Here is a 234,274-nt window from a genome sequence, read left to right as displayed (position 1 = left end):
GACCAATCAGTGCCCAGCCTCACTAATGCTCTTCTGGCTGAATGGAAGCAAATCCCTGCAGCAGTGTTCTAACGTCTATTATAAAGCCTTCCCGGAAGAGTGGAGGCTGCTATAGCCGTGAAGGGTGGACCCAACTCCATATCAATGCCCATAATTTTGGATGAGATGTTGGATGTCAGGAGTCCACATACTTTTGGCCATGTAGTGTATGCTGTGAGGAAGGGCTGGAGGTGGCCTCTGCTCCCGTGGTGAACAGACCAGAAAACACAACAAGAGGTGCTGGCTTACCCCCTTTTATTCACCCAAAAACACAAAACAAAAGAAATCTTCCAGAACAAATGAATGGCCAATATGGCAACCAAAACTTCAGAGAAAAAAAAAAACCGAAATCAAAAAAAAACGCGCATGCACGGGCTCTTCTTTCCCATAAGGAGGTTGTGAGACTGCTGTCCCATGTCTTGAAGGTTGCTGTGGGCCTGCTGTGTTGTCTTTCCAGCTGCCATTTACAGCTTGTGATACTAATGACTCCACCAGTGCGTGCCAGTGGAATTACAATAGTCCAGAATGAAGAGACAAAGATTCAATGTGGTGGTTAGAGTAGTCAAAATTGCACCTTACACCTTTTACACATACAAAAAATGAACACAATCTCACTGCAGTGTTTTTCTCTACCTCTAATTACAGCCAGTCTTCCCTCTCTCTCATCCCAGATCATACAGTTTTACAGAAGATCCTAAATCAACCCAAAACCCAGGATAGAGGGGCTGAGTGAATGTGGTCTGGACTCTGTGCACGAGGGTCATTGTGTCAGAGATGCTGTAGAAGGACAGAGTTCCTGCCCTGTGATCCAGGTACACCCCTATTCTGGAGTAGGGGGGAACAGAGATTTCAATGCTCGCATTACTGTGACTGAAAGAGCAACTGGTGGCATTACAGCGCAATCTCCAGGACTTGTTATTACATCCCAGAACACAGTCATAACCCTCTCCTTTCCTGCTGATCTCTTTATATGACACTGCTATATAAACCCCAAGCCCATTCCACTCAGCCTCCCAGTAACAGCGTCCAGACAGACCCTCTCTGCACAGCACTTGGGCCCAGTAGTCAAATCTCTCTGGATGATCAGGATATGACCAGCTCCTTTGTATATAGGTCACCTCTCTGTTCCCCTCAGACAGAGGGAGGTCTCTGTGTGCTGTGTTGGGGTCCAGTGTGAGGTGACAGGAATCTGATGGAGGAGAAGGTAAAGATTTAATATGAGGACAGGTCTATCTAAAGTCTACCTATGGTACAGTATATTCTTATTTCTTATAGAGAGAGGCTGGTGTGTGTGTATGTGTTTAAATAAATAATGAAATAAGCTCAGGCAGTAGTTTTTGGCTCTCAGTAATTAACACTGGCCTGCCTGCTAAGTTACTGCTACTGTTTTCAGTTGTCACAGTTCCAGTATCTTTAATGACCAAATCTGCAGTGGTGGTTTGCAGTTTCCCATAAACCCACCATCCATCAGGACACTAAGGTCAGTCTGACGGCCCTGTTTTTTTTATCCTGGCCATGGCAGTAGAGCTTTGGCAGGAAATTCATTGCAGAAAATTCTAAATATGTGCACTTTACAGGGTGCGTTACTTGGGGTGTAGCTCGTAGAGGACTATACATGAGCTCATTGCACTCTGTGACATTGCTGGTTTGAATCCAGCTGCAATCTAAAGTCCTAAAAAAGTGCTAAAAATATATACGTGTGCATATTGCCATCCAGGCAGTCACACGCTTAATTTTGAATTTTCTGCTTAATGGCTCTGGAAAATCCCAGGACATATTTTCCTCAAATAAAACTTGGATTTACCCGCCTGCAAGATGTAGAATGGCAAGCAGACTGGTGTGTGTGTGTGTGTGTGTGTGTGTGTTTACGTGGGCGCGAGTGTGTGTATGTTAGTGTGTCTCAGATGAGAGTTTCAGAGCGAGCACTCACACTGTAGGAAATTCTTTCTGGTCTTGGACTCTACAGCATGGACTTGTTTCACTGCAGGGACAGAGTGAGAGAAAAGAACAAAAATATATATATACAGGGAGAAATAGACAAATTTGATGCTGAGGATGAAGATGTCGACACATGGATTTCAAATATTTTTCTGAGAAACTGACAATCATCAACTTTTTAACAACCTAATTCAGAAATTTTGACCAGTTCCACCTTCCTCCAGAAATCCTCCAGTCGCTCTTTCAGTTCAGAGACAGATTTCCTCAGAGCCTCAAAAGAGACGTGTGGACTGACAGTGATGCTGGGAAGGTCTTCAGGTCCAGAAGGGACACAGAAAGACTGCCAGCTCTGCAGAGAGACAAACAGACAGACAGGTAACAGTCTGAATACAGATTCCTGTGCCGATGCAAGGAGCAGATCTTTCTAAATGAGGAACACCCCTCACATTGTATGTACAATGTACATAGTGCAGACAGTCAGAGCCAGTGATGTTACCAGGAGGAACTGGATGTGGTCCTCTGTGTGTGAAAGCTGCTCCAGCCCAGCATCTCTCCTCCTCAGCTCAGCAATCTGCTGCTCCAGTCGTCCCAGTTCTCCACAGTGTGGCTCAGTGGGATTGAGCCCCACAGGGCTGGAAAGTGACCCAACACTGAGATCCTTACTGGCTGACTGGAGGAGAGTCCTAACTGAGCCCTGAAATGGCTCTTCCAGCAGCCAGCTGTTGTCTTCTCCTCTGGTCAGTACCCACCTTGAGTGACTGCACAGCCTGTCTCAAATCCTGCAGCTCCTTCTCTCTCTCTTGGATTCTCTACTGGAATTTTTTTTGTGTTCTGTTCAGTTGCTTCTGTGGATAAATTGTTGTCCCTTCTTATTGTATATTGTGTTCATATTTATCAAATGCTTCCATCGTGTTTAAAACTAATCACAAAAAAAACCTAATTGAAAGACCTATATCAGGTAAGTCTGTTGGAATGTATCCCTATTAAATTGTCCCCCCTGGTCAAATAATAATGTTATTTTGATTCAAGCACACAGTAATTATGCATGAAATACAATAACACCTGAGGTCAGCGTGTAGAAGTGTACTGGCCTTATAGATAGAGCTTCTGAACTGTGTGAACTGATTGAAATCCAAAGTGAAGTTGTTGGTGGTCCCCTTCAAATTCATGTTTAATGGTTGCACACGCACAAACACACACACACACACACATTATACATTTCATTACAGGCATTTAGCAGACGCTCTTATCCAGAGCGACTTACACAACTTTTACATAGCATTTTACATTGTATCCATTTATACAGCTGGATATATACTGAAGCAATTCTGGTTAAGTACCTTGCTCAAGGGTACAACGGCAGTGTCCTTACCCGGGAATTGAACCTGCGACCTTTCAGTTACAAGCCCAGTTCCTTACCCACTGTGCTACACTCCGTCCACACACACATGCATACACACACTCACATACGCACGCACACACACACTGTAGTAACAGGAACACGGCGCCATGGCGACAGACCGGTTGGAGGCTGCAGTGTTCCTATGGATTGTTACATTGCATTTCCATGCGTGTGTCTGTGTGTCTGTGCACAGGTGTGAGTGTGCTGGTGCTGATGCTGTTGCCATGGTTCCCTGGTCTAGATGCTGGGCCACACCACTTGTGCAGAGCTGCTCCATGACATCATCCTGATCAGCATCACTGCACAGGAATTTGTCTGGATGAGGTTCAGTCAGACTGTTTTTTATCATCCCTGCAGAAGTGTAATCTTTTCACAGCTGCAATCAGTAGAAACCTCAGATTCATATCACACCCTTCTGCTATTATACGCATTTATCTAGAGGCGACATAGCTCGGGAGGTAAGACCGATTGTCTGGCAGTCGGAGGGTTGCCGGTTCAAACCCCGCCCTGGGCGTGTCGAAGTGTCCTTGAGCAAGACACCTAACACCTAACCCCTAACTGCTCTGGCGAATGAGAGGCATCAATTGTAAAGCGCTTTGGATAAAAGTGCTATATAAATGCAGTCCATTTACCATCTCCTGCCTAAAAAAACATATTTTATCTGGTGTTTTGCTTTATTGATTGGTATGTTGAAATTGTGTAGTAAAGTAAAATGTATTTTATAAATGAACGCACTAAAGGATCAAAAACCTCTGACAAAACTGAAGGAACAGTGAAGGTGTGGCAATGGGTGAAGCTTTCATCAACATTGTATCAGATGATGGCTATTGGCTGTCGGCAGCTGAAAAGCACAATGATTGGTTCAAACCCCTAAGTGACTTGCAGCATGTTGAAGCTCCGCCCACTTTTGTTCATGTGAAGGCTCACAGTGCAACGTGAGGCCAGAAGGGGAGGAAGGGAGGGCAGAGCCTGGGGTTGCAGGTTTGAATCCGTCGATCCAACTCATGCTTTGCCTCTGTCCTCCCAATGAAACCCAGCTAGCTGTATTACAAATATTTTTAGGGGTACAACATCAGCTATTTTTAGGAGTACAAATAATGTTTTTTTCCTTCTTCTGTATTTTGCTGACACTCTTGTCCTGAGGAACTTACAGAATGTATGTTATGCTTTCTATATAAACAGCTGTATACTTACCTATCCCCCTCACGGTTGCAACGACAGCGCCCTCCAGTGGGTTTGCTAACCACTACACAGCACTCCACATGTGCATATTTTACAGTATATCTCATATTTGTCATTACATATTTTGACATGCAAAAACTTGAAAAGAAAAAAAAAATGACAAATGACAAATGAGCATGAACATTCTGCTATTCCATAATGGGGTTTTCCAGTTCAGTTAAGGTTTTTTTTTTTTTTACGTGACACTTCTGGATATAGTCCCAGACTTCGACCTGTTTCACCCACAGAACTACTGTGGGTGTGTACTACTATTTGGCTCGCAAATGCAGGACAGTGAGTACTAATGTCACCACAGCACGTCAACGGTTAAAAAACACAATTATCATTCCCGTGGGGGGAACATATTCAAGCTTTTTAGCATATCACTTTCATCGGTGAGATGGTGTTTGCTGATGGAAGTTAACTTTAACGGGTTAATTTATTTATCTCAAACCAAATTGTTCAGGGTCTCATCACCAATAGAGCTACAGTCACAGGCTTTGTTTCGATAGGCTATTAACTAGTCAACTTTTGGCAGCAATTCAATTTCATGCAAAGTAGGCTAATGAATGAACAAAATTGTATTGCGCTCTTATTTCATCTTTTGGATTTAAAAACAAAAGTGTATTGATCTAAAGCAGGGGTCTCAAACTCCCCCAGACAGCACTCTTTAGACCTCTGTCGCTTTCCTATGGAACGCCAAATGGGTCCGCGTCTATGGAAGGCCATTAGAGCAAAACTCAAATTGCCTTCCATAAGCGTCTACATCCCACAGACGGACCGCGAGGGAGCGCCTGCGTCGGTCTCGCGTGCTGTCAAGTACAGACATGAAAGGCTACAGTCTCGGCTGGTTTTTGTGATTTTCTTTCTATCGGCAGAAACCGTAAATTTCTATTGCATGAATGAACATTTTCCGCACTGAGGAATCGGTATGTTCGTGATAGCCTACCGCGCCAGCGCAACTAAAGGGAAGGACAGAACATAGGGAACTGCAAGATATAAACCTGATTCGAATTCAACGTGATCTCCAGCTACTTAAATGTAGAATAGTTCATTTTTTAAAAATCGGCATTTTGACGCTTTTCTATATTGCATTTTGAATTTCTCAATTTCTCGTAATGCTTCAAACATTCTCAATCGGTTTCACGTTCTTGCAACTTAAAGAAAATGTGACCACAGATTCTGGAATTTAGTTTGCTGGAATTTATTTGCTTAACTTCCTTATAAAGAATCTCAAACCAAATTGTTCAGGGTCTCATCACCTCGCTATAATATCCCTTACAGAGCCCATACTTTCCATTTCCATTCGTCAGTTGGTTCTATGCGTATATGCTACTTAGTGCATTAAAATTGATTTCCATGTAAATAAACCATAATATCATTGTCCTGTTCTGTATTTGTTTTCCATAATAGGCTAGGGCAAGTGCCTATCGTGTAGCAACACACTCAGAGTAACCAAAATAGGCGTACATGCATGTATTCAAATCTGCAATATAGTGTCATTTGCCCAAGGCCAAAATCATTGTCCCACCTTCAGATCGAATTCTTCACCGATATAAGCCCTCTCATCATTTACATATGGATAACGTAAGCAGACTACAGTTCCGTTCATGAATGTAACTAAATCATAGGTCAAAACTAATCTCCGGCAATCCGATATTGTACTATTACATTTTAACGACGCGGTGTGTTGGACTGTGTGCAATGCATTCCGGATCAGACTCCTAGAAGAATCTAATTTTTTTAAATCTTATTTTGCTGTTTCTACTTAAAACACGCCAATTTTTCCTGCGTGTCAGATTTCAGAGTCGCTCGGTGTTTTCTGTCTGGTGGAAATGTGCGATGTGATAGGCTACATTGTATTGTCATAGACAGACCCGATGTTTTTTTTTTTTTTTTAAATAGACAATCTCATTGTGCCAGCTGATCAACCTTTCCAGTGACATCACATCATACTACCGTTTTGATAGTCAGTTCTCCTTTCAGCAGTTCAGGATTGGCCAATGGCCAGATAGCGTGAGCTCTGCTCACTGGTGATTAGCCTCTGATTGGTAGATTCACTTACTGCGAGGGCGGGACTGAAAGTCTGAACACGCGAGGTTGTTTCTTTTTCTCATTATCATAAAATATTCAACATCCTCTGAAACTAGCGCACCGGCAGGCATGCCGCTCATTGGAAACTGTCTTGAAACTGGATTATGTTCACGAAATGGATTAAAGCTGCCTTTGTTTTTCATTTATTTCACAAAAATAGAATTATGCCTTATTTAAAATGATAGTTTCATTGTAAAGCTACAGAATATCGTGCCAAAGCGCCACATTGCCTAAACTAACGACTAGCCTATATATCGTTTTTCCCCTTTGTAATTTTTTTTTACTGCACTTTCTCAAATTTTCATCTGATTTTTAATTTACAACGCATTGTGTTTAGATCTGTTTTACAGTTGTAGGTAGTTTACATATGCAATTTTATTGCTTACTTTTATTTCTTTTCTGTCATTGGAGTAATAATTTGGTAGTCATGTGGACCTTTCTGGGAATTGCAAGTTTCACCTACGTTTATAAAAAATGCGATGCCGTTTTGAGTTATGCCCACAAAGAGCTTGTTCTGGTAGCGCTGGTTTTCTTCACCGTGGGCTTGTTACTATCTTATGCAAGGTATCGCCATGGACAGACGCACAAAGTACCGCAGATTTTGCGTTTACCACTGGAACTGTTGGCCTCTCTGCCGCTGGCAAAGCGGTTCTTCAACTCACCAACAGACTGTACCAGCATTAGAAACGGCTCACCAAAAAAGGTATCTACTCTTTTGTTTTTTTGTCAGAAAATTAAGTGAACTTGTATATAATTATTTTGTCTTACTTCAGATGTTCATTCAGTCTTAAAACTTATTCAGAAACAAATGTATTATGTATTTTGGCGTATAGTATATCCACAATGGAAAAGGCGGAATTGGAATACAAAACTGAATATGAAATATTGACCCGTATGCTGACGTCCATAGTCTTCTATACAATTGATATCTATGGCGAATATAGTAATTCTAAATAATAATGCCACTTGTACAAAATGGCTACACGACAAAACGTACTGTCTCCTGTATATTTATTCATTTATTTAGGCTATTTATTATGTTGATTGGTAGCATACGCTAGAGCTTGATTCACAATACTGGAACATTTCAGAATAATTACACTTTCAATTTCAGGAAAAAAAAAACAACAAAACATTTTATACTGCAAAATGCAGCAGATATTTAAATATAAAGCACAATGCACTTTACTTAGATGCAGACAGATAACATTTCCATTTATAATTATGTATACAGCCTACAAAACTAGCCTACAACACCAGGCACAGATATTTTCTGAATGCTTTCGTCACATAAGTTTTTTTCCTCCGATTTAAGGAATCTAGTCGGAGGAAAAGGGTGGACCTGAAGAATTCATCATGTACGGGCCAGGCCACCGTTGTTGCGTCAGAACCTGACGTCATCATTGTAGGAGCCGGCGTACTGGGCTCTGCTATTGCCGCGGTGCTGGCACGTGACGGTCGGAGAGTCACTGTGATCGAAAGGGACCTACGGGAGCCCGACAGGATCGTTGGGGAGTTGCTGCAGCCTGGGGGATACCGTGCACTCAAGGAGCTTGGCCTTGCAAGTGAGTTTCCCAACACAGTGTATGCTATTTCTGCAAAGATTTGACAATTACCAAGTAGATTCAGACTTCAGAGTAGTTAAGAACTGGAGGAAGATGCTGCCACAACATCCTTTTAAACCAGGCCAGTTCAAGGGTGCAGTGCTGTGGCAGTGAGAAAAGCATCCATAAATGCTCACCATCTCATCTCATCTTTGTGGCAAACGATAAATAAACTTTTGCCTCATATTACAACAGGTTTTTTGCTTTTACGATGTAAAAACATAAACAAAAAACAACACATTTCAACATATAGCCCTCATTAGGGGAAGACGTCATTAGCAAATGTCTTATGAATGCAAATGAAAACAAAGACGACGACCCCTCAAGTGAGCTGTGTCTGAATTGCCTTCCCACAGATTCTGTGGAGGGTTTGGATGCTCACATCGTAAAAGGCTACGTAATCCACGACCTGGAGAGCTGCGCGGAGGTGGAGATCCCCTACCCGTGTGAGGAGGATACCATCCAATGCGGGCGCGCTTTCCACCATGGACGTTTCATCATGGGGCTGCGCCGGGCCGCCCTCGCAGAGCCCAAGTAAGACTCGCGGGCTGCCGAGGCTCATGGGAGTGCAGACTAAAGGACGGAGATCTAAAACCAAGGGAAATGTTTGGTTGGACATCTATATTGCGTTTTCAGGAATGCATTTAACATAAAAACCGTTTACATGAAGCATCATATTTTAGGTACGGCTACAGGCCATATGCTGTAGTGCACCGTGTGTTATGTACTGCGCAGAATGCTGGGTATTGTGCGAATATGCAGAAGGGAAAAGAGTGGTCAGCTCTGGAATCCACTTCCACATCAGCAACATTGCAGGAACTTTGACCTTGGATGTATATTGATCACACCTGATCAATTTCAAAATAAATTCTAAATGATTCTTGTCAATTTTTTTTGAAAACCCAGAGAAAAATATCTTGACCTCTGACCCCAAAACAATTCTTCATCACTTGCCACTTCTTTGTTTAAATTTGAATAAATAGCCTCAAATGGCAAGTATGGATAATGTATCCCTCCATGGGGGGTCAATTTCCATCTTTTGATGCATACTCGCTTTTGTGTCCTTGAGTTCTGGCACTATGCATGGTATAGCAGGAGCTAACTTCTGTTAGTTTGTGCGTACTAGTATGTAAGAGTACACATTGGAATCAGCACAGGGCCAGTGATTTGTTGTCCAATATCTCAATTCAATTAAACAGGTTCCCTTGGATTCGTTTAGAATTTTAGAAATAAACATCAGACTGTTCAATTCTGATTTAAAAAATTGATCAAGATTACAAGGATATCTGTTTTCTGTGTTGAATACTACTAAATGCCATTGGTGTGCCATTTTTGTAGTACAAGTGATTCCCCAGTTTATCAGGATTTGAATATCCTGAAGACCCTAGTGAAGGGTCATCTCAATCTTATGAATCTAAGATCAGTTGGTACAGTATGATGTTATTTGCTGAACATGTATTTTTGTTGCAGTGTGACATTTATTGAAGGTACTGTGACCAGCCTAGAAGAGGAGGATGGCTGTGTCATTGGTATTCAGTACAGGGACAAGGAAAGTGGAGACACTAAGGTGAGCACCTGTGTTTCAGTACACCATTTTTATGTGCTGCTCACTGTGACATAATGTATGGTGAAATGTATTCATAAAACAGCAGGGTTGAAGTAAAATAGGATTGACCCATTATGTTGCACTGCCAAAGTATATTTTATATTGGACTTACAGTGACATTGCACTAGTTGAATTTTTTGATATAGATTAGATGCATATGTGAATGTGTATTTTAATGAGTTGGTGAAGTGCACTTCATTTAGAGCTTCCTTATAAGTTCCTACCGAAGTAGGAATCTCACCGTGCTCTGTCCTCCTTTTGCGCCAATATTCTGATTGATCTCTCACAGGAAATTTGGGCTCCTCTGACCATTGTCGCAGATGGCTGCTTTTCGAAGTTTCGGAAGACTTTGGTGTCTGGAAAAGTGAAAACATCCTCTCACTTTGTTGGGTGCATAATGAGGGTAAATAGTTTTAAGTTTTCACATAAAAGCCGATTGTTTTTTACAAGGACTACGGTCTTAAATATGTATTCAAATAAATGATACTGGCCATTTTTCGGGTGAGATGTATCTGTCTTTGCATCTGAACAATGGGTGATTGGGAAATTCAAAAATGTTTTTTCCAGGATTCTCCTCAGTTTAAGCCAAATCATGCTGAACTGGTGCTAGCCAACCCAAGCCCAGTCCTCATCTACCAAATCTCCTCCACTGACACCAGAGTCCTGGTTGACATCCGAGGGGAGATGCCCAGAAACCTAACAGAATACATGGTGGAAAAAATTCACCCTCAGCTTCCAGGTAAGACAACAAAGAGGAAACTCTAGAGACTCAAGACTTCTGGCTTTCTCAACTGGAAAATGTAAGGATCTCCAGTTATAGATAATCTTCTGGTAGCCCACTTGCTGATATTTACATTGCGCAATTGCCCATAATATGTAGAAGTCCAATGAGTGAATTACTGAATATATATATTACCATTTCTCTTGTACTTCCATATGTATCAGAGCCTGGTGTATATCTGTGTGAGGGCTACTTCCTGAGATAGAAACAGACATGTATGTGTTCCGTGTGAAATGAGATTGGACTCGTCTTTGTCGAGATCATGGTGCTACACTTCAGGAAGCTGTGCTTTGGAGTTTTGTGGGCTACGGAGTTCAATCCAATTTGGACTACAAATCCAAATGTAGCGGCACTTTATGTTATTCCCCTAGTGTGTTAGAGTCTGCTTTTGTGTTTGTCTAACTGACCATCTCTTGTGCTTCTTCAGAGCACCTTCAAGAGCCTTTCATGGTGGCTCTGCAAAATGATCGCTTGAGGTCCATGCCAGCCAGTTTTCTTCCCCCGTCGCCTGTGAATAAACCAGGTAGGCTGCAGAGGAGACTTGTTAGGAGACTTGTTCATGGCAGTCCTCTGAAATGTCATCATATTTAAAATCCTATTTAAATCCCATTTGATCATATTTAAAATCTTTAATCTATAAATAATTTGCACTGACCTCTAAAATTGATTAACCTGATGTATTGATTATTTGGGGCTGTTTCATTTTGGCTTTAATATTTGCAGACGTGTGGTCAAACTATTATATTTCAGTTTTTTAAAAGGGAAGAATACGAAAACCCTTTAGTATTTATATTTAATTCACTCAGCAATAAACACATTAATCTTAAAGCATGCTACTGTCTCAGTGGGTGCTGATTCCCAGAATAAACTACATTTCCCATAAGGCCAGGGCAGATAAGTGAAGTATTTGCATTCTCTTGGCCAGGAGTCCTACTACTGGGAGATGCATACAACATGAGGCACCCTCTGACAGGGGGAGGGATGAGCGTGGTGCTCAATGATGTCAGGATATGGAGGGGCCTGCTGAAGAACATTCCAGATCTTTATGATGACACGGCCATGCTGCAGGTACATCTAAATCAAAATCTTAATAATCATATTCCTACAATGTGGAAAAACACTTAAAATACTGGAAAATCACATTTTGTATAGGCACACCTCCCAATACAGGGTGGCACAATACATATGACCACAAACCACTGCATGTCAATCTGGGTCTCTTGGCTCTGACTATACAAATCAGCAGTACATTTTAAAGGAAGAAAAGAGAGGCTGTACACTCAGCCACAGGTTTATTGCATTTATTGATACCAAGCACAGCTTTAACCCCAATAATGACTTATCTATCATCACTAAGCACTGATTATGAGGAAACGCTGCTTTATTATAAATGCTCTCATTTATTGTGATTAAGCACTGCTTCATTCTCAAGAAGTACCACTTGCCATCAATAAACACTAATTAGCAGTAAGCTCTTTCATTGTTCAAAACAATATGTACTTCTCACTGATATACATATTATCAATAAACTTCATTATTTTTTACAAGCACTGCATGAACAAGTGCGTACACTTACTATAGTGTCTTAATATGAGTACACTCTCTGTATTACAGCAACTGCTGTTTCTTTAAAATGTACCATATGACAAGTCTCTTGCTTGAAGTGCCAACTGTGAATTCAAGAAATGAGATGCATGATCTGCAATTTGTCTCCATATTTCCTGTCAAAAGGCAAAGAAGAAATTCCACTGGGAGCGAAAGTCATCACACTCGTTTGTGGTGAATGTGCTGGCACAGGCCCTGTATGAGCTGTTTGCTGCAACTGACGGTAAGCGCAACCTTCTGGGAAGATGAGAATTGTGGGATACCATCTGGAATATTCTTTATTAATATGCTTGCAAAAACCATCCCAACACTAGCCTTTTTTGAGATCTTCAACAACCTTGTTCAATTTGTCTGTTAGCCCAGGATTCAATCAATGTTTCTCAGGTTTGACAAATAGAAACAGTTGTGCCTTTTTTACTAGTAAAAATAGATGCATTTTCTACCACTACAAATATATTTTTTCCATTATACAGATTTGTAAAGAAACAAACAAAAAAAACATTTCTAATTAGATAGGATATTTGAATAGATTTTTCCATGTCTAAAGTACAGTAAGGGACTGAAGAATGACCCAGCTTATTGGATCATTGTGGCAACTGTTCTTAACACCAAGCCAGGGAATTTAACAGATGCTCCTCACAATGCGATTGCAACTATGATTCAGCCTGTCCAGTGAGAGCCTCAGAACACAAAACTGATTTAACACTGTTACTGTTAAATGTGGACAGATGGGTGCCACCTACCCATCAAGAACAGCTTCTGGTCATGTCTTTTGGTCAGTTGCTTCAGCTGAAATGTTGGCTGAAGATGGTTTGTACCTCTCTGCTTAGTGTGATACTTATGCTCAATGCATCAGAGAGCACCATAAGGGTATCTTCAGATATATCAGGGGCACGCTGTGTGTTTTGCTAGCATGGCACAGCTACGGACAATGAATCAAGCACGTGTCAGAGATTTTAAAAGACAGACCTGCACTCCATGTGTCAAAGCACATTCCAATCAAAACCACTGATCAGCGTGTGTAATGATCTGCTCTTGGCTTATTCACACTTCAGTACAAACATTCATGTTGTGCCAAACCGACTCGATTCTTTCCCAACCCTCCTTTGACTACGTTTGCCCCCTAAATACTTGAGTATCCTGTACCATTTACTTGGTGTCCTGATTATTATCCAGATAATTTTTTTATGATTATTATTTCAGATTTTGTATTCATGCATTCAAAGCATATCAATGCCCCAAACTCTATACAGGTTGACTTGGATTATTACTATATGGCAACATCATAGAAAGAAAAGCAAAAACAATAGGGCAAAAAAGTACATAAAACATGCAAGGATGCACATAAATGCATACAGTGCATATGCATCCTTACCCACATACTTACATGTGATCACTTCAAATATATTATTTAAATCATTTACTGTCAACTTCACATTTTATGAGTGGCCATTTTAAAATAGCATGAACTACCTTTATATTCCAGATTCCCTCCATGAGCTCAGAAAGGCCTGCTTCCATTACTTCAAGCTTGGAGGAGAGTGCATTGCTGGCCCGATCGGACTGCTGTCCGTGTAAGTTTATTTCTGTTTATGTACAGCTGATGAAGTTAAGCAGTCAGTACACAATTTATCCATTTGCAGCACTTTTCAATAATACAGGTTTAAACTGGACAGATGATATAGTGCACACTGGCACAGCTACATATCGTTAGCTCCATTTTCAGTGCTGTTGTTTCTTTCTTTCAACAGGCTAACACCAAAACCGATGACTCTGATTGGCCACTTCTTTGCAGTGGCACTGTACGCAATCTACTTCAGCTTCAAGTCAGAGTCCTGGCTGACGAAGCCTCGGGCATTTGTTAAAAGCGGGGCGATTCTCTACCGCGCTTGTACAGTTATGTTCCCGCTCATCTATTCTGAGTTAAAGTACCTGGTGTACTGACAGGTGCTCAGAAATGCCTGGGAACAACAAATCGTCCACAGTGTCTTACTTGTACAGTCGTTTCATGAATTTTCATTGGCTGCCTTGAAGGTGACAAGACCATAACTGAACTCAATGCAAATCATAAACTTTTCCTGGAACAGAAACATTTTCTTGTAAAACTGACAACTTACCTTTCAGTTTCATTTTTGGCCTTTTCCATTCCAATTTGAAAGATTAATTGACCTTGTGGTGTTTTTATTTAATATATTGTGTGTTTGTTGGCTGGACGTTGTGAATTAACACAGTATACTTCACTTACGAAAAGATTTTTCGACAAACCACTACGCTGCTAAATTTGTAATTCTTGTACAAATGTTTTTTTTTTAAGCAAAGACAGGTTTTACACTAAAACAAAACAAGAAAAGTGCTTTCTAGCCAATATTGTTATTACATATTGGCCCTTTATGTCTTATTTGAAACTAATGCACTTAATTCCTTAGTATTATCTCCATGAACTGGAGGTTGTCTATTGATTAAAGTAGCCAGTTAAAAATAAGTAAATGAATAGTCATTTTAATTACACACTGCTGTACCTTAATTGTGTTCATGTACAGAGCTCACAAATAAAATATTTTGTATACAGTCCAGTGAGTGTACAGTATGTCAGTATCCTGGTTAAATCTAAAGAATCCATATTTCAGCAAACCTGTAACACATTGTTCCAGTCATGTATATTGCCTCAACTGGCAAGTACATTGGCTGGCATGCAAAACCAAAATGATTCTTTACAATGATCAGAATTTCAGTGTAAAGTGAAAATGGATATTCCATTGTCACATTAGTTTGGGTAGTGAAAGCCAGGCCTTTGGGGACAAAAAACATAATGCAATCAAATAAAGTCATATAAAAACACCGACTGTAGAAAAAAAAACAGGAATCTGATTAAGGTGGAATTCATAGACTAGGGCTTCTTTAACTAGTGCCCAGCTACTGTGGCTTCAGTCTGTACAACTTGAGGAATATTTTCTTGGTACATTTGATTTTGATTGGTTTGATGGCATAGAGTCGTCCAAGTCCACAATGCTGGTAGCAGTTAGCAGTGGAACTTGGAGGATCTTGCTGAAATGAGGATGCGGAACAGCGGACTGCAGCATCTCGAAATATACCAGTGGAACATGAACACATGAAAAAGTGCCTGGAGTACCTTGTTCAGGGATGGAGAGCCATTGTGGTAACACAACTGGATCCCCTGGTGCTCAGAGGAGGAAGTTTCCTTTCTGCTTGGAACACTGTGGACATGATGCTTGTAGAAACACGCTGAACCGAAGTGTCCGATCAGCAAGACTGTGTTTGTGGCCTTTTTTTTTACTCTCAGAAATGAGAATGAGGCCTTTTTGAGTTTCATTTAGAAATTTTGTGACTTAGGGAACATAGGGAAACACTGGGACATCGATCTTTGCTTTTGTAATTGTCTTTTGTATATACCTTCATTCAATAAATGGTTCTATTGGAAAAAATGCTTTGCTGGGTATTGTGAATTTTAAATAATTGCAGACTACAAGGGTCATTTCTATTCAAGGCACTACCTGAGGATGTTAGAAAGAGGATATGCTGCGTATCCATTCTCAAGCTTAGGAAAAATGAGACATCAAGAGAACTACAGGGCAGTGGCTTCCAAATGTCTACTTGAGTTCCCACACCCAGATTCAGGTATCTAATGTGTTCCACGTCAAGCCCACCTGATGCAATCAATCAAGGGCTTGATTAGTTGTATCAGGTGTGCTTGAAGTGGAGCATATCAAATACCTGGATCTGCCTGGGGGTACCTGAGGAGAGGTTTGTGGACCATTGTCCAAGAGGAAGAATTATATTTAGGGTAGGGCTCAAATTAGGGTTCAATAGGGTTAGGGTTAGGAAAATGGTGTTAGGGTTTAGGGAAGATTACGGCTGAGTTCAGGAGCTTGTGAAAGGGTTAGGGCAAACTTTAGTCTTTCATTTTGGATGATACAATTATATTACATTAGAGCCTTATATATTTAAAAATATTATAGCTACTTTTTACAAAATATGACTTGAAGCATATTTGTATTTTATTTACTCAATTTATGTTTCACTTGTTTTATCAATTTTGATTGGTATTTAAGAGAACTCTAGGCCATTTCCTTACCACAGCAAGGTATGCACTTGAAAAGTCAGTATAGGTTGTTCACTAGAGAAACCAGTTTTGCTAGTTTATTGTGACTGGGTAAGGATACAACTGAAACATCCTCATTATCAGCATACTGCATCTGGAAAAAAAAAACAGTTGAAGGTGTCATTCGAGGTTAACTAACCAAAGCTTGAAAAAGGTCCACTGCATATATTATCAACAAAATCAGTCCTTGCTAAAGTGATCCCCATCACAACATTGTGAAACCAAGGCTGTCCAAAAACTATGAAGTCACATCCTAACCTATAAAGTCACATCCTAACCCTTCACCTGATCTGTAGAGTATGGCCAGGTGAAAGCAATGTGGCCAAAACCTCACATAGTCAATCATTGCTTAATACCAATGAAATTACAAAGGAAGGAAAGGAAGTTGGATGCAACTTCAGAGTATTAAGATGTATCCTAAAGCACTAGGCAATAATAATTTTGTCTTACAGTAAGGTAGGGATCCACAACCGTGGTCCTGGCAGTTGATTATGCAGTTAACCTGCCTCATCTGGTTTCAAGGAGCTAAGGTGGTCGGTGATTTAAAAAAAAAAAGCTGTTCTGGATTGTTATTTATATATCTATTTACAATAATGTCTGATCTGTTTACTGCGGTGGCCACCGTACATAGTTTACTGATGAAATTAATTGCTTAATATTGCCTATTAAACCCATTAGTTCTGTCCATTTCTTGTTACTGCATATTTATATTAACAAAAATCTTTCTTTGGTCTTGAAAGTACTCATGTTAGTATGTAATGTTTCATCAAAAAAGCAACATGGCAGTTAGATTTTCCCCGCTAGATGGCAGCACTTCCACGTATTTCATTTTGAATTTGAAAATTTAGGCTTCAGTCACATTCCTTTACCTGTCAATAGCGGTCATTTTTCGAACCCATTTTGTTTGGCCATTCATACGTACATCTATCCTTTGATTTTACATGTACCACAGCCCAAAAAGAAAAACCTAACATTTTTATTCATGCTTTAGCATATTGTTTTGTCCTTACCTAAACTATATCAGAAAAAAACAAAATTTCTCTTTGGCATACACGAAGAGAATACAGAGGCAGTCTGTATTAAAAATAGTAAAGGGTCCCAAAATGGCCATTTTGGACAATAATGGTCATTTCTAGATACAAATCTAGAAAATTGCCTTTGGCACCGAAACAAATCAGTTAGAAAACAGTTTTCTTTAATATGTTATATAAGTTATATAAATGATATGCTTTTATAATTTTTTTATGCACGCAAATAAGAAAACACTGATTTCTGTAATAATGTTTCACATCAGTGGAGGACACTAGAAGTCCATTTTCTTCACATCAAATCAATTTTCATAAATTAATTGCATGGTTGTCACGCCAAATGTTTCTATAGGTACAATGTATGTATAACTTCTACTGTTATAGTTTCCTTTCAATTTATCAAACCCCTCAGAAGGACAGAAACAATCAGCACCAACACATGCAGTAGAAACTCCCCTTTCTCGTGTTGATCTGCAGTCAACTTATAATATTGATGAAGGCAAACTCATAATTTCTGATTTATCAGTAATTCAAGATGATGCATATGACCTGTCTGTCTTTAGCTGAAAGATTTGCTTGTAATAACTCCCCTATCCAGTATATTTCAAAGCAGAATTCCATGGCTATAGGCAGTACATTTAAAAAGCTATGAAAATGTGTCAGAATAAATGAACATACCTAGAAGTATGTGCTAATTCTCTTCACACAATTCAAAGCAAGGATATCAGCCGTTTACATATTATAATAATGTCCAATGTATGTCTCCTTTCTGTCGTGTTATGGGAATGGAGGACATAACCAAGGTCAGACATCCAGTGCCCTTTTTTTCCTGAAAAAATGATTTCATGTTAAATAATTTTTTCTCTGAGCATTGGAATCAAACTACCATTATATAATTTCCTCATATTCCTGAGCATTGATAACATTTGACAGACAATAAAATGAATTTGGCCAACCATATTTATTGAAGGTGCCCTGATATAAGGGCACTTATATCAGGGCAATTATATGTACGCAACGGTGCAATGATGGTTTGAACATTGGAGAGACAAAACCTTTCATGGGGGTCTAAGGATCCTCCCATAAAAAATTTTATTCTGAGAACTAATTTTGTGCAATATGAGGATATTTCATAATACATAATTTCAAACAACGTTTTGTTTATTATTAACAAGGCCTAACTTTAGAATCAGAATGAACACATATTTACCCTGAGATGAGTTATTTGTCCGTTTTAAGTGATAGTCATATACTCTCATTGGCAAGAAAATGGTGATTCGTGGAAAAAAGTTGATTGTACCTCAAGGTTAGTTGGCAAAATTTGAACCATAGGTGGAAAACCCAGGCTCAGAAAGTAACAAACCTCCCCAGTATTTAGTTCCAATCACCAGGATTTGCTAACGAGCACAATTCTTCAGCCAGAAGAAGAGGTAGAACAATTAGTGAAATCAGCTGGCTGAGTTCATGGGTGGAAGACACACATGGCAGGATGATTACTTTCTTCCACCTCTGGGTGGAAGTACTGTACAGAACATGCTGGTGCTGCAAGCAGCGGCTTTGCCAAAGCTTCCACCGGTCCAAAAAGTACCCTCACCTCAGGCACCTCAAAATGCTCCTCAAAATTCCAACAACACCAGTGCATGTTTGAAATGTGTGACTGCTAGTCTTAAACATTGCTAGTGCCTTCAGTTTAACTCCGGGTACTCATCCGCGATGTCATCTATTTCACCCATCAGGACACGCTCAAGCTTGCTCAGTTTCTTGATTCCTTCTTGTTCAAAATGCTCTAAAACTGGGTAGTAATGGTGTCCAATGTGCTGTACTCAATAGTATGACTGGGCATCAGGATGAACATAGGCAGCAACCTAACCCAAGTAATGCTTGGTTGGCTTACAGATTTGAGGCATCTGAATCGGCTGAAGATCGGTCTTAATCACAAATTTGGAAACCTTACTGAATAGGTACTCAGAATGTTAATCAGTTCTCTCTGTAAGAATGCCAGTTTTTACAGTCAACAGCCTCGTTCACGCCTGAAACTGTCCGCTGCTTCAGCTGCAGGGAGGCACTCCAAGTCCCTCATCAGATCTTCTGCCATTACAAGGCCAAAGACAGTGTTCCCTTCCATAACATTTCTCACAAAGCACACTGGGCTTCATTGATTTACCGTTTTTAGTGCATGATGCAATTTATTCAAGGGAATTGAGCACAGACTCATATTAGCTGAGAAGTGAGCGCAAAGCAATGAGGCGAACAGTCCCCCGGTTAGGACAAAGAGGTTTCAAAGGTGTAACATCTCGCCCTGATTTTGCGATGTCCTTGAAGATGACCTTGAATTTGCTTGATTGAAGAAGATTGACTCATGTACTACAGCTATTGAGTGTCTGATGACAGCAGTGGCTCCACAAGGTGTTTGAAATATAAGGTTGAAACTACGTGGAACACAGTGTACATAAAGCAGGCTGTTATTTCTGCACAAGCATTCCTTGCATTCGACCAGACATGTTTATGGCTCTATTATGAGTCAGTCCTCTGAGTTGGGAGAGAGGCAGATCTAGTGACTTCATCATACCTAATACCACTTTTGAAATACTTTCGAAGTCGAAGCAGCCAGTATGTCAGCTCCAGATCACCTTCTGCTCTGTAGTGAATCAGCTGTTGAAAGTTCCTAATCTCCCTCACAGGGCCCCTAAAAGCCATTCCTTCATATGCCAAAGCTTTGCCCCCCAACAGTCTCCATAAGATCTCGTCAGGCCAGTAAATGCTGCCGTCCCAGTTTGTGTGAAAGTTGCACATGGATTGGTTTTTTCTCTTTTCGATTTTTATCATTACTACAACTTTGGGACATCAACTGTCTTCGTGCACACCAAAGTTGCCATGTTTTTTTTCCAATTTCAAAAACCTTTTGTTACAAATGTCAGATCGATTTGGATGCGAGTGTGGACAGTTTTTTCAAAGTATTTGAGGACAAGACACCATTTATGCAGGGGCTGTAATTAAGCCAACTGAACTCTTTAAATGACATCTCTTGGAAACGGAGCATTTTATTGATAAGGGCCTGAACAGATATACACTTTATGTTTGGCTGATTTAAGCGGTCTCCAAGCTCCCACTAACTCTTCACCACCTGACTCTGTTCTCTCGCTCTCTACAATATCTGAAAAACGTGATACTTGAAAGGGATGTCTTGCCCAACATCTGTGCAAACATTCGATTACCTTGGCTGTGTCCTAGGTACATTTATGGTCTCATACTTTGGCAGAGGGCACTAATTAAGGCATTAAAAACAACCATTCATAACAACTAGTATCTGAGTACCTTGACTGAAATGTCTGGAAATTAAAACTAGGGCAATCCATTAGAGTCTATGTACGTACATACAATCGCTTAAAGTAACAAATGCTTGGATACCTCTATCACATTTGCAGTTGTGTTGACATGTTAAATATATACTAAGAGTTTGAATTCCATTAGTCAGCATTTTTAAGGACCATACCCACATTTTGAATGTTAAAGCAACAAATTTAATGTACTTTACATTGCTGAAAACCAATTTGCAAAGCAAACTACAGCTTTTTAGATTTTTTCTGAATTATTTTTTTAAATACTTCCTCACATGGGGAGACTAAAATTAATTAATAAAATGCCTGTGAACATAGTTTTTCAGCCAAATTCCTCATTACAAAGCAACCTAAACACGCCATCTGTTCAGATATGAAGAGGTGTATCTGATTGGTAACTGCATCAGTATTGTACAAGGTACATCAACTCTGAGCTAATCACAGCAAACCGAGTGACACTTCGGTTTTCCTGAATGATTTGATTCTTTCCTCTATAGATGCAGATTCAAACCTTGCCAGGTCATCACAAGTATATAGTGAAAAAAACAGGCCATTAAGCCCTTGTCCTGCTGAACCATACGGTCTTCGGTTTTTAAAAAACTTTGAAATCAGTAAGCAGTTTAGATGGGAGACACCAGCTTAGGTGAGTTAACCATGTAATGAAATGCTACAGTTTCAGTGGGAGTGTAGTACCATGATTAGGACTTTTAACTCCAAAAGTGTAGAAATCCCAGCTGAGGCACTGCAATTGTATCCTTGAGTAAATCAATTTATATAGCTTCAGCAAAATATGAAACTGTACAAATGGATTTTATGTAAAGAGCTGAGGTGTAAAATCCAGATTCAGAAAGTCCTTCCCAGTACTTTGTTACAATCACCTGGATTTGCTAATTTAGCACAATTCTTCAGCTGGGAGGTAGAACTACAGTAATTAGTGACATCAGCTGGCTTGGTTCATGGGTGGAGAAAACACAAGGCAGAACTTTAACTTTCTGACCCTTGGACTTTCCACCTCTGGAAAAAATTGAAAGCTGAAGTAAAACGTCCATTTGTCAGTTAAATGCTGAGTATCTGGCACTGCGCCCATCTCGGCCATGAAAATGTCAATGTTCTCTTCTACATGACCTCGCAGGAGGTTCATCAGCTAGTTATGACTGGGAGTCTACAATGGCAGGAAACGGTCAGTCTTTCAGGGACATGGTCCTTAACACCCACACAACCCATGTTTAAAAAATAATGGTTTGTTTGCTGATGGTTTTTTAAAGGAGAACAGCCTGTACTTTCCCCACTTCATTTAGACAGGGAAAGTAGACATATAGAAATAGGATCAGAGAGCAGAAAGTGCCACGGTGGGGAATCAAACCCCAAGATGCAAAGATTGAATATTTGAATATGGTAGGTAGATTTGAATATGGGTCGAGTTGGCTCCCCTACAGACTTCTGCACGCGCCTCCCCTTCAGTTTTGTGCAGGAGTATACAGAGCAGAGCATTTCAGCACAGAGGGTCCTTCTGATGCTTCCAGGGTGTTTGAACTTTGCGTTTCTTTGCTTATACTGAAACTGGATACGTTGTTCCCAGGAAACGCTTGGTGAGGATATCTGCTTGAACATCTGCCAGTCTGGTAACACCATGGCACGTGGACAACTGACGACAGCCCTAGCCATACCGCTATCCTGCAAGGTCCTGGAAACAGTCTCGTATACTGCTGGCTCACTGCGATAGTAATGAAGGAGCTTTTTGTATTGAACAAATTATAACTCAAATGATCTTTACCACTATGAATATGTGCCCTTGTTTGTGTTTACTCCCTAATTAATGTCAATGTTGACTCTCAGTAATCTTTATAATGTGACCATCTATTGACAATTTTTGCATTTGTTCAATTTCTTGTAAATGCTGACAGGCTTTATTCAAGAGTTTGTTTTTGTTTTTTTGCCACATTTGCCAACAAAAATGTAACTATAACTTTGTGATCCATGGCACAAAAGCATATACTAAAACAGAAGGGGGCCTTGTACTTCTGTTGCAACCACACACAACAAAGCACGTTTTTATTATTTTAAAACACCTTCCCTAGTATCTTAGTGCCAGGCAACACAAGTGCTCCTACTGCCCCTTTCCAGGAAAAGATCTGTTTGCAATGCACTGGCTTGGTCAATATTCAATACTGTGCTGTAGTAAACAAAACACTGCAGACAGGCTGAAAGTAAAAAACCAAAACAATACAGTCACAAGTCCCAGGTTAGACAATTTATTCATTTGTATTGTTATTTATACATCACTGTTACACTGTAATCTGGTGAAATTAATTGGAGGACTTATTCATGTAGTTCTTTGTGACTCCACAGGGACACTAACACTGCTGTGGAAGACCAGAGAGGGGGAGAGAAAGAAAAAAAAAAAAGCTACTGAGAAAAAAAAATTGTTATTTACATCTCCGCGTCCTCTAGCTGTCTGTAAACATTGTCTACACGCTAACAACGTGACACACCACTGGACAGGTAACATGGAGAGGAGAAATTCACGCTCTGCGCTGGACTTCGACGTTCAGCGCCCGCGGTGTTCTCTTCGTCTGTAACGCTGGGCGTTTGGGAACTGCCCGGTAACTTTTTTTTTTTTTGAATAAATACTGCAGCAGCAAGCTTCCTATGAACAGTTAACATCTTCATGATCTAAACAAAGAAAACTGACTGTACAGCTACTGCTAATGTACCCAAGAACCTGGCCTTATGCTTGTATACTAAGATTAAAGTGCTATAAGCAACCCACCAATCCACACTTTATATATATTTATATTTATATATATGTATTTATGTATATTTATATATAGGAACAAATCTACTATTTTAACATTAATTTACAGGGTAATATACATTATATTTGTAGCAGCTGAAATGTCAGCACAAAGAAAGATCACTGTCACACTTATAACAGCAATATATATAATTATATATATTTATATATAATCACATATATATAAATATATAATTGCAATATATTTATGTAAAACAATAAACCACGTCTCAGGCTTTTCAAATTATATCCAGAAAAGCAATTATTTGTCAAGACGTAAAAGCTTTACAAGTTCTCTCTGAAAGAACAACAGGTAGACAAAGTGCCCCCCGTATTACTTGAGGTCACATGACAGTAATTTGCATATTCCACAAATCTATTGCAACACATTACTGTCTACGAACAGTACACACAGCTCCTGGCTGGAGGAGGTGTTAGCTGAACTCACACATACACCCACTTAACAGAACAGTACGACTATGGGTATTCTGATTATAGCTATGTGCTTGGAGATGGTACGCAATGATGGGTGAATGACAGGAGAACTATAATACAAAGTACTCTATACTTTGCTTCCCAGGGCAACAGCCAGGTGGGAACTGTTGGCGTTTCGCAGGGTCCTAACCTGCGGACGTGTTTAGGCGTTGCACGCAGCGGAAACCTTGCGCCGTCGGCTTTGCGCACTTCCTCTCGGACACAGTTTAAGGCCTGCGCCAAGTACGAATTACCCGACCAAGGATGGTACGAGGAAAGATCCGGAAAGAGGGGGGTCAGCTCTGTATCTGCATATGTTGCCGCAGTTCCTCTGCTGGTCCCAAACCTGTGCTACCATCATCGGCACCTGAGGTGTTAATGCTCCGATGGTCTTCAATCCCATAATTCCATGAACATACCAACGGCATGCCTTTCTGTGGCTCCCTACGTCACCCTCCAAACCCCTAATCCCCCTCCCCCCGGTCCCCCGCGTCCTCCCTGCACTCAACTCTGAGAAAACACACCAATAGTAACTTCACAAATAAGCTCTGTATTGACGCAAGTAGTAACAGTAGTAACAGACAGTAAGCTTGGTCGCACGCTTTCTCGCCGGCCGTCCGGGGAGTCGAGGTAATGCGCAGTCAGGTTTGGGACACTGGTGTTTTGGGGAGGTCCTACATTTCAATAATCCCCCCCTACCCAACCCCCCGCCTCCCGCCCCCCCAGGAGTCTTATTCGAACGACCAGATCTCGATGTCCTGCACATAGAAGTCCTCCTTCCTGGACAGCATAGGGTTGCCAAATGTTTTGCACGAGTGACTCCTGCCGTGATAGAGGTCTCCGTCCAGCCACAGCCCAAACTCGCCCCTGTGAGAGAAACAAAGGGATGTTCATTGGGATGAATCCCATTTTGGCATCCAGAACACACTCTTAGCCATAATGACTCGCAAATAAGTACCTATAACAAGGCTAGAACAACAGTACAAGACCTAGAAAATTGGTCGCATTATAGACAAATATGAGTCAACTGTAGACACAGTGATCCTGGAGTCCCCACAATGGTATATGAGGTTTTTCCCAGAAAGAAGCAGGTGGCTGTAGTTCTGATGCAATACTGACTGTGGCAGGCGATGATGAGGAGAGAAGACGAAAGTCCTGAACTGCCAGATTTTCTGCAGGCATCATGGCTGTCTAACGTCTGAACCCAACTACCCCAATACCATCCATCTACCTGCAATGTCCATAGTTTAGATCATGCTTAGCTCTACACTGCAGAAATGTGTTTAATTGGGTAACCAACATGTGATGTTTTGATCTGACGAAAGCTTGATGCTGAAACGTGTTGGAGTTTGTTTTTAAAGGTTTAATATGACCATTCCACGATAATAAAGGCATTTTAATTGTCAAAAAAGAGAGTGCCTTGGAGTTTTCTTTGATTTTGATGTCTATACGTATCCCATCCAAAGAGCACCTCAAACAAAATCTGTTTGAGTCCAGGAAGCGCTCCTACCCAAACATTTTATGTAGTGATGAATGTTGAAATAGCTAACTCAAGATGTCTGATCATCCTTGGGTACAAGTAGCATGTAGCATGTGGGGAAAAAAACCTTGTCAGGGACATGCAGGAACAAAGAATGCTGGTGAGATCTACAGTCAACAACAAGCAGGGTCTGAAACAACTTTGTTGAACCAGCCACTATGTCCTGGTGGATGAAACATGCAGAAATTTAAATTAAAAGAGCAATAGATTTGGCACTGATTTTCACAGAAATGCATTGGCAAATGTTAATTATTGTTCAGTGTCGCTCTTGCAGGAGTCAAGACTGGCGATGAAAGCAGACCACAGATATGTCCTATCAGAGCTGCCTAATGAGCACAAGGATTTGTGGGAGATGAAGTCATCTACGAACTTCCATGTATGTTTGGGTTTTTTTCAGGAGCTTGATTTCTACACAACAATGCATCTGGCAAATTACATAAAAAACTTCACTTAAAATTCCGTCTTTCATGCCACTCGTTACATGTACCTCCATTCCAGTACTTATTGTAATTTGTATTCGTCCTAATATTGAGTCTTCCCCCTAGTTTGACTTAGCATATGTTAGGTCAGAATAATGTTCACTGCGTGAACTGAACTGTGTTCTTGGTTATAAATAAACTGTACAAAATGAGTATTGTACCTTATCGAACCTGTGTTTTGTAGTTGTTCCAATGACCATGATATGAGGTTTTGTACGCCACTTTGGATAAAAGCGTCTGCTAAATGAATGTAATGTAATGTAAATGAGTGCCGTTTACCCGACACTGACATAATCTACCCACGTTTGGCGGGTGTTCGGGAGCTACTTTCAGACCCTAAACAATTAAAGACTTCGTCATTTGTAGAGAAAACTGCTATCTAAACAAGATTAGGTCAAAACCTAGTATATGGCAGGACCTAACACACGTGATCTGGCAGACAAATGGTGTAACTTCATAACTCGGCCGACCGATGGTGTAACTTCTAATAAACAAAATCTGTAAAAATCAAAGCTAATGTTAAATAGCAAGAAATAAACAACTATTCTTACAAATGCCATCTTGCTGAATAAATTTGTGAGCTACTGTCAAACTTTAGGGTCATGTACTAACATGCTTTGCGCTAGGACAGGATCCATAGATGCACTGGGTCTCCATTGTGATTTTAGCATAAGCGTTAAAAACTTTTTCCCTTCACTTAAATCTGGAGCAGGGGTATCGAACTCCAGGCCTGAAGGGCAGCGGTATCTGCAGGTATTTGTGGTTTCCTTTCAATAAGCAGCCAATTAATGCCTGGAGAACAATGTGTGTGGACTCAAGCCAATCAATGATTTAAACAAATCACCAGTGCTGAAAAACACTGGGAAATAGCAGACACTGTGGCTCTCCTGGGCTAGCACCTGTGATACAGAGCATTCACTGGTAGTGCATCCAAATGAAGACGGGCTGTTAACCATACAAAACAGCCCGCCAATCCCTCCATTTTACACAGACTGTCCAACTTCCTGTAAAGCAAGCTCTACTCCCTGACGCACTTTCTCTCGCAGCAGTTCTTCGATGAAAGCACCCGTGTTCTCCGGTAATTCAAACGGAGTTACTCACTCTCCACCTCCAAATGCTAAGGAGTCCATATCTCCCTTGATGAAAAACATGTTGTCCCCTGTCCACTTGAATACCTGAGGGGAAAGAAAACAGCACCGCGCGGGTCATTGTGTGAAGAAGCAGTTGACAGAGAAAGTGTTATAAACTGACTTCATGCCTTGATACACACAATTGGCCTGCTTGCTGAAAGAACTGGAGTAATCTTGTTGTGCAGATCTAAATAGTTATCAAGGCTGGGTAAACACAAAGACAGAAGAGGTGGGCTATGAGGGGCTCTGCGCAGAGTGCTGCTGTCAGTTAATTTGCGCATGCCCACATCTGCAAGGCCAATGGCGGAACAGAACATCTGAATATTACAATTAGACAAAAGGGAGCCAACTTTCCAAAATCAGTCCGAACACCCAGCATACCTCAAATTCTGGGTAGAAGGAGAAGAGGAAGGTCTCCCCGGTCCCATAGAAGCCGTCGCTGACTTTGAAGGGCTCTGACGCTAACGCGCCAAAGATCTACAGGTACATAAACATGCAATATCAAATGAGCAACAAAATGGATTCAAACACATATACATTTTTTTTTTTTAAAGAACCTGAATAAAGTCTATGCCATGGTCATTTGCTTCCTTCATATATGAAAATCAATGATGATTAAGTTTTTCCATGAACACGTTTTCCATCAAAGAAAATACATTCTTATAAAATGAAACCCGAATTCAAACAGGAAGAGAAACTATGGTTGGCTATATGCAGCATGAACAGCATATAGCCTGTGCTTTCACAGACACATGACCAGTTGCTTGGCAGCTCCCAACTCAATGCCTTCCTGGAGGCTCATATATACACTATAACACAAACCACAAAAACTTCATCACAAAACCTGATATGTAGTCTACATTTGAAAACACATTAAGAGAAACCCATGGTAAATTCCAATGTCTCGAAGTAAGGCCTGAGATGCTCTTTAAAAGGCAGGGAGGGGCTTGGGTGGGGCGCTTACCCCTCCGTCGCTGTCTTTGATGACCAGCAAAACGGGCGTGTCCTGGCCCTGCATTGCACGGTACAGCGACTTTATGCTCATGCCGTGCTTCGACGTGCCGAAGGCCAGCGTCCAGGGGTACCCGATCGTTCGAGGCGGGAGGTTCTTCGCCAGCTTGACAAAAAGCAGCAGACGCAACAATCAACATTTATCAAAGACAAATTTATAAATTAACTCATGGTAGTCATGGCGACAAAGAAAAAAAAAAAAAAAAAAACAGGCGGTGCTCTTCCCAGCCGAAGAGAAACTTAACTACGATCGATGCGCCTGACGCACACCACTCTTTAAATATGCTGGGGACGCTGTGCACACTGTTTTACCCACGCATGTTTCTATGGATCTCCTATGGCAGGCCCCAGCAAGTCCAACTTCTACAACACTTGGATTACATTAAGTTTCACAAACGGATTAATCACAAAGGGTTTATCCAATTACCCTTCAGAAGGGGTCAAAATGTAAACACCACCCTGAGACGAGGTGCTTAACATTATCCACAGTAAATGTGATAAAATCCCAAGATCTCACACGCTCGGACTCAGACGCTATCAGGTTTCTAGCAAGCCTTCATTCTTCCAAGCGCCCGAAGAGCGAGTAGGCAAGGTGGCGATAACAGATGAGATAACGATTGCTCCGTACCATGTGGTGCTGTTCAGGGAAACATACAATCTGCCACTATTCATTAGCTAGTTTATTAGCTAAGCTAACAAAAAAAACAGTACACCCTCTTTACAATCCCTGCCCTACCTGCCATGGGCTTGTATGAGGTGTGTATTAAATGGAAGCCCTAGTGAACTTAAATGAGATGCTCCACTGGCATACAAACCCTCGCGCAGTAAACACTGTCTGAATATAACATCTGCAGTCCAGGGATGGGGAGTTTCTTTAGGCAGGTACTTCCCTGCCCCATCCCTCTCAGTGGTCTGTGTGTGCTGGCTGTAGTCCTGAAGCAATGTCTATCTAGCGCTGCTGACGAACTGCAGACTGAAAACAGGCTACAGCTAGTTACGGAGGATGTTTGGCTTCATATGCCCTCTCCAAACCTGTCATAATGCTGCAGTGATGGACAGGCTTGAGTACAATTGGCTATTCCAAATAAATAAAAAATGAGTATAAAAAAAACAAGAAAAATATGATACTGTTTGTGAAATAAGAATCAAGGTCAAAAGCTAAACATCACACCTCCCACAGGATTCTCAACAATGTGGTTCAACCAGTCTTACGGGTGCATCAAGGTATGACTTAACGGCAAGATACAGAGATATTTGCAGCTGGTAAATTCTTTCAAGATGCAGTCCTCAACCTCAGTCAACCCGTTGCTGACACCCCTCCCCCTCCCCAATAATTATCCCACCCTCTCTGCCTGCTCTCCGCTTACACATGTCAACACCTCTCAACCAGTATCCCACCACCCAACTACCTGCTCCCTGGATCCCATCCCTACACCCCTCTCCAGTCCATCTCTCCCAGCATCCTCCCATTTATCTCTTCTCTGGAAAAGTGATCCCTGTCAGCTCGATGTGTCCCTGCTGTCATCAAACAAGCCTTTCCCTCCAATCCACTCTGACCCCTCTGACATCTACAACTACCACCCTGACTCTCTTCTTTCCTTTCTTTCCAAAACTCTCAAAATTGCTGTTTTTAACCGGCTGTCTCCTTTTCTCGCAGAATAACCTTTTATACCCTCACCAGCCTGGCTTCTGGGCTAACCATTCAACAGAGATGGTCCTCCTAGCGGAGAGGGAAGAGTTCCACTCTGCAAAAAACAGCGTCTCTCTTCTCTATTTGGATCCATCTTGACCTCTCTGCAGCCTTTGACATGGCTGACCACCACTTTCCAGACTAGCCTGGAGATCTATGGCATAGCTCTCAACTGGTTTGCTTCCAAAGGAAAGTCAAATCTTCCAGGTTCAGGGTTCCCATTCAAGACATTATGTTCCAGGCCATTTTATGCAATCAACTCCTGTAATATAGACTGTTATCACAGGGATAGGGAGATAGCACCGGGGAGGGGGGTTACTGCCCATCAATTGGACCCTTCTGAGTGTGTACTGTACCCATAAATCTTAAGCTTCTTTGCTTTCTCTCCAGTAATAACCCTCTCGCCACAATATGTTTACTTGGCCCCACACATCTAAGCTTCTTTTTTGTTATATTTCTAGCAACTTTAGTGTCTATTTTACTTGTACTACAGGTTAATTAGGATAATTAGAATATCAGTGGTTTAAAAATTCTTCTCTATGTAAAGTTTTTTAAATTATTTTATTTAAAACCACAGGAGGCCTAGTACTATTGGCCTGTATTGTATCTACGAACCAATTATTTTTATTTGCAAATTGTTCAATTTGTAAGACAGGAACAATATTTGTATTTTATTTGTGTAAGGTCCATACTATTTATTTATTTATTTATAAGACATCCATACCCCCAATACAGATGTCTCATATTACTAATGCAGGCCATACCTTTTTTTCTAAAATTTCGGTGTCAGCTGGTCTACAATAAAATGAAAGTTTGAAATGAAGAACAAATCTGATTATAAAAAAAAACTCCCTACTATTTCATCGAACACCTTCTGTAGGTGAAAAGACAGCAAACCGAGAAGACAGCAAACTAATACCTTGTATGCAAGCAAATAAGAAATGTATGTTACATGACTGCTTTTGACACCTAAAACATACATAACGTGGCTTGTGTCAGTGGTTATTGATTTATTTAGATATAATGATATCACCGTTTTATCAATTCATGTAGAGAAGAAAGTTCTATAAACCTGCGGTGAGAATATGCATTTTTCTGCGTTTTAAAAAAATATTGGAAAGGGAAACCCGCCCCCTTTTTTTTTCTTCCTTTGTTTGGGGGGTTGGGGGGTGGGGTAGAGGCACTGACATGCTATCCTGTTATGGACGATTTTCTCTGTAATGTATGCCTTACCCACTAATTTTCTGAAAATTGTTCACAAAAAAGAAAGAAAGAGAAAGCTAAACAATGACAGATTCTTTATTAGTCATGACCACAAAATAGGCCGAAACTGAAACCTTTTCCAAGGTACTAAACTTCCTTAATTTACATAGAAATCTTGAGAGTATTTAGTTACAGGAAATCCATTGTACGGTTTGTGGATGTAAATACTTTTTCACATAAGTAGAAACCATTGCAGATGTCATAGCAGCAACATTCATTCATATTCATGTATCAAGAATAAATGTTTTATGGATAATTACTAAGGTGTCTGAAACAGCCTAGGATTCATCCTCCACCCAATGACCTATTCATGTCAACAATACTATAAATGTTTCCTGGTAAAGTGAATCCGCATATAGTACCATACAACGTGAGGACAGAAATTTAAATCAAAGCCAATGACCCTACATGAAGATGACAAGTAATAGGATAAATCATGCATTGGTGACAATCATACTAGAGAAGTCCTTGGGGACACCATGACACTGCAGTACCTTCTCAATTTGATCTGGCAGCAGAAGGTCGCTTGGCTCGCTGAGGTTGGGTCTGAACGTCTCTGGCTCCAGGTCAGTCTTGATGGAGGTGCCATGCTTGGAGTTGACCTCCTCCTTAGTCGAGATCTGACGGGAGGAGAGGCTGTCAGAGGGGGTGGACCACAGGAAGGAAGGCAGCACTGGGGCACGCATTACTTTTCACGGGATGGCACTTGGTCTCAATTTGATTTGGGTGAAAAATAAAAGTAATGTGTCCCCGTGGATCAGTGACCTTCACTTTCAACTCAGAACTTCAAAGCCTAAGTTTAAAAAATATTATTTATTTGTTTAAATAATAATTAATTCAGAGTTGATGAACTTTTCCAGCAGAGCGAAGTGATGAATTGGTATTGGGCACAAACATGGCATGGTGCAAGGGAGGCAGGCTGCTTTTGTTAATGCAAAGGGGGGCAAAACCAGGGCAGACAGTGGAACTGTATGTGAAAGCAAAAATCCAAGATGCAGACTCAAAAATCAACATGGAGACATCAATTAAAATACATGCGTACTGAGATTGCAGAAACGCATATATTACTACATCCAACCTTTTTGTACATGGATAGACCTAATTTTGAGGAATTGCACTTGGATCCTTGCCACTTCCATGCTGATGAGTGAATTTATTAATGCATATTTCTGGGTTATATACATAGCACATACTCGTAGCAGGATACTCTTGTTCATTATTAGCACGCGGTAAATGTTGGCTGAAGAAAAAGCAGCATCATTAAAATTTAAATGAATGGCCCAAGGTCCGCCAATTAATTAGTCACAATCTTTCAATGTGGCATTTTGGTGTTTGGAATCATTTGGATCATTCCTTCTTCTTTAACAAAAGGAACTGTGCGGTGACCTGAACGCACTCAAGTTACTGTGTCCTTGTAAAATTACCTGCAGTGTCTTCAACCAATGGTTCCACAGCAAGGCACAAGCAAACACACTTCCAGTGAAAACATCCCCCCCACCCCGCCCCACCCTGCCCCTTCCCGCTAGGATGGAAAAGTAGCACCTCTTCACCGAGGCTGCTGCAATGTGTACACAGTTTGTGAGGCGTCACTAAAAGGTGGGCAAACAGAAAATTCCTCATTTGACTGGACATTAAATAAATGCGAATCACCTGGGTACACTACTGGTTAATGCTTTTAGCCTACTGGCGAGATTAAGCCTTTGGCTGATCTCATTAGTTCTTGGGTGCCTGAAATCAACCCTAATGAAGCCTATTTGTAATCACAAAAGTGGACTGAGGATCTGGAGAGGCAAAACAAGAGTTGGCCGGTGTGTGGCTCCAGGTAGCCTACACCCACACCAATTGCTGCACTCCGCTAAAGCTTGGCATCTGTGCCATTGGTGAGCTTCCATGTTTGTCAGAAAATTAGGGAATTTTCCGCAGAAACAGTCTTTTTTTTCAGCATTTTTTTTCTCTCGGTTGTTTCTTGGAGATGCGACTGTAGTAATGCCCGGCGGCTATGGACATGAACCCCACGGGGGGGGGGGGGGGGGCAGCTGTCCCCCAGGCCAGAGCACTACCACAGGGATGGAGGAAAGCAGGGGTGGGAAGGTGGCTAACGCTCTAGAGAGAGCTGGAACTGGGCGGGGCACCTGGAGACGTTTGCAGAGCGCGCGCAGGTCTTCGCTGTTTAGCGCATCGATCCTGCGGTGATACTCAGCCAATGACACTACCTGGTGCAGAGACAGGGAGAAGAGTAACTGCTGCAGCTGGGAAGAAGATGTTGAGCACAGCAGTGGGGGGGGAGAGAAAATCAAGGGAACACCGGCCAACTGGCCGCATTTGACCTGCCCTGGAGACGCCCTCAGTTCAATCCAACTTCAGGATTCCTTGTCATAAATTGTAATTTTATAACCCCTGAATACCCTAACCAGCCAAGTTCTAGGCCTATGTGATGAAAAATGTTCAAATAAACAAACAAAAAAAGTGCTTGGAAGCAAACTTTTTTTTTTTTAACCCGATAACCCACAGGCTTAGAACGGCTAGTTTCGATTTTAAAAACAGTACAGAAACACTATCATGCTGGTTGCACTGTCTGTCCTGATCTCATTATGTGTAAAGAATGAAACAGAGATTGCCTAGGGCTCATTAAATTTTCAAGTAGTTCCCACAGCTTGAAAACAAAAATGGAAATGAAACAAAATCTAAATCAACACGACTTCATGACTTCAAAATTTTTTGTCCCACACAGTTTCACAAAGGCTTTAGTCATGTTTCCTAGCCTGGTGGCACAACATTGTGGCAGCGGAGGAAGGCGTTTTTAATTTCTCAAGCTGGACAATTTTGTTTGACAAGATTAAATTTCAGGTTTGCCGGACATGATGGATCAGTATCATCCAAGTGGTTCTGCAAAGCGTAAACTGAAGGGGCAGAGAGAGGTCGGACACGGCGGCAGTTCTGCAGAAGGTAAAATAACTCTGCATCACCTGTTTTTTTTTGTTTTTTATTTTAAAGCTGCTGCAGCAAACGCTACTACCAGTGACGTCACTTCTGCTAGTAGCTTGCCAACAAGCCAACACACGCCACAATGGGACAGCATGCCTGGGAGTGCTTTAGTTTTTTGATGGCCGAGTCAGATCTTGTCAAGAAGCTGTAATTCTAGGATAGCCCACTGTGACCGCTTTAGCTAGGTGGAAGTCGAGGAATATGATGTTCGAGGGTAAGATATATTTTATTTATATCACGGTGGTGGAATTATACATAGCCTAATATATTTCGTATTCCTTAAGATTATGACATCACGAAGATGCACTTCCACATTGTACCACATGGGCATGGCAACAGTCATATAGCAGTGTCCTATATCTACATATATCACATTGGTGTGGGCGTGACAACTTTTATCCCCACAGTGTCAAACCAATGGACATCGTAACTAGAGCTCGGCTGATATATCAGGCTGACATCAGCATTTTTAGAGCATATCTGTATCAATAATCAAGGACAACTCCTTGAAATCCATCTCTACAACTACAGTACAAGTATTCCGAAACACAGAAACAGATATAAATCCTTACCTTTTGTGAAAATAATTTTTATTTGCAAACATTGTTATTATAGACTAATCACCGCAGATAAATCATCATAGTTTTTCACCTCTGCTATTTCGATCCTGATTCTGCTAACTAACAAAGAAACCTTCACAAATAGACACGTTTGTCAAAATATATATATTTTTTTTAGCATAATAGGGAATACCTATGAGGACAAGAGGAGCACCCTGACAAGTGCAAATGCAGAGAGGCTACGTTTCTTGTTTTACAATGTGTCACTAAGTGACTGACAGTATTGATGGTCAGTAATAAATAGATTGATGTTCAACACACTGATGTTTACTTGGGTCACAATATTCAATGTATAAACTGGTTGACATTAGGTTAATAACAAAATATTCTTCAAGGCGATTATTTTTTTAACAAGTTTTTGTTAAGAAACTAGCCTCCTGAGTGCCTTTTCATTGTCATAGGAGTGCATAAGCCACACAGAAAATGTTCATTTTCATTCCGGCTCAAAAACTTCAGCCACCATATCGATAATCAGAGAATTTCCCCCTCTGAAATCACTATCTTTATCAGGCTTAAAAACCACATATCGGTCAAGCTCAAATCACAACGGTCAACTCTACATTTTGCCATACCGGTGTGGGCACGGCAACCGTTATCTCTACATCCTGTCATAGCGCGGGCATAATAATGCTCATCTTGTTGACACAGTGAGGAGTTGTTTGCCTCAGACAGAGTAGTAAGTTGGAGCTACCTAACTTAACCAGATTTAGGCTACTAGTTAAGTTTGTGAATCACATTAAAGCGCTCCCGTAAAAAAAAAAATAAAGTAGGCTACTGTATAAACAGAAACAGGACAAAGACCCATTTAGATAGCCACACTAGCAAATTCTCCATGCACCCCATCCTAGTACTCAACAGAACTGACGCTGTAAACCAACAGACTTCAACAAGCTGAAGCTGAACTGTAGGACTTCCACGTGAACGTCTTTTTTTTTTACATCATGCTGTGTGGACTGTATGTGCTCTGACTAGTGACATTTAGGCTAAATTGACTTCAGTACAGGATATGCAGTTACTGTGGAGTCCTACAGATTACTCAGGAGGACCTCACAGGTAAAAGGGACTCCAGGAAGACTCAAAGATACCATGTAGCCTACATATAGGATGTACCATCATTCACACAACCAGTATAAATTTTTACAGGCCAATTTTACAGTTAAATCACAGCATCAGTTGGTGTTTCAAAGCAGTTTGCAAAATGGAAACTTTATCTGGTCAACATGTAGGCCACGTTAACAATGCACTTCAGGAAATATTATCCTCTGTGAAAGTACAGATGTTACTATGTCAGTGTTAATACAGATGGCTGTAAAGCACACACTACAAACAATATTCGTCTCATTCAACAATCCTCCACCACTCCAGGACCAAAAGTTTATCTACAACGCAAACATCATTCTGGTTATCATAAATCGCAATATATTTATCAGGGTGTTCACAAATAAAATAAAATACAGCTTCTTTAACATTACATTTGATAGGATGCAGATTCAGTCCCAACATGAGATTTAATTCCCACCAAACAACCTTTATGCTATAGCCTATATTTCAAGACACTTCTTTTACTTTTGAGAGTGAATAAACCTAGCTTATAGCCTAACTTTACTGTGGAAGAATTATCATAGGGTTCAGATAACCTTATGATCAAATCTTACTGGTACCGACAGGTAGGAGGACTGTTACAGCTACATCTGTACCTGATTATGATACAGATGCAGCTGTTATTCTGCTCCATTTGAACCTCGCATGCCAGGTGATGTGATTCTGTAGCTGTCTCACTTCTCCTATGTAGCATATGCTACTGTAGTTGTCACAATAATGTCACACCTGGTTTAGGTTTCACTTCACTACGAACTACTTGGCCACATGTCCTAGTGGTAGTATTCAAATGATTGTGACTTTCTGCAGAATGTCACGCGTTAGCACATAAAGCATTGCACTTTTTAGAAACCTAATCGCGTATCACAATACACCAAAATGCCATGAAACAAGACCAGGTCAAAACCTAGTATATGGCTGGACCGACCAATGGTGTAACTTCATCAGTCAGTCACTCAGTCACAGACATGCGCGGTGTAACTTCATCACTCACTCAGTCACTCAGTCACAGACATTTGCATTTATAGGGCTGGCCCCGCTGTTGCGGTCCAGCCAAAAATGGGTTCACAGGAGTGCATGAAATTAACTTCAACACCTATAACGGGTTAGACACAGTAGCTAGTGTCATTTAACCCATCTGTCCTTTTAAAAATCAAATACTGTAGGGGCTGATGGAAAGAGACCCCCACTGGTCTTTAAGTCACCATCAGGTTCCTCTGTTGAGCTGCACGTGAGTACAAACTGTGCTTTGTAGCAGAGTACAAGCTCATCTATGCTTTCCTGAATCCCCAACGGAGACTGTGATGAGTGTTGCAGCAAGAGCATGGGTATAAATTTTCTGAAGGCAGTATTTTATGGAACTGCGAGTATAAACGTACAGGCACTTACGTGTCTTAGGTGTCTTAATTCAAGAAGAAACACTTCACTTTTTAACAAATATGTGATTTGAATGCTCTGAATTGTAACTGAACCTTGTAATGTTGGTGTAACAATCACCGCTGGTAACTGAAAGCAACGGAGTTCTGGAGAAAAAAAAAAAAAAACATTCCAAAAAAATCCACTCAAAGGGTTACAACAAAAGGCCACTAGTGTTCTCAGAATCAGACAGCAGCAACTACATTTCAGCCATCTGCCATAGGCAGTCACGGGCACATTCTCTAGCAAGTCGTTGGCTGAAGTGTGTAACTCTAAGGACGGAAACTCCACAGTCTTCCTTGTCCCGCAAAGTAAACGTCACATTACACAGATAGCTAACATTTAGCTTCTAGCTACACGGTTTCGGTACATCCTTTTCCCAAGTGCTTAGCCAACGTTAGCTAGCTCGCCAATTTGGGCGAAACGAAGTTTAACAACACCTCAGGTAGCTATGCCTGGCTGACAAATGCAATAAAATTAAACATACTTCATAAACACCTACGGTGAACTGCATGGTTTGGTAACTTCTATAAAACCTCAGAAAGGAAGCTTCAGCATTAGTTGCATAGACTTGACTGTCGTCTAGTTACCCAGTACAATGATGCTGAACTGTTGCAAGCACTGTTTAGCTAGCAAATCTGATGTGCTACATGCATCCCCACAGCAAGTCAGCAACAGAAATTAGTGGTGCCCCACAAACAGAGGAGTGGCTGATATAGCGCAAACTTTCCCCCAAACTTGTTCAATCGCTCAGTGCCATTCGACAAGGCAAGCGACTAACATCAAAGCTACAACAAACTAGCTTGCCAGCAAGGTTTCTGTTCAACTTGCTAGGAAGCTAGCAGGCTACACATATCCACACATTGTTATTATTACCACAGCATAGGTGTATTTAGGTGTCAGCGGCTTTTCCTCTTTCACCCGTCTGGAAGAAAACATGTCTTGCTCAGGTCGACACAAATCCGTGGCAGTTACATTCCAGCTCCTTCTAATAATTGCAGATGCACCCCACAAAACACTCCGACCGATTATCCAAAATAGTGTTATCTTTCAGTCTCCCAAATGTAATTGATTGACACAGTAAAATGCCAATTGAAACACGAGAACCGGGTGAACTAAATTCCGATTCGTCATTTAAACATGAAAACACGGAACTTCCTCTTAAAATGTTACCGAATCAGATGGATTTAAAGGTACAGTGACGCTTTTTAAGGCGCACAGGATCACTATAAAAAGCAAAAGCTCTGAACGCACTCAGATACGCAAAAATGAGTACAATTCTCCGCATACTGATGACACAGCGGTCATTCTTACTTGCTTATGAGGTGCAATAACTACTTAGGGGGATTTTTTCAAAACAATTTATCCAATGCTTTCTGGATTCTTGGTTCATGCTTGGACTGTTTCCACGAGTTTGAACCAGAAATGTTCAAAAGTGGATGGGTCAAATGTATCATAGTGAGGTTTGTCACTTATCCATTAATCTGTGGATACAGTTTCATGCTCTGGATAATCATCACGCAGGAATACTTCTCACCCAGTGGAAACTTCTTAGCAAAGGCAACCAGGTTATGAGCCAAGATTCCTTGCCATACTCTATGTATGAAAGGTGTAGGCTAATCTCCTTTCCCCTTGACATCAATAAAGTTCACCTATGATTAGATGATGTAAAACAACCAAAAATCGAAATAGATCTGTTTCTACATCACATCATGCTCTATGCAACATGGGTTTCACTGTTCCTCTGCCAAACATATATCACCACTAGTGAACATGCCAGTAAACGTTTATTTCATGCTGTCTTAAACCCACCCTAGAACTGGAGGGACGAAGTAGACATTTACCCGTCATTGTCTAAGCCTTGTCTGGGACTTGCAATGTCCATAGGGACCTTCTGTAACTTTTTGATAACGGATGCTACACAGGAAACTGATTTTTTTTTCTTCACATTCTGACCTTGAAGTCAGCGATGCTGACATTGGAAGAGCTCTTCTTATGCATATACCATGGTAAGCTACTGGACTAACTATGTGAAAACACCTTTCATATCTGTGGTGCTAACAAAGATGCTGGAAGGCCCTTTATAAGCTGCTCCACTAAATGGAAACTGGGGTCAATAAACAGGGTTTTATTTTTAAATAGCTACAAGGTATGAATAGACATTATTTGGAAAATATACACATATTGCTGCTCAGTGCTGTTAGCCTTAATTTGTTCCATTTATCTCCAAAAAATTAGTGCTTGAAACACAGCAGCATTTCTTCTATTAAACACTTAGAAGCCAGTATGCCTGTGAGTGCGTGTGTGTGCGCGCGTGCTTGCGTGTGTCTATACGTAAACCGACAAAGTAATCACGTTAATGTCCGAGACAGGAGTGCAGAAGCATTGTGTTATGCATGTTAGCTGACAGCAATGGCTTTACTGAAAGATGGCATGGCATCTCCACGTTCATGAGGTCCAAGCAAATCTGTCCACTTTGTTTCCTACATCTTTGTTTCCTACATCATTTATCTACATGAATATTTAAATCCGAGCCACAGCTTGCATATCAATTTCGTATTCTGCTGTATCAGTTTCATTGTATGCCAGGAATAATTTGGCAGCCTGTCAGGCTGTACTATCCATAAACAAAGTGGCCTTTGTTATATCTCTCCTGCATTTCCATGCTACGTACACCATGTTGGTAAGGTCTATAGATCTATTATCAATTTATTTGAACCAGCTCATGCCATTCCTAGGAAAAAATACATGGATCTTTATTTTTAAAAATAATATAAATATTGTTGTAATGTAAAAGTACTGATCAGGACAACATCAGATTGTGAAACATGTAAAGTCATAGTGTAATATACTTACACAAAAATATATAAGCTCGTAGTACAAAATACTCTTTAGGATGACAAATTAATGTTTACTGTAGAGGAAAAAGGCTTTAAATTAACTGGATGAATTAAGTGCTCTGTCCTGTTCAGTGCATAGCCTAATCTAATTATAGCTGGTATAATGTCCATGGAGATTTAGAAATTACAGGGTTATACTTGAAATATTAATAAAAAACCACTTTAAAACATGCTATAACTAATATACATAATACGAAAACTATTTTATTAGATGGGAGACCTGGAAGTCCTAAAACCTGGTATTTCAAAACTATATTACCTGCAGAGAGAAGCCTATAGTCTCTCAATGTGGTGAAATATATTCAAAGCTTCAGAGAGACTGAACATAATATAATATAATATAATATAATATAATATAATATAATATAATATAATATAATATAATATACTCAACACTACTCAAGCCCCACACATCTGAACATCTGACAATATCATCCCTCTCATATGCATTCATAGAAAGTTTGGGTAGGTAAATGCAGCTATCCCATGTCCCATAATTTAAAAAAATAGCCAAAGAATAGATTATTGTTCACAGTCATACAGCACAACTGAAAAGTGTTTCCAAAACCCAAATAACGACGCTAAACATATGCTTGACCCTAAATATGTAATTACTGCCATCCCTTTTTAAAATGTGTGAATTACAGCACACAGATCTGTGAATGATGGGGATTACTACACCATTAAAAGGAACCATTTCATGACTTATAATGGCCTTTATTCAGGACACGAAAAAAGGCCAGATAGCGATTTATCCAATGCTGATAAACCAGAGGGGTCTTCATGCAAACAACAAATTACATAAAAGATACACGTGGGATTATTTCCACAAAACAAGTCTTCCCTCATGCAAAACACAGTAGCTGCACCTTCGTTATAAACAGGAAAGCTCAGTGTATTAGGAAAACTGCACGGACAAATCACACGATAACCCCAACTGTGACACTTCATGCAAAATTCAACGGCTGTTACAGGGAAGACAAAAATCGCAGGAAGACAATACACATACTGTTATTTACATTTCACAGACCTACACGATAAGTAACAAACGGAAAATGTATTCAAAATGTATTTGAAAACACAGAGAAACATTATATAAAGTGATTATATAATAAGGATTAGACAGGTAAGTAATGTGAGGCAAAGCTAACATTAAACCACATAAGACACAGAAAATGTCGGCCAAAGCGAGGCGTTGGCCAGGCCTTACCTCCCACTCCTTGGTTACGTCTGTGTCCGGCGGCTCCTCCCCGGATTCGGACTCCTCGTTTTTCTTCACCACCATGAAGCCGGGCTCCCGGCCGAGGCCTCCCAGCCCTTCCCCGAACATGTCGGGACTCCACTGGATGAAGAACACGTACAGGTGGTCCGACCTGAGGAGACAGAGCACAGATTCAGAGGAAGAGGAGCAGGACCCATAGTGGAGGAAGACTCGGGGTTAAAGGGATCTTCCTCCCGGAAATCACAATTTCATGATTTTCCGCGTACACCGTTTGTTATTTATACATCGGACAGTTTTTCAAATTTCTCCCCAAGTAAAGCTTCACCACGAGTCGTGAGAACTGACTGGTTAAATCCGATGGAACACAATGGAATCATGCAGCTCCACACTACATGTTTAAATGATTTTGCACCAATTTGATCTTGACCATATAATGACTTTGGAATTGTACAACAATAACAATCCACTTCCCCAATTAATGTTTTTCTACCTGGACTTTCAATTTCAACTCTAAAAGGATCTCTTTGATTCAACACCTGTCCCATATAATTAAAATCCATACCCTACTTGTGTTGAATACTGTTGTTCTTAAACTGCAGCATCAAAAACCACTTCACTCACCAGGGTAGTTCTAAAGTGCTGCGTGACTGTATTGTAAGTGGGGCTATACAAAATAGATTAATTCAGACTAACATTTTCACATTTGCTTTCACTTCAGTGAGATGCACGGTTCCTTTAGCTGCAATATGTGGAATGAAGCTGCAGAGCTGGATTACTTCCGCAGTCGTACCATTCCCTTCAAGGGGTGGCTGTGCAGCAAATGCAAGCAGGCAGAGGTCTGGCAGCGCTGAGGCCAGGGCAGGACAGAACTCGCACGCAGACCAGCCCCGAAACCTCCTTTTTTCTGCCTTCCTTCCCTTTCTCCCCTTTCTCTCCTCCCCCCACACTCCCCCCATCCCGTGGTGACACTTCCCCCACATCTTCCGGGTGGTCACTCAACTAGGTCAGATGCTAGCAAACCGCTCCGCCCGTGACGCTCTGCAAGTGCAGCATAGGGACACAGCCTTCAGGACTCTCGCACAACAAAATCTCCCAGTCTCCAATGGAATGGCTTTGCCTGCTGTTTGATGTGGCACACACGCACACACACGCATGCACACCCACACGGTGTGTAAGGGAAAAATGAGAAATTGCTGTTTACATATTTACTTGCTTTTATATAATCTTAAGAAATCATTTAAAATTTATTTTCTGTCTAACTGAGGATTATTGGGAATGCATAGCCCCTCCCGTGCGTGTTCCTATTTTCCCCAGAAAACTGTCTCTGCATTTCTCTATTGTTTTTAGTCACTGTAACATGATAGCCTTGAAGAAGTCAGAACGTCTAAACAAGTCTGTCTCTCAGAAATCCAATGTTTTTAACCAATCAGAGACAAGCTGCAAAACAGTTTGAGACAGACAGGTTTTGGGAAAATTCCAGAACCTGCCTTTCACCTACTTTTAACTGTATAAAATGAATGGATTTTCACCTGTTCTGAAAGCTTTCATACAGATGTGTTGTGGCGCTGTGTGGATTCTCCTATTCGGCCGAATAAAGGTATCTGAACTGAATATTGTGTGTAAGTCTGTTGGACTCTTCTCACCGACCGGGGGAAATTAAGGTAATTCCCACCACAGGTGCGGGAAGAGGTTTTGCGCAAACACCACTCTAAAGATGCAGTTTGTTTCATTTGATTTGTTTAGTCTTTTTCAGGCTCCTAAAACACTAGTGTCAAAGTAAAAATACAAAGACAGACCTGGGTATGAGAAAACGTGTGCAAGTAGCTGCTGTATGAAAGACATAATTCCAAGCAAATCACAGCAAAATGCATTAAACCCCTTAATATCAGTGATATACATGAATGTGAGTTCAAACTATTAATCAAATGCAAATATGGTATTTTAAAACACCGCAATGCAATTCAAGGTTCAATAATAGATGTAAAACACAATTCAGTTCACTTGGACTTGATTTACAATGGTTCAGCTAAAAAGTAATTAGACTTCCAAGTGTATGACAGGGTAATGGTTAGGCCTTTGACCCATCAGATTCATATTTTAGCTTTTACAAAGACAGCCTTATACTCCCAGCGCAGATAATTATGCCATGTCGAAGCAATTTCATTCTAGTTAAAAACAAAAGTGACTCGCCTGAAATGACCTAATTGAATTAAGCTGTTGGACAATTTTGATTAATTTACTGGAACAACATATTTCATGGGCTTGGTGAAAACAAATGCTTGCTTGTGTGTTACCCTGAAGGGCTAAGCTGATAAAGTGAATGAGAAACTACTCTAACACGGCAGATCCCCTTTCCTTCTATCAGACTAAAAACAACACCTAAATGGATTGCCATTATGCCTTATTTTTGTCAAGTAAAAAGTAAGGCACTTTAAGGACAAAGAAACTGCAACAAAATGAAAGTTAAACAGGAACGTTATGGTACGTTTTATAAATGCTTCATAAATGCAAAAGCATCAGTTGCAGCATCTTACCTAAGATAGGGGATTACTGGTTTAAATCTCAACGGCAGAAAGGCAGAGATTGAAACCTTGGTAACCTTGGATACAGACCTGGACTGCTGCAGAAGACCTGTGTGCAGTCGGTGCGATGTGCCTGTGCAAAGGGCTGAGACTGTAAATAAATGATGGGGCCTTCGCTCTACAGCTGTGATGTGGTGCGGGGGCGGGGCCTCACCTCTCTTGAGGGACGGCGAACCAGTACTCGTGCTTCCTGTCCCTCTGCGCGTACTGCTGCATGGAGGCACTGGCGTTGGAGATGAAGGTCTTCTTCATGGGTTTGCCCACCCGCAGGCACAGGAACTTGTGAGCCTGGGGTCTCCGCTTCTCCACGAGCATCGCCGGCCCTGTGAGTGGTCAGGGGAAAAGGTCTGAATCCAAGTCAAAGCTTCTCGTTCATCAACTCCCCCCCTCCCTTGCATGATTGCTACCACAGGTTCTAAAGAGCCAGTAGAAACACTGAAGCCAAAACGTTACACTTTTACTCATCTTCTGACAATCCTATGACCAAGAACAATACTTTGGAAATGTTTTGCACAGTAACACAGCACCAGATTCCCCAATAGCTGGGAAGCAGGGAGGATGGAAGGAACGTCGGAGTATCGTGGGGTTTTCAGAACCCGTGGGGCCGCAACGCAGCCGGACTGCCCCTGAAGAGGGCCCTAGGTGTATCCTGAGGGCCCAGGGGCTGCCTGGCTCCTGTCCGAATGCAGAATTCCCTCTCCACCAGCCCCTTATTTCTGCGTTAAACAGGTGGAGGATTATTGACCCCTCACTTTGCTTTGCTCGAACCTCTGTGACCACACAATGCTGCATTTCCGTTGAGCGAAAGACATGTCTCAGCTCAGAGATCTTCCTCTGGCTCCATATCCAGGGGAAGACTTCAGGGAATTTTATTGTGAAGTAGTGTTAAGTGAACACTTTTAAGGGTTTCTCGGCACACATTTAAAACTTTTTTTCGTGTGTCTTATTTGTATAAGCAACGTACACAAAATCTGTGCCATGCATTTTTAAAGTCCAATCAAAAGCTCTAGAGCCACACGTAAGACCAAATATGACAGCACTTGTTTATGAGGCTGCCAGCCTGCCTGCTTTAAATTGAATAACAATGTGCTCCACTCCACTTTCGCTAATGTACACGCCATTTACCAGCGACTCTCGAAATTTTCGGATGGAGCGTAAATTAATCACGCCTCACAGACTCACGCTAAATGGAACCTAAAAGGGGAAAAAAGCGCAAGGCATTATTTAGGCGGAAGGCGCGCATTAATCAAACGGGGACTGAGTGCGTCACAGCTGTGTGGCACAAGCTAGGTGCTCTCAACGGCTAAAGCTACCTCCTCCATGGTCATCACGGCAGGGAGGTTTCCCCAGTCACCCGGCGTCCTGCGTCACCCGGCGCTAATATTGCTGTTTACTGAGAGGCAGGGAACGCGCTAATCTAATTAGGCCAACTCGCTGCACCGATGCTGGGGGGGGGGGGGGGGGTTCAATTAGAAACATATAAATTGGGTGTGTAATCTGGCCTGTTTTGAAGGCCCCCCGCTTCTGCATGCGCCTGCAGTACCGGCATACGTCAGAATGGGAAAGAAAACCAGGCCAGCCTTCAACGGATGCGTTGCAATTCTGAGAATTCTAAACATGGTGGTAGTTTCCAGGGAAGAACTTTTCCCTTCCAAAGAAGAACAATGGACTCCAGAAATGAAAGCAAAAGCAGAGCCCATATAACGCACTGCCCTGCACAAAAGAATAACTGGAGCATCTGCATTTAAATGCGCATTTTCATACTCGAGAAAGTTACCTGAATGGGACCCTTGTTTTCTGAATATGTGTGTGTGTGTGTGTGTCTGTGTATGTACTCAGACAGGCAGTCCTAGATCAAACTTTCCATACATATTTGTTATTCCGCACATGGCCGAGCCACTCATAGAGCTGGGGAAAGGTTATCGGTGCCACTGAAGTTTCTGGATGCAATAGCTGTCGCAACTCAGCTGGCAGACCGTCGAGAATTTAGCATATTTCGGAACCAACACAAATGTCGCAACCGCGTTTTATGACCCGCATTAAAACACAGTTTCAATGTTCCCCTTCCCAGACTGCAGAGAGCAGAAGATCGTGTCAGCTGACTTTGTAATTGAAACCCACAGTGATATATAAGCCTACAAGTTGACTGAGCCTGATAAATTTGTATTAACACAAATGGGGAAAAATTCTAAACCCAAAGTTAATTTAATTCCTGTAATTTATGGACAGCCCTGGGTCAAGTACAGGAGCTTCAGAATGAATGCACATGAGCAAGTTGGGAGAGCAGAGTGCTCACATGGTGCAATGCTGAAGGAGGCTGCAGGTTCAAATCCATGGCAGGGCACTGACATTGTACCCTTGAGCTAGGTACCTATCCAATATAAACAGATGATATTAAACATAAAAGAACATTCCACGAAGCTCTGGATAAGCTAATCTGCTAAGAAAATAATGGCATGTACTTCAACGTAAAGCATTCGAAGCTTGCCCCAAACGTGCTTAATAGCGCATTAATCTCGGGATTCCCCTTCCCTTCAGGTCTCTGGTGCGCTGCCCCCAGGGGGGGGCGGGGGGGGCTCTGCTCCGGGCTCGCAGGAGTCCGCCGCGCGCGCTCCCGCTCGGCTCCGCTCTACTTGCGGTCTTCGAGCGGCTTTAATCAGCGCTCCGGCCGCGTCCTCAGGGACGCTCACGCAATTAGCCGCTTCGTAATGAAATGGAGTCGCTCGCCTCCGGGGGTCATTCCCAGACTCCTCGCCTCGGCTGCGCCGGGAACGGATGTTTCATTTATTTTTTTCAGCGCGCTGAACGACGCTGTGCTGTTCGCGAAGGGGAATTTCAGGAGTATTACGCCTCGGCTTTAAAGCACTTCAAGTAAAAGAAAACAGAATACTGATATCAAGCAGACCTGGGTCAAATACGTATTTGGATTCAAATACTTTTCTATGCTTTACTGATTTTGTCTGGTGTATTGGAACCAATGAAATACTCTCAAGAAGTTCAAACCCCGCCTTCTGGTCATATTGGCAGGCCATATCACACCAGGCAAGATTAATAGAGCACAGAAACGTATTTGAATCCAAAACAAATACATATTTGACCCAGGTCTGATATCAAGAGAGAAACGTTATACATATTTCAAACAATTTCACCAGAGCTATTAAAAGGACCAACATGCTGAAAAACAGCTTGTTCATCCATGGACATAAAATACATTCAAAAAGGAGTTTCCCCTAATTTGAAATCTATCAAAGGTAATTTTGTGGGAGGTTTTTTTTTGTTTGTGTTTTGAAATGCTAGGGAGACCCTTCTCTTACCTTCTGCTGGGCGGGGCCCCTCGGCTGCCTGTTCTAGGCTGGCTGGTGTTCCCTCCTTGTGTGTGTGCTGTACATTCTCCCTCTGCTCCTTGGCTTGTTGCATAGTGTGACTCTTCCACATCTTCCTCAGCTCCTCCACGTCCGTCTCCGACTCCCCCGTCCCCTCTCTGACCAGCTTGCCCTTCCCGGGGTCCTCCTGGGCGGACAGCTCGGGGGCGGGGCCCTGCAAATCGGAGGCGGGGCTTGACTCGGCCCCATCTCCCGGGTCCCTGCCGGCGGGCGTGCCCACGCTTGGCGCCCGCTCCGCGCCGCGCTGCTCGGTCCCCGCCGTGGACGGGGGCCGGGCGGTACGGCTGTCTGGATTGTCCCCGGGCCCCTGGCTCTCCCGGCGGCCCGCTGGCTCGGCCGTGGCGGCGGCAGTGGCGGTGACAGCGGCCGGGACGGACTCGCCGGAGGCGCCCGCGGGCGTGTCGTGTACAGGCTCGTCGGAGCCCAACAGCTCCTCTCGGATGGGCGAGAGGTCGGGCTCGGTGAAGACGTCCTCAGAGAGGGACGCCTGGATGCCGGCACCAGAGCCTACACTCCGCCGTTGCGTCCCGTCTGCGGAACTCGAAGATATTCTCTTCGGGTGGCACACGTCCTGTTCTGATGAGGGCTGCTCCAGGTCTCTACAGAGAGGCACATCTCAGTTGTACAGTGCATTTAAAGGGTTATTTCACCCAAAATCTTCCAATCACTTTTCCTGTTATCAATCCATCCACAAAGTTTTTTCCAAATCTATCCGCAAGTTAAGTTTCAACATGAGCTGTGAGACAGACCACGCAAATACAATGGAAATAAATGGGCAAAAAACATCAGCCCAAAACTACATTTAAATCACCTTGCACTAACTTCAATTCGCCACGTTGACCAAGCAATGACTTTGGAAGTTGTACTTGTTTGAATCTACATAATTATAGACCTACCCAATAATTATTATTGCACACTGACTGAACATTATTATTGGATATGAGATGTGATATGTGATATGAGATTAACTGAAGTCTCTGTAAGAAAAGGTTAACAGTTTGAGCATGCCAATTTTTTTAACATTAACTTCCATATATTCTGACAAAAGCTCTCATTGCAACTTGAAAACATTTTAACATAAAACTTGATTGAGAAAACTCAGTTCAAGTGGAAAATCATGAAATTTTGACTTTTTGGATGAAATATCCAATTAACATACAACAGCAAAACATAATCATGCAAAACAAAACAAGAATCTGAACTCAGAATTTGTGGGTGGCTCAAGGATTGTGGAAATCATTAGCATACTCCAGTCATTTGTGAGTAGGTGTAAAACCAGACGCATTGTTAAACTTGGCGTAATATGTAGTTTCCTGTTTGAGCTTGTGATCCACAGTAAAAGCACTCTGATGTGTTCTGATGAAGGGACTGAGACCATGCTGTTTTGGAGATGATGGGGCTCTGTCACCAACCCCTGTGTGTTTGCGCAAGCGAGCGTTAGCATTTGTTAGTGTGTGCATGCGAGCGTTAGCCCTGAGTTTGCGTGCGCATGCAAGCATTAGCTGTTTGTTAGGAGCATTAGCTGTGTGCTAGTGTGTGCATGTGAGCGTTAGCCCTGAGTTTGTGTGTGCATGCAAGCATTAGCTGTTTGTTAGGAGCATTAGCTGTGTGCTAGTGTGAGCATGCAAGCGTTAGCTCTGTTTTAGCGTGCGCATGTGAGCGTTAGCTGTGTGTTAGTGCATGCACACAAGCGTGATCTGTGTATTAGTGTACTGTATGCACACAAACGTTATCTGTGTATTAGTGTACTGTACGCACACAAGCGTTAGCTGTATGTTAGCGCACGCATGCGAGCGTTAGCTCTGTTAATGTGTGCATGTGAGCGTTAGCTGTGTGTGTGCACACAAGCGTTAGCTGCGCATTAGTGTGTGCACACAAGCGTTAGCTGCGTATTAGTGTGTGCACATAAGCGTTAGCTGCGTATTAGTGTGTGCACACAAGCGTTAGCTGCGTATTAGTGTGTGCACAAGCGTTAGCTGCGTATTAGTGTGCACACAAGTGTTAGCTGCGTATTAGTGTGTGCACACAAGCGTTAGCTGCGTATTAGTGTGTGCACAAGCGTTAGCTGCATATTAGTGTGTGCACAAGCGTTAGCTGCGTATTAGTGTGTGCACACAAGCGTTAGCTGCGTATTAGTGTGTGCACACAAACGTTAGCTGCGTATTAGTGTGTGCACACAAACGTTAGCTGCGTATTAGTGTGTGCACACAAACGTTAGCTGCGTATTAGTGTGTGCACACAAGCGTTAGCTGCGTATTAGTGTGTGCACACAAGCGTTAGCTGGCGGAGCTCTTACGGTGGAACGGACTCTCTGATTTTGCTGTCGGTGATTTCCCTGTGCATCGCGGCAGACATGACCTCCTCCAGGGGGCACATAATGCCGTACTCCTCACAGCCGCGCTCCTGCACCAGCGGGTCGGTCCTGAGCGGGTCGAACATGATGTTGTTGGGCGTCACGAGAAGCACACCACTGACGGCACCCTGACGGAGATCACAGGGAGAAAGCGAAATGAGCGAGACAGATAGAGAGAGAGACAAAGAGAGCAAAAGCGAGAGAGAGCGAGATCAAGAGACAGAGAGAGCGAGATCAAGAAACAGAGAGAGAGAGACAGACAGAGAAAGAGAGCGAGAAGGATCAATTCAGTCATTTTGTCTACAACGCAAATTGCCAACTACAAATCTTTGTTAAAATAATTTAATTACTTTGCATGTCTATCTGGTGTTTTAAGCTTCATGTTTCATGTATAATTCTAAAGTAAGCTAATGTTTTCCTTTTTGAATAATCACCTAATAATTAATTAATAATAATAATCACATAACAGTTTAGAATAGTTAGTGAGTTAGTTGGTAATAGTTAGCCCTTTAGACATAAGACTGGGCATGTCCGTTGGGGGCAGCCCATGTGAAGCAGCAGGACAGCGTGCTCACCTTGCCCTCTGTTATGTACGTGCAGTTGATCTTGAGGAACCTCTCAGTCAGGGCCTCTTCCTCCTCCGAGGTGGACGACACCACGCGGGCGGGGCGGAGGCTGAGGCTGGCCTGGCGCGGGCCTTCTGTTGGAGGCTGCGAAGCCCCATCTGAATTCTGGAGGGAGGGTGCGTGCACAGGCACACATACACACACAGACACAGACACAGACACACACACACACACATATTTGAGACCCCACTGTTTCAACACAGCAGAGTGCGGGTAAACGACTGCACCGGATATATACACAGTGAACAGACCCGATGGCTCCGAGGCCTAATTTAGACTGTGAAACGGGTGGTCCATGCAGAGCTGCATTCAATACAATTAAACAGTAATGTAACAGAGTGCAATTAGTTCGTCCTAACCCATGTCCAATAATGTGAATTTGCCCATTCCATTGCTTTTTCCATCACAAAAAAAACAACATTCATTTAATGCCACAATGCATGGGTATCTTTACATTCAAAGGGGTTTTGTTTCTGCATTTCAGTAGCAAAAGCCATAGCAGCCACCATGTACCCTGCTCCTGCCGAATGGCTGAAGCTAAGCAAGTGTGGGCTTAGTTAGTACTTGGATGGGAGACCACCCTGGAAAATGAAGTTGCTGCTGAAAGTGGTGTTGGTGGGCCAGCAGGGGGCAATCTTCCCTCTGGGTGAATATGTCCCAGTGCAGTGACGGGGGCACTGTGCTGTAGGAGATGCCGTCTTTTGGATGAGACGTTAAAACGAGATCCTGACTCACTGTGGTCATTAAAGACCCCATGACACTTGTTGCAAAAAGTAGGGGGTTCCCTGATGTCCTGGCTAAATTCCCAACCTGGCTCTTTCAAACTTGCTACCTTATCATCCCCTGATTTAATTGGTTAAAAAAAATGTTCTCTCCTATTATTTTATGTAACGGATAACTATATGTAACGGATATCATAGCCGCTCTAAAAGCTTTGGCTTAGCATGAGCAGAAACTCACGTTAAATCTCGAGTCAGCGCTGAGCACTAGCACTGCGCTAAATCACAGTGATGGAGTGAGCGCTGTCACTTCACTGACAGTGACCCCAGAAGCACTTATAGCACACGCTAGACTGCCGACAGCGCACACGCTGGTCACGTTACCTCTTGCTTAATTAACACAACATAATTGCTTTAATGGAGATATACAATGGACCTGGAAGTGTAGCTAACACAGATTGATGCTGACAGTAGCATGTGTACATTGAGCAGCAGGTTCCTGGGAGAAAGAGGCATGCAGTGCTCAATAACGTATCGCACCAATGATAATGGACTGACAGAGACTTCTCAAGCTCTTAGAAGGCAGTCCCATTACCGTTCTTCTGCAGTCTGCACGGGGCTCTGTGGATGGGTTATTTGAATTTTGCTGTAACACTACAGCTGGACAGTGTCTGGTGGCACAGATAAGTCTTGCTATTCAGTCTGGATTGTAGAACCAGCCCTTGCTGTTTTGTTTTCTTTAAACCCATCTGAAAGTGCAAGCCTGTCCCAACGCTGAAACGGCCTCCAGCAAACGACTCGCGGCAGCGCATTTGCCCTCCGAAACGCACGCGTCCAGACAGCCTGTGAGCTGGGCCGTAGCGGGGGCGGGGCAGACGGGGGGGTGGACAGGGGGGGCGGAGCGGGCGGGAGGCCGTTTTCCGCGCCAGAACCAGAGCCCACAGCTGTCTGCTCTCTTTTCTGACACCCCTCCCACGTCGACGTCTCTCCCTCTCTCTCCCAGCGCCGCTTGACCTGAAACAAACCTCCCTCGCACAGCCAGCAGACGGAGAAGGCCTCGCGGGACCAATCGGCCGAATCCACAGTAAAGAGACCGCTCAGAAAGCCTTCTCTCGCAGCCTCCACAGAGATCAACGCTCTACTGTAAACGCATGCGGCAATCACCTCACTGGAAAGTGCAACATTTAAACGAAGAGATTTCCATTATGGAAAAGCAAGTGCCCTTTACTGCTCCCATAGTTAATCTCATAGACAAAAACCAAGATGGAAAAAGTTAAAGAAGGAGACTCTTCCATGAGAGACCACGAACCACTCTCTTACTCGTCACTTACCATTACCAAAGTATTCCTGCTGCTGTAGTCTTAGCAGAAGAAATTTTCTGGACTGAATCACAACCTTTTAGTTCTCTCACTACTCCGTCTCTCTCGCACATACAGGTGTGCGCAGGCTGCAGTGGCTCAAACGACAGGAGTATTTCTCTCCGTTTGCTTCACCTGCGCCGAACGCCCCACCTGTCCCCTACCCCTGCCACGCATGTGACAGGAACGGGTGGAGAACTCCCACGCTGAGCTCATCCGTGCGAAAGATGCCGCAAACGGCGCCACGAATCGTCGTGACATCCCATCAAAGTTAATTATTCACGCAGAGGCTCTTGGCAGAGCGTCTCACGGAGGTCATCTGAGGAAAACTGAACACTCAAATACATTTTACTGAACTGAACCAGCCCTAACATTCTTCATGCCAGTTTATATCAAGGTTTGTTGACCTTTCTGAGAGCAATTTGTTATACATTGTTTTTTCCCTCCAAATTTGGCAAACACAATCATATCCCAAGTCCCATCTCAATATAAATAACTTTCTGGTAAGCTGTAAGTGGCCACCAAGCAGAGTGGCTCTTCTAAGACGAACCAGGATGAAACCTAGTGACTAAACTCCCAGGGTGCACAGGCCATTCTGCCGGTTGTGACCCCAGAGCATAATTAAAACACACTTACCACCCCTTCCATCTCAGCGGTAGTCATAACACTGCCACACTGAAATCAAGACATTCAGGGCATTGGTTTTTTTTCCCTTCAGTTCACCGTGGCGACCGTACGTCTTTCGCCTCGTCGTTAAAAGGCAGCCTTCGCCCAAACTCAGCAGCCCCGTTTGTCATTCTGGCTTCCTGCAATCAATTCGCGGGAAGTGCTCGGGCGCTTAATTAGGCGTTCTGCACATGGGGGGGGGGGGGGGGGTTTAAGAAGAGCGCCACCGCATTAGGCAGGCAGACAAACAATGGCGGCCTTCTTTTCCGATGGCATCGGGATATACTCGAGGATGCTGCCGCAGACATCAAAGATCGATGGAGTCCGAATCGATACCGGCGATGGGGATGGCTCTGTAGCTTTCGCGCAGGCCGAGAGAAGCGTTATTTTACATTGCTCTTAGTGTCACAATCGTGCTGTATATTCATATTTTTTCTTGGCCTACCCGGAGAGCACGTGCTCTATTGATTTCAGTGGTCTTGCAGTGAGATCTATACTGTTCCACATTAAAGCGTTTACGCCAGGAAGTCTGTTCTTTATGTTCTTTAGAGTTGCCTCTCCCTTTTTAGGAAGGGGTAAACAAAAACAATATACAAAAATGATGGCAGTGATGATCATTTATTTATCAGCCACAGGTCAGCTCATTATGAGTGGGTGTAGATTTTCCTGTGGCACTAGTTTAATTTTTTTCACCTCGACCGTTTTCATTTGCAAAGGCAAAAAGGAGACCTTCAGGTCACAGGCGAGCGAGCAGCAATGCCTGGCATGTCACGACAGGCCTGATCACTGTCATGCCATTAGGAAACGAGTTGTGCTAATGTCAGCATTCAGGGCCTGATTCACAGAAAACCTTGTTCTTAAAATTTTGAAGGTAAAAACGAATTGGGATGGCAGGCATGCCATCCCGCCGAGTTACGCATTGGCGGGGCAGCATGCCCCATATTACACACTCAGCTCCAATAGCAGTGAGTTTCCACTGTGACTATGGGGAGTGGTGTACAAGTAGACTCAAAGGGTCTCAAAACAGCAGTCTCCACAGCTGGGAGTCTACTTAACATCAGACTCCATGGTTCAAACTCTTGTGAATACCAATCAATATTACCTGTTGAGCAGTAGGACTCAGTAGGTAAGAAAACACTCGGCAATCCAAACTGAGGAAGAATAAAAAAGAAAATTGCTCAAAAAAGTTAAATAATAAAAACTAGCAACATAAAAATATATTTTCTCATCATGCTGTCACATCCTGTGACTTTTATGATTAAAAATTCAAACTTTTTGTATTATTTTATCATTCAGCACAAAAATATTTTTATTGACGATTTTATGTAATCATAAAACAATGATGTAATGTAATCATTTATAGGTCCACATCAAATTCCTATTGAATAATTCCATTTTAAACTAATTGTCATTTTACAACACCTTTATCCTCTAGCCGTTTAATATTTTATCTTTCCAAAGTAAACAGCATCTCCACAGACGAGTGTTCACCGACAGTTACAGAAACGGAACTCTAACTGACGCAAAATGCTCGAGTTTCACAGAAACGGCACCTGCCGTTACCATGGCACTGACGTGAGTAGAAGGTAAAAGGAAGAGGGGGGGAAAAAACAGACGCTTTTATTGCCGTTATGAGTAGGACGTGTCTGTCCGTCACACACGGGTCGGCTGAAGACAGGGCTGAAAATGCACAGCCTGTTCTCCGCTCTGAAGGGACCACATGTTGGGTAACACGCTGGAGACAGGCAGCCTGCCAGTGAAGCGAGGACTGAACTTTAAAAAAAAAGATTTAACGGGCTACGCTGTGGTACCAGCCTGGGAGCTGCCATTAGCCTACCGATGACGCGCGACCAGCTGCTGCCAGTTGAGTGACGCGCCTCTCCTCCAATCGGCACCGATCGTGCTGAAAGGCCGCAGTGCGGCCTGTGGCCCGTAGAGTGGGGAATCGTCACCGGTGACCACAGGTCTCCTCGTGAGGGGTGGGGTGTGGGTGGCACTGGCCCACTGAACTCAATGGCCCAACTGACGAAAGCAAAAAGGATCAGAAAAGCCACGCTTGGCCCAACAGCGCCGCGACACGCAAACGCAGAATTTCACCAGGTGCTGCGACCGTCAAAAAAAGAGCATGCCAACCCACGGTAACAGAAAGCTTGGTACATCTTGCTCATAATCCATACACTTTCCCTAGTAACCTGCAAGGAAAATTCATTGTTGAGAACAATCCATTAATGGTCTCAGATAAATTAATCATACACACATACACATACACATTCAGTATTACTAAGGAGTTTTCTACAACAGGAAATAGGAAGTAGATAACAGGAATATTTAAAGAACAGAGTACCGCTGACAAAGAAATAGTAAACGTTATTTTGTTTCCTGGAAAACCTAATGTTTTCTTTACAATAGGAGAATAGATTAAAGTGATAGTTCGAGTAAAAGAAACACTAGGAGTAGGATTAGAAATGAATCGTTCACTGTGGGGTTGTTCAAGAATCCAATAAAGCAGGAATAAAATATACAACAATCTGCCAGATACTAAATTTTTCCTACTGGAATGAGTCATCTAAGTGGGAGGTAGTGATTATTGTTAAATGTGAGATCTGCGTTAATACCTTCCGCTGGCCCCCCTGGTTTGCCAATCCATGGAATTGCCATAATGTAGTATTTTATGTAGCATAATACAGTCTTTCAAATCTGAATCCATGGCTCCAGTACATGCCCCTCCTCATAAATCAACTTCATCAATGAGAAACACTGCGAGGCTATAACCATGCTTATTAACAATACACATTATGAGACCTTCAGAAAATGACAACTCATGTTTTTAGAATGACATATTCCAAAAAACTTTTCGAAAAGTTCATCTCAATCTAAGTCACAGTCATATTCAATCATACCCAAAATGGCAGTAACCTTTGAAAATCACTTTAAAACTAATGCAAACTCTGTCTGGTGTTTGACTTACAGCTCAGAGAACTTTCTAGTCCAGACTTGCGGCTCCACCTGGTGGTCAGACAAGTATCCTACAATCACAATAGACCAGCTGTAAACAGATACGTATTTTTATGAGTCTCTGCGATTACTTCTGCCTAACCTTGTGTATTACTGCAACCAAATTTTACAGCAAAAACCACCCCGTAAACTGTGCCAATTCACAGAAAACATCCTACTATTCTGCATAAGACAGATATGCCTTCACCCATCATATCACTGTGCTGTTTTGGACTCAGCTTCCATTGTATTTTTTTCCATACTTGTTTATACATATTTTTATTTCTATTTCTGTAGTGCTTGTCAGTATTGCATAAACGTGGGATATAAATAAAGCCATTATTATGATTATCATTAATGTCGTACTGCTGTCAAAGGCTGCCACAAGCAGGTAATTAACGCTGTCCCTTTGCCCTGCCTCTCGTCCCTAAATTTAGAACGCAGCGGCAGGAAGCGTGGGTGCTGGGACAGGAAGCGGCCAGCGAACAAGGCCTGGCACCGGTGCAGGGAACAGCACGGAACAGCATTCAGAGTGGACACGACGTTTTTCCCCCGCCCGAATGACGAACTATCCCGAACGCTGCCAGACACTGTCCGCGTCTGCAAGATGTCCGCAGATCCGCCGCCAGCCTAACTCAGACGCCGTGCCCGTTCTGCCAGTTCAGCCGGGCACGCTGTGCTGTCGCACCTCACACAAGCCCAATGTGATTCTTCATTTTCATTCGTTTTTTTTACATAGAAAAAAAAAACGTATCACCTGCGTAAAACACGTATTTGAAATATCTGGTATTCGTTTAATGCCGGAAAAATGTGAAACGCTCCAAGATCCCTGAGAATTTTAAACAAAGCGTGACAAAACCGAGAAAAAAGGCGTCTGTTCTGAATTTTCGTGAAAATAGATCTTTCTTTTATATCGGTCAGTGACCTGCAGGGATTTGAATGGTGTCTGAAGGGTTAAAGTATTAGTCTCATCTTATACGCAGCAGAATTAAAACTTAAACAGATACACTGCAGGCAATGATTAAATGGATATATTCACAGACATTCCATAAATGCATTATTCAGTTACCATTCGTGGAAATGCATTAATCTCCTTCCTTGTTGACCTCTTGGTTATGCAAACAGTAAGAAATCAGAGGTGTGTGCATTATCCAGGAAATAAAAAAAGCATTAACAAAGGGTTGGGCGACATTCGCCCCTGGAAATGTGGTTATTGTAGAATATGCTGCTTTATTGTGCTTCTAACTTGTTTTACTAAATGAAAATAAATGGGCCCACAATCTTTCTCAGCTCTAATGATTCTCCATTACCATAATTTGGCTATTAGCATTACTCAAATAATTTGGGCACCTAAATAATGGCCAGGAGACCGTTCTTATGTAATATTATTAAAAAGCTAGATCAGTGGATGATCTTAAGATTAACTATAACAACTATATTAGGTTGAAATATGAGCTTAATTTAATTACGAACCTCGGTTTTATTAGTTAGCAACAGTCTCTGAAGAATGTGGATAATTTGATAGACAGCCCCCTCAAATGCTATTCAGAGAATTTCTTCCATATAAAACAAACAATGAACACAAATCGATGGTGATAGCACTGTTTATCAAAGCATTGTAGTAGGACAAATATCTGTTCTACCATACTACAAAATATTGTCATAACTTTTTGCCAATGCAACTTCAGAGAACAGTACTATATCAGAGGCCAACCTCTCATTTGAAATTACAATAACCTTGAAAACATTCATTGTTTTATTAGTGCCAATTAAAAAGATTTAAACCAACATACTGGGAAATCTCACTGTACCTCAGTAGTACTGCACAGTAATATGTCCGAAAATGGTACCATCGAGCCCTTTGACAGTGCATGTGGAAGCCAGTGTGGAAATACAATACAATTATTTGCAAAAAAGAAAAAAAAAGAAAAAAGAAAACATGTTTCAGAGACTTTGTTTCAGAGTAGCTTTGTTTTTAGGTAAAAAATGCCTGTGGTAAATATTTTCAATGATAAATTCACGGCCTATTGAGATGCAATGTGTGAATATCCTTTAGACAATTGAGCAAGACTGGAGGAAAATATCCAATTGATTCTAATGGTCCAATTCATCACATAGACCATTGTTCAATTACAACCATTCAAATGTATTCTTTTTCCAACACCCAATTTCATCCTTAGCCCTGAACCCGCACAAAAAAAGCCGCTTAATTAAAAACTAATGAAGAATGTGCATGGTAACCCGGTTTATTAAAACCCTACTTTACTGCTGCCAAATAAAACTGCGCTCCTCCTGCTATGGGCCGCACTCCACAAAGTGATTTCCTCCCTCTTCTAAAGGCGAGGCCTTTTCCGCTGAATAATTGCTTTCTGTTTGGGGTGTCCGGACGCATGAGCTCCATTCATTAGCTCCTCTAAATATCAGACAGGACGTCTCTCTTTAAAGGCTTAATTCCGCCGCAGTCACACTCTCTCCTCTGATCCTCTTCCTCCGAGAGGAGAGAAACGCGCTCCTGTTCGAAAAGGCGTGACCTAAATAGATAAGTGCCCGCGGAACGTGCCGCGCTCTTCGCAGAAGGAATTCTGGTCCTGCCGCTGATTTGAGGAAGGATGTGGGGGGGGGGGGGGCGGGGGGGGGTGTGTGTTTTGCAAGGCGGTGGAGCCTTTGCAATGTTTGATTATGTTCGAAATGGCCGCTGTTGCTATGGGAATTGGGACAGAGCCGAACGACTCCGGGGCCTGGGGACGCACGCCGGTTATCGCGGTTGCCAAATTCGGGGTCGACGGGGCCCCTTGCGATACGGGAGCAGGGTAAAGCTTGTGAACTGGCAATGTGGTGCAGTGTCCGGTGCAGAACTGGTGGTTCTCCATAAATGGGAGTTAGAGAGAGAGAGAGGATTGTGGGATAAATCGCCTTGCCGGACGTAAATCTCCTTTCAGTCCTCAGGAAGTTACTGCTTAAAGTCTTACGGCCATTTGCTTTGGCTGCAAGGTTAATTACTGAACAATAAACACCATGCAGAGTTATTCATTGTGAAAATAATAACCAGGGTAAGCATATTGGTGGATGTACAAAACCAGTCATAATGACTACCTGCTATTTCTTTGGAACTGGTGTGCATGACTCCATTCGATTGCAGGATAATACAGGTAAAGCAGTTTTATTTCATTTTGAATTATTTTTCTAATTAAAATTATGCTTTTCCAAAAAATAAAATAAAAGTAAAATATGCTTTGCTCAAGTGTCTGTGTTACCTACCCAAAAGGTAGAGGCACAGGAACAGGCATATTACGTGGAGATTCCATATTATTATCAGATTTTTGATTCAGTACTACTCACAATTATTCATTTAAAATGCAGTGCGATATTGTTAATGCTGCAGTAACAGCCAACATGACAACAATTCTAATTAAACATTAATTTAGACCAAAAACACCTATAAACCACATTGCCTTGTAAGATAAATGATTAGGCTACAGCTTGCAAAGTAAAACCTCACTCACAAATCGCAGCTAGAAATTGTAATGTGTTGTCTTTTAGTTTGCCAGCTCATAAACAAGCAAGCGACATGCCTCTTTCAAGTGTCATTCTGAACAAAACTTATGCCCATGGAAATAAACTATTTAGCTTCCAATGCACCTCAAATTCCAATACAACCATATTGTTGCACTGTTCTCCCATGGAAGACGCTTCAAAGATGGTCAGACACAAGCCTAATGATAAGATTCAATTGCTGAAAAGAATACTTTGTCACAAGATGTTTATCATAGCCTTATAGTGCATAGAGCTCAGTTGCACTCACTAAATCCGAGATGGCTTGGATATAAGCCATCCTGCTAACTCATGTTACAGCACTTCACCTCGCATTAACACCCAACTATTCACACTTGCCGTACACACCTACCCTGTTCATCGGTACTGTACTCTATATATATATATATATACACATATATAGACAAACATATGCATGAAGTACCTTGCTGGGTCATCCAATGCAATACCTAGTAAATCAAATAAACGTCAGGCATTTATTCCTCAAGGACACAATAGCAGCGTGCCACCTGTGAATCAAACCTTCATCCAAAGAGTTACAAGTCCAGTTCTCAAACTATTATCCTATACCTGCAAAATACTATGCTGAGAAAATAGCATCCAAAAAGCACCATAATTTCCTGAAATATTGGATACGTTGTCAATAAACAAGTACATAGAAACGTGCCAAGACAATGCATTAAACATTAGAATTCAATGTGCCATAAACATATGAATTTCCAGTGGTAGTCCAAATGGAGGCAGCGATCCTAATCCAGAGCAATCTCTGGTGTCGCCCTTTGGTAGATAACATAGACAATAAAACAGTGCCAGGGAGCCCTGTTCCCTGAGGGCTGGTCTTTGCAGGTTTTCCACATCAATTACTTTACTTTGGTTTCATTAGCTGAGCAGCGAATCGCCAACGACAGTTCACTCGTAGATTAGACCATAGTAGAATATACATGACCACAGGAGCAGTATTTGCCTGTCATCCATGAGCTCATCAAAACTGAAATATAGGAAATGTAGCAAGAATGTTGGATGATGTCAATTTTTGCATTATTTCGATAATTAAAAGCAGAACTGCAAGAAATCAAGATAGTTGTAACCATTGAATTCAGAAAGAGCAGAGCAACATTACAGCATATTTTCTTACTCTACTACACAGAGTTACAGAGTAAACTGGGAAATGCATGCGGTACATGTGACATCTCCTATGGAACTTTTAACTTTGACCCTGTTCAAAATCAGTGGCTTACTGTGGCTAGCTTCATGCTCATAAAGGCATGTACATTTTAAATTGAAACTGCAGTGTTCAGACAGTGGTTTCAAAGCAAGGATGCAATGAACATCACAAACATTTGTAAAAGTAGACTCGGAAATATCTCTGGAAATGCCCATAGAAAAACACAAGAATAAGGACTACTTTCATTAATAATGCCAAAAAATGCCTCAAACGTCATACTTGCTTTGGTTTGAACATTCGTCCTTCAGAACTTCACTGACGTGCTAAGTTGCCCTTTATTACAAAGAAGTCACAGCTGACCAGAAATAGTAGTTTTATAAAATGTGGAAGTTCTTAGTGTACGTAGAGCAAGTACACCATTGTAATCCAATAAAGTTAGTTGTGCTAGAAAAGAAGGTCAAAACAGAGAGAGGAAGTCAGGTGGAGGCGTGAGTGCATGAAGTTACTGTATAAACCACCCAAGCCAACCAAATCAACCAGCAGAGATGTGCCACCACCAATGACATTACAGCAAGCCTATGTCACAAAAGTTAAAGCTTTCCAGACACTATCAGAGTCTGTGCCTTTACAGTTGAGGCATCTAATATGTAACTAGGTGTATGGAATTCTCCTTCAAGAAGCAGACTAATTAATTTTTACCCCACCATGAAAAACATTGCTGCTCCTTTTGTTTTCAAAAAAGTGGAATTAGGCACAAACTGCTATAAGGTCTACCTGCTTGTTGGCTGTATTGATTGTTTTGTTCTGCCTTTCCCTTTGCACAGATTAAAATTGCCTAGCCTTTCTCTGCTGAAATAACAAGCATCTGTGGTGCTGATTCTTGCTGATTCTTGGCAGTACCAGGGAAAAGACCGTGTTTATTTATATATTCGTACTGCACCGGGAGCTCATGGAAGGCAGGCAACAGGGGGTTTATATAGAAAGGCAAATTATAGCTGTTTTCTATTGGTTGAGCCCTGTACAGAGACAATAACGGGAAGTAAGCAAGGTTGGTGGTATGACAGCATGGTACACCGAGTGAGCACTGCGGTTTTGACCAAAAAATGCTGTTCATTTCAAGCTCAAATTGGAATATCCACATAGGCACAATGGATGATATATAAGTAACATGTTCTTCAGGGAACAGCCCAAAGTGCTCTATACAGTATATTTATTATAAATAACAGACTTGCTGAATATCTTAGTGATAAAAAAATATGAGATGGATGGAGAGCTCATTTGTTTGTATACACAGTAATTTAGTGGTCTGCCATAACCCTGTTCCAATCTTGCTATTCTTGCTGCTAGTTCAGACAAAGCAATTTCATAACACATAAAGAAGTGATTCTGAAAAATACATTGTCTTACACAGCAAGAGAATACTAAACAAGGGAGTGACCAACTGATAATGCCTTTTCACTAACAATCTGAGTTATAGTTTTTGTCAAAGCACAGTGGTGAATCACAAAAAATTTGTAAATACAAAAAAATATATGTTACTGCAGTCCCATTAGAAAGGCATGTGTCATGTCTACAGTACAAGAGCTGTCCCTCACACAGCAACAGCAAGGGTGAATCTGCGATACAAGCAATAACCTCTGGCACTGACCAGAGAGCTGCCTGTCAGGCTAATCAGGGGGAAACTGAAGACCCTGCAGCCCTGCAGGGAGGGAAGCATGATGGCGTGCGGCTCTTCTGATTGGTGCGTGCAGCATGACTGAGGGCACAGGGCTCGGAGGGAATCGTGAACGTACCGTCACTTTCTCTAAGTCTGCCGAGGAGAAGGAGGGAGACAGGGGGCTGATGGGACTGAGGGAGGGGGAGCTGCCCACACTGGAGATGTACTCAGGATCAGGAACGTACAGAACCTGCAAGCACAATCCACGTTGTTTTTTACACAGGAAGGCTGTGGGGGCACATGCAAATGCACATGCACATATACACACACACACACACACACACACACACACACACACACACACACTTTCACACGCTCTCACTCTCCCGTGCGGTAACATACCCACACACACACATGCACACACACACGCTCACGCACACAGGCACATATACACACACGCACACACACACACATACACACGCACACACACTGCTATATATAAGCACTCCAACACAAACACACACACACACAGTCACACGGTTTCAGGCAACAGAGGATAGAACAGAAGCATTTCAGAACAGGGTTATCTCATCAGAAATAAAGGTGTTTGGTTGCGGAGAGCTGGGCGAATAATTACATGGCAGCTGAAAGATAATTTATGTGACTTTCACTGGCTTTCGATAGAGCTGAAAACATTACACAAGAGCTGCTAAAAGGACCAGCGGGGACCAGCAGCTGCTGTCCTTCCAAATGAAAAAAAACACGGAGGGCGTTGGAGCGTGTTCTGAAAAGGGCCACACATGCTGTGGTGGTAACGTTTAGAGAAGGCTCCGACCCACAAAACACACACACATAACCATAACAGGTACACGCAGTGAGGGTATGTGGGCAAGGAGAAACACAAATAACACAAATAACAATCAGGTGACCGAGATTAAACAACAAGCCATTATTTATCAAACAACTTCTACTGCTACCGCTAGTACTTCTCATAATGTTTCAGGTATTTCCATCATTCAGTCCGGGATTAGTAAGTGGAAGACGACTTACTAATGTAGTGAAAATGCCTAAGCTTGCCTCTGAGGCCTACTTTCTGAAAATGAGTTTGAGAGGTACCCTCGCAGTTGCTATGCATCTCGGAGAGGCCAGATTGGAGCTTCAAGAATAAGAGATCAGAAGTTTGAACAGATGGTCTAGAGTGTCAGGGCTGAGTGGGCCAGACTATTGTAAATGCCTGGCAGGTAGGGGGCTTCAGGGACAGAGCCCTCTTGTCATTGCAAGCCCCACAAAGCCCTCTTAAACAGAGGAGGACTCTCTGTGACCTCTCAGAAACCTCCAGGCAGCAAAACTTTCTACATCTCAACTCACACAGGAACTTCAACAGGACTGACCTAAACAGGACCACGACTAGTCTTTCACTCTAGAGGGTCTGACTATCGACTGGCATGCCTAAACATATTTAATTTCGCTTTGTCTCTGCGATGAATCATCCGCTGTATTATTTAAAGCTGAAGTTGGTCTTCTTTGCTGAAAAGCAGCACAAAAGGAGACTCTTGAGCTCCTGTGCCTCAATTGCTTTGACATACGAGCATTCCGCAAGCACTGTTCTCAGGAGAGCCAGCGCTGTGGGCAGAGGACGGCTCAGAAAGCAGAAGGAAACTAGCAGTGCTGTCAGACAGAGGGACTGAGAGCCAGATGAGCCATGACAGTGGGTGGAGTGCGGTGGCTGAGTGCGGCAAGGGTGGAGGGTGTGACGCGTAGCCTGTCGGCACACGGAGGGAGGGGGTCTCGCATCGTCCACACCTGGCCGGGAACGACCGCTCTGGAGAAGAGCTTGTTCAGCTGAACGAGCTCATTGGGGGTCGTGTCAAACTTCAGCGCAATGCTGTTCAACGTGTCCCGCAATTCCACCTGGACCAGAAACAGAGAGAGAAACACACAGCGTCACACTCCTGGTTTTTTCGGGTTAGTTAGTTAGCAAAACTCCTTTATGAAAACACATTCAAATTTTGTAATTTAATCAGTGGGCATCACATAGAGGTCTTGGTTGGTCATTTTCTTTGACACAGAACATCAAGTACAACAGACTCTGCTTGGACCAAACTGTGTCAGACGCTTTCTCCAGAGAGCCCTTGTCTGCCTATTTCTCCTTGGGCAGCAAGAGATTTGACTGCTTTACTTTTCTGTCCAATCATGGGGGAGAAACATAGCTTTTCTTGCAAAGGACACATTTTTTTTTGTTATTAAAACCCATGCCAAGGGGAACAGTGAATGGGAATGTTACAGAAGCCTGAAGCCTCGTGGTACGGGAGGTACTGCGTACAGTACATACAGTATCTTTCCTTTGTTACGGGAGAATAGTGGGTACATACAGCATCCTGCCTTGTTACTGAAGAATTGTGGGTACATACAGTATTCTGCCTTGTTACTGAAGAATTGTTTGTACATACAGCGTTCTGCCATGCTACTGGGGAATTGTGGGTACATACAACACCCTGGCTTGCTACTAGATAACTGTGGGAACATATAGCATCCTGGATTGTTACTGGAGAATAGAGGGCAAATAACACTCCTACTGTGTTACAGTTTGGGTGACACCAGATCTACAAAAAGCAGAAGAGTGTACTTAATAGAAGCCTCACACAGACAGATTCGCCTCCTTACTATATCAAGTAAACCAACAGAAACATGAGAGTTGATCTCATTAAATAATGGTGGAGGGCAAGCACAGTGATGAACTGTGGCAGACTGGAGACGGAATCCTTTCTTTCTTACTCATTTCAGCACAACCGGCTGTATGCTTAGACCACAGATCAGACAGCACGGACTCCAGACCTGACAGCACCAGGATACTCGAGATACTACAGTAATTTCAATGACCTTCTCACGAATACTCGTACAGTCTTTCTATCTGTGGGAAAGTAATTCAACAACATGAGCAGGGGAAAGCATGCTGCAGGCTACACAGTGCAGAACAAGCCAAAATAACAGACTAGACAGACAACGAGGAAAATTAACAGAGCAGTATCAGCCTTGTTAACACACATTCACCTGTGACAGCTGGGGTATCGTTTTCCTAAGCATCCTGACAGGAGCCTGGAGATACATTTATCAATAGCTCCATAGAGAATTCTGTTTCTGGCAATGACAGCAATGGGATAAGGGGTTGACTCAACGGACGCTTTGCGGGAGTTGAAACTTCCTCAAAATTAAAATGAGTAAGAGTAAGTTTCTTCTGAAATTCCCCATCATGGCACAATGCAGCCATTCCTCATTACTGGGCTTAAAGTCAAAGCTCACTTTCTGGATTTTTTAATACAGTGAGCTCCACAATGTTTTGGACAAAGACAATTTTCCTGATTTGGCTTTGTACTCCACAATTTTAGATTTGTAATCAAACAATTCCCATGTGGTTAAAGTGCACATTTTCAGCTTATATTTATACATATTTTTTTTATACATTTTGGTTTCACCACGTAGAAATTACAGCACTTTTTATAAATAGTCCCCCCCCCCCCCCCCCCCCCCCCAATGCAGGGCATCATGTTTATGATGGTGTTGCTGATTAGCCAGGTGTCTTCAGTTGCTTCCTTAGGGCAGTTAAAAGAGAACTTTCAGTATCTAGCTTTGAAATCTATTATTATTAACATTAGGACCAAAGTTGTACCAATGAAAGTCAAAGAAGCCATTATGAGGCTGAGAAATAAGAAAAAACAGCCAGAGACATAGGCCAAACCCTTTGGCTAACCCAAATCAAATGTTTGGAACATCATTAAGAAAGAGAGCACTGGTGAACTCAGTAATTGCAAAGGGCCTGGGAAGCCAAGGAAGACCTCTAAACTCGCAAGACATCATAAAGCAGAAACTTCTGTAAATATTTTTTCATAGGGCAAAAAAATGTCAGTTGTCATGGACACGACCCAGGAATACAGAGGTCATATTTCGTGGGACAGGCCCACGGAGTGCCCTGTGCTGTGGGGGTTAAAAGCTGACCAGAGGGGCTGCTGAAGGCTTGGGGGGGGGGGGGGGGGGAGGTGCTGCGGTATGGGGAGGCCACTCTGGTCCAGCCTTTACAATCAGCTGCCCAACGGTACTCCCCTGCAATGCTGCATCACCACCCACGGAATTCAGAAGGAAGTGCGTCCTTCAGTAACTGGTTTTATTTGGTTACTGAGAGTTAGGCTATATTTTGCCTGAATTGCCTAACAGTGACTGACTAAATCTCACATGGTTACCAACATCTGTGCTTTGACTTTATCATCATAAAACAAAATTACATCAATTGTTAAAGGAATGAGAATTTCTATGCATCACCATGCATCAAAACTTTGGCGACAATTCATTGGGCAAACAGTGACATTCAAGTGAAAAATGAACTTTGCACCCTTTATCTAGACCAAAGGTGCACAAACTTTTTCCATGATGACCCAAAGATATCAATCCATGCTTTTTGCAACCCAAAATGTTGGCATTTTCATTAATAACAATTATTTGATAATTAATTGTTAAACTTCTGACAATAGCCATGTTTTTAATACCTAAAAGCTAAATGAAAGTACAAAGTTACTGAAATTAGTAGGCAATTAATCACAGAAAGCACAGTCAAATTAACAGAACGTAAGGCTTTATCAGTGAATTATAGTATGGGTTAAGTGCTCAAAGCTGCCAGACAGAAACCCGCAGGATAAAGATTTTTCTCATTAACATAACAGTCATTATCAGCGAGTCTCTATTTAATGAGACCTACAATATCAGCCACTTATCCATTTCACAGTTAGAAATTTTAAGCAAATTTCCAATGATAATATTTCTATATATTGCAAATATTTCAATATAGCCAATATTTCAATAACGTTACTTTTTTAAGTCAAAAGAACAAAAAGATTGTATCACGATGAATAGCTAAAGCCGCTGACTATCCTATGTTGTATGAGCAATAAAAAAGTTAATTAGGTAGAATTGGCGCCATTTCATGGAGTGCAGTACAAATGATGCACCAGTCAACATTAAAGCAGCCATTTACGAGATAATATGAAATACACTGCCAAATGCAAGCAACAAAAAACATGTTTTAACTACAGTGGTTTTTCTATTTAGCATTTACTTGTACAAGAATAACTTTAATGAATAACTTTAATGAATGCACTGCATTGTTGTGCTAAGCTACAGGATACCACAACCAAATAGATACCAAACATAAATGACTTCTGGTGAGGGGGATGAGAGAATGCCGTGTTTGGTGTGAATTCAGGGCAACTCATAATGATTTCACGACCCAATACATACCCAACGCACGACCCAATACATATCAGCAGTACCTACTCTGTGTGTCGCAACCCAAGTCTGGGTCGTGACCCACAGTTTTTGGGTTGTAAACCACCGCTGAGCTAGACCTCAGTAAAGGCTTTGTAACTGGACAGCCAATTTATTACAAGGCCAAAAATAATATGCCATTTTTTAAATATGTGTTTGGTTATATTCAGTCTGTGTATGTAAATATTTGTAAATATTCTTTTGTTGCTTATTACCTCACTTGTTACTCATTAGTAGAAAGAGATGATTTCCAGGTGAAGAAAATCAACTCAATAAACTTGGGGGTGTGCACATGTATTTAAAGGTGGACCACTACTTCAGCAGTGCAGTGTTTTGACAAAGGTCACTGGACTGAAAAATATACAAAATAAGAGATGTATGCAGGAATGCAGTACATGGTGCACTGCTGCCAAAATAACTTTTGAGATATAAGTGAACTGCTTCAATCAAAAAATTAGCTGCAATCCCACAGCAAGGTTACTCTTTCATAAACCTGTCCAGTTTTAAAGACAATTCCTTCATGTTTGATTTTGATTGGCCAAGATGGCGATTTTGGCATCATCTTTCAGAAGTTCAGACTGAAGGAGTTTCAGAGATTCAGTTTTTCGATTTTCATTCTCAGACTGTCCTAGTATTTAGACAGCCAATGTAAAAGAAGATTTTTAGCTGCCTTGTTGAAGAACAGACACTTCATGTGATCTTCATTACCTAAACATTTTAGACAAGGCTTGAACTTATTGGGTTGGCGATGAAAGAGGAACAACAGATTTAAAAACAAAATGCCTTTTATCAACACATTTATCATGCTGGAAAAGGAAAAATGTATGATTATGTGGCATTAAAAAATTGTAGGCTATATTCTATGACAATGCTTGAAAATGCTCTATGAAAGTGAAATGTTTTGACTGAGCAGAAATTCAGAAATGGAATGCTTTCATATTTAGGCAATGTTCAGAGTACAATTCGAAGAGGAGCGATTCCATCCTATGAATTTCGTAACTACATCCAGATTATCCTTACATCCGACAGGCAACCACCGTATGTTAATGTATTTATCACACAAAAAACGCATGCCCGCATGCACACACAAAGAGGTGGAGAAAAATATGGGTTAAAGAGAATGATGAAAATTCTCGAGTGGCTCTACAGTAGGCTAATTATCTGTATAGCACTGAGACGCATGTTTTCCAGGGGTTTTAGGGTGTACAAGTGCGTACTGTGGTCCCAAACTCAGAAATGAATGCTGGTTGGCTAGTAGCACAGTATTTCAATATGGCTACTCAAAAAGATCAGTCTCCACAAAGAAAATCTTTGGGCAACACAGTAACTATACACAGACAGCCTCCCCTGACTTTGCTATACTGCAGAGATAACGAAACAAAATGACTTAACGGGTTCGCACTGTAACCAGTAGCCTAACTTTTCATCTGTAGCACATATTCAATCTTCGTGATTTATGAGGTTGAGGCATTTACTGTAGAATAAAAACCTAAACAATAGATGCAATTGCAATAATAGCCTATATGATGACACCAAGGCTGTGCACTTGTTCAATACTAAGAATGGCAAAGCCACACACTGCATAGATCATATGGGTTTAAGTTAAATGTACGCGTGTCTGCATATGTCACTATCCATTATTGGCTGTAGGCTACATTATGAGGTTAGACAAGGGGTTGGCACTTCGCAGTTATGCTCTTGCGTTGGGCTGTGGGGAAAAATATCTCACCGAAAACTGAAATGCATGAAATCGTACATATTTTCATGAATTTGGCATAAAACATGGCCTTGTCTTGCCATTCTACAAATCATAGGCTAATTCTTTGCCTGACCTATAAATGCAGCCATTCATCACACACAACACTCAAGTGCATTTCTTCATTTAACATTTTGTACAATTGCATTAAATTAACAGCTGCGCAGCAGATTAATTTCAGAGGAAGATACTTCGGTTTACAGTTTTTTCTTTTTTTCCTCACAGGAAATTTCAAAGGTTTAACTCTGGCATAACAAAAATCTAAAATAGGAACACAAACAATGAGCCAGCATTGTTCCCGCACAAGATGCCCTGCAAACAGGGTCATTAAGATTATCTGGGGGGAAAGAAAACAAAGAAAGGCTTCTGGCACCTCTGTACTATTTTGTTGCATGTGTACTAGAAAAGGCTTGAAGCTGAGCTTAAGATTTTCACCCACCCACCACATGTGAGCTGAATAATGCCTCCATCAACAATCAAAATTCAGTTTGTTCTAATAGCCAAATAATAGACGCAAGCAGTACATAGCTATTTGACCTATGACAGACACCCCATTGTCTGAACCTTATGGCACTTGCTGTGCGCAGTTATGCTAAGCTATACTGTGCACTGTAGCATTTCATTTAAATTCATACTCATTCCACTGTGCCCCTCAAAATGCACCAATTACTTTTGAATCTTTTTTCTTGTATATCAGACAGATCATAGATTTGATCGTCAATCAAGCGTAATTTTTTCATGTAGCGCTTTATAACACATTAGGATACATGCAGCATCAGCAAAGTGAAATGCGGCAGCCGCAGCTCGGGCGAGCATCCAGCCTAACTGACGAGTCCTCCTGGAGCTGAGTTAAAGGGCAAATGTAACCCTGAAGAACCACTCGAGTGCACCCACCACAGATCTGAAACGGTCTCCTTTCATAGGGGCAACTCCGGTCAAAAATAAACTTAGATTATGTGCATTACGCCGCGCCTGTGAAGCGCTACCTCTGTGAAGGAGAACCGCGCTTCCACAGAGCGGGTGGCCCGGAGATGAACCCCGCTAACGACCGCTAATGATGCAGTCGGAATTCGCTGGGAGAGATCAGTTCTGTACGCGCAAGTCTCCGATTGATTAAAGACTCAGACAGGCCGAAGATAAACTGTCTGTTGGTACAGATATGTGTTTACTGCGCGTGGTGAATATTTTATCGCTTTGAAATGTGTACTTGTCCTCGATAACTTTCTCCCGCTGCCTTCAAACAACAGCTCAGTAGAGCTCCAGTTACTGCGTTTGGCTCTGGAGTTGATGCTTCGGAAGGATCATAAGTAATGTTTCATGTCCGTCATACAAAATAAGAGTTTGACCAAAGTGCTCTTTAAAAGGCCCCATGAAGCCAATGAAACAGCACTTTCTCTCTAATGTGAGCAGCGAAGAAACACACACACACACACACACACACTGCTTAGTCCCAGATGTGAGTGTTTACCAGATGTGAGCTGCTCTTTAAGCTGACCTAGTGTAACCTGCTGACTAGATGAACGCCACATTAAAAAAGTAACATAGTTCTGTTGTTGATTAACAAGTTACTGCAAGAACTGTGGTGTTTATAAGCAGACCCATAAGGCCTGCTCAACAAAAACAGCTAACTGTTACTCCATGCACTTCAGGTCATCAAATGCCCCAAACCCACTTCTCAGCTTTCATTAGCAAAGCTACATCTGTAGCTAGTCATCTTTCTAAAAACAACATGAAGGTGTGATAAGACACACAGCCTACTTATGTGTGCCAAGCCACTGGAAAAAGAGAAATAACAGGAATAGCCACTTAAGGTATGCAATATGACATTAAAACAAAGTATACACAGTTGTGTTGCTACCATATCTAGTTAGCTAGCACAATAGTTAAGCAGTGAACATGCTTCTTCCTTTCTGCACTGCAGTGACCCAAATAAAATACAAAAGACTGGATCTTGGTTGGTGTTTTATTTAAACACAGCTATATTAGCTGGGTAGCTAGTACCTACATACAAGGAAAAGTGCAAGCTCCAGACCTATTAGCCTTTATATACAGAACTGAATGTAGCCAATACACTGTTTATATACAGTATAAACACAACTTGAAAAATATGATTCTGATCCACAGCTTTGCTCTGGCTGAATCTATCTGCTCATCCTGCTCATTCTCCAGGCGAGTTTCTGAACCATGAACCCTGAACCATGAACCATGAACTGTGCCGACAAACATCACATAGGCTAGATGCGGGCACACATAGAGACTTAATCAGGGGGAAAAGGGAACCCAGGTCTTAATGAATCTGAATCAGTTTTGGGATTGTGGTCAGATACACGACTAGCTCTCTTGACAAACAAGCCAAGAACACTGAAATATACTAAAGAACAACACGTCCGGCAGAGTATGAATTTATGAATGTAACTATGGCAATTTAATGAAGGAGGCTGTAAAGCTAATAGGCTAACCACTCTTACCATTGACTCTTTCTCGCTCTGTCTTGATTTCTTATGCATGCGCACACACGCACACACATGTACACAGTAATCCTGAGCTTGGGCACTGTCCCCACACATCCCAGAGTAAAAGCTACTGATGTATAAAATTCAATATCAACACAATGTAACCAGTCAAACACCCTGCACTGGCTACAGCATCAAACTGTAAACAAAGCACTGACATCAAGCAGTTCCATCACTCGGAATCTCAATTTTGTGTTAAACGTCCCAATTATCTGATTATGGCAAATTGGTAAAACAGTATAATGATGCATGGCAGAAGGAAAGCTGAACAAATGCTGATGCACTTCACAGGTAATGATTCAGGAAATTACGCAAATGATACGAATCAAAGGGGGAAAGTTTCAAATGAACAGTCAACCACTCAAACGGCGCAAGTCCTTGATGTCGCCTGAATGTCAAACAGAAGAATGAAATGGCCCGCCGGCTCACAACATAAGATGAGGCATAGGGTTTTTAGCATGACAGTTGCCATAGCGACTTCATCATTACTACCCTGACGGCATTGCACTGCCTAACTGCACAGATGATCATTTAAGGGTCTAATTTTAGAACAGCGGCTTCTGACAGAGGTCACATTACGCTATCCAGAGGGCGCTTTTCAAATGTTCGCCCTCCCATTCCCCAAGGCCACGATCCCGGACCGAAGATGCATTATCCAGTCTCACTCTCAAAGGTCACATTCAGGACTTTGTATTGGCAAAGTCAAAGGATACAAGCATGACTCGCTTAAAAAACAGCCTGTGTCGCATATCAGGGAAACGATAATGCGCTGCATCTCGGACGTTTCTCCACAGGTTCAAAACTCAGAGCGCATTAGCATATTCCTGAGCTGGACACAAAGGCCCGAACATTAGGAAGGGAGAATAAAGACATGTGCTGACGTGCTGTAGCTTCCAGAAGAATGCTGATCATGGGGTCCCGCGCACTGGAGGCACTTATTCCAGGTGAGGCTAATGCGCTAGCCGCATTCCCACGGAATCGTCGTTATGCGAATGCTGACTGCGCTAATGGTTGGCTTCACCTCTCAACATCAGAGAGAGAGAGAGAGAGAGAGAGAGAGAGAGAGAGAGAGAGAGAGAGAGAGAGAGAGAGAGAGAGCTACACTGCAAAGCTCTGGGAAACAAAATAATAATAAAATGTAATCAAAGGAGTGATAGTAAGGCAGTGGGAGTTGGGTTGCTGTTCCCCTGTGAGTCATTTGTTTCCGTTACGTTCTTAATGCAGAAGCACTCAGTGTACAATTGAAAAGTAACCGATTTAACATACTGACATGGTGGAGCGTGATACACTGGCTAAAGCTATGACCCTTTCATTGGGGACATCTTCACCATAACAAACAACATGCAGCAAAAATAACATGTACATAATATTTGTTTTCATATTCACAACTGGGAATTTATAAATAATGCGTCAATAAAGCATGTGCCACAAATAATCTGTGATTGCGTGACTAGTTTATTGGAAATACAGTAGAGGTCTTTATCCTCAGCAAACAATTAAACTGAACTGAAGCTATGCACTGACCTATAACAGAAACAGTTACAGATCCACCACTGGATCTAAACTAAGCCAAATTGTGCATGACATCATTAACTAGATTCAAGCCAATTACAGATATTAAAGATTTATCCTTGATTAATATCTTGGCAACAATTTTTTCAAAAAACCCAGTAGAACATGAGACACAGATTGAGCTCTTACAGGCAGTTGTGAAATTCCTGCAGATTCACATCATTCAGTGTGGTGTCGCACAAGTACTGAGGGACTGAAAATGAACATTTGCAGAGTAACTGCCAAGGAATTAAAAAAACAAAACAATACAAAACAGAGCGCCTAGCCAAAAATACACTTTGACCGCAGCGGAAGGCTACAAACAATGAAAGCATGCATAGTCAAGAGAATATTTCGGAAATTCAACAGAAAGAGTTGGAGCATCCGATGCACAACACCATGTGGGAGCATGAACTAGGCTACACAATTCTATTTGCAGTCAACACTGACGTGAAATAAGTGCCCGACTTCTAGGAGTTTGCTTCGCTAAAAATGTCAGATACAAGATAAACTGTATTAGCATAGTCAGCTAAAGCCAACAGTTAACCAAATAGCTAAATGACAAATAGAACATTTATATTTTGAATAGCTAGCCACTGTTAGCAGATGCTATCAAGCTACATAGCTATCTCCATGCAGCAGACACAGGGCAATATAAATATTTATTTCTAGTGCCCCCTCCCAAGGATGCACATTTAGGGACATAGCTGAGCAAGGGGATCCAGCCCTTGCCTATTTAAAGGACTCTCAATTGGCAACTTTTTGATCCAACATGGCTGCTGAGTGAATAGTTGCCATTGATATAAACATTGATTTATCATGCACACACTAGACACCAGAGCTGTTTACCAAATTCAAAAAAGGTAACCAACCTCCACCCTCTCTAATAAGACAATATTATGATTTTAAAGTAAACTGCTTATGCTTTGTTGCATATTGAAGAATACAGACATTATATTGTAATGCAATAATACAGATGATTTTTAGCCAATACATTTTAGCAGGCAAGATGTACATGTATCCACTATCTAATATGTATACGCAAAATAATCTTTGTTTTGCTGTAAAGGTCATGTTCTTCATTGTACACAAAACGCACAGGGTCATGGGAGATGCAAACGGTAACAGTACCCTTCAGGGTAATATAAATAAAGTAATATAAATAATTTGAGCATGGGATATTTGAGCATGACATTAGCTTTGCAGAAAAAAATCATAAATACTATATAGCTCATAACATTTATAGAAATAGCCATGATGCATTCGCAAATCCCATGAAACCAAATTGAGGAAAAATAGAATAGTGGAGTTCATCTCAGAGAAACTGGACTGGAAGTGACTGGCTGGTCCCTAAACCCCACTGTTTACTCCAATTGTTGTCTCTAAGTCTTCCCTTGTAATTGGATGGAGGTCAGCCAATCAGTGAGTCCCACAGAAAGAAGCAGCTTTATCAGTGGCTAAACAGATGGCTCGCAATTGTTGTTTCCCCTCCCAATGTTTAGAAGGGAGATTCTTTCGATAACGGAAAGGCATTCCTTTCCTGTGGGGTGAAGAAGATTATAACCTTATCTGGCGAAGACCAAAATCGTGAACAACAGACCCTCCCTGCGCTACCCAAGGAGACCAGTCAGAGAGAAGGCGGGCACCCGATCACCGCGATGCTCTGTAAACCTGGCGGGACAGGCGGCCTTCTCCGGGGGGGGTCTGGCATCGCGACGTCAGCGCGGGCCCTCAAATCCATCACAACACCTGCGAGGCCGCGGAAGCCACCGGAAGGAGCCTGGCGGGGGTCCGCGAGACGGCAACGCACGCTGCGCGAGTGAGATACGCGCGCCTTCCCGCTGAATCTAACGTCTGCCTACTGTATTTACTCACCCCCAATCCCCCCCAAACGCCCCCCCCCCGACAAACCGGTCTTTCCCTGACAAATATCCTGTCGCGTTATCGGCCACTTCTCACGCCCCGGCGACGAAAACAATCGGCTTGTCAATCACCGGTGGGCGGACAGAGATGGATACGCGGGAGGGGCGTTAGGAACGGCACCTGCCCGGAGCGGGAAAACGCTTGGAAGCGCAGAGCGCGGGAGCCAAACACCCCCCTACCCTCAATCCCTCCCACCCCCCCCCCCCCCCAACGCGCACATACAAACACACACACACACACACCCCTTGGACACCCGCGATCGCGACCGGCGACAGGAGGGACCAGATGTGGAGCGGCGACCAGATGCTGGGGCTCGGCGCTAAACGAGGCTCAAATTGATCCGCTGGCGAGCTGACAGCTCCGGACACCGGCGCTGCTGCCGTCGATCGCCCCCCCCGCCCCCCCCGTCGCCGCCAGGCACGGCTCCGCCGCCGCTACCCCGCCGTAACCGCGGAGCCCGATCCTGCCTGACTACAGCTGGATTTGAGGGTCATTTCAAGAACACAAGGCAGGAGCCCCGGCTCCATCTTCAGTTACTGCCCGAGAACCGAAGCTCTCCCTCTCCCTCTCCCTCTCTCTCACTCTCGGTTTCCCCCAGCCACACAGACACCGAATCAATAGAGATGATAAGGCAGTTGGAAGGTCATTTGTGAACACAGTGCTGGAATGCCTGCTGATAACTGGCGGGCGCAGAGAGAACAAGCTGAGCGAGAGCTGATAGCGGAGAGCTTTTCCGCTTTCACACGTGCGAAAATAAACACGCGAAAAACCCCTCGGCTCGCGCTCCCGAACGCCAGCCTCGGACCGCACGCCGAACCCGTTTTGTTTTGTCGGCGCTCTTTGCGTTAACGCGCGTGATCTTTGCGTTATCGCCGCCGGGCGGAAGCCTGCCAAGTCCGCGCGGAAAGCGCTCGCTGTCAACAACGGAGGCAAAACAAGAAAAAAGCGGCGCACGTGCACGATGTGGAAGGCTCGACCGCGAACCGCCTATCAACGAGCATGGGCGAGACTTCCGCCAGGTACGGCAGGCACAACAGAGCGCTCCCGCCGTTAGCAGGAGAGAGAGCGCGAGCGCGAGCGGCTTCCGGAAAAGAAAAAAAATGACACGGGGAAAAGAGCCCCTCACGTTTACTCACGGAATATTCGACGGTCCCCTTCGGTCTCTGGAAGGACATGCGGCGGCCATCCTTCTTCTCCGGAGTCTTCTTCTGGCCGGTATCTGAAAGCAGGCGAGGCAAGGTGCGCATTACGTTCATGTTCCTCTCCCCCAGCTTGTCACAAGCCGCAGCTTTCCCAGCCCTGTGGGTAGACAGCTCATTCGTCAACAGTGAGCGCACGAGCGATCCAGCCGGCGCTGTGAGCGGAGCCTGGCTCTCTCTCTCTCTCTCTCTCTCCCCCCTCTCTCCCTCCCTCTCTCTCGCGCTCTCTCTCTCTCTCTCTTTCTCTCTCTACCCTGCCGCTGACAGACGCCGATTCCCCGTCACCTTACTGACCCCCACTGTGTTGCGCTGGCCTTCACCGGGGCAGTGAGAGGCAGGGAGCGCTGTTTTTTTTGGGTTGGGGGGGTGGGGGGGGGTGGGGACTGGCAAGGTTACCCGTACTACACACACGGCGCTGAAGGCTAGCAGATTTGGGATTTGTGTTGCTATGACAGAGAGGCGTGGTTAAACATGAGTCATACACTGCCCCAGCTATTTCTGGGGCTCCAGACTGCAATGAGGAATGAGAGGTGATCTGTCCCACATTGGGTGCAAAGCAGACTAAGAATGTACACACGGAAATGTAGAACAGACTCAACAGCCAATCACACTGATCCTGTTTCAAACAGACATCGTAAAAGCAACTAATAAAAAAAACAAGCAGAATATTTACCATGTTCATCCAATTATTTTACAGATGAATAGTGCAGAATAATGGTGTTACTGTATGTGGCCCACTATTATGGGCCAATACGATTGCTCATCTATTAGATGCAGAAAGGGGAGGGGGAGGGGAGGCACATAGCTAAAAAGATTTTCTAAATTAACACGCTGCCAGTCAAAGCCTGAAGGCAACACCATGCATGTAAAAAGAGGCTGCTCAGGAAATGTGCATAACCGTGCATATCATACTCCCAATGAATCTCCTGTGCCCAAAAACACTAGAACAAAGTGTTCTCTTCATGGGGCGGGGAGGGGAGATAATGTAGAACGGGCCCGTGGGGCCTACAAAACCGATCGTCGCGCCATATCATGGGACCCGAGAGCTTCCTGATAGCTTCCCCTAAACTGCGGTCACCAGCCAGCTCCCCGAGTGAGCCCTTCTGACTCTGCGCTGAACCTCGCCAGGTCCCACACACACGGGCCTTCCTTGTTGCTCCAACGTGCACCGCAAATCCTTGCTGTTCCTTCCTTCCTGAGTACCGAAGAGGCTACCCTGTCTACCCTGCCGAAAATGTGCAATGCAAATGGAAAAAGAGGATGGAATATGCCTGAATATTTCACTTATTCGAATCACCTTATCAAATTGTTTTGGCATTCTTTGACTACAACTCAGACACCAATACTTGCATGCCCTAGTCAAGACAACTTGTACGCCCACGTAAGAAACAAGGACTGGAGCGGTAATAGTTGCAGTACATCAGAGTCAAACAAAAGAACCAGCCAGTTTTTGTGCAGCAAGAGATAAAACCTAAATACGACCTAAACTTTAATTTAACGTTTTCATTTATTTTTATCAAAGGAGACCAGAGGCCCTCCCACCTTTTGTATTTTTGAGACAGGTAGAGAGGGTAAGAGACAGAAGGACAGAGGCAGAGGGAGAGAAAGAGAAAGGTATACTGGGACACTGAGCTACATTAACAGATGCAGGTGTGCTGCTTGGTAAAAGAACGACTGGGCTATAATTAAATCTTTGCCTGGTGTGCCACCGAAAAGGAGGCCATCTCTTCCACGCAGAGGCATCACAGCGGGAGTACGGAAACCAGTCACACCTCAGACTACATCGCGAAAGTATCGCAGGCAAATGCCCATGTATTTAGACTGCACAGAGCAACATGCAGATTTGCCCTCACGGTTAGTTCCCTCGCACTTTACCTGGGCAGAAATCTTTCAAAGAATAAAGACACTGTTAAGAATAGGCCCCATACCCTCCCCTTTGTTTTACTGGCGCTCTACTTGTGCAAGTGCTGGAGAAATTGCACACACAGAAAGAGTGTCTCCTCTCCTGGTACAGCTGGTGTGGAACAGAGCCTCAGGATATAGGCTTGTAACCAAAAGAACACGAGTTAGGTAACTGCACGCAGGCTAACACAAAATGTTTGGTAAATATTCAGACACATTTCTGCAGACCAGGTGCCCTGATCCAGATCAGAATTTTAAAAAATTATTTCATTTATCTTTGAGGAAAAGAACTGAAAGTGACAAGGGGGGACAGGGCCAAACGGACATTCTTTACACTTAAATAGACTGCCTATTTATACTGGCTTTGCTTTGAGGCAGTTCAGAAAGTGCCTTACTCAAGGTTACAACAGCGGCACCGCACCGGAGAATGAAACCTAGAAGCCCAGCTCCTTTACAGAGGAGACAATACTTTACTGGTGTATACACAAACATAGCAATGTCAGAATGTAGCCTATGCGTAAGTGTAAGTCACCTTGGTACACAGCACAATAATGACAATAACAATAATAACGACAATAATAGTCGTTGTAGTTGTAGTACTGCAACGACTCCATGACTGAAACAGTCCCGCTCATCGCAAATTCAGAGCCAACCCCCTGCTTGGCGATATTTGGAACTGGCAGGAAGAGGAAACCAAACTGAGGAGCTCACACAAACTCTGGAACCCTGGGAAGAGCCACTCAGCAGCATACTCAGTGTGTAATTAGCCTATACCCGGACAACCCGGTCCAAACGCAATAAAACATCCAAGCGAACCGACACCATCTTCTCAAGAGCTGATTTTTGATATGATTGCCGAATCTTAGCACGATGAGGACACCATGAGAGATACTGACTGCAGTGCAGTGCAAGAACTTGAGAGTAACCACATCCACACCAAAGTGTCAATTAACTAGATGCGAAAGTAGGCTTTGTGTCTCTTACAGTACCATGCCTGGTTACATCGCCATTTACAGACTTTTTCTCCCTCTCTGGCATTGCCAGAAAAAAGCAAGGAGGACATTAACGCCGCCCAGAACAGACATAAATTGAGTTCAATAAATGTTCCACTTACTGTCTGTGAATGATGAGGATATTCATAGCTGTGGCTTCGCATAAGGAAGACACTGTCCTCCTCTATTACATTCTCTCAGTTAATTGTCACTTTTTTGAAGGGAAATGTTACATGATATACTCCCTATTGCCGCTCAAAGCAATAGGTAACCAAGTGAAATGAAACGTATCGTTCTTTAACGGTGGGGGGAGATGCGCAGGATGACAGCTGAAAATAATAGGAAAGGATTACACACTGGCCAGCGCAGATACCCAATATCACAGATCCCTCTGTCATGTAACCCTAGCTTTCATAACTGGAGTACGACTGAGCCGCCAGTCATTTTTACTGCGGCGGATACTGCGTTGATGCATCGTGTGCTTGATGAGACTGCGCTGTCCTGGTAAGGGGGTTGTGCTCAGAGTAGCGGGTTTCCCACAGTTCTGGGTCCAAACTGGACTATTTCAGAGAAGGGTGTGGCCACGAGTCTGGACAGATGATGCATAGCTAGGCGGAACAAAAAGCAGCAGTGGCTGCCTGCATACATTTTGCATTCGCCAAAAGTAGCAGAAAAGAGAGGCCTACAGTTATGTTTGTGCATTCCGAATTGCATTAAAAAAACAATAAATAAACAACTCAACAACTCAACTTGGCAGGCTATTCTCAATGGGACATTGTCCCAGAAGGCATGAAATGATTATTAAATTCACACATGACATTGCTCAGAGTAGATCTCAGGAGTTGGGGTACAACTTAGGCTATATGGTCTTTGAAGGCCGATATGAATGGTAATGTTTAAGTGAACAGAGGCCGGATAGCTATATGGCAGTTATATATGCATTCTCCAGTGCAAAGAGGTTGAAAAATCCAGGTGTAACTGCAGGTGTGAACTGGGAATTCGTGCAAAACATTGTACTTAAAAGACTGCAAAATGTCATCCTGCGATTGAATGATGTGTTCCGTTTAGACGAATCTTGAACAAAATGGCAAATGACGTCTGCAGCTAGCAGTTACAGATTTTGCTTATTTGGCTTCACGCATAGGGCACCTAGCCTAAATGCTAATTAGAAAAATGAGGCTGAGAAGAAAAGGATAAATTCATACCAGCTATATGATGTTGGCTAATAATATAACAAAAGCCAGCTGGCATTACAATACTCATAACAGAGCTATTAAGCTCTGTCTGGCTAATGGTGGCTACCCCAGCTAATTAAATGTGCCATCAATCACGTGTAGCCAGCCAATGAGAGCCATGAAGTTGCTGACAGCAGATGTGTGCAAACTCATGAAGCTTTAAAAACATCAGGACTGCCACAACAGGGATGGTATTAGGTCTGCATTGCTTTAACTACCCTGTATTTTCTGAAGGACAGCCCACAACAATTCAATATAGCTGGACTGGTCGCCCGTGCTGATTTATTGGCTGACCTTAGGAGCCAGTGAAAAAACACTTGTAAATGCAAAACTGCTTTTACAGCTCACGGTGCAATCAGCAGACAGGAGATGTACATTACTCTGTCACTTTAATTTATACAGCTACTGTTTCATTTGGGAGCGGAATCCTGAATCCTTCTGAAATCCCCAACTGAATTTCAAAACAATAGACTTGCAGCCCTAGTGCCTGCTAGCAGACCTTGTTCTGAAGCCAAGAAAGCGAAGATTCAAATCCTAACGCAGATACTAGAGATATGCCCTGGGACTACTTTGCTTGATGCACACATGAAAACCAAGCAGTATTACAACTTGTGTTTTTAACTTGAGTTAAACTTGTTCTGGTTCTTTTTTTTTTTTAAAGCATTCCACTGAAAAAATATTTTGAGGCTATCAAGCAAACTCATTAACCAAGAGACAGAGAGACACGAGGGAAGGGATTGATTGAAAGGGAACCAGCATTTTGGACAAAGGGACTGATAAACTCCTGCCCCTGGGCATGCCAGGCACTCAGTCAAACACATCAGTAGACTACAGAGTAACAAGCCAACCACTGCTGCATATGACTGAGGTATGTGACATTGGAGAGAAAAAAGATGAGATGAGTGACTGAGAGAATATGCAAGTGATATACTGGAGCGTAGATGAAGGTGTGGCACACGGGGGTTGAGATGTGTGAGGATGATATGGGGGCTGATAAACTCACCGGCCACTTTATTAGGTACACCTGCACGTTAATGCAAATAGCCCGCTCCTCCAAATGGCAAATCATGTGGCTGCAACTCAATAAATAAAGCATGCAAACATGGTGAAGAGGTTTAGCTGTTGGATCAAACATTAGAATGGGTGAACTCAATGTGAAATAAGTGTGCTATAATTGCTGGTGCCAGACCTGGTGGTTCCAGCATCTCAGAAACAGAATCTCTGGAGTGATCAATCACGCATCACTATCTGGAGGTCTGATATACGAATCTTGGTTTGGCAAATGCCAGGAGAATGGAACCTACCCGAATGCATAGTGCCAACTGTTAAAGTTTGGTGAAGGGGGAACAATGGTCTGGGGCTGTTTGTAATGGCTTGGGCTAGGCCCCTTAGTTCTAGTGAAGAGAAATCTTAATGCTACAGCATACAATGACATTCTAGAGAACTGTGGGGCGTTTCTTGCTTCAGCATGACAATGCATACACAAAGGGAGGTCCATAAAGAAATGGTTTGCTGGGTTTGGAAGGACTTGACTGGCCTGAACAGAGCCCTGAGCTCAACCCTATTGAACCCCTTAGGGATGACCTGAAATGCCAACTGCGACCCAGGCCTTATCGCCCAACATCGGTGCCCTCTCTAATACTTTTGTGGCTGTATGAAAGCAAATTCCCACAGCCACGTTCCAAAATCTAGTGGAAGGCCTTCCCAGAAGAGTGGAGGCTGTTATAGCAGCAAAGGGGGGGACCAACTCCATATTAATCCCCATGGTTTTGGAATGAGATGTTCAACAAGCACATATCGATGTGATGTTCAGGTGTCTACATACTTTTGGACATATAGTGTACATACATATAGCCTACTACTTATACATACATACGCTATATATACATACCTACACACACACACACACACACACACACACATTATATAGGCTATATTATGCGGTTAAAAATTCACAATCATGTATGAAAGTTACCCTGGACAGAGGCACCTATGAAGCAAGTCATAACAATTCAATTTGCCAATGCAGATATGCAAATGTGCAATATGCAGATTCCTTACAGTAGGCTATGTGATGCATTATTCAGTAAGAGTCTGCGATTGACATGTTTTCATTATACAGAATGCTGAAGATGACACAGGGAAAGTAGGCATTCTTTACAGAGCCCATGCAACAGAACACAGAAGGATAAAACAAACAAAAGGAGAAAAATAAACAAATGGGAAGGAGATAGAGGTAAAAAAGGAAATCCCTCTAAAGCGTTTGATCGAATTTTCCTCAGGCTAGACTGCTAAAAAATGTATCTGCTGGAATATTCCAAAGGGGGGGGGGGGCGATGGGGGGCAGCGAGGCAATTTCCTCCTGCAGAGGTGTTTCACGGCACTGTATTTCACCGTAATAGCCCCCAGATGTTATTTTTAGCTCCCTTGTTTGCTGGTGAGCGCCGTAAAGGAAGCGGCGTTTGGCACCAAACAGGTGCTGAGCAGACGCATTTAGGGCGGGGGGAGGAGGGGCCCTCGGCACTGAGCATTCCCTCACAGCCGCACGAAACACAAGAGGGTAGAAAATATAAACGACACGAGCCCAGTCATTTACAGTATGTTCCTGCGTCTTTGAACTTCCACTCCAAAGAAGTGAAACATAAAATCGCATTGAACGTCGTTGGAGTGCATTCCAGTTCATGGGTAGCATATGAATTATGGGTCGATTCATTCTGGCTCAAGGTGGAGATATCTATTGTTTGTGTTCATGTTTCATACATGAGATGACTACTGGACAGGATCCAAACTGTACAGGCCACATTAGGAAGCACACATACCCCTCACCTTTGTGTTCTTAATAGCATTAGGACAAACTAACAGGATTATTTAACTCCCTCACCGATTAAAGCTAAAGAAAAGAAGTGTTCCAGTTCCACCCCTCCACTAAGGGTGCAACAATTTGAATTTAGCCTAAGTGACATTGTTGTGCTAACAAACAGCTGAGAAGTAAAAATGATGTACCACAAACTGAAGCTATTTTGCCCAAGGTCCTTAGGAGGAAAGGGGTGTGTTGTAGGGGTGTGCTGTAGTTTTGTGTCACGTAATGCAAGTGAAACCGTCATAACTGTCAAAGAAGTCATAGAGCTGGTCTCTGTGACGACCGGAGGACACAGAGACACACTGTGAGGTCCTGGCTGTAGCAGCAGCTATGCTGGCCTTGGCTGTGCCGTCCTTCTGTTTCCTGTTATTCTTGAATCACACATACCCAATTTATTTGTTAGTCCCTAACTTGGCTGGAACATATTAAGTAATTTATGACCGCATTAACAGAAATAACCAATATACTATACCAAGGCCCCGATGCACACAATAGAACTATTGTTGTCATTACATTACATTATTTGGCAGAGGCTTTTATCCAAAGCGACGTACAATACTGTGCATACCGAAGGTCATTGGAACAACTACAAAACACAGGTCCGATAAGGTACAATACGCATTTTGTAACAGTTATTTGTACCCATGAACACATTAAGTCCAGTTCACACAATAAACGTTACTCTGACCTAACCTATGCTAAGTCAAACTAGGAGGCATGACAACCTACAACATCAAGATAATGATATAAAGTACAGTAAGTTGGCGGTGCATTTAACAAGAAAGTGGCACAGGAGGTACATGTGTAGCATGAAAGAGGGGGATTTAAGTGATAAAAATTATCCCAAATTGGGAGTGCCCCACAGAGTGGTGATAGTTAGTTAGTCCAGGTATAGTCTGAAGAGATGAGTCTTCAGACCACGGCGGAAGATGGACAATGAGGGAGTGGTTCGTAGAGGAACAGGGAGTTTGTTCCACCACTGGGGAGCTAGGGTGGAGAAGTTCCATGGTAGGAAACCATTCAACTGGATGGCAGGGGGTGCAAGTCGCCCTTCTGCTGCAGAGCGGAGTGGTCGAGCTTGCATGTAGGATTGAATCATGTCCTGTAAATAGACGGGGGCCGTCCTGTTGGCTGCAGTGAAGGCAAGGGTTAGGACTTTGAACCTGACCCTGGCAGTGACCGGTAGCCAGTGGAGTGACCTCAGCAGAGGAGTGATGTGAGAGAACTTGGGAAAGTTGAAGACAAGTCAGGCAGCAGCATTTGAATCATTTGTAGTGGCTGTATGTCACAGGCTGGCAGGCTTGCAAGGATGGAATTGCAGTAATCAAGACAGGAGGTCACCACAGCCTGGACAAGTAGCTGGGTGGAATGCTAGTCAGGTATGGTCGAATCTTCCTGATGTTTTACAGGAGGAATGTGCAGGACCGTGACACTGCCTTGATGTGCTCCTTGAGATCCAGTTGGTCATCCAGTTCTCCTTGTAATACTCTGGACTCAAACAAACACCTTTTGCATAAGTGCACAAATACCACTTTAGGCACCTTATCTCGTTTCACATAATGAACATCTACTTTATAGAAATATGTTTGTGACAACATCACTTAAAATCTCAAACATATAGCCTAATAATTGTCTTTTTAAATGGGCAGGGGTGTAGCCCAAAATTCTGGGCCCTATGCATAAGCAGTCTCTGTGGGCCCCCTTCCTCTCTTGATCCATGTCTCTCACGCATCATTTCAGGCTTTTCGAGGGCCCTCCCCCCATTCAGGCCCTGGGTAGTCAGTTCCATTTTTCCCCCCACTACAACGCCCCTGTAAATGGGGCCCACTTACAAGATTTTGGGGCTAAATTACATGTCTCCTATCACTACCAATTTAAAAAAGGTTCTGCACAAAAAAGGAGAACTGACCATTTCCATTCCCTAACTGACAACAAAGCAGTTACATGTTTAATCTGTGGAGGCTGGCTAAAGTGAACTGCCAGGTTAAACAGCAGTAATACAAAACAGCATCCTGTCCCATTGCACACATTCCAGTCTCAGTCTGTACTACACAAAGCATTGGTCTAGATGGTTTGCACACCACCCAGGAGGCGAGCTTTGCTGTGGCAGCACTTTGTATGTGGTGTCAGGGGAGCAATGGTTTTCACATGGAACCACTGGCTCCGCTGTTCCCCCTCATTAACACTCGCTACAGGCCGATTAATCAAACCCTGATCCTGTCATCCCCGCGTGATTGTTACCGAATCCGCGGCCCCTAATTATTAACTCTCACTTCAGGTTGACTAAACACGCCCCGATTCTGTGATTGGTTATGGGATCACTGCTCCAGGAGCCTTCTGTTGGAAATATTTCGCAAATAAGGCAGCAAAACAAGGAACAACATAAAGCACATGAAGATTAAGGTTAATAAATACGATATTTTATTATTTTATATAGGCCTACTACTTTCAAGAACAGAATATTTCTCTATTATTTCTGTATCAGTGTCCTATTTTTCCTACTGCTGCTCAATTTCTCATTTGTTTTATTTTTTTGCAGGGGGTTCTCCATTTTTGGATCTGCCACCTATAATTATACTAGCATCTCCACTATGACACCAGCAAATGAGCAACAATCACTGTAGTTGAAGCATGAACACTTAATTACGTATAAACAAGTTTTTATTACTATAAACCACACAGCACTACAGGGCCACGAGATCCCATCAGAATAAACTCAAGATCCACTGTACCAGGCAATGCTAATACCACATTATGCTAACCAGCGGCTTACTTACACCTGTCATGATGTGACTAAGCCAGTACCATCCTGTTGCTGAAGACTCCTTGATGTTTGCAACTCAGTTTGTCCTGAATATTTTGACCCAATATTTTAAATCAATGATAATAATTTAAGCAGAGAAGTCAACTAGAATCTTATTCTCCACCCTTAAATTGTTATTTTGTAAAATATCAGACCCACAGCAAATTCTTGGGCCATCATGGTCAGCAAGCAAAGGTTGCTAAATGTAGCTAACTGAATTTAGTTAGCCTAGCTAATAACAGCAGCTATCTAACGTCACAAAATTCCAGTTAGCCACCAAGGCGACCCAATCTACCCAGAATTAACTCAGCTGAAAACGCACCACAGTAGCTAATCCATAAATGTTTCCGCTTCTTCTTCTCCTTCTTCCGTTCTACAGCCCACAAAGAAAAAAGTGTCACGCCCAGAAACGTTCCAGATACAGGCAAACACGCAAGGACTGAACAAAAGTGCACAGAGACACAGATTGCCAGTGCATAATAGTAATGACTGAGCATGGCTGTTTTATAATATTTCCAAGGTGAAAATCCTGCATAGTATGCATTTAATGTAACCTATACCCAATTCACCACTGTATTTACACATGGAGCAGTTCGACCAGGACTGGCACTGGTTCACGGAATGTCACCTTTTGATCTCCCAGCCAATCAGAGCTCTGCGCTAGGCACATTCCATGTTACGTTACAACTGAATCAACACTTAAGAACTGATGAGCTCAGCTCTGTCAAGTGCCATGGAACTCCCATAATAGAATTTCTAAGTTTTTCCACAAGCCATCTTGTCACAGAGTCTGGATATAACACACATAAAGAGACAACTCTGTGTCTTGGGGGGGTATATGACGATATGGGCCACTGTTTAAATCTGTATGACTAACTTCCGCATGGGGATGACGCTTGACAAACTGATGAAGATTCGCTCCAGAAAAGACGCCGCCATATTATTCATTTTTAGGGTAGTAATAGAACTGACAGCCTAAGTATAAAATCTATAACGGCATTCAATAAGAGACCTCGGGAAAAACTACTGCGTGCAAAGATGAAGAAATGCAGTTGTCTCCACTCCAATGGAGTTAACTTGTAGCCTATGTCCTCCAAACAGCATTCATTTGCACTAAAACAAATACCACTGACAAAACAAAGGGGCGGAAGTCAATCATGGTGCAACATGGGGTCAGATAACTGGACTCTTAAAAATAACCGACACAAGCCTGCTTACACACCTGCATACATATTTTACGTGTCTTATCTGAACACGTGGCACTGCAGCACAAAATAAATTAATATATCCTTTAAAAGAACTGTCTGTTCTCCCTGCGCTTTGTATTAACAAAAAAACTATTCAGAAAGGAAAAAGGCCGAGAGGGTTATGTACAGAGAAGGGGTCACAGTACAGAGGGTGCCTCGGCGGGGGAATCGAGCCCACAGCTGCATGGGGTGATTTGAATATAGGCCTAGATGGAGCGTCAGCCGCCCTACGGACTGCGCCACGAGGTCCCCCCCAAACAAATAGATTTTACTTTGGAAAAATGTGTTGCGGGTCCTGTAATGTAGAAAACAGTCGCCAGCTCAGGGGGGAGTGCCTTTGATAAGCGTATTTCCTGCATGCAGCGTGGGTGGACTGCTGGGGAGAAAGAAGTGGGACATTTTGAAGTGTAGTTTCAAGTAAAATTCTTTCAGTTTGCCAGCATGTATTTGGTGGCTCAAGACTAACTATTTATTAAGGAAGGAATTTGTGAACATGGCTAGGAATGGCCACTGTCCACCTTTTTTTTCCACAATTCTTGATCGTTTCACTGAGGCTAACTCATTACCTGAACACAAATTTGACCCAGGAAGCGTTTCAGGTAGCCTAAAAAGAGAGCTCTCAAAACTTGTTTGCCCCTCACCTCCAGCTCAAGGTTAAAGCGCTTGATCCTTTGGCCTACTTTGTACATGTGATGTATACATGGCTCTTATACCGCTGTGTTGACATAAACAAGGTTCTGGCTCGCTGCTTACATGACCCCAAAAGCAGAGTCAACCGTGCACGGTTCTTTTACAAATGCGCTCCATCTCATTTATTAAGTTGAGGGAGAGTGTCTAGGGGGATTCTGTCACGCCTCCCCACCCACTCTGCTAAAGAGGTGCCCCCCCTTCTGTTTGTCCGTCCTGGGACAAGAGGGACTGCTAATTCAAGGCAGTGGTGTCTAGAGCCGTGGTGACCACATTTCATTAATCTCTCTCCTAATTAAACTCTGTTTATCCCACATCAGCATCACAGGGGGAAAAGAATGACTGGGATAGCTGGGATAGGAAGTGGCGCCTTTGTGCTTTTACATACTGTGGCTGGATACTCTGTGCACTGCAGTAACTTCACACGTAAACACAAACCATTAAAATAAACTTGCAAAGGCTTTGGAACTGCGTGCCATTCAAGGAAAATTTCAATAATTCATTATCAACATTCAGGACAGAACAAATGGTCATCCCATTCCTACTACACAGCTTACATACCATGGGTGTGTAGAGGCAACAATATCTGTTTCTGCACCTGTGCAACCAACACAATTATCAGTATGCTTTTGGACAGACATTGGCATGGTTGCACAACAGAAGTTGTGTAAAACAGTGTTTTCCAGCCTAATGTATATTGCTCAGTTTTAAGAGCACCAAGCTTGTGATACAACTCTGCCATATCATTATGGGGAAAGGGCCTTCCCCAAACTGTTGGGGAAGTGCAGAATCATCTAGAATGTGTGCATGCTCATTAAGATTTGCCTTCACTGGAACTAAGGGACCTAGCACAAACAATGATAAACAGCCCCAGACTAAGGGGTGTTCAGAAACTATTGGTCATATAGTGTATATCAGTGTAACTAAGTGGGCAGATTTGAACAGTATCTCTCTCCCTCCAGTTATCTGTGTATGCGTCTCTGCCCCTTACCACAGCAGAATCTCAGAGATAGGAACCCATCAGGAATGGGGGTTGTTCAGAACTCCAAAATGTTCATACCATTGAAAGTGAAATTACTAACATTATAATTTTAATCATTTACAGAAATGATTACCTGCAGTACTCTAGCCTTAGTAAAAGAACAGACTATCGTGTTTTGCTAAACATGATGTTATAGGTTAATAACTAATAATTAAAGAAGCTGTAAGTGTGATCTCATAAGAGCTTTTTTTTTGTTGCAATATTGGCTTTCCGAAAGGCCTAGCACAATAAGGCATAAAATAGCCTAATCTTTCTATAGTTAGCAACTGCTAGCAAACATGCTACCCTTCTTCATTTTTCAAAAATGAAGGCATTACAAACTATAGCCTTAGTTCAAGCCCTAAAAATGCAGCCTATGTGCGTTACTGACAGACAAACTGAAAGCCATTTCAGAAAAATGCCTGAATGATACAGTACACTGGGCAAACTGCAAGTTCAAAGCAAGCTAAAGATGGCCCTTGACATGGGATAAAAGACACGGCATCAATAAGGGGACACTGAAAGGTGAGCAGGAGCCTGCGTACGTAAAGGGAGCTTCAGACAACCCAGCTGAAAGTGGCGTGCATCTGTCTATGTTGAGAAGTGCATCAAAACATGTTTTATTATGCACCAGAAATGACTGCATTTGTTTCAACAATGTCGCGTTTGCTTTAACATAGTTATTAATATTAGGAGCAAGCTAAAAGCCAGGCGGCCTGTGCATACATCCAATGAGGACGACCAGTGCACCATGTAATCCTAATTGAATGTGGGAAATACGGCGCTTTATAGTGAACAAAATTTTCAAAGGCAGCCTGACAGCTCCAAATGCCTCAGGTGATCAGTATTGTCTACCCTTACAATAGCAGCAACTACAGTTTGTGGCCAGATTAATGGCAAGACATTAATTAAAAAAACACATAACGGTCTGTCACTTCCCACTTCCACAAAACATACCCCTCAGTCACAAAATTTGCAAGGGCAAATTTTCATATGCCTTCACAACCTGACTTCCTGTTCCTGATCGAAAGCAGAAGTTCACACAGGAGGTGCCCTTTCTAACGTACACCAAATGTTTTTGTCAAAGGCACAGTCTACTACTATAGAATTGACTAAAGCGATTAGCCAAGGAGCAGCTGGCAGGACTGACATAACAAAGCTAGATTAGGCCTAACACACATACTTTCACTCAATAGAGGACCACTATTCAATATCAAAATGATATGCACATAAATAAAATGAGGGTAGGTTAAAAAAGTAGCCTACTGCATAGGACAGAATGTGCCTCAGCCTGGCTAAAAGCATTCTGATGGGTCTAAGCAAGCTGTACAATTAGCCAAACGGAAACACATAATAAAAGTGGACATAAAAACTACAACAGCAGATAAGCTCTGTGTGCAGGCATCAGAGTGCATGGGGGACACACCAGGATGTAGCTGCAGTACCAAATGTAGGCTATCTGAGAAAAACAAGCCCTCAGTGCTATCTGTCTGCCTCTTCCTCTTCAGAGATACTATCTTCTGAATTATTATTAATGTTAAGGCTTAAACTACAATGCCTATATACACACATCCATACTATTTACCAGTCCCACTCAACTAATTTCATGGAAAGTATTTTTATGCATTTAGTCAATTATACTCTAAGACCACTGTGTTCCTTGTAGGTTAATATACACAGACGTACAAATGGAACACTGAGGTGCACTACTTCCTGTCTGTTCATGTTCAACTTAATAGAAATTTAGTACTGGTTCATACGTCAAATCACGAGTTTGACTGCCAAAACGTGCCAAAAAAGAATTGGAAAAAAATTAAGAACGTCAAGGCAGGACATTTGGAAATGCTGGTGCTGATGATTACTTTTAAAATTGGTTACTAATGATAGCCTTTAAAAATAAGGAAATATAAACACGTTTCAAATCTGATTGTTAGAACGACAACGGCATAGGCTAATAATAAATTAAATCCAAACCTGAATTCATCTAGGACTTCAAGACCCAATGATAGAGCAGTTGTGCCGTGTAATAATTAACTATTGTGTCACATTGTCACGGGTTTCCACCGAACCAAGACACAGTAAAACAACCACTGGCAGATGTGCAGCTTAGTCACATATTTCTTTTCATACCTTTTGTGAACCTTGGTTACACTGACATTTAGCGATCATCTCAATTTTCTAATTATTTTGGTAAGAACTGACAGGTTTACTCTCTTGGACTATAATCTAGCTAGTGTAGGCTACGCTGCTATAACGCAGAATTATGCTTCCACATACAATATAGATCCCCATACATCTGAGCTAGATTAGGTCAATCTAACAGTTCTCTTCAAACGTGTTACGTGCTAGTTTTACAGCCAGATTTGTCTGGGAGGGGACGTGTCATATGACAGTAAGAACCCTGCAGTTTAGTTACCTTTCCTGAATACCCTAGCAAAAACCTAATCAGGACACTGAATAACTGTATTTCGCTTATCCCACTGGTAATGCTGGCTAAAATACTTTTTAAAGCTATGCAAGTAAACAGCTTTTGCTTAAGTGCAAAAGTGTAGCCTATTGGGTTATACTACCACTACACATTTTCATGAAAGGAGACGTTACTCCGTTAGACGAAACGGACCACGACATCGCCAACTTGCTAAAGTAGCCCATCTTCACAACATCAGCTAACTTCACAAATAATAAATATTGGTAACTACATGTGACTTTATCTTTCGACCAAGGTGGCAGACTCAACATAAACGTGATGCACATGACAACTTTCCTAATGAACAATCTTATCAAAGTAGCAAAAGGCGTGGCTAGCATTATGGCAACCATGCATCCACTCAGCAGAAACAGGACATTGTTTTCTGAATGTTAATTAGATAGTTAGCTGTCAAACCTGTTGCTTGTTCCATAGTAGTGTTTTCTTGGGCAGGTCCTGCGTTGGAATCTTCGAAGTGGACTTTTCGCTCCGGAACAGGCCAGATTCGACTCGAAACTGCATCTCTGACAGAGCGCACACTTTTTCCCGTGACTGACAGAATATAGTCCATACTTCCGTTTTAGTTTATCTTTCGATGTAAAACGAATCACATTTGTAGCATCTGTATATAATAAATAATACTTAAAAATAGAATTCATCAAATGCATGTTGCTCTACAGTCGCCATGTTAAGCGTGCAGTTCAGTGCAGTGAAATGCCATCACACAACTTCCACAAACAACCGAGACAGACATAGGCAACTGCTGAACTTTTTTTTCCCTGGTGGACAGTAAGCGCTGACGCGGATTGCTGTAAACCACAGTACTGGCAAAACAGATGAAGAGGTGCACACTGCCGTTTCGAATGCACTTAATGCCGATTCTTTTTGGCAAGAAATTCTCGCAATTGCGGAATTGGAAGACAGTATAATTATACAGTATAATGGAAATGTGGATAGCCTACATAGCAGAGCAATGAAAAAAAAAATCGCCAATATTATGTGGGGTTTGCATGTGAAATGACAGAACATGCATTTCAAAAATATAAATGAGTTTCCCACAAAGATTATACAGCTGTAAAAGCAAAAGGCTAGTAAAGATTTGGGGAAGATAATTCTGAAATGGTCTAGACAAAAGATTCATATTAATGAATTATTTTGTTTACAGTATTGAGCATTCATGTGGAGTAATAAGAGCATCTACGTTGGGATGTGTCAGGCATGGAAATTAACCGCTGTCCCCCTGTTCCGGCATCTCAACATAATAATCTCATCTGTCAAATCGAAGGACAAAAATTAGCATATCAACCCACCTTAAAATAACTTTAACAATGGGTATTACCCTTTGACTGCCTTTCATGTTGAGACTGATCTTAACCTATTGCAGGTGTAGTACAGTCACATGGCAGAGCTGCCTCGTGCACTCTGGTTGGCCATGATAATAAAGCAACGGTGCCTAGCTGCAATAATTCACTGTTTGTTTAAATAAGGTATGCAAATGTTTGTTAAAAATGAACACATTCAGCAAAAAAGAGCTTTATAGTTGAGGGAGATTAGTGAACTGGAAAGTATGCATTTTTTTTTTGGCAAGGGAGAGAGGCTGGCATTGTTTAAAATAAAGCAAGCATCAATATTTCAACACATTTATTTCAGTTAATAACAATTTTGTCTACCCTAAGAATTTGAAGTATCATCACTTCCTCTTCCTAACAATAATTTTGTCAAAACATTTTTCAGACAAATAATGATGTTAAATGTATGAGGAATAAGTGTTTCTGTAATTATATGAGGCATTATTTGAGGAGAATTTAGGGAACAGAATTTGTGTGGCGAACTGAAGAAAAAAAAAATCAGTTTTAGTCAAAACAGGAATAACTTACTGGGAGCTGTAACCAGGTAATAAAATAAAATAGAAAAAAATAAAAAAGACAACAGCCTTGGTTGCCTTATTACCTGAAAAAATGCATGGTTCTGCAGACCATAAAGGTCACAATCATGTCATATTTCACCAAAATCCAACTAGCTGAATTAGAGGATTGAGACTACAACCCATGGGTTCTCTGTGACCTTGACATCAGACCTTGAGAAATGAAAGGGCATCTGGGGAATTTTCATTGAAGTCTGCTTAACTCTGAGTCTGTTATTGGAAGCCATTTTTAGAAAAAAAAAAAAAAAAAAAAGGGTAAACACAATCCTCTTCTTTTCTCTTTCAGTATTTAATCAAATCTAAATCAAAATGGGTTAAACTACAATTGAGCAATATACAATGAAGTGGTAGCTGTTCTATTTAAGTATCTACCACTTTCTTTCCATTAGAAGTGCAACACTTCTACACATGTCATTTAATTGTTTGCTTTTCACATAATCACATAATCACAAAAATAGTGAACCAATATCTGTATAGATATAAATAGTGAAGCAGTATCTGTAAATGCACTGAATGATAAAATGAATTTAATCCTTTTTCCTTCCAAAGGCTGCTAAGCCAGAAAGTTAATTTAGTCAATGAATATATACTGGTACTAGCCCTATGCTGAGATTATGGCTGTGATAGAACACACACATGCATAGACGTGATGCATTTTATTCACTCCTGATGCTTTAAATGTGACTGAAAATGTCCTTCTCAAAAAGTAGCTTAATCACAGTCATCTCAAACTCTTATCTTTTTTTACCAGGCAAACTCACACGCATAGATATACAGACTCAGCAGCTCTCTAGACTCGTGCACTCTGCATAATGATAAAGGTGTTTTGTCACATACAAATTTTTCACATTCAAATATTCATGTCTGTACAGTACACATCTAGTTCTTCCATGAATGTGGAAACTTGAAAGCAGTTAGCATTTGAGATATTAATGTGTAATAGAGATCAAACTGGAATCAGCCAGTGCGACCACACAAAAATAGTTATTGATATCGGTTGCAGAATTCCCACATTGAGCACAACATAAAAATAATAAATAAAAAAGTAAAAACTATGGGTAAAGTGTGCAGCTGTAAGTTTTGACCAAAATTAATATTTTAGCTGTTTAGCAGTAGAAAAAAGTTGAAACCCGTGTCAATATAGTATCATTTTATATTAATGGGCTTGATAACAAAGCTGTGCATTTCTGTATACAGTTGCACACTGCATAATGTTTTAGCTCTTCTGTCCTGGGATTTCTGACTCGTATGCGCACAGTGTGTTCCTATTTACACCCCTAAGTACAAATGTGAAGTACCCCTGAATTACCTCCTGATTATTCATACAGACTTTTTTATAACCATGCTTATAACCAGATGGCTTACAGGCTGCAGTATTATTTTACTTTTATTTAGCTTCTTAAATTATATCTTAGGGGGCTCATACAAAATATTTAAATATGGAATAAGTCCAGTACATACAAAGTGCCCCATCTGCTGGTGGAGTTCTGGTAAATGCAAGCTGACATTTGTAGTCTTAAATTTTTGGGGAGCCTGAGCTGATAGGGGGTCAAGTTAAAATCTGCATGTTATTATTACCTCATTCTGTAAGCGTTGCAATGGGCAAGGCATGCGACCATCCCTGAACTGGATGCCAGTACATGCGGGCGCAGGCATGCGCCAACACACGTTCGAAAACGAAACGGGTGATCAGCTCCTGGCTGCAGGCCCGGCAGCGCAACAGAGGCAGCTGCAGAACGTACATAATGAATAAGGCGGTGGGCAGCTCATCCTCAAGGGGAATAAAGCATCTCTTTACTGCGACCTTGTAGGTTCGACCTCCTGTGCCCTCGGCATAGCTAGGGTGAAAATGTATTTTAAGTGGGCATAATAAAGCAACAACTAGGTCTCTTTTTCAGCTGGAATATACTTTGTACTGTAAAAGCAGAGCCCAGCGGGGTCACAGAATCGTTAATTCAATTACCAATAGTAATTTAGACCGTAGGTTAAGTGTAGTATATGTTTAGACTCCTTCCTAAACTACCAAAAACTGACCGACGAGGTCTCTCCCCTAACTGTCTCCCTCAGTAGATTTAATTAAGCCACGGTTTAATTTGAACAGCGGTATGAAACATTTTGTTCACTTTGGGGACATTAAATAAAATGAACATTGTGAAGTAGGAACGATTAAAGTCTGGATTTGTATTCAGTGCCTAGGCTGTCGTCTCTGTCATTTTTATGCATTTATCTCCATCTCTCAAGTTTATAACATAACAAAATTATACTAAATTAAACATGACAATAACTGCAGAGCACAAAGATATATAGTCATTATTACCTGCTGCTATACAGACTATAAAGAGAACACTAACTGTACTCAGCTGTTGTAACCGTTACTAGCCTGGTACAAAATACGATGTATAATAAAACCACATAACAACTGGTAATTTACATTATTATCTTTCCTCGTTATGAAAGGTCATTACTAAGTGATTATGTCAAATTAATATCAATGTTAATTATTCTCTGGATCATATTCCAGAAACAAATCTGTAATTAGTTTATCAAAGTATCACTTGTGAATACTTGAATATCCTGTTTTTTCTCCAAGGATTTTTACATTTAAGTTCCCACAATGAGGCCAACACAAAAATATGTTCAAAGTGGATTATTTCAAATTTCTGTCGTAAACACATTACGCTCAAGGTGACCTACTGCTATTGGCTGGATGCAGTTGATGGGATGTGAGGTTTGCAAGGAATGAGGTCACTTCTCCTCGGTGCTCCATACATGTGTATATATCTCTTTCCCCATCTGTTTAGTGCAAATATATGTACCAGTCCAAAAACTTTCCTGACTACAGTACATGTGACCTTTGAACTACCATAGCTTATCAAAGGAAACAAACATACAGGTGAAGTACCCACAACCCTTATATTTTCACCCGCAGTCTGCTGAAGCCCTCAGTCACAGAGAGAGGCAACAGAGTGTTGATCTCAGCAGCTTCTGAGCTAGAGCACCAGAGGCCCTTACACTACATATCCATAGTACATACCGAGGAACACACGCATACAAATACACACCCTCACTATCATACACACAAGCACAAGCACTCACACAAACATACATACACACATGCACACATAAGCACAAGCACACACACAAACATACATAAACATATGCACACGTAAGCACAAGCACACACACAAACATACATACACACATGCACACATAAGCACAAGCACACACACAAACATACATAAACACATGCACACGTCAGTACAAGCACACACAAACATACATGCAGTACACTCATAGGCACACGCACGCACACAAACATACATACACACATGCACATGTGAGCACAAGCACACACAAACATACCTACACACATGCACACGTCAGTACAAGCACACACAAACATACCTACACACATGCACATGTCAGTACAAGCACACACAAACATACATGCAGTACACTCATAGGCACAAGCACGCACACAAACATACATACACACATGCACATGTGAGCACAAGCACACACAAACATACCTACACACATGCACACGTCAGTACAAGCACACACAAACATACATGCAGTACACTCATAGGCACAAGCACGCACACAAACATACATGCACACGCACACGTAATCACAAGCACACACACGAACATACATAAACATATGCACATGTAAGCACAAGCACACACACAAACATACATACACACATGCACACATAAGCACAAGCACACACACAAACATACATAAACACATGCACACGTCAGTACAAGCACACACAAACATACATGCAGTACACTCATAGGCACACGCACGCACACAAACATACATACACACATGCACATGTGAGCACAAGCACACACAAACATACCTACACACATGCACACGTCAGTACAAGCACACACAAACATACCTACACACATGCACATGTCAGTACAAGCACACACAAACATACATGCAGTACACTCATAGGCACAAGCACGCACACAAACATACATACACACATGCACATGTGAGCACAAGCACACGCACAAACATACATGCAGTACACACATAAGCACAAGCACACACAAACATACCTGCACACATGCACACGTCAGTACAAGCACACACAAACATACATGCAGTACACTCATAGGCACAAGCACGCACACAAACATACATACACACATGCACATGTGAGCACAAGCACACACAAACATACCTACACACATGCACACGTCAGTACAAGCACACACAAACATACATGCAGTACACTCATAGGCACAAGCACGCACACAAACATACATACACACATGCACATGTGAGCACAAGCACAAGCACACACAAACATACATACACATGCACATGTGAGCACAAGCACACGCACGAACATACATGCACACGCACACGTAATCACAAGCACACACACGAACATACATACACACGCACACGTAATCACAAGCATGTACACATAAACATACATACACACATGCACACGTAAGCACAAGCACACACAAACATACCTACACACATGCACGCGTCAGTACAAGCACACACAAACATACATGCAGTACACTCATAGGCACAAGCACGCACACGAACATACATACACACGCACACGTAATCACAAGCATGTACACATAAACATACATACACACATGCACACGTAAGCACAAGCACACACACAAACATACATACACAAACACAAGCACACACGCAAACATACATACACAAACACACACAAACACAAACAAAAAAACAAGAAATCTGCACATTTCCCGTCATCCTTGGTTTACCATGCAAATGACTTTGATATAAATGCAGGAAACAGCTCAGTCAGGCAGGACTGATTCCCCTAATCGCAAATGCAATCAAGCATCGCATATGTAACCGTTCTGAGATTCCTTTCAACTGGCAGAATGTAATATGCATGTTATAAACGCGACATCATTCTCTGTGAGAAGATAACACCGTCTGTGATTAGACTAACCCCCCACAGAGGCGTGCCCCAGATGTTCCCTCAGAATCTTTCACAAAACCGTCAGAGTATAAGAGCTACATGCTATCAGCAAGGGACAATATGTCCCAGAGTCTTTCAGCACTAACAGCACATACATATGAGATCCAGACAGTGGTGGCCATCACAGTCGCTGGGGTAAACACAGCCTTCACGCTACTGCAGATCTCTCGCTGACTCATTGGGAATGTGTAGCTTCCACTCTCAGGTGTTTCAGCCCTCTGTACCTAACGATAACGTTTTCAACAAAAGTGCGCATAAATATTCATCACGGGAAAATGAATGAACGCAGTTGTCATTTCCAGCATGGCCCTGTGAGAATGTGACAATACCAAGCTGATTTAGTCAGGCAATTTGCGTCCAGAAGTGTGTTCAGCTATGGTCGCTCCATAATCACTGGTTTCAGATAGGTAATTGAGCACAACCAATGACCCACTGTTTGAGCAATTATGGGGGTGCATGTTATTTAAAAATAGTGTCTTCCTGTAAATGTGGTGCAAAGCAGCTGGTAGAATAACAGTTCCCTCTGAAAAACTGAGGATATTTGTGATTGTGGTGCTTCCCATCAGGCCCTGCTCAATGGTGGCATTCGTACCACAGAAAATTTTCTCTCACATACCCCAGAGCTGTGGGTAGTCAGCATTATCCAAAACTGAAAAGAAAAACTGAAATGTGGCCATAGCTTGTCAGAGACACAAGCGTTCTTTGGTAATCTATGGGGGATTTGGAGTTGGGACAATTCCAAGGGCCCTGACTGACAGGGGCCCTCAAAAATATCAGAGCAAAGGATTTTCTGGGGTTGTGGAGCCCAATATGAGATATTTTCAGGGAGCCCAGAATCCTTTGGTCCGACTGAAGTCATCCTAGGGAGGTAGCCTAGCTACTAATGTTTTCCAATGGCAATAATGCCTTAGAATGCATTATTCCATGTCCTCCTGTTTAGAGGGTAAACAGTGTGTCACCATTTATCAAATCTTTATCTTCCTATTTGTATCACAGTTTTATCTTTGTTCCTATATTTGGAATACCCAATATCAAATATAAGCTTGGCCCATCAGTGCAACATAACCTATCAATCAAGCCCTTATAAAATTGGCCTAGTGATTACATTATTTTTCAGACCATAAAATTGCACTAGTTTCAACCTGGATACCATTGCTGCTGTCACAAAACACATAAGCATGACAAGGATCAATCTCTTATTGAATCACACATAGCCCACTATTCCTGTGTCCTTTTTTAACCAGTAGACCAAAAAAGGGCACACTGTATCAAATTGGATCAAATGGTAATGCATTCAAAATCATATTGCACCCAACCACTCGCCCAATCCTACAAACACATTGAACGTGTGTTGAAGTACAGCCTGAAATAGCTAAGTAACATGCAACACATGACAAGAGCAACCTATCTCTATCAGTGCTTCCCGGGGACTGCGACCGGCTAAATACGTGACTGGGAGATGAAGTCGATGTCCGGCGGAACACCCACACACTAAATCCACCCTCGGCACGGCCTCGTCTCCCAGACCGCCGGGGAGCAGAAGAGGCTGGTGATTGATCGCACTGTTGCTCCCGGAGACACAGAATGTGACGGGGACCAACCATTTTTTATCTGCCTGCCCCATGAAAAGGCCTTGTGCTGCAATTCATCCACCGAGGGTTTCCATCTCCAGGAACAGGGTTGGTTACCACTGGCTTACAGTTCAAGATGTTCAGACACACAATATCAGCTTTTCCTTCAGTGTGGTTTCTTTCAACTTCTGGAAAAATCTTTAGCTCCTTCTCGCTATTAGATTATCTGACTGGTGCTGGGATTGATGGGACTCAATCATGTACCACCATGGAAACACGTGACTTCCAGCACACTTGTGTGTATGATGTGATTGCAGGGTCATGGCTGAGGACTGGACATGCACTGCTATCTGCCTTGTGTGGGTAACCTGTTAAAAGCACTCATGGCCTATGCCACTAATGGTTGCATTGAGCTACTATATATGGAGATAGAGGCATCAGCTCATAAAAAAATGTGGGTTATGGTGTTGGACATACTGTATATTCTAATTTTCATTCAAAATTGCTCACACAAGAAAATAAATACATAACATAATAGATTTTAAATGATTTCCACATTAATTCTGTGCAATTTACAGGGATATATTCTACCGTTTCTACACATATCTTTGGAGTAGAATGAGATAGATAAGGGCAGCATCCATATGTATTGTAAGCATCAAATACCTTGCTTCAAGACTGCTTGTGAGTGCCTTATTTGACATGAATGTGCTGCAGGGGAGGGGAGTGGGGAGATCTGGAGGTCAAATGTGCCTCTGCAATACAGCAATGGCTGATGGTGATCTTGTATGCCAAAATCCCAAACTACTGAAGCTAGCTAGCTGATAATAAGAAAATAATGCATGTGAATTACTGTAGGTAACATTTTATCAAACACAACATTATTGTCTTGCAATAATATCATTGTCTGCAGCATTTTGTTTATTTGATCAATTAAAATAGCTACTATTTTAATATGGATGCGTAACCTGAAATGTGCATAATTTTAGGACAGGCTATTTAGAGGGTAGCAATAACAGTTGCCAGTGAACCCCTGTGCCCATCCACACAAAACTCCTTATGCTGGAGGTCATCTTACAGAATACGCTCCTTAAAATCCTCTGTCTTAGGCAGTTAAAATAGATGAAAACGATGCTCTTTGACTGCTGTACAGTCAATAGTTTTCACATTGGCAAGTCAAAATCATCAAAAATTGCCTGTATTTTTATTAATTGTAGCAATGCAGACTGTTCTTTGTAATAGTTAGCATAACTTATTATTTGTCTGTCACCAGTTCTTAAAATAAGGTGTATGATTTATTTGGTGTAGGGCTCTGTAAGATGAACGTGTCAGAGCGAGATTGTGAGATAGACTGCTTTTTTCAGATTCTGTGCTTTCCTGGCTGTGTTCAGTGGAAGAAGCTGTGCTTTATCAGCTATCGCACTGCCAGCGGTAATACGTTAAGCTTACAGGTCACAGATTTTCTGGGTTGTCGCTCTGACACTTTCGTGCTGTAGCGGCCACACTACTTTTGACTTGCAACCAAGAGGCGCGGATTGCCATCGGCTAAGGGAGACGGCTGTGGAGATCCACCAGAGCATTATGGGTAATGATACAGCAATTGCATTTTTTGTGAAAATTGAGCATAATGGATTGAAATGTTTAAACAGACAAACCAATTTCATCTCATGATGCAGAGGTGGTTTGAATTTTTGCACCACCCGCTGTAAAGCCCTGACCCAGCCCCATTGGGACGTCAGTTACTCGGAGCCTGACTTCAGAAAGAACTTTTGAAAGGCCATCGATTTGCCAATGACATGGTAAGGGAGAAAATCAATATACGACCTGCAGTCAAAAACCTGGTACGGAAAGCCAATATCCATCCAGAGATAAATGAATAGACAACAGTAAAATAACATAAGTCCATCAAAGACCATTTGGACTAATAAAAAGTCACTTTTGAAGTGCCTTACTAATATAAGAACTTACTAAGTTGAATCCAGAACTAAATGGAAAAGCCAAAAGGTGAGAATAAGCAGGTTTCTATGTGACAATTAAGAGGAAGTGATGTAACCTTATATGCCATTGAGTGTGACATCCCCCTTCCCCCCTTGTTTGACGATCGCTTCCAGCAAAAGACTCCCCCACCCTTGGTCCACAATCGGTTCTGAAAACATTTTTGTTTAGGGAAACAAACATTTTAGAGCTGGCTCTGATGACGCATGGGTCTCAGAAACATTATATCAAGGATTTGGGATATTCAAACATACGAGCGTGAGTCGCATTGAATTTGCAAGTTTCCCATTGATACAGAGCTCTCTTTCAAAGCCATATGACCAAATTATTAAATCAACCTTTGAAAATGACACTTCCCAGTACATAAAAAAAATCACATCACTTTAAACAAATGCTTTCGTAATTCTACAAAGGCTGGAAAATGTTTCAGCTCAAACATATCCCTTGCGCACACATCTCTCTGAATAACAGGACTGCCCCAGCTCCTCTTTTCAGCCTCTACCCACAGGGCTGCACAGCAGCTTCTCCAGAAGCTTAGTCACCATGGCTCTCTGGGCCAGTGATTATGCTGTGCATCTCAGGAACCTTCCCGGCAGCATCCTTGAACCTCAGTAACAAGCTCTCTAACGGAACACTGGAGCGATGATGCAGATCGAAGCCTGAGCAGCGGATTGGACAGATGCTTAGCGGGAGGCCAATCAGTCCACAGCCTGGATAAGGAAGTGGAGGGGAGACAGAGGGCTACCCATCTCAATAGCATGAAGTGGTCACTCGGAATGTCAGGTCAAGTAGAAAAACTGGAGCACTGCCATAGCTGAAGGATGGGTGAAATGACAGAATTGTTTATTGCCGCAGTAACAAGCTATATGAACATGGCAAAAGGAAGCCCTTTTAGTGAACATTGAGCTCTGGCTTCATATCTCTGGAAACATATTACACAGATGCTTTGACTGTTTTGCAGGAGGCAGAGAGTGGTGGTGTGGTTGGAGACATCATGTTATATCACCTATAAGCTCACATGTGGCAGCATTGGATTTAACTAGATATTTAAATATTGCCATGGATGTATACCTCTAAGAAAAATTTGGATCAATTCAACACCATGCAAAATTCAAATATTTAAGTCAGGGCAGCCCAACCCTGTTCCTGGAGATCTACCACCCTGTAGGTTTTCATTTCAAGCCTAATTCAGCAGACATTTTTTTTTTTTTACCAGACATTTTTTTTTTGGCTACTGTATTGTGTGTATGTGAAGGAATCCAAATGTATGTAATCGTAAACAGTCTTTTAGTGACTAACAGATTACATAGTTTTGATATAGCATGCTAGCTTGCTGGGATTGGCAGCCAGGCAAAAGTGCAGGGTTGCTAGCCTGTTGTCAGTAGACTATTAAGTAACCAATGGATTGGATTTGTTCAACTCAGAACTCAACTTTAGGCTATGTGGTGACATGTTACATCGACTGATACAGTGGAGAATAAGGTACAGTCTTATGATTGATTTTCACCAATATAAGGAGGCCACGAAAAACATATAAATGTCATAAAAAAATAAATAAAAGATTGTTTGTGTGATACAACATGGAACTGTATCAAATTGCCTTACTTTGTGATAACTTTTAAACCTATTAAGTGTGTTATGTGCACCCAGCCCCACATTAGTTTTTACCCAAACCACAGGGTTAAATGTAACATTTCACTCTGGGTACTTTCGGTCAGATTGCTAGTGAATGATATATCCCAGAAATGTAATTGTGGTGTGTAATCATAGCCAAGCGACGTAGATTGTTTGCATTAAAATAAGATTCATCTATCTTCAGAAATTTTTTCTGAATTGAGCCAAATACAAAAACCGTTATTTCCCTGCTCTCATGCGTGTATAAATTCCATCCTAATGGGGAAATACAAAGACCACTCAGAAGAAACAAGACAAAGCGTTGGTGACCTTCACAAGTCAGGAGATGGTCACGAACAAATACATTAAAATACCACTTAAAGTATACGTAAAAACCATTGGAACAGTGGTAAACCTGCCTGGTAAAGGACACAAGTGCCGCTTGCCCCCACACATGGTGAGGCAGAGATAAGGTTTGGGAGGCAAAATAAAACTCAAAGCCACATCTTAAAAATGTGGTTGCATCTTAGGGATGCAAAGTTAATAACAAAATGCCTTTAAGTTTCTTTCTTCTCCCTCGTGAAATTGCATGTATGCAATGACAGAAGGCCACTTGGAATTTGCTTCAACATGCACCCCATACAGCACGTGACATATCATTGGCTAATAGTGATCTTAAGTTTTTCATAAACTATATTTTAAATGTACTTAAACTTAAAAAAATAACAAAATGGTAAAATAAACCCACATGTTTACTAAATACACATTCAACTGCCTGCATTTCTGCTTTCTATGTTTGTATAGCTAGGGGATGTATTTTTGTTATCAAAACTCAACTATTAGGTAATTATATTACATTTCTCTCCCTCACTCTGTCTGACTCTTTCTGTCTCTCGCTCTCTGTCTCTCTATCCCTCTCCCTCACACACACACACACACACACACACATTCAGCCTTACTTGACAATGTTCCAAAGCTTTACCTTTCAGGGGTCATGTGTGAATGAGTGTTGGCATGTTGCTATGGTAAGTTGCTAAGAGCAGAGATTTTGTCCTCTGCAATTCAGAAATTGAATGTGTGCATGTTACCCTCAACCTCCACAAACGCAATTATTTATACTGCAGAGGAAGACAATTTTGACACTTCTACTGCACATCAGTAAGGAGAGCTGTGAGTATGTGGACCTCTGCTAAACCCATGCTCCCAAACCAGTAGAATGTCAGGTCATGATGTCAAATGACTTGGTCTGCTTATATCATGAAGTCTGTGTGGTGTTCCGTTTTATGCAATATATCTAAAATATGACACTGCTGAAATTGCAATGCAAATACTTCTGCTGCATCTTACACAGTAAATATGGGGGAAGATGCACTTGACAAATCCAAACAATTTGTGACATTCTATCATTGCACAGGCATGCATAATAGCTTAGTACATGGTACCTAATTATAATAATCACACACAATGGTCAAATTTTCACACATACTGCATTTTCATAAGTTGCACATTTAATGAGATGGAAGGTCGATGCTGAAACCACTGACCCATGTGTATGCAGGTTGACAGTTATTTACACTGGCATACACCAAATCTCTCCCCAGAGCTGTGCTTCCTGCTGAATAAAATAGTACATGATAAATCTTGCCCAGTGGCATGGACTTGTCATATTTATTATGATAAAAAGATTTTTAAGGGGGAGCTTGAGAGGGGAGAAAATAGTTGAGTACCTCGAATCGCTTGCCATATGTGACTGATGGACTGTAAACTGTACATATCAGAATTGGATATTGTTGTGGGGAAAGAAAAGTGGGTGCTTGCTTTTTTAACAGTGTGAAAGACGGTGAAGTTAGGGTTAAGTTTTGAAACTTAGGCAATATTTCGTGTAAACGCCTTTATAACTGTACAATTATGAAAATGACAATTTTTAAGAAATGCATCAGGCACATTTTATTTTATGTGGCTTTCAAAAATCCACAGTGCACATACAGTTCTTGCAAAGAATGAAAAGTAGGAAATATAATGGGTTGGAAACAATTATACCACACTGGAAGACAATTCAAAACAGCCCATCAAAGGGAAATAAGGATATATATTTATATATGTATGTATATATATTTTTAATACTATTTAACAATTTGGCACATGCATTTTTCTGAGAACAAAGTACAAAGCAACCACCGGGCTTGAAGTTCACACTGACAGTCCAGCTGCAAATATATCCATGCACCTAGCAACCAGTGTGGCACAGGCAAAAATTCTCATTCTAATTACCAGGTGAGCATTTTACTCATTCCTGCATACATCCTCTTTGTAAGCTTTGTACAGCTTGCATTGAGCATCTGTCAAATAAATATGCCATTTTGTCTACTATTTAATCACATGTATGTCCAAATATCCTGCATATTTGCCTTGTTCCTTCACTGTCTCTCTTTCTTAAACTAAAATGGCTGCTTCAAGTCTATATCAGAGGACTGTGCTTTACTGCCATAATATAGCACTATGTTATTCAGTATACACACTGAGTTTTGTTATAAGGCACTCATTAAGTGAGAAGATTTCTGTAAATAAAAGCATGACTCCTGTTCTCTTTAACTCATTAAGTCAAAACTGGCTAAGATAATACCCTCAAAGAATATTTGATATATAAGAATAATCCAGAAACATATGAAACTCAACCAAAAGATTTGGAACCTTCACTAAAATTAATTTGAAACAAAGGAATATAGCTTATCATGAACACACTGCCATACTTAAACACTGCATTGGAGATACTGAAATGTGGCTGACTATTCACTGAAATTCTCAAATTGAAATTCACTGACTGTTATTAAATTATGACGATGTTAAAAAATACATGGAACATTATCGTTGCAAAAATAATCAACAATTATAAACGTGCATAAAGAATGCATCTTGAGGTTACTGTACTTCAACAAGTCTTATAACTTTGCATCTTTGCTCTGAAAACATGGCAAAAATGGGGCCATTTTCAGTAATATGGTCCAATAAATTCCTAAATTCATGAGAAAAGCTAAAACAAATATCAACAGTTATCTAGACTGGCAGATCTTATTTTCCCCTGCTGTAAAATGAATCAATAGCCATGCCTGGCTACACCGGAAAACTGCTTACTCTTCATTTGAGATATATGTAATCAATCCCTGCCTCTGAACAGCCAGAGTGCTTTCCAAACTAAGTGAGGAAACTGTGGGATTACTCCTGCTCTGGCATTTATAAATTGAGCACAATGAGAAGAGGCCCATTGAGAGCCTCATGGTCAACGTAATTATACAGCCTGGCAATAAATTTACGACTGGGACTTTTTATTTTTTATTTTTATTTCTATTTTTCTAAGTACACTGCAGTAAATTCAACTTTCTGCACCGAGGAGAACACAAAAGGCTTTTAACTGCACGGTAAAGTATAAACTCCGCGGCATTGGCAATGAATCATGGGAGCCCATGGTGAATTCCCCTGGTGTCCTTACCTTTGAGGCAGTGCCATGAATTTAACTGCGTTTCCAGGCTGTCTTGGGCCACGCCCACGAGTCTGCCTGATGTCAGGCTCTAGCCAATAAATACGCCGGGGCTGTGGGCGTCCTTTGTTTTGCACCGCGGCATCAATACAAAATACAAAATGAGATGACCCAGAGAAATCAAGTTTTAATATGGGGTTTATGGGTATGACTGCCAATTTCATACTTTTCGCCTCTCGTTCCCCTTTGTCATACTGCTGCCATGTCAAAACAACATGTCATGACTGTTATGCTCTATTTGGGAGCAGGGTGCCACTCTTCCAGAAACAGAGAACCCCTCTGATTCATTGTCCGGCTAATTCAGTTTAACAGCGGCGCTCCTTAACCTTGTTATTGCATCTCTCTCAAACTGTAAACAACTCAGTCCATGGTGCTCTTTAATCTGGGCTGACATTGGACAGAAATTTATTCCATCAACCGTTTCCCATTCCCTGGCATCTGGACTGATGGCTACCTGCTGTGTTGTTCTTAATCTGTGCCCTGTGCATGCACAACTCTTGCGTTCGCCTCACAACTCTCACAAAGCTCTCTGCATTGAAGCAAAGCACATCAGTCCCCGACAGAACACCAAGAAGGCCAAATGAACAAACTCACCATTAATGATACCAGAATCCTCTTTTACACCATACATATTTATACAAGTTGGGGCGTTTGAAGTGGCGCAGTAATGAAAGAGAAGAGGATGTGGGAAGGAGAGGGAACATGATGAGATGACAGCCATGTCAAAGCCCTGGAAAAACAGGAGGCAGCAGTCTCCTCTTGTAACCAAGTTAAGATCAAAATTACACCCTTGCTCCCGGGAGAAGAGTAAAGCAAGGCAATTAACCTTTTGTAAAAGCGGATACGGGCTTTTACCAGAGTCTCTCTCTTTCTTTTCTCTCTCTCTCTTCTCTCTCTCTGTTCTTCTCTCTCTCTCTGTCTCTCTCTCTCCCTCTCTCTCTTGAGGGGCGGGGTGGATGAATGTTAAATTGTGCCGTTGCCATGGGTCTCCATTTAGCGCTGCTGAAACAATGCAGACACGAGAAGTGTGCACTCCAAATATTTAAAATATGAATAGTGCACATTTATTTGTCCAGCATGTGAAAAAACCAAGTAGAAAGAACTTCAACCGATGTATAATTGTATTTTTTTTGCATAAATGTGTACATCTTGTACAGTAATTAACTAACATACTTCAAGAAATAATCCATACTCTGGCTGATACACACTGTCCATTGAGGAGAATTTGTACCTGAGACCAGCTGAACAGAATGTGGGCACAAAGAGCCTCTACCCTCAGGACTAATTCCCCCACTACTTCAGTGTAGGCCTGCGAAGCAGCTTCACAAAGAGCCACCAGGCCTGCCTTGGCACGCGATGTGAGAGCTACAGAGCTGGATCTGTTTCAAGCCTTTGGTCAAGCCTGGAGCTCTAAAATGCTCTGAATCCAACGGCGGCCTGGGACTGCTTCCTGTATGGGCAACGTATGTTTGCATGCAAGACACCTGGCTGGGACTGGCCAAGTGAGGGGAGTCACCACTCAGAAAGGCCATGACTCGTGGCGGGCCCCTCTCTCCCGCGCTCTCTCTATCCTGGATGCCTGTCTCGCTGTCTGCAAGCTATGCCGGTCCTGTTGTTGGTGGCATGGTGTAGCAGGCGCACACATGCCGTGGCATGGCTGTAGGATAGCCTGGTGCGATTGCCACCATTGAGTGCCGCTGGTGCTGATCAGTCTCCAAATCAGTGTGTGTCCCCCTCTCTGTCTAAGCTCTTGGACAAGGGCTAATTATAATTCTTAAATAATTCCTTGCTTTGGTTACACAGTTTGCCTTCTCGCCATTAGGGATGATGTATTCTCTCAGAAACATAATTTCTCCCAGGCAACTTTGAGCACTGGCACAAATATCAGGCTCTGATCACAGCAAGAAACACCCTTTTATCACCTTTGCCACTTGTAAAAATCTAGGTTCATCCTGGAAGAACTTTTCATGAAACAGTTGGTTAAACGTGAATCCTTGTCGTGCCCAGAGAGGAAACAATAACTGCCCTCAAACGTGATGTTTTCCTCTGAGCCAAATGCAATTTATGTACTTCAAAAGGAGGGGAAAAAATCATCTTTCCCCAACACAATACAAACACAACCCCTAAATGGGATAACAGTTATCAAAAGCAGCAGATTGGCCACATTTCATGTCAATCAAATTTACCTGTCTGTCAGGCAGAAGCTGTAGGGAAGAGGGATGAAAACTTGTAATAATCTGTTAAAATTTGTAAAAAGATCTGCCAGCATGAAAACATACCCTGGATCCATACTCACTGTTCACAATTGGCAAGGTTGTGTGACATTTTTGTGCCTTTCAGTGACTGCCTTTCAGTGACTGCTCACTTCCACTTTTGCTATTTAAAAATATAGCAGTCAGAATACATCTGGGCAAATGTCTTCAAATTTAAGGAAGTAGTGGTTTGGTAATAACGATCCTCAAAAGGTAACTGAATGGTTCACTTTGTAAAGGCGATCCCAGTGAGCTTGGCCTGGGCCCCTTTAGTCACAGGTTTGAGATTAGCTATGTCTTCAGCCAACTAGGAACAGCAATGGGACACAATTGGCCAAATCTCTCCACGGTGGTTGTAGTTGGCCAGGGCTCTTCCGGTTACCGCTACATTAGTTAGTCCATGGATAGATATTGTCTGTGAGGTACACTACTCCTCTGACTGAGCCCCCTTGTAATATTACTGTACAGGCTGCAGTGGATAAAGTAGTAAGTTGATCACAAGTGAGTGCACCAGAGGAGTGTGTGCACTTATACTGCACTGAAGGTGTGACAGGTACCGCAGTGATTTTCATATACTAGATGACCTTAACAATAACTACACTTGTATCATATTAATGAGGAACTCAACGTCCTGATGCCACTGTTCCCTTGGGTCTCCCTGTTGATAAACACCCAGCAGTATACAGTACATTCTGTACCCTATGCCTGGTGAAGGTCAGGCTACCTTGATATTCCTGATGAGATCTAACATGTGCATGCGCACTTGGTCTGTCCCATCATTCTAAGTGGAATATTTATTCCTTTGGCATGTGCGATGCCACCGTCTTCTGAAGTGGTAGCTGTATTTGTGCAAAGCAGTCATCTGCGATATGCATAACAAGCCATCGACCACGGCCAAGGTGACATATATAGTCTTTTCTTTTCTCCTTGAGACAGCTTCCTGCTCTTAGTCTTTGATTCACAACCCCTATAAATACATAGAAGAGGTAAAGGGAGACTAAAGAGGAAAATACAAAAGAAAAAAATAATGTTCTATCTTTCATAAACTTCTAAGCTAGTGTTGATGAGAAGATGCAGAACAGTTTAAGGGAATAGACTGATAACCACAGAATTGCAGCTGTAATCCCAACACTTACACTTCAGTGTAGTAGATCGAGCAGTGTAAATTGCTAATGATAGAAGTAATAAAAGAGTTTGGTCACATTGAACAGACAAATACATATCCTATTATATGCATCAGATCTAAAAAATGAAAAAGGAACAGAACAATTTCATTGACTACCTTATAACAGTAAAACTAAAACAAGAGTACAAATATCCATTCATTTTAATTTGCTGTCACAATAATTGTGGGTGAGTTCTGTATGAACTGTGGTAACACTTTTGGAGAAAATGCTAGTTTTTCAATGTTTCAAAAATGTACACTAACAATAACTCAAATGTGGGAAGTGTATACTCCTGTCTAATGGTTGATTCTTTATTTTAAAAAATAATTTGGGACAAGTCTGTGAAGAATACCATATGATGATCATACCATATGATACCCCACTGAATCATCACAAAAGATGCTGAGGTCTGTGTAGAATTGTGCCCAGAACTAACCAAATCTAATTTTATTCAAAAACTTTTTTTCAGTGAAGGAAAAACTTGGAAATTTAGTTTAGACTTCCAAAGTGGTCATGACCACAAAATCTTCCTTCAGATGGTCTAAGGAATTGTCACATGGCTTCAGGCAAACTCCAAGTGTGATTTAGTATTGGCCTTTCTCAGTAGCGGCTTCTGTCCAGCCACTCACCCAAAGAAACCAAATCTGTGAAATGCTGAAGAGATTGTTGACTTCCTGTTTCAGTCAGTGAACTCTGCACTATTGTAGCTGGCCTCTTCGTCACAGCTCTGATAATTGCCCTTCTTGTCTGGATGCTCAGTTTTTTTAGGACACCCTTGATCTTCTGGGTTGATTGAGCATCTGGGCTGTGCCATATTTTTACAATTTTGTTTCAATGGGTTTTATGGTGCTCCAATGCTTTGCCAATCTTTTTATAACCTTCTCCAGCTTTTGCCAAAGTTTCACAGGCAGTTTCTCATCTTGGTCATTAGGGGTGAATTGTTATCAGTTGAGTCATTTTCAGGTGTTTAATTTTATCATTCTGAGGACATCTAATATATTTAAATTTGAAATTATATACTGTAGTCATTTAGGAGTGGAAAAAATCCCATGTAAATATATTTTAATTTGATTATACAACACAGCAAACTGAGAAAATCATTTTGGGGTGAAAACATGCATGGCTGTAGTCGTTCTGTTGAACATGGTTGAACATGGTTTCAAAATCTGCAACAAGCCCAATTTTGATCGATTGACACCAAGATCCAATGTCATTTGACAAAAAAAATTTTTATGTAGCAAATTCCACGGCATGGCCCCAAGACTCCTCATGGCAAGTTTTATGTTAACATGAGCTGCATAAGATTTCTGAACGCAATTCGTCCATTTTAAAATGGGCAACATTATCCAACCATTATCCAACTTTCAATCATATCATGAGGTGTCCATGTTTTCTATCCAATAAAATTTTAATCTGGTCCACTAGTCATTTCTGGAGCATTGTTTGCACCCACCCAATTTGAAAATGCTCAACACAGCTTTGAATGAAACTAGCTCATTTGAACATAATACGTAAAATATACACATATGAACATATTGTATTTTGCCCTCTAATGACAATAAAAAACAGGAATTGCCTGGAAGTTAATAGAAGGAAATGGAGATAAAAGCACAAGAGAATCATAAAGAAAGCACATCAGCAACTTTCCTAATGAGTCACAAACTTGTCTTGGATTAAATCTGTGGTTGGAATGTTGGACAGCATGACAAGGAGGCTTCCGAGATATGGCAGCGCTATCTCAAGTGAGTCAGATTGAACTGCCATGCAAGGAAAGCAGCAAGGCCTCTTTCCTTCATGTTCATCTTTTTAAATTAACTCCTCCGTTTTGCTACAGGAAGATAAGTAACACTGTATCTCTGTCAGGCGAACTTCATGCTCACACACTTCTACAAACTCATTCCTTCAAGCTTCATTCAGCTCCCTCTCTTAAGAAGGAAAATATAGCCAGGCACACAATGCACAGATATACTATGTCATACTGTATACCACCAAAGTCAGGTCAGGGTTATGGACATTGCATGTCTGAACTTGAAAATTACAGCTCTACTGTATGTGTGCAGCACACCCATAACAATATATGACCTGATATATTGCTTAAATGAAATTTAAAAAAATATTTTCATACATTCTTCAAAAATTAATCATTATACAGTCATATTTAATTTCATGTAATGCATTACATAGCTAGATCCTTAACATATTATTGAAATTATGTGTGACACAGACACATCATAATATAAACTTATTATATACAATAAAATCACCATACATTCAGTCATACATTTACCATGTTCAGTATTTTTTTAAACCCTTTCTGGCATCCTGTTCAGGGCCCTTGGTTCTGCCTGTGGTACCTCCCTCCACTAGCAATCGGACTCCATTCCAGTGCTCGAGTGCCACAAATGCACATGAAAAGACAATGATTCCCATTCTGGGACAGCTCTGCTGACAAGGCAATGGCAGAAAGTGTTTTCAGAGAGGGAAAAACACAAAACTGCAAACCCGTGCCATTAGTGAGATGAAAAAGTTGCTGCACTAACGTAAACTTAGAGAAAGGAAAGAATAATGCTGATAAATTGTTTTCTAGCCGCACATCGGCAATTAGTAACTGTCCCGATTAATACATTTATTTCAGTTTATTGACGAAGACAGCACATGCTTACACTGCAGTACAGCCTTGCAATATAAATCTATAGTAGCAAAAAGAAGAAGCAAAATTATATGAATTGTAACTGTTTGCAGAAGTACAGAAGTAACAAACACAGGCACGCACACACACGCACACACACATACACACACACACACACCAAAACCCCTAATCCTTATTGCCGCCAATGGTGCCAGGGGCATATTTCATTCCCACAGCGTAGCGAGTCCAACACACAGCCAGGCACATACGCACACACAGCCCTAGAGAAGACTGCTGCTGTGACATTCCCGTTGCATAATCATTCTCATCACCCTTTTCCCCCGCAAAGTAGGGAAAAAGAAAAGTTTTAGAAAGCACGGTAGCCAGGATTAAGATGAGCGTCTGTGAGCTAAGGCCTGGGCGCGACTCCGCGTAAATCAGAGCGCTGCTGCGGTCTGCTCTGCAGGCGCACAGCCCCGCAGTGTTCGGCCCAGCGCTCATCCCGAGTTACAGCACTACATCTCACCCTGTCACTGCAGGACAGATATATTACCCCCAGAGAACGTCTTCACCGATCCGTCTCAGACAGCAATCAACAACCGCCCCCACCCCTCCCGGGAAGTCGATCCGGAGGCACGAACGCCCTTGATTCCCACCTGGCTTTAAATAAACGGAGATGGATACTTAATATCTTCATTTTGCAGCTTGTCTGCTTCTATCAGTGATGACCTTTGCGGGATTTTTCTTCGGACAAGTTTCCCATCATTCCGGTGCGCAAGGAAGATAATTAAAACTTCCCGGAACCTTTTTTGTGGTTCTTATCATTTTGTTTGCCACTGTACTTTCCGGACAGGCCTGCCCTTTGTGAATGGATGTGAAGCTGTCTGAGGTGGTGGGCGGAGCCTGTAGCACCTCCCCCCCAACCCCCTTCACTCCCCTGTATGGACAGCACAATACCTGTTATAAGGCACAGATGAGCAGCCCAGCTCATTCAGGAAGCACCATCTCTCACCTCCTTTCCCGTAACGTTCAACCTCCCCCCCCCAAGTGCCTGTTATGTAAATTCGATGGATATTTCAGTGGAGTTGTGCCTGAACATGCTCACATGTTTCTTTACAGAACAGGTGAAAGGTGCTCTAACTCTGGTTGGAGGCATCTGACTTATTATACAAATTCCTCTGGGTATATTTCACTCTTTAATTACAGTCACAGAGACAGCCCGGCTTGCTGATGGCAACATCATTATTTACTCATAAAATTGATGACCGTTTTTCTAACCATCGCAGAAGTTGGGACTGCACTGATTGATTGCATCCCGCAGTCCTGTACCACGCCTAAAGGTAACGCTCTTCAAATACAGTGTTAAGTGAAGTGTTGAAAGGATGGACGATTGCCTCTTCTGGTTTAACTGCATGATTAAAAGGCGTCAGGCGTCACCGTCTGTAAAAGCGCCAATGAGGCGGAACAGTTCCAAAAAAAACAAAAAACACCCTCTACCGTTTGAACGCCTGGATCTAAAGACGGAGAGGTCTATTTTCAGGCTCACAGAGGGCATCCTGACATATAACAACCTTTCTGCTTTTGACTCCTCCAAGCAATTGCACTCCGCTTTTCAACAGCTCCGAGAGAACCATTAGCGATGGCCTTTACAGCTTTCCGAGTGCAGGTCACAATAGTTTTCATTTAGCAAGGGAGGGAGCAGAAAGCGAAAGATGAAGAGACTGCGAGCACTCCCCGCGCGTTGCCGAGCGCCACAGTTCTGCACACCAGCACTCTTTATCGAGCGTCGCTGACAATCAACATCGATCCCTCCGGTAGTTTGTTTTCACCTATCACGGGGGGAGGGGGGCGTTGACTGAAACATCAGCAAATCACCAACACATTATACATAGAAATTAACACAGATATAGATACTAATATAAGGTTTGTCTCCGAGGTGAAATCTGTGGGACACGGTTGGCTCATGCTTATATTACAACCGTCGTTCACGGCATCTTGCGTTTGAAGGTTGGGTACGACCGCTTTTGCAGCCACTGTTTACCTCCGCCCGCTTTCCCTGAGAAACGACCGCACAATAAACGGCATTCTTTGACATTGACCAAGGTAACGGCTCAAAGACACATATGCAATTCAGATCTGGGTCAAATCTTTATGAGGTCACTCCTTCATCAAGCTTCCAAACTGTCTGATTAAATCCCCGGTCTCCTCTCCCATCACCACCACCGCCACCCCCCGCCCCGCACCCCACGGTGTGCCCTTGGTATGACCGCACCCTCCATTAGAGACGGGGACGATGCCCGTGTTCTTCCCCAGGTGCAGACGGGGTAAGTGGCCGTAAAGGATCTCGAGCGTCAGCCGCGCGTTCACTTCAACACCTGCGCCGTCGTAACTCAATAGCCGCACGCCGCTCCGTCGACAGCTCGCAACGCAAGTCAAGCTGTCCTGCGTGCACGGAATACCCAAAGCGCCTTCGCTCTCCATCCTTGACCTGTGCGGCTCAACAGGAGAGGCTCCCGGGGCCCCGAATCACAGAGGGGCGAGCGGTTAGGACGTGAGCCTTCCTTCTTCTGATTACTTTTCCTGTGCCTGGAGACCCACTGTTCTCTGCTGGGGCGTGCTCACACTGCAGTCTCCTGAAGGGGGCTAATGTTTAATTAGCGCACCTCTGGGCCGGAAAAGGTCTCCTCTCACTCTCCCTGTGCTTCATTCCCCTTACCTGAGCAGCCAGTCAGGCCATCTGCACTTCACTTCAGGCCATGTGTACGTGCCAACAGGCTGTATCAGCAAGCAAGGCTTTTATGAAACCTTGGCTGAATATCAATTACACACGCATGCACGCATGCACGCACACACACACACACATGCAACACGCACTCAAACAGAAAGAAAAGAAACATTGACAAAGAGAGAAAGAGAGAATGAAAGAAAGAAAGTCTTCCAAAGAGAGGAAGTGGTGGACTGGCACCAACACAGAAATACATTTGCGTTAGCCCATGACAAGCTTATTTCATATCAGAACGGGTTCTTGGGAGAAAGAATCAATGGCTCTTCACAAGGCAAAAGGATTCCTGTAGCTCCTATTGTGCACTAATAGTAACTATTGATGGAAACGAGTCTCGAGAGCGACTCCGTGCTGGACTGGCATTCAATGCCACATAAAAACTCTGGGCAACCATTCAGCCTGGAAAATTCAAAAGAAAAACTGTCGTACAGGCCAAGATACCCAATTTCTGCCTTATAGCATTCAATTTACTTTGACATTTTCCAAAGCTCTTCTAATGGAAAACTTCTCCAAAGCTATAATTCTACCATTTTAAACTCCATTAACATCCATCTCTTGATTTGTATCTGTTGTTTTTGTAATGCGGGCCTTGTCTGTACACTCCCAAGAACCAATGATATCACTGTCAGCCAAAGCAGAATGAGAAGGACGACTGAAAGGAAATTTCTGATTGAACAATAGACACAGCCAGGCCCAGATCTGGTAGGCTGGGGAAGGGGCTGATAGAGACCCCGCCCTTAAAATGTCAGATGGCCCCGCTTAAAGACAGAAGGGAAAATAGAATACTCAAATTTTCTCAAATAGCATAAATCCCAAAAGGAATTTGATAGAAGCCTACTGTACACCCATTGCAGCTGAATGTGGTTAGAACATTTAATTAGCAATTACTGAATCAATGCTGGCCCCAGTATGCTGCCAGGCTCCTCAGAACAAGATATACTGGATGTGGATCTGAATGCAACCTCCTGAAGGTGGAACCCTTGGGAACATTATCCTCCACAGTCAAAACCAGTGATATGCTATGGGAAATGGGTATCTAAGAAACGGATCTCATTTACCTATAGTGTAGCATCGCTGTAACTCGCCGCATCGGGGGCCAAATCTTTGGGAGTTGGTTGCGTTGTTTTCTTGCACCGCGAATGTGGTTGTCCTGGCAACAGGTGGAGAAGCCCTGCTGAGCAGCGACGCTTGAGGTCCCGCTGCCAGATTGGGGGAGTATCCGTGCGTCGCGATATCCACCGACTGGGATTTCTTCTTCAATCTGTCCAAATGATGACAACCACAAACAGCGGCACACAGTTACACACATATTGAAAACTTCAGGATACAGACAATTGCACCAACAAGCAAAACTGCAGTTCAACCGCTAATATAACCGAACACAAACACGATGTGACAATGTGAGTTCTGCAATAAGGTGCCCAGCATTAACATCACCACATGGTACGTGGCATGCTGCCACTACATACGCATGTACCGTATGTTAACATTCATGTTCTTGCGTTTCAGTGTTAACTTATCTTCAGCCTACAAATCTGTACACAATTTGTCTTATTGTGGTGACAAATGTAGCAAAAACATGCCTGGGGGTTAGTAGAATTGGTAAATTAATTCCTGTGAAAATTGAATATTTGTGGTCTGCATTTAAGGCATTTGCTTCCCCTTGGGCTGGGCAGTGCAATGGGAGGTGTCAGAAAATTATAAATAAACATTTGAACCTGTGCTAATTTGCTACTAAATAATTTGAGTTTAAACCAAGCGGCCAAAACCAGACTTCGTTTTTGAAGCTCATTTCCTGGTGTTGTAGTTCCTGGTTGCTCACTAGCGCCACTACGGATGGCTCCAGTATAGGTGTTTTCATATCCGGTTTCCATGTAAGTCTACGGTACAAATGCGATCAAAATACAAAGTCGATAATTTTTTCTCACAAGAACAAATAATCATAATAGGTGTATTTTATTCGTCTTATGACTGTCCATGGGTGGATTTCATGATTTATTGCGTCATTTGGGCACAGTGCCAATATTTGTTCTGGACCAATGAGGTACAGCTTGCGTCACTTCCGGATTACTGCGGAGGACTGAGCCACAGAAGGGGATACAGTCTATGGTCACTGGGGTGGGCGGCTCCGGCCACGGCCCGCCTGTGCTAAGTTTGAAAATACAGGCATCCCATTTCGTGGTGATTTAATTATGGCGTGTGCTATTTACAGCTGTACTAGACGACCATAAAATAATCCTCCTAAGTTTTTCGGTAGCCGAGTCATTTTTACTGTTTCCTTTAGCCTACTTAACCAAATAATTACTTGGCAGAAAGCGTAATCAGCTTGCTATATTTGGTAGTCCAGTAGTAGCCTATGCTAAAACAGTTCGCAACTTTGGCTACCAAGCCATTTGACTAGCTAGCTAACCTTAACCGGCAAACATTCAATCTGTCAGACGTGTTTGGGGGCTTGTCAGTCGTGTACATTCCGTAAATGTCTACCTGGGCCATGCTTCGCGCATGTGACAAAGCTACTATAATCCCGATTTGTGGGATAAACACTTTTTCAGTTTCACGAAGCGAAGTCTCAAGGTTCATTTGCTGAATATACAACACACGATGAAATCACACACAGAATTTAACGATCTTGGCATTTAGAAAGGATCACGTTTTTAGCATTTAAGAGACCGACAAGCTAGGCATTTAAAACCGTGGTTCTCAGAATCGGTTCTGGGGGCTCCTTGCGTCTATTGGCTTTTCTCCATTGGTTTTGATGATTTACAAGAAAAAAATAATAGCCTAATATAATAATAATTAGAAATTCAATGTAGGCTACATCATGTTTGTCTTCATACACCAGGTGGAAAACTTGCTGTACAAAGTGCGTTGTTACACGCCTGCAGATCAGTTATTAAAATACTTGGTAGATTTGTTAATCACCGCTGACAGTGTTAATTTTTATTCGGTAGAAAGTGATTTGCGAACGATCGGTCAGCTAGCGTCACCCAGCAAGTGAACACCACAAACGGCGATGGAGTAGCTAGTAGCAGTTACTGGCTCATTAACTGACTGTGGCGAAAACCTACGACGATAACTTGCTCGGTTAACAGCAGATCTACCAGACAGTTATACAAAAATTAGCCTAGTCAAATCACCAGTAGCCTACACATCTCTGATTGATTGACCATCAGTGTAGTCAGTGTTCTTCCCCTGTGGTTCATATTGCTAATGCGTGAGCTAACCACGGATAGCCTACCTAGCTCACTGGCAAGCTGATATGCTAGCTAAGCATATTCGTTTTGCTGAGAAACATAAATTGAAGATAACTGAACACAGCCTAATTGTATTTTTAATGTCATACATATAACGTGATTACATGACACAGTACAGTCACGGATGGAAATTAAACTCCGTAAACATCTGATAGTATATTTTAAAACGTAACGGCAGACAGTCAACTAGCCTCGTTCAGGTTGATGGGATTTTCCGCACCGGACTGTCAATCAAATTCTAAAAATCACAAGACCGCTTAACTCTATGGTTTTGGCTCCAAATCGAGAAAATGGCCGCGCCCGCCATTGAGCTTCAAAATGTGTTTTAGAGACCCACGGAGAGTCAATGGGTGACGTCACAGTAGCTTTGTCCATATTTTTTACAGTCTCTGGTTTAAACCCACCCAGACCACTTTTCAACTCAAAAACAAATACTCTGGGCAATTTTGGTGGTTTTATCAGTGTGCATATAGAAACATTGAAATCAAGGGGCAGACAAGCAATCACACCAATCACACTCTCTTAGCCATTGACCCTAGGTTAAATTACCGAATAAACAAACCAGCAGTAATTGGGATCACATTTGAGCATTTGTTTTCAACATATGCTTACCGAACATACATCTCCTTTCCAGTGACCCATTATCTTTGTTATCTATTGGTTCCACTAGGATTTTATTTGGGTCACTCTTTATGTCAGAAAGCAGGGTGGAATTTAAAAGTAGAGCCCAGTTTTAATGCATTACATTACATTTATTTGGCAGGTGCTTTTATCCAAAGGAATGTACAATAAGTGCATGCTGAAGGTCATTGTTAAAACTACAAAACACAGGTCTGATAAAAAGGTACAATTCTTGTTATGTAACGGTTATTCATAGCCATGAGCACATTAAGTCCAGTTCACACAGTAAGCATGGGCTAGTTCAAGTTATGGTAAGTCAAACTAGGAGTAGGACGACAAGCTACAACATCAAGATAACAATACAAGTGCAATATAAGTGCTGGATGGAGGTACATGAAAGTAACATGAAAGTTCTGCAGGAACAAATTAGAAGGACACAAATGATTATATTTTGGGAGTGCCCTGAGGAGCAGTGATAGTCCAGGTACAGTCTGAAGAAATGCGTCTACAGACCACTGCAGAAGATGATGGGCAATAACTGAGTGGTTCGTAGAGGAACAGGGAGTTCTTTCCACTCCTGGGGAGCTAGAGAGTAGAAGCTCCCTAATGCACCTTACAGGATTACACAGTGATGCGCTAAAAAGTGCACAATGGAAAAAACACAAATAAATAAAGCAGAGATGCAAGTAAAGATACGAAACAGGGTAGAGGTACCGTGCTTCAGCCTCCTTCAGGAAATCTGACCCACCCTCCTAACTGGAAACTCCAGCTGCAGAAGACCTGCATTACCCAAAACACCTTAACTCTTGTCTGTTTTATGTGTTTATATTGATGTGGATAATTATTATTATTATTTTTTTAAACTGTGTATATTTGAACATGTTTGCTGTGTAACCACGCTGGCTATGACTAATACGGTCTGCTCTGCCTTTCGCAATTATTTTTTTGCAAGATTAATCATACACTTTTTTTTTTTTATCATACACTTTTGATCGCTTCCTGCTCTCAACGAAGGCGGACGCTTTTTCCCTCTGCTCCCTCCCTGCCTTTATCAGCCTCTGTTTGCTGCTCTCTTGTCTTGTGCTGTCTCTGTCTGAACTATCCGGAGCCTCTCTCTGCATTTCTCTCCGAAACCTAAAATCATGGATCTGATCAACTGGTCTCTCAACGCAACTGATAGTATTTTCTCGACGAGAATCACGGGTCAGGGAGAGCCCTCTTGCCCCGATGGAACATTTGCAGCCGGATACACAATGGACTTCTGGAAGGAGTGGAGGGTCGTGTGCCTGTCGATCCTTTCCATTGAGGATGTTGAAGACGTTTACTTGATTGGAATTATGATAACAGGCTTTCTGCTGTTTGGAGCTGGCAGCATCCTGATTTATTGCAAAGTTCAGAAGGCGTTGGCAGCACTAATTGGGATGCTGTCCACCATAGAGGGAACAGGCAGGGCTGTCAACACTCAGACTCAAGCGATTTACGAGCTCAATCGCAAACTGGATGCGATTGGATCGCAAATTCGCATGATGGATACCAACTTGGAGAAGTTGTTGGTTCGGCTCACTGAAATGGGTCATCAAATTCGGATGATTGGAACAACGCTGAGAGAACCACAGGACTAAAGGTAGACGAAAAATGCAGAAGTCTGCCTGAACCCAAAACAATCCTTATCTTCATTGGCTCCCCCACATCGACCTTGGAAGGCTGATATTTCTCCACTCTCCTGGATTGTTATGCAGACAGATGCTCGGCCCTACCCCCACCTCCCTGCTCCTATGAACTTTGTCTCTGGATCAGGACTCTTCGAGGTCGTCTCCACCGCAACGGCCGTGTCCTCGTCATCAGTATCAGACAGCAGAGACAATGTTGAGACTGTGGTGGAGATGAAGTCCATGGACTTACACACACACACACACGAAGATACATAACACACACACCACCTCCTACTCAACGCCTTCTTGGCTCCCACCCCCCCTCCCTCCCCCGTTACAGTGCAGTCTACTGAGGGTTGATGCGATGCGCCTGAGCGGCTGCGCGCTCCCCCCAGTGTCTGTGCTGCGACACTTCCCCTCCCCGACACCCTACCCCCTACCACATGTGCAAGTCTTCGAGTTTTGTTCTAAAGTTTGTAATGTTTTTATGATGTTGCTATGTGCTGAGGTTTTTCTTTGTTTCATTGAAAGGACTGTTTTTTTCCTCCTCCTTCCTCCTGTTCTCTCATTTCTCATCTAATAAGATGGCGCCACGGATGGCTGCCTCGGTGTGTTGACCAAAACAAATTCCTCGTATGTGTAAACCTACTTGGCAATAAAACCTGATTCTGATTCTGATTCTGAACATGTTTGCTGTGTAACCATGCTGGGTATGACTAATACGGTCTGCCCTGCCTTTCGCAATTATTTTTTTGCAAGATTAATCATACACTTTTCCAAATTTACATATGGGTTTTTTTGAGTGCAACTAAAACTCACACTTTGCGACATTTTTTAGATCAAACATTTTTTCCAAAATGCATTCTTTAGCAATAGTGCCGAGACATACCCCTTCATCTAATTCTGATAGCATTTGATTTCTTAATATCTCAGTCAACAGGTTTGGTTGACTAAGATAGACCTGTTGACTGCTGAGCATCATATATACATCAGTGAAACACAACTAAAGAAGAGATGTAGTTGTGTCTCTAAAATTGTCTGGTAAACTTAAAAGTGGTACAGTCTTTAAACAAGTTTTACAAGCACTATAAAGTAAAAGAAAAAAATATGAATAATAAATCAATACTTTGGAATTGTAAGGACTTGTTAGCTGGTAAGCATCACATGCATCAGTGAAACACAGCTGACAAAGAGAAAATGTATTGTCTCTAAAATAGTAAACTCAAAAGTAGTAGTCTATAAACAAGTCATTAAAGTGCTACAATTTAAAAGAAAACAAGAAAAAATGGCAAAAAATAAATCAAGACTTCTTATATTCAGCTTAGGCCAAAATTCAAGAACTACACATTACATGCCACATCTTTCTTTAGTTTGCAGAAGATCTTGACAACATACTTAAGTATCTTCTTTGAGGTGCCATAAATTTGCATGTGATGAGTCTTTAATAAGCATATCAGACAGGAAACCTCCAGTTCACTGCGGCCTTGATACGCAGATGTGCTATAAAAATACGCAGTTGCCACATATGGCACCTCAAAGAAAGTCCTATTCCAGTCAGACCTGAGTCAAATACGTATTTGTTTTGGATTCAAATATGTTTCTGTGCTCTATTGATCTTGCTTGGTGTAATTGAGCCTGCCAATATGACCAGAAGGTGGGGTTTGCACTTTTTGAGAGTATTTCATTGGTTCCAATACATCAGATAAGATCAGTAAAGCATAGAAAAATATTTGAATCCAAAACAACTACGTATTTGACACAGGTCTGTTTCCAGGTCACTGTGGCCTTGATACACAGGCAGGCTATTAAAGGAAATGAGCAAAACCAATCTTGTATCCACAATGAAACCTGTAGCATTATACATTTATCCTATAAACTATGTGAATATAGCTATAGTTAGTGAACTACAAATTTGCAAAAGGAAATAACACAGGAAGGCAAGGCAATAAAAAAAAAAACATCTGATATCAGTGCTTGCTCAAAACATAAGACATTTAATTTCTAAAATGTCCCTCAGACCATGGAATTACTACCACTTACCCGTTTATTGACAGATAGAGAGTAATGTATTATGTAGTAACGTATTTCTGCATTTTTTTAATGAATACAGACCTTCATTTGGGGATATTTGGTATTATTTCCCCAGTGCTGTAAACTAAAGATGCCCTATACCATTAACTAATGTCCCTCATGGTACCAGTGATTCAGGAGCAGATTTTGTTTTTTTCTTCTCCAGAATTCAATCTTTATTCACAAATTAATTTTACACAGTGTCTCATGGTTGCACATTTGAAGCAATTAATTTTTGAATGAATATGATTTTAAAAGTAGTTTACAAACAGCCAAAGGAATTTAAAATCTGTAAGCCAAGCATTGTATGACCCTCCACCCCTAGAGGATGCTGTTGAGACTACATGCTCCATTTGAATCCCTCTGTGACACGTTGTGCAATTGTGATAGATTTGCTTAATCTGATTTCTTTTCACTCAATAGTGTGACTATTTTTTTATTTCTTCTCCTCCAAGTACTAAGGACAAAAAATTGATCTTGGACAGGTCCACATTTTTGCCACCAAATAAGGTAGCTGGTGAGACTGAAAGACTGGACCACATGGTCTAATTGTCTCATACTTAGACCCAGACGAGCATGAAGGGATGTGAGTTTAGGTAAAGAGTTCACAAGTGATTAAGAGGGTGAATCTCAGTCAGACAATGACCCATTTCCAAAATGGAGGGGAGGGATGAGGAATGGCCTAATCGCATTTAATCTGACTAATACAATGTTGATTTCAGCCCCAATATCTTTCTGTGGGACACTGTATATTTTGCGCTTATTTATAAGGGGGTTATTAGGATATCCCCTCCCAAACTGAATAGAAAACACCTGTGACTGCATGTCGTTGTATGCTGTTGAACTGGTAGGGTAGCTCAATGTCCCAAAGTGAACCGCTTGTTGTGAACTCTTTTAATTAGCGACCTAGTTCTCTGTACGTCATGTAAACTGATTAACCCTCATTAATCCTGCACACATTTAGAAGTGCCCTATGAAGAGGGCGCTCCTGAAATGCGTCAAACTGGCAACCCTGAGAAGGAACACTTGTTCCAATGCCTTGCTCATCCCATTACAGCAGTGCCAGTCATGGTGCTCCTTGGTGACTATGGGATCTACCCGGTTGCTTCATATGGCAGAAATAGCATACCTTTTCCTCAGGCCCTGCATAAGTACAGTGAAGACCCAGAGGGGAAGCAGGGAAAGAGTGCGCAAGCATTGATCACACTTAAAACACCACACACTTTCTTCATCTGGGTGTCTGTGATCTGAGCTTGAAACAGCATTTTAAAATTCCTGCCCCTTTAATTTAGTCGTTCTGGGAAAACGCTGATGGGAAAGGTTTGAGGTATTCGAATTTGGAATCAATAGCAGTGTAAAACTCATAAGAGAGACTACCACTTAAATGAGGAAAACTAAAATTAGAAAAGCAAACAGAAGGACAACCTGCTAGCCTTCTGGCACAATTCAATCACATGTTTTAATGGACACCAATTAGATGTTCACTAAAATGTGGGTGATTCTGCAGCCTTTTAAAGTACCACTACAGTCAAAAGGCAAGGCGTCACGGAGCATTTCACAAAAGGGCTGATGGGAGGTAGAGACCGGACTTCACTTCCCATTACACTCTCTATGAAATGCTTTCTAATGCTCTGTCTTTTGAATGTGCCTCAAGCACAACTGGGTAAAATGCAGAACTCTTCAGATGCTGCCAAACACTCCTGCAGATCCAAAAAAAATTCAACAAAATATAATGTTTAAAGTATAAAATGGATTTTGTCCTTTATGTGAAAACCTAAATATTTGGTAAATGGATTTCTCTTAAAGAGCACAGCAATCTACAGGAATTTGAATACTGTCTAAAGGGTTTGCAGGTGGTCCTTCATGAAAAATGTTGGAAAAATGCAGAAACTAAAATAATGAGAAAGGAAAATAAGTCAGGATTGGGGAAGGCCTTGAGAGATAAGAAGCGGAATGAGAACTTCTCAAGCTATGTGAAGCCCTTCCCAGCATGCTCCCATTACAGTTGCCCTGCTCCCTGTTGGGAAATCAAATGTCAATTCACTGACTGGAAATTATCTTAAGCGTACAGGACGCCAAATGTCTTGAAAATATATCTGTACGCTGTTGCATCCAACCAGAACTGTCAGATATTCAATCATCCATTACCCGTGAAACAAAGTCTGAGAGGTATTCTACTCTATTGTGACCACAGGACTGTTACATTAGTAACTGTAACTTTTTTCTGGCCAATTAAATCTGTGGAGGGTTCAAAGTAAGATTGCAGTTGGTGAAAAAAATACATAAGAAGTCATTCCTCTCTTAAAATATTTTCAAACAACCGTGTGAACAAACTCAATAAAAAATCAACAAAAGGTTTCAATAACTTTTCAAGGACTTTTCAAAGATTTCAATTACTCCATGCTAGCCCTCCTTCCTATACAATAACAGACATTTATTTAAACAAGAGAGTTGTGATCAACTCTTGACAGGCTCCCTCACTCAGCGTGGGCAGTTAATTAAGCCTTCCTGCGGTTGAAGCTTCAAAAATGAAATCACATCCAGATTAATGGGCTGGATCCGTTTACACAAACACTGCAGAACTGACAGTTGTTGGCCGTGCATCACTGAAGGCTTTAGGTTGGGACCAAGCAGTGAGAAAACACAATGAAGCAACTCTGCTGTGAAAAATATGAGAGTTCTGTTCAAAACCACACAGATTTACAACTCTAGATTTATACTTCAAACAAACTTAAGTTTCCATTTATTAGTGGGCATCTGCACCATTATGTTTTTAAAATAAGCCATTTTTATATTGACATTTATATTGCATGCCATTTGTGAACATGAGCAATATTATGATATTATTATTACTTTTATTTTAATTTAGTGGGAATACATTGTAAATTAGTCATTCTATATAGCAGGCTGTAATAACTGGTTTTCATACAGGCACAACACTGAATGAGTGTTGCTTCACACAATTCAAGTGAATAATGTATTATTCAGAGCCATAAATTGCGATCACTTAAGAGGAATAAGATCTTGGGGGGTTACCGAAGGTAAAAGTCCATGCAAACCATTATAGGTAGGGCCACTAGTTTGTCTCCCCTTGTTTTCTTGCATGGTACTTCATGGTACTAACTCTCGTTCATCGTCATTAGTGGAAATTACTTTATCAACTTAGATTATTGATGTGGTGCAAATGGGATACTTGTTTGAGAAGTGGCTTGACAAAGAGTCTATCACAGCCTCTATCTGACGGAAAACTGAAGTACCGCGTGAAAAAAGGGGGAGACAAACTGGTAGCCCTACTTATGAAGGTTTTGGAAATATACAAACTTTTACTTAAGGGGACCCTTTGCTAGCCAGGTTGCTAGATGTCCAGGCCCTGGTTTTGCAGTAAGGCACAATTTGAACACCATTAGCATCTGTTTCCAGAAACTCTAAATGAAACAGGAAGGTGCAGTTTTGATGGCACCTTCCTGCAATCGTGTAATCTAGCAAGTTTTAGCCAGTATTAACTTACAGATCAATGGTTGGCTTGAATCACTGCCACATCATGATTCATCGTAAGTAGCAACTAACCGTTATTATACAAATCATAGGCCTATCCCCGGAAGTTGAGCACACATCTCACATTGGAGTATTCACCTGGCTAGGCTCAGACAACAGTAAGGTTAACTGCCTGACACACGAGGTTATTAGGCCCTCAGATGCTAGATGTTCATCAATCACAGGAGCATGCCACCATTACATGGTGGCCATATGGCCATTGCTGTGGACACCCTGCATTTTGGCCTAAATGCCCTATTAAAAATAACTACCTGCACCATCATTTGTGTCTTGCCTCATAATCGATATTGCCATGGTGTCTTATGGAGAAAAGAAGCTGCATGGGAACAGTTTTCCATCACCTTACTGCCAGAATTGTGCTCTTGGTAACAGGCTTGTCTCATAGCAACAATATGCCTTCTGTGTAGCTCAGTTGACCATTAGACTGTTTATGAAAGAAATACGTACGGTAGGCTTTCCAAATCCAGTTGTGATGTTTTAAAATTATGTTAATATTTAATCATGCCAAAGTGTTAGATAGACAATTTATGTTACTACTGAATTAACTTATGCAGTTTAGGTTAACAAATCTATGATCCGAGCACTTACCAGAACCTAATGGCATATGGAGATAAGAAATGCAGTTAATGCATGTAGCTTGCATGTGCCTATTATTTAAACTACAGTCATGTAATTAAAATGAAACGATTGATCAAGTTCAAATTGTGCTTACTTCTGTTCTTCTCATTACAGATGGATGTAAGAATAAGAGTGGAACACAGTACCACCGGGACCACAGTGCAGTATAAGAACAATTAAAAGCTGAATACATTAATTAAATTATGAACAAGAAAAAAAAAAACAATGAACAATAAAAGCAAAGTATAGATTTTTCCCGCTAGTGGAATTTATACGTAAGTCATTTTTTTTTTTTTTTTGGCTTTTGAATAGACTATGATGATGTGCTCATTACATGGGAAAGCCCCGAAAATAGCAATTCGTCGTGAGACCTGGCCTGAGCAGGCAGGCTATAGTGCAGTACACTGCTCAATCTTGACTGATACATGCCCTCATCTGTGGCTCTCCTCCCACTTTGGAGCACGGCAAGTCACAAAATTACAGAGTGGCTCAGGCACATCAAAATCCCTGACAATACCACTTTGCCAGTGTGACGGCTAGCAACACGCCATGTGGCGGCCAGGAAATTGAGCCCCATGACTTAAGTATACTTGCCGATTGTTTCGCTTCTCTGCTATTTCTGTTAGGTAGAGCATGCATTGCATTTTTTCCAAACAATACATTCTTATTGGCAGGCATAAAACTGGAAATAGTTTTTTATATGTACATATGGCCAGCTCCAATTAATTATCCCTACAATCAATCATGCAACAGGGGGATGTTTTCATTGAGACCCAGGTCATTTGAGTTTACTTGACTTAATGTAAGGTAGGACAATTTGGGTAGTATAGTTTTGGGATATGATTTGTTTAGTTTCTGTGAACCATGTTGAAGATTTACTTTGATATCGATAATTTGGTACACAGACAGATTTTTAGTAGTAATGTTTTTAACAGATGTATTGAGTGAGCATGCTTTTTATATGCTAGGAACTTGGCTTTATTTACATTGAAAATGTGCTAGCTGAGATATTATCACCTTGAGGCCAATCAGAGATAAAATAATTCAAAGATTGCCAAAGGAAGGCACTTCAGTGGGGAAATGCAGCTAATTTGAGATTGTGATTGAATTTAAGCAAGTGCTCCTTAGGCATTTATGCAACCCATGGGGTAGCTGGGCTACTTTACAAAAACAAGCACATAAAGGACCTTGCTAAAGGGCAGGATGGCAGCATTCTGTCATTGAGGTTTAAACAAAATCCATCACAACTGGTCACACATATAATGGCAGGATAGATTTTATTTGTTCTTCAAACAAAGAGATCAAACCGTGAGTTTTAACACTTTCAAATGGTTGTATGACCAGACTGCGACTTAAGTGGGTAAGCATTCAATTCGGCTCAATTTAAAATGACAGTTACGCATCAACATACAAGCACCCAAAATCATATTCAAATCAGCACAGGTCAAAATGGGTAGGTGGTGTTGTCCAAAGGTCTCATGATAGGAGGATGAAAAAAGAAAAGAAAACCATTTAATTGGACCAATATTAGGGGATGATTCCCCTAATTTGGAATCATCAATTGTACCTCTGGAGACACTGTGCCACCACTAACAGCCATACAAGGAACACAAAAGCAAATGTACTCTTTCCCCTTCCATTTTCATATAGCCCATTTTGCTGTGCAACCAAAATAAAACTGAATCACGCTCTGGCTTCTTTTAGAAAGTTAACTACTGTGTGCATTGCAAACGTGGCACGTCAAGATCTGAATTTTTAACATAAAAACTAGATCTGACCCAAACTCATCAAAACCAAAACTTGAGTACAGCTTAAACAATGAGACTAAGCTCACTAAAGTCCAGAAATCAATTGCTACAGGAACTGCATGGCGCTCACAAAGAAACAGTCAATATGGAGGGCACTCGACTTGAATCTCTGAAACCATCTTGCATCATTCACAGAGTTCTGCCATAGATTAGCAATTAACTTTATATAAGTAGCCTACTTAAATGATTTATGAACATTAATCAGTCATGCTGTTTTCAGGCTTGGAAGTATTACTGTGCTTGTCTGTCTGTCTGTCTGTCTGTATGTGTATGAGGGATTCTGAGAGAGAGAGAGATAGAATTGATAATCCATGACACCACATGAACAACAGTGAACACCAAAAACAGAAAGCATATACACTGTGTGTGTGTGTGTGTGTCTGTGTGTGTGAGATCATATTTTTGTTTACAGATATATAATGTATAACTAAATATAATGCAACAGGAAACATCTATAAACATGAGGCTACCGACAAGGTTTGAGTGAAATTCTTATCACGTTCACGCAAACATAAGCTCCAGACAGCACTGTGTCTTATTACACTGTGGATTTAATGATTTATTCACCACTTAACATTGTCTGCCTACAAAATAGGCCAGTTTTGCATTTATCAAAACCAGTCTATAAATCAACAATGCAGAACATTAACTCTGAAGTAAAGCCACTATTCATTTGCGAGACATGTCAATATTACAGAAACAGTCCCTTAAGCAAAAGGCTTTCATTTCTGCTAACAGGTTCCATCATGGAGTACAAAAGCAAAAGAAAAAAAAAGAAACATTGTACAAGTCATTACGTGATTTTTGTTGTGTCTCAGGATCAGCACTCCTGTGGATTAGTCAGCTTTGCTGAAGAGGGACACGTGGTGTGCAGTGTACCAAGACTTGCTGACACCCTGGATCGTGCTCTTAGCATCGCCCCACTCACAGGCCATTGGTCCTTTAGGCTCCCCCACGGGCGGGGCTCTGAGGCCTGGTTCAGATGTGACTAGGCCTCGACTGAGTTTAATTTCTCTGATTAAACATGTCATGATTCATTCTTAAATACCATCAAATTCATCAATAGATTCAGATTCATTAAGATGGCTGAAAAATGAAAAGAAATAATTTCCCCCAAAATATAATCTTGAACCACCCAGTGAGGTTATTTGAGAAAGTTTCATTAAGTGGCAATACATCTAAATATAAATTTTGTGAACATCAGTAAATACCATAATAATAGTCATAAGAACAGCAACAATAACAATGCAAGACATGGTGCTGGGAGGATACTCTCAACACAGAATTTGATATCCAATTACACATTTTGACCCAAGAACATGGCCAAAACCCAAAACTAGTTCACAGTACATGATAGCTGGAATTTAGTTGACCTCTGGCAGCTTAAACAATAAAAGGGTTATTTGGTTAATAACAGACAATAAATTGGAAATACAAGTCAATAATCCATATGAACACTAGCAGCCAAGTGAATCTTCTGCCAGTTTTTTTTCTGATCTTCTGACTTCAGTTCCATTACAAAAATTGTATTTAAGCTTTATTACCTGAGAAGTCCTAAATATACTTAAAATGCAGCACATATTGGACAGTGATTCTTTTCCTGGTTTGACCCCTTCTCAACATTAATCTTTTATCAGCTGTTCAATACTTAATGTTTCATCTCTTCTGACTTCTGAAGTTTTTGTGTGTCCTGTTCCCTCCAGACCTCAATCTCAGACTTGTTTACTGCCTCAGTAGTGACATGAAACGGAAACAAACCTATTACACGGGGACATTTGCATCGTAAGGCCAATGATTGCTAATTCTTTGGGTTCAGACAGCACCAAGTGAAAGCTGTGTTTCCTTTAGACTCTAGCCATTTCTGTCTGCTGTGTCAATGAGCTGTAATCATCCCTACTGTCGCCGCATTAGGATTTCTCATTCAGCAGGGGGCGAGCTCACCACCACCGGGCTCATTTGTTAATGTGCAACCTTCAGACTTGCAGCTCACTCTAATGAGGCCACAGGCCCCGAGCGTACAAGCCTCAGGCTGACTGGATGATGTTGAGATGTTAACGAAGAGCCTCGGATAAGCTTCGACCTCTGCACCCCCCTCCACCACACAAGCCCATGTCCCTGCAACCGAGATATTTTACAACCTGCTCAGACCGCAAACTCAAATCATTTCTGCTCTTGCGGGGCATCTGTCGTTCTCCCGGCTCAACGAGCTCAGAGAGGCCACCGCTCTCTGTGCCGTCACCGGCTGATGAGGTCACGGGGATTGGATCCTGTTTAACGATCGGTCATTAAAAATCCAATATGAAAAGAAAAGGCTGACATGATGGTTTTTCTTGGACGTCCACTCGCACAAGGTCCGTTACACACTCCTCGAAGACACATGTAGAACCACTCTCAGACATGTGGAGCTGCCAACTTTGACCCTGCATGACCACAGGTCCTCAAGAATTTTCCAGTTTTTCTTCATGACTTTGAGAGCAATAGTCTGCAATTTGGAAAGTGACGATTGACAGCAGCAACAGGGAAAAAAGCAAACGGTGATGGAGAGGGAGAAGAAAGAGGACAGTTACTGTTTGAACTTTCCGAAGATGGTTCTTGCTAATTTAGAGTGAAGATGTATCAGTATAACACTGGCTAACAATGGAATGAACACTCTTCAGAAATTCATTTTAAAAATGTTCCATACCTCCACAGAATGTGCCAAAAAGAAAAAAAATGTGCCCAAGGGGGCGGTCATGATTTTTTACTAATGGAAGATTTTTTACTGGGAAGTAATTTATCACTGAAAAAAGGCCTTTTAACCTGGGAAGACAAAAGAAAAACTATACCATTCTTGTTAAATTTTAAAGAAATAATTATATAACAGAATTAAGCTGATTTTTAAAAGAATAATAAAAAAAACCCCATCAATCAAATGGTAGACTGAAAAGGAGAACCCCAGGTAATCTGCCTGTAATTTTATGGGATTAATAAATATATCCAAACTTTATTAGGGAAGATAAAACTAAACCCTTCATTTAACGGTCAGTCAAAGAACAGATGTCTATTGAATCCATGCCCGGGTCTGTCTCACTGTCTATTCTCTGCACATACTCGGTCCCTACTCTGTACACACGCTGTCTGTGTATCAGGCCAGAGCCAAGGCCGGGGCTATTCTTTACCCCGTCACACCTCAGCTCATAAAAGGCATCCATTTTCTCCAAGCTCCCAAGCTTCAGTAAACCCATCCTCCCCAAGAGGCATTCCTGGCAGAATACTTACAACTGCTGTGCCTATTTGCCATGTTAATTAGCCAGTTTATTAGAGTTTATAAGGAAGCAGAAGCTTAGCGGAAGCAAGAGGAGAGAAGTAAGAGGGGAACAATGTCAACAAACAGAAGTTACATCAGGTCTCATTGCATCATATTCCATAGTCCAGGTGGTATAATGTACAAACAATTATTACCATTTAATTAATTACCGTATTAATACATAATCTCTATATTCAGAACAGTCAGAAATCAGCATCAAATATATATAAGCAGACAGTTTAACAGCTAAATACATTTAACATCACCTAGCTACTGCTATTAGCAACTTTTTAAAGACAAAACCAAGTAAACCAGCCCGAGTCTCTCTTGAGACAAACCATTCCCTGCTTTGGTGAAAAAACCCTTGTTTGGACTAAAATTCATATTCATAATATATCCATGCATCTAATCAGCTCATGCTGAGGAAAGCTGACGCTTTAAGTTGTTCTGGAACAACTGTATATGCATTTGTATAAATGCAACAATCTGGTTACTGTTAGTGCTAAGCTGCATTAAATTGGTTGATAAAAAGTGCAGAAGTAATTTACATTACGTGTACAATGATTATACCTTATTGGCAACCCTGCCCTCAGGAAACCTTGTCCAGCACCAAAACAACAAGCATCCATTTTGACACCAACCCTGGAGGTGTCATCTGCCAGTCATTGCTTTTCATTTAAGACAGCGGTTGGGAAAAAATGAAACAAATTTCAACACTTGAACGGCTGTTACACAAACACCACAAATTGTTCACAGTAAGAAGGCTCTTGGTGTCTGACAAAAGACCTTCTGCTACACTGCTCACGCAATACTGTCTGTTCTGCCTGAACAATGGCCTGTCGCACACTGAAAAGAATTTGAATTACAGGAGATGCTCTGAAGGAGAATAACTTGCAGGCTGAAAGTGTTGCCACTGTAAGGCATTTTGAAAAGACAGTAATTGCAGGCTTCTTGGTGTTGCGTCACTTGAAAAGAATACATTTCCTTTCCGATGCATCTTTCCTGTGGCCTCTGGACTGCAAAAAAAATGAAGTGCGAGAATGAAGGCACTATGTCTATGAGTCATGTTTGCAGATTGTTTGTCTGTTCCTCTTATTTGTCGTGAGTGGGCCATCAACAGAAAAAAAAAGAAAAGCACAAAGGAAATAGAATATTTCACACACACACTGAAAATACGGTTTTCATGAGATATTAGGACATACTGAAAAAAGGTGGAATGATATTAGTCGCAGTCTCATAAGTGCATCTACATTGCTTGAATTATGAGGACATCGATTTTGTCCTCATAACTCAAACTGCCCTTGTAATGCTGGTGAAAAGTCAGGCAAAATGTCCTCATAATCCGGTGTTACCAATGCACACACACTGAAAGCTATAGCAGATTGTTTAGCAGTGGATTTCTACTCAGCACTTTCACAAAATTTCCAAAACCAGGCAGTTTTCTTACTCAAAGTGAGTTCATCAAAATTAAGCAACCTGTCAATGCAGTGTCCCAAGGCAGGACTGCACTGACTCTAAAGTCACTAAAGTACAGTCTTATGAGCTGGAGACACATCAGTAGCTGTACCTGAACAACTTGTTCTTTAATATCACTAAAGTACAGTATTATGGGCTGGGGGACATATCACTGGCTGTACATTCTGAACTGGCCCAGAAATAAGCATACTCATCCAGTGCTACCACTGGGGATCCTACTAGAGATCAAACTGTGCTACTGGAGAAGTTTATTTCTCATTGGCAACAGCTGGTAGCATATGAGTACCTACTGCTGAGTTAAGAGAACCTACTATAGCAGAATTCAAATGAACACTAATTAACTTAAACTGCCCCTGCCCCTATATAAAGCGTGATGCTAATGTAGTTCATTCATACTTTACTATAGTTATTACTCCAAATTAAAAATGGTCTAACCATGAACCACAGACGGTCCAAACCTAACTCTACTGGGCTTTGTGATATCAAATTTCCATCTGGAAATCATGGGTAAGCATTAGACTGTCCAACAAATGAGAGGGTGGAAGACGACGCGAGCCGAACCAAGCCAAGGTAAGCCAAGCTGAGCCAAAAACGAGCCCCACTGTTGCTGTAACCCCAGCACAGCGGCAGGCCGTTCCTGGGGCCCACACTGCATGGGAATCCTCTGGCCTGCGACTGTCTGCCCTTGGCATCTGGACTACATCCCTTCCTCGCTGCCGAGATTCATTCCATCAGGCTAATTTGAGAGGGCCCAGCTGAGCTCCTGGAAGTGGGGCACGGCCGGCCGGCAATGGGGGGGGGGGTTGGAGGAAACAAGGGCTTGTCGCTGACATCCGCTGTTCTGCTGTCCCTTCGGTGGATCCGCCTCAGCGAGCTGCCATAATCGATTCATCAAGGAGCATCCCCCGCAAACAAACTACACAAACACACAACACACACCTAACGAGGGAGGAGAGGACCAGGGACTGCTAAATCCCTCCGCCGTCCTTAGCAGACCTCTCAGTCCGATCCCATTAGTCCTTTTCAAGCTTCACCGTGCGTCGGCTCTCTCCAATAACACTCCAAGACATCTTTCCAACTTACCGCATGCCTCAGGAACAATCACTTGAAGCTAGTGCCAATATTTAAACATCCAACAATAGGGATTTGTCATAGTCTCTAAAATAAAGCAGTATTTTTCAATCTGCACCATATTGGACTGAACAAATTTGGTTCAGGACAGTAGACAATGATTATATGTTTACAATTCTATCATTATCAGTTTTTGTCATGGTAAATGGACTGCATTTATATAGTGCATTTTATCCAAAGCACTTTACAATTGATGCCTCTCATTCACCCATTCACACACACACTCACACACCAACGGTGAATGGCTGCCATGCAAGGTACCAATCAGCTTGTTGGGAGCAATTAGGGGTTAGGTGTCAGGGACACTTCGACACGCCCAGGGCGGGGGATCGAACCGGCAACCCTCCGACTGCCAGACAAACGCTCTTACCTCCTGAGCTATGGCACCCCATTCTTAAATCAATTTACTCCCTTTACAAGGGAAGATATTTCATGAAGCAATTCCGATTATCGTCAAGGGTATGACACAAACCGAAACCATTTTAAGTGCTGCACCAGCCACCCTTCCCATTTTCACTCTTTCATCTCAGCAAATAAGCTGATATGAAAGGGGCCATCACATACACATTGATTTTCCAGAATTATTCCTCGTTGAAATCCTGCTAGAGTTTAAGTGAGGTTTTCTAGGTTTCTAGGGTCAATGCATTTTACACAACTGATTTGCCTGCCAAATTTTCAGCAGTCTTTCCATCTTGTAAAGTAGACTATTTAATCATCTTTGCAAAAAAGCATGAACAACAAAACAATTTTTCCAAGAAGTAAAAAAGAATTAAAATAAAAAGCTCAATGATGACTCATCCTTTAGCTCTAAATTTGTTGCAGGCTTTCTTTTTGACATTCAGCTGCTGCTTTCCTCAAAGTTATTTTTACTTTCAATTACTTGCGTTAGGCCCCCTGGGGAAGCCAATCTCGGAAAAATCGCAAATGCAGGTTGCCTAGCTTTGCGTGCTGAAGATTTTTCTGGCTAATTTCTTTGAACCACTGACGCAAAACTTTAATGGAACTTTTATTTGCATTATCGATCTCCCTTCACGGAAGATAAAATGATGGGGGTATAAAAACACGCTCTTAAAAGCAGAGCCGAGCAGAAGTTGAACATTAAACAAAGTATTAAAACCATTAAAGGCCCATTTCATATGCTTTTTTATTCATTAAATGGATATGTGACTGAAAATGAAAGTGAAATCAATAACATGGGGCAACATATATACATGCATTAAGAGCCTGCCATCAAATGTTCAGAAATGAAGCAGGGTTCATATTCTTGTTCGAAAACTGAAAGGGGTTTATCAGAACACAGTGCATCCATATGTTCTGCAAACTTGTCTATTATCGGCCATTTATACCACCTAAAATAAGATCGGTATTGGCCCGGTAGCCTACTTGCAAAATATCAACCTGTTGTCGGCCATACCATGTTGAACAGACTTTCTGGGTTCACATTTCATCTGTAGGACAGTAAGGAAATGATTAGTGACATTTCGGGTAGTTCAGGCTCCGTTCTTGCCTGTTAGACTGTCACACATCCACGAAACACTACATGCGTGCTGTCCCTGACCCACGACAGTCGTGCTCAGCTCCACACTGCTCCTAATCGCAACCGACAGCAGAAAAAGCAGCTTCTGACGCCACAACCTTGCCCGTAGTCACGCACACACACATGCTCGCACGCGCATGCGTGCACACACATATAAACCCTATATACCATAATCTCAGCGATATGACACACAGACTGGGATTTTACCTGTTGCATAAATTTACCATTTCAACATTAGAAAAGGCCTGTGAGAAGACACTTACTGTCCTCAAAAACAATGGTCTTCTGTCCAATTTAAACTTACTACATGAATCTTACGACATGAATCTGTTTAAAAGCTGGCCAAATAATTTCAGTTATTTTCCCATAAAAATTCACCAAGCCGCACTAAGACACCATCCATCTGATGGCAGTTTCCATAACCCAAATGGAACATCTTGGTACTGACACACAAAAACACATGCACGTCCATGTAATTTACATCCAATATATATATATATATATAATTAGATGCAAAATATCTTATTACATTACAAACCAAGGCAGCTCCTAACCAAATATACAGTAATGGGTAAAAATTCACAATAGAAAAATGAGGGTAGTAAGTGCAATATAATGCAATAAGTGATTGTGATTAACTGCAAAACTCTTATTTTTACTAATGGTGCGTTTCACAAGATTTTTGGAAATTGTAGGGTGGTGCACTCAAACCCTGTAAAAGATACAATAATATTTCTTCTTGTGCTCCAAACAGGTCCTGCTTATCTGGGACATCAGGGGGAAAATTCCAGCAAATCCACTTTTTTTTCTGATCAACCAGGATTAACGTAACCTAACTGCAGATTACAAGCTTGTCCCGGAGTGCTCATTTGAGTTATTTTCTCCATGTAGACCTATTTACATGACCTGCCAGGACTCTTGAGACACATAGTAATAGCATGCAGACAACTCTACGTCATTACCTGACTTCGGCTCTGTATGCCAGTGACTTCAAAACACAGTACAAGCGAAAATCATGAAACATCAACATTCACTTACATTGCTTTCCCACTGCAGCGTCTAATAATGACTAAATTACACAATTAAACGACATGTTCCACCCCTGAAGAGAATGTAACACAATATTAATCAATTAATAATGAACAATCAGACTGAGTTGTAAACAGAGGGATCTTGTCACATTTTCACTCAGCATTAAAAAAACACACTCCCTGAGGCTGTTTAGGCCATTATCATTTTTATAGCTTAATAGAATTAAAGTAGGCAGGTACAAACAAGGACCGCAAGGCACAAAATAATATTCAGCTATACTACAAACAAGCTGTCAGCAGACCAGAGAATATGTACATACATATAATAATAAGGTAGGGGGGTAGGGGTGGATTTTTCCTTGGCTACTTTGACAGAAGAGAAAGTGGAATCTTCAAGTGGAGGCACACTTAGCACAATAAAGTGAGAGCAGTCATCTCTCCAGGTGGACGTGAAGCTGTCAGAAGGCAATGAGCTTCCCATCCTCTCATTCCAACAAACAGACTTTCCAGCAATATGTTTGGCATTCGCGCTGATTTCACCATCCCCTGCGACCACACGCATGCCAAACTGAAATAATTGAAATGACAAAGGATTTCTGATATAAAAAATTGAAAAACAAATCTGTAATCATGGACACATGACCCTGTCAGAAGGTCTATTATTATTATTTTTTAGTATTTGTGTTTTCTGTAATTATCGAAACGTAATAAATAGTCTTTAAATTAAAAAAATAAAATACTCTATTTCATAGGTAACATTCATGCATGAGGAAGATAATGCTGGCTTTTAATTGCGTGACAGGGCACGTTTTAGCAAAAACCACTTTCCACAGTCCTTCTGTTAGAAGCTTCCAAAAAATTTCTGGCATCTCAGCAATTCAGAACAGGAGAGTCTGAACAAGAACAAGAAACCAAAATTTAATGCTAAAACAGCACCATTCTCCCTTCAAAAACTTAAAAATCTAATCAGCACAACAACTGATCAGGATAACTGAAATATATATATATATATATATATATATATATATATATGTATATATTTCTTTTCTTGCAGATTTAAAAATATAAATCTTCACCAGGGAAATCTCAAGCGTTGAAAAGTGTGCGCACGTTCCCCATCATTTGGAGATTCCATTGACTCTGTGCGGGTGAGATAATAGGCATCGATCTCTGAAACTGCTTAAGTAAGGAAAGAGGCTTCCTTCCTTTTCCGAAGGAAAATCTGCCCATGTGACTGCCCTCATGAGAGCAGGGCAGTGTGCTAATGTATGTACCCAGGGCAACCTGGCACAGGGCGGAGCCTCCAATCTGGGAAGTGATTTGCAGAGGAGTGAAAGGTCTGGGTGGGTATTAAGAATGTGCTCTCCCTGATGGAGGTAAAGAAAGGGGGAGGCTTTGTACCACACCAGTGAAATCTGGCCGATTGATCTGTAAGTCTTTGGTCCAGGGGTGCACGGATTGGTGAAAGGATTAGAGCTCCCGCAAGAGAGGGTGTGCTAGGGCCGCCATCTGGAGATGAGTCACTGCCTGCATCACTGTCCGTGCGCTGCTGTCTGCAGATGGGCTGCCATGCTATGACTAAACGCTGCTAATGTGCAGCAGGACTGAGAGGGGATGGAAACCGCAAGATTAAGGCTGGCTACGGTTACCTTCTCAAAAGTGTGTGTGTGTGTGTGTGTGTGCGTGTGTGTGTGTGGGTGTGTGAGTGAGTGAGTGTGAGAGAAAGAGGGAAAGAGAGATTCTGTTGGGATGATGAATATTAGAACAGTCGCATGTTTACTGTCTCTTGGGTCTGTTTATGATGACAGAAATTTTTACTACTGTTAATTACAGGCATTCGAGGCATTTCTGAACTACAATGTCAAATTAATACGAATAAATACTAAGATAAAAAAGTGCTATGCTAAATGGCAGCTAACATGCTTGATGAACATAAGGAAAGACAAACAGTGGAAAAGCAGGAAAGCACTGCAGGCGATATATCGAGGTAATCTCGATGGCCTCGTGCACAGCTAATGTTATGCATGCTGCCTTCTAGATAGACGCACCAAACTAACAGGCCCCTAGTGCCCGTAACGGCTCCTGGCCTCCAGCGAATGCTAGCCCACATCTCATCTCTGCACACGGTCACAGTGCTGCAAGGCCCTCCTTCACACTCAGAATACCGCCAACATTCACACTCTACTTCCAGTGCAGTGCCTTGTGTTGTCAGGCTCATACACTTACAGCATAATGAGCCTGACCAGGCATTCTTAGATACTGTAACTTCCTGAAATACAGTTTGGTAGTAGGAGTGATCAGCTGCTACTATTGTCAAATCATTATTTGAAAATTGTAAAAAAAAATTAAAAAAATAAAATAAAAATTTGGGCTCCAACTGGTTTAAAAGCTTTCTAGAACCAATCAAATTGCAAAAACCAGTCGCACAAAGTTCCATTTCCAGATGTTTAAAACAGAGAGCTTGGGATCAAGATGACCTACTGCAATGGTCCATACATGGATCTTAATTTTTAAGGGTGTATTTATTTTTAAATGTACTGTAGCTGCCATTTTAATTAGTCATTTAAAATGAAAATATTGTTCAAGTTGCATTCATTGTCATTCGCATAACAGATGGTAAGAAAAAGTACAAAATACAATACCCCAGGGACCACAATGCAGTATATATAAACAAATAAAAACAGAAGTAAATACAGGAGTTAACATTATTAAAAATGAAAAATGAACAATATATGCAAAGTAAGAATTTTTTTCCTGCCTCCGGGATTTATATCAAGTCCAATTAGACAGCATATGATCCACGGTAACCATTTATTGGTTATTAAATAGGCTATGATATGCACATTACATGGGAAAGCCCCAAAAGGCAGGTGTGGGTGCCAGTTGCAGACTAGGCCTTCGTGCAAATTGCAATGAGCTGCACTAAAAATTGCAATGCAGTGCCCAATGTTTGCCAACACACCCCCAGCAGAGGCTCTTCTTCCATTTCAGCACACAGCGGGGCATGAAATGACCGAACTGTGCAGGCGAGACAAAAATCCCACTTTGCCAGTGTGACAGCGTCCAACATGCCATGTGTTGACTGGAAAATAGAGCCCTTTATTGGTGGCTCAACTTTGTTTTCTTTTCTGCACTTTGTTTTCACTTCATAATAATAACATGACTGTTGTTAACTTGATCACTTCCCCCGCTAACACAGCACCCATTATATTGTCAGAGTACTACCTTTCTGGGTCATTGTAATCTGATGAAAATTCTGATGAAGCCTGTCCTTATAAGAACTGCCACAGTAACTGTGTTTGCAACATTTACACTGAATTACATAATTGCTTTAGTGACCGTGTTTGTGTTCTCAAGTTAATGAGGCACAAGATGAACTTCAGGAGATCATCATCGTAAACAGTTGTGTAATGCTTTACGCTGAATAATCAGTTGTTATTGTAATTCGAGCAAAGCGGCAGCACATTACATATTCAGACACTTTGGCTTACTTCTCTTGGCATTTAACATCACAATGGAAACCTGAGAACCGTTTGCATGACCGGTGCAACACGTGCAAATGTGATGTCAGTGCAAGTTACCTGCCTTTGGACAGCAGATACGGTTCCAGGTTCCTGCACGTATCACGGTCGACAATAGGCAACAAAGAGATGCATGCAGAGCAGCGGTTTACATTCAACACGGTGGCAAGCCATGCATCCGATCTCTAAGCCCACTGTAGCGTGCAGCAGGTAATGGGTTTTGCGATTGTTCTGTTTGCTGTACATGTTATCTGTGCAAAACGCTGAACTATGTGTTCCAAGATTACCAGTCTGCTTTCTGCTCCGCCAGCAATGGTATCTTGATGTCCTGCAAAAAGGGGCTGTGACCTTAGTGGAATGTTTACTTTTGCCAAAATAATAAATGGAAACATTGCAGTAGATGTAACGCACAGTGCCTTCGGTAGGTACACGCAGTGAAAAGCAAGGAACTCGTTTATCAAAGGAGAAATCACACGCCATTTTCTTTTTCCTCACACCATTTCATCCTCTGATACTGGCATGAGACATTCTCTCCCTCCACACACGAATGGCAGTTTGATTTATCATCTCCCACCTTCCCCCCTAATCTCATAAATCCTGATATTACTTTCCTGATAAACTAAAGTTGTGATCCTGATAAAGCAGTGATCGTTAAAAAATATTCTGAATTAAACCATGCATACTGAACTCTGGGGTACCCAGGATGCACTGCAAAACTAATCACGTCCCCAATTAAGAGAACACGGATATCGCAGTGAAACAATAGACCCAAATTCAACAAAATACATTGGATATTACATATAATCCACAGCAATACATCAGCACTGATGATGGCTAGATTGTACTGTTCCTTGACCCTTTGACTTTGAGAGTGCTTAATGGAGGTAGGAGGAAAGACCAGGGCAGGAGGTGTGAGGAGGAACACAACCAGGAAACGAGTCATAAGGAGGACACACTGTAGGACAAGGGAACAAGGCCTCACAAGGAAGCAAGGGTTGGGAGCTGTATAGCACTAAAAGGCCATTAAAAAACACCCAGAAGTGCTCTTCAGAGCTTCCGCAAGAGCCATTAATGACCGTGAGGAGCAGAAATGAAGAAACAAACTGTTCTGTGATGACCGGTGGAAAATGTAATGCCACACGCGATCGTGCTGATGCATTCAAGGAGGTTTATCTCCCCCGGAGCAAATAGCTGCCTTGTCCAAGAGCCAAACCACACACAGGCTGCTGGCGCACTGTAGCAGATATTACCAGGAGGAGCAGGTTTTCAGCGGGGTATGGAACATGTGGCAATGGGGTATAGAAATACTAACACCTTAAGCTAACTGACCTGTGCCAAGCCTTCCTTGAAATGGAGTACAGATTTAATCCTCTGTGTGAGAGATTACACTCACATAGCTTTGATGTTAAAACCTGGACTGTTTTACCTTGGCGATTCAGTCGGCCTAAATCCACTGCACAGGGTATCACAGATTCTTCAGGGATTCACATTGTGTAGTACACATGCCACCTACTCATTTACAACAACAGAGAGGAACTGCATCTGTGTGCAACATGCAACTACACAATACTCCAGAGAGACAAACAGGATAGAGAGGTAAGAAGGTCACAGGCTAGTATTTAATGAGTCGAATAACGTCTGGTTGCCTCATTTATAAAGCTCAGTTCACGACTTCACATGACCACCTATAAACTACAGGAATTCTCAATGGAATTCTTGCACTGGCTGCATAAAGTGCATGCCAATGGAGAGGGTGTTGAAAAAGAAAAGCTTAGCTTAGCTCTAGAAATAAAGATAGCATTTGTGTGCATTCCGCCAGGCTAATGGAAGCACACCGCATTTCTGGTGCACAGCACGTAGGCGGAACAAAGTGGTCAGCCCCATTGACAAGCTTTTATCTTCCCGAGAAACGTCTCCCACCAGAAATATATCACTGATGAAATACCGCCTGGGACATCTGTATTCCGAGCCGCTCCGTGGGCACCTCATAATGGCGTTTCTGGACTAAAGGAAAAATGGCTCAGAAAAAAATGGCCCTCAGAGTGCAATCGCCGTCACCGTCTCCGCGGCCACTTTGTGTGCATCAGCACGGCGCAAGTGGCCTTGCCGTTCGCCGCTTAATAACGTTTGTATCGCGTCACAAACCCAACAACTGTCAAAACAGATACAACCCATTTCCAACAAGGGAAAATTAAATTGGAACTAAAAGGCCCGCAAGGAAATGGTCTTTCCTGACTCCCTGATAAGACTATGGGGTGAGTTGGGCTGGATGGTGTCTTAGGGGGAGAGTACACACAGCTGTAATTTTCATAGATATGTACACATGCTACGGTTGCTGAAGTGTTCAAAATGCCCATAAACTGAGTTAAAACAAACACTATTCACACTGTATAACACTAAGACTGATAACACTGATATATCTGATATAACACTGAGCCTCATCCACAACTCCTATATATTCTATACACTTGTGCCAAACAACATAAATAAAGCCGGGGTGACAATGGCAGATAGATTTAATCAGACACAATGTGAAGATATATATGGGGAAAGGGGCCTTGGTCACCCCCAAACCCCCCCCCCCTAGAGCTGTAAAACCATTCATGACATCATAGCACTGTACCTTTTTTTAAATTTTTTTTTTTAAACAATATTGTGAAACGCGTGGTCTCCACCCACAGCCACGTAATAAACAGCGGAAAACAGAGCAATAGCGTCCTCTTAACCGCGCGGTCAGGTGGGAGTTATTACGAAACTCCATTATTACAGCGCAGCGCGTATGCTTCATCTTCCGAAATCGCGAGATGGCCGTAAAGGTGCGCCGCGTCGCCCCCCCGACACGTGACGAGGCCTTCGCTCTCCCGGCAGAGGGAGATTACGTTTTTCCTCGAAGGACAAATTGAAACGCGGTCTATTTCTGTCGCTCCGGCCGGGCCCTGGCGCTCCGAGGTGCGATTCGGCCCGCCGCGTGGCGCGGTGATATATCGACTGGCAGCTCTGAGAAGGTAGCGCCGCGGGGAGAACAATCTTTTCATTAGGAGGGACCGAGGCCGGGAGAACGGAGGGCCGATGGAGCGCTTTCGGCAAGGCCGGACTGAAGGACGGCAACGCGGAAGCGCGCGATACGCACGCGCGGGAAACGCAACAGCCGGGAGACACCCAGCCAAAATAAAAGGGGCACTGTCAAGTTTTTTTTTTTTTTTTACTTCCAATGTGTCATAAGTCTGTAAATCATTCCGCAAACTACCCTATGTGATGTTTTGCTGCTGTTATTGAGATGCTGCAGAGGCTAATGCAGAGACAATTTCTTGACATTGAAAGCCAAGTCACCTGTTGCACACCCATATCAGCAGTATTTTCTAAAAATGGAGGCTCTGAAGAAAGGGATCAGACGGAAGGTAGCCTGAATAGGTATCGTTCATTTATTTATTTTAAGACACCGAAGACACTTTCTTTTAACACTGAAACTTGGCACTTTTGCATGACGCAGATGGAAGATGTAGGAGACCTGTTTGGTCACTGCCTGGAGGCAGAAAACATGCGCTAGGAGGTTCGAGCCGTTCTGAATTCTTTCGGTTTAGGGGCAGCTGGGGACTGCACAGTCCAGCGTGATTCGTTTCACTTTCAGACACTAATGACAAATTATGGCCACTAGCAGCACGAGGTAAAAAAATAAAAAAACACAACTTAGCGAACCGCTACCTTCGCTAGACGCATCGAAGTGAACATGACAGGAACGAGGCCTGGCGAAGCCTCCCGCGGGTGGCGCGGCGTTTCCAGCACGCCCCCACGTCCCACTGAGACCTGCACCGTACTCGTCCCTCCTGACAGCCGGGCGGGCTCCATTACGGCTCCGTCGGCTCGCCAGCTTCCTATCTGCGTGTCTCCCGGTCAGACGGAGGCTGAGGAACAATGGTGCGCGGCGTCTTCATTAGCCAAGATCACCGAATAATTAGCGGGCAATTAATCTGACGCAGCGGGCGCCAGACGACCGTACGCACAGGTGAAATATGAAAATAGGACACCGAACAACCACCAGGGAAACGATCGCAGTAAATACTATTGATGGGAAGAAAGGATATTATACCTATTCTACAAGGTACGATTGCTAGGTTTGTGCCCTTAAAACATAAGACAGCATAATTCTTCCCTCCTAATGTATTTTTTCCACTTTTATTTAGATGGGGGAAAAGCAGAAGTGGAGGTACACAGGACAGAAAGCTGGGATTACAATACAGAAAGCATTGTATTGTGATCCCAGCTTGTAATCAAACTCTCCACCGTGCCGGGGGAGGGGGTCACAGGTTCTTCATGGGTTTAAACCAGAGGTGCTCCTTTTTAAATGACAAATATGACGGGGGGGGGGGGGGGGGGATAACTATCTATGACAAGAGTGTGCTTATTGAGAAATGGGTCTTAATTGCAAATGAACAGTCACAGGAAATCTAATTGATGATTAAAGCTTTGTGCAAGACAGGAAGTGTCATTCTGTTTACATCCCTCTAATTAACAAATGTAAGTCTGTTTACACTCATAAGAAGAGGAGCTGTCACAAAAAGGTATTATAAAGGACAGCAGAATGTTTGCCGAAAAAATTATAATAATTCAACAACCATAAAAACATCACAAGGCTAAAAAGAAGGCTTTCGTTCACATCACTGAAGTTAAATAAAGTATTTTATTTTTTCCAGAGGAAGAGATTCACCTGCCATTATTCAGTACACCCACACCAGTTGTTTTCTGTTGATTTCTCATCCTTCAGCCACACGCACTTATCAAATCATTCGCTTGACTCCGCAGCAGCGATGTCCTGTTCTGAACTCTGGAACAATATAACACTGGGAACAGGATTCCGCACACTCAGGGTTTCATAAGAGTTTACTTTCCTGCTTTTCCCCAGCATTGTGGACTCTCAGACACAGTCAGCTAACGAGACAGCCATGATTCAAACCTACAACCTCTCACATCTGCTCACGGCATTGCTGTTTTGGAACACCAATGTTCAGGGTACAAATCCAGATAAAATACTGGCCATTCAATGACATTCAATCAAAGTACATGTCTCTACAAAGCAAAGGCTGCTTCAGCTACTAGCTTTCACTTAACTATAATCTAATCTAATATGACGCTGCTCTAACAAAGGACTGCGTGAGAAGCGGAACTTGCAATCAAGAGAAATGCGGGCTATTCCCCTCCCCAAGCTGTGCTAGCATATTTTTTTAGACAACCAAGTGAGTGCGGTGCATTCTGCTACATAAAATGACCTTTTATGATAATTAAGAGCCCAGTTTCCTAAGGCCTGTCAGCCACAAGCTTGAGAATATTACGCAATACCACTGACTAAACTGTGTTAGGTTTAAAAAATGTCAAATACATCAAGAGATAACAAGCATAAATTAATGCTATTCATTTGGCTTTAGCTTTTATGCAAATAGAATTATTTAAATCAACTTACGCTAGCACCATTCATTTTGAATCCCAGTTTCAGTGATAAGGCTGCCTTTCAGCCTCCAGTTGAAGAGATTTAGACCTCAGCTGCAGCACCATCTCTTGGCAACAGTAAATTCAGTAAATATTGAAGCCAACTGATTCCTCACGATTTTTGCACAAGCTGTGAAATGAAGCCAAGTGCATGATGGACTTCTCATGGTTACCAATGCCAAGCATAAATGTTTCCAAAGATATTTCTAAAAACGCCTCAACTTTGCATTTATTTTAAAAATGTAGTCAACATATTTCCAGTTAAAAAGTTACATTGCACCTGTGTTGACAAATCTCTAAGGACATTTCCCTAATTACATTCTTTTGTACCCCCCCCCCCCCATAAAAAACAAAAAACAAAAAAAAAACAAGAAATCCAAACCAAGCCATGTATGGGTCAAGCCTTCAGCAATGTCCTGTCTTGACTCGTCTTTGTCATTGTTATGCTTGAAGCAAATAACAGCATGTGACATGGCACCCAATGTGGACTGAGTATAGCAATCCTCTCCACTCTCCACAGGAAGAAAGCAGCTTCATGATCCGCACTGTCCAGACACAAGCTGTCGTCCTCCCACCTCTCATTCAGCATTTTCACATTTTCTTCGGCAATACTCATGAGCCGGACCAAACAAGCCCATGTGCAGAAGGCTTCCCAGAAGCACACAGGGAATTTTAACAACACTGCTGTCAAATGAAAATCCTTTTTAAAACTACACCACAAATAATAATCAAATCTGTATATTCCAAGTACTATATTTGATTAACCGGATCTTTAAATCCTGTATGTACAAAAAGTGCAAAAAATGTATTTCGTTTCTCTAGCACCATTTACACGTCAAACCACAAATATTTAGAGGGACAAAGCCAGTTTACCGGCTAAAATAAGCACTCTGGCTCGCAGGCATTTCTCTAAACCAGATTACAGCCCTGTCACATCAGAGAGGGGCAGCTGTGCTAGTGGTTGTCACATGTCACCTCCAATCGGGCAGCCCTGCCAGAGCAAGTTCTTTTGGGCTGACTGGAACCACTGCCGGCTTTAACTTTCCCCATCACGGGTTCACTGACTTCACAGTGCTGCCTTTCGGCTTTCCCTGTGCGCTCAGATCTGGGTTGAAGAACACGGCATTTATCAAGCCTCGCTGAAGAAGCCGCCATCTACCTTCAGCAGAGAGTGTTATGCAACCACTGCAATAATAAGAATATTGACCTTTTCCCCTAATGCAAATGAAGTGGTAGTTGCCCATACATGGACTTCCATTCTATGTGTGTGGGAGGGATTTCTTTTTTTCCAGTTTCGTTTGAGTCTTATACCAAGATTATCCCACCCATAGTGGCTCAATTAAAAATTGAATTCCAACTTTTTTTGTTATTGATCATAAGCCCCTCTGAACAAAACAGGAACACGTAGGATGGATATAATCAACACACATGCAAACCAAAATGAAACATGTATAGCATCATTCCAGAAATATCCAGCTAGTGATTCATTTTGCAAAAGTATTTGCAAAAAAAAATCCTGTCATTTTGTCTTGAAAAACTGCTCCCTAAGCTCCCGAGAGCTCTCTGAAACCTGATCGGTGGCTTAACTCATAGCTACCATTCAACACACTCACAATATAATTGGAGGCTGTATTCAATTGAAATCTATTTTAAGTGAATAGGTGTCAGAAAATAAAACCAAAAGGAATGCGCTTTGTTGCATGTACAGTTACCAAAAGTCAGTTAGCAGCTTAAAAGTCGGATACATTTTAGGATTTCCTTCTGAAAATGTCCTTCTGTTTGTTAATTTTTCATGGAACAGTCAGACAATGGGTGCCTGTAAAAATACAAGACTGCTCCTTATCTTGCTATTTATTTCCTGTTTCTCCCATTTAGGAATGCACAATCATATCGTAGGCTAGTGTGCTTATCATCAAACAATAGTGCAGCCAGCCACTGATCTTTTAATTCCAGTGAACCAGCTGAGCTGCAGAGTCAATACATCACAGCACTGCTTATACTGCTTGTGCAGGCAGACTGCAGTTTCACAGTCGACCAGAGGGGTCGCCCTTGCACGGCAGGGTGTAGAACGCCAAGCCGACTGAAACCCTTGGCCAATTATGCACCGCCTTGTTGAGCTGCTGGACACAGTCGTTAACGTTGTAGTCCAGATTTCACCTTAGACCGTAGGGCACATCACTGGACTGAGACCCAGCTTTAGCTTGACACACTGCCTGACAGCCCTATCTAACAATACTTTCTAAGAAACAAAGCTATTGTGCAGCCGACTCCTGCAGACTTTGCTCTGTAACTTGTCCCTGATATAACCAGATCAGGGATCAGAGTGCAATTGACAGCAAATATCTATAATTGCATAGATTCCATCCACAGCACACACTCTGCCTACCCTCAACCTCTGTTAAGTTGACAAATGTGGGGAATGGTAAACAATATGCTCATTAAAGCAGGAGAGAGCCCTGTGCAATATGCACATGAAGCTGCTGTTTTAGTGGATGACAACAGCTCAGTTCTGCATTCAGCCATGCTGACCAGACACTCTAATTGTACAGCAGGGGTCCCTGACCCAAGTCCAGGAAGTCTCTGTTTTTGTTTTCACCAAAAACCCAATTCAGACTGTAAGAGGGAAGTCAAACTGGGACCCAGAAAAGGCTGACATTTGACCGAGCCAGCATGCTGGGACGCAGCGTGGACTGCAAAGGACCCGAGAGCCGGGTGGTAAAACCATAAGTCACTCGGACTTCCTCTGAATGGGCAGGCCATTTGGTTCTCTGGAATGTTACCACCTGGACACAACCAAGATAAGGGGAACTAGTCTCTTTGTCTGTGGTTGTGGGTGTGGGTGTTTTGGGGTCGTAAAGGGTGAAACGACCGGCACCTGGTGGGGGCCACTGCCCGGGACAGTGCCACAGTGCCCTCATTTGGGCCCCTCGGATATTGCACTTTGTATTTCTTTTCTGGATCTGGACTATAAACCATCTATAAACCATCTGTATATCTTATTTACAAATCCCGGAAAACCTTACAAACCATGCACATGTGTTCATTGTATTATTGTATTATGCATTATGTAATAATAACATGGATTGCATGTACAATGGTTAAACAAAAGGGTATTTTCATGACAACTGCACCATAATATTACATCCACTTGGCATGTTTGGTATGTACATTTTCTCCATGGTTCAAGCCATTGAATGAAATATGTTTCATACCAAATAGAATTTGAAAAAACATAGTTTCAGCAACTCAGGAAAAAACGAACACAATGGAATGTCCTCTCTGGTAATCATCTCCTTTTCCCGATTTCCCCACTGATTGTTTTAACAGCAGCCCCAAATGGTGGGGGCCGAAATTCGAGATTTATGATTCGGCCAGGTTAATTTATGGTAATGCCGCCTAGATCAAACGCGGGATTTGGCTTAAAAGGAAGGGAGACAAAGCAATCGAGGAAGATCGTAATCGACTTCCCACCGTGCACATACTATGTGCGCTGTGTGTAGACAGACAAGGAAGATCGTAATCGACTTCCCTCAGTGCACATACTAGGCTATGTGTTCTGTGTAGAGATAGCCATGGAAGATCGTAAACGACTTCCCCACGTGGTACATACTCTGTGCTCTGTGTGTAGCTAAACAGGCTGGGTAAGAACTATTTTACTCTGTATTTATGTTTTTAACCCTTATAATTGATTTGGAAATTGAAGATAATAACCTACCTGCCTGTTCAATAAATTCTTATTTTTAACTTGCGTGGTCTTCATGACTCTAATCCATTTTATCTTCTTTTCAGCCGAAATTCCGTTTAAATACTCAGGGGGGCAATTCTGACTAGGACCTACTGATCAGGGGTCTAGTACAGTAAACGTCTGTAGTGGGGTCTTCAAGTTAGATAGGGGACCACGATCTGCCGGTTAAGGGATTGGTGGTATTGGTTCTGGTGTTTTGGCTTAAGAGAACCCATGGGCGTAGTACGCCGGTTCTTGTCAAATTCGCCTGAAGGAGCCCGATAGATACACACCGTCCTGGGCTCATAACTGTCTATGTACTATCCATGTAAGCCAGGCATGGAAGGCATGTATTATGGTGGTCAGCCTCCTACCCTCTGGATTCCTCGCCGAACTGAGATTTAACAATAATGCTAAACCCGGGAGCATATATTGAGGAATAATGGCACAAGATAGAGTCGAGTGTAACCACTCCCAAGTTCCACGTATAGTTAAACCCAAATTTTAAATTATCATATAAAATGGAGTCAGATTTAATACGAGGGTAAAACCTAGTAACTGTTACGCTTTCTTGCTGTGGTCATGGATATATCTGTTGTGTTGTTCCGCGCATTTGTGAATATTCTGATGCTCCCATTGGAATATTGACAGTCCGGCGACAGATCGGATATATCTCTGATGACAGCATAGCCCCGTTTACGAACGGAGAGTAACCTGAATGCTACTGATCCGTTTCAGGCCAGCTTTAAGCGGGATATGAAGCAGCGCCTTCATATCTAACCCGTGGCAACGGAACCAGTGCATTCTTAATTATAATTGTGCCCTGTTCTTACGAACAGAGGAAAATAACTAACATCTCCGGTTTTGAATCACACCAGCCAAGGGAGAACACGCGATACCTTCCCCTCCAGCTACAAACCCTCATTGGTCTAGCTGTGAGGTGTTTACAAGACCCAAAACTCAGGTGAGATAACTGTGTAATTAGCTAAAGGCTGGGTGACAGTAAGAACCTGCAGACCCTGGCTTCCAGGACCAGGGTTGGGAAGCCCTGCTGTAAAGGACTGATAGGTTCTGCATGTACTGTACCAGCAGCCAATTTCTCCATGTATACCATGCCCCACATACGCTACTGTGGTGGGGTTAATTAGAATCAGGGTAACCTGCATACTGAGACGAAGAAGTCTGTTCCTCGGGTGTTCGTTTGAGTCCTTCCTACATAGGAAAAGTCTTGAGCAGAAGAACTGAGAACACAGGTGAGGGCTGAGACTGCCTCTGGGAGGATCACGGGGAGCGGTGCAATTCTGGGGTCCCCACGAGCCTGTCGCTGCAGCAGCTGACTCAGCACATGCTTTCTCCCTGGTGTTAATGAAGGTGCTGAAAACTAATATGCCACCTTCCTTGCCCGCTCACTAGATGGTGATGTGTTTGTGTGTGTGTGTATGTGTGTGCGTGCATGTGTGTGTGTGTGTGTATGTGTGTGTATGTGTGTGCGTGTGTGTGTGTGTGTAGACAGCCCAGGCCACCTCCTGACTTCACACCTGAACAACTGGGACACACAGCTCTGCACAGCCTACATTAGCAGGCTGATGAACTGTTTATACATCCAACCCACTATAGGCTAGCCTGGGGCCTGTGGCTTACATTTCATAAGAAATTATTTAAATAAATGCATTATATTCAACTTAAAGCTCAAATAACTAAAGACTGCCTTTGGCCTATTATCTTTTTAGTCTTTTCATTTTCTTCAAAATTTGCATCTTGTTTTGCAGTTCATGAACATATTGATTTTTAAAATAATAACATAAACTAAACAAAGCATAGAATACATGCTAATATAAAATGATCAGAGCCATCAATCGATTAAATTTATTAATCGCGATTAACCTCACAATGTTGACAGTCAATCACAAACAATCACATATTTGATCTCACCTCGGAATTACATTAACTTTCAGCATTACATTAAGATAAGATGGACTGGAAGTACCACAAGCACAAACAAACCATAATGTTCCTTCATGAAGATTTCTTTTTAATGATACCCCTCCCCAGCAGTCGGTGTAGTGACAACATCAGCAGTTGCTTCAAAATTAAATTTAGATTGGCAGCTTCTAATTAAATTAATTTGGTCTTTTTCTACTAATGTGACTCAGATTATAATTCTTCAAGTAAATGCTAATTAAACACAATATTCCTGAAAATGCTCTACTCGAGGATACTGCACTGCACAAAATGCAATGAAATTCACAACAAAAGTAATATTGATGCTGACAGCCATGGCATTACCCCAAACCCAAAGCATTACAACAAATCCATATGGGTTTATGGCTAAAATCCTTTCCAAATGTTTTTGGTCTTTTGTTCAGCCAACCAGCAGAAAAAATTCAGACAACCTGACTTTTGAAAATGTATAAAAAGAGCTGTAATTCCTACATGGCATGCCAAGGGGTTACTGTAGTACTGTGAAACATAGAACACCAAAAACCCATTTTTTACCGATTGAAATACAAGAAATGACGGACAAGACTGAAATCCTACAAATTTCGAGTTCTGGCCTCAACGTGAAAATGTATTGATTTTTTTAAATGAAAGAAAAAAGCCCTGGAAAACCCAAGAGGCAGGTCTGAATGGATGCTAGGACGAATGGGAACCCCTCACTTCCCTCACGGTGATGAGCAGAGACCCCCCTCACAACCCAGCCCCATTCACATTTTGTTTGTCCACACAGACGCTTGAATTTGACTTTTTTTTTACATTTTCTCCCATTTTCTCTTTAGTTGTTATACCAATTCCCCGTGTGTATCACGGTCCTGGTCGATGCGCTATCCTCTGTTAGTCAGGGGAGGATGTAGACTACCACATGCCTCCTCCGATACATGTGGAGTTGCCAGCCACTTCTTTTCACATGACAGCGAGGAGTTTCACTGGGAGAACGTAACGCGTGCAGAGATTCACGCTATCTCCCCCAGATCCCCTCCCTGCTGAACAGGCGAACCGACCAACCAGTAGGAGTCACTAATGCAACGATCAGGACTCTATGTAGTCATCAGATGTGCATGTTTGCAGCACCTGTCCATACTCCACTCTTTCTTCCTTTCTTTCTTTCTCTCTTTCTCATTCTTTCTGTAATTTTTAGTCTCTCTCTCTCTTGCTCTCAGTGATGAGTCGCATACCTCAGTGGTGCAGAGAGAGCTCAGAACAGCGGGATAGTTTGAAATTTGAATGTACCTAGTTTCTGTTCAGGGAGAAAATGAAGGGAAAAGGGCAGTTTGTTTTAAGATGTCTGCAATCCAGTCCATTTGGGAATCATTTAGATGGCAGTGAAACCAAGCGAGAAGTGTGTGTGTGTACGTGCGTGTGTGTGTGTGTATGTGTTGTTTATCAGGTTAGTAGTTTTGGCAAATAGTTTTGCCTACAGGAAAGCAGCATTCCACCCTGAGTCAGGCACATCAGTCATCATTTAGAGAATCAGAAGAGATTATCAGGATTAACTAACAAAGTCAGTGATACAGAAGCTCCCAGCTGTTAGCGAAGATTTATTTTAATACTACAGATATGGGTGAGAGGAGAGCAGAACATATGTTCTGCGAAACGGTATTGCTTTTCTAAACAAACACCTAGTAGTGAGAGACCATGTATTGTAAATTAAATGACATGGCGGTGCCTGAAGGCCTCAAAACTACAAATGGAAAATGAGAAGTACTAATGGAATGACATAAATAAGGACATCACCCCAGCATGAGCTGAGTGTTCAGATTCATTTTTGGTTTCAGCATCAGCGAAGGACAACATTAACACAAGAGCAATGAATCTGATTGAAACCTGATTACATCACTTGAGCTGGCACGTCTGTTTTCTTCTGGTATTTTGGGAGTTAAAAATAGATGCCGGCTTAGTGGAGCTAGAAAGGAGGTCCAAAGGTGTGCTCCAGCAGCGCATGTCCACTCGGGCCCTCTGTCCTAAAGCTCTGCAACCCGCCAACTGTGCTTTCAGCCGTTATTCTCCCCTTCATCTGGTGACTTCTTTCACAGGGACTTCAGTAACTGAGAACAACACGTGAAAGCTGTGGTATGTACTGTAAAGCTTGTTTCTGTCAGTAGCCTCAGCTGCAAAAATCACAGCCAACTCCAGAGTGATTGGCACCCTTGAAAAAGATGAGCACAAAGAGTTCAAATACACAACACAGTAATGGACATGTTTTTTTTTTACATTTTTTCAAAAATGGGAAAATATATTCTTACAAAATTTATTCTTACATAATACAATACGATTGTTCAGAGGTAGTGTTTGAAGATAAAATTTTATTTCCCAGAATGATAATTGTCAAAATTATTGGCTCCAATGTTTTCAGCGGACTACCCTCTTCAATTCCAGCCATAACTTTTCCAATTGTTTTGTCTGGAGACCGACGGCTTTTGAAAAACCGTACTTTTGTGGTCAGTTCAGAATATCTTACTTGATTATGAGGTGTGCTTGAGATCGTCTTGTGGAAAGATCCAGTTGCAGCCAAGTTTGAGCATCCTGGGGGGCCAAACCCACCACTGGTTTGTCTGGCCAAAATTCTGAACTTTGGTCTCATCTCAATACGTGCACCAATCTCATAAAACACTGTAAAAGATGACTCAAGTTTAGTCCTTGTAAAGGAAGTTAAAGGAGTTTTTTTTGAAGGAGCAAAAAAAAAAAGGAAAGAAAAGTAATTTGGATTAGAAAGAGGCTGAAATGAATTCCCTGAAAAGACCCAAATTGTTCTTTCCTCTCAGTTCCTGAAGGTTGTGAAGCCTTGTTTTTCTTGTTTGGTGCATAGTCTTGTCTCTGCTATGCAGCACGTTGTAAATAGGGTTTCCAGCAGCTAATAACTACTATCTAGAGTTATTTTAACTTTGAACGATTGTGCAGGAAAAACTGAATGGGGCGGGTGACCGTAAGAGTCAAAATGGTTATCAAGGCGCAACAATAACATTTGTCCACCATTTTATCTGCTCTGTGTGCAATGGAGGTAAGTCTGCTGTGAGTTCTGAAGCCCTGGCATACAGCACAACAAGAGATAAGATTAGCCTGGCAAGCTAGAGACCAAGTTAAGGGAACTAATCATGTTGCTTTTCTGGGGGGGGGGTCTCATTCTTTAGAGAATGTCCACGTACTAATTCACGTCTCTGCACTCAATTTTGAGGGGTGGGTGTGATGGGTGTTTTAGCCTAGTACAGGCATTTTCATTGGCTTGCGTGGTCCCACATTTTCTTCTATTGAGACACTGTAATCTCTGGAAAAGCCTCAGTGCTGAGATGTAAGAGAACATGGCAGACCATGGAAACACAGTTGGAACAAATTTGGAACAAAGAGACATAAACTGGACCAAGACACATTTCGCTATATAATTTTTCAATGGTTTAACATTATATTATGTATATTATATCACTAACCAGGAAAACTTTGAAATTTCAGAATAAAACAAATGCAAGGAAGATGAAAACTTTACACAGCGTAGGCAAAATCTGTTAATCTGTAGTAGCCAGCTTTCAAAATAAATATCTCAAAAAAGCTGAGCCAGTGTTATTTATTTATTTATTTTTTCAACGACCACAACAAAAAAGGAATAAAGCAAAACATTAAATTGCATCGACTTTTTGATGGTCAAAAAATGTCACGGTAGCAAAATTTGAAGAGAAAAAATCCAATGACAGAGATACCCCCATCTGTCCCCCATCTGCCCAGATAGCAACAAACGTCTGTCTGAAGCTCTCCGCTGTAACGCTCTAATCTCCACTGATATTAAATGATTTGATCCAAGGATGAAAGGGCAGATGGAATAAGTCTGAAGTTCAGTGCCTGCAGATCTTTGAAGTGCGATTTTCAGTGTCACCCGAAGAACCAATTACCACGCTCAGTAAACACATTTTTTACATGCAGAGATCTTGTGCAAAATACACTGAAAGATCTTTCACTGATGGCACCATCTGGTACTCAGTCACTGTAATAATAATAATAATAATAATAATAATAATAATAATAATAATAATAATAATAATAATAAATCAAAAAGACCAAAGAAACAGGAGTCAGTTTGTAGAACAGTGTTAACCAATGACAACTTTTTGTTTGATATAAACCTATTAGCCTTATTTAACTGTATTTCAAATTAGGAAATACAGCTGCAATGCCTATTGTCTATGGTTGAGTCAAATATGTATTATCCTGATTACAAACTGAATTTGCCAACATCATTGTGCAATGCACTTATCAAGTACAAATCAGAAATGTTAATGAGACTTCTGTCAGACAGCTGTGCCCATTAGACCAATTATAAATCTCAATAAATTAGGTGGCACATAAGCACACGTGGAACATGTCAGCATAGTTTTCTTTTAGTTCAAACAACTACCAATATGTGGGCTACCTTATTTAATGTACTCGGATGTGTAATTTGTCATAGTTGTACTGACTGTCCCAGTGTTTTAATCTGTGCCTTGTAAACCGTTTCAATCATTCAAGATTTCAGTTTTTCTTTACTTGAAAACTGTTTTGTGTGGCTAGCTGTGCTTACTTGTTTCCCAGTTTTTTATTTCTTGAGATCCTCAGTCCTGGTCCTGTAGAGCCTCAGAGTCTACTGATTTTTGTTTTCCCCTTAAGATCTGCAACTGATTCAGAGCCAAGAAACCAGGTGACAAAAGTTAGCTGTGCAATCAACAGCATTAACCGATCAAGAGCTGGGCTACTCAAGTGCTGAGTAACAACAAAAGCCAGCAGACCCTGTGGCTCTCCAGGACCAGGATTGACGACCACTACCCCTGGGCTCCTCCACTTCCTGATACTACAGGATATGGTTAACCTCCAGACACCCTTGCGATCTGCTGGTGTTTAATGTGACTAATGAAATCAAACATTAATTTATATCTTCCTACGTGCTTACCCTAGGACGTTTGGGCCCTGGAGGACTGACTGTTCCAGCATTTTCACTCTTGGCAAAGGGGCAAAGTGTGACATGCGCTGCCTCTCCATTTCATGGCCGGTACTCAGCTCTACTCTGCTGGCGGAATGACGCATAATCACTGCTAAAGTACTTCATCCTCATTCCCTACTCTCATCTACTCCTCCTCTTCTATCTCATGAAAGGTCAGAATAAAAGAAGGCAAGAAGTGCAAGATCAAGGAAATGCAAGGGAAAACCAATGAAAAACAAAGTTAGAGAATCTGACATCTCTTTCAAAGTTTAAAAGCATTATAAATACACACTCTCCTCTACTTCTTTTTGATCTCACGAAAGGTCAGAAGCAGATTAAGAAAGAAGACAAGACGTGCAAGATCAGGGAAATGCTGAGGAATACCATTGGAAGACCAATGAAAAACAAAGCTAGAGAATCTGACATCTCTTTCAAAGTTTAAAAGCATTATAAATACACCCTCTCCTCTACTTCTTTTTGATCTCATGAAAGGTCAGAAGTAGATTAAGAAAACAGACAAGGGGTACAGGATCAGGGAAATGCAGGTGAAAACTATTGGAAGATCAATGAAAGACAAAGCTAGAAAATCTGGCACCTCTTTCGAAGTTTAAAGGCATTATAAGTATACTCATTCAAATGTTTACAGACATTTTATTTTACATGCGTCAGCACATATTGTAAATTTTTCACTGATTATATGTAAAAGTTGTTTGATCTATCAATTGTTTCACGTAACCGACTTACTCTGCTGCCATCTTACCAGGTTTTTTGCAAGAGACATTCGTAATCTCCAGAGACCTACTGGTTAAATAAATAAATAAATAATCCATCCATCAATTATCTATACCCGCTTATCCTGAGCAGGGTTGCGGGGGGTGCTGGAGCCTATCTCAGTGTGCATTGGGTGAGAGGCAGGAAATAAATAAATAAATAAATAGTACATGCAAATAAATAACAGTTATGCACTGGGAGCAAATGGGACAAGCTACACTCTTCTGCATATCCTAACATAACCTAAGCAAGAGTCCTGTTTCTTCCAAATACCCCTCTGTGCTGCATGTATCCTCTTGTTCCCTTCATCTCCTTCTGATGTTTCAGAAGCAAGGGTTGTGTCCCAATCCACCCCCTCCCCTCTCTTTTCATTCATGACCTCTCCAGGAAGCCATTTTACTGACTGAGTGGACTGACAGAGGAGATGACCGTGAGGGATGAGCTTCAGATTCAGAGTTTGTATTGAATGATAAAAACAAAATAAATGCCTAAACATGATATGGGCTATGTTTTCTTATTAGGCAAATTAATGAAGCATTGTAATGACACCGATGCTGTCCTATGTGTACTGTGTTATACCTTTCAAACTGCTGAATGCTTCATAAACTGCAGCGATTATATGCTCAAAATACTGTTTTAGTAGTTTGTTTTTATAGGCGTGTGACTGAAAATGCTCAACTTTGTTTTGTGATGAGTTTTAAAAATGTTGCCATCCGAGGCCTATTGTTAACATTTATGCGATCAAGCATCTGAAGTTTTATTAGTCTCAGCATTTACATGGTTAATAAAAACAAGTCAGACGTGTCACTAGATGCGTGAGCTGTCCCCTCACAACATATGACAACAGGTTTACTAGAATGGGCCAGCTGATGGGCCTGTGTAACACAAGACAACTCACCGCAATAAAATTTGCATCCTTAGGTACCGGGACAGACTCAATATGGTTGCCGTCATGGTCAATAATGGGAGCAGTTGGTGAATGAATATGTGTGTGGAAGAGGGAAGGAGGATAGGGAAGAAGCTCATTCCTCCCAATCTTCTGAGCTGCCAAACTAATGCCCCTACTGCAGGGCCACTGCCGTATCCGAGACGTGAGGGCTTTGTTAATGAGTGACCTTACAGTGCACTTCTGCTGGAGTGTGCAGGACAACACCGCTGGGCTGTTTTAACGATTATAAGAAAAAAACCATACGTAAACAGAAACATCCATTTATAGGTATATATTCACAATCAATGAATGTGAAAGGATACATTTATGAAATTATAATTCAGTATAGCCTCAAATCTGAATGAAAATATGAATGAAAGCTGTCCACAATTAAATGGGCAGATCACCCAAAAATTAAATTAAAGTATTTAAAATTTTAAATCGAAATTAAAGTAAAATATTGAATGTTTCCACTTGCCGAGAGTACTATCATCCATCCAGATCACAAATGCACCTTTTGAATGTTTTTCAAGCTTTTACGGAGATCCAGAGCTGTACAATGGGTATTATTCCAAACTGAAATCTGTTTTTGTACAGTGATGATGTGTGATCTCTATCCATACAAGCTCCTGTCTATCTCTGGAAGAATGACAGCACTGTCTGAAGGCAAGCAAAAGAGTGAAAAACACTTCAATGTTCAGTTCAACTGGATCCTTTTAACACATGATTTTAAACGTATTCAGAATTCCAGTTCAACAGCTATATGCCCAAACAGCTAAATCCCATCATAGTGGACTGAAATAACCTGGCCTGGGTGATCATTTTGAATTTCAACCACTTCTGTAATGTACATCCATAAATAACAAGAACATTCAAGTACGTTTCGAGTACACTTTTTATCCATTAACAGACACCGGTGACCCAACTACTGTATTCAACTACTTAAGAGTATAATAATTATCAGTCTTCCTTACTTTAAACTATTGCATCTGACATTCAGATAAGGTTTTTACAGTACATCTAATGTAGAATCCAAGGGTGTTTGAGGACAACTTTCAAAGTTTTCAAGCGCTTCATTCGTAAATGAATGATTTCATAATATGCTTCAGTAAAACGTTTGCATGACTGCTTAATGATAAAAACCCTGCTTTACAACCAGTATGTCTGCATACTTTGAAAGAAAGAATGCTAATGAATACACAAAGTTGTGGGCTTTCGTTCTGCACAATATGTATCATTATGAACAAAGGAGTTTCAGAATTCAGAATAGCCGGCATAAAATCAAGCACCTTCAAGTCCTCTGTGCAAGATGCATTTATATAACCTTGGGTTTTCCACATTCAAGCTCTTTCGAAATTTTCAAGGACCTGTGGGATAATACAAAAAGGGGGAGTAGAAGGCTGCTTGCAATCCATTTCCAAGGATTTCAATCACTAAAAACACACACAAAAAAATAAAAATAAATAGAACCCGGTTGCCAAATGAGACAATATAAATTTATTCCAAAGCCAATACTGAATTACTCATAGAGATAGTGCCCCAAATCACCGCAGCCGCATATTTATAAAAAAGGATTTCAAAAGTCTGATATGGAGACTTTAAAACACTTTGAACTATGGTTTAAAAAACCTCAACAAACAACACGAAGCGCAGTACACTGCTAGTTTGAAAGCACCTCCAGCAATGCTCAACCCTCTCTTTGAAGTCAGAAATTGAGACCGAAAAATAATCCTGTAAAAACGGGAGCCCTAAACACAGTTGCATGAAAAGTGCATTAGATGTAGGCCATGGCCAAAGGTCTCCATTTCGGCTGCGCAGAGATTGAAGAAAACTCAGACGACATTCAACCATTTTGCAGATCAGTCTATTGCCTGAAACCATGCCCTTAACTTTTGGATAAAGGAAAACATAAATATAGGAGCAAGTAAATAATAAATAAATAGAAATAAAAATGATCCAACTCTTTTGAAATCATATTTATTTGTCAGTATTCCAGTTTTGGAATGCAGGTTTTCTTCTTAAGACTGTGATTCCAGTGGAGAAATGAAGTGGCTTTTTTTCTATATATGTACCATAGGCTCTCTTATTAAAAACAGCACAGGGACTCAGGCAGGGAAATAGGCTTCCCGGCTGTCTGCAGGATTGAGTGCTCATTTCCAGGCCACGGCCAGGGACATTCGTCAGCGCTGGTGACAGCTGTGCGCAGTACGGTCCTGGTTGTGTAATGTTTGAGAGGGCTTACGCTGCCTTTAAAGCGCTGAAGTATGGACCCAGAGCACAGAAACGCTGCAAAGTGTCCTCCCACGGCCTATCTAACAGCCTCATTGCACTGACTATATTTTCCTTTACTCTGCTCATGTCCTACTAAATCTATGTGCTGCATGGGGATATACAGTAATAAAACGATAAATAATAACAGACCATTCACATAGCGATACATATTCCCCCCAATGGACTCTAGCATATACAGTAGCCTCCCATGTCTCAGTCCTACAGGGTTCTTCATCTGGATGAGACCGTCACTGTCGTTGTACTTCAAAGAACATACTCAAATAGCACAACAAACAGTTAACTGAACAGTACAGCTGTGAAGTCACTTAAACTCATCAGCAGATTAATAAATGCCACGCCTACCATAACTAGAACATCACTGCTATGGAAGCACATCCAGCTTATTAGTAAAATGATGCAAAAGCAGGACTACAACTACCAGCAAAACAACTGTGCAAAGAACTAACAAAGTAACACAGATCATAAAATAAACACGTTCCTTAATTTCAGCTAAACTCAATATTACAGTTACCCTATAAGAAATTATACTTGGCTTAATCTAAACAAACACCTTTATCTCACTCCACACCTGATCAAATGCACTCTTTTAATTAGCTGCTGACCAATCAGCTGATTAATAAGCCCTGTGGCTATGGTTTTAAAAAAATCACTGCTGTAGAAACATGCCCAGCTAACTGGCAAAACAATACAAACCAAACTGTACTAATTGAGTCAACAGCACCACACATCAGCTATCCGCTAACTAAATGTGCAATGAACACGGAATAAAAAAACCACAATAGTTAATTTGGTTCAGCTACAAACATAAAATTGCACTGGCTAATAAGAAATAAATATGAGGATGTGAGTTTGGTCTTGGGGTAGAGCCACAATGCTTTTCCTTCTCAAAGACTCATCACTTTCTCTCAGAGCTCTCCAGGCCTAATCGTACCGTCGTGCCAAAACGCGGCTCCACATGCTCCGGTTCTGCCCTCCGCCAGAGACGGACACTCGCTCTCCGAGCCAGCGCCCCCAGGCACTCAGTCTAGCGGAACTCTGGCTGCCATCCCAGCTGTGCGATTGGCACGACCGACAGAAAGCCTTGTACAACGGCACATTCCGCCCACACATCTCGCTCCACCTGTCATCGGATCTTGATATTTCACCAGCTAATGATCACAAACCCAGAGAACTACAATCTCAGAGGCCCACATTCTCCGGGACATAATGCTTACACATGCAATAGGCAAATGCAGGCAGTTACTGCGCCGCACTACGGTAGTGATGGATCACCAACTTTAGGCTCTTTTCACCATTTCTGAATTATTGACTTCACAGCATTGCTGCTCACAGAAGATCCCCTGAGTTTCCGGTCATTGTTAGCTACATAAGCTGCAGTGTATTTTAAGGTGTGACATTGAAAGTGAATATCCAGTCATACATCAGGAGTTTGATTTATTGGAACATAGAGCTGGTTAGCTTTTGCTTGAGCTTCCTCCATCTTCCGCTGAGCAAGGTAAAATGCAAAACTCCACTCCCAACCTAGGAGAACACCATTTTAGAGAAACTCTTTTTATATTCAAAAATAAGGAAAGTATTGGTGAAAACTGAACAGCGAGCTATACAGAAATCCCGGGAACAGTCAGGCCTCGTCAGGGAAGTGAGAATTAAATAAAATATGTTTAATTTCTGAATCCAGCAGTTTTAACAGCCAACACACTCTGAATACAGAACACAAGTGCAGTTAAAACTCCAGTTATCCAACATGTGAAATATATTTATTTGATTTAATTTGTTAATTATTATCAAAGATATCCATTATCAATCAAATTGCTGAATTCATTCATATGCAGGACAACCTGTTCAACTTTCATCAAAATTTACAACTCACAGCCAGATTAAAATGAACAGATTTAAAGCATTCAACAAGCATTCAATATTTAATCAAAATACAACATATACAAGTTACAGGCAGAAAAGAAATGCATGAAAAAAATAAAAGAAGATACCAAACCACAGCCAAAATAAAAAAACGATTGACTGCAGAATATTCCAAATTCCAATATTGTGGAAATGTTTGTGAGCTACTGTATGGAGAAACTAGGACCAGGTGATAATCAAACCAAGTTACAAAGCCAGCCATTTCACAGATCGAGTGGTCACATAATGCTCTGGAATCCAATGTTTTTTAGAAGGCATCTTGGCCAGGTAGCCACTTGTATAGAAAATGCATGCATGCATAAGTATGGACATCAGTACCCACGTTTTTCCATCATAGTAAAAGCTTAGACTATTATGTCAATAAACACAGTCAGTGTGAGATATGATACAAATAATTTTATTCTCAACTGACAAATACTGCATGCCCACAAAACCAATATACAACAGCTTGGCTGAATACTCCATTTTGATTGGCTGGGACATGTGCATTATTTTTCCAAATACGCCCAGCGATGAAGTAGCATCTGTGAAAGTAGAATCAAGAATATAAAGTAATGTGCATCGGTCTGACTCGATAAATGAAATTTTTTACATGCATGTAAGAACATGCAAGCCAGCAGTGACAGTATTGTACTTGCAGCAGTGTCAGTTGATGTCCATGAATGACTGCATAGAGTAGCTAGTCTAGTCATAGCATGACTATATTTATAGTTTTAGCCTCTGTATTGAATATAATTCTGTAGTTGGCTAGCTAGCTATCCATAATAACATGCCGTGAGACCATTTTGACTTAAAACCAAACTTAAATTGAATATTTGGTAATCCGGTTGAGGTCCTAGAAAGATGCGTTTGTCACCAAGTGGTACAGGGTAAGGGATATTTGCTGGAATTCACTGCAATGGAATCGCATATTTTGAAGTATTTTACTTTGTTTTGTTTACATACTGTACTGTAAATTAATGAATCAAACCAAGTTCCAACACAGTTGTACATGCATAGCCTTTATGAGAAAATAAGAAAAGATAGAGTAGGCATGTATTTCTTACAGTTTCCTCTAGTTTCCCCAAACAGGGCAAATGGTGAATTAGAGTTTTGACAGTCTGTATATCAGAGATCAGTACAAACACAGTATCACAGCTGAATATATCATCTGGGAGTCCACACAATATGAGAAGTCAGAGGAGAGAAAACAGGATAAAGTAATTCAAATTGAACAGGCTGATTGAACGGAACTGACCGGTAACAAACCCCTGGTACTGGACTTTTTTCTTCATTGCCTGGAGTCAAGGTCAGCTACAGCCAGTCCTTACCCCTTCAGCTTGCTTTTACAATAGGCAAAACTCCCATGAGAGCATTCAGTTGCCTTTGCTGTGCATTATAAATAGCCATAGGAAGCTACTGAGACTTAAAATACAAAGCTGTCAAGAGACACGGTAATCACATACAAAGATCAATTAAACAGTTAGATATTTTTAGAGAATTAGTGGTCGTGTCACACCAGGACTTTAACCAGAGTACTTTAATTGTGTTGCCCCTAGATATAGCCATTTTGCTAACCACACACTCATTAACGTTTCAGCTTGATGGACTTGTAATAGAAGTGCACAATCTCAAACACATGCACTAAAATGACCTCTTAAAAGGTGGTGTTTTGACTTGGCTAACAACATTTTCAACTGTGAATCAATGCCATTTGCTTTTCTTTTAATAGCTTCTACAGCTGTGTACTGAAATACTTGTACTTGTCTCTATTGCGAAAATCGTATTTGATAAAAGTTATATTACTTCAGACAATCATTCTGGCTAAGGCCAAATAGAGAAAAACTAATCAAATATGCAAACAAAGTGGAAAAATGTAAATGCTTTATTTGATACAGTCCCTATCCTGGTCAATATCAGGCATTGAAAATAATGTTAGAAGAGTGAATTTAACACTCAGCCATGTTTCAAATGTGAAAAATTAGGATAGAAATTATTCAAAAATTGTTTTTTTATTTTCTTTATTTTTCCATAAATACTTAGCTCTGACCTAAGAACTGACCTAATTATTTCCCTGGGTCTAAGCACACTCTGGGATTCATACATATCATTTGGATGGCTGAAGGCTCATATCTCTGCTGGCTGTCAGGTTGCTTTCTGTGACAATATCAGGTGGCCACTGGGTCTGGCATAAAACAAACATAACAGTGCATAGGACAAAATGGAAATTAACAAGATGAATTAAACATAAATCCTAGTCCTATTTTGGAGACAGCAGTAGCGTATATACACCTGGATATTAGTGGAAATTCAAATTTTGACAGGTGCGAACAATATACATTTTACCCTGTTTGATATTTTTTAAATTTGCAAGAAATGTGTTTGCATGAACACATGTTGTGCAGTACAATGTGGGGGCAGCAGGGGTGTCAAAATAATTTGGTGCTGTCCACACTTGGTGTCAACAAGTCTTTTCATCCACTGAGACCACCTCTCAAAGGGCCCTTTCACCCAAAAAATTAATTTAGGTACATTTCCACTTATCCAGAGTAATATCGATCCATCCTGATAATTTTTCTGAAATTTGACAAGTTTTCTCGATATCTGCTGCTGTTCATCATCTTACAATGGCACTTCAATGGGCCAGTTAACAAGAAGAAATGAGTCCAGCGGGCCAAGCACCATCAACACTGGACAAAAAAAGATTTGTAAAAGGCAGATGCACATCCTTTTTGTCCAGCAAATCATAGTTGCCGTTACACTTCAGTTAGGGGAACTGATTTCTCTCTAGTTGCATCAAGTTCTTCCCGTAGTTGTTGTGCAGTTTTACAATAATTTATTTTGGTAGACTCCACAAGATATTTGTCTACTACTGAACACTGCACCTGGAAATCTTCAGCTTCTTTGCACGTTCTTGTGGGGAATAACCTTGCCACAATATGTTTACTTGGTGCCGCACATCTAAGCCTAACACCACCATATTTAGAGTATTGCAGCTGTAGTGCCTATTTTACTTACACTACAGGCTAATGGTATTAGGCAACCTGTGGTTCTACAAAACTTATGGAAGATAAGATTTCAGTCTATTTAATTACTCCTCTACCTCCCTCTCACCCATCAACCTCCCACTTTGCAAAATGATTGGACTTCCAATAATTAATTTAATTGTAAAGCCAAAGGAGGAGAATTTGAGGAAAGTCATGTCTAAGCTTATTTTTAAGTAAAACTCTTAAGTAAAACTTTTGTGTTATTGTAGGTAAAAATTTGAAGAAAAAAGAAAAAAAATGTAATGTTAGTTTGTTATTCAATAGATGTGCACCGGCATTAGTGCACCGGTGCTGAAGGGAAAAAAAAAAAACATTAAAAGCCATAATGAAATCAAGCCCCCATCAGTAATTTCTTTTTGAACCAACCTCATTTATAACTGCTCTGCAGGAGTGCTTCAGTTTCCAGTTACGAAATGACCAAAACCGAGCAGGACACACCTTACAGTAGCTCATAACTGCCCTGAATTACCACTACAGTTTTACAATTGAGCACTGACTGCAAACAATATCTCAGGTCTGGGTTTATACACTCAAGGGTTTGACAAAAGACTTTAATGCATCTACATCAAACCATGTCTTTGTACTCCGAATACACAGCAAACTGTAAAGTACTGTAAGTAACAATCCTGAAGAAGGAAATAGGACAAAGCTGTGTCCAGTACCTCTTCAAGGATCCCAAGGGGTCCGTAGACCCACTGTTCAAAACCCAGGTTAAGGAACTATGCCAGTGGCCAAAACCCCCACAGGAAGTATAGTGTTGGAAGGGAAGTGAACGGCAAATAAAGGAAACCACTCAGAGCATATATTTTATGAGCTGCACACAACGGACACTATTATTTGCAGAGATCAATAGCGGACATCGCCGGAATGGTGGACAATGAGCTGAATAATGAGGGGCAATTCCTTGGGGTGTCTTAAACACGCTTACTGTAGTATAAACACAAGGAGGCCTTATTAGTGAACAGCTTATTGCTGGTAAATAAAAGAGAAAATGCAAATTGCATGAACCGCCAAAAGAGTTATGGGCCCTGTTTCTGAGCAAGATTTATAGCCATGCCAGGGAAAAGTTTAAACGAGTTTCTAAAATTAATCTCAGAACACAATCTCAGATTAAATTTAACAGTGCTTTAGTTTCCTTTTAATGAGCATGTGTAAACTCAACAGGAAGGATTAAACCAAAGTTACCAACCCATCTACCCACCCATAATAACAAAATAGAGGGTAGAATGCTAAACAAATAAACAAGCATACTGTCCTCTGGAATGTGCGTAGATTTATTATTCTTGCCTCTCCTCTGCAACTTCATTTCAATATAATCAAAGGTAAAGTAATATGTCAGTTGTTGAACTGATTAAAGTTTAATGGAAGCCTTTTAATTAATAGTCTGGGTGTGCACAGACTAAGGATTTGGTGACTTGGGGGTAGGGAGTGGAGTAAACCAATATTGAAATCAACAGCAGCAGCTGAGGCTTAACGATAAACAGATTCCAGCAGTCGTTCCTGGCGAGTTCAGCAGTTGATCAAAATGTTGCTTTGTTTCACACTCAGCGAGACATGCAAGCTTTAGAATTTCAGTATTGCAGTCACAGACATCTGCTTCATTCCGATCCCTTTGCAGGAATGTGAGCGTTCATGTTGAACATGGAGGAGAAAATGTTTGTCAGTGACAGTCCAAGGACTAGGAGGATTCCATGAGATGTAAAAAGTTGTGTAAGTCGCTCTGAATAACAGCGTCTGCTAAATGCCTGTAATGTAATGCAACATGCATGTTCCATGAACATCATTTAGGGTTTTTATTGGACTGATGACAAAACTACAATAACCGTGCGCTGCAAGTACCCTCAGATACTAAATACAGCTAATGTACTGTATAACTATATTAAGGAAGTTACAATAAAGTGATTCTGAAATATTTTTGAATCAAGACAGGATGGGCGCTTTTTGGTCCAAAACGGGTTAAAGGTATAGGAGAAAGAGGCATCAGTGTAATTTCACCCTGTGTTGTTGATAAGTTAGTGACCAAACAATTATCTGTTTCCAAGTTCCACAGGCCAACAGAACACTACATTGTCTCAAACTGTACTTAATATGTAGTGGGTGGTGAAATACCAACATTTAAAAAAATATTTACTTTGATTTACTGTTTATAAATACACTTTCTGAACATTTGGAACAACCAGAACAACACTAATAGACAAGGGTACAAAAGCACAATTAAACAATTAAAAGAGAAAAAAGGGAAGGACTCCTTTTATTTATCAGAGAATCATTTTGTAACAGAGCCACATGCTATGGACATCTAGGAGAATCATATTTTGTATACACCTTAGATATAAACTGCTGCTTTTCCATTAAGTCTAATGCCTAGATACATTTACATGTAAATTTACTTACATTTACACGTCAGGATTTTGCTCTTGTTATTTGCTAGACATTTTCATTTCACAGCAAACTCTACCTAAGTAAATCTAAGTAGTGCCTGAATGATAAACTGATCACCAAAAACTGCCTGTAGCAGGTGAGAACATGGTAGCCTAAAACAAATGTAAGGTGTTTAATCTCCACTGTGTCATATTTTAATAAATGTGGTGCAAATCCAAAGCAGTTTCATCCTGACTAAAGGAGGCAATTTAGCCAGGAATTGATTTTAAAAACATAATGTGATTCAACAACATGTTTGATGACACTCTTTGCCATTTAGCTGCAGGAAAAAGGAAACCTCCATTTTGCAGTTGTGGATGGTAAACAATGTGCTAAAGGCTTGCCAAAGAAGAACTCTGTTAACCCAGAGCTATTTTTCTTGTCACGTATTGATGAGTTGGACTGGATGAAACCATTTTCACAAATGTAGTAGAGGAGGAGCAATGCGCTTTCTCATTATGCAATGTCTAATATGACCGAGTGCCTCTTCTCATGTACATACTTATCCAAAATTATTCACACCCTTGACAATAACGGACAAAGAAGGATGTATAGGATGAACAATGTGGGTAGTGAGCTATATTGCATGCTAAAAACTATGGAAAAATGATATCCTTTTATACTAATAAAATTGAGAAAAAAAGCAAAATTTGCAATATTTTCCCCCCCAAAAGAGACGTCTCACAATTATTCACATCCTTGCTTTCAGTGCTTCGTACACCCTCACAAGAATTACAGCACAGAGCCATTTTCTATTGTGTTTTACGAAATTGCCAAAAATCTAAAAAAAAAACAAAAAAACACCATATTTGTACACCACACATTTTCTCTTCAATATGGAATGATCAATCACATTCTTCAGGGATCATTCCTGAAACTTCTTAACACACTGCACATTCAGTTCAAACAGATACGAGCCTGAGGAAGACATTCCACCCGATCAACCAGCAGGGTCCCCAGCGGCAGCCTGATTGAAGCTGCCAGCCACAGTTGGCCTTGGTATCGTCTGTCTTCAGTACTGATAGACTGTGGGGCCTGTCCATCCACTAGAACAATGCCTTGACCAGATTAGCCACCTACCAGCCCCATTTTAGCCAAAAAGCGGGTGTCCATCTAGCCAGAAACTCATACGATGGCTCTTTCAGCAACCAAGTCAAACCTAACAGCAAGTACTTGTTTTTGAGAACATTTAAAAAATACAACAAAGACTTCATGAAATATAGCACAATATCTGTACTGTTTATTTCATACAGCCTTTCTTGCTCCTTTTATCAAAGGTGTGAATCATTTTGCAGGTCTGTGTAGACAATGTGCTGAACTGTTGAAAGACACACCAAAGAAATAGGTGACAAAGAAGTGGGGAGATTTAAAGCACCATTGTTCTATTTCAGAGAGTGGCACAGACCCTTCATAACTTGTGCTTGCCAACTGGGACAGACCATGTCTTGTGGCAACTGGAAAAACATACACCAAAATAACTAAAAAGGCCATTTTTATTTCGTTAGAAGGGGTACAAGAAATACCAAGGCAAAAAATAAAGATTAGGCACAGCTTTCATAGGTGAGATTTGAAGGTGCCTTTCATTACAAACTTGTCAAAAGAAAGTCTGTATGGTAACAGATGTGCTTGGCACTGTCCAAGGTCCTGAAGGCCTCCCATGCTTGCCAAGATAAGAAGAACATCAGGCAACTGCAAAAAGAGGGAGAACAACGCTCTCTGCTCCTCCCATAACCCACTCTAACCCGCCTTTTAGTAACTGTTTAAAATGCCATACATTTGCATCTGCGTAACACTAACATTTTGGATGCAATGCAAAAAATGTCCCTATTTTATATGGCAAGATAATGGCCTATATTGACTATTGGCACTGTGCTAAAATATATGCCACTTGAATACCCATGATGTATGTGTGAAATCCTAAAATGAACCACCACACTAAGGAATTGATTATCTGGAATAAATACTACCTCGTCCTTTAAACAGATAGAAAATCTCAGAAACATACACTGGTTATTTGACAAACAAAAGACACACAGGTTTGAGTACTTTCCACAAATAACCCAAATAGCTTTGAAAAAAAGTATCCACTTTGCTGCAGTGCCTAATTAAACACAACATGGATAAACTCACAATTGCCTGTTAAGTTAGCAACTAAGCCAACTTCATTATCCCTTCTTGGTTAGTTTTAGCTCCAGCATCCATAACTCTTCCAAAAGCTTTTTCTTGGTTTCTGAAAGGCTCAACAGCTTTCTTACTTAACAGCTCACATAATGAAGGCCCAGAAGAAAGTGTACCTGAAATAACCCATTTCACTGTGGAAAGAGGTGTTACACAATTGCTCGGATGCAAAGTGTTCGCACACCAAAGTGATTCCTCCATCTATGGAGCTGCCAGTGTCGGAACACTTTCTTGAAAAGACAGGCAAACCATGCATTTACAAAAAGCAGAAATATTGCAATCCAAAATGGGTTCCTTTTTTCATTTTTATTTTAAAAATAAATTTGGCACCCAACATGGGACTGAGCATATACAATTCCCACCCGAACCTGGAATAGCCAATTGTCTGTGACCACAGTTGTGTACATGGGCGAACCCCACCGCCAATTCGGGAGAGTGCAGACATTCATGGTTCTCCTCCGAAACATGCGGTGTTGCCAGCTGCTTCTTTTTCATACCGCAGATTACAGAAGATCTTTCACAATAGCTTTAGCATGCAGTCCATGGCCACCAGATCAACCATCAGGGGTCGCGAGATAAGGGTCCATGTTCATCACCAATCAACTGAACCCTCCTATATCTTGGGCAACGCAACCAGCAATCCATAGTACCCTATGGAGCTACCGGGCACAGCTGGAACTGGCATGGTCAGTATTCAATCTAAGGCCATGAAGCTCATCTATGCAATACAGCCTTAAGCAAATGAGCCATCCAGCAGCCGTTTTGTTTAATTCATGGTCAGTATTGGGACCAGTGATAGTAACTGCTCGAGACATTTTGCACTCTCTCATTAGCAAACGATTGGCTTCTTCCAATCAGATTTTGTCAGTAGATAACAGGAAGCTAAAACAATAAGGAAATTATTTATGACTAATAGCAGAGCTACTGACATTACATTACAGTGTAGTGGCTGGCCAGTTAAAATTTTAATGAATGTACTCCTGAGCAAACTAAAAGAAGCTTTTAGCAAATGATAAAGTTCAGAATGATATACATGTATTATTACAACAATAATAAAAAACCAACAGTCTTCTAAAAAATTATTATTTTGTGGGACACATTATTGGCACATGGCTACATTGATGTTTGGCTGTTTACACATTTTGCCACATTTTATTTTATTTTGGATGGTATGTCGTGTTAAAAATTAATATATAGGTTATAATTACATGGCTTTCTTGAATTGTTATCTTTTAATTTGCACCTTTGAACACCACCATACACCACTTAATTGTAGCACTACAATAATATGGCAAGAAATCATTTACGATTCTGATGAATTTTATAATTCTAAATATCCAGAGGATGCTAAACTGGTCACTGTAAATGTCGACAGGGATGAAACCATTGTAATAAATCATCTTAATTTTTCCAAGTGCTAGCCAGCAGCTGCCACAAAACCTGATCAAGACCCATCTTATTTTAGGTCGGAGGTCTCCACCTGTACCAGAGGCAAGGAGCTCATTTCAGAACCACACTGTCCTCTGTCTGGGGTATTTAGAGGATTCCAGGGGCAAAGACGGATCTGTGGAGAGCTTTATTTTCCTGAAAGCTTGCTGAGGAAGGATGATTTATGTACATCTAGATACATGAGGGACAGCTAGCACTGAGTGATTTGTGGGGGGTTTATGCGCTGTACACTGGATGCTGTTTTGTTCAGCCGCTATATGTATAAATGTATTTGGATATGGTTTTTCTGTACTTCAGGATTTTAATAATGAGTCCCTCCACTGAGGGACAGGATCCTAAACACAATTTCTTGTTTGCGGTAAAACACTGCATATAGTACCTGCAAGGTGTACTTGAACCATTTCTGGGCTGAATTAAAACTAACATATCAAGAACTCGAGGGAATTGAGTGTCAACATTATAAATGCGTATGAACACAAAGCCCCTACAGGCTTGTGTCAAATGACAGAGGCAGTAAGCTGCTTGTACTCACATGCATGTGCACGTGCAAATGTGTGAGCTCCCACAAGCGCTTACTCGGACTGAATCAAATGAGATTCACGATTCTCCACGCAGCGGCATTTCATTACATTCGGGAGAATATGAACACAGACAATTACAAAACAGAACCTCCCAATTACCTTTAATCAAAATGCTTGCAATTGGAAAAAAAGTGGTCTGAGAAGTGCAGACTACACTTTTAGAGGCTTAAGCAACTGTTCACACAAAGACTTGAAGATGTGGGTCACTGTTCTTCTGGCTATTTGTGTTTGAGCAATGACCATTCATTTGAACTTTACTTCACAGATAATTCAATTTTAAGATTTTTGCTTAATAAAAGGATTAAAAACCAGCACAACACACAGGCTATACACACTTTGACTCGTAACTATGGCAAAAGATTTTTCTGATTACATTTTTTTCAAAATGCTGAAGAATTTGCCAGCGAGTACTTGCTTACTCAAGTAAATGGCCCCATCCCTATTCGAAACAAAAATACCCCACAAATAAAGACAAGTGACAACCCCCCACACACAAAAAAACTTCAAAAACAAATGCATAATGAAACTAACAGAGACAACAGCAGAATGCTCAGTCGGTAAACGTCTTTAGAAATCAGACATCGTTGGCGGAGAGGTGTGACAATATTTACAAAGCACAGAGACACAACAGATAGCTGCAAGAACACTGACCTTTTGGTGCTGAACATCTTGGCAGAATCCCCTTTTCAAATGACTGCTCGTAATGAGATGAAATGGCAGGTCTTCTGGGGAGGGAGTCCACCTAAGAATGGGCAAGGGGACAGAAGATTGATACACGGTGAGCTTTTCAATGTTGTGACAGCATCCTAGTGATGTCAGGGCAGCATGTCCGTACGAAGTGTCAGGGACCACATTTAATGCTCTTCAAGCTCTGGAGCAATGTTTTTAAGTGCTTCTTAATTGGTTATCACGGGTATTGTATTAGTCAGTCTATTGGTCATAAAAGCTGCCTTTGCCCCAAACTGGGTGTTCGAGGGGTATTTCCCTGAACAATGCAGTCCAAATGTCAGTATAATCACATCAGAAAGTGAGTATAAAGTATAGACATGGGCGAAAAATGCTGGTGAGGCAGAAATTCAGGCCAAGGAACTATACCTGAACTGGATCATATACACCCAGCTAGGTAGAAAGTTTTTGGTAAGCAGAAAGTAGGCCTATACCACATAAGCTTGGCTATTTTACTGTGATTCTGGCGAGCAAGATCGTCCTTTTTTATGAAACAACTGTAATGGTACCCTCCACAGTGATAAAAAAAAAGTTACAATGTGGAAAAAGACACAAATTATAGATCACATATCACCTCAGTGAAAGTTAGTTTTGTGTAGACAGTATAATATAATATATATAATAATATATTATAATTTTATATAATCACATTTGAAATACCTGTCAAAAATATAATGGACGTAACAATAACAGTTCAATAACCCCATCTTTACAAGATCCTAGAATTATAAACTAAAAGGTAAAACATTTCAATTTTATTCATTTTGCTGTATCAACCTCTTAAGCTGCTGTGGATGGAAAAACACAATTGGTGAATCATTTCCAAAAGATATTAAATGTGGTTGAGAAATGACAGAAAAGCCTTATATTTGACTTGGCATCGTACTTTGTAGAGGTAACAACATTATATACATAATTTTGTGTATAGGGTCATATTACATACTGTCTGCACTCCAAAATATACGCTTTAAGGGTAAATGTGAAAGAGCTCTAATTGGAAAATAAGAAAAATGCTTAGGTTGAATTGCCCTCAAGGTTACTGGCCAATGTAGGACTAGAATGAAATACAGATAAAGTGTTGAACTAGAAAAAGTACAATGAAATTAAATACCAAACTATGCAATTTCTATATTTACAGTTTCCTTTACACGCATAATGTCCACACCAGGAATGTTCTGACAATTATCAGCAAGACATTATACAGTCTCTACTCGTCCATACAGATTTGCATTTCCAAAGTGCCTACTGTGCAGTAGGTAATGCTGCCTGTTGTGAGCCAACTGCTCTTTCACGAAAAGGTTACCAAAGAAGAGGAGGAGATTCAATAATTAATGCAGCTTTCAGTAGGCCTAGCTCACAACTATGCGCACGTACAGTAATGAGGAGCAGACGAGAGCTGGGTGATTAGATGAACCTGCCGCTCACCTTCTTCCTCTTCCCCCTCTCCCTCACTCCTCAAAGAACTCACAATGCCTCACAATGCCACACCGAAAGACAAACTAGCTTCATTCCCTCTGATGCGACATAAACAAAATGGCAGCATAAACCAAAATTAGGTTTCCATCAAATCATAATAAAACAGAATGACCCATTAAACTTAACATGAACTGAAATCGGGGGATATTAGGCAGACAGGGCTATTACTGCGGTCTAATGTTTTATTAAGTCACCGTACAGGAACGGAATATTTCAGGTCTGAGCAAGTAAGACGCTGACTCAATACCCTTCTACAGGCATCTGACCACTTTTGGAAATATCCAGCTGTGTAAATGCCAGTGTAAAATTCCAATTCAATGTTGGGTAACCGGGACATGGGGAGCAGCTAATCTAACAGCAGCAGGAACAACAGTCTTAGCAGCGTGAAAAATATTCAGATGTTTGCATATATACTGAAAAATGGAACTGCATCCAATGATCTTTGTGAATGCTCGTTTATTGCAATTATACATTGTATAATAAGCCACCTGACTCACTTTTATCATAAACTAGGCTAGCTGTGGCTCACTGTAGCCCCCTACTGCTCCACACACGCACGTGGCCTACATCTTGGAATGAAGACTTGTGAAGAAAGGAACATTCAAAACAGAGGATAAAGTATCATGGAAGAAAGCATTCCTCATTTTAAAAACTGCACTTAAATTGTACTGATAAGATGACCTCTAATTACAGATTCTTGAACAGAGAAATGTTGACACATAAAGAATTTCAGAGTTTATTTTCCAAAATTTGAAACTATTATGATATTCGAAATATAATGACAGTGAGGTTGGTACTGTATATTAGCTGGGTACATATGTATTTAAAAAGGTTAATTTAGCATCAAAGCCTGTAAGGTATTTTGTCTAGTTTCAAAGTCATATTAATATTCCACATTAAGGTTAAGACATTAACCCTGGGGATATTACTAGAATTTATCTAGGTCTAAAAAATATCTTTACTAACCTATCCAAAAAAGGTTATACAAGTTCTTCTCCTGAGGGTGGGAAGCACAGTGGTAATAAGTTATACTTACTAAAGTCACTGAATTTAAATCCCCCCCCCTCAGCTTCTGAAATTGATGTTGGGAGAGGAGATGATGTTAGGGTCATATCTGGTTGTCTGGAAAATGCCATCATGAACGCTGTCCCAATTTAAACTGTCTGGTTTAGAGATGGTGGTGGTGCTGGGGGAGGGGTGCATTGGGTCTGCTCTTAAAATCTCATTAAATTTGAAACTCCAGCAACTGGCACTCTGCTGCAGCTAAATAAAATCTCATCTGGCGAAGGGCCAAGGTCTGGTATAGTGTTTTAGTGTTTATGCACATCTCTCTGTGTTTCTCTGTGTAGACTTGAAATTAAGGCAAAGGATGCATCTCCTGAGTAGTCTCAGTTACCTGAGACTACTCAGTTTCCCTCAAGCTTCAGCAGATGGTCGCAATGAGAGGCCCATAAGATATATTGCCTTACATATGCATTATAAATGTGTCAACCATAAATGTAACTTTTGAAAAACATCTGCACATGCATGTATTCTCATGGAAATGGAGGGAACATGGTAATACCATGTAAGACTAACATGACAGCCTGCTGAAACTGTGCACTCTCACAAAAACGCAATACATCAGCCCACCACGGCAAAAGGCTTTCCCTGTGTATGCTTTCGAATGAGCCTTCTTAAAATCTTCCATCAAAGCTTAATTGACTACACTCATATTGTACAATGATGCATCCTACGCGCACATCCCATTTCTAAATCTGCCATGGCTACACTCTATTCTTCTCCCTTAATCCGTTTTGGGTGAGGGGATGTGGCGTATGATTGTTGCCAGCAGCCATCATTAAATCAACCCTTTTTATCGGTTAACGCCGATTGTAATATCTAGGTCGAGTTGATCGTGACCCACTCTCCTCATTAAACCCTGTTTCCTTTGTCCTCTTAATGAAACTTGTGATGAGAAGTGACAGGCCATGCCCTGACCTTTCCGGGCATTACAAGCGACAAAGCAGAGGGACCCGTATAAGTAAACTGAATCTATCAGACCATAAGCCCCCCGACCGCATGCCCACTGCTATCCAAGGATTCTCTGTCTAGTGACAGGGAGGAGCCGGTGTGCCGCTGACCTCAGGTCCTTTGCTAAATGGACCGCAGACAAAGAGAATGGCGTGGTGGCTTGGGAAGAGCAGTCTCTTTAAACAACAGATAATGCAGGACAGAGACCTCCAACAGCAGCATGTGATTTACTCTAACCAAACCATGGCTGAGTCCATTTTATTTAGTCTGGGACTAGGGGTGGGAACATTTTTTTTCCCAGCCATGATACAGCTTTTCAGGAAAATCATGGAGATTGTCTGAAAATTTGCTGAAAAGTTACACTGGGTATTACAGCTAACTGTGTTTCCTGCTTTGAAAAGCATCAATTGACTGTCATGACATTCGACCAAATTCAAAAGATTTCATCACTACCTCAAAGTAGACCTGCAGTATAGCTAGGAACATAGCTGTGTAGTACATAGTTTGGCATAGCATGGATTTGTGAGGTATGAGGACAATCCTAAAAAATTCTGTGTAACCATGAAATGTGGTTTCATATCATCAGCGATTAACATAAATTCACGGCTATAAATGAATAATTCACCCATATTTGTGTGTACACACACCGTTGAAATCATGTGCCTCAATGTTTCCAAATTAAGAAGAAATGTCAATGCCAATTAAGCTAATGCTAATGTTAGTTATGAAAGTCAAGGGCTTCTCATGTAGAGAGAAACATTAGAAAAACATAATCAAATTTATGAGTTTTTAAAACAAGCATGTAAAAATGTGTCTGTGTTATTAATCATCATTTTATGTTGATGTTTATGTTGATTATGTAATATCCAAACATCTGGAAGAATTTTTTTTTTTTAACATATTGCCCACCCCTTATCTATGTCATCAAAACCATCCATTCATTATATCTTGAATTCATTCTCCCTACCTTTACTATCCACAGAATTTAGGGATAAAAATATAAACAGAACGTGAAATTAAACACTCACCAGTTAGATCTGTCTGGGACGTTTTAGGATGCTAATGGCCATTTTGGCTTGGCATACCCAAGGGGTCATCTTTGGAATTCTTTGTCAGTTATTGAGTCTTGTAAACAGAATATATAAATTTGTTTGGTTACACACATGGCACTGATACTACAGCATTAAAGGAGGTCCATCCCTGTGTCAACACATAAGCTACATTAGTCGATGTGGAAAACACCCTCTTTAGCCACAATTCCACATATGAACATGATAGGGATTCAATCTGACAAGCTATAACACCAACAGTGTTTGCTGTAGCACATGCCATTCAGAGTAGTTGTCAGCAGTTAAACAAAGATCCAGATGTAAAAGACAGCTTCAGGCTTGGCTTGCTGGCCTGGTATGCTGGTATGGTGCCACTGTGCATGGGGAGGTGAGAGGAAAGTAACCAATCCACAGCCCACGCATCTGTCCACCAAAACCACAGCAACAAGCAACTTTTATTTCTTAGTGTAGGCTGCATTTACTTTCCGAAATAGGCTATGTTATCTGAAGTATCCTTGCTACTAATTATGCTGCAGTATCAATTATGCAATCACACATTCTTCAAGGTTTGTACTATGTGCTTTTGACTGGCCAGCCTGTACCTCTGAGATTCATATTTCTTAATTTATACTGTGTCATTACTTCCTGTTGTCTTTGATACGCAGGTGGGGGGGTTAAAATATTCAACCTCATCCTCAGAATGGCTAGTCAGATGAATTTATTTTTAAGCAGTAAAAAACTAAACAGTTTTGTTGCATCCTCTCTCCACATTACAACAATCAGTGGGAAATGAGTGAACTAGACAGATTCCCCCACCACCAGTTCTTAATGCAACTTAATGGCAACTTGGCCCTTGTGTGAGTGCAGTTTACCGTACCGAGAGAAGGCAAGAGAGAACATATTTCTGACTGGATTGGAATAGAGCGGAGAGGACGGATGGATGGACAGAATGAATCAATGAATGAATGATGGCAAAACAACACTGAAGGGGACCAATCTTGGTTCTGTTTTGAAATACAGTTAACTAGCAAAATAGCAAATTCAAGATAGTGTGACAGATAGCTGGGAGAGGCGTGGGGATTGGTAGTGGAGGGAAGATACCTGGCAGCACGTTGGCTCCACCCCCGAACCATATAAGGACTTCCTGCAATAATCAGACGCACCTGCGGTTCATTATGCACTCAGGGCTCGGGGATAAAGGGAGAGCCGAAACATGAGGAAGGGGCAAAGTACCGTGAGGGAAATGCGTTTGATTAGAGAGAGTAAGAGTTGGGAGAGTTATCGTGCGAATTACCGTTGTGACCTGGACTGCCTGACTATCCCGCTTGTGCATCGAATCATTTGTCTGAGAACCCGGTTTTGGATTAAATTTTGGAATACAGACACAGATTACGGATAAGGATTGTGGAACTGGGCTGATTGCCTGATTTTCCCCTTTTTCCCCCTTTGTGAGTTTACCCCAATAAACTGTCCTTGTTTAATTTTACTTTGTTTGTGTGTTTTGGTTATTCAACTTGGTGACGTGGAAACCCCACACCCCTGGTTCTGCTACAACAGCTATTATGAAACTCTATGAAATCTAACAAAATATTGTTTGGGTAAATAGTCACAGGCTACATCAGTGTAATAACACAGCACAACAATATGCAACAATACAAAAGAACCACATGCTCAATGCTGTTGCTCATCTCTTTCTGCAAAAACAGAACACACTGCAATTTCAGATAGCATTTGAATTGACATTTATAGATGACAGTTTATCACTGACTTCTATGTTTATGAAAGTAGGACTGATGTGTAGGAGAGTGAATAAAATGTACATTTGAAAACTTAATCATAACCACCACTGCACCTGTTTGGGGAAAAATTGTTCTTTTTACAATATGTCATTTCACAAAGGAAGCTGTGCAGGCAATCTAACGGGGAAAATATACAGAGTGGAAATGAACATTCTCAGACAAAATAACCCCCCCAACCCTTTCTGGAAAACGTGACTCATCTTTGCGGCAAACCTTGAAAGTGATTATATAGCAAATATTTTTATAGAACCATCTCCACGGACTCAGGATATCAAAAAACCATTAGCAGTTAAAAATACTCTCTTAGGTAAGCCAATATAACACTGAATACTGTCGAGTGACCAAGAGACCAGGCCCAAAGGAAAGGATCAAAGGAGCCTAGTTGATCCGTCTAGTTTTGGACCATTTGTAAAAGTCATTCCATTTGTTACCTCACAATCACCTTATATGGGCTTTACCAGAATAGTCATAAATGATGAAAGCAGAATTTTCACCGCAGTGTGGATGTCAGCAGACAGCACAAAACAGAGCCCGATTAGGAAGTCCAGCTAAGCCACTTGTTCTTAGTTACCCGCACCACGATCTGGAACTATAATCCTGTCCGTGCCAGTGCCAGCTGTGACCTGGAGTCCTCTTGGGTGAGCAGAGTCAGCAGAGGCCAGGGACGGAGGGTTTTGGTCAGCAGGTCCACTTTCACCGCCCTTCTGGTGAAACGGGCGCCTGAAAACCCACTATGCCAAATGTGCAGCCCTCTGATGCAGTGACGCAGCAGGGGGTTGTCCGAGAGGGGGGAGAAAGTGATGGCTTTGGAGGACACGGATGCTTGTCTGCGCCCTATTGATTCCTCAAAGGAGCAAACTTTAGAGGAACTGACAATTACAGTATGTCTCACCCAGATGGAAAAATGGGAAATCAAAACTTATAAAAAAGAAAGGCAGACTACTGTAAACCACCCACACTGCTACAATAAAGGATTTCTAGTATACCTCTGCAGCAAAAATGGCAATATGATCCAACATGAAAACAAGATGTGTGTCACAGTGGAGTGATACAAGCACCATTTAATAAAAACGCTAGGCAACTTATGGCTGTCTTGCGTATTGGTGGTGGTGGTAGAGATCATTTTTAGCAGAATAAAACAAAAGGATGTTCTGTACTGGGGGTAAGGGGGTCCCTGCTGAGATTCATTAACCCAGCCTTGTGTTTCAGCTTAACTGTCTCTGCACAGACCAGCAAAATTAGCAATCGGCCTTTTAACGGATTGTAGTGTAGCCCCTGGTGGCGTTCGGGAGTCTCGCGAGTTGCGAATGGAGAGTGTTACCACGGATGAATAAATTCTGGCGAAGCCAGCCCCGTGCAGTGGTTTACGAGGGTCGCCTAGCTCGCTCTGCAGCGTCACCCACCCTCTTGGCATGCGTGACTGTGAACAGTTCCGCCATCTGCGGTTCAACGGCCCCGTTAACAGGAAACGCAAAAGTATACATAATCCTGCAAATTAAATACAAGCATGGCTGCTTGTTCAAGTGTTTTTTTTTTCCTTCAAAAAAAGATTCGACATAAATTGGATTTAGCTTACCGATTGCTTAAAGTAAAATGACAGGGAGCTTTCAGGAAAAAAAACATTTTCTTGGACATTGGTTAGACAGGGACTATTGTGTCTCTCTGCTCATGTCCCCAATTGATCCTGCCCATTATCCACCTGAGACTGCCAGCCCTTACCTATTGGTTCTGTTGAAGTCTTACATTGAAATTTTTCTTAAGCTTATGGATATGAAAAGAAAAAAAACCCACAGGCATGTCACCAACCATTACTGCAAAGTTTCTTTAAGGTTAATCTTCGAATAGATAAACTGCCCCTTCTTGCCTAGAAAGTTTGGTCATTTGTTGTCAACTTATTGGGTGCTTCAATAATATGGCAACAACATGGCAACCATGAATCAATTGCAATTAAAGTAATGCAACAGGGTCTTCACTGAAGAATGCTCAAGGTCTATTTGCTGGAGCTTTTATGTTGAAAGGGGATTTTAAAAATAACAGAAGTACGATTGAGGATTACGCTACTGGTTTAAAGTACTCTGTGTGTGTGTGTGTGTGTATATATATATATATATATATATATATATATGCCATTTACTATGTATTTCCCTGTTTTTCATGCTGTAAATCACTTCTAATACTTATAAAAAGTATAAAAAGTGGCATGTAAAAAGAATACGTATTAATCACTGCATTTGGTATTACAGAAACATGACTGCCTACATTCAGCCCTATTCATTACACACACACACACACACACACACAGACACACATCATTTTGCAGTTTATCCTGCAGTGATTCCAAATTCCAAATATGTTCCTCATTTTTAATTCTCCAATACACGCAAAATGAAAAACAAGATGTCAGGTAGTGACAACTTGCTGATGCAGGAATAACTGGTGGCAAGTTGGAAATTTGTCTCCGTAGCAGAATCCAATGTCACTGGGGAGTTAAGGAAGGAGGTATTCAAGCAGCCAAAGCTGTCTGTGGACAAGTAATGCCAAGCCATTATTTGCTCTCGCATGATCTATAAACACTTAATCCGTATCAAGATTAACGGCGAATGGAGACTGCTCTAAATGGGCTAAATGAGCTACCGTGTTTCACGTTTTATGCACAGAATACAGCGATGCTGCCCTGAAGCACATGAAATACCTCTCAACCCTCACAGTAATAAAATGAACTGGTACTTTGACCAATATTATAGATCATGCACAGTCTCTCATGTGATGTTCTTCCAGTAAACAGAGATCGATAAACTAGTTTATGTACTGCGCGGTAACGAGACACTTTTAGCTCTCGACTGAAACTCTGGCTAATGTGAGGGAAGCAGACGGGTAAATTAAGGGCTTTCCAAGGGCTTTACGCAGTCAGCTACCAATAAAATTCATTTCATATGCTGGGCCTTGCTACTAATAATTTCTGTTGTGTGAACATTTGTATATACCACATGCCAGTGTTTCCCTGGGCAGACCCCACTTACAGGAGGGCCACAGATTTGCGGAGGAGGCAGGGACAGGTTGGCACTAAATTTATCCCCACATTAATCATGACAATAACTTTCAATGAAAATGAGTTTAAAACGTGACAATGACAATGTCTCATTTGATCCCAGCCACCATCATATGTTTATATTGTACCTGTGCAAAACCACAGTAGAAAGACTCATGACAGTAGGCCAATTCTTGTCAATTAGCTTCAGAAAATGTAATGCATTTTTAACTGGAATAAAAATGCCATCAAAGCAGGATATATGAAAAGGACTCACCAACATCTCACCCACAGTGTAGAAGGTGGAGCTGCATTAGACAGTCTAAAAACAAAATGTAAGCCACAGACTAGCCAGAGAGGTATTTCTGAATAAAAGCATTGCAAGATTGTGATTCGTTTGGGCACCACTGGAGCACTGTTTTTTTCCACTGGTTCCATTTCTTTACACTTAAAATAATTCTCAGGTAAGTGCATGTCTGTGTGTATGGGGGAATGTCACAAATGTGCTGCCTTTTGTTACGGGGGAGAGGGGGCATAGGCCAAGATAGTGTGGGAAATGGCAATGCAAATAGTCTGAATCAAATACAAAGATGACAATGAACAAGATGGCAAACATGACGAAGACTACAACAAGGAAGACAAAGAAATGGTAGTAGTTGTAAGTAGTACTGTGGGTGGCAGTGTAGTATAATGGGTAAGGAGTTGGTTGTGTAACCTAGAGATCACAGGTTCAATTCCCTGGTAGGACACTGCCATTGTACCCTTGAGCAAGGTAATTAATGCTATGGAAAAAAGCGGTGTAAGTCGCTCTGGATAAGTGTAAACCATTGAAAACTATTATTTTGCTTCAACCCTTAATGTAATAGGTGGAGAATGGAGAATTCAGAGAATCAAAGATTAATATCATAAATGGTGCTACAAACATATGACCTTGCCTCTACCCATGATGGAGGAAACCAACAAGAAGGACAGATGCTATAATGATAGATGTTATAATGGAAGTAAAGTTAGTCAACAGAGAACAGCGTCCACAAATTATGGTCAGATTGTATTCTGATGAAGAATTTAATTGACCTGAGTTGAGACTGAAAAATAATGAAACATGAATACATTCATTATCAAGCAGGAAAAAAAACAATGCTATCGAGAGCAAGCTCAAATCAAGCTGGCCAGCCAGCCAGTCTATTGGTCAGTCATGTCAGTAAATGTGACAGCATGAACACAATTTCAACTCAAATTGAAACAAATGTCAGAACTTCACAAATATACAAAAAAAAAAGCTTAATGTAGACTGGGTATAGAGTTACATTAAATAATTTCAACATGGTCTTTAATCAAATTACAATACCCAAAACTTTGAGCTAAAGGCCAAAAACTGATGATCATTTTTATTTCTTTTTTATTCGGTGGGATTGTTCCCCATCTCATCAAGACAGTCTGCCAGCTTCTGCCAGGTTTACCCGTGAGAGAACTGCAGTCTTCCAGCTCAGTGGCAGCGCAGCGCAGCGCAGTTGGTGGGCTGTGGAGTAAAAAGCAAAGTCTGGCAGCAGGTGATTTAACGGAAACTAGCGTCCATCTTTGTTCCCCCACATTGCCAGCGGACATCGCAGCGACAGGACAGGCCAACAAATATGATCAGACATTACAAAGTGGAACATGATGAAATGATTTTGAAAAGCAAGGACAGTTGACAAAAAGAAAACCACAGTAACAAATTGAAAATACAAGAGCTGCCCTAAAGGAGTATTCTCCATTTTGGGAGGAAAGCATCTAATGTCATTTATTGCAGCCAAAGAAGATTCGAAGAGGGCACACAAGATGGGTACCATTTTTTGCTGTTTTTTTTTTCTTTTTGTAATGGACTCTCATATTTGTAGGCCTCATTGCATTTCATGGATGCAACAGCCTCCTTTATTTCTGGAGTGCAGACAAGCACACACTCTCCTCCCAAATGTTGTCTTCCAACCCGGAGTTAGCCGGCAGAGTTGCTGGAGTGACTGCACCGGATGACCGGACAACCGGTGCACAAAGATGGCAGGTCCCAGATCGGCCTGGGGAGGCGCTATACAGCCTCTGAGACGCTCCTTCCCCTCAAGATGCTGTGGCCATCCCCCAAGGGGGCGGCTGCCAGGATCCACAATCAATATGAGGATATGTCACTGCATTGAGCTATTGCAAATCCAGTTCTAGTTACTATTTGTACCAGGATACATTATCTTTCCATAAAATCAAAATTCTGCAAAGGATTTAGGCCATATAACCATGAACTGTGATGTATTGGAGTTCAACTGTTCGCCAATGGTAACTCCATAGCATCACCCAGGAAGCAAAGGGCACAATTAACTCATACAGTGGACAGATCATTTAAATCAATCTAAACTCGCTTAAAAATAGGTGGACATGTCAACTATTGGTCTTGTCGCGTAATAACATGCCAAGGCACTTATAAAAATAAAAAACAATCCTTTACTACTTATACAATGGGTATTTTAGGACAGTACATAAACGTGGTTCAAGCGTGCATATTTAACCGCACGAGGGGTCCTATTTAAATATTTTAAATGAGTCCACATCAGTTTAAACAAATTCGGCCTAGTTTCAGTAACACAGTATAATATCAATCACGTATTGTCCCAGGGCTGTCAACTCAAGACACAGTTGCCTTTAATGAATAATTTAGGTCTCTGCTTTGACCAAGGGGTTTAGAGAAATGCTGTCAAGAGATGCAAGGGTTTCTGAACATTCTACAGTATGGACTGTCAGCGATGGCATTTCAGTGAAGTTCCATCGAACTGGTGGGAGAAAAAATCAAACAGCAGGACGTAAGAATAACACAGTACAGGAAGTGGAAATAAGACAGTCTTCTATTTAAATGGGAAAAAAACCTTCCCTCCTAATGTTCAGTCAGACACAAGGGATCTATTTATTCAAGAAACACTGTCTCACACCAAGGCCATGCAATATCTGTGTACTGACATTTTTATCATTGTTTGTGGTCTATACATTACTATTACCTTTCAAATGGCCCAAAGCAAATAAGACAAACTGAAAAATAAGAAATGTAAATATTCACATGACTTCTGTGATAGTCTAAAACTACATCAGCCTAATGCTGCAAAATGCTAAACTGTAAACCAATTTGCAAATAGGTAAATGAATGTGGTAGATTAAGATAAAATGGGAAAAAGGATTACTTCATTAACTCTGCCATTATTACATTACATTTAATGCAGTTACAGTACTGTACTATATCCATTTACAGTAACATGGAAGATAAGACACCATTGTTGAGTTTCTAGCTTACAATACAAATTACTGTTAGACAAAATCATGTTTTTTAAAAACATATTTAAAGCAAATAAAGCATTTATATAATAAAAATCCATACAACAGAAACAACCATATTGCAGTTGAAACACTTCACATAATAATGAAGCACTCCAATTCTAAGAACTATTTTTGGCTCTGATAAAACCCCACATATTAATTCAATGCACAATGTATTAATGCCACATAGTAATAGTAATCAGTTTTCCTTTTCTTTTCAGCACAATAAATTAGGTGAAAGACATTTTATTACATTGTTACATCATTATGCAATTACAGACAAATGACAAAATGACGTGATAACATTAATTTATGTTTCAAAAGTTCAGTCAACAGTGTTTTCTTTGCCAAACAACTGGAATAATTTGTAAATGTAGCAGCATAATATTCATTCTTAAAAACAATGATGATCCAATGTTAGGTTCCGCTTGAGTGAACAATTTCCACCATCTGGCCTACGCATTTATCCTAAAATCAGATGCAGAACTGCATTGCAGTTTGTGCCATATAAATTATCATTCCTAAAAAAAATTTAAAAACTGATACAAGATTGTTTCACTGTATGATCCTGTAATTAATGTAATTTGTAAAAGGATGTGTTACAAACAAGCATGGCTTTGTTCACCGAGATAATGTTAATAAACATTTCATTTGCCAACAGACTTTCCCGACACAATTTGCTCATTCCATTCATTTAAATGCATTCTGCTCCACATAATATTCACTTTATTGGAATGAAATCGCCCCCAACGGACATGATTTTTACAAGCGTGCCGCGCTGTACTGAAGCAGTAATGATCCATTTGGAGGGCATCCAAACAAAACTGCCAAAACCTCATGCTGAAAAGCTTTACTCTGCACTTAGCAGAAAGATGCCAGGTCATAGCTGCTACCACTCATATAACTCAATTAGGCTACATCATACATCTCTCGATAACCGTGGCCATATGCTGGATTCAGTGCTCTATAGGGGATTAGTATTGGTTCTTAATGTCACCGCCTCTGACCATTTCTGTATTGTTTTGATGCAGTGTTACAAGCAAATAAATACCACAGAGAATAAGAAAAGTGTTTTGGATGCCTCATCAGCTTCTAGGTTCGGTTATCTGATGAGTTCTCCATCTATGTCCACCACAAGCAATCCAGTATGATCTGGTTGACAATTTTAATAGCAGACTAAGAAATAATCTAGATATTGTGGCTCCAGAGAAATCCTTTTTAAAAAGGTGTCGCAGCCAAAGTATGCCATGGTAAAATGGTCCTGTCAAAAATCTGAACAGGGATGGGAGACATACTAAATTACAGACCCATTACAATATTCTGAAGAAGCATACTGCAATCTACAATAAGGCTGTACACACAGAAAGGTAAGCCCACTTTTCTAGGATTATTGCCGAGAAGAGGAATAACTCTGTGTGATATCTGGGTAATAATAAATGCTAGTTTGCATCAGTTGTGTACAGATAGCACACAGATGTATATATCTGTGGAGCCAAATGACCCGAGTGCACTCAGTGCCGGCTTGTCTACCATCAATGAGTGGACGGCCAGGAATTTGCTGAAACTGAATGAGGACAAGCCTGGGATACATTTAGTAATCAAATCAAAAAGAAATCTACTTTCTACTAGGCTGGGCAGTCTGGAGCTATGGACAGAATCAGTAGTTAGAAATCTGTCAGTCATTTTAGATTCAGGCCTAAGTTTGAAGGCAGAGGCACAGTGACCAAGACTGCTTTCTTTCATTTAAGAAATTATTTTTTGAATAATTTTAATTGTTTTTTATTTTATTTTATTTATTTATTTTGAGCATTGCCTCGTATTAGTGTTTTTCTTTAGTGCTATATTGTACACCATTTTGAGCTGCATTTTTGTGTGACAGGTGCTATATGAATAAAGTTTATTATAATGAAACTGTCACTTTTTCCATATATGACATCTGATAGATAAATTTATCCACCGTGAAATTAGATAGAACCATACATTTAAATTGACACAAGGTAATTTAGAAAGTATTGTCAAACATTTTACAGTGCTGATGGGAAGGTTAAATTTAGAGACTGTGGATTATAAAATATCAAAGATATAAAATAGGTGGGACCTCAGCACCACAATGAAATATCATCTTATTTTTTTAATTGGCTATGGATTCCAGCAGTTTAGAAGGAAATGGGTCATACTTCTATTAGATAAAAAAAAAAATCTACTTCTCACAACTTACTACACCTGGCCTCATATTACCCAGTTTTTAAAGGACCGGAATCCCAATTTTCCCTTGATGACAGTCAGACCAAATTATAATACAAACATAAATTTTATGAGTAGATTTTACAAAGAGGATGTAGGTCACATCTGGGGCAGAAGATGTTTAGGATAGGTTCCTCCATATTTTTACTAAATTTTCATTAAAAGAAATTAAAAACTTTCCAATAACTTCTCCAATTGAGGACTTCTGGCTGTACAGAGAATAGAGTAGTTGTATCATTCATAACATTTTATCATGCTATTTTAGTGCATCACAACCTCTATATCTTTTACCAGCTTAATTTTGTTTTCTCTCCACAGATAAATCACACTGCAGATGGATCCAAATCCATTTTATGGGAGGCTTTATAACCGACCTACAGGGCCAAATAATATCATACACTGCTGGGGAAAACAAAAGCGGGAATAAGTGCCTCAATTCTCCAGCTGCCGCCATCAAGTCGACCATGATCACTCTCCGCGTCCAATATCTGACCTTGACAACATGAGTCTGACAGCGTTTGCCCACACATCAAGCAGGGCAATTATTGCTATTGATTAGACTCTCGGATAAAGCTGGCAAACTACTTGCACAGCAAGTCAGGTGTTCCAGCGAAACACAGGTAACTTCTCACATTTGCACCAAATCGGAAGAGATTACTAATGATGAACAAGAAACGAATACTGAATTTAAAATTGTTTACTCAGAGCTTTATTCATCTGACGTGCTGTCTGATTCTACTTTAAAAATTTTAAAGATTTGTTTCACGTTCCGAGCATTGATACGTTTCAGAGGACGTTCCCGGTAAGTAGAGGAACTAGCAGATGCCCTCCATTGCATGAACAGTTACAGGACAACAGGACCTGATGGGTCAACTATAGAATTTTATAGGATGTTCAGTGATACATTTTATAGGATGTATCAGTAGGGGAAAGTCTCCCCTACTGATACTGGCTTAATCTATTGAAAGAGGCTTTCTCCTTCCAACTTTCTATCAGGTTTCTATATTGCTCCATCTTAAAAAGGACAAATACTGAATTGTGGATCATATCGCCCAAGTTCCCCAGGTAGCATGGGTCTACCTTTTTACATGCCCAAGGAAAGAGGTATTAGCTGTATATTTATTAAGCTGTTGTTGACTCAGTTGTTATATGCATCCCGCACATGGACCTCATGAAGGGGTTCACACTAAAAATATTCACTCCAGTTCATTTCCCAGTTGTATTTCCCTTGCAATGCCGCCCAAGTCTCGCACTTTCCACACTCTTATTTGCCCTTGCCATTGAACCTCTTGCCATGTCCTCAAGATCATCCAGTCTCTTTCAGGTTATTACTGTATAATTAGGATGATGTATTACTTTGCATCATGGACCCAAGCCTTTCCCTACCAAATGTCACATCAATCCCAGATTGTTTTAGTAAAGTTTTAAGCTAAAAAAAATCAATTTCTCAAACAGTGAGCTTTATCCCCATGAATGCTTCCGCTCAAAATTACTCCTGCCCATACCCTTTCAAGATGGCTACTGCAAAATACTTCTACCTTTGAGTGGTTGTGATTACAACAGAACTAGCTAAAGACTCTAAAGTTAACTCCATGCTTCTACCGGGAGGCAGAAGCAAACATTTCACAGATGGTCAAACCTCCATATCCATATATTCTGTTCATACAAATATTCAAAAATGTTTACTCTTCAACAATTTTTTATTTATTCTAGACCATTAGAACATTCATTTAGAAGTTCCTTTTGCCCAATTAGATGAAACTATTACTCATTCTATTTGAAACCAAAAGCCTCCAAGAATTAGAAAAGATTTCGGCTCTCCCTCACTTTCACCTGTGATATTCATATATAGTAAGAGCTCTCTCATATGAGCTTAAACCTTATGAACAGGCCTGCCCTCCTGCTTGGATACAAATGGATACACATTCACTTATTCAGACAAGCCTCTTCTTCCATGTACCTAAACTTCAATATACCTCCACTAATCCTATGTTAAGTCTCTACAGTAACATAGGGATGCAAATTGTTCATCACTACATCAAGGCATCTGTTGTTGCTGAAAATTAGATTGTACCATCATTAGCAGACACAACCTTTAAATGATGGGGGGATAAATGGCTTATGTACTGTTATAAAATATATATATATGTACTGTTTTTTTTTTTCAACAGATCTGCACATAGTTCAAATACCGAGGTCTCATTGTTTTCAGATATCTGCGGACCTATAAGTGCAAAGAAAAACTAAATAATTCTCTGCCATCCCAGAGCAAAGCCCAATTGGTTCCTAATTTTCTTAGAAAAGCATTCGTGTACAGGAACAAGTTCTGTCATTCAGGAAATTCTGCTCCAATCAGAGCACATTGCCCTTCACAGTTTGAGTGGTCTGGGTGTAGACTTGACTGATGCAGAAAAGAAGCACACACAAGCTAAAGTACACTCATTAGCAATTTGCACCAGAAACAGCCTCATCCAATTTAAAGTGGTTAAGAGAGTCCATTTATCCAAGAATATGAAAAATGTAAATGCATCCCCCAAGCCCACACATTTTGGTTCACAATGCAAGGTTTAACCGATACTTTCTTCTCTGAAAGTTATTTATTTCATATTTTGCAAAAAAAGGTTAAAATATAGAAAGAGATCCAATACCCACTTTAAATATGTGAATAGGTTGTTTTTTAACAAATTTTTGTTAAATTGTTTCTTTGATTATGTTAGTAGTTCTGTTTGCATCATAATTTTCTGTAAAATACGCATTTCATAATGAACTGTATGTGTATATTTTAATTTAGCATTGTCTATTATTAAAAACCTAATAAACAAATGTTAAAAAAACAGGAGCCACTTTAAAATCTTTTTGAGTTTAAAAATCATATTAAGGCACTAACCCTCAAAACTGTACCAGTGTGCTAGTGCTAGTAGAAGGGGTACAAGCAGCACCACAGTGAATGTTGGGTACTGGATACATAGTAATACAGTGACAAGAAATACACTTTTACAACACAAAAAATGAAATAAATTCAATGAAAATCTACTTCAAGCAGCAACTAATGGGGTCAAAACTTAATAGCCAAAATGAACCCAATAAATGCAGCCATATTCAGTGTTCACACTCCTATGCGGCCAATGAATGTCACTGTTGTTGAGTTAATGTTGGAGAATTTATTTATCAATTCGTTTTTGAAGATATATGAATGTTCCCTTTACAGCACCCCTAAGGTCAACTGATGCAACTGAACTTGCTGCAAAGGAACAAGATTCAGTTTTTGAATATTTGACTATTTGGAGAGGTAAAGTGGCACCATGTCTTCTGATTCTGATTCAAGGTTGGAATCCTAATAAAGAATTTAAAATTAATAAAATGCAGTTGTGTGTGCAAATGGTCTCAGGGCTGTTCAATTAAGAAAATACAACATGGTGGATGATCAGATAGACATATTGTCTGAGGAGAAGGATCCAGCTTCATTGGTTTCAGGTCTCCAAGAGTTATGGCAGTTAAAAAAAAAAGGGTCATTTCAATTGACTGGTACAATGCATCCAAGTATTCAAATGTTGGCAAAATTGCTCTTTGGCAAATTTTCCAAATGCATTCATCAATGTGTCAGTAAAAATAAAAAATACATTTTTTTATTTTTATATATTTTTTAAATAAACCAAACAGCTCAGGAGATCCTGACAGAACAATTATAATAAAAACATACAAAAGTACCTGTGGTGCTTGTGTTATTATAATAACATCAGCAAACACAGGGTACCTATACACCTGTGGTGCTTGGCTCATTATAATAACACCAGGAAACACAGGATACCTATGCACCTGTGGCGCTTGGCTCATCATAATAACACCAGCAAACACAGGGTACCTACGCACCTGTGGCGCTTGGGCCTCTAATAAGATCCAGAGTCAAACAAATAGGGTTCCAGCACCTGCAGCTGTGTGCCTGTGGTGCTTGGCCCCTAATAATAAAAGGGTAGCATAAATTCAATATGGAACCAACACACCTGCAGGTTTTAACCCAATAATAAAAACCAGAACAAAAATATATATATATATATAAAGACTATGCACCTATGGTGCCTGCCCACCTAAAAACCAGAACAAAAAGAATAGGGTTCCTGCTGCAGTGCTTCAGTAAATCAATAAATCACATATTGGAGAGAGAGGATGTCAAACGTAGCATCAGTGTGACCTCGTAGCATCAGCATATCACACTGTCAAAACACAAAAAAACAGGACATTTTCCTCTGTGCAACTTTTGATTGTAGCACTTTCATAAAAGAAAACGGAATGGCTTCCAGTCCTTGAACAAAGCTTGTAAAGTGAACGCAGAATTTCAGACAATAATGGCAGAAAATGTCTTTTCTCAGTGTGTGAAAGAGGCTGGAGGCCTCTGTGAGGCAGCACATGTTCCTTTCACTCAAAATAAGACACCTGCTTAACAACAACAAAGGCCTCCATGTTTGTTTATCGAGGAAAAACTGAATTAGACAGTCTCCAAATGGTGGCCAAGAGGAAAGAGACCTTCACATTACCCCAGAGCATAATTGTATTTGGGAAAGACTGTATGTGGTGTGAACATTGAGAAATATTGCTCCTCAAGTTTGCCTTGGGTTGTAGCGAGCATGGTCCTGAGAACCATGTGCAGTCCAATCAGGCGCCTGATGATGTACATAATGCTTCAAAAGGTCAAAGCACATTCAAGGGCAATGCTTGTAACAGTGAGCCCACAGACCCCCCTAGTTCTTGTTCCAGGAAAGTGCTTTGCTTGGGTACGCCTCTTGGCAGGTAGGCAAAGGACTGCAAATATAAATTAAAGATATAAAGCCGGCCTGAATTTATTCTGGAAACTCATTAACAGAAATGAAATTAGGCTGACAGAGACCGATGGTCTTGGTGCATCATTCAAAAATGACTTTGTTTCCAGGGCTTAATCTAATTTCAACACACCGCAAAGAGCTGAAATTCAGATCTGTCCAACAAAGAACAATTCACAAAAAGAACCACCTGTAGGGAACTGTAGGGATTCATATAGAGGTATTTGGCAGCATGGAGTAAACCGTGTTGAGTTTTGCCAATCAGTTGAGAACTGTTTAAAACCCTTTCTGTTTTGTTAGTAAGCATATACTGTATTAGAGTAGGAAATGCAGGACATGGAAGACTGAAAAGCTTCTGTCACACATGGAAACCACAGCGTTCCCGGGTTTGATTCCGGGTTAGGTAGTGGTTTTCCCTGTCACACATAGGTCTTCTATACGGAATAATGCCATGTGGAGCCTGTCCACTCATGACATGACCATTCCAGATAGATTAGGCAGAGGCAGGATGTCGACCCTCATGCAAGGAGAAATGTTGGTTTGTCTTTATAACAGCCAGATATTTCACTGAATATTAGTTTTGGCACAGATCTAAATCCCACTAACGCAACAAAGTGGAAGAGTGATAGTCTAAAGACAACAATAACATCTTTAGCTAGTATAGCTCAGTTATTTGATCCCCAAATAGCCAATGTTAAATAAATAATGGAAGCATGGTTTATCAGCTAAAAACCAGTATTTAGGCCTACAGTATATGCAGAGTTGCTTTCGGTGAAATGAAATGATTCTGTTAGTCAAGTTAAATAGCTAGCTAGATCTGCTATTGCTATGTGACACCAGCATAAACCCATACATACATATATTTTTTTCTTTATTTGGCTCTATACTCAACTATTTTAGATTTGTAATCAAACAATTCACATGTGGTTAACGTACACACTCTCGGATTTTATTAAAGGGTATTTTCATCCATCCATTTTGGTTTCACCATGTAGAAATTACAGCCCTTTTTATGCATAATCCCCCAATTCAGGGCACCATAAAGTTTAGGACAAATAGCTTCACAGGTGTTTCTGTCAGTCAGGTGTGTTCAATTGCTTCCTTAGTGCAAATATAAGAGCTTTCAGCATCTACTCTTGATTCTAAGCTTCTGATTGCCTTAATAATCTGTTACTGGCGTTTGTCAACATGAGAACCAGAGCTGTACAAATGAAAGTCAAGGAAGCCAGTTCCAATTCTTGAGTGTGGAAATACTGAATAAAAGTATCTCAGTAAAATTCAAAGCAAACATGGAATGTAGAGTGTGCACTTGTCTCGCAAATAACTCCACTTTACCATGCCACAAAGGCATATATTTTATGTTACATAAAAGCCATGACTTGCTTTTTACAGTACACAATATTTATTGTAAATACTTTAACAGTGTAAAATGTTCTGAAATGTGTGATTATTCTACTCTAAAAGTCAGATATCAGCCACACCATCAGTCACTTCATACAGGGCAAAGAGGGCTGCATCCATCTACTGTGAGAGACAGAAGCCACTCATCAGTGAGAACACGGTTTCCAATGCCCATGTACTGAGTGTATAGCCAGTTTCAGTCCTGTTAACACCACTCAAGGCTTCTCACAAAGGCAATCATTCTACCTTTCAAGGACTAGATTCCATTTGATATTGCGTCACCCATTTCAGATTTGTAGCTGCATCAGAAAAGTATGGCAGCAGTGGAATTTTCCCTTCAAGATAAAACAAATATGGTGTTATACAGATAGTTTTCATTTGTTATGGTTAAAAATATGTCTTGGCTGACAAATTGGCTGTACAATTAAGTGCAAGGCTGTGCAAAATAAGGTTGTGGCTGCATGTTACAGCACTACATATTGACTGAAAAAATGCATTCTTAGATTGGTTAATATATAGATTAATTATTCTAAGAGGATGCAACAAGGTACTACATGGAAAGTAATTTGGCTACTCTAAATCGACATACAGTGCTCCCTTCCTACCATGCCCCAATATTCTGTCACCCTTGCCTACTGCCAGCAATTCATTATGAACAAAATGTCCTCCATAGGAAAGTACTGTATTTCTGCCCCACAATATGCAACAAACCCCTCCCCCCAACTGTTCTTATTATACAATACATAGATTGTCTTTGTAATCACAGATTTTTTAAAAAGAGTGTAGTAAATGCAAATGAGTCATACTCCCCACTGATTATTAAAAGCCATAAAGAACTGGAAATCTACCTCTCCTACTATAACTACTGCTATAAGTGCTGTTTTCATCGACAGTCAGTGAGTTGAGAGCAAGTTTCCAAGGGAGATACATAATGAAACGAAAACAACGGTACGTCGTGGATGGTCAGAAGCTCCCTGGGTGTCCATAGACCACTTCTACACTTTCAACATTCCCTTTCTGATGCTGTGTCTGCTTCATGTAGCACTGCAGCCTATACTTACACTTTTCATAGTCAAACGTTTTTTTGCCTCTCTGTAATCAGCACACATACCATGGATTACATCCTTTGTGACATTAACTTACTGCTTGTAATGTTTTCATTTTTGAGAATATGTATATGGACCATGAGGAGTTTAAGTTTTAGTTTAAGCTTTGGTGGTCATTTTCTTAAAAGTAATACTCCCTGCCTTGAACTTTCAAAGTAGCATAACTGTCAAAATGGTATGATTTCAATTAATAACCAAATATTTTAAAGAATTTCAAAGAGGATAAATAAATGTAGGCCTTGACAAATATAAACAAAAAGTTAACTACATTCATAAGTTAATTTTCATTGAATAATGATATTGTTACCATAGTTTTAACAGCACCATAGTAAAGCCAAAGTACACAAACAAACCTGTTCTGTACCGATTGTACCACATTACTGATAAAGCAAACAGTTTGCCACATTAGGAATATGTTTGGTCAAAGCAAAGATGACAGATGCTGAACTATGGAGAGCGGTAAGGGCACAACATGAATTTGCATGCCACATAAAATTTAGTTTAAATAAGAATTCTCAATTTTATCTCAAAGTTAAATATAACTCATAAGATGCTGTGATAAAAAGCAGCATTGGGAAAACACCATCTGAGGAACAGTATAAAGTGTTTACAGGTATTTATAGCAGTGCCCAGTACACCCTGTCCTGTGAATCTTTAAATATTTAGGCAGTAGTTGTACAGGGACCTGAATGTAAGCTATTTTTTATTTAATTTACCTTTAAAGCTTCATTTCAAAAGGAAAAGGCACATTTTAAGCAAATTTTAGCTAAACATTACTATGCTTTAGGGAACAAAGTTTCTTAAGCTACATTACATTCTGGTTTCCAATGATATTCAATTATACTATATTTGTGCACTTTAACAATAATTTATTCATAAGCACACATATGAATTTGTGCTCACAAATTTTTAAAATTACATAAACAAAGAGAAAAGTACTTACTACACTTGCTGCATGAGGTAAATACTTCTAAAAAAATTTAAAGGTTCACCATTTGATATCAGAACTGGTGACAGGTCTTTTACTGGAAATATTTGCATGTTAAAGCAATTTGAAAAAAACAATGAGAATAAGGTTTTGCTCTACTACTCCAGCAAAGACAGAACTTTTTTTGTGTTAATACTCTACTTTGATAATACAAAACATGCGTTACACTATACTTTTTGCTATAGAGCCCTGGTGATGATCAGGCACCATCTTAAAGCTAATACTTAACAATAGAAAAACATCAAAAGCAATCCATTTAATACTTTTCAGTATGTCAATTCTGAACAATGACATGATTAACAAACTCGCAGGTCAATATCAACCATTCCAAAAACAAAAGTATAAAGCTATTCCCACAAGTTCATTTCTGTACCATTTTCAAAATATGATACACTATGATTTTGACTGAAGTCAGAAAAATAACGTATGTCCAGAACAGTGTGCATTTGACAAGGCCACTGCAATCAAATTTTATTTTACAACAGCCATGTTAAAAGAAAGTAATATTGATACTCTCATCCTTTAGTGAAAAAATAAAACAGTCCTCTTGGGGTTTGCCGAATATAAAGAAGCTTGCAATCACAAAGGAAAACATGTTACATATTGTGGATCCCACCATATTTTACTATTTCACTCTGTCAATAAAGTATGATTCATGATTTCTCCCCAAGGGAAGTCTTGTAAATCAATCAATAAAAACACTGTCAGAAAATCTCAAGGACACTGCTTGATTTTGGCTTACGACAAGGATCTAAGATATTCACTTCAGCACTGATACATTTTTTTTTTTTTTTTTTTTACAAATGTTGAGGGTTATACAACATGTTAACCCAAAAACATCTATACAATTGTACAGCTAAAGTGACTTTAAAATGTGCATTCCATGCAGCAATGGTCACAGTAATTCTTAATGAGCTACACCCAAAGAAAAAATATGCTACAGACAAAAGAGAATGGACCTGGATCCTTTTTGCCTAATAGGACGCAGTATAATCGAATATAGATTATAGTCTTTTTAAGTATTTGAAAACGAAACGTATGTGATAAGAAGTCAAGAGCAGGCTACAGTCTACAGTAGTTACAAACTTACAAATGAAGCAAATAAGCCATTCATTTGCTCTGTCGCACTATATCTCATTAATAGCGAATTAGGCAACCTAATATTGATGCAATGGGTTGGCCAGACGCCTGGCCACATGAGCTTAGCCTATATAGAACTACTCTAAACACTTATTCTGATCGTGGACATGTGAGATACCGCGCCTCGCCATTGGAGATACTTGTGTGATGTCTTCTCTTCGTGTACAAGTTACCAAGTCATTTCAATTTGCGTTCAGGTGTCATGGGCCAATAAGCAAACAATAAGAAACGCGCACACAGACGCAATGTCGCAATTCAAGTTCAAGAAAGGTAACGCGTGGCCTGGCTCATACTGCAATAGCCTGGTGGCACTTCGCTTTCAGCTCCTAAAATGAACGTATGGATATCGTGCTTAGTTGTGGCACTTTTTAAAGCTTTGGAGGAAACATAAATGGGCAGGTAGAGCCTGAATGAACGTCACTGCACGTACTGTATGACGATGTTTCAGCAAAATTATACCCCTACTGCACTTTCATAATATAATAATCTCTTGCAAACCCTACAATTAGTATATAATACGTTTGTTAAAACTATAATGATGACCTTACTTTTTAATTCTGCAAGCGCCATTTCACTAGAGCACTTACTACTGACAAAGTTCTAGCGAAAATAACATTGCCGTGAAACACATCCATCATTATTAAAAGTGGTACCAAATTACTGAGACTGAACAGATATTTCTAGGTGTAATTCTGTGCAAAAAGCGTCCTTTCAAACAAATTGCATACTTTTTGTACGTTGTACAGTAGCTAGTTAGGGAACAACACCACATTTATCTCGACAAGAGTTGCCGGTGACAGGACAGATTCTGGGACAATCTGCAATGGGAGGTTTGCAGCATTTGGGAATTAGATAGCGGTTCCCTTTATGTCCTCATTTGCCTATGCCACCAGACCCTGAACTTGAATTACCCGAGATAATCCGATGCATCACTCTAAAAACTGCCGCCACTGCAAGTCGCACCGGACTAAAATAAGAACGCAAAATACCTAAATTGCTACTTACTTTCAGATGGAGGCGTGTGCCATGATCAGTTGTTGACAAGCACCGGTTTCAGACACAAACTAAACAGCATCGATGTCAATTCATCAGCAAGTACCTCAGTTGTGTATAACAGACACGCTCGGTAATTTGACCTTCTCATAACAGAAACTACCATCGCTGTCGGTGAAAGCAGGGGAGTAGCGGATCAAACCAAAGTGCGTGTACTGCTGTCAGGCGGATAGCCTGCATCACTGTACTTTTTACAGGGCGCGGTGTATTGCGTTCTGAGGAGACGTACAGTCTGAGAAAAAAATACACTATGCATAGTTGCTGTTGGTGAGTTAGATCAAGACTTTTTATCATAAGTAAAATTGGTGGTATGTGCTGTACATTGAATGGTGTTTAGAAATCAATATATTGATTGGTGCGATTTTGATTTTGACATTGTCATGCTGCATGATTGTGTAGAACATATAAAATCTTCCAAATATGTCAGCCTATATTATGCTTATTGGTCTTTAGTTCCATTATGATATTAACATGTTAAAAGCCAGCAAAGTCCTGGAGAAACCAGGGAGAGAGGAGGGTAACGCTGGGTGGTAAGTGACAAGAGGTAGTGGTGATGCTACAGACGGAGTTAGTGGAGTACAGCAATGCAGTGCAAGGAGTGCGCCAGCACATGCTACAGACAACCTATCCATCACTGAATGTCAGCTGAGTGAGCACTCAACAGAAACCTCAGACACAGACAGAGAGACAGGGCTAGAGTTACAGAATTTAAAAAGCTAAAATCAGATGTACATTTGGACTAATGGTTGATCTGCAGATCTTCTAAGTACTTTAATTTACCAGCAATTTTCCAGCTTATGTATATATTTTTCATGGTGAGGGTATATATTCTTAGGTAATTTCTCAGATAAAATGTCATTGTAGTGCTCTACAAAGATGTTATTTTAAGAGACTGGATTTGACCATTCAGTTTAGATAAACGGAATATTTTTAAATATATGTGTTTTCTCAGGTTTGGAGTTATAGTAGTTAATCCCCCTGAACTCAGTACTGCGTCGTTGGAACAGAATAATGAATGATGGCCACTTCAGTTATCTGCTCTTGAAAGTCTCATGCACTTTTATTGGCCAAATATTTTCTAGTTGTAAAAAATATAAGACTTACCATATAAGTTATAAAGGCAAAATGACTGGGTATTATGCAACTGTGTTTATCAAAAATAGACACCGATGTCTGAAATGAATCCAGAGTTAATTAAAAGGAATTTTAATGTTCCTTATTTATTGTGCCATCATACCTAGAAGACACAGTAGAACCTCAGAGATATGTACACCTTAGGACTAAAGGTCTTTTGGAACTCCCTAGTCTAATAAAGTACACCTAGTCTCATTTGGATCATTTATTGGAATGGTCATTGGTGGGAATATTTGATGGCATATTTGACTGTTATCTGTACTTATGGATATGGTTTTAACAGTCACCGATTTGATTTAAAAGGCATTCAACTGAAGGCAAAACACATTGTTGCACATCACCTGGAAGCATGAAAACCACACCCCTGTATACCACATACTTTGGAGCTAGAGAGCCAGTAATCCCACAGGTCCATTCTGTTGACAAACAAGACCACAGCCTTTTTAAAATAAATAAATAAAAATTCAAAGCAGGAACTAAATGAGAGATATTCTTAATTTCCCATTAGCTTAATTGTGAGTTTAAGGTTTTAAAAAAATGGTTCCCTTAAAATATTAAGATATGGTTTATTGGTGTTTGTCTATTTCATTGTAATGCCTGGTCTTCTATATTGGAAAAATATGGTCACATAACCTGTGCATGACAATGGACCTGTCACTTGACAATCATTTTCTAATTAATCCTTGGTGGTAAAATTGGTCACACACCTGTGCTGTTTATCTGAAATTTAATGAAGATTAGAATGCCTACAGTGAAGCATCAAGCATAAGGGTTGAATTTCTACAGACCCTTCTACTCACTGTAACTTACCTATTTACGGCAGTGCGGGCAAGCAGGTAATCTCCACAGCGTGTGCTACCAGCCCTGCTTCCTTTGTGTCTGCAGTCTGTGAGGTGAGTCACACAGCCACAGCTGTAGAGGAGTACATGTCATGCTTAGTTGGCACAGGCAGACTGATGAGGCCTGGTGAACCAGAGAAGTCTGTCTTGCAGTTTGAAATGGGAACAGTTCTGCTGACCTTTCTCTGGGTGGCCAGCTAAAAGAACAATTCGCCCCAAAAATAAATAAAAAAAAGTATTTTTGACTATTTGTAGATGATAATATGAACACAGCACAGCATGTTGCAGCTAATGGTCTGTTTTACAAAATAAAATAAAAGAAAAAAATACTCCAGATTATGTAGTTATCAATGCCTCATCTCCTGTTTAAGGTGTAAGGTGTATGAATATTGGCTTTCATGGCCTTAGTGACTTGTCATGACATTCACAATTTCAGAACAAATCATATATACTCATGTAGGCATTTGTCCTTGGCAGTCAATCAAGTCAGCATGTCAGTGCAATATTTCTGTCTTTAAAACTTCACCTTGAAAAATGTTTCCCTTATCTCAGGCTCATAATTGTATTATTATAAGTCTTTCTCTACAATGTCTGTAGCACGTTGGTAAATAGTTTGTGGGAACTGTGTTACGATGCCAAATTAGAAGTTTTGCCAAAAAGTTTTACCAAAAATGAGTTGGAGCATATGTGTTTAACAAAATACAAAAGATTTTTTCTTTGAAGCAACACCATTCACGGCTGCCAGGCACAACAGGCATTAAGTCCTCCAAGACCGACGCCTGGGCACATCAATACACTGACAACCAGGGTTTTAACGAGAGGAGCCACTTGGCAGCCCACGGAGTCAGGGTTTTTATTTAGTTTTATTTTTTGCAGTATTATCTATGACGGGACCATCCATCCTGGAGTCACAGCACCGTGCCGAGGGATCAGGAGCAGACCAGCCACATTCGCTGAGGTCTGCCACCCGGAGCCACAGATGACAGGGCATATGTTGTGTGGAGCTGCGGGTCATATAATAATGGGCTTTGTGCCATGCACTATAATCTCACTGGGTCTCTGAGTGGGCCACACAGTCACAGGACTAGGCTCACCCTGTCACCCTTGAAAGAGCTGTCTCTTTTTTCTTATGCCCACATTCAGGCATTAGGCAGTCTTATCTATAGCTGTGATGCAAAAACAGGAACTGTCCATTGGGATTACATGTTGATCTCTGCTCTTAATTATTTAATGAGCTATCTTTTATTTGGTCAGAATTCTTTTGATATACATATTTGTGAGCAGCAGACTGTATTAAGTCTTCTTGGTGAAAATGTTTTGGCACGGCCTGATATATGACTGTTCCAACACTGGTTCATATACTGTCACTCTTTCGCAAATAAAGCTGGAATAGTTGGTTGGAATAAGAAATCCCTCTGCTCTGTTTAAAATAATTTTTTAAACCCTGACTGATGTATGCTTTTCCTAAACAGTCCTTCGTGCCCCATAATCTGCGTGTGAATGGGAGCTAATTGCGAGAGAATTATTTTTCATGTGAGTGCTTCGAGTCTCAAGGCTGAAGATTTATCATGAAATCATTCAAAGGTTAATGATTTTGGGAGTTAAATGCTGGTTAAAATAGCTCTTCAGCAAATGTGACATTATATAATTCTGAACAACCACTGGGAGCACTTTTTAAATCACTGTAGACGAAACTGTGAAAACCTGAATGTTCTCGCTAGCCCATTGCAAGGAAGAGATTTTATTTTAGAGCGTACAATACTGCTTTAAATATATATTTTTTCATAACCTGGATACCATGGGTACCATGGTGATTATCAGATTCCTGAAGCCACTTCAAAGGTATTAGCTGAGAAAAATGATTTGGCCGTGTGAAATTAGGAAAAACAGCTTTATCAGAACACAATCCTTTTGTGGGAGGAATGGGTTTAATCATACTGCAAATCTTCCTAATAACTAATTGCTTGGATTATTTTAATATGAATTGTTTGAGTAAATTCATGTAACTTGCATAATCTCTGAAGAATCCATGATATAAAAAAAGAAAACTGCTAACAAGAATAACATTATTCATACAGTAATCACGTGGCTTATGTAACCGAGTTGTGTGTCATTGGCCCTCTGTCTGCCTCTGCTTACCGGATTTGATATGTGCTTGTGCGATGCATGCATGTACACTGCCATTACTAATCAACCCTTTAAGACATGGACTCAGCTTTCCATCGTTTCTATTGGTCGTGAGGCCTTCCAGCATAATCCATTCAATGATATTAATAGAATGCTGGATGCGAGTCTTACATAACAGGCATTATCATAGATTATCTTCCCCCAATCACATCTGCAATGAAGTCAATATCAATTCCTGCATATTGCACGAACGTACACAGCAAAACACAGTCAATATGGCAAATGCAATACATGATATATGGCCCATATATTGAGGAGTACTAACATGGAACCAGAGGAAACTTAACCAATCAAATTGTTTAAATAAATTAATTAATATGATAAATACAACACATCTTTAATTTTTTTCTTTGTTTTTTTTTAGATTTTCTTAATCTTGATTTTTCTGAATTTGTTCAAATGCCCAAATGCATGATATCAAGGAAAACAGAAACAGAAAAGGTGACTTCATATGCTCCAAAAACCCATTTAGATTTTTAAAAATCTTTTTTTAAAGTTCGTGAAGCTCTAGACATGCATGCATATTTGTATATGATTCAGCATTGTTTTCCCTGATGTACTGGGTATAAACAATGAATATGAAGTGGAACTTATCAGCCCTGGAGAAGAACAGCCGTAGGAAAACAAAATATAATAGGGAAAAATTAATAAATATAAATGATGTGTGCAGATGTGCTTGGATTGAAGTATAGTAGTCACTGCAATCCTTGTCACTCTAAGTCAGGTGTCTCTCAGGAACTCGCTGGTTTTATTTTAATAAATAAGTAAAAATTACATTATTTTTCATAGAACTTTTTGCAACCACAAGTGTCTCATACAAAAATTTCAATATCTTAGATTTGACAACAAAATAGGGAAAATAGAGAGATTAATTTAAGAGTATAAACTGAAACAACACAATAATAAAAGACAATAGGCTACATATCTCTCAATATGAATCCAACTGAACATGCGTTTCATATGCTGAAAAGAAAACTTAAGGCACCTAGCCACCAAAACAAGCAGGAGCAGAAGATGGCTGCAGTACAGGCCTGGCAGAACATCACCAAAGAAGATACTCAGCACCTGGTCATGTCTATAGGTCACATAAATCATTGCATGCAAAGGATATGTGACAAAGTAACTAGTAATGCTAAGTACTTTCATTTACATAGCATTAATATGTCCCAAACATTATGGTGCCCTGAAATGGCGGAGCTATGTATAAAAAGTGCTGTAACCACACATTAATTATTTGAATTAAAATCTAAAATTGTGGAGTAGTATTGGTCCAAATAAAGAAAAAATATGTCTTTGTTCCAAATATTATGGAGCTCATTATATATATATATATATATATATATATATATATATATATATATATATATATGTATACATGATTTCTACATGGTGAAAGTTCTACATTGTGAAAACAAAGCGTATAAAAATACAATTAAATAAAAGCAGAGATTCTGCACTTCATCATATCTGTGAATTGTTTGATTACAAATCTAAAATTGTTGAGTACAGAGACAAATATTTAAAATATCTACATATATACATACAGTACACAGTCACATGCAACAGTATTCAAACAGTGACACACATATTTATAAGTGTAATGTAGCCATGACCTGATGACCAGGACTGAACATGAATAATAAATCATTCAGAATTCAGTTTTTATGCATAAAAAAACATTTATTTCTGTTATCAAACACCTTTTTCAGTGACGCCATCAGCAACTGAAGGGAGCCTATGCCCACTGATCTGAAAATACAGGCTTTTGATGTTTAAAAAAAAAACTTGTTACTGTATTGATTGATGGGAAGTGTCAACCCCGAGTGGAGAAAAATCAATGAGTGCGGTGCCGAGGGCAAGGGGGCGAGGTGGGGAGGGGGCAAGGGGGGGGCGGGGGGGGGGGCTGGTGAATGGTGTTCTTGAAGTCTGTCCGTGAGCACTTCGGCATGATATCATAAATAGGTAAGGTTACAGACAGATTTTTTTCTTTCCGATTTCTTTCTTTCATTTGCAGTTCTTTTCATGTTTGTCTTACACAGGCTCTCTATGCAAGGACATTGTAATGTGCCGTGTAATTGACATGGAAAGAGAACCCCCCACCCCACCCCCTGTGGAGACAAGCAGGAGACATTTGACCTCGGAAACAAACATCAAAGGGAAATCCTACCTGCAGAATCTGCGGGAAATAGGAAGGGTATTTCTTTAACAGTGTGCTCTTTGAATGTTTGCATCGTTTAAATATTTTTTTTCGGCTGTTCAACATGTTCAAAATAAGGCAAAAAACCTCACCGGTTTTTACACTTTTAGCCACATTCAGCGAAAAGCTCAGGTTCTCTACATACTTATTGGTTTATAGTATATTGTTGGATGAGGGTGTCAGTTGGTAATGCGGACAAGCTCATCCAAGGTAAAATGTATTTCCATTTTTTTTACCTTTTTATTGTATTGTAGGACAGCTACAGCACAGCCACACGTGACACAATATGTGGCAGGCTTGCGTGTGCAGCCAAGCAGTTAGGTAAACAGATCAGATTTATGGCTGAAAACCTGCAGTTTCCCATGCATGATCAGTGATGGGGGAAGTGCAGTGCCAGCAGGTATCTCATAGCCTCCAGTAACCGTTTCATCACCATCACTGAACATCTTTCCTTGACTGCAGGACACATCTGTTCAAGGACCAACAACTTCATTCAAAGTACCAAATGCACATCAAATACAGCCTCCGGGGCCTGCATTTCTCATATAATTTCACCTAATTTCATTAATTGAATATGTTGTTCCTCATGTTTATTTTGGCAGTACTATATACAACTTTAACTCAAACATTTGTTAGTTTTAGTTCGGGAAAGGTAGTCTTCTTTTTTTTTTGGTATTATAATATATTCCTTGTAAAACATCATGCAAAACATAATAGAAAAATACTTTGTAATGAACTAAGGGAGACAATGAGACAATGGGGACCGTGGACATGGCTACATGCACTGTTGGCTACATGCACTGTTTTTCAAGAAAACGTTCTAAAGAGAACAACTGGTTGGCAGCCCAATAGAGTAGAGGCAAAGGTTGCACACTCCCATGTTAAAGGCAAACTATGCAGGACTTTTTATTTGAAAATAAATAATCAACAATAAACACATAAATAAAATAACTTCTTAGGCATATCCATGATGCACTGGCAACCTCAGTCTTTACAATACATACTTTTGCTGAATTTGAGCACCTTTTATCTATATTTGTTATTCTAAATTGCGTTCTGAGCATAGCACTCTTTTCTGTGTAAGGAGGGGTGGCAAAGGAGCCTGTGGTTTGGGATCAGATTCGAATGAAGTGTTTGTTGCTAGTCAGCTGCAATGGCAGATGCTAAGCAGCTTAAATACAGCGAAGCACAAATACAAGCTGACAGGACTCGTTCAAGAGCTAGAGTCAACTCTGGAATTACTTTTCTTCAGTGACATTAGCTGAAGTTTGCCAAGAGGGTGAAAAGTGATGCAGATTTGACTTGTTTTCTGTTGGACCTAAGTAACGTTACTTTTAATTGGCTACCTTATGCAGCCAGTTGTCTGAGGTTGGGTAGTTTTTGTATTGTATTCTTAATTCCATCAAAATGTCTTCTCCCCCCTATGGGAACTGATGTTACTGTTTATAGTTGCCACTTTACTAGCACATTGTGGGCTTTCCAGAACCTCCAGGAACTTGATTGGGGCCCTCATAGTTTATCACACATATGCTTTATTGCTGTCCTATGCTTTTTAATACATATTATCTTCAAAGGATAAAAAAAATTTCTTCTCCACTGCCATCGATGGCAAAGCTCTTCAACGCCAAGAAGTTTGGAGCTAGCCCGCTTGTGCTTCACAAAAGCTGGATGCTTGCTAGCTAGTCTGCTAGTATTTGCTTCCACATTTAGTTGGCTAAATGTACCACTTCCTGAGCTCAACTTCTCTCACCTTATCCATGGAGGGGATTGTCTCTTTTTCTCCATCCAATGGGCCGTTCTTTCTCCAAACCTATGGTGCTTTGTAAATCAGTAATTCAGTTTGTTCTTTTGGAATCACATACCCCTCTAAATATTTCAATCTTACAGGTAGGGAATACCCCTTTCTCTCTCATGTGCATCATATATGCACTTGCATAGACTACCTCTTTATAGACAACAGACTATCCACTGTTCATTCTTTCACTTATCAATGTATTATTATATCTGACTATGTGTGCCTCATATGAGAGAAATCGTTCCCATCTGAGAAAATAAGACAAAGGCTTTGGCAGTGTAATGACCTGCTGTTTCCAGACAATTATTTTGATGAATTAATTTCTGAACACGTCAATATGTTCTTGGATACTAATGTGTTCAAATGCCTCAGTGTGGGAGGCTTTAAAAGCATACCTAAGAGATCAAGTTATCACATACTCATGAGAACAAACAACCGAAAAAGAGACAAGTAGATCTCACCAATCAAATTCTGAAGATAAGTAAATTATATGCTACAACATCTTCCCCAGACATTTATAGACTGTATGATACTTAGAACAGAATCTGACCTCACAACTTAGCAGGAGGAAAGTTAGCTCATAACAACAAGCAGTTAGTATTATGAGCACGGTGAGAGAAGACCATAAATTACTAGCCAATCAGTTACATAATTTTAGAACCACACAACTAATTGCTGGGGTTAGGACTTACTCTGGGTTACCCACATCAGACCATGATTATATTATACAATTATGCATGCTTCTGAGTTGCCCAGGGATCTCAAACCCATGAATGACATGTAAAAAAGAACTTAACATATCATGTGTTATTCCAGATCAAAGCTAGTCTTGAGGAACACCACCTCACTTGAGGAGATGGTTAAATAGGTCTCTTCAATGCAGACTGGGACAAACTTTTACCCGATTGCTTTCGATCAGCTTTTCACAGAATTTTTTTTTGTTGCACAACTGTCCTCACTTTTGCTGTCCATGCTTGTTCATTCACGCTGACTCACTCTCCTCTAAATTCTACCAGACCTATGCCACTATATAACACCTTCACCATGAAAACAGACCATTCAAAATTGTTGAAGACATCTTCACATATCTTGGGGTGTAGGTCACTAAAATATTCTCTCACCTCTTCAAACAAAACTTCTCAGAGCTACTGGAAGAGATTCAAAAGTGTCCTTATTGGTGGCTGGTTCGGTCCCTGTCTGGTTGAAAAATCAGTATAGTCAAAATGACTCATTCCCTCTTTCTTTTCCAGTTTGTTACATTCTCCATTCCTGAGTAATTTTTTCACACCCTCGATTCTCATGTTTCATCTTATAATTGGAATTTCAAACCAACACACATCATCAAAGCGTCTCTTTGGATGTCTAAGCAGTTGGGAGGGGAGGGGGCAGCTAACGTGGAGCAGCTAACATGCACTGGAGGGGCACCCCCCTGAAAAGCAATGGACCACCATGGGGGACCGTGGAGGCAAACCCTTGTGACACAAGTTCTCTATCTGCACTCACTCTGCTTTGCATGTCACCTTTCCTACAGTCTGTAACATAACTGTAAAACATTCACTCTTGGTTTTGGTTTCAGTCACTGTCTCTGCAGGGCCTTGTCAGAGTACCCTCTCTAGCAGACCAGACTTTCAGTAGCTGGCATGGATGAGGCTTAAAGTGGCTGAAAGGCTTGCACATTAATGGCACCTTTGTGTAATTTAATCTAATTTCCTAATGCTATAACATCACCCATACCTATTTCTTTGGATTCCTACAAGTTAGGCACTTCATGCATAGTCAGGTTTCCCTTGATCCCCCCTAAGGATCCAGTTGATGAATTCACTTACAGACACCTAATTACAGGTTTACTGACTTAACTGCTTATTGCATTGTCAAGATAAAAAATTTTTTTCAAAATCATGTTTTATTCTTATGTGCTCTATTTTAATTTATTTCTTGTACCAATATTTGCTTTAATTTCCAAGGATGGGGGATCACTGTCTATCAACTTGATAAATTACTGTCATGTCAACCTGCGTACAAACATTTGGCAAAAAATCGAAAATTAATAAATTAATTTTCACTAAAAAAAGTACTCCTGGGCCTTGGGTTGTGATAAACCTGCCAACCTGCCAAGCATATAACCAATATTTAGTAGTCAGTCACATCAAGTCGGTGATGGTGGGCTCAAGGTGAAGGCTGCAACTCAAACCAGCAATTTGAACATAATTTATAGGACCCAGTTATGTGATTTAATAGTGAGAGAGCTATACAAAGATATATCTTGGACCAGCCTCTGTGAACCTGACCAATGTCTATAGCAAGCTGGTATGTCGACCGCTGCTACAGCAAATGCTGTTGCCATAATAAGTCGAATATCGTCTTAAGACTCTATATGTAAACACACACACACACACACACAAATATCATTTTAAAAAATGTTATCATGGCTTCAAAATCCTCATAAACTGAGCAATAGCTTCCTCGTGCAGTCATTGCTAAACCTTCACTTCAAATTAGAAATTGCCCCCATAGCCAACAGTGGAGGGGGCCGAGTGGGGGGGGGGGGGGGGACTGAATGCAGTATCAAATTAATACTGGCAAGGCGGCAGGGTGGGAGATATGAACACCTGCTGATTCCAGTGGGTGCCCTGCGGTGGTTGCCGATGCCCTTTGGTGATAGCGACCGCCTGCTGGGGAAATGTTTCCCTGTTAACCTATTCTGTCAGATGCACAGATACAGAGAAACAGGAAATGGGTTTTCACGGACCCTCATTCTATCTAAATTGGCATTAGATTTCATGGAGCTGCCTTCTTTTGATCCGTATAAATGTAACGTTTGATGGCTTGATTCGGTCATACTGAAGGTACAGCGAAACTAAATTAAAAATCCATCTCTCAAATGTTTTCTTTAAGATTGCAATCATGTCGCTAGCATGCACGCTGGAGGAAAATTCATGATTGAAATGACGGAGACTCGATATATCTGGAAGATGCAGTGAAGATGTAGTGAACCATAATATCTCACAGAAGACAGATGGGGGATGTAAAAGAGACGTGTCTGCCGAAGACGTGCGTATAGATTTTTGCATTTTCCAAAAGAAACTGGACGACCATACACAAGGCTGGGCAGAGTGCTGAACCTACAATACCGTACATTTTGAACATGCAACATCAAAGTACTCAGTGAACCCGTGTGCACCTGTCCTGTGAATATGTGATTATAACATATTGATGATGGTAGAATCCATTATTCAACCAGATTGTTGGTGCAAGTATATGCCTGTTTGTGCAAGAGCGCTTGTGCATATCTGTATGCCTTGTGTACACTGTTATACTGAGTGTGAGAATATGTTGTGCACTTGTGTGTGTGCATGTGTGTTCATACTTTTGTGTGTTAGCGGTTACAGCATAAACTGTAGTAACAGTAAAAACGTAGTATTTGTGCATTTGCGTCTTTGAGTGTGTGACTATATGATTGTCTACATCACTCTTCCCCAAGTATATATTGTACAATATTTGTGAAAAGATCCCTGTCGAGGACGATGAAGCACACTGCAATGTTGTAGATGAATGTCAAGGGGAAAACACAGGGAAGGACTTTTCCGTGAAAATGGCTGATGCCTGACGACACAGATGAAATCTCAAGGAATACGTCAAGGAGACATGAAACTGCCAATAACCTCCAGTCTACCCAAAAAGGTCTATTGTGGTGCCAAACAGCAAACATGGATGATTAACACATTGGGCCAGACATGGATGGGAAAAAGCACTTATGAGTTATGCAATGCAACTGTGTCTGCATGTACTCTCTAAAAACCTTAACTCCAATTTACTCAATTTTATTACTGTAACATTTTTACACTAAAAACATTTAGTCTGTATTAAAGCTTTGGAATCATGTTACATATACATTAAAATTGAATAAACGTAACTGACAATTTGAGTTGGCTCTGATTAATTAAAGTACAGTGATAAAGAAAACTGAGTAGAAATCCTGAGTGTATACCATAGAAAACCTGAGTAATTGCAAATCAGTATGTTGTGTTTTTATGAATACATCCAGATCATTGTAATATCTCTTCAAAGTTCATAGGCTTATGATTATTAGTCTTTATTGGTTACAAAAGATTTGTTCAGTAAAAAAAATGTATTTTAAAAGAAATAACCTATTAAAGAAAAATCTAAAACATATGAAGTGCATTCACAAAGAAAGAAAAACCATTTCTGTTTAAACTTCCACCCCTATGACCACATTAAGAAAAAACCACAATAAACTCATACCAAAAGCTACAAAGCCTTACAGCGAGGATTAAGTAAAAATATGTTTATTTTCTGAATGTAGCCGTTCCAACAGGCAATGACCTTGTCGAAATGTTCAGTACTCTGAATACTGAACACAAATGGTATTATGTGTTAGAACCCCTCACTTAACCAACATATAAATTAGAATAATGAGCTGAAATCATAGATTCTTTATTGAATGCAGGCTCACTGCTTCTAAATTACCAAACAGAAGACATTAAACAAAACATCCATCCATCCATTATCTATAAACGCTTATCCTGGTCAGGGTCGCGGGGTTTGCTGGAGCCTATACTGAATACCATACTCGTCCACCACCAGAATTCAGCTGAAAGCTAATTCATCTTACTGCGAGTCCGTTCCCTCGCAGGTTTCAGCCGGTGTGACACCCCTGGAGGGAGATGTTCTCTCTGGGTGTATTCCCGGTCTCGGCCCTGAACTGTGGAGATGAACACACTTTTATCTGGGCTGATTAATCAACGAAACCCAGGTGTGTGTTTCAAAATCAGAATCGGAATCGGCTGATTTGGCTTTTAAAAATCGGCAACCAGAATCGGCCCTAAAAATTCATGATCGGTACAACCCTTGTTTTGACAAACTGCACCACTCTTTTCTTGCTAACGTACTATGTTTTCAAAAAAAGTGCTCTTTCAGTAACGAGAGAGGAGTTTTTTTAAGCACAATGCAAGGGGGTCCTTCCCCCACAGCACTCTCACATGATGTGAATTCACCCTTAACTCAATTGTCTATACTGAAGTTACTGCTAAGCACACTTTACTACTGTGTACACGTGAACATTTTTTACAACTTTAACAACATTTACTTTGCAATATCAGTGCTTGGAACTCTGGGAAAGTAGGAAGCGCAAACTCTACAACAGCGGCGGGTGCTACAATATGGTGATTTTGAGATTATTTCCTTATTTCTAAATCCAACTGCAATTGATAAGTCCATCCATTGCAGGCATAATGCATGGCATGAAATGAACATTCCAGTTAAATGTCAGACAGGGCCGGCCCGAGGCATAAGCGAACTAAGCGGCTGCTTAGGGCCCCCGTGGCCACCAGGGGGCCCCCATGCGGTACTCACGCCCTATCGCGAAACTAGCGGTAGTAATTTAATACAGAATGACAATGGAATATTTCATAACAATGTAATGTAAGACGGATTTTACAATGCAATCCCGCCCCCCAGTACTGATGTCAGAAAATACTTTTTTTCCTTGTAATTTTTTTACTTTAATCTCAGAGATCTTCTGGTGAAGTTGGTGAAAATTTGGTGAAACACCATCTAGGTGTTCAGGTCAAACCCTGGCTACATTTGGCTGAAAATTTTAAAATGGCCAACTTTAATTTTTTCATATCATAGTCAGTAATAGCTTGTAATAGCGAGTAATTGTCACTGTACAAAGTTTTATGTGGGCTTGCTAACTACAGATAAATTAACTGAGCTTGCTAACATTATATTCACATTAATAATACCATTACGATGCTACCATATGAATAAAATATAGTTACAACATTTGCATCTTAGCAGACATCGTTCTTACACTGATATTTCTTTGATGGCATTTTCCTCCAGTAAACACACAAGTCAGCAACCTCGTAACTGCCATCAGCAATAAACTGCGGCCCCTTTGGAATTCAGTTTGACACCCCTGTTTTAAAGAGCAGGCATAAATCAAGGGGCAAGCAAGCTGGAGACACAGGTATAAGCCTTGAAGATGCACTAAGAGAATCTTTGCAACAAGAAGCGTACTATTTCAACTCCTCAAGCAAGAAACCATTAAACGGTACAGATTAAGCACAGTCTAAAAAATAAGTCAATGGCACTGTAAATGTAGCAATAATAAAAATATTACACTGTCTCAATAAAATTACTGAATATCACCAAAGTGATTATTTCTGTTGACTATAATTAAATAAATGACTTTAAGTCCAAATTTTGTCTAAAATTGACTTATATTGCCTAACTTTATAACATAACATAGCGTAGCATGACATTCAGAAAAAGACAACATATGGTTTTGGATGTACTGTATAGTATCTAGTCAGGATTTCAGTGATATGTACTCAATTCTCTTTTTCATGGTACTACCTTTAATTAATCAGATATCAAATTATCAGTTATATTTACTCAATTATAATGCATGCAGTATGTAACATGATTAGGTTTAATCAAGGTAAAAAAAAATTATTGTAAATGAAAAATTACAAAATAAAATTGAGTAAATTGCTATTAAAAGTTCTTACAGTACAGCCATGCAATAATTAAATAATTGTTTGTCAGGGAACATATTGGCCTAAATCACAGAGCGCTCACAGCAAAGTTGTTAAAAATCACAGAAAATTTTAAAAAGAGGCAGAAAAGAGGCAGTGTTTCAAAAAAATGTATTTATGAAGTTAATCAATAGATCTCATTCGTGTCAATGGATAATGACTGAACTGCAAATGACTACAAGTGCTTGAGGTTTCAAAAAAAAATAAGTGAGCAGCTGCTGCTAGTAAAAAAATAAAAACTGGTGTATTCACTTTTTCCATCAAGGAAAGAACATGCTTTTTGCCTTTAACAGAACATTGTTAGAAACAGAGCATTCTCAAATTGCATTACGAAAATAATTTAAAAAACAGGGTTACTGTGTGTTTGTTTGTATTTCTTTGAAATTGAATGAGAGTTGTACCCCACATTGTGAGGTTTGAGTTTTTGATGGAGTGTCTGTTGTCACTGACAACGTTACTATAGCTACAGGAGAATGAGCGAACTGCATCAAGACCATCAGTCATTTGATAACAACAACTGATTTCAGGCTGCACTGTGTTATCATATCAAGTTATCAAGGATAGCGCTAAAAATGAGGAACTGCCAAAAAAAAGAGACCCAAAATCATGTAATCCATGACACCTGTGACTTCTGTGACAAACAGCCAGCCATAGAAATAATTACACTTCTGGGAGAAAAAATGATGACCTAGAACCTACCACACAATGTTCCCATTCCTATAATTTTCAGACTTCTTGCAACAGTACACTATCTTGCATCTGGATTCATTCAATTGTCACCACAGCTGAAATATTATGGTCTGAATTTTGTCCTGCGCTGCCTGTAGCGCTGGATGTGCTCTTATGTTGTATTGGAAGATACATCAATTTCCCCACTTCTAATGGATTTATGAATAAACAGGAATTTTTTGGACTGCACCTTTTAAGTTTTAAGCTCTGCTTGCTGTGTAAAATATTACTAGAAGGCAGTCCCATTCCCTGATTGCATAAATAGCTGTAGCATTAGTAAATGAGACATTCATTTCAAGCTGACTGCAAATGCACCAACATGCCCTCATCAGGTAGCAATCTGCGCTGTAGGTTTTATATACGTACATCTGGCGCTTAAGGTCTTAACACTTACAAAACATGAGTCATCTTAATAATAAAACTTTAATGTCTGTCTTGAGGTTGCTTTTGAAGGTAACTCAAGAAGTTAATATTACGAATGTATTGGTCCTTCATATATGAACTCTTCAATGGGCATTCAGTGTTCTGTTTGCACTGCAAATAGACCCTTTTCTTTTCCCAGGGTTTGAGGACAATTATTTTCCCAACTATTTTCCAGTCTGCTTCCTTGGTAACCTTCCTATCTTGATCAGTCTCATGTGCTCATCACATCTAATTTAACAATGTAATACATTACATCAACTCTCTTTACAAAATATACAAAAAATAGGAATTGGTTGGTGTTACCAGCAAGAAACATAGGTAATAGTCATAACAATATTTAATAGCATTTATAGCACTTTTTCTCAAACTCAACGTGCATTACAGTGATGGGGGGAAACTCGCTTCAACCACATCCAATGTGTAGCGCCTACCTGGATATAGCTCGGCAGCCAGTCCACTCACCACGCATCAGCTGAGGTGGACAGAATAAGCCAATTTTTAGCCAATGAAATCTATGGATGATTAGGTGGCAGGTTGAGAGAGCCAGGTTGGGAATTTAGCCAGGACACCAGAGAACCCTCTACTCTTTGAGATGTGCCTCATGGGGTCTTTAATGACCACAGTGAGTCAGGATCTCGATTTAATGTCTCGTCCAAAAGACATCGTCTCCTACACTACAGTGACAGGTACATCACTGGGGCATTGGGGATTATTATTCAACCTGAGGGAAGATCACCCCCTACTGGCCCACCATCACCACTTCCAGCAGCAACGTAGTACCAATCAAGCCCAAACTTGATTAGTTTCAGCCATTCCGCAGGAGCCGGGTACATGGTGGCATGGCTGCTGGGATAAAGTCAGGTGCAGGAAACCTTCTGGAACACTTTTCTTAAACACCTTTCATCTTCTAATTAGGGTTCATTTGCATTCTGAAGCCGAGCTCATTGCTGACACCACCTCTGTCGATTTGGAAAAGCTGAAATGCACATGCTCTCTTTTAAAACAGGCTTTGCTTTTTTCCCTCCTCCAGGTGCAGTCCATCAGCTGTGCTTGTGCAGGTATTGAGTCATAAGTGCAATGAAATATGGTCATCCCATATTGATGCAATTCCTCCCTTTGTGGTCAGTCAATTCAGTTTCAGGTGGAAGTGCGCTTCCATCCTGTTTACTTTACACCGCCATGTAGATCCAGTAAAAATGTATCCTTGACATTTAAATGCATTTTATTGGAATTTATACAGTAGAGAATGGATAAAAAACATAAGTAAGCTGGTAGGGTCAATGTCTATTGCATGGCATCTGCTTTACAGCTTTGACTCTCAAATGAGGTAAAATGGTTGACTGTTGCTCCAGCGTTCTGTACAATGACCACTTACTGTACAAGGTTGGATCTCATTGGAGGCTGTAACTCTGTTAATACGCAATTAAATAGTTTACATCTTGTCCTCAATTCCCCTGTGACATTTCAATGGTTATTAATTCCTTGCGATTTCTGACAGCTGTGTATCCACATCACACACGCACACAAGAGGAAGATGCTAGTTAATTGATTTTATAATGAGATTCATTAACAACAACAAAAAAAGCTTATTCTTACAATGGTTGTTTGGTAGTTTGCTTTTTTTATACATCTTGAAGATTCCAGTGGCCAACACAAAAGAATGTTCAGAACGTATGTTTGTGAAAATAATGTACTTAATGTTTCCCTATTCCTCACAGCCATGTTTCAAATGAATAAGAATGTAATTATAGGACATTTATTATAGTACATCATGTCAACTCACAGTTATATAATACACATTTTATAAAATCTAAGGGCCACTAATCCCTGTCCTGTGGCCTACCATTACAGAACACCTACACAATTCAAGGATATCTCATGTAATCAAGTGATCAAATGTCAGTGAGAGCTTAGGGGCGCCCTTCAATGCCCAATTTGACTGAGTTTGTAATTTTTTTTGACTTGGAAGTAAAGTGATATCCTAAGATTCTTTTGTTCAATCTGCACATTTGGCTACGAAAGAACCTGAATATTGGCTACAAAAGAGAAAAGATGGTCCTGAGACATTACATTGTAGATATTTCATACCGCCTTCACTGTTTACCAATTTATTTTAAGTGGCCTTTGTTTTAATTTCAGAAAAACATCTTGACAGGCGTTTGTCCTTTGAGCAACTAGGTTCTCGAGCAGGGTGTTGGGGCTGGGTCGGAACTCAGCCAACATGAAGCAGGCTCACCGAGAGGTGACAACTAAGGGGGTCACAAACCCCAAACTACACAATAAGCTTTCCAGTGTTAATTCAACTCTTAACAGATAACATTTGATCCCACACTCCAGAATAGGACCAAATGTTATCTGTTAAGAGTTGAATTAACACTGGACATTTTACAGAAACTCTTTTGGCAACAAAGGGCGTAAGAAGCAGATTGGGACGAACAGAACTTTGGTTTGGAATGGTGAAGTCTGAAGTTACATGTGATTTGTAACCCCACCCTCCATTTGTAACTTGAGTGCCATTTGAATAATGATAACACAGCTCCGGTGACTTAATATATGTAGGTGTCTGTAATGGGATTCCTCTGAGCGATAGATTGATAATGATAGATAGATCACTTGCCTTCACTTCCTGTGGAAAAAGGTGAATCGATTGCCAGAGGTGGGGAATTGCTGCCCACGGAGGTTCTTGTAGAGCTGTGTTGATTTATGGAGCCAGGTATGGACGCTTGGCACTTTTCCTCCACCGTGTTGCCAAGCAGGAAGTTACAGTTGATTTCTCTGGGGCATCATGGATAATTATTATAAATCAATGTTTGGGTGCAATTGACCCCATTGATTCAAATTCGTTTATAGCACTCGTCATGCAGGGTCAGCTAATTCCTGCTCGCAGCCCTGGGGGAAATATGAATGCTAAGTATGTTGATGCCCCGCTTTCCTCCTTGCTTAAATGGAGGAGCTGTATTTCAGCCAGGAGACTGTATCCACGGAGGAGACATGTTGTTCAAAGACAACTGCATAAAATCCACATGACTACTTTAACATGATTTCAACAGAAAATACATACAATAATGTCAAACATTTTGGGCTTCTGCTTGGACCTGTTTAGGATCCCAAACCATAGAGAATAAACAGATGCGTCTTCCCCAAGCGATAGCTGGTGGTTAGCACAAAGGAGGAATAATACACTGTGACGGGACAACGATTAATTCAGGACTCCCCAAGGACAGGATACGTGCGTAAACATAAACCGAAGCATTGTTTGCAGCCTTGGCGGCAGAGCAGTGGCGACTGTCCCTCTAAAGTTTAATTATGTTGGGGCAGATGTGGAAGGCCTTGATCTCAGGAAGCATTTACTTCCATTCATCCTGCCCCCCCCCTCTTTAGTATTTAAAAATATTTGACACCCACATTTTCTGACAGGAGAGTCAATAAGGACCATTCATCATTCCTGTCTGGCTGAGGGTTTTAATTACTGCAATTAATTTACTGCCTGGCTGCAGTCTTGTTTCTGTTAACTGTATTTATTTTGTGGTTTGACTTTGTTAACCACAAATTCCCTCTTATCTTAATTAAAAATCTGTCCTTCTAATGTTATCATGCGAGTGTACACCTGTTCCAATTTCAGCTTTGGCTGATACTGTATGCTGAAATGCTGGGAAACTATTCTATATGCACTTTGAGATCTGTGTTATTTAAGGTGATAATTTATATTTCTAGTGAATGAAGCTAGACATTGTTGGATTAATTCATTTTTGGAAAGTACACAGTATCCGTTAGGATTGCATGTCATTAGTATACTTTGAGGCAAGGACTTTTTTATTTTTACTTGGAAATTTTACAACACCAACAACAACAGCAACTATTATTATTTTTATTATTATTATTATTATTATTATTATTATTGTTGTTGTTGTTGTTGTAAGATTGTGGTAGTTTCTGACATTCTCGTTCTGGTGACCGGTCTTGGTAGCTGTTAGCTGGAGTGAGGCAGATGTGGACTGTGAGCACCTGTACTGTTGATCTCAGCAGTTCTCACTCCTCTGTAACATCCTGCCTTCTGTGGATTCCTGGCAGTAGCCCATCCCCCCATCCCTTACATTCTCTCTTGTTTCTGCAAGTGCAACAACTTTTCTCTGCCTGTGCTTCCACCAGTGTCCACAGTACAGCTCAAATTTCTGCCATCCCCATGTACAGTTTAGGGCTTGGGAGAAGGAGACCCCAAGAGGCCAGCAGTGGAACGGCGGGAAGTGGGCAGCTGCAAAAGGAAAATAAGACTTCAGCATTAATAGGTGCATCCAGAAATCATCATACCTTACACATAATAATAATAATAATAATAATAATAATAATAATAATAATAATAATAATAATATTTACATTGTATGGAGGCTGGCAGTTCTTTCAGAGATGGGTACCATGTAACCAGTGTGGATACCAGTGGATTCTGATTCCACCAAACTCATATGAAATTTAAATATATACTGTGCTTCATGTTACAGTGACAAAATGATTGTGCTGAACTTATGACATATTGTGACAAACTTTGTTCAACTTTGTAATAATTTGTTCAACAAGTAATTACCTATCAAAATCATATTTAGGTAATTGCTTGTTATGCTTGTCATGTTAAACAGCAGATCAGTGTAAAACATTTAATTTCAGTGGAGGAAAAGATTCCTTTCTATTTTTACAGTCTCAGTCATCGAGTCAGGTTTAGATATAAAATGTAAACGAGCCACCGTAACTCCCATGACTGGAATAAATGTCTTATTGAAATAGGCTATTGCATACAAAGATGAAATGCCTGAAGATTTAGGACACACTGGAGCATATGTGGGCAGCCTTATTGCTGAGCACAGCGGTTTTCTCCAAGTGTTCAACTCGGATTTCTAACTTAACCATGAGATATGTGCACTGCTACTAAGAAAGGGAGGTAACTCGCAGTTCGTGAGAATGATTGTCAGAGCGTGATAAAGAGAGAGAAAACAATGAATAACCCCATTCCTGACTCCCCTGTGTTCGAATGCCAGCCCCCGCAAGATCACACCGTGTCTAAGTGTCGTCCCACAGAGAGTGCTCTTGCGGGGGGCTGCTTTCCCTGCGGGATGGATGGGGTCCCCCTGCAGGACCAGGTCAGCTTCCGAGACGCCATCAGTGCCTCAGAGAAGCAACCTCACAAAGTCAGCTGTAAGTGCCACTGAGCACAGATCAGTGTTTTTCAGCAAGCAGGTCAGTGAAAACCTCTCCCCTGGACTGCAAAGTGCTTAGTGTGCTTAAAATTAGGCTTCTGGGGGATTGGATTGTGAAGCAGCCTGATGTTATTGTGTGTGGCATTATTTAAATGTAGCCTTCCCTGTTCCAGGTTGTCCAATTGAGATATGGGAGAGATATTTGCAAGAGGGTGGGGTGGCATTTAATAAATCAGTTTTAAAGAGTTAGCTGGCTTACTTTTGGAAATAGTTTGAAAAACTGACTGGAAAATCCTATTAAAATTCTCCAAATGCAATAAAAGCTAACAGGCTAAAACCGTACTCTGGGTTTCTAAAATATAGCCTTGCACCAAATGTAAACACAATTCAAGCTGGCAGCAAGCTTATCACAAACTTAATGCACTAAAACGCAAGAACATGTTCCTCGGTCACAAAAAATTGAACTAATACTTTTGCATGAACATGGAGGTGAGCAAATGATGCACATCTTCACAGATAAACAATTTTTCATAGTGATTCATAGTGAAATGAGATGCGACGAGATGATTTGTGTTCCCTTGAGAGATTATATCTCCAGGTGAATGAATTTCATATATTACTGAAAAATACACTTTCTTAGTGTAAGTTAGTGAAAATCTGCACAAAAGAGCAGAAAAGGACCGTTCAGTCATCTAAAGCAATTTAAAAACATTATCAAATGTGACTGATTACAGTCGTACCCTCATTTCTGTCAATTCCATATAGCTAAAGTGTCATTAAAGAGCCATGATTTACTTTGAATTAATTAGAAGGCACAACTGTGTGGATGGAAATTAAAAAACACATTTGAGCTTAATGGAACCTAAGCTTTCCTGTCCTTCTCATTTTTGTTCTTGTTCATGTCAAATTATGCAATTTGCATATCTGAGGAGATTTAATCAGTGAGCCCAGCAGGAAATTCCTGCAGCCTTTTTCCGCAAAGAAGAAGATACAGAGTATGCACTTAAGTATGATTTATACGGCAGTGACTGTGCGCTCTTTCCTCATCCTTGCATTGAAAATAGGTACACGTTCAAAAAGAAGCAAATCTAAGGGTGTCAGTTGGGGAAGGTCACAAAATTTGGTGCAGTCAATTTATATATCAGTACTACAGTTTGCCTGCCAAACCCGACAGTAGAACATGCTGTGCGACATATCATTACTTTCAGTAGCAGTAAATAAACGTTATTTGTCTAGATATGGTCTGCTCCTGCATGTATAAATAGTCCTTTGAAAAAAGTACATAATGTACAGTGCTGTTTATTATTTTAACCTTACTGGCGTTGCTGTTTTAGAAGCTAACATGGTGGGTGGGGCTTGGCAGGGCGGGGTAGGAATTGATGGACAGCCATCTCTTTCGCTGGTCTGCATGATTGTGGCTCGGGAACTTCTATTTGGGGTTTTGAAGGACACAGTTAGTGTAAATGTTACAGAGATATCAGTGCTGTGCTGTCCTTTGTGCGCACTGTTGGCTTGTTGTTGGGGAATGGCTAGGGCTCCTAGGAAATGACAATGCTCTTGAGTAAGACTTGTGTCCGTGAACAAAGGGTTGACAGAGTGGAATTTTTCTGTGAGCACCTCTCCCCTGCAGTAAGCAATTTATCTTTTCTTGTTTCTGCCCAGGGGCATGACATTCCTACTGTCATCATTTTATTGCAAAAGGTTGTCTCAGTTTGAATTTGTTTTTCTTTTTGTTATTCCATTACATATTGAGTGCCTAATTACATAAAAATAGCCCCAACCAGCATTTTTTCTGAGGATGTACAATACCTTTGAAATATGAGAACTGGTGTTAATACTCTGTGCTGCTGGCATGATAGGTGAGCTGAGCTGAGTTCTTGAGCCAAGAATTTTGCTACATTTTTTTGTTCAAACTACTATCCTCAAACAATGCATAATGGTAAATGGACTGCATTTATATATTTCTTTAATCCAAAGGGCTTTACAATTGACACCAACAGTGAAAGGCTGCCATGCAAGGTAGCAATCAGCTCATTGGGAGCAATTAGGGGTTAGGTGTCTTGCTCAGGGACACTTCGACACGCCCAGGGCGGGGGATCAAACCTGCAACCCTCCGACTGCCAGAAAACCACTCTTACCTCCTGAGCTATGTCGCCCGCTATAATGTACTAACACTGGATAGTGTAATAATATATTAAATCAGTTGGTTATTACATTAGGTGGTGGATAGCAATTTTTTTGGCAAAAGTTATTGAATTTAAAAAAAAACTTGACATGCCAAATTCCCACCCAATTAGCTATTTTGCATCAACTTTTATGTCGCAACCCCCCAGTGCCAATATGGGAGGAAGCACATACAACACGCTGTGTCACCAGGGATGTATTTCCACAAGGATCATTGTCTCTGGTTGTAATTTTATTACTGAGCACTAGGTGGCCATTAACAGAGGGGACATCCACACACCTGCCCCTCACATGACCCAGCCATTTTCTTCCTTCAAGTTCATTTCTTTACACAATCACCCCGTGTTGAAATGTAGGATATAAAATTAACTAAATAAAACCGGGTTTTATGGGGTATCTCAGATTAGATTTATTCAGGTTAATGAACAATATTGGTGAGTAGCCAGTTGGTGTAGAAAAAATGATTTTGCAAAGTAATAATTAGAATGTTCATGCCATGTTAATAACACATTGCTAAATAGCTATGAAAGCAGGATAACTAGAGCAGTTTTCTCCAACAGAATGATGCACTACATTGCTTCCTGAAGACTTGTAAGTGCAGGCCTTAGCTACTACCCCACTGTTTGATAAAGAGAAGACAGTCGCAATGAGCAGTTTACTGCATAGTTACTGTAATAGTCTGGTTACTGCAACGAGAACACACCTTTTGTTTCCCATATTTGGTCTCATGGCCTGTTGATGGAGATGAAAAATACCGTCTTCCAGAAATTTATCAGGAACCTCCCATTAATGCTTCATTGGGTTCAGATCTAGTGACTGAGAAGTGTCATGGCATTAACACTGTTGTCATGCTCATAAAACCAGTGCCCATGCTATGTGGATAGGGCAATTGTCATCATGGAAGACACTCTTCCTGGCAGGAAAGAAATGATGCCCACACCTTTACACCCAGGTAAATGTCACCACACCCTTACACAACTGCAAGAAACCTTCACTGTTGGAACCAAGTACTCAGGCTTGTAGACTTCTTTATGCGTGTGTCAAATGTACACTCACCCCTTTGTCAACACTCATAACATTTCTCCACAGCTTGAAAGTCCATTGCCTGTGCTCTTTGCACCACTGTGCTTAGAAATGTACATTGTCTGCTGTAGTGAGTGGTTTGTGTACAGCAACCTGAGTAAGATATCCTGCTCCGTAAAGTTGTCAGCTGACTGTTATTGATGAAACTGCCTGTTCACGCCATCGACTGTTAAACTAATGCACAGACATCATGATCCAGGAGTTCTTGCTTATGGATGACGACAGTTGCCCTTTGTTGATTATGTTTTTCCCTCAGAGATCATGCCGACATCACCTTGCTCATGAAACAGCAATAGGTTGAGCTCTTCATCACTGACGCTCCTGCCAAACATAGTCCAGCATTCAGGCTGATTCAATATCGGTGAGGTCTTGTCTCCTGGACATAACAGCTGGTTGTTCTATTGTATTGCATTCTATTTATTTGTTAATGTGTTCTGCCACTCCAGAGGCCCATCCCACATGAGATTACAAAAGATCATTACAAAAAAAAAAATAAAACCAAACAAAAAAACCACAAAAACAGAACAATAGAAATAATTGTAGGCAACCAGGCCTGCCAAGAATTTTTGCAAATGACCATGCGCGTGCTGAGATGATAACTTCTTAATTAATTCAGGAAACACACAAAGATCTGCATTCAATTAGCTTTGTTTCCAGCATATTCCAATGTGTTCCACTTTTTGCCCACTTCCTGCTTATGTGCTTTATACAAAAATAATAATGACAATTTTTGAGAGCTGAAACAAACAAACAGTGTATACCATTTTAAAGTTACCCATTGTTGTCAGACTTTAATTACAGAATTCTGCTGACACAAGTGGAAATTGCACACATTGATCGCACACATTCACATTCTCTTGAGATGGCTAGATGAAAAAAATGGAGCCATGTTACTCAAATGAATGTAGAAAAAAAATGTAGAAAATATTTCAGATATTGTTTGATTTGTTTCTGTGAAACATTGGTGAAAGTTCATTTGTAACTTGGCATCATTTTCATATCAATAATTTGGGGTTTGATGTCAATAATTTGGCTCCTCTCTAGAAGTTACACTAGGGTCTTTATCTGTATTTTGTGTGTGTATGCATGCATGTGTGCATGCGTGTGTATGATTTCAAAAAATATGGCAGAGCCCAGACACTAGCCAATCAGGAAGTGCTACCAAACTGAGTCAAAGAAGAGGCTGCAACAGCACTGACAGCTTCAGAGCTCATTGGCTGAAATGGAAGAAAATCTTCAATTTCAAGAATCTCTTCAGCACTTCACAGACTTAACCTCTGGGAGATTAGCTGGACAGAGACCACTCCTGAGAACAGCCAACAGTAAGTTGTGCCTTAAGCCCTGTGACCCTGAGACCTTCTGGAAGAATATTCTGTGGCCTGTTGAGACTAAGGTTGAACTCTTGGCCTGAAATCAAAGTGCTGTATTTGGCAGAAACCAAATGCATGCATGCACGTCACCCAGGTAACACCATCCCCACCATCAAGTGTGGTTTTGGCAGCATCGTGTTGTCGGGTTGCTTTTTTAGCAGAAGGGACTGGGAAGCTTGTTGGCATCAGAGGCAAGCTGGATGGAGCAAAACACAGGCAAATAGTTGAAGAGAGGCTGTTTCAGACTGCAAGGCGTCTGCATTTAGTGTGAAGATTCATGTTCGAAAAAGGACAACGAGGAATGACGCCTTTGAGAGATGTACAGCGACTAAACCAGTGTAAATCTGGTTCTTGTTTTATGTTTCTATTTGTTGTTCATCATCTGTTATTTCTTTCTTTGAATAATGATATGTTCAGCTCAAACCAATAATCTACTGCATGGAAACTTTTTCTCTATGCCTTCATTATTGTGGATGTATATAAATCACACCTTTATCACAGAAAATGAATGACACTTTCATTGTTAAATGTTACCTTGCAGAGTTGAATGGCAACCATTACCCATATGTATTGTTCATATAGTTTGGAATTGAGATAAAGATAACATAAGGAGTATATTGAGACAATATAACATACTGAGTATTTTTGTATACATTCTTATTTCTGCATTGCTTTAAAATATCAATAATGTCTTGGATGTCCACGATTTCCCAGGTGCTAATAAGTAAACAGAACACAAGGGTTAAATTCCATTGAAAATCCATGGTATCACCTTAAAAGTTGGAGCAGGTTCAAGGTGGCGGAATACTTTCTGAGGGCAGTCTTGAAGATATTACACTAATCATTGAAAAGATGCTGCCCACCTGATAATGTAGTAACTACCCGATGATGTTATAAATAATTATGCTGTCCAGAATGTTATTGTTATCATTGGAAGTTTAGTATATTATTGAGCAAGTTATTGCAATATTGGGGTTTTATGTCATTGTAAATACTACAGTTATTTCACTGTGACGAGTTGTTACAACATCCCGGGCTATTACATTATCTGTTATTACAGATACTACTGCTCAATGGCATGATGATAAATACAACCAAAACATTCACATTTTTAATTGTTAATACCAATATCTTACACAAATATACATCCCAATGTTGCACATACTACACAAACCATTTTCTCTTTGTTTGCTATGATTAATTTGTTTATTTGGAACGAAACCTAACCTTTATTTAGTTCAGCAAGCACACAGTTGTACAGGTGAACAGAACACCACGCCGATTATTAGTTTTCAACGGAACCAGAGGCACTAGACACCGTCCGCGACTTGCTTCAGTGTCTTATTAATGGCCAACAAACAAAACCCTGTAGGTCGCATGTGGCACAGGCTCAACAGACGAAACGCTTTTTTCTAAATCTGGTAAAAAATTTGGCTTATGTCGGCCACTGTACATAACAAGGAAATTGGAGTACACATTATTCGTGCTCACCAGGTGCCCACGGAACTGTAGTTGGTCATTCATTCACCGTTTTCAGTTCTGGTCTGCGTCAGAACAATCCGTAGATCTGGCTGAATTTACAGTACACTTGTTTTAAAACATGCTTCGTAAACGAACGGCCGCTCCAGATGACAATGTGGGGAATTCCAAAGTTGATAAAAACAAGGTAAGTTGTAGCTACCTTGCTATCTAACTCACCAATGTATATTTTTGTCTGTGACTTGCATGACTGTAGTCGGCGGGTATAAAGTGTAGGCAACATTAGTAAATATGCTGTAGATACTTGATATCATCATTGCTACTATGTTGACGTGACTAGATTTCACAGGCTGCGGAAGTAGTGTCTCACCGAAGTTACTAACGTGCTCCTCTTTAAACAGGCTCCGGGTACTGATGAAGGTGCGGGCGGCGAGAATAACAAGGGAATCTGGTCCACAGTTACTTTTGTAGGAAAAATTTTGCTCGTCATCATATTCGTCCCCCCCTTTCTGAATTATGCATCATTACAGCGAGAGGGGCTTATGCTTCAACCTAAAGGTAATACAAAGATTTTCAAAGTAATGTTTTCTTCAGCTACGTGTAGGGATATCACTATTCTATGGCTGTTTTCAATGTTGTTTTGCATTCAAATTATTGGCTAATTATTTTATTTCTTAACATGTAATCCATTTGTAGGGCCAAATGTACTGATGCAATTCAGTTTTTTAGAACTTGCAAACACTCTTGAGTTTCAAGAAAAAATCCGTCATCAATATACTGTAGGTCCTACCACTGTTGCCTATACATTATGGCTAAGGTAAATCTATAAGAATCATAACATATTTGGGTAATATTAAGAAAATGTGTGTACATTGTCCTAATGACACTTTTAAAGAGATTTCAGTAGTGGTTGTGATGCACAGGTTAACACTTGTAGCCATGCCAGATTTTGCTACAAGTAGGCTATGTTTGTTTACTGGTTTATTACATTACTGGCATTTCACAGATTCATTTATTCATACCGTCTTAAAAAACTTAATGCATTCTTGCATAGTATCCATTTTTACAGCTGGGTATGTAGGCCTACGTCAGGTTAAGTGCCGTGCTCAAAGGTACAATGGCAGTGTCTTACCTGGGGATCATTCCTGCCACATTTAGGTTACAAGCCCAGTACCCAATGCAATATATATACAAAGATTAAGCCGTTGCTAATTCAAAATAAATGCGATTTAATTGCTAAACCATTTCCAACAACAACTTGAAAACTTTAGGTAGAAGTTTATAGATCCATAATATGTGAAGATGGTAATTATTAACTGTGTCCTTTTTTCTGCAGGGGGTGTATCAGTAGATATTGGTTTAGGTCAGAAGATCCACCTAATGTGCAAAGGAAAGGGGCAGCCTGTTGGTAAACCAAACTTTTATTGTTTTTGCTGTCAGAACACATATGCAGTAATGTTATAACAGAGATACATGATCATATTTGTTTATACTCAATGTGTCAAAACCAAAATTGAGAGTAAGAGAAAATGGGAATCTGTTTAGCAGTAGAATGAACTTTGAGGTTCACAGATACATTGTCAAGTTTAAGAAGTAGGCCTACATGCTGTATTTGTGGTGTACAATATTTCAGTATGAGTCATGCGCTTTTGCATCATCTCAATCATGTTGTGCCTTTACTTCTTTGGTAGTTATGCTGGATGCTCCCACCGGTATGTCATCCGATGTTTGGTTCCACATACAGGAAGACATTTCACATGTAACAAAGGTGAGTATCAAAACTTTGCTCATAGATTTTCAGAAAAATTTCTTGCTTTGGATGCACCTCTAGTGACACAGAACTCCTTTATGCAAGTCCCAGAAGTGAAGGCCAGACCTTCACGAACTGTTGGAAACAGAACAAAATTTGGCTCATTGGATCAGAACCTAGGCCCGTCTTACTTTGTTGGCATGAACTAACATGACTTACAAAAAAAGCTCACAAATGTTACCAGACTCATAAAGACCCAAATTCAGTGCTTTAGAAGGCACACTCCACACAAATCATACTGCAGTATAATTCCTGGTTGTAGCATTGTGTACCCATTTTATTGTTCTGCAGTGACTCCTCTGTTTGATGGTTGTCTGTGAACAAACTTTGCCTACAATGCACAAGAGGGTGCAATATGTACTACTCTAATGCAGTGACTGAACAGCTCTGCAAGTTGACTTTGGAATCAAAAGATGTGCTTTGGATGAGAGGGTATGCTTGGCTGCAGTTGCCCGAATTGGCCCAGGGTGTTGTGGGGAGGAGATCATCTTTTTATGCGTCCATATAATGAGGGCACAGGCTCTCTGCACTCTGTGCTAAAGTAATTGTGTTAAAATAGTGTTTTAATAGCTCTGCATAATGATTGTGATGAACATAAAAAAGTGGTCCGAGGAAGTTCTCTGTCCTGCCTGGCAATTCGTTCTGAATTATTGCCTGTGTGGCTTGCCCATATTGACATCTCTGCATTTCAGTTTAAGTGCATCCCAAAAAAAAAATCACACACACAGGGCCCATTTGGAGTGATAAAATGGCATGCAATTTGAGGTATTATATCAGCTGTAGATGAACAGCATAACTTACTACTATTGTCTGTGTTAAATAGTACAGTAGGGAGATAGAAAAGGTTTACAAATGACTAATCAATCAAATGGCAATTTGTGCAAAGACAATATTGGCAGTGAGTAGTGTGTCTTTCCATAGTCCACTGTATCAGAATAAAAACAGCCATACCATAGAAGCATTAAAATTAGTTGTAAGTTGAATAAGATGATGTGATTCATGATTAACTCGTAAGAAACAAAAAACAGACTTAAAAGACAAAGTAATTAGCTTATTTCACTTCTGTTTCAAGTGCTACCATCAATTCTGTACACTCAAATGTTCGTGTTATTGTGGGATTTGGTGCACGTGCAGTTTTTCGCCATTGATTTATTTACAGAGCCTCATTGGCTATGTAGGGATCTGAACCTCAGATAGAACTTACTTGGCTATAACTCATGACCTTATGGTACTATGAGCCTGGCTGCTTTTGCACTCAGCTTATGTGCTTTGCTGCTTCCTCGGATGAATTGTGATCTGGTGTAAGTGTGGCTGCAATTGGAGGCAGTGATTCAAGCAAACTCAAACATTGACTTATAAATGAATGCAGACTGGAACTTCCTAAAAAACCAGCACCACCGACTGCGACTTCCCTTCCCAGAAGCTATTGAGGACACTGTTTGAAAGTGTCATATTTACTGGGAGATGCCTGTAGGCATCAATATGATTGTGCCTTCCAAAATGGAAATAAAAAATGAATTTAATAAACATCAGTGTTTGTCAAGCTTTGGGGAAAAGAGTTTTTATGAGGTTGTTTAAACACAGTTTTATTCGAATACACTTGCTGTTTACTGTGCTGTCAAATTAATGAGCTGCTGTATGATTTACCAAACATAAATCTGATGTCTTGCCGAGCCAGCAATTTCACTTTGTGCTCTGGTTATTTGTAACTCTCGAACCAAAAAGCCTCAGCTTCCACTTGGTTGGTTTCTGCTTCTAACTGCGTTAAACATGGCTCAGAACATAGGGTAGATGACTGCATGCAAGGTATTATTGTGTATTGCCACCCTTGTACTGTACTGCATACACCCCCTGACAGCACCTCTTCTATAAAGAAAAGTGTCCCGGCTCTATAATCATTGCTAATCTGCAGCTGCAAACACACCAACCTGCAAACAGTCATTTTCACTTCCCATCAAATGTCTGTTATTAAGCAGTCGGTGTTCGTTGCAACCCCTTCAAATCTGGAACAAAGGCTGCCCCTTCTCTGCAATCAAAGCTCAGAAAATCCCCGGGGATGCTAACGCAGGACAAAATGAATCACATTTCATGGGACTGCGGAGGGCAGGGGCCTTGCTTGTTTTGGAATCTGTGGGTGTATTCTCTCAATGAGTGGCTAAATGTGGATTTAATTTAACACATCAAATTGGCATGCTCCTTTCATTCCACACTCCCTCTACCCACCCCCCTCCCCCCACCCCCCAAAGAAAAAAAAACAAATCAGTAGGTGTGGGTTGTTTAAGATCTCATATTGGTTAGTCTTATTGATGCTGTTATCGATCTTGGAAGCAGTTTAGCAAAGCAGTTTAGCAAAGGAGCTCAAATGACTTTTGTAAGTGAGAAGTTCAAAAATGAATGTTTATTTCACAAAAATGCATTGAACAGAAACCGCAATTCTCACGTATTGTTTAAATGAATCATGTTGATTGACGGGTAAGAGTCTGGTTGTTAGGGTCTCATGGAAAAGTCTGAAAAGCTTTCTCACAAGTGAGGCACATTGCTGTGCAAGGTCTGTACCTACCTGGAGTCTTCTTGTAACCTTCTGAGTGATCCCATTATATCAGCCAAGATTGAGTCTTCCTATGTGGAATTGTTTAAAGTCGGTCATTGGTGTACTTTCGGTGCATGCCCATGACGATACAGTGTTTGTCTGTCCAGAAATGTAGCTGACAAGTGTGATCTCTGAAATAATATTATTCCAGTATTTTTGTTTGGAATTCAGTGTGGTGTGACTCAGAGGTCATGACTTGAGTGGCAGCTAGGGACTTCTAGATGCTGCTAGTGGAGATAAGGGAACAGAGGAAAATACAGAGACAGAGCCAACCAATCGCTGTAACTGGTAACACATGTACAGGTCTTTCTAATATGGGCTGTACGATTTACCAATTGAGGATCAGTTATTCCCTGTTGTGTCACAAGCCAAGATGGGCTAAATGGTCTGTCCATTGAATATTTGTATGTTCTTAAACTATAAATGTTAGTTGAAATTCTCTGAGTAAGTAAGAAAAGCTACACTGGAGAATTCCATGCGATTGAGAGTTGACAGATTCGCAAGAATGTTGTGTGCTCAATAAGAGTTTATCAGTGCCGTAATGTACACTGTTCGAAACATGCTGTCACAGTCCAACAACATTGCATCATTACATCCTGCTTTTAGATAATAAGCCAAAATATTTGCCTGCTCTACGTACATTTGCATTGACCACCATTTTACTTAAGTTAAAACTAATAGACTCATTGCCGAGTGGGAAACTGAACTCATGGGTGGCTGTGGTTCAGAACTTTGACTTTGTGTCTCTGTCTTGCCACCCTGCTCCCAGGTATGCACATATGATAGGGTAGGCCTTGGATTCAGCAAACGGGCCATTCAGAACGAAACCACTGGAATGGAGAAAGTCTGGGGACTGTCAACAACTGGAAGGTAAACACGTCTGCTCGTTTCCCTCAAATCATGATTAGTCTTTGCATTAAGGCTTAATTATAGGTTAACCTCTTAGCGCACAGCCCCTAGTGGTGGGCACGCCCGCGTGCCTAAATTACTAAACTCAAACATTCGGTGCTACTGCAACCAAAGTGTGAGATGAAAACAGAAACGCGTTGTTTCCGTTTCATTAGTAGACGATACATGACAACTATGCCGAAAACGGAGTTTCGCAGCCCCACCATTGTCGCTCCCGTCGTTTATTTAACACACACCCCCTCCCTGCAGTCTCATCTAAAAAACACCCCCCACCCTTGACATAATGGACAATATTGTCTATCTTGGCATTCATAAAAATATTCTTTCACCACTAAAAAATCGTATTCCGTCATAGCAACAAGATAAACTCGACAATAGCCCTAAGATATGCCTATACAGCAGTGAAAACGCTGCTCACTGAATAACGAAATAAACGAGAAAAAGTTTTTAAAAATGATACCATGTCATTCTACAGTCAATATCTGGGACTAAATATTGAATAAATATAAAACCTTACTGTTGGTTTTACGTGTAGAGATGTCCCTTTTGAGACTGCGTGGTCATATTGTCTTGGACAATCCGTTTGGGAAATATAGGCGCATCTGTGACGCCTGGGTATCTTCCAAAATAGCTGTGCGTAACACCACACCTGTTGTTTACGGCGTCGTCGCGCTTTTTAGTACAGTCTGACTAGATTTACAATTCATTTATTCGGTAGGCGAGAGAATAAGCTTTCTAACGATGTATAACATGTCTAATTCTGCTTTCGGAATAGCGTTTTATAGGTCAGCGTAACAGAAAATATTCTTAGCATAGCATTCACTTACGCAATCACACTCTGTTAGCAGACAAGTACGATGCACCTAACGAAACATGTTCAAGTATATTTCGTAATTTCTTGGAAAATACTATTATTATTGAGGACTTCTGAACATAGCTAAGCCATATGTTTGCTGATAGACCTAGCTGACATCGTTTTCTGGAGCAAAACAGAAGCGAATAGAACAATATAATTGATACTGTCTCTCTGTCTCTATCTACTGAACATAGAGGAGATTTCACCATTGCTATGTAAGTATTATCGTTCAAAATATTTCGGTTATATACGTTCTTTTTGAAATTGAGTATTTTTAAATAGGTTAGTGGTGTTATATAATGTAAATATTTCACACTGTAATATAAGCGTTAGACGGAAGTGTAATAGTTTTTGTGAAGCACGCAACAGTGATGACGTCAGAGCTGGAACATTGCCAAAACGTGGCGGACGGGTGAAAATTGTTTTCATGTTGTCTCATCCCCATACAATAAAACATACGAGAGTACAGAGTATAGAAATACACACGAGTTAATTATTACACATTTAGGTACTGTACCGCATTGTGTGACAATGTTTTTGCATTATTTTTTTAATCTTATAGCAATGTTTCATCTTAAACCCTCATAAGGGGCTAATTTATATGCTTTATAATGGACAAAAAACATTTTATTCAATTTTGGAGAGATTTTGGATATGTTTCTGGACACCTAGCTATTTTAGACCACTGTACTGACTGAAAGCTTGTAATTCCCATTTGAAAATTATGCAACAGTGATTTTCTTGAGTCAAAACAGTTGATTTGTAGTGAAATACATGGATATGTTATGATTTACAGCAATGCATAATTTAGACATTTTGGATAGATTTGGAGATGCTGGGTACACTGCTTAGTTTTTGCTTCATGCATCTATAGTAGTTCTACATATCCACCCTTAGATTTTATGAACTTGTGGTCAAGAAGTTTTTGACCTAGCACATGTATAGTTTAACCTCCTGCATATATTCAATCTCGCAGTATTTCATTGCGAACTTAAAAAGTGCACATTTATTTTGGATTTTTTGTCAAAACAATTGCATCTGTGGCACTTTATTTCTTCCAAAATTATGAATATAAACTAATCTGTGTTAGTATTGTAAATTGTACAAATGTCTTGCTTC

The 234,274-nt window shown here is 40.9% G+C and overlaps 3 protein-coding genes and 1 long non-coding RNA gene across 7 annotated transcripts; 1 reads left to right on the top strand and 3 right to left on the bottom strand.

Moving 5' to 3' along the window:
- Positions 1-277: 277 nt before the first annotated feature.
- Positions 278-4,385, bottom strand: LOC135256019 (tripartite motif-containing protein 16-like). The gene is made up of 4 exons (XM_064338105.1): positions 4,285-4,385; positions 2,474-2,609; positions 2,164-2,326; positions 278-1,228 (listed from the first exon to the last, which is right to left on the bottom strand). The coding sequence occupies exons 1-4, from the start codon at positions 4,383-4,385 to the stop codon at positions 702-704; spliced, it is 927 nt and encodes a 308-aa protein (XP_064194175.1). The 3' UTR covers positions 278-701.
- Positions 4,386-6,720: 2,335 nt separating this feature from the next.
- On the top strand, positions 6,721-15,733 carry sqlea (squalene epoxidase a). Its single transcript, XM_064338053.1, has 11 exons — positions 6,721-7,397; positions 8,010-8,259; positions 8,655-8,832; positions 9,769-9,865; positions 10,194-10,307; positions 10,472-10,643; positions 11,113-11,208; positions 11,611-11,753; positions 12,417-12,513; positions 13,777-13,864; positions 14,042-15,733. The coding sequence occupies exons 1-11, from the start codon at positions 7,062-7,064 to the stop codon at positions 14,232-14,234; spliced, it is 1,764 nt and encodes a 587-aa protein (XP_064194123.1). The 5' UTR covers positions 6,721-7,061; the 3' UTR covers positions 14,235-15,733.
- Positions 15,734-23,012: 7,279 nt separating this feature from the next.
- oxr1a (oxidation resistance 1a) lies at positions 23,013-199,922 on the bottom strand. Of its 4 annotated transcripts, XM_064338057.1 has the most exons (17): positions 199,774-199,922; positions 174,309-174,399; positions 117,448-117,650; positions 76,646-76,728; positions 64,257-64,364; positions 62,590-62,703; positions 50,292-50,447; positions 49,660-49,844; positions 47,295-47,962; positions 44,135-44,303; positions 41,387-41,549; positions 33,290-33,370; positions 31,652-31,777; positions 28,158-28,310; positions 27,575-27,670; positions 27,165-27,238; positions 23,013-24,911 (listed from the first exon to the last, which is right to left on the bottom strand). In XM_064338057.1, the coding sequence occupies exons 2-17, from the start codon at positions 174,323-174,325 to the stop codon at positions 24,776-24,778; spliced, it is 2,532 nt and encodes an 843-aa protein (XP_064194127.1). In that variant the 5' UTR covers positions 174,326-174,399; positions 199,774-199,922; the 3' UTR covers positions 23,013-24,775. The 4 variants fall into 4 exon arrangements, with proteins under 4 accessions (XP_064194127.1, XP_064194148.1, XP_064194138.1 ...); XM_064338078.1 differs by lacking the exon at positions 33,290-33,370; XM_064338068.1 differs by lacking the exons at positions 117,448-117,650; positions 174,309-174,399; positions 199,774-199,922 and adding an exon at positions 92,340-92,682.
- On the bottom strand, positions 35,115-38,146 carry LOC135256420 (uncharacterized). The gene is made up of 2 exons (XR_010330430.1): positions 36,504-38,146; positions 35,115-36,459 (listed from the first exon to the last, which is right to left on the bottom strand). It is a non-coding gene; the product is annotated as an uncharacterized LOC135256420 (long non-coding RNA).
- Positions 199,923-234,274: the final 34,352 nt, after the last annotated feature.

This window comes from Anguilla rostrata, chromosome 1 (assembly GCF_018555375.3).
Source record: "Anguilla rostrata isolate EN2019 chromosome 1, ASM1855537v3, whole genome shotgun sequence".
Classification (NCBI taxonomy): Eukaryota; Metazoa; Chordata; class Actinopteri; order Anguilliformes; family Anguillidae; genus Anguilla; species Anguilla rostrata.
This window is presented reverse-complemented; position numbering and strand designations above follow the sequence as displayed.

Bases quoted from the DNA above. Each gene is read 5' to 3' on its own strand.
- LOC135256019 (XM_064338105.1), bottom strand. From the start codon at position 4,385: ATGAGTTGGATCGACGGATTCAAACCTGCAACCCCAGGCTCTGCCCTC. The intron at 2,610-4,284 runs GTGGGCGGAGCT...GTCACTTTCCAG, and splicing joins GAGCCTTCACATGAACAAAA to CCCTGTGGGGCTCAATCCCA. The intron at 2,327-2,473 runs GTAACATCACTG...GTCTCTCTGCAG, and splicing joins ACCACATCCAGTTCCTCCTG to AGCTGGCAGTCTTTCTGTGT.
- sqlea (XM_064338053.1), top strand. From the start codon at position 7,062: ATGCAATTTTATTGCTTACTTTTATTTCTTTTCTGTCATTGGAGTAAT. The intron at 9,866-10,193 runs GTGAGCACCTGT...GATCTCTCACAG, and splicing joins AGGAAAGTGGAGACACTAAG to GAAATTTGGGCTCCTCTGAC. The intron at 11,209-11,610 runs GTAGGCTGCAGA...TCTCTTGGCCAG, and splicing joins GTCGCCTGTGAATAAACCAG to GAGTCCTACTACTGGGAGAT.
- oxr1a (XM_064338057.1), bottom strand. The intron at 62,704-64,256 runs GTGTGGACGATG...TTGTGCTTGCAG, and splicing joins GAGCGGTCGTTCCCGGCCAG to GTTCTGTACGTTCCTGATCC. The intron at 41,550-44,134 runs GTGAGGCCCCGC...CTGTCTCCTCAG, and splicing joins TTCGCCGTCCCTCAAGAGAG to GTCGGACCACCTGTACGTGT.